The following is a 280,254-nucleotide window of genomic DNA, read 5'->3' on the forward strand; positions in this document are numbered from 1 at the left end:
CGGTTTCGGCTGAGATGATAGAGTTAATTTTCTTCTTAGTAGCTGGTACAGTGTATTTTGGATTTAGTGTGAGAATACTGTTGATAACACACTGATGTTTTAGTTGTTGCTAAGTAGCGCTTATCTTAAGCCAAGGATTTCTCAGTTTCCCATGCTCTGCCAGCAAGCAGGTGTGCAAGAAGCTTGGAGGGAGCATAGCCAGGACAGCTGACCCGAACTAGCCAAAGGGGTATTCCATACCATGGAATGTCATGCTCAGTATATAAACAGGGGCGAGTTGGCTGGGAGGGGTGGATTGCTGCTTGGGCATCGGTCAGCGGGTGGTGAGCAATTGCATTGTGCATCACTTGTCTTTTCTTGGGTTTTATTTCTCTTTTTTTTGGTTACATTCCTTTTCATTACTATTATTATTATTATTATATTTTTTATTAGTAGTAGTATTATATTTTATTTTACTTCAGTTATTAAACTGTTCTTATCTCAACCCACGAATTTTCTTTTTTTTTCCCCAGTCCTCTTCCCCATCCCACTGGGAGAGAGGAGGGGTGAGCGGCTGCGTGGTGCTTAGTTGCTGGCTGGGGTTAAACCATGACATGCATATAGTTCTAGCACATGACAAACTGGAGACAGACATTTTACAAACATACTTCAGTTCTCTCTCACTGCCTGGGAGTGTTTGTACAACCAGCACTTCTCAGAAACCTTAACCTTGGCTGTACCCATGTGGATGCAGTGTGAATCCCAAACGTTTTTTTTAAACCTGCTTTTTCCAGAGCTGGCATGGAGAGAAGGAGGTACAGAGGCAGACCCGAGTTTTTCCCTGTTCTCTTTACTTAAGAACTGAGGGTCATGCATACTTCTCCTTGCCATCATAGCCCCCCTATCCTCAGCAGTCCTACAGAGGAACAGTCATGGCCTGAGGGTGCTGTCCAGGCATGAATGTACCTGCTGTGCAACGCTGGGGACATGTGGGTCCAGAGTGCTGAGCCCCGGCTCGACAGCTACCTATTCATAGAACTTTTTTCTTCTGCAGGGACTGGAGCTGTTTGTCGTGGGCTCACAGACACACCCGGAGCTCACAGGCTGCTCAGGGACTGGCAAGTCAGTCCTGCCCCACTTCGGTTTCATTGTCATCTCCCTGCAAGCTCTCCCCAGGTAGGCACAACGTGTAGCAAAAGGGCAGCTCAGTGGCAAGAATGAACCTGCTAGGACTGAGCATCTCACAGAAGTCCCTAACACAGCCGTGTCTGCAGGGTTTCTCAGCTCCTGCTAGTTTAGGGCAGGAATTCTGGTGCCCACAGACACAGAGAGGACAGCGGGTCCTTACCTCAATGTTCCTAAGCAAAAGGCTCTGCAGAGGTGCAGGATGCTGCCCTGGGCTCGCTGGCAGCTGCGTTGTCCTCCCTGTGCTAGATGCTCTGTGAGGAAAGGAGGCAGAAGTTGGGCTGCAAGCTCCTGTGAGAATCGGTGTCATGTGTCAGGAGGGGCCAGCAGACAGAGGCAAGGAGAAAGGGGAAGAACAGCAATCCTGGCTCCCCCTTCTTGGCACCCAGCCACTCCTCTCCTCCTACCCAGGCTATGCACATGCATCCTAGGTTTAGTCCCCCACAGCCATTTCCACACATAAATCCTCATCCATACTTGCACATGTATGAAAGAGAACTGTTCTTACCCCAACACACTTCCCTACACACCAGCTCAGGTGTGTTCACTCTGTTGTCCCATCACTACCACACACCTTTCAGCCCCATACTTCTGCACATCTGTCATGCTTTGGCAAGGCAGCTTTTGGTACTGGGCATCATGTTTTCAACATCCTCATAGCAGTCCATGTCTGTAGGATCCCTTTCAGACCTAAATGAATCACCTCTTAATGAAGGATTCCTGTTACTGCTGTAGTAGAAAGATATTTACTGTCCCATGGACTGGGCCAACTGAAATTTCAGTTGCTGGTGACATTGCCCAACATGAGGAGGTCAAAAAAGACAGACCAGTCTGAAAGCTGTATGGTTTCTCTAGGCTTGTCTGTCACACCTATCCTTTCAAAGACTATAATAGAGAACAAGGACTGACACATAGTATGATGCCTTCAAAACCTAAGCTAGGTGGCTGTGGATCCTGAAGGCTATCTCTTTTACCAGTGATTGCAGCTTGTCACGTAATTCTTCAAATATCCTCAGAAAGCTTTTGCGTTACAAACGAACATATTAAACAAGTAGCTCTTTTCCACAGAAATACATACCTTTTTTTTTTCTGTGGACCCATCATTTTCCGCCTGCATGCACACAAAGAGGACCCACGCTAACCGCTGTCCTCCTTTCCATCTTAAGTGTCCACCAGCTCAGTCCACTTACGACAGTCACAGCCAAGGAGGCTGAGGGGATTGTGGGGAAAGGATGCAGCTTTGGCTCCAAATAAAATAGGCGGGAGGGGCTGGTAGGACAACACAGCTGGATGCTGAAGCCATTTGCTATGGTTCTAACCCTGTTTTCTATTTTCCATCTTTGCCAGTAATTAGTGCTAAATTGGTGAACTAGGATGGCTGAAGTGCAACTCTGCGTATTGTATGGCTGCTCATCCTTACCTAAGCTGAAACTAGCTCAGATACAGCTATTTGTGCTACAGTTACAGCTAAGAAAGAATCTTTCAAGTTTGGAAAGAACTGATGTTTATTTCTCTTCAGCCACTTTTATTTTTCCATGCTTACACTGACATATTTAGATTTTGATTAAGGCAAGGAATGAAAAGGGAATTTTTTGCCCTTTAGGGAATACAAATAATATGGTGTTTAACTGAAATAGATATAATAAATCTCACATAGCCCCTAAATCTTACCGAGAAAAAAATCTAATTCTAGCAAGAAAAAGCATGTTAACTATGGTTGGGATTGTGTGCCTCCCATAAGCAAAACATTGTCATTCTTTCATTTTCACTGCTAATTCCTACCTTAAAACATAGCTGGCAAATAATTTCTTAATTAACTATTCTGCTTGTGTGTTTAGTAGCAAGTTCTTGGCTTCAGGATATTTCCTTTTATTAATGAATGATGTTTACCCTCAGGACAATTTTTCTTTTTTTTTTTTTTTTTTTTTTTTTGCCAGGTGCAACTTTAAAAGCTTAGTGGGGCCTCCACATTTTTATACCTGTTTGCGTGGGATGCATGATATTATTCTGTCCAGAATTCCAGGTATGTGACATATGATACAGTACACTTCTAGACTTGCAGTCTTCTGAAGTTGTGATGTTCTCAATACCTGCACTATTCTGATGGTGACAGTTTATCAAAACCTAAATGATACCAATGTAAAATATGTATGCATTGATGCATCTGAGATAACTCTTAAAAATAAAAATTAACAGCAAGCTTTCTTGCTTCATTTACTACAAACTTTACCAAGTGCTTATTTAACATTTTAATGGCATTACACTGTATGTATTTTTTAAATAGAATAAGTGTCTTAAAAGCTATGATTAGGAACATTCATGCTGTCATTTAAATGTTATAAATTTACTGCTAGAATTCAATTCAGGTTTTTTTGTAAAGGAATAAAAAAGTTTCATATTTTATCTTAAGGAATCTAGACATTGGAAGCTTCAGCACACAATTAATTACATTTCTATTCACCTACTATTTAAACATATGTAAGTATCTTTGACATCTCTAGGAGATGATGCTACAGACTTGCGTACTTAGTTGACTAAGTTGGGCGCAGTTACCCCAGCTCATATATGCTTCCAACATGACAGCAGTTGGCATTAAGATTGGTAATCTTTGCAGGAGTCAAAGACTGAAATGAATATAAAGGTTATGTTATAATTGCACCAACTGAAGCTGAGGTTGCAAATATTGCTGCATATCCAGATCTTTGGATTTTTTCCACCACTGTTTGAAATCCAAGAGTTCTCAGCTGTCTGATCTCAGTATTTCAATGTGACAAATGAGGCCTAACATTTTTTTTGAAGAATAGAGGGGTAAATGAGAGGTATTTAAAACCACAGCTAAATAGGCTATACTCAAAAGAAATTCCTTATCACTTTAGAACCATGAGGAGAGATATCATGAAGAAAGATACACTCTTTCTGCAAGTGAGTGTGTTTAAGCACTATTAAGAAGGGAAACCAAAGTGATATTACACCCCTTTGTCACTGCTGTTACCATTGCATAGGTGGTGACAGCTTCAGAGCTACATGAGCTTGCGAGGCCACTTTGAAGGGACACTGAATGAAGAACTGGGGCTTAGAGACGCCAGTTGCTGCGGTGTAGCATGACCTCTCCTGTCAGCAACAGCCCTCACTATCACTTCCCAATGGGCAGAAGTAGCAGGAAGCCTGACTGTTCCAAACTTCTTTCCTGGTGCTCCCTTCTTTGTGTGTCCCTCCCCTCTGTCTGTGGGTACCTCTCTTACAGCCTGGTCTGGCTCAACTGTGACCACTTCATCCATTGTTTAGCAAAATTCAGTACATTATTGAGAAGCCTTGAGTAATTTCTGTTAAGCTAGATGAACTAATGTCTTCTTGCATGATATCGTCACTAGAATGTGACAGAGCGCTGACTAGTCCTTCTTCAGCTGTCCAACAAGCCTGCGACAGGACTGGAGATGGACTAATCACAAGCCAGCATAGCTGGCAAAATACTATCTGAATATTTCTATATGTTAAAGGAATACTCAACCACCAGGGAGGCCAGTTTTTGGGAGCAGCATGAAGCAGACAGAACATGCTTCCGATTTTCCTCTGCTCTGATGGTAATTTTTTTGTCCCAAAGAGCTTGACATGATGCTTCTGAAATGTGTTTCCATTTTTTTGCCACCTCAATGTGAATAATGCACATATCTTGTCTGCTGTGAACTGTTAAAAATACGTACATTTCACACAATCTTCTTCTAGTGTTTCATGGCCTTAAGATAGTCTTGACCATTTAACCTGACTGCATCATGCTGTAACGGTATTTCAAGAGTATTTATTTCATTATACTATACGTGTCAGTACATGACCAAAATGCCCAGAAGAAACAAAAACCTACCTGACTTGAACTTGTAAAATAATGAAAGCACACCATTTACAATATTTTGAACCCTGATATTAAAGAGCAATGTTATAAAGAATGTGATTCACAGTCCCATAAGTTGTATCACATGTGTGAATTTTAGGAAAAACCGTTCAAAAGTTCAAATACTCAAAGTAATTGAACAAGAAAATTTAAAAAATCAAAACCTAACTTCACTGACGATTGTATCTGAAGAAGGATAAAATAGAAACCTGTATTTTATCTTTTGACTGCAAAATGTGTTTTAGTGGATTTGACAGCTCAGGATTCAGGCTGAATAGTCAGCTGCGTATAGTAAGTCTTTACAAATTGACTTCTATTTGCCAGCTATTGTGGCTGCAGTTTTAAAAATTTTTTAATGTGGACCTATGTTCTGTGACAAAACCTGCTTGTTCTATATGAAAAATGATCTCTTAATGGCACAGCCTTATAAAAACCTATAATGAAATCTTGGTGTACGCAAAGGTAGTGGCAGAACTATTGATTCCAGTGAGGCCAGGATTTTGTCTTTGCTTTTTGGTACAAATCTTGAGCATGTAGTCTGAAACAGCTGATCAAAGCAAATCAGCTTTATTGTGTTTTCATCTAAACTCACTGCCACAGAAAATGCTGTAAGCAAGCAAGGTCTTTGATGGCAGAGAGTTACTCTTTGTGTAGCTCCCAACAGATTTTAATGATTCTTTGGGACTGGAGTGGTAAACATGGCCTTCTCTTTTGCAGCTGGTATGAACCTGGCTCTCCATTTCCCCCTTTTTTAATATTGTTCTTTTGCAACATTTTTCAGGAGGTGCAGCGAGAAAACTTAAACTCTAATGAGGCATAGAAGGGAGGAGGCTGTCTTCAGTACTTTCCCATTTTATCTCTATACAATACAGCCAAAAGCTCACTCTGAGCATTTTGGTGGTAAGTAAATACTCATAATCTGTCTGTGTGTAATATCAATATATTAGCTTTTGTTTTGTTTTGAGGATACTTGCTTATTTCTATTTTTATTCTAATAGTTCTCCTTTCATTTTTAGTTTCCCTCACTAAGAGATATTTTCCACCTTACAGCCTAAGTATGTAAACACATCTATACATGAGTAACAGTTATTTTCAAAAGTCTTTGTAGCATTCCACCTAACAAGTGAATGAAAGCATATAAATAAGAGTACAGATACATTTTTAACATACTGAATATTTGACTGAACATTTGACGATATTGAGCATTTAACTAGATCAAGAATACTCTTAAAATGAAAACTAAACCAAATCTTAAAGATTTTAGTTGCTACATTGGTGCCAATGAAAACGTACTTAGACAAGTAATTATTTTGAATTTGCCGTTGCATCTCAGTTAATTCTTATTGTAAGGTATACTTTGTACAACTATTTTCTTCCACCTGCCTGATTTTCAACAGTATGATAACTGTAATTAGCAATAGAAAACTCTTTTACACTATTCCTTTTTAAATACAGTAATTACATTTTGCAGGAGTGGAAGCTCAAATATTTTGATGGAGTTGCAGTAAAAAGCAGATGTTTTAATCTCACCTAGCACATTTAGAGAAGATATTGTCTGATAACTGGAAAAGGAATTACTCTGCTGGAAATATATTTAGCAAGTTAAAGCATGTTGCTGTGTGTAGTACACAGTATTTTGCAAATGAAAATGACAGAGATTTGGTAGCAAAAGTCAAGTTCCATACAGTTCTAAAGTTGTAATCTTTTTAATATTGGGAATAGATTTTGTCTTTCGGAGAAGTGATTATTTATAGTGTTATAAAAAGACAAACATTTATCTTACAACCGTTGTTGTCAGTATAACTCTGAACTTGCATAAATCTCAGAATTTGCATCTGTTGACCTACGGATTTTTTGAAGTGTTTATAAAAGTATGCATTAGACTCTGAGCTCATAGCAGTAATTGTGCTAGTAAACTAGCTCTCAGAGCCCTTAATGCACTAATAAGCCTTAATGGTCCTGACCAGCCTCACCTGATACCCCCACCCACACCCCTGCCCATGGGTCTGGGGGCTCTGGTTCAGCTCAGCCTGAGGCCATCAGTCCTGGCCCTAGTTGTGCGGTGGGATGTTGGTCATTGGCCCTATCGCAGCCCTGCCTGGACATGCTGACCAGTGGCTGATGTCCCACCCGTCCTGTCCCTGTAGACGTGCCTGACACCCTGGGCTGGGACTGCCCCCAGGCTGCCCAGCTCCCTTGCTGGAGGCAGTGGGATGGGCCCTGGCTGAGAGGCCCTGCTCTGCTGTCGTGTTGGGGAGCCCCCATGCCCCCTGCCCTGGGGATGCAGCTGGGCATCGCTGCTCCTGGCAGAGCTGGTGCCGTTATTTACAGCTCAGCACGAACGCCGGTGGGCATCTGAACGCCAGTGGGTGTCCACAGCTCTTCACAAACCCCTTGGTGAGCCCTATGTGAAATATCATCAGCCCTGTTACACAGCATTTGCTTGTGGCTAAACACTATGCTACTGGAGCAGGGGGTAGGTCTTCACTCTCATAAACTAGCAAAACTCTACCTCATTCAGGTGTTTTAAAAAAGGTATGTTTAAACATATGTTTGTAAATGAAAACTTGTAGAATGTAAACAGCATGGAGTTGCTTCTGTGGAGCGATGTTAGGAGGAACTCTGATCTATTCATCCTTTTTATATGGTGTTCGGACAGGTCTTTCCTTTAGGTGTGCCTGTAGCATGCTCCGTAGATATGTTTTCACCCGTAGGTACACGTTAGCTGCAGAAGGAGCCTGTATTATGGCTTGGTGAGTTAAGAGCTTAATGAAATGCAATTATTATTAAATGGTATTGCACAGATACAACTGAAAGCAGGAGGCAGTGTTTAATCCTGCCTATTCTTAAATATTTGGAGTTAGACCTCGCAAGAAAAGTGAGTACATCGGACCGAGTTCAGGACTTACCCTGTAGGACTTTACTGACGGGACGGGCCGGGGGCGGCCCCGGGGGCCGCCCGAGGCGTCGGCTCGGCGGCGGCCGAAGCAGTGCATGCCGGGAAGCGTAGTTTCCAGCCCTGCGGGGCGGGAGCGTGTCGGCGTTTCCCCGCCGGCTCCGTGCTGACGGCAGGGGTTACGCCGCGGCGGTGGCTGCTGGCTCGGCCTCTGCAGCTCTGCCCAAGAGGAAACAAAAAACCAAAAAAAAAAATTAAGAGCAAAGTCTGATTGCCTGTTGCCGCTAAGGTGGGGGGGAGAGAGAGAGCGCGCTGGAACTGCTGCAGCACCTCTGCATACGCACAACTCTTCTGAGGGCAAGGAGCTTGGCTCTTCTCAGCAGCTGCTGTAAAGGCCTCCTGAGTTTGGGAGGCACAAGTCCATTTAACCTGAGAGGAGTGTTTTCCCAGGCGTGGAGACAATAAATAGTGTGAGGGACAAAATGGCTAGTACCTTTCTGCAGTAGAGACTTGGTTCCTACTGCAGAGTTAATTTACTAAATTGCTTAAGCATCTGATATAGCCGTAAAATGCTCTGCAGGAGTGAAGGAATACAGTCTGCAGTGTGAAGCTGAGGGAAGGAGGCTGTGTTTTTAAATGCTTAAATATTAACAAAAGTGGTGTAACACATTCGGTGCTAGTATAACAAGGATTTTTGTAGTGAAGAAAAGTATTGGTTCCTTTAGGTAAGAATAGGCTTATTAAAGGACATTAATAATTCTCTATAAACATCTATGAGTCAAAATATATTCTGCTGTAATCCTTTGTATCTAACCTAGCAAAAATCCAAGTAGACCTTTTTTTCTGGCTCTGAGGATTGCTATAGAAACTAAGCTATTAATGATGATGGGGTTTGTTTCAACAATATTTTTGTTTCATTAAGAAATTTTTTCATTTATATTGGTTAGGTTTGTAGCTATCCATGCTGAAGCTCCTGAATTCAAAGGAAGGTGTTAAGCTAGTTGTGGACTTGTTAGCTGCACATGCCAGAGAAGAAAAAAATTGGTAAAGCTCTTCCTTACAATAAACTGATGTATCCTCTTTCTTTAACAATACATAAAAACATATAAATGTTTGTTTAAGTGAAATTTAAAATGGGATGGCATGGCTTTACAAGTACTTAAGTCAGATGTTAAATAACCTATGCAAGTACAACTTGAAGAAGTTTCACCTACATCTTTTTCATTATTAAAAATACAAGATACCAAGAAGTCTGAAGGTTAGCATGACTTTAGATGCTCTAATTGCCACATGAACCACATTATTGTCATCTGTAGTCAGAATAATATTTACTCAACTCCAAGGCCTTACGTCATAGTGAAACTCAGCTGCATTACCTTTGAAATGTAGAGGTAGGAAAAAAAACTTGGAAGTAATTTTTCCAAGTACTTCAGGTACTTTCTTAGATGTTCTTTGTGCAAATGATTGAAGCATCACTCTTAAAGGAGTGTTTCCTCCCTCAGTTCAGGCTATGGAGGCCTTGTTGGATACCAAAAGGGGACAGTAGGATGTTCCTTGTCTCCTGAGCTGTCCAGAGACTAGTACCAGAGCAGTTACAAGGTGCCTTGAAAATATCCATGGCTTGTGTGCTTATGGAAGATGAAGATATTTGGCTACTGAATAAAAATGGTCTAGGGGTTCAAAATTATTTGGGTTATCTTTACATGTAATCACTGAATGAATGTGGGACAGTGGTAAGATGTTTTCAGCTGTGTACATTACTCCAAGAATAGGGAGGACAAAAGCAATACCTTTGAGAAAACCTTCTGTTTTACTGAGCTCATAGCTATGTGTCCTTGCACTTTTCCAGGTATATGCGCTTCTGGCTCATATCATCTCTCCTGTAGGTTATCAGCCACTGCTGGCTACAGACATGGACTCAATGCAGGAAAGAATAGCTGCTACACAAAAAGGATCTTTACATCTTTACTGGTATTAGTAGCAAGCTTTTAACTCAGTTTACATAGAGTAAAAGTGAATGTAACATTTTGCACCAGATGTAGATGGTATGGACGCTAAATTGTAGACTCCAGTCTTCTGTGACTGCTAGTTGTCCTGGTTTCGGCTGGGACAGAATTAATTTTCTTCCTAGTAGCTGGTACAGTGCTGTGTTTTGGATTTAGTGTGAGAATGATGTTGATAACACTCTGATGTTTTAGTTGTTGCTAAGTAGTGCTTATCTTAAGCCAAGGACTTTTCAGTTTCCCATGCTCTGCCAGCAAGCAGGTGTGCAGGAAGCTTGGAGGGAGCATAGCCAGGGCAGCTGACCTGAACTAGCCAAAGGGGTATTCCATACCATGGAACGTCATGCCCGGTATATAAACGGGGGGGAGTTGGCCAGGAGGCGTGGATCGCGGCTTGGGAACTAACTGGGCATTGGTCAGCGGGTGGTGAGCAATTGCATTGTGCATCACTGGTTTTTTCTCCCCCCCCCCCTTCCTTTTTTTGTTATATTCCTTTTCATTGCTATTATTATTATATTTCATTATTACTATGGTTAGTATTATTTTTTATTTTAGTTATTAAACTGTTCTTATCTCAACCCACGAGTTTTACTTTTTTTTTTTTTTTCCTTTCCTCCTCCTCACCCCACTGGGAGGGGGAAGGGGGAAACGGCTGCGTGGTGCTTAGTTGCTGACTGGGGTTAAACCACCATATAAACAGTATGACTTGTTTCAAAGTGGTTTGTGTTTCAGCAGGTGATCTGATTGACCTGCCTGCAGATATTATTTGAATGCATAGATGCTACCACAATACTATCCTGTGCTATTGCTGAACTGGGTATCTTTTCAGCAATAGCTCTTCTGGATTCTGCACTGCAAATCATGTACCCTAGTCCTCTAGACTCAGAATACTATGATGTGGTTGTGCTATAAAGAAAATTCTCCTGGTAGCCTGTTTGTGCCCTTGCTACTTTCTCCTGTTACTATTCAAACGGGAAGCTGAAATACTTCAGATCAAGCAACTGACACTTCAGAATTGGCATCATGTGCAGCATTTATATTCCATCTAAAATGATTTTGAGAGAGGACTTAATTTGCATCATCTCCTCCAAATAGGATTACAAATAATTTCAAGATATTATTACTATTCTTGAAATGGATATACTGTCTGAGGAAGGCTAACTGTAGCTCAGACTCAAAATTCAGAGACTTTTGTCTCAGACTTTTCAGGGTATTGAAATTTTCACTGGTTGTGATGGAAAACCTAGTGCCTCTGAAAAAAAATGATTCTTGAGTGTTTTAGCTGGTAAAACAGTAACACCAATCCAGCAAAGCTGTGTTTTACCAGATAAAACATGACTTTGCTGAATTGATGCTACTCTCCCACCTTTTAGTGGAAAACCTCATTCTGTTAGTCTGGTATGTGCTGCCTTAGGGCTTGAATGCATTTGCTAAATTGCTGATAGTGTTAGTGAAATAATAACCACTTATCATGATAGCCTAGTGATATTTGCATCATTCTGCCGTATTTGGTTGACCATATTGAAGGGTCGTGCTGCTAAGCATTTACCAAAGATGGGGCATACGATAAAGAAGGCACTTGTTGCTCGTATCACAAAACTCCACTATACCATCTTTGGATAAGCTGAAACCTTAACTCTATGTAGTTACGCCTGTCAAGGCATCATGCATGGACAAAATCATAACAGCTAGTGTCTTTGAGGGAGAATAAAATAAGCCTTTTTATTTTGAAGTATCTCACAAACAAGTACATGACTTACCTATCTCTCAGTTAGATTTAGTGATAGTCCCCCAACCAAAATAGACTTGTCTATTATGGTAGTGATGCTTTTGAAATAAAAGCAAGAGATACAGAAAGTAAACTCATTTTTTCCATGTATGATGGTCATTTTACATGTGTTCTATATTCTACTTCCACAAAAAATTATTTCTTTTGGTGTTAGATTGAAGTTCAATGGCTAGAACGTGTATATTAATACTGCATCAAGTGAAATCAGTCACTAATTAATCACTAATACTTGAATCTAATACCATGCTTACAGTTTGTAATCCTTGTAAAAAGGATTATGTGGAAATACAGAAAATAGATGTCCATTTCTGAAGTAGTTAACCTACCACAGTGCTTTAATATCAAAACATCTTTCTCCTCTCCTTCTGGTATTACCATCTATTAAAATGATCAGAGAGGTGGAACTAGATTCCCTACATTTTTTAAAGCCTGTGGTATTCTGAACTTGTTAAATGCATGTGCATAGTGCTACAAAACATCTGACTTGACAGAGGCTCTTAAGGAAACAAGTTTATATATAGTGTGAGTTTTCAGCTGATTTATTTTTATATTATATATGCTATAGAACAACTGAAGCTTTTCAAGTGGTTTTTGGAAGAGAAGGCTGAAGGTCTGGAGTAGAATCTCACTGTGGAATCTCAGTTCTTAAAAATCAGGTTGGCATAAAAAAAAATCAGTTAAAAGATATGGCCACTGGGTGTCAGTCTTGACTCAAGTATGAATGTTTTGTGGGCATTGCTGACTGCAGAGATTTGCTTTGAGATGACTGATAGCGCAAGGCTTTTAATATCAGTACTACGACTAACATTTTTTTTTTTAAACTCAGGAAATTGATCTGTCATGTAGGAGCAACAGTGCTATGACTATAGCCTTCAAAAAGAGACCAAAACATGTAATGTGGTGGTTTTATAGTTTTGTTTTTCTGTTGAATGGTCTTTTGGGGCATTGCGCTTTACCTATGGATCAGAAATATGTAGATGGGAATAGCTGATTTTTTCTCCTCCCTGACCTGTGGAATGCTATCATAAATAACTGCTGAGCAAGCAGTGGCCTGTAATGGAGTGTGGGCTACCGGAGGTGTCCTTGAAGTAGAGAAAAGGGCAGGGAGGGGTGGTGTAAGATCTTTTGTATGAATAGTATTGCCTGCTGGAATGACTGAGATACAGGCTTTGTGAGTTAACCTAGCCTGCTTAGTATTTTACTGCCCTTTGCATGTACTTTTCCTTTATATAAGAACTTGGTCCTTTTTAGAGTTAATCTCATGTGACAGACTGTGGCGGGTTGACCCTAGCCGGATGCCAGGTGCCCACCAAAGCCGCTCTATCACTCCCCCTCCTCAGCTGGACAGGGGGAGAAAATAAAACGAAAGGCTCGTGGGTCGAGATAAGGACAGGGAGATCACTCAGCAATTACCATCACGGGCAAAACAGACTCAACTTAGGGAAGAATTAGTTTAATTTATTGCTAGTCAAATCAGAGCAGGATAATGAGAAATAAAACCAAATCTTAAAACACCTTCCCCCCACCCCTCCCTTCTTCCCAGGCTTAACTTTACTCCTTATTTTCTCTACCTCCTCCCCCCCCGAGCGGCGCAGGGGGACGGGGAATGGGGGTTTGGGTCAGTTCATCACACGTTGTTTCTGCCGCTCCTTCCTCCTCAGGGGGAGGACTCCTCACACTCTTCCCCTGCTCCAGCGTGGGGTCCCTTCCACGGGAGACAGTCCTTCACGAACTTCTCCAACGTGAGTCCTTCCCACGGGCTACAGTTCTTCACGAACTGCTCCAGCATGGGTCCCTTCCACAGGGTGCAGTCCTTCAGGAACAGACTGCTCCAGCATGGGTCCCCCACGGGGTCACAAGTCCTGCCAGCAAACCTGCTTCAGCGTGGGCTCCTCTCTCCATGGGGCCACAGGTCCTGCCAGGAGCCTGCTCCAGCGCGGGCTTCCCACGGGGTCACAGCGTCCTTCGGGCATCCACCTGCTCCGGCGTGGGGTCCTCCATGGGCTGCAGGTGGATATCTGCTCCACCGTGGACCTCCATGGGCTGCAGGGGGACAGCCTGCCTCACCATGGTCTTCACCACAGGCTGCAGGGGAATCTCTCTCTCTGCTCCAGCATCTGGAGCACCTCCTCCTCCTCCTTCTTCACTGACCTTGGTGTCTGCGGAGTTGTTTCTCTCACATCTTCTCACTCTGCTCTCTCTCGCTGCAACTCCAACTCCCCTGTAACTTTTTTTGCTTTTCTTAAATATGTTATCACAGAGGCGCTACCACTGTTACTGATTGGCTCGGCCTTGGCAAGCGGCGGGTCCGTCTTGAAACCCGCTAGCATTAACTTTATCAGACATAGGGGAAGCTTCTAGCAGCTTCTCACAGAAGCCACCCCTATAGGCCCCCCCCGCTACCAAAACCTTGCCACGCAAACCCAATACACAGAACTTCAGCCTTCTCCTCTGAAAAGCACTTGAAAAGCTTCAGTTGTTCTGCACTGCAGAAAATAAAGTGTGTTTTTTAAAGATAGCATTTCTACACTGTCTTCCCAAAGGTATTCTTAATTGAGCTTTGGATATTGCATATACAGTGAATGCCTAAGGCTATATTACATTTCCTTATGTTGTCCATATCTCTACCTGACAGACAGGGAGATAAAAAAATTACTTAGGGAACATCAAATAGTAGTAAATGAGTTTTGCCAGGCTCTGTTTGTGAATGGGGCTCAGACTATTAGTGATTCAGCTGAAATGAAAGTACTGATTCAAAATATTCTGTAATGTTTTCATGGTTAAAATTAATTCTGTTTTGAATCATCTCAGAGTATGAAGACTTTCAGAAAAGTATAATCAAATTCAAGGGAATGTGTAAAGATATAATACTAGTTAAGCAAAATTAATTTCAGAAGCTTTCCAAAATGAGCAAATTACAAGCTCATCTTTCCTGTCTTTTTGGAGATCCAAAGGTAGCCTTAACAGTCTGCTCTTTCCCCCACTTCTTTTAATTACCTGCATTTATTGCTTATGTTTTCAGGAATTTTTTTTTCTGATGAAACTGCTTTTCAAGAGTGAGGTGGTAGTACTGACAAAGCTGACGTAACTGGGAAGGAATGTTCCTCGCAGTTAAGAAACTTTTTAGTGCTGGATTTCTTATATTCTTGAGACTGTATGTTGAACTGAGATAACTTCATATACATGCCAGCTGAATATTAGAATGTTGAAGTACCTTCTGTGAGCAGGATCCTGAAGCATCTTCATTGCGTCTTTTATGTTCTAACTAGGCAGTTTTTTATGTGGACAAGTCAGCTGCAGATACATATCTTACAGTTTAGTGGCTTTTTTTGTGGAGCGTCTTTAATTGCTTCACATTGGTTTGTAGAGATTAGAGAAGCTGGGGGCACTGTGGGACAGAACTGCCCAAAATATGGTTCAAAACTCACTTCCATGAATTATACAATGACAACTACTACCTGCCTGTAGAGGTTGCTGAGTTCTGGTTGATGCTTCTAAGCTGTAACTGGGAATTGGGAGAAGGTGGATGATGCAGTAAGGTTAGGTTGAAGGAAACAGTGGTACATTTTTTTTCTGTGTGCTCACAAAGCCTGACCTAGACAAAGCAGCAACCACTTATACTTGTGGTGCCTGTTGCTTATAGTGCTTGTAGTGTGGTGCAAAGCAGTGGCCCTTAGACTTTCTTGCCTCCTTGGCTTGCGAACCTCTTGAGAACTCTGGTCTGGAGTAGAACTTCTTACCCCACTCTAAATATATAAAGTTCTAGTGGAAGGATTTTAAAACTATTAAAAAAAAAAAAAGTGAAGTTGCCTGAACTAGAAGTGGTTGCTCCTGGTTCTGATCATTGTATATTATAAAGCATGCTGTGGCATAGTTAAGACAGTTACTCCGCCAAATGCAAGCAGGAAGAATTTGCAGAGTTTACAAGGATTTTGATGTAAGATTCTTTGAGTATTGTGTGTTTCTTTCCTACAGTCTTCACTGTGTCAGGTATTTGGTCCATCTCAGCCCTGTTGGTAATGGTTACTATCAACAGGAAGATAAAGTCAAGAAGTCTTTTGTCAAAGAACAAGACATTAAGTGTACTGAATGCATTACTATTTTATTTGCTTTTAGAAGTCATTCATGCCATAGGCCTTCCTGAGTAGACCCTCACAGTCCATGTCTGTTTCCCATGTCTGTTAAATGTCACCTCAGAGATCAGGAAAAATTTCTCCTCCTCCCCTTAAACCCTTTTAGCCAGGGGCAGCTGAAGGAAAGATCACTTCAAAGGCCAAGCATGGCTTTTTTTTTTTTTTTTTTTTTTTACTTGGCAATGCAGTGGCAGTAGATGGTAGCCCTAATTTTACTGTCACAGTTAAATATTATGACTATGACTAGTTCTCTTCATATTTTTGCATATCAGGAACATCTCTTGTAAAGATGCTGGAATTGCAGTAGCTTAAAATTGGTGTTGTAGAAATGGGATCATTCCCCATACATGATAAGAACTCTAAGGCAGAAAAGGCATGTGACTCAACATCCCTTATCTTCAGCTGTAACTCTTTTCAGGAGTGCTTAGATAAGATTAAAAGAACCAGGCTTCCTTCCAACCATCTCCCACTTTTTCACCTGAAGAAATTTGCTGAGAAAAGGAGCAGACTCGAGCTGCAGAATTTGAGTCAGCTTCTGGCATGTCACAACACAGATTCAAATTCAAGGAAAATAGGGCTCATTTCTGCAAATGTGCATGTGGAACTGAGCTCTTTTTTGATGTTGCAATTGAGTTGATAGAAAAGATTCTGTTGACTCCTTTTTGTCATTCATTCTCTGTGGAAAATTGTGTAAACCAAATACTAAAAGAACTGCAAACCAAAATCTGAGAGGATTCTGCCAGATAGTTTAAATAAACCAAAACTAAATTCAACAAACTATTAGAGTTGCAAACTTAAGTAGTCTGAAAGTGTAAATGCTACTGGTGCCCACAAAACTTTACCTCTGATCCTCCTCACCAATGTATTTTTTTTATCTTAAGGAAACAAGTGACAGTAGCAAAGATCTCTGTTTTGTTTGGCAGATAGAAGAATGCAGACATAAAGATCAAAATGACATTAAGACTAAAAGGGAATATTTTATTATCTTGTAGGGTAAAACCACCAAACCAATATTTAGTGTATTCAAATTGTTTATAGTGATTTGCATTTATTTTTGGCCTCTCCCTTCTGTGACTGGATTCTAAACTGAGCAATGAGTTACATAGGTGCTACAAGAGCAATAGTGTGTGAAGTCCACCAATAAAAATATTGAACTGTTTTGTACAGAAGGCTCAGCACAGCCTACTGTCCACTGATTTTGTGCTTCAGCAAGCAAGCGTGCCAGCAATGTATCAAAAATGTAACAAATGCAGTATTCCTGTAGGTGTTTAAATCAAGGGCAAAGCTTCTGTTTGGGAATCTGACTTGAGAGTCTCTGTGCTATACAGCGTGTTCAGACTGCGCACATCTGGGAGAATGGGCTGTGGTGGAGACACTGGAAGATGCACCCACATTTTTTTCTTCTTCCTTGCTCCTCTCCCCAAATAATCTAAAATAACACTGGATTAGTTCCATGCTCTTTTCTGTAAAATTTACTGGTATAATTGAACTTGTACACTGAGTCAACATCACATTTGTCTACTCTTGTTCTTCACAAATACAAAATGGATCGAACCCAATGAAGATATTTTCAATTAAACTGCATGAAATATAGCTGTGTTCCTGGGTTGTCTGTAGCCATAATGCACATCGTAAGGGCTGCTTATGATTGTGCCCTGCCCAACAGCTGAGTTGGGGAATGCCATGGAAGAGAGGTAGCAAAAGGAAGGAAGGGAAAAAGGGTCTCTGACTCCCATAGCCCCTGTAAATCATCCCAATATCTTGTATCTTAGAGGCTAGTTTTCGGGTAGTGATTTGATACCAGAATTAAATCTTAGTGTGCGGACTGGATTTTCCTATCCTACAAATGCTTATCTGGTTTTTAGACACTTCTAATAATTCTTTAAAATGTAGTACTGGCTTTTGAAATTTTGAAAGCAATAGATGGAACTTAGCTAGCTAGCAATTGCTATGATAGCAAAATGGTTTTATCATAAATCTGTGTAAGTAGGTTGCAAACATCAGTTAATATATTGCTGTGTTTTCCAGAGCAGGAGATAGCATTTAAATTTTGTATTTAGAATCTATGCATGTCTATATGTAAAAATCAAAGTATATATTAATATCTTGACTACTTAAGAATACTGGAAATACTGGTGTCTAGTGCAGTTGTTATCCAGGCTTTAGTAATAAAATAATTATGAGAATAATTTTACATGCTTATTTGATAGTGGCACACAAAGGTTCAATTAGGATGAAGAGTTAATTGGATGGAAGAGTGTAAAAATATGATTAGGCTCCTAGATACTAAGTTTTAATGAAAAGCATTACGTGAAATATCCTTATGTCCTCTATATTTAGAAACAGTGAAACATGAGCAGGGATGATAGATTCTTTAGCCTGGTTTTGGGAATGTGACCCATGGAAAACTACCTTTTGCTATGGGGAAAAAAAGGCATCTCCTGCAGCGTATGATTGAGGGCATGGAGTGCAATCGTGTCCCTGTGGAAACTGGTCAGTTGTGACAGGTTTTTTAATCTCAAAAATAATAATGGTTCTCTTTGGTATTCTAGAATATGGGAAATCCTTTATTCTTATATTTTAACCCTTAACTGAATCCCAGAGAGAATGATACTTTGAGTAGCTTTCTTTTAATTTAACCTGATTATTATACTGTTAAAACCTAAAGGTCAAACTAAAATGGAAAACTGCCCACAAATCCCCAGTCTTTCACTGTGTCTAACTCAGGATGAGTGAGGGATGATGACAGGTGGCTTTAAAGTACCTTTTGTCCTTTCCTAATCCTGGTTTATGGGGATTTAAACATCACAGGCATGGTAAGTAGTCAACAAACTGCTCTATCTCATACATAGTTGTCCAGGGATCACTGGGAACTAGGAAAATATGGAGGCTATAGTGTTGTACCTTCATCTCTTCCTGGTATGCACTCTAGTTGTGGTCTGGAGTAGGGTCTGCTCTGGTGACCCTAAGCCATATTCAGTTTGTATGATGTTTTTATACTGGTAAGTTAGTTCAAACCAGCAGCTTCATAGTTGTGAATCTGACCTTACATCTTGTACTGCAACTTGATCAATATGTCAGTTTACATAAGAAGTAATTGTGTGGTGCTGTAAGAAGAGTAGTAAGAACTACTGCACATATTGATTACATTCTTTTTGCAGTCCTGTTTACTGTCTCTTGTAACTTAATCTTTAAAGAAGGAGATTAATGCCTGCAAGGAGATATTAGGAAGACAAGAATATATTGGGAAGAAAGGAAAAGGAAATGGCAATTTAGAAGACTATGTGATCCATACTGGAATAAGTGAGGGTATAGCAACAGAAATAAACAAAGGGACGAGCATGATGTCCATTAAGAGAACAGTAAATCGTTCTTGGTGCTGTAGCTCTAAGAGCAAGATTTGGCTTTAATGTTCTCTTTATCAAAAAGACCTTGGTGCAGAAATGGAAGAGTGCTGGCAATAACATTATATATAATTTTAATCTCTGCTGATTGTAGTCAGTGCTTCAGTATTTGAAACAGTTGTAGTCTGATGACATTTGGAAAAGTTGGATGATAGTAAAACACAAGAAGAGTTTCATGTATTTTGACTGTGTTCTCTAAGTTTTATTGAAGCTCACTTATCTGAATTGATTTGAAATATGAAAAAGCTTGTCTAAAGCTAATGTATTACTACATTCATGAGACTTGTCAAAGCCTAAGCAAGATGGAATCAACAGTGATTATTGGCATTGAGGTGCATAAAGGAACAGATATGACTAAATCATATTACAAGGGTGGTGTGGGATGCCTGTGATTACTGAGGATGTAGATGTTTGTGTTGAATTTTCACTAGGTTTCTTTGATTGCTGGATATAAAGAGGGAGATATCTACTTCTGCTGGAAAAGGTAAACATGAATCAGTAGAGTTTCTATTTATTAGCCTTTACTTCAGCATTTCTTAGTATCATCATCTGCCTGTTGGATGATGACAGCTTTTTAAATGAGAACTTCACCATTCGTATATGTGTGCCTTTGCTCTTCAGGTTGAATCACTTTATTATGCTCGAAAGGTGACAAGCCTTGAAGACCACTCAGAAACAACAGCTAATAAAAATTCAGGGGAGTGATTGCCTGAAAGGTTGACTGGAAAAACTGACTGTTGACTACAATGAGTTCCTGCTTGTATCTAGGACAACTACATATCTAGTTTCTAAAGTTAGGCATGGGTTTTTGTCATCTTTCTTGAAAAATACCTTCTTTTCTTCCTGCAGTAGATCCAGGCATCTTGTGTTTCATTTGAATAATGGCTATGGGGAGCTGGTCACTGACTGCTGATGAATCTTAGCTGAAACTACTGAAATTTGGGGTTTTCCATTGTTAGTCTAATGGAGCCAGAATTTAACCTAATGTCTAAAAGTTTTTTAATCCAGAAGAAAGCTTTTTGACTGTGACCTGTGGAAATCATCTGAATGTTTTGGGAATTGAAGACATACTTGTTGGTATGTACTTGGTCACCCATCAGCTTTTCACAGGTAAATGACAATAGTAATATATGAGGACTGCTGAGTTCCCACTCCCCTTTTTCCATTGTGCAATAATTAACTGGGTATCCAGCTTCATAATTCAAAGGTCTAAGGTTTGAGGCTTGTGCTTTTAATTATTTCTGGAGTTTTGACTACAAGACTGCAATATGAATAAAACATTACTTTCAGGTCAATATGAGGGTTCAAGCTCATGGCCTTCAATTTAATGAAACAACTTCTTCTAGTGTACCTAATCAGCCACAAAGGATTATGGGGACCTACGGCATTTTCATTAGTATCTGTTAAAGAGCCTGACACAGTGGCATAGCTCCAGTTTTTCTAGAAAGACTAAACATTAAACAGTCATTCTTAAGGAACAAAAGGAGTTTTAATATCTAGGGGAATGTGGTATGTAACCTCCTATTTACTTTTAATAGCTTGTGACTCTGACTTACAATGACACTTAAGCACAATTGTTTATCTTAAAGAGGAAAAAAAGCAACGAACAACCCCCCCAAAGCCTTCTAAGACATCAGTAATTACAGTGGGTATGTTGCATAGCTCTGTTCTCATACATTTTTTCAAACTCACAAACTACTGTTCCAGTGGAAATTTAGGCAAAATGACTAAAGAATGTGTTCCACTTTCTTGAATATGCCCTTCAGCTTATGGTGCAGTGCAGCTGCACTAGAAACTCAAGTGTTACGTATCTGAAATTTCTTAAGATAAGCACCACAAAAGTAACTTTCCTGTTGGTTTTAATTTAAGATCTCATCCTGAATAATGTTGATCACTCTGTATTCAAAACAGTAAAACAGCAGGAGGTACCCTTTACTGTGCTGAGGTCTTTAGAAGTATCCTAATCAGGAAAAATCGTAAATTTTGGAACTGGATTATACAATAATAACTTCTGTATGCAAGAATGAGTGCTGAGAGGAAGGAGGAATTCAGTTAGATATCTTGCAAAATACAAAACACACCATTAAGCTGTTTTTTGATGGCAAACTTCCACCTCACAATTCTTTATTCTGTGAAGTGGCTATAAAAATAACATTGTATGCTCTCCTGATGGTACCTCAGGTGGATCTAGCTTCTCCAGGCATGCCATCCTGTTCCTCCTGGGTTGTAAAGTACAATCTGATGCGACGTTGGCAGGAGCAGTAAAGTTGGTTTAAGGGTGTTGTGCCCCCTACTGCCATTTGCAGCTCTATCCCACATTTTGGGATTGTGCTGTAAGGCAGGCACAGCGGTCAGCGCTCTCTTGAGGACCTTCGCAACTGAGGGGACAAAAGGGAGTGTGAATTGCAATGCTGCAGCTCCGAGGGAAGATGGATAAAGGGGGAAGGGTGGACTTCTCACGCCAGTTACCCTGCTTACCAAAGTCTATGCTCACTGAACTGTCCTATATCTCATTCCTGTGAAAAAGTCCCCCAAGCAGGAGAGAGGTTGTTTTTTTTTAATTATTGTAATCCTTTTGACCTCATGCATTCATGAGTTTGGTCTCTTCTTGTCAAAGTAGTTTTGCAGGTTGGCTGAATCAGGTGCTATTTTCAAGGCAAATATTTTGGGTATTATTCCTTAGCAATCAGTTAAGAATTGCTAAAATGTGGTTTATCTTGAGCTATCATTTTCTTCATATTTTTCCTTTTAATTTGATATAACAAAATATATTTATACTATAAATGTCTCAGTATGCAAATCAATGGTTGGCATGCACAGGGTGTTGCAAGGTAGCTATATTTTGGTCGTACACTGAGTAACTTGTTCTCAGAAAGACTGTTTTGTAGGCCTATTGCTGTCTAGTTCTCTTTTTCAATAAGCATGAAGGCTTGTTCACAAAATTCATGGAGTAAGACTGTATTTTCAGCTTTTCTGTTAAGTAGGCAGTGGTTAATCTCTGACACTCTGAAATACATATCAAAACTTTGAGAGTGTCACCTGCAACCCCTATACTGCTAAACTGTGTTCTCATTTGGTTACTGTTATTACCCTGGGTTTGGCCTGAAATTCTAATTAATACTACTGAAGGCTTATTATTTATCTTTTCTCAGGTGCTTTTGATGGACTACTTTTGTGATCTCTCAAGCATTTCATCCTGGCTGTTGGAGGAACGAGAGTTCCTAGTATGTGAGAGTACCACTTATGAAGGTGTTTATCCTGAACAGACCTCAAATCTGTTATTAATAGGGATGTATACCAATGAAAATAGATAATTTAACATGTGACACATGGTAGATACTGTTACCTATTTGGTAATTAAGTTTTAAAACTAACTCTGTGGGAAGTGAGAGGAAAAGAAATTTGTAGGACATTCTAGCTTGAAAGATATATAAAAGAATAGTAATCTTGCCTCATACTAGGTTCTCTCAGTGTTATCTCTTATAACATCACATCTGTATTTACTTGTAACAATAGCTGAGATGATAGATGGTATACTGTTTTCTCCCGCTGTCTTTTATACTACTTATTTTTCACTGAGAAGAATGTTACTAACTTCCTCTCAGATTTTTTTCTAGTTCTCATCTGTAAAGTGCCTGAGAGATTCATCTAGTTTTATGCATAGGGAATTGATGCATAGAATCAATGGTTAAAATATCCTTTGGTTTTGGCGTTTTTTTGGATACCTCAATTAAGATATCAAGGGCTCAGAGCTTCAGAGTACTTGGTATTACACCTTTAAAGCACAACTCTCATGAACTTTGGTTACAACAATGAGCACTTCAGATTTTGCTAAACAGGCCCAGGTGTCTTAAATCAGAAAATAATGAATGCTTCAGAAGTTTTAAGTGACTTCCTATCATACAAAAGAAGGCTGTGGCCTAGGTAGAGCTAGAGTAGTGTTCTCTAATGTGGTAAACTTTCTTTCCTGTTTCATTTGCTATTACATTTCTGCAATACATGAGGCAGGGGCTTTCCTTCACTATTTTATCCTCATCAATTACCCAAGAGCAGTCTGCCGGTGTAGTGAATGAGTTAGCATCCTATGAAAAACTGCAGGTCCTTGTGTAATTAAACTGTTACTGGCTTCAGAAGTGAAGATACATTGGCTCTTATTTTGAAAGACATGCTATGTGTTTCTCTCCTTCATGGAATACTGTGTTGAGATGCATAACCTTGAAAGTGAATATTACCATACAGAACACCTAAATAAATGTGGGAAATGCTAATGTTTCTATTGTTTTTGTTTTATACATGACTGCAGTGAAACTCAGGATAGATATTCACAGAGTAATTATTTCCTACCCTATGAGCACTCTTGGGATGTGCACTTGTGGTTTTGCAATGCTGCCCAGGCTTGGTTGGTAGAGTGAAGTGTGGTTGGAAAAACACCAAGAGAACAAGGACTCCAGTCTTGCTTTTTCTCAGCATAGCTCAATCTGCTCTTGTAAAGCGCGTTCAGAGTTATTCCAGCCTATCCGATTTCCCTTGTTAGTACCCTAAGAAGTTTTTAGAACATAAGTCATTTGGAAATGCCTCTTTACCTCCCATTCCTTTTCAAGTACAAATTCCATCTGTTGCTTCCTTACAGGGCAGAGCAGGTACTGAAGGGCCAGTGAACTGGAGCAAAAATGAGGACCTCTGTTCCTCAGAGACAGAGAAAGTGCCAAAGAAGTCTGCTTGCAGTAAGGCAAGTACCAAGAACTTTAGTAACTAGAGATATAGCTGGGGTAAAGCATACTTGCCCTTACTTTGTGACTGTGTCTCCAGGATAGGGCACAGGGACTTGCAGGCTGGACCAGATAGTGCTGACCAAAGGGTGGAGGGGGCAACTGCAAGCTGTTTAATCTTCCTCCACTTCCTTCTGCCTTCCAGGTAAACAAACTCTCTCATCTCTATACTGTTATTGTTAAACTCCATCACAGGCCCAGTTCTGCAGGTCAAATACACAGGGGGTGTTTGGAAGCTCATTCTCTCTGCTAGTCTCACTTGTTCAGTGGCAGTTACCAAAAAAGCGCACGGTCTCCATGCACTGCTTCTTGTTCCAGGGCACAGTGATATAATTCCAGGTTGAAAGAGAGAAGCTGTAATGTGTCACTAACCAGGAGACCTTGAGGAAACTTCTCGCCACAGTGTCAGCTGCATTGTGCAATCCTGACTGTGATTTCTGTTCTGGCCCGATTCACATCTCCTCAGTTTAATGTTTCTCACATTCATGTGGGCTGGGGATCCACTTTTGATCCAGTCTTCTGGAAATCTGTGCTCTAGTTATGAATATGCATTAGATGTTTGGGAACCATATCAACTAAGGCCCTCTTTTTCTTAGTTTGAGATTAGGTGGGGTTTTTTGTTCTTTAAATCCTTGGAAAAAATACCTCCCTGGCAAGTAACTGCCATTGTTTTAGATACTGTGAAATGTGATGTGGCTTATATCAGAAACTTGGTGAACTCAGGGCTGTTTTCTGCATTTCTCTTCCATATGTTGTAGACTTGAAATCAATACTGGTTCTCTGTACAAGATGCAGCTCAATTCCCTAAAACGTGACCTTCCTATTTATGGAAACTTCTGCTCACACTACATGTATTTGGAAAGATTAAGTGGTGAAGTCCAAATACACATTGCTGCTGTAGACCCCCAGGAAAACAACTAAGTCTGCTCTCCCTGAAGTCTGATGGCTTTGATGCAAACTGAATTGGGCCTTAGGTGAAGGAAGTGCCTCAAGAGTAGCTTGTCTAAGGAGACCCTCCTGCTATTAATAGCCTGTTAAGAAAGCCTCTAACACACACAACTATTGTTACTTGCTGTAAAACAGAGGTTCAGTTCAAGAAATGGGACACTTTAAATTGTGGAACAGCAAAGATATAGATGAAATCTGAAGAATTAACTGCTGCTGTTGGGTACATATATTATTACCCAGGCAGAGAGACAGAGTCTTTAGATTTGTATGACTTGTCATTACCAGCGTTCTCTCAAAAAATGAGCATGGCTACAGGTAGCCTTGCTTTAGTATAATTAAACAAAAATAACAAAAAAGCTTGTCATGGTAAAGGCATAGGATTTAATGATGAAACTTAAATGTGAATTTGGAAACACAGCTTGTAATGTAAAATGTTTTCTATGTGGAAAAACTTGGGTTTATCCAAGGACAGACTGACCACAAGATTACCACATGCCAGTGGCAATTAGAGCTTTATTGGATAATGCACTGGGGAGATCCTCAGCCCCTGTAAACTGTCCTACCCCCGAGAAGTTCAGAAGAGACAAATTTACAGGTGCAGATCTGACCTACTGTTTCTTTTAGTGAATGTATCTTTATTTTTTTTTTTAATTAGCCATCAGCTTTGTATCTTTATCTAGTCATACATCAGCCCTGGTGTTTATATCTGTCTGTTAAGAATTGGATGAGTTTGGACACTAAATTAGAACTGAACTCTGGTCAAAAATCAAGCCTTTTAATTTTTAACTTCTGTGCTTAGCATGCATCTTTAACGTGTAAGCAACGTGGTTGTTCGTTCTAAATTACACCTTTAACAGCTTTTCTGATAGCTTGCTTACAGTAAAAACTAGGCAAGCAAGCAAGCACATCCCAAACTGTATTTTGAATTAAAAGCAGAGTTCAGTGAACAACTGCATTGCCTATGTTTTCTCCCTCTAACCTTTTAACAGATGTAGTCTGCATCTTCTTAAACCTGAAATAATCAACTAAAAATCCCTAGATCTAGTTCAGTCAGAAAACAATCAGCTGACATTTTAGTCAACAGGAAGCTGAGAGGGAGAGGTGTGTTACACTGGCATGGGTGATTTTGGATGTAGTTATGGGAAAGCCTTGAGGTGTTTTGAATCTGATCTTGCAGCTCTAGTCTCACTGAAGTCCCGTTTGACGGTGTCCAGCAGGACAGGGTCCCTTCGGTTGGATGATGAGGTGCCACGGGAAAGTGAAAGGAGAAAATTTTAGATGAAGTAAATGGGGAACAGCATTGTCCTATGCTGGCTCCTTAGTGACTATCATTCTTCAGCAGTGAAGCATCTGGGCTGATCAGTTCATTTGTCTTTGAATGCAGATTTTGCCTTCTGAGTGCAAAGAATAATGGGTGGGGAGGGCTTGACCCACTGTCTCAGCTCCGGGCTTCCCCTCACTATCAACAGCGTCTGCACCATTCCTGTTTGAGAATCCCTCTTACCCACCACCCTGTGGGAAGTATAGATGTGTACAAATGGTAATGGTGAATGGGGCAGGAGCACACCTTCTGGCTGCCAGCTGTGTGGGAGTGAAACATAGGTAGGTGCCTCCCAAAGCTTGTATCCAGGTCACCTCAAACATACAGTGACAGAAGAGTGCACATAGCTCCCAGTCTGGGGTAGCAGCTCCCAAGCACTGTTTGCCCTGTCTGCATGTTGCTGGGGTGTAAACTGCTTTAAACAATTCCCTTTCTAATTAAGTACGGTCGATCTGTGTGTTGGCTTTTCAGGCACCCATCTGTACAGAGCGGATCTGCTTGCTCCGCTCTAAAGATCCCTTCCTTCCCTCCCCATCGGCGTTGTTGGGGGATTAAAGCAGCGGCGGCCCCATACACAAACGCAGCTGGTTCCGTTTGGTCAGCCTGAGCCTTGCTGTGAAACCACGACAAGAATTCCAGTAAGTTGGCAACACTGAAACACAAAGAAAACAACAATAGGAAAAGTCCTTCCGTGCAGAAAGGAATGTTTCAAGCACTGTTCTCCTACAGTGAAAGGAGAGAGGGTGGGAGGGAGGAGAGAGATTTGAAGAGGGCAGGTCCCCCCCCTCCCCCGGCAGCTCTGGATCTTGTGATGGAGAGATCTTATCCTCTCTTTGTGATTCAGAGGTGCTAGGAAGCTAATTGAATATTCTGATCTGCCCCCAGTGTTTCTTGTGGCTTGACCCCGGTGCTGTGTCGTACCACTACACCAAACAGCCCTGAACCTGCATAAATCACAACCTTGCAAAAGCCAACGCTCCACATCTTATCCCCCTTCCCCCCGCCTCCCCCCCTTCTATCTTGATAGATAGAAAACCTTTACGGAAAGGTTTAGGGGGATTAGCGTCCTCCAGGACCTGGAGAAAAATCACAATCTGCTAATAAGCAACAATATGTTCCTCCGCAACTTTTGCAAGAATAATGCAGGCACCTCTACCCCTTAATTGAAATTGCACTCCACGGCAAAAAGAAGACGACTTAACGCTTTGAAATATCACTTAAGTTCTGTTGCAGCACCAGCAAACACCCATTGCAGTATAATGAACATAACATGAAGCTAGCGTAAATGATACATGGAATTTATAAAGGTGGTGTCATTAAAATTGATCTGACAAAGCCTCTTGCAAGACAAATAGACCCATCTTTCTCCCATGGTATGTATGCACAGTAGTCATTGTTCATATGCCATGTGTATGTGTGCACACATACAGAGAAAGGAACAGCTTGGCATAACTAAATTTTCTACATGGAAGACTATTTCTGACTAATATAAAACAAAATAATGATTTAACTTCACACGGTTTATGTTTGATGCTTCTGATCCTGCAAGCAAAGCCTCCAAAATGTTTGCCCTTTTCCCAAGACTGCATGCTAGGCTGAAGTATTAGGGTATCTTTATCTTTCCCCTGTGATACTATGCACTGTTCTACCCTTGTTAGTAGGTATATGATTCCTGAAATGGCAGCAGTAAAACACAGGCAGACATTTCACGTGTGCTGCACACACTGTTGGAGAGTTAGAACCAGAGTAAGGTGTCTCCAGCTGGTATCTTAAGCATTCCCAGCCAAAGCACTTTACCAAACCGATTCTATCTGCTAAGAAAGTGCAGAAGTTTCATCCCTATGGTTTTCCTTTTGCAATGTTTATGTGAGGAATAATAATAATAAAAAGTTCCAAGCTTTATCCCCTGCATTGGTAAGTAGGTGTTGTGACGTTTTTCCAAGTTGTCAAAAATACTTCTCTTGTTTGGAGCATGCCTTTGAGACACTAAAACCTGGGACTGATTTCACTTGCAATCTGAAATTCCTCTGCTCTACTCAAAATATGCAGTGTAGCACCAATGGACTCTGATATAAAGTCTGCAAAGTGCAGGGACTTGGAAGCATCTTGCCTATCCTGCAAAGTGTGGAAGGAGGGGCAGAGGCAGCCTGTGGCTGCAGGGCCTGGAGCAGTGCCTGATTCCCTCATGCTAGTTCCGGGGCCGCCGGGTATAAAGAGCTTTATGCAATGTCTGGAGGGTGGGAGTTTATAGAAAACGCGATGTCTCAACAGGCGAACACGCCTTTCTTCTGCAACTAGCGGGATAAGAAAAAGACACCAGGCTCCTTGTGCTGCTGCTGTGCAGATCAGCACCCCGGAGTCGAGGAGCCAGCTTCTGAGGGAGCTGGAGCATCCCAGCCCAGATGGGACCTCACCATCGGATGGATGGAAGAGCAGCAACTGCTTGCAAACTGCTGATATTATTCACTGCATGCATAATGCAGGGCAGTTGCCAAGGTAAGCGCTATGCTCCAGCCTCTCCGGAATGGGACTTGCACCGCAAGGAGCACATCCCTGTCCTGGGGACTTCTGTGAGAAAAAGACCAAAGTGCCTGAAAGTAGAGGGTTAACCGGAGCCGATTCAAGGAGTTCTTTCTAATAGCTAGGGGAGACAGTTGGCTCTTTCCAGGAGTCATTTGATGGAGTCGTTTTCTGTTGTGGAAAAGGAAGTAGCGCCTTAAAAAACACTACAAACACCACCGGCTCTTTAGCTGCACTTCATCTTGGTTTTAAATTATCCCAGGATGTTTTTTCTGATTGTGTTTCTGGTTTGTAGAAACTTTTTTTCTAGTTGTACAAGACAGCAACACACAAATGTTGCTAAATTTGGAGGGACAGCTCAGACTTTGCAACTCCACAGTCTAAACTCACAGTTTTAGAGAGATGCAGGTGGGCAGCTTTTCCTGTAGCGAGTACTGCTTACTGCCTGTGGATAAGGTTATTTAAAAAAAAAAAAAATCACCCCAGAGTTTTTGCATTTTTTCCTTGCGATCTTTGTGCCCTTCTTGCTGCTGAAGTGTGGGTGGTTTCGCAGAGCAGAGTTCACCTGCATTCCAAGAGCAGGTTTGGTGACCACAAAAATTGTACCTAGAGTTGTTTTTGATGAGAAGTGCACAGGCTGTGGCACTTGCATGTAGATAGGTTGTGCCTGTGAGGGGGGTTATGCGTGGACAGACTTGCGTACGTGTGGTATATGCAGTCATTTACAGACGGCTATAAGAAAGAAACAGATGCTTAGTCTGGAGCACAATAAGCTCCCCTCAGTCGGTCTCAGACGCAGATTTGAAGTTGAGAGAGAGAGAACTTTTTCTCTGGGCTTTGCTGTTGCTAGGCGACATCTGGGAGCATGTGACGGGCAGAGCGGGCTGCGTGCCGCTCCTCTGGTACTAATCTGACTGCTACGGATGGAGCAGCCGTGTCCCCAGTCCTCTCCCCAGCCTGTGACTGCAACCCATCTCTTCCTGTGTCCCCCTCTTCGGGCAGTTTAATTGCCCTGCAGTGAAAATGAAGCCTGTCTTGTTGGAGCAAGAGTGGCTGAAGTGCATTTCCTCGGCCCCATGTATTGACCCGGCAGTCCTGCTGGTTGTGTATGTGTCTGTGTATTACGTGTGCGTTCAAATTGTTAATCTGCTTTCTTTGCTCAACTCTTAGTTTAAGCTCCTTAGACAGAATCAAGTAATTATACAGCAACTGCTGCTAGCAGCTCCCACTTAGGAGCAGGGAAATAAGAGATAGCTAATGTGCAGCAGGAGACCTGCAAAAGCTCTAGCCAAGGAGGTCACACTGGGCAGAGTTAATCCTATGCGCTATTATTTTACATTGGATGGAATGGAAGCTGCAGTGCTGATCTAAAAGTTTATTTCTTTGCTCTACAGCCACTTTTGACTGTTCAGGATGTCATTTAGACATGACAGAATAAGCAGAGGCAAGCATTGAACTGACATCCGTAGGCAGTGGAAGTACAGAAGTTTTTTACTTTGATGGTGTCGTGTCGTCCGTCCCGTCCCGTCCCGTCCTCCCCCCCCCCCCCCCCCGAGTAGAATAACTGTGCAAATTAAACAGTATAGTTTTAGTAACGGGTAACCAATACTAGTAAAATCTCTGGATAGCAATCTTGGCCACACTGTGATTATTATTGTGAAATATTATTATCCTTAAGTTCCAGCTCCTAGAATGTTGAGATCACGTCAGACTCTCATCAAAAAAAAACTTGAATAGAATCATGAAAGCAGTTCCAAGGCTCAGAAGGAAAATGGTGAAAATCATATTATCTTGCCTAATCCTCAGTATTTTCAAAGGTACTTCCATGATGTTTTTGAAGGTTTTTGTTGGCAATACCTGAGTGTTCCCGGTATAAGCTGGATGTTTCTAGAAGTAGTTTCACCTGAGCACTTGCTCAAATGATAGTATCATGATTCTTCCTTGATTTATCTAATTCTGGATTTACTGGAATTAAACATACCACTTATAAACTGAATAAAAATACTGCCTCTTGTAATTGCCAGTAGTACAGGGCCTGGTTCTGCAACCTTTACTCTATAAGCCTTGTTGCCTGTGGGGAAACTGTTACCAGAAAAAAATTGCAGCTGGAATCTAGAAAACTACTTAAGTGAGGGTAGTGTCAAGGAGGAGCATCACGGGACTAATGTTAATGTTTGTTTTGAGGAATCTCAAAGTACTTCACGCTCATAGTTGTAAACTAGAGACCCTGGATGGATGTTGTACTCTCAGCAGTTTTGCAGAGGGCAAATGAGATCACTAGGGCAACTTTGCATTTGAACAATGAGTTATTTAATGTTACTGCAGAGCATACCAGATCTACATACTCATGCAATATTCCATGTAGTATCTGTTATCAGGCTCACCTTATCTAACATGGAAGGCCTGCTGTACTTTTTTTGATGAGGATTTAGTACGTGCGAATGTTTGATTTTTTTTTTCTGTTCTTAATGGTTCAGCACCAGAGGAACTGTTAGTTTAGTTTCTTTATAAAATCATTCATATATATAAAATCGTATATAAATCATTCATAGAAACCTGCTTTTCTTTATAAAAAAGAACCCTTCTTTCTAGACACAAAGTATTAAGAACATTCTGCGCAAATCTACTATATTTAATATTTCTGTAACCTGTATGTTTCAGATTACTTAGATTTCCTTCATTGCTTTTTGGTGTCCCTTAGGTCCTGATGACCTACTTTCAACAGAGATGATGTAAATCTTCCAGAAAATAAATGTATTAGTATTAAAATAATATGAATTATTTAATAAATGACATTGGTATTGATTTTTGTCCCCAATTCTGTTAAATTAATGCAAGTTACAAAACAATGCCAGTATCATCTTTTTTCAGACTTGCATGTACTTACACTGAAATTCTGGCTTTGCTGCAATTTATTGCAAAGTACCAAATTGCTATGTAAAGGCCAGGATTTCACTGTATGGTGTAGTTTACAATGTTTAAATTGCTGTTTGCCTCCCCCATCTTTCTGGTGGATACTTCTGAGGATCTTTTTATTTCTTTAGCACGCTTCATGTATGGAATCAAAGATAACAGATTCACATTGCTGTGAATTATATGAGATCAATGATTGCTTAGCCAGGCGGTATATTTTCCTTGCTGATAATCATAATACTCATGTAAACTTTCAAATTCTGGGAAATGCAGCTGGAAATGCAAGCATCTCCATTAATGGTCTTTCTCTCTACATATATGCTAATTTTTTGAGGTTTTGGATTCTATATTGAGTTAAGAGGCCAGAAGATCACAGCTAGGTTGACTTCTAGTATTTATTTTTTGCTTCTTTTTTCAATAACTCATAGTTTACTGACATTTTTTAAAGGTTTCTGTTGTTGATCTCAAGATCAGAAAACTTTATTTTTTTTTTTTTTTTTTTTTAGGAAAGCTGATTCTCTGTTCTGTATGCATCTTGGCAAAACGTGATTTGTGCAGAAACATTGCTGTAACACAAAAGTTAGGGCGTCAAATTTGATTTACATCCTAAATGTCTGCAATGATATATCATCAGCTTAAATGTATCCCAGGCCAATATGACTAAAATTTGTTACCATTATAAGGTCTCTATTAGTCTAAGAATGAAGGCCATTCTGAGAATGAGTCTATATGGTGTGATATCATATCTCAGAAATCACAATGAACATTTGCGTGAAGTGAGGCCGGTAATGAATAGGTACAATAAGACCAAGTAGAGAATAGCTACAGCAGCTCTTTCCAGAATGGCCTCGAGAAACATGCTTTTCCATCAAGCATTGTAATAGTTCAATCTCCAAATTAATAATTCAGTGTTTTTTAGACATTGCCTTCACTCAAATCTATTTAATCTGTCTGTAGGATGATGTATAGTGACGTTGCTGTAGGCGACAGGGCAGAGTCAGTATTCATACTCCCTTGTACAGCGCTGTGCATGTTTAAATGACAGAGAAGCCTGTCTGTAAGATTATGCCCCTGCCAAGACCTAGTGTTTGAAGGCCTTGAGTGAGACTTTCCTTGGGGACTAAGGATTTGAGAGTAATGAGAAGGGAGAAAGGATGGCAAAGAAAATGAATACACCAATGCAGTCCTGACGTACAATTTAATAGGTATTGTGCATGACCTGTGGGCTGCAGTGTTCATAATCCTGCACTAGTATAATTTTCTTGGTTTCTCTTGGAGATGTACTTGCACAAAATCAAGAGCAAAAATTCCACTGAGTGTCCATCTGCTTGGCTCTGAACTAGTTTATTTCCTGACAGCTGACAATTTAAAAGTACATATCAGTGAAACGCATTATAATCTTCTCACATTTTAATTAATGAGTGGTATTTCTGTGCACTGACAGTCATTTTTTTTTAATGGTTCTTTTTAATGAGTAGCCCTCTTTTAGTACATCTCCTGAGTTTTCTTAATAATTTACTCTTTTTCTGTACGCTGTTCAGCAAAGCATATCAGGAATTTGCAAAGTAATCAGCTAAAGCAAAGAATGGGACAAACCCCAGAATTTTCGTTAAAAATTGAAAGCAGTAATTGGATGACACCTGGTTAGATTTAGGTTCTATGCCAAATGCTAGAATTACAGTAAATAATTAAGCTACAGGAATCAAGACAAATAGAGACAGAGCATCTAAGGAGATTTCAACTAAGATAACTGTGATGTATGCAATGCTTCTATTTCCCTGTAAGACAAACCAAAACCTTCTTTCATATATTGAGCTGATTGGAAATTCGAGCAATGAAATCCTACTTTAATCCAGATTTACTTTCCATGTGTTTTGCAGGAAATGAGCAAAGATTCATTTGGGGGAAAGGTAGAATGCAATTTCATTAAAGCCTTTTAATTCTTTTCCTTTTGGGCTTCCTGGATTGACATGAAATCAATGACACTGTTTGGAGCCTTTCCCCCTCCATATGCCTTCTTGCATTGTTAGATTATTGCCAGATCAAAGCCCAATGGTGTTTTTTTTAACTTCTCATTATTTAGCACTGAACCTGGAGGTTCTTCTGTCAAGGTTTTTTTTTATCTGAATACTCTTATTTTTAATTGAGCAGTAAACAGGCACATTGTAGAGGTAGTTCATTTTATCTTTATGAATATTGGATCAAATGCCATTCAGTCTTCCTACAATACTTATTTTTACATCTGAGAGCTTGTGAAAACTCTTCAGATAGACAAATATGTAACTTTGAATCACATTGTACCATCACTTTTTTAAGCAGGAGTTTATAATTGTTTATCCTCTTAGAGCTCTGCTTAAAAAGTGCTGGAACCATATGGCACTTTGGATGTTTCAAAGGAAATTACACTTTCTAGAAGTTGTCATTGTTGAAAAACATTAAAGGTCCCTTCTAATGAATGATCTACAGGTTGACATCTGTTTAAAGAGAAGTTGATTTTTTTATTCTACTGTGGCTAATTAGTGATGATAATCAGATAATTTGTCAGCTTCTTTTTAATAGCTTACACTGAATGTGGCAAATAAAGGACGGAGCTGTTTTTTAAATTATTTGAAACTAAAGTGCTTCTTTATATAATTTGATAATTATATTTTATTCTTAAAGATACCTTGAGCTGTTTCTAGATGAAGGAATAACAAGGTTTCTTCTGAGTCAACCCAGTGCAACTCCATTGAATTTCAAAGAAATTATCCCTGAGTTGTACTGATCTAAGAGATAGAAAACAGGATTCAGTGGAGAGTAAACATCTCTTTTAATAGCTTATTATTGTTTGAGATCCATTTTGAAGTCCACTTTCTTATGATAATGTTCATTTTATTAACTGCTTTTTGCTTCCTTAACTCAGCACACTTTTAGAACAGTTTAAGAAAATGAAGTTTAATGAGTAAGCATAGAAATGTTTAATGGAATGGATAGCCTTTAGCGGATTCCATAAGCTTTTACTGTTGGTTTCAAGGCTTTTAATGTTTTCTTTGTTTTGCAATGCTTAAAGTGGATTAGAGATCTAAGGATCACTGTTACAAGTTTTGTTTTGGATTAATGAAATGACATATAAGAGTTGACTGAAATTGTTCTACTTTTATGACCTGTTCTATTTTGTGCTTTTAACATGAATAAGTTGCCTTTGTTTTACAATCAAGAAGCCAGATCTTCAGCAAAAGGGCACTGTTTACAGCAGCAGTGTGTCTGCCCAATTATTTTCTTGCACAAGCAGGTCACGATACTACACCCTGCTGAGTCGAGTCGAAGAATGGGGGTCCATTCCAATAGGGACTCCCTTTGATGGGGATTGCAGGCTCATGCTTTTGTGGAGCAAGAAGGATGGGGGTTTTAGTTGTGTTCTGTGGCATCTCTAAAAAAAAAAAAAAAAGCAAAAAAAAAAAAGCACAGTCCACAAGATATCCCAGGAACTGATACATTCACTGATATATTTAGAATCTAGATAATGGTTTTTATCTTCAGAAACCATTGTGCACATTATCAACTCAGATAAATATACCACAGAGAGTTTAGTTTGAGGAAGTATAGGGCCTGCAGAACTGGAGTACATACATATATCAATAATCCTCCCCAGATTTGCCCAGAAGAAGGAAGTTTACTATGTAAAGTTCACATCACTCAACACCAGTGGGAGATCCCATTGAGATCTGATCAAGCCCTTGTCATACCTTGTCATCTAAGGGTACAGCTTCATGAGAAGTGATGAGCCAACTGAACAGTTAACTCCTGCTGGAAGCAGGAGGCCCCACTCTCCTTCCCTCTCTCCTCCAATGTCCCATTCCCATGTTGCTGCCAGCCTTGAGTTCTTGCTGCTTGCTTTGTGCTAGCACCACTGCTCATCGGACCTCTCTATGAGCTGCTTTCACTTACAAACCTGGAGGAAAACTAAACCAGGCCTAGGGAATTAGGTGGTTTCCTGGTGGCTTAGTGATTTAGAGCAGCATGCAGAAGCATGGTAGTTACTGGAGTTTGGAAAAGAAAGTGAACCTTGGCATCAAGTGGGAGAGGGAGAGGAGCTGGAAAGAGGGAGAGAAGGAGAGATCCCTTTTTCCGATGGTAAGTCAGTGGGTTGACTCAGCTGGCCCTGCAACCACTGCTTAATGCTACTGCTAAGAACATATAGGAAATGCTTGGCTAACATGCTAGTTACAAGAGTGGTCCCATCAGGGCTATAGTGAACCAGTGTTAGCACTGCGGGAAACCCTTTTGTAAAGTTGTCTAGTGTAAACAGATGGCCTGACTTGAATGGGACTGCTCACGTGTTCACTTTTGAGCAGGATTTTAGGGCTGTTCTCAACCTGCAATGCAATAAATGAGTTGGACGATAACCAAGCACATGGAATGCTGCTGCAGTTTTTGTTGGCCTTCTAGCTGTGTTAATAAAAATAACTTTTACTACTGCGAGGTCTAACAGGTTTTTAAACCATTTAATGTGAAACAAATGAGCTCCAGTTTGTGTCTGAGATGATGGTTGACAAAGTTTGTGGTGTCTTCCATATGAATATACGAGCTGTTTTTATTAGCTTTGCAGTTTTTACTTTTCTGTATGAAGTCAGCCACAGAATGCACTTTAAAGCCTCACTGAAAATGAATTTTTGTTCCTAGTATTCTGTAAATGTAGCAAAGTACTATAATTCCTTTTGTTACCTCTGCAGTACATGAAAGGTATATAGCGGAGTAATTAAACTGCATCTACTTCAATTGTTAATCTGAGCCTTGACAAATTTCTGTTGGCTGAACCAATAGGAAATCTGAATAGAGCCTCAGACATAGCTCAGTTGTGGCCTGTCTTTTTGCTTAGGCAGGCCAGCCATCTGTTTCACCAGGAGCTCTGCCTGAGTAAAGAGGGCAACGACGACAATCGGGCTCCTTTGGCACTTGCAGAAGTGATATCCTGTCATGGAATTTGTGTTCTAACTGTAGGCAATTGAAAAAAAAAGACGATTTAACAGTGGAAATGCAAAAATGCTGTTATTACTAGCTTTTATTAGTTTTGCAGTTTTAAACTTTATTAAGCCTACCACAGAATGCGTTATAAAAAGCTTATCTTACAGTGCAAATACAAAAAATAATAAAGCTTTAAAGCTGAACTTTAAATCCGTTAGAAACTTGGGTATCCCTTGCATTTGTTTGAGGAAAAAAGAAGCTAAAAGACAAATCGTTAAATTCAATAAAATAATGAGTAGCAAAATTTAAATTAATTAAGAGCGAGGTAAAAGATTCAACCTTGACGAAATACTTTATCCATACTAAAGCTTTATCACCTATTAGGTAACAGAAACCATTCCTCCCTGGTTTTTGTTTGGTTTCTTAAAGAAAAAATGCTTTAGCAATCGAGTGCCCCCCTTTTTTTTTTTTTTTTAAGATGTGCAATACTTTTTAACTTGTTGGCCTATTTAACTTTTCCTAACAGGGGTCAAGAATTCTCAGAGACTTAAATCCCAAGAAATTTCATAAGGTAGTAGAGAGAGAGAGAGACCCAAATTATCACCCCGTTAAGGGAAAATCTTGGTCATTAAACATTGTGTATGGAGATAATGACTCTGTGGCCAGCGATATATCAGGTGTGGTTGCAATCTTCTTCCTAGCAGGCATTTTGAAAGACTGATGGAAACTATTGCTATGAGGAAGGGATTATGAGCTAAAGGTTGCAAGTCTGTAGGCAAATGCCTGCAGTTCTGTGCGCAATGTTATTTATATGTTGTGTGCTACCACTGTAAAACTTGGGAGACAATGTGTGCCTTTCCTGTGGTTTTGTGCACTTGCTTCTGGATGTAGGTACGTAGTATGCAGTACTTGTATGCTCTTGTGTTTCCAAGGATGCAGCAAGTGTAGGGCTTATCCAGCTACACAAGCTAGAGCAGGAGACCCTTCTTCCCTGCTCTTTTCACCTCTGTGCCTGGAATGCTGCTTAGACTAGCTAGCTGATGTAATTTAAAGAATTACTTAAAATATTATGCCTAGCAGCCACCAACGAAGGGAAGTAGCAGCAGAATCAAGCATCCTTAAAAAATCCAAATGGGTGAGTAAATCTGACAGTTGTAGAGTTTGGCTGGTTAGGGGAGATCTAAGTAAAATGCTTCCATTGGGGCTGACAGGAAGGATGATGTTTCAGTGGGAGATGATATTTCTTGTATTTATCCTGTTCTGATGAATTCAAGGACTTTGTCTTTTTAATTTGACAAACTCATTAGTACTACTATTTGGGTGAAAGGATTTTTTAAAATTATTTTTTAAACTGGAAAATATACCACATTTAAAAATGAAATAGCCAAAGGATGATTTAATTCTTATTGTTCATTTTCAGGTCTATTAAGATAAAGTTGCATTTTGTATGAGCACATTGGACAACATTATTGTTTCAGTTCAGCTGATCCTTCCTTTACTCAGGCCTGCCTTAGCACATGGAATTTCCTTTTCAAGAAGGTTGATAAGGAGTGAGCAGCCGTAGCTATTAGCTGCTAGCTGAAATTGAGTCACTACTGAATAAGGAAGAAATGTGATGAGTGTCAATGCATCCGAAGAAACGTATGTAGTTCCTAATGTCATGGGCAGTAGTAAGTAGCATTAGCATGTCTGTCTAGGCACACTAGGTGCTTGTAGCGTATGATCTATTCTGTACTGACACTTCGTTTTTTCTGCTTTTCTGAAAATGTTCTCACATGTTTAGTTTGCAACAAGTAACAGTTACTATTTCTGAAGCGCAAAATGATGACTAGTACCCTGTGAAGCTTTGGGACACAGCTTAAATTGTCTTTTTTATCTAGAGTCCCACTAGTTATGATGGCACTACTCAAGCAGTGAAGAATTTTGTTATAGATATGGGTTCTGTGGTGGGAAGAGAGAAGTAGTTTTCACTTTTTGTGCTTACCGAGTTTATTATCTGTAAGGGAAAGTGATTTATTTTTTGCATGACAAGTTTCATTTTTCATTTAATAACTTGTGATGTAATATTCCAGTAAGGTTTATGATTTGGCAAAATGTTATATGTTGCATAGCAATTTTCAATCTAGCAATAATACATACAAGAAATATAAAAAATTACACAATTTCACTGTCACAAACTGGATTGGAAGGCTCTTACTGAGGCTGATTCCTAGTGCTACAATGACTCATCAGCTTTCAGGAGAGCATGACTGAATTGAATGCAGCTCACTATCTCAGCATGGGGTCTAATTTTGAGAACAAACAACACATTGGTTGGAAAATTTATTTAAAAAACAGTACAGCTCTCAAAATGAGAATAGCTTCCTGAGAAGGTTGTTTTATCATCTGCTGCTGCATCTATTGGACTTTCTCAGTGGTATGTACTGTACATGTTCTATCTAAGTTGTTTAAGCACTTTTTTTTTTTCATTTTCCACACACTGTATAGTTGTAAATACTTCCTAGTCTTGAAGATTTTCCTCCTTTGGTCATGTTCCCCCCCTTACCCTGTTACCCAATTGTTATTCTACAGCAGCCTTGGGGCCATTAGCAAGGTTCATTCTTATGAAAATGCTTGGGATGCTTCCTTCTGTGAGTAACTGAGGGCATCTTTATTTCTACTGTGTTTGCTTGATCTTCTTCCTTTTTATGTCATTTGATCAATTACAACAGATTTTTGCATATTTAATGTGCCATTCATGAAAAAGAAGCTTCTGGGATTTAGGAGAGCTCAGACGTGTATGCTTCCCTAGAGATCCACAGTGCTTGCTTTGCTTACCCAGCTAACACAATCACAATTGATTTATGTGGATTAAGACACCTAATGTCAAGACAACTGGTTGAGGTTTTAGTGCAGAATATGTTCTTTACATGTAATGTGTCTGAAATACATTTTTATATTGTGAAGGCTAATCTTTCAGTACAGCAGATACTGGTTCTCTTGAATTTGGCCATACAGATAATAACTTTACTAAATTCTCTAAGAAAGGAGTACAAATAGTTTTTATTAGTCTCACCTTGGAAAATACTTTATATACAGTTGGGGTTAAAGAAAGTGTCCAACAAAAATTAATGGCTGATTCTCAGTTATCACTGAAGTACGAGAAATTTGAGAGTGACTTAAATGGAAGAAGGAACCTGGTCTGTTCAATATAAGGAATATTTACTTTATCAGTAGAAAGGAGTATCACCTCCTGTCTATTAGAATTAGCCCTTGCTTAAAAGGATTATTTCTTATTCCTGCCTTGTTATAGGACTAAGAGAATAGTAAGAGTTTATTTGTTGCTTTTTAAATACTGTGTAAGTTGAAGCAAGATTATAAAGGAACTTAATTTTGATTAATTTGCTTATAGTACTGTATGATAGTAAAGATACATAGTATGGATATGTGCTGTTTGTGAGCGTGTATGATAAACTGTCATGATTTTAAATTTAAGGAGTTTATTTTTTTTTACATTTAGGATCAGTGTGAATAATTTTAAAATATTGGTTGTTTCTTTTTTTTTTTACTTTTTCCAGAATGTCTGGTTTTACAGTTATAATGTAGAAACCACAGTTATTTTGTTCTGAATACCAGAGCTTTAAGAAAAAATAAAAATTAAAACTGAGAGTTTTTTCTAAGAGGTCCATATGTGGTTTATCAGAAAATTAGGAGCTTGTTCTCTTTATTATTAGTTCAGGCTTAGACTTGGGGAAAAAAAAAGAATAGATTTGTTAAAAATGAATTTATAAACAGTTTCTATTTTTATCAGGCTGTTTGCATTCGTTGCTTTTTCAATTAATAAAGCTAAAGTAAGGTAGAGAGGATGAGGATTATGAATATCTTTAACGTTGCTAGGAGGAATTTACAGTGTCATTCCTTTGAACTTGATGTCTGCAGGAGGCTTGAACCCTTTTTTCTTTGCAGGAAAGCTTTCCTGCTTAGTTTCAGTAGATTAAAATCCTGAATTTCTTTAATTCTAGGATTTATGTTGAGGCATTAGCAGAAATGAATCTATAGTCCTTTTGTAACTGTATTAACTGAAAACAAATAGTTTAACATAGAATACACTAAATTTTAAGTATTTTTTTAAAAGATTTTGCATGTGAGCATTATTAAAATGAGATTTGATGCTTTAGTTTTAATTTTAACAATGGTTTTAGTTGACAGGTGTCTGTACGTGCAAGAGCATGCAGACACAAAGCACAGAATATAATGTAGATTTTGCTTTCTCCAGACTTCCTCTTTTTTTTTTTTTTTTAACTACTTGGCAAGTGGTTTTGAAAGGGAAACCATAAAAATCTGCTGTTGCTGCAGTGAAACATGGTATTTCTAAGTCCATACTGAAAGACAAAATTTTCACTTTTGTTCTTGAATTTTAAGGTGCTTTTTATTAAAAATCAGTGAGTAAAAATTTAAAATGTAGGTATTTGGTTCTACTCTGACAGGCAAGATCCATTTATTACAGCTTCTGATACCAATCATTCTGCCAAACTCAGGAGGTGGTTTACTCAAAATTTCCTCTCCTGTGAGTATGGACTATCTAGCTCATTCATCTGAGATGGAAATAGACTCTGCATATTCAGGTAGGCTTACAAAAAGAAACAAATGAGCAAAGATTAAACTTAAGTTTCTCTTCTGTTTTCATTCCTCTCACCTTCCTGATACCAGTTCTATTTATAATCCAATAATATAAAGTTCTGCATGTGAGTGGATTTTCAGATTGAGAAGGGATAGAAGGGATTTTCTGCTGTTTGGTGGAGCAAAAGCTATTTTATTATTGTCATCAGTGGGCTTCTGCTAATTCTTGAGGAAGCTGTGCAACTGGGACTTGAGAGGCAAATCTTGTAGTCCAGTTAGTGTCAGTGGAGAACCAGATCTGTTGCTTCAGGTTTGGTCCTTTATCGTCCCCGTCCCCCCCCCCAGCCTCCCCCCAATAATCTGAAATAATCTGTATGATTTGTGTACCAGAAAGTTTTCTAAAGTGTCTGCATCTTTGCTTGGGGGCTAGGGAGTGCATAATAAAACAATCAAGTTAAATAAATGAAGTACTTCTGCACATGCGTCACGTGATGTTGTTGGCATTCAGAAGAATAAATGGACTCAAAAACAGAGTAGACAACTTTTGTGAAGAGTAGTGCACTGATCACTGTTAAACACACCAGAGTCAGAGATGGAGCCTCTGGCTAGGAATCCTTCCAACACCAATTGGTAGAAGGTTGGAGGCCCCTCCATAGGAATGATCAAGGTGTATGTGCCTTGTTTCTTGTGCTGTCTAATAAATGTACCAGCAAAACTGAGTGTGCCTCTCATGTACTGTGACTTCCTGGAGTGCTACTGGAGAAACAGTAGAATATGAATATATGTCGGTGAAGGCACCATTTGGCCTTTGCTTGTTGACATTGGGGCACCCAGGTGAGTTCAAGTGCCTATCATGTTTATGCTGCGAACTATCTAGGGTATGACCCTTCTTTTTGTTAAGTGTTTGTACAGTGCAAGGCACAAAGAGTCCTTGATCAACTACTGAGTCTATAGATGCTATTTTACTAATAATAATCTCATTATAATATGTAATTGGATGATAATTCAGTGATAGAAATCCTATACTTCCTTATTAACGTTGTAACTCTGTCTCTCTGGCACTGCAGCTCTTCTGCTTCAGATTGTCCCTTGACTAGTCCCCTGTCCACCTATCAATCTGTATACAGATATCTTGCAGTCATGTGAAGTGGGTGCAGACTCACATTTGTACTGTCTTTTTGCTGATATTGTCAGTTAAAATTATTTCTCTAATATAATCCAGTTTAGAGACATGTAGGTACAAAAGAGTTCTGTGTTGCAAGGTCTTGAAGACTGAAGATAATTCTTGTACTGCTTTCTATGTAATACCTATAAATGCTGGTGTGGACTGTGTTTTTTGAATCTGAATAGTTTGTATTAAATATAATGGAGTTTGCAGAGTGTAGAAAGACTGAAAGTTAAATATTGTCTCAAGGTATATGAAATTTGGCATAATTTTATCAGACTATTTTTCTTTATATTTTAAATAATCTTTGTTCATTCGCCTATTATAATTGCTAGCAGAATACTGCTTTTCAGTATCACAGGCCATTTTACAATAATAAGCAAAGGTTTTTCCTGAACTATGGATTTTATTTCTTTCTTCATTAGTGTGGGGGAACAGAGATGGAATTTCCAGAGGTTCAGCTTCCCCTCCCTGAGCATTCCAAAACCTCAGGCTGTTTGACATGTAATTAAGCTAGGCAAAAATCTGACATCAAAGTGTATGGAAGGTGATTCTCCAGGGTTCTTTCACCTGCAAGGCCACTGGAGTGGGCTGTTCTGTTTGGGGGCCGAATGGGAACAAAGAGTACCCTTTGTCGGAAGGCAGAAAGGGAGAAAAGAGAGCTTGTCACTTGTTTTTCTTTTTGTAAAATTTATTTGGAAGAGGCTTGTAATGTACAGTTCATTTGCACTTATTTTTGAAAAACTGCAGATGTATTAAAGGTGGAACTGTTCAGTTGAAAAAATACTGCCTTGAAGAACGTTACTCTTTTAAATGCAAAAAATTAGTTGAGAGAGATGATTCCTGAAGTCTAAAATAATTGTAGCAGTGTAAGTTTCATTTTTGAGTGGACAGTTTGAGAGTGGTACCCTCTCAAATTTACCCTGGGCTTAATACATTCTTCATTACTTTAAATCTTTCATTCAAGCTTAACTGTTAAAGAGGTGTTAGCAGTTCTCAAAGGTATTGTGAGCACAAGGAAGAAAGAACGAATGAGGGTTTTTGGCCTATTCTGTATAGTCAGAATAGACAGTCATGGTGCCCTTAATCTGTGGATGACAAATGTAATTCAAAAGATTTGTAGTCAAAGTTAAAAGTAGGAGGGACTTCAAGGTTGAATGGGCAGGTAGAAAATGTATGAAAAGAATTAGAAAAGACTAGAACTGTTCAGAGAGGAACTGAAAGGAGTCTAAAGTAATGCAAAGAGTGGCAGAGAGTACGGCAGTATTGGTTTCCATTATAAGCCGAACATAACATTGAATTTAAGCTTTAATTCTCAATCTAAATATTTCTACACAAACATACCCGGGCAAATGAAGCACAGAGGAGGTTGAGAGGGTGTAATGGACTGCCTTCCTATTGAAGACTGTAGCCCTATGGGTTAAACCATTGTGCTGTGAAATGCCTGAAGCTATTAACCTCTCTCTCTTCTGCTGGAGTTCCATATGACTTAATCTGACATTGAGTAACATTCATTAGTGGTGTGAAGGTTGACTACTATCATCTAGTGGCAGTGGGGTTTGTCTTTGGCAGTGATTTAGCTTAGGATACTTCATTCCTATGCAGGCAACGCTTGTTGGGCAAAACTTGTCTTGCAGAACATAAGGTAATCGTATTGAATAGTGCTTGTATTGCATTATTTCCATTGGTAAGAGATACATTTATTTTTGATAAATTAAAAGCAAAAAAAGGTATTTCGTTCGGTTAGTGTTTTGTTCAATCTTTCCTCTGACAAAACACTATTATGTTACTTTATTCCAGTGGAAAATGACTACCTGGCATAATCTTTGTGCAAGTAGCTTACCCAGAGCCAGTAATATTAGCCTTCTTGGTTTTACCTGAGCAAATTGTGAATCTTAAACATCCACTCAGGAGTCTCTTATAAGAGAATCACAGACACAGAGAACGACAGAAAGTCTAGTGACAAAGTTAGCATAAAGTCTAAAGATAGTAAGTATAGCCAGAATTTAAAAAATAGTGCTTTGGGCTATATTTTTCCAATGATGCTTCTGCTCTTTGGTTTGCATTTTTCAGTACTAGACTCGTTTATATAAAAGATGATATCATATATTTGTTTTTTCCTTGGTGTTTTCCTGAATATTGAGCAGTTGAAACAGATCTTATCTTTTAAAATTATTTTTGTTAATGCCCAGAGGTTCTTCTTTATATATGTTCTGGTGTGATTCATAAGGTCTGCCATGCATTTTTTAGTCTGTACTTTAGTAGTGCTTTAATCGCAGTCAGAAGACTAAAACTGAATTACAGTAAAAGTAGAGCAACACCAAAAATTCAATCATTTTTGAATTTTAAACTTTCAAAAGTCACCTAGATTCTTTTCTATTGGCAAATTTTAAGCATCACAGTGAAGACTAATTGTTTTACTGCTTGTTTTTAAAGTCAGTGGTTATTTCCTCCAGGAATCCTGCTAACAGGATTCTGTTTGCCTGAAAGACGTGTCTGGTTTTATCAGCATCTGTCAGAGCAAATCAGAATTTCTATGGAAATTAGCTCATTAGTATTAATTTTTGGCAATGTCTGACTGATTCCTGAGCTGCCTTGCCATTTTAAAAAAAATCTCTTATTGAAAGCAAAACCTTCCATAAAATTACTAATGACTAATCCTTCAGTGAATTGAGGCTTCAAATAATGGCAATAAACAAGCGGATACCCCTCGTCTTCTGACAGTCCCCGCTTTTGCTGAAACCCAGGTGCTGCAGGCTCACATTGCATAGCATATACCAATGGAAGTAGTCCTTTTGGACTCCATATGCTTCTTCTGTGGATCATTACTAGTCAGTGTGAGTAATGTCTGCAACACTTTTACTTAAATTAATACTGTTTAAAATTTATAACTAAATTAATAATAACTAAATTACAGTTCTTCAAATCTCATAAATTTCCAGTACTTGTTTTTAGCAGAATATGCGTGGTTAAGTTTTGAGAAAATGGCCTCTGTAGTTGTCTATAGTAACAAACCTGGTTATTGCTGACATGGTTTTTTTTCTTTCATTCTGAATATTTCTCCTGGGTATTCATAGCAGTAATTTTGTAATCACGCATTTTTCCCCTGATTACTTTCTCCTTTATCAAAGTTAAGTTGTTTCTGTTCACAGTTGAAACGCAAGCTTTTTAGAACCTTGGTGAGAAGTGCCCTTGATACTGCAGATCACTTTTAATTCTTCCATATTACATAGTTTCAAGGATTGTCTTTTTAATGAATAACATCATTATCTGCTATGTAATTTTCTTTGTTCTAAAGATAATATAAAACAGTGATAAGTGAACTATCAATCTTTCATATTTTTTATAGGTGTTTCAGAGCTCTTTGCCTTCAGTTATAAGTAAGCATGGAAGATAACATTTGAAAAGCCTAATGCCATAATTAAATGAGTTATAACAGGTCTGCTAAAGAATTGTGTAAATGGACATTGATACAGCGCTTACTATATGTAGGTGTGAGCAACTTAAACTATAATTCTGCAGAGTATTACAGAGTGTAGAACTGTGTCATTTGCAGGTTTTCTGTTAATGTTCAGTTACCATTTCTCATACTGTACAAAGGCTGCTATGTTTATAATGCTTTCTAAAAAGTTTATCAGTGTTATCTCCTCATTTTTATCACTATAAGGGTATGTTTAAATATAGTAACTTAATGCAAGATAGGCAAAATAAATTAGCAGTGTTGTACATAGTGCTTGAAATTTTTTTGGCTAGTTATTATTTAGAAATAATATACAAATTGCTCATATTGCTTGTTTATAAGCATCTGTTTCGTTAGAAATTCTAATCATGTGGATGCAGATTTAATTCTGTATTGTAACTTCTTTTTAAGTAAGTGACTATGAATATTCCAGTGGTTTTGAATAGCAATAATATACTAAATATACAAGCAGATTTAGTATTTGCTTTGCATAGTAATTCCAATTGATAAATGGTGGTTTATGTGTTGTGTTTATTAGAGCTTTAACTGCTAATCTCGTATGGAAATGTTGCTTTGTAGGGCAAAATTAAGTGAGAGGGCCTGGGATTCCAGAGTGAACTTGTACATTCCTTCAGGGCATTTTTGCAAGGGAGGTTGTTGTGTTTTAAAGGTAGTTGATAAGAGACCTGCACCACCAACCCCAGACCTGCACCACCAACCACCATCATGCATTAGTCTATAGAAGGTATTTGGGTGAACATACTCCTGTACCACTCCGTACCACCATTTATCCAAGTGAAATTTTTGACCATTTGCAGGATACATTATAAATCAGGATGTCACTACCAGACAATCAGATTTGAACATTCCTTGCATAAAGTAGCTTGCCTATATCCCTTAGGAATACATCACTTAACTGTGTTTATGTGACAGTGTTGATACGCCTGGTTTTACATGAAAGTTAGGGTAGCGTGTTATTTATGTCATCATGAATTCAAAAAGTAGGTGGTTGTGCTTTATGTATACTGAGGTTATCATCTCTGGACAAATCACTCAGAATAATTGAAAGATGTAGTTTTATCATATGGCTATTAATTAAATCAGGAAACAGGATTTTTTTTCTTCAGAGTTGGGCTTTGCTACTACCTCAGGTTTTTTCAGTGTTCCCTTCTCTGAGGTGCTGACAACAGATTAACATGAAACAGAGCTCTGTTGAACCTGATTATGTTATAGCTCATTGTTTTGGGGACCTATAAAACTGTTCACTCCCTTTTTATGAGGCTGTAGTCACAACGAAAGGCCATAAACAGTGCATTTTCTCTTTCCTATGGGACTGGAGATTTCATTAGATGACTCTAATAAAGGCCTGATCCAGCTGCATTTACACCTGGGAATGAATGCTTCTTTATCAGGTCTTAATCCTTAGTAGGTCAAGCAGGAGGGAATGACAGCAGGATAGCTTTTCATCAGCCATAAATGTCTGAAAGCTTAATTTCTTTTAAAATTATTTGCTATTCAAATGTTGACTGAAGACATGCTTTCCTGTACTTCAGAGGAAAGATTTTAAATATTAGGACATTATTAAAAAACCAAACAAAACTGAGGTCTTTCTGTACTTTCAAGTAGTCACTGCTGAAACAAGATTTCCACATCAGCTAAGGGGATTATTATTATAATTTTTTTAAATCCTCAGAGACTCTGGGGAGGACTAATGTTTAGCATGCTTCGCCCTTAGAAATAATGTGGAAAATGATGCTCTACCTTTATTTAAGTCTATGCTGCTTGTGAATTTAAAATTGATACATTCCTGCTAAATAGGTTTCTGTAGTGTAGGTGCTCCTCTGAGACTTGTTTGGATTATTTTTCCCTTTTTTTTTTTAATTTGTTTGTATAATATACAAATATTAAAATTATGGGAATTTTCTAGGAATTTAGTTGGGAAATGTCCTGTAAGATTTAGAGCTGGTTCTTTTCTTTTTTTGGTTGACCGGGTGTGTAGAGATCTTTTATATATATATACTTATTTATATTTTTGTATTATCGTAATATTATTTTCTCTCCTTTCCATGCCGTAAGGTGATGGATAGATTACAGTTGTTTGACAGGAATGCACTCCACTGTCTGTTTTTATGTGCTGATACTGCTAACCTGCTTGTTACTCTGCTTTACCACAGGATGTGAGCGGGGGCAGTTTCGCTGTGGAAATGGTCGCTGTATTCCTGCAGATTGGAGGTGTGATGGGGCTAGAGACTGCTCAGATGATACAGATGAAGCTGGTTGTCGTGAGTGAAACAACTATAGAGCAACTTTTTTGTAATATAAGAAATACGGAGATCTCAATGTGCTCAACTGTACCTGTGGTACAAGAATGAATATTGGAGGGGGAGAAAACTCCTAGTTGTCTTGAGATGACTGCAGAATCTGCTTAAGAGTCATATTTCTTGAGTCCATTGACTTTGATAGTCATAAAATCAAGTAGTGCTCAACTTCTAACATGACTTAGCCTTCTCTTAAAAATCTGAGTGTCCAATAATGCCATTTCATTTGATGACTAATGTTAGAAGTAGACGTAGAAATGTATTGTATTCTATTATTGCAGTAATCCTGAATATTGGATGTACATACAGCTACCACCAGCATCACCTGAGCTCCAAATCTTTGGATCTTTCAGGCCCTAGACAACAAGCTGTTCCTCCTGCACCTTAAGTAGTGTCTTGGTTCGTTGTCTAGTGCTGGTCATGTTATCCTCAGTGCCAGCAACTCAGGCACAATTGCATTCAGATGGGCTGTAATATCCATGCACAAAGATTCTATCAAGCTGAATGTTAAAAAGTTGTGAAAATAAAGAAATTCCCTCCACAGTCTGTTTTCAGGAACTCACCCGCATTTTACCTTCTCGGTTCTGATGTTCTTTGAGGTCTTGTGGGCTGGTGCAGTTATCAGCCCACTTATAGGTTAGGCCGTTTTTTGCCCCTCAGCTGATGGGGAGTGAGAAAGACTAAATTATGTTGGTTCTTTTCACATTGGATTGTTTCTTTGCTGGTTGACCCATATAATAATAGGAGGTCATTCACACAGCTTGGCAGTCTGATTTTTTGCTTAGCACTTTAGTGAGCTCCAAAAACCAGTGCAGTTCTGGATGAAGAATGCCTTAAACTGGCAAAACAAAATGGTGTTGTCCTATAGCTTGCTATTTCAGCTTAGTTCTGAACTGCAACTGGAAAGAAGTGGTTGAGCTTTGAACAAGGAGTGGGTAAAATTCACACTGACTTTGTGGAAGATAAAAAAAAAACCCCGACACTTACTACATTTGTCATAGTTATAAGCATAAAGTTGAGTTATTCTCATTTTCATGCATGTGATGAATTAGGAAGATGAAAATTAAACTTTTCAGGTTTTTTCAGTTAGTTGTGCTTTTAAAAACAATATGTTAATGTGCTATAGGTAGTGGGGCATGTAAGTGTCTAGGAAGATAGTTTTAAACTGTTTAAAACTGGCCTAAGGTTAAAATTATATTACAAGATTATTCTTTACTTCTTAAAACAGGAATCGAAAAAAAGTATGCATGAAGTGCATTGTCTGTAGTATGTGATCAATTTTATTCCTCTGATTACTTTACCTCTAATGTAATTTTGTACTTCTCAACTCTAAATCTACAAAGTGATTTAATTTTCTCCCTTGATGCTTTGTTTACATTGGTAGTTGTGCTTGCATATCATCCCATGAGCACAAAGTGTTTCTAGTTGACTTTGCAGTACTGCAAAAACATGATCCTGAGAAAAAAGATGGTTAAGACCAGAGTCCTGTCCACTGGACTGTGTTGTGCTAGTGATTCTTCCCAGGAGTATTAACCAGGGATGGAGTAAGCTCTAACACAGTTTCAAACATTTATTTTGATCTTTCTCTTTAATGGCTCCCTGTTGTTTGGCTATTTGAAAAGTAGAGTGGAGCTGGGACAACAACATTCAGATTGTTCTGACCCGACCCTCACTTTTGCCTCGTGAATTCACAGAGAAGAGTCATGAGCTTGTTTTGAAAGACCTTCTTTGTGCCAGGGGTAGAGCACCTGAGGTGGAGTGAGAGCAATTCAACAGACCCCTGTGAGACTAGGGAAGCTAGCATGACTCCATATATGAGTAAAAAAAAAGAGGCTCTGCCAGAGGGCGGATCAGAGCCTTAAGCTTTTTCTGTGACCTACCTTCTAGAGGAGCCTGTGTCTCCAGGGGAGGATACAAAACTGAAGATTCATATGCAGGAGTTCACTAAACTAAATTTTACCTCTGAGCATCCTCTGCTGGCCCACTTTCCCCTCCCTGCTCTGTCCATTTTCTTTCATTTGTCAAATGCTTCATGTGTTTAGTGGAAGTTACAGTCAATCGATACTTGAACCTTAAGTCTTCTTTTCCCTTATTTAATTGTTTTCTTTGAAAGTGCTTTCCCAGATGTCTGTGAAATGACAATTTTTTTCATTGCTTACACTAGCACAACCTACCTGTGAGGGAAATCAGTTTCAGTGTCAGACTGATGGCGAATGTATCCCACAGTCATGGGTTTGTGATGATGAGGAAGACTGTGAAGATGGCTCAGACGAGCATCAACAATGTCGTAAGTATTTAAGTTCTAATGTTATACCAGCTTTGTGAAATAAGGTAATTCACATAGCAGCATATTGAGAATGTACAGAAACAAGTCTGCTGTAAGTACAGCTTTTACCAGAAGTCTCTCTAGTAGACTACAAGTCTAGTTTCTTCTAGACTACAAGTAGTTTCTACAAATGAAACAATCTGAAATCTGAAATAGATAAAATACAGAAAATATGTCCAAAAAGACATCTCCAGGTCTTGAAATCTGAAAATTACTGGTTTCAGTTAATTAAAAAGAGAAAAAAAGGAGACAAATATACAGTGCATATTAGTTTTATAGTTGATACAAAATGTAGTAGTTCCAAAAATGGTGAAATATACATAATACTCTGATGTCCAAACACTGTCTCAGTCACAGAAGAAGCTTCTTTATTCATTGCATAACAAAATTCACACTGGTATCTCAGAATTAAAAAAAAAAAAAAGTTCATTTCTTTCTAGAAAATTTTGAAACTTATTTGTATATAAAAAAGGAGGAATTATCAGTCAATTGAAGTATACATTGCTAAAGATTCTTGTACCCTCTTCAGTGATACTATTTAATGGCATTATGATTTAAAATGACCGGAGCCATTCTTTCTCATATTCAGATAGGAGGAATACCAAAAGTCCTGGTATGGGGTGAAAGTCTAGTCTTTCATTATCATTAGGACAGCTTAAACTTATGACATAACTCCGATTAGTATTTCACTTTAATATGCTAAACAGTGTATTAATCATGTTCAAATTGCTGTTTTAAACTAAAGTGTTTCATGTTCTCTGTATATTTGAGAGCAAAGAAATCATTTAGCAGCCTAACTGCCATAGCCATAGGCTTTTTCTTTTTTCAGTATTGATAGCAAGATAAATACTGATAATAATAAAATATGTTACTCTGATTTTCGAATTTTGTGACTAAGCAGTTTAAGGGCTATGTACAGTTAAGTACATGCCGAAGTGATGAACAGTGAACTGAGATGATTATTGCACCAAATTACATTCTCTGCATTATTGCATAAGACAGGAAGAACAAATATTGTAGTGTTCTAAAGAACCAATTTCCTGCTACTTCCAGTATTAGAAGTTACTTTAAGTGATGAGTATAAGATTCATTTATTTTCCTTTTGATTCTATGTATAATTTTTGGATAACTTCTTTAAACTGAACAGCTCTGGAGCTACTCACTAACCCCCTTGATTCTGGGGACATTCACAGGTTTAAGTTTTGGAAGGATTTTGCTCACAGACTTGGTTTGTGCTTTTATATCTTGATACTTGTTCCCACTGAGGATCGAAAAATTGGAACTAAGGTTAAGTGACTTTTGCTCCCCTCTTCCTCTGAGAAGGTGTCAGCACAACTGCTGGTTATGTTTTAACTAAGGAATCTGTAGATACAGAATGCAAAATGAGCAACAGCTCTGAGTTGACTTTTGAACTGGGTCACTGTAGCATCATTCTCCATGTACTGGTTAATCATGAGTGTTAGTAACTATACAGTGGCACTGTGCTGCTGCTGCTGCTGTTTTTGAGCCATCTCCTGGTATATGTCCTTATTCTTCTAAAAGGCCTTTTTATCTCTGTCCTTGGGAATCCTGAAGGAGCTTTTCCTTCTTGAAATGTTAAAATTTTTTCCTGAGAAAAATGGCCAACAGCTCTAGAAGTCACACATGCAGAATTAAAACAAATTTGCTTTACTTTACTGTCTTGCTCTTGTTTTTCCTCATGACACTACTATCCCAGTAGCTGATCTTAGTTTGGGAACACTGCTGACAGAAGGAATAGAGAGCCCCTGTAAAGCAGCAGACCAGATGCCAGTATGTAGACTGGGATGGTGTTGAGATATAGCATGAGTTTGAAAGAAACAAATGTACAGGTGGCAGAAGGGAGGAAAAGTTAGCAGTAATTTTGCCCTTCAGCTATATCTTCACAGATTCAATTAATTTGCCTAAGAAGAACAGAGAGTTTAATTTATCTGTAGTGGAATCAAAGTGGAATTGCAGAGTTTTATGTGGTTGCTTTTCACTGACACAGCTGTCACGAGATGAGACATAATCATTCTTGATCCTCTGTTACTTATGAATGTAAAATATTCCTGACTGTTGAGGCCCTGGCTGTATTAGAAAGCAGTGCCTTACCTCCAGCCCTGCTGTCTTTACATTGTGGCATTCTAGTTGACCAGATAACTTACAGTTACTGACAGATTTTGACCCAGTAAACAAAATAATAGAGAAAACTTTAAAACAGTGAGAACTGGTAATTTAATCTTTTAGGCAGAACAATTATAGGGTGGTAATTTTTAACCTAGAGGTCAACCCCTTTAGTGGAGAAAAGCAGTGACCTTGCAGGCTACAGAAGGCCTCATAGAGCTATGTTATCTGCTATGTGCTTGTCAAGTGTTCTTTTATCTCCTTGAGTACACAAAGGTACAGGGGGAGAAAGTCTTATGCTAATATTCGTGAGAAGGATGGAGTAGTTAAAGAGGAAGAGGGAAAATATTCTTCTGCATAAAAAATCTTCATTGATGGAAAAGACTGATGGAGTGCCTGTTTCTTGCAGCGGGAAGGACATGCTCAAGTCAACAGTTCACGTGTTCAAATGGACAGTGTATCCCGAGAGCATACTGGTGCGATAAAGTAAAGGACTGCACTGATGGAACAGATGAAAGAGTCTGCCGTGAGTCTTAACTCTTAGCACTAGATCTGGTTTCATCTCATCTCTCTGTGGCATTTTAATAAATTTGTAAGATTAAAGGGCTCGTTGATGGACAGGATGACCACAATATGCTTCTTGTTACGAGAGTTTCATTTCAGATTCTTTTGTGTAATAGAGCTGATGTTCTGATACAGATCCATTATTGCAGAACTCAAATGCAAACTGCTACCATAGAATCAGGGCTTCTTGTTTGTCATTGTCTGAAAGATAATTAATATTGCATTGGAAAAATGCAACCATGTTTAAATGGCTTAAAGCCTTGGGAGACTCAGAGCTAGCTTTGCCAAATTTTTTCATATTCTTTTTGCATACTCCTTGTGAAATCAGTGGTAACTATAACCTGTACAGAAAAGCAGAATTTGACCCCAAATCACTTCTTTGAGGGACTTTGACCATTTCAAAAGCATTTGTATTCTAGGCTGCAGTTCCCTGTGGAGATGAAGCGGCATTGGGTCATATTGTATTCAGATAAGCTGTTTATATTGTGCCAACAAAATGCAGATGGACAAGTAGTTTTTTTCAGTCTAACTTGCCCAGAGTTGAGGCTACCTGACTGTCTGGCGACAGCCTCCCTAGATCCTGGCCTAGGTTGAATACTGATGGAAAGGACAGCTGGCCACAGAACAGAGGCCACAGTTTTCAGAGATGTTTTTGCCTAATACCTACACAACAGTGTGTAACAGCATGTCTGTTCATTGTTAGTGTTAAGGAAAATCTTTACACGTCATGAGTGACATGTAACATATGAGCTGCTATTCCAGCTGTTAGAACTTAGTATGCCTTTGGGAAAAAGACATAACTGTAAACTTCGCTCAGAACCAGACCTGGGGCGGGAGGTGGGGGAAGAGGCTAGGATGCTAAGGAATGGATAAAGAAGCAAGAAATAAAATGTTGTTAATGGCTGTGCTTAGAGAAAAAAGGGCATATGCACATGCTGTGTAAAGGAAAACCAGCATATTACATTGTCAGCGAACTGCTAGTGCCTTTTATCCCTGACTCACAAGTGGCTAAAATGTACACTCCGTAGAATGAAAGGTGATTTAGAACTATATGGTACTCTGGAATAAAAGGTTGCTGAGACAGCCAGCTTGGAACTTTTCCATGTGATAGACCCACAGCCAATTCTGGTCACCAACACAAATGGCTAAAAGCCAAGATCCAAAGTACCCCATATCATTGCTGGAAGAATATCTTCTGTAGCTTGGCATTTTTTCTCTTAAAATTTAGAGGAAGAAAAGAGTTTGGTAACTTCATTTAGCAAATCTATGACATATTAAAAAAAAATCCTGGAAAAAGACATTTGTTTAAAAAATGCATTATCTGTGAATTAAAAAAGAGGAACTGCTCGGCACCTCTGATAAATCTGTGAGTAGTCATTGAATACAGTGTGGAACAGCCAGATGAAATGGTGTATCGTTATAATGCAGTAAATCTGTGGCAGACTGGGAGTGGAGTCCTAAAGACAATACTCACAATTCTTTCTTCAGACTGGAAGCCGCTGTGATGTTTGAAAATTGAAGTGCACATTTTATTTCATGTTTAACATTCTCAACTAAATAAATTAAAAAGGCAGTTTGGAAAGGGGCCTCTAGATACCTTAACAGTAGCACTCTACTGCTGTGCGGGAAACCCAGTCATTGCTGCATCAGCCAGTAGGCCCCATGACTGTTGTGAAGCCAGCATATTGAGCCCCAGGGAAAGGGACTGCCTCATATCATTCAACAGCCGCTACTCTGGTTTATTAGAATATGTGTTGACAGTCCCTCTAAGACAGAAGAATGACTGTCTTAGAGGACAAGTTGAGGTAGGAGTGTTGGACTAGTTGTTTAAAGAAATGTGATGGTGCTGAAGACAAGAGAATCAAGAAGAACGTAATGACAAGACCCTTCCAGAAAGGCGGGTTAGTTTTATTGTCTCTGTGTCTTTGCAAGGCCTGGAACTTTAAACAGAAGCCATAAGATAAAATTAATAATTTGGTGATTTTATGATTAACTGTACAGTAGGGATTAGTTTAAGGGTTAGATTTTACTGTTTTGAAGCAGATTCTAATACTTGCTTTGAATATTAATTTTTCCCACTGTTTCATCCATTTCCTTTTCCGCACTATCTGATATAAACAAATATAAGGAATATCACTATTTTGGCCTTTTCTTTTGTCATTATTTTTCCCTTATTTAATTTACACTAAAAGGTTTCATAAATAAAAATGAAACATCCATGAACAATGAAAGAAAAAAGCTATTTAGAATTGATTCTGTTATTTCATGGAGCATAGCAAAATGCAAACTTATCATGTCCATTTACTTATGCCTTGCACTGACTGATCTGTCTGGAAGCAGATTTAGATTGTAAAGAAGATAAAGTTTTGTTGCTGAATAAATTACATTATTTAAGAAACTAGTCAAACGCAAAATGTCACCAATATGAAGTAACTCAGCAATTACACGTGTAAAAAATAGAACAAAAGAATTCAAAGCCTTAGTCCATTTTACTGCTAATGGGATTAACAACAAGGGAAAACTACCCATGCAGAGGCTAAGATAAATATCAGAACAATGTTTCAGCTACAGGTCATGTAATTAGTGCATTGAAGCTATTTTAATTTCATAAAATTGTGGGGGTTTATTTTCTTCAAATATATATATATCAGTTTGTTTTTCCAGCTTTTTTAGTAGTCAGCAGCTAGCAAATACTTTCATTTTAAAACTTTAGAAATGTAGAATGAAATAGCAGACTATTTGGGGTAGCAAATACTTTTTGGGAGTAAGCCGCCAGTACTGGTGTCATTTTTCTGTTACATACTTCTTTCAATTAAAGGTAGAATTCTCTCTCCTGCCTCAGCTTCGTAGTTGAAAACTGAAAATTCCAGCAAAGACGTGTTGTTTGAGGCTGATGGGCTGAGTGCAGGCCCAGAAACTCTGGATTTTTTATTCTAATTTTGATGTTGAGTTGCTGCCATGGGTCAACTGCCTAACCTGTTAATTCCTGCCTCTTGTTTGCTATGCTAAATAGCTGTTGTGGTCAGGAAAGGGGCAGCCAGGTCTGGGATGAATTTGTGGAGATCAGGGTGAAAGTGAACAAAGATCAAGAACCGAAGAGATCATAAGGAATGTAGTCCAAGAAGGAAGAAAAGGGCCACGGTCAGAGGCTAATGTTCTTGATGTTGGACAAATTACATGTAACAGCTACAGGACAAGGCAGAAGTTCAGGCTGAAGGAAATATCTCCACCAGGGAGAGTTTGGGACAGGGAAGAAGCAAAACTGGAGCAAGGTAGGGAACGCAGCCAAAGACTAGAGTGGCAGGGATCAAAATCAGGAATTAAGGCCAGGAATGAGGGTCTGGTTGGTCTGCCAGCTCTTAAAGCATCTCTGCTATGAACACTGCCTGATACCATGTAGCTCATAGGCCTCGGGTTGGGGTAAGTCCTCCTCCTGGTGTCTCTGATAGGCTATGAGCTGTCTGGGCAATGATTTGCCCACTGTGAGGTGGTGACTCATGGCAGTGAGTCAAAGGGTTTTAATTAATTTTATTTTGTAAAATGTTTTGAAATGTTGCTGCAATAAAAGAATGACACTTGGAAGTAGGAAATTGCCCCTTTTTTTTCTTTCTCCTTCTTGTAACATGGGTTAGGGTTACAGAAGGTTACACTTCCTGACTGTGTGACAGAAATCAGTGTCTCCTTAATCAAATACCAGTTGCAACTGTTTCCTGTTACTGTTTTTGTATGGATTTATTTCCAGCTTGCAGAGCGAAAGTGTTAGACAAAGAGCAAAATAATGTAGGTTTAGCAATTTGTCCTGGTTTCGGCTGGGATAGAGTTAATTTTCTTCTTAGTAGCTGGTACAGTACTGTGTTTTGGATTTAGTGTGAGAATGATGTTCATAACACACTGATGTTTTAGCTGTTGCTAAGTAGCGCTTATCTTAAGTCAAGGATTTTTCAGTTTCCCATGCTCTGCCAGCAAGCAGGTGTGCAAGAAGCTGGGAGGGAGCAGAGCCGGGGCAGCTGACCTGAACTAGCCAAAGGGCTATTCCATACCATGGAATGTCATGCTCAGTATATAAACTGGGGGAAGTTGGCCGGGGGGGGCAGATCGCTGCTTGGGCATCGGTCAGCGGGTGGTGAGCAATTGCATTGTGCATCACTTGTCTTTTCTTGGGTTTTATTTCTCTTTTTTGTTTGTTATATTCCTTTTCATTACAATTATTATATTATTATTAGTTATTAGTATATTTTATTTTACTTTAGTTATTAAACTGTTCTTACCTCAACCCATGAGTTTTACCTTTTTTTTTTTTTTTTTTTCTTCCTCCCCACCCCACTGGGAGGGGGAGGGGGAAGTGGCTGCGTGGTGCTTAGTTGCTGGCTGGGGTTAAACCATGACACAATTCCTGTGACATAGCTTTCAAGCATCTTCCACGTGTGTACATTGAAACATGCCTTTTAAATGTGTTTGCAACTGTTGCCCCATAACAGTTTGTGGGTTACAAGGAGCAAGGTGCCTCATCTGTCATTTGTGCTGGCATTTGCCAGTTGTTTATATTTTGCAACTAAAGTGCTGGCACACCATGGGGAGACAGATTGTGGAGAAATATTTTGGATAAGAAAAAGAGATGCCTGAGAGGAAGGGGAGAGAAAGAAGAGCTCCCTTTCTTCCTGAGCACTGGAATGAACGTAGCTGGATTTTCCCCTGTTTTCACAAAGCTCATATTATCTTCTAGGAACTGTGATCTCTAGGAAAAGATCTCTTCTTTTCAGTTTTCTGTAATTAGCAAAGGTTCTTGGGAGGAAAAGATAAAGGAAACAATGTTCATTTTGGAGGCTCTTCACAATTAAAAGCAAGGTGAAAGAAAACAGTGTTTATATTTTTCTGCCCCTTCACTTTTCTCTCCTAATCCTGTGTTCAGTCTTATACTATCTCCTTTCACTCTCTCCTCTTGTACAGCTGTATTCTCAGACCTCCTTAGATGCAAGCTACCTACCTTGTCGTCCTTTTAACTCAGAACCTTATCCTTCCTTTTTAGCTCTTTCTAATCCATCTGTCACTGACCTAGAAAAAAACATGTCCAAGTCCCTGGAAGAGAACCCTTCCTTTGGTTTTTACATAGTTCCAGGTCACTCACAGAGTGCTGATGCTTTTTCCATGTGCCCCACAGAACAGAGACTGTATGATCAGCTTCTCTGATCAGTATTGGTTCTTGCATAGCTATGGGTTTTTATATCCAAATGCATTGCTCTGGGATCAGGTGCGTACAGAGAAATCTTAGTTTAAAAAAAAAAAGTCAAATAAAAGCTAGGAAATGCTTATTGTGCAAGCCCCAAATGCAGTGACTAATGTAAGACCTTCCCACTTAAATTCAAAATATCACGATACTCACTTTCCAGACTTTCTTTGCTGGAAACATTTTCATTAAGCTAGATTGTATAGGTTTTCCAGTGTAGGGGTTCATCCCATTCCTTCCCTCCCCACTGCCAAGGTCCAGATTCTTCTTTTTCCATTCAGAACTTTCCATTTGGTGATAGAGAGTAGAACTCAGCTCACGCATTGCTAATGTTTTCTAAATTTTGGAGAGAAAGAAACAGAGTTCAAGTCTTGTTTTTTCACAACTGCAAGGCACTCCTTCATTTTCAGATATCCTAGTATTGTTATGAGGTTCTGTTTTGGCTTCCTTCGTTCTCCCAACATTGACAGAGTCCACCACAAACACAATGCCATAGGTGCGTTTTGTGTGTGATTTCCACAGGGGCCTTAGCTAGAAGCTGTTGGAAAGTGTAGCACAGTGGTTGGCCCTCACAGAAGCCAGCATTTCTTGCTTGATTCTTGTATCTTTGCTACTTCTCGTCCCATAAAAGTGTGAATGGCTATCCCAGCTACTGTGGAACTGTCCTGATGGCACAGATGCTCCTGAACCCTGCAGTGCATTGGCCTTTGGTGTAACGCATAGCTTTGCCATTATTCATGAGGATTAGTTCTTAATGCCCCAAATAATTAAACCCATTTTATTAAAATAATATGCTATAAGGTACAAAGAGTACAATAAGGTACAAAGAGTACAATGCACCATGCGGTGAAAAATATCTTTCAGATCAGTGAGCAAGCTGTGATCAGAACTATAATTTACTAAGCTTTGTCTTTAGACAGGGGATTGGGAATGGGATTACCTGTACAGAGTTTAAAAGTTAAATTCATCTCCATCAGGCTTTTCAAAGAATGTTCTTCTTGTGCAACTACAATTAAAATAAAGAATCTGTACACCAAGCAGATTTGAAAAGAAAATAAGGAAAAAGAAATATTGTTCACATTCTAGTAAACCACCAATGTAGTCAGAATGTGTATTTTGAAGTGTCTTCAAAACATCTTTACTTATTGCCCTGCTTGATATTTTTATAATGGTTTGCATTTATACACTAGATTATATAATATAAAAAAGATTTTTCCAGGCTGAGGAGTTCTCCAGGCTTGCTGCAGGAGAGAAAACTTGGACAAAGTCTCCCTTCTTTGAAGGGAGTTTAATATGAGCTTGAGGAAAATCTTATTATTGACTAGATCCTTAGTTTGCCTGGGCATTCTTGAAGAAACAGGCAGTGCAAGGCAATGTGTTCAACTTGGTATTTGTTTGACATTCAGTCCATCAGAAACAGTTTGGAACATCACTGGAGGTATTTCTGTGGGATATGAAGAAAGATGAGGAAAATTACAAAACTGTCCATTATAAATCCCCTTAAAATCTTTCCTGCTTCAGTGCAGTTACAAAACAAATACCTTTTATTGTTATTTTTCTTATATGTGCCCCATAATACTTACAGTACTGTTGTACTGCCATAGCTGTTTCCTGCTATGCCGTAGAACTCCTGATGGTTCCTCCCTGTGATGGCTTCTCTGCTTCCAGACAGGGAAGAAGCATGGATTGCACAGTGAGCATAAAACGTGGCCCCAGGTCAGGCCTTTCTTTCTTTCTGTAGGCAGAGTTGAGCCTTCAGAATCCATGTTGCTTCCAAAGCTTTATGAGTTGTTCATAAGCCTAACCGTAGCAAGAAATGGATGAGATGTCTGTGTTAGAAGGGAGTTTGATTGAGAAGTGGGGCTAAAGGATGCTAGTCATGTTCAGGGCATGTGTTGGCATTGTCAGTGCAGGCTTTTGGAGTGGAAACTCTGGGAGCTAGCACCAGAAGGCCACAGGTAGGAATGCTGTAGCTGGAACCCTGGTAATCTGCAACTACCATTCTCTGATTAGGCACATGCTGTTCGTACCTGCCAGTTGCGGACTTACAGTAATTGCAGTGAAAATTAACAAAATGTAAATGAATCAATCAGGGTGATAGTATGGCTAGACTTGTAGTGGACGTCAGCACAGCTGTTTATCCTCTCATATTAAGAACTTAACAGTTGAAATCATGTAAGCCTATTCCATAGGTGATTGAAGTTTAGTGGGAATGTGATGATATATAGAACAGCAGAAGCAAGCAAAACAGTTTGCCACTGCCTGAAAAAATTGCAGCTCTTCTGAGTTCTGTCTGAGTAATTTTATAATCCATGTTTTGAATTCCAAGAGTATGAATGAAAATGTGCCTAAGTGAGAGCCTGCTCTATATCTGCTTTATTAACTCATATGGAAGTAAAATGGGATAAGAATTCAAACTGAAAATCTAAAAGGTGCAAAACAGAATTTGGTTATTCTGTTTCTTGACTTCATTTATCTACCTGTATTTCTGTATAGAGGCAAAGGTTCAATTAGCAATTATTTGCTTTCATACTTGCCATTTGCCTGAAATAAGTAACTTTTGTCTACATGGCAATGAGCTAAACTCACTGACTGCTTGTATGTGTAAATATTTTCAGAATTGGTTTTAAGTTGTTTGAAATAATCCCTTGTGTTGGCTTGTAGGTCATCTACATAAGTAGAACAGCCAGAAACTGAAAAATCATTTATTTTGCAGAATCTTTTTTGTTTTTGGAAGGGGAAAACAAGTAATAAAAAACAAAGGTCCTAAAGTTGATCATGAACTTGGAAGTTTAACATCCTTGGCTTAATTAGAACAAAACTATGAAAACCTGAAGCCTCTGAGTTTGAGAACTCATGACATTCTAAGAGGACCTAGGAACTGTAAATTTCAGGAACTCCTTTTCTATGTGAGCACTTTTATTAAGATCAATAAAGTATAAAACTGAGGTACAAGTAAATAAAATAAATGTTCACTGCTAGCTCTCCTTTCATGTTGCATTGTTTTCTATCATATTGTGAACTGTTTGGGTTGCAAATCTTTTTGGGGTGTGGGAGGGCATCTGATTTTTCACTTGTTTCTTGTGAAGTTTTGTAGCATCAATCTAGAGGATATTCTTAAATGGGTTTGAGGAGGCAGTATACTGGATAAATGGATTGTTTGTCAGTAGTAGTATGGGTAGTTTTGTATTCCTTTTTTTGTTTTCCTATAAATCAAGATATTCTGTTGACACTGGATATATATGACTCATTATACTCTATAGTCTAACATTCATGCTAATACTGAAGGATTTCTTATTGTAGACTACCCAACATGTGAACAGTTATCATGTGCAAATGGAGCATGTTTTAATGCAAGCCAGCGATGTGATGGCAAAGTTGATTGCAGAGATTCTTCTGATGAAGCTAATTGCAGTAAGTATCACATGCAGGGTGAACCCAAACAAATATGCTTTATAGACCCCCTTTTAAAGTGAAAGATTGTAGTTTTCTGACGGATTTTCTGTACGTCTTTCTGTGCTAAAATCTCTTTCAGCCCATGGATGTACCAGTACGCAGTTTCAGTGTGCTAATGGAGAATGCATCCCACGAGCCTTTCTATGTGACCATGATGATGACTGTGGAGATAGGAGTGATGAAAACTCTTGCAGTATGATGTTTTTTGTTTTTTTTTTCCCCACTTTCTTTCACTGTTTTATTAAGAACTGGTTCAAGCAGATAGCAGGAAGTAGATCGCTTGGCTATACAGCCATCAAAAGATAGCCTTGTAGCTGGTTCTACAAGGACTTTTTTTGTATGGAAAGATGAACGTTGCAGTGCTACTTCGATAGACTTTATTCAGGTTCCTGCTAAGTGCCTGGGTGTGGGGTTACTATTTGAATTTGCTGGATTCAGTGACAGTTTGCTTTTTAACACATATAGTTTCATTTCTTCGTGTTGTTGTAATTTTCTTCATTTCAGCATGACCCAAAGGTAATTCCTTCACTCTGAAATCTCAGTTAGATACAGCTTGCTATTGGTTTTTGTCCAAATTTGTTTGGCTCTTTTTCGGATTTTTATTTTCCAATAGGTGGAATGGATCTTCTAGAATTATTCCCAGTGACTATAATGTAAAACTTTACAGACAGATAACTGTACAGATAGTTGTCCTTTAGAAGTTCATGTAAGGTCTTTAATTGACTGTTCCATTTCTGGAAATTTCCTGCTCATTCTTTTCTTCACGATCAGGGTATCCCAAAGTATTGCATCTCCAGCCAGAATCATGGCTGTAGAGTTATCACTTGTGTGAGCTATATATTTAAAAAGGTCCCCCACTGACTATAGGATCTAAGTTAGTTTTATATTCTGCATTGCAGGAAGGCCACATGTTGCCATTTAGTTGCTCTATCCTACGAAGGACCTCACACCAGTATGATCCCATCCCCCCCGAATATTTCTCTTTTATGTCTTTGGCAATGCCTGTCCTTTGAAGGACTCACAAATGTTTCTGAACTCCTAGCAGGGAATGCTTCCCAACCATGGAGGGCTGTGACATAAAAGTTCATTGTTTTTTTACTCTGTTTCTCTGAGTACAAGGCATACAAATATTTCACCTCCTGATGTCTTGAGTATCATCTCCTTGTCATGTCCACCTTCAGGAACCTTGTTAATAAGGTGCTCTGCATCTAGTTGCACAATTAATTGAGAAATTTAGCCTTCCCTTTCATTTCTGTAAAGAACCAGAGTATTCTAAATAAAGCTCAAACCTAAAACCAGAGCAAACCAGCAGTGTTTACAATATATACAAGATATGGAACTGGCTCAGTTTTTCAGGAGAGATTATAAATGATTATTCGTCTACGAGACAATATTACTATTTCTAACCTTTTAGTCACTTAGAGTAGTTTGGTTTTCTCATGTTTCTTTCCTTAGCTTATGCAACTTGCAGAGGCAACTTCTTCACTTGCCCAAGTGGCCGTTGCATTCATCAGAGCTGGATATGTGATGGAGATGATGATTGTGAAGATAATGAAGACGAAAGAGGATGCGGTATATACTCATGCTAACTTCTAATGATGACATTTTCAGAGGAAGACCTCACTAAGCTACTTCTGTGAAATTTTGACCAATTAAGATGTTCTGAATCCATTTTAATTCTGTGAAAACCTTAGAATTCCATCTTCACTTTTTTTTTTTACTTATGCAATATTTTTTATTGTTGTGTGTGTGAGAGTTATTGCTGTGATACTTAGTATGATGCAAACTAAGTTTAGCATATAGGAACATCTTTTTTTCTTTTACATCTTCTCTTACATCTTTCGGTTTTTTTTCCTGTGGAGATTTTGCAGGTCATCTATTAAGACACATGAGGCTCCTAATAACCAAAATCAATTGGTTGAAAATGAAAATAACTCAGCTCCTCCCAAGCTTTGTCATGCGAGAAACAGAAATTTTAATGAATGAAAGTGTGGGCTTTTTTCTCTTTCATTAGCCTTTTCTATGATGAGCGTTATTCTCTTTATCTAGACAGCCTTTGCGTGTTTGAAACCACAAAACTATAGTTCCATTTCTGGTACAACAGTTAGTCTAAAGCTAAATGGTTTTACTGTTTCTAACAACACAGAAAACTGAAAGGATTCATGTGTCTGCACAAGTATTGTTTGCATTGTACTTTGAAGGTAAAAGAAAGCATGACAAGGAAGTATAGATAATGTTTCTTTTATAGTCTTTCCTAGCTGTGTGCAAGAACCAGAAACTGAATAATGAAGGATAGAGAAGCTTTGGGAAGCTGTTAGGCAAGAAAGTCTAAGTATTATTTGAAACATACTCCTCAATTATTCTTGTTTTTCTTTTCCATAGAAAGTGGTCGCCATGAATGCTACCCAGGAGAGTGGGCTTGCCCTGGGTCTGGGCATTGCATTCCAATTGGGAAAGTGTGTGATGGGGCTGCAGACTGCCCTGCAGGAGAAGATGAAACTAACATCACTGCGGGCAGACATTGCAGTATGTATTAGAATCAAAAGCCTGCACAGAGTAGCAGAAACATCAGCATTGATATCTTTTTACATTCACCTTTTTATCTCATAAACAACGCTGAAATTTTGGACGCTCACTATTTTTCTTGGCACTGTTTTGACTGGATGGTCTGAAAGAGGCATATATGCTGCGAACAGACCGTTCCTTTTGTAAACCTGTACATGAAGTTTCACAAATAAGGATTTTAACTCACTCTCCGTATCCTAAAATGTGTTCAAGAAGGCAGGGAAAGGTGTGCTACATGCCTTTTTTGTTTAAATATCTGTTTTTCCCTTTTTATAAGTAAGAAGGAATGTTGTGTACTGATCAGAACACAGGACTGAATTAGCGTATCCTGAGCCTTGACTAAGTCACTTAGATTAGAGTTTTCAAAAACATCTTTTCACCTGGGATGTCTGGTTCTCCAGTTAGTGGTATACTGGGTTTTCTCTGTTGGAGGCAACAAGCATGCATAGTTCCTGTTAATTTCACTCTTATGAACATTGATTCCCTCTGAGAATCAGGACCAGGGTATTTTAGATTTTTAATTTCTAGGAAGAGGAAAATTCCTGTTAATAAAATCATGCCTTTTGGAATAGGAGGGCAGAAAAAATAATAGGAAATTAAACCTTATTGTAAAAAAGTGTCTCTTGCTTTGCTGCGTGGGTTAGTAGTAACATCAGATGTGGGCTGCAAAGCAAGGCACTTAGCAGAAAAAATTGGGGAAAAGGAATATGAAAAGGAAGGAGGTGGAAGTCAGCAAGTGCTTTACAATCATAATTTGATCACCTATCACTGAATTGTTTATCAGGTAGTAGTACAAAGAAAGGGAGAAGTGGTGAAGGAAAAAAGGAGAAAGAGAGAGAAGAAAAGGATAAAGAAGAGTTTCTCCATGGACACAACCCAACCAATATATTCTAATATATTGGAGTAATATACATATTCTTCTTAATATGATGTAGTAGGGTTTTTTCTGCATAAAAGAGTAAATGATGAGGTTACGTGCCAATAGATAGAGCCCGAGGATGTGTTGTTCACAAGTAGGTCTTGTGGAACCAGAGAAAGGTATGGTGCATTGCAGATGGCTTCCTCTGTGCAGCTTTTTACATGGCACTTACCAGTGGTTGTTCATATAAGATTGATGCTTATCCTTTAACTCCGTTCTGAAAACCTATTATAAACCGTAGCTTACCTTCTGTCTTCCATTTCCTTGCCTGCATATATGTAAGCATATGGGATTTTGTGGAACTTTAGACGTAATTTCTTGTGCAGATTTGTTTTAAGAAGCTGTTCCTGAAATTGTAGACTCATCACAAAAAAGACTATAGATTTGTAACTGTTAGTAAGGCAAAAAGCTATTCTACTGGTAATATGTGTAATTGTATTTCTAAACTATTTTATTTCCTTTTTAGACATATCACACTGCGCTGCTCTGAGTTGCCAGTATCGCTGTCATTCTTCTCCATCAGGAGGGATGTGTTATTGCCCTGCAGGATATACAATAAGTAGCAATGACAGTCGTACTTGTATTGGTAAGTGAAGTACAGTGATTGCAGATATCTAATACCTTCTCACAGCTCATTAGGAAAATTTGGATTCCAGGAAGGCGAGTAAGTTCCAAATGGGTGGATGTACTGGCAAATAGAAAATCTCAAGAGTCAGCAAAAGAATAAAAATCTAAGTAGGGCAACGGCAGCATGGTGACACAGAAACAAACCAGAGAGATATCATAAAGATCTCTTTCAATAAGACCGTTAAAGACATAGTGAGAGCATGATTATGTTTAAAAAGATGTACTCTTGGATGGCTGTTTTATTATCAAATTTTTTTACAGGTCTTTTAGTGGTTAGATGGGGAGAGTTTGTTTCTGCTCCAGGGATGTGTGGTGGTGTATGCCTGGAAGAACAGTTAGTGATACTGAAGTGTTTGATACTTTTTGAAAGTGGCTGTATATGAAGACAGTAGAACATTGTACTTTAAAATGAAAAGGGTGCTTTGTATTTGCACTATGGAATAGCAGTATCTCCTATGACATTTCAGTGTATATACATTATTTACATGAAAATGAAGAATATTTGCAAGAATGTAAAGGTAAGTGAGGTATTTTGGTGTTGCATTTCTATTCTGTAGCTGCTGTAACTTGGTAGCACAAACCCTTGGTAGTACAAATGATTTATCTCAGTAACTGGAAATAGAGTAACTTCAGAATCATGAAGTTTAGCACTGCCTAATAAAAGAAACTGGGTAAATATCTGTTATGGGTTTTCAACCCAAGCTATGGTGTTTGTGCTATTACAAGTATTCCAGATGCTCAGTCTCTAATGAGATTTCTGTATTTTCGAGAATACTGGGTGGCCTAGGGCTGTATGAGCTGCAATGACAGCATGGTTGCTCTTAATAGAGAGGAGGAATCTGCACTGACTCCAGGCACAAAACTTACTCCATTCTTTCACTCTTATGTGGGAAATACATGAAGGACACATTTGCAAACCTGGCACAGTCTCAGTGAGTCTTCTGTTGTTCTTTGACTGCCCTGTAAAGCTAGCTATCTGATTCTGGCTTGTAAATCTGAGTCAACGTATTTTGGTTTGCCGTGATCTAGGCATGTATTTGTAGTGGGAGCAAGACTTGTCATGGGGGAATGGCTAACAGTCAGTAGTGTATAATTCCAGACCTTAGTTTAAATCAATGTTATTGGTTTAAGGCCAGAAGAATGAAACTATAGTGTTAGCGAAGTGTATTACTTTTTGAAACCATAATCTACTCAATTTGTTTTCTCTTTGTTTGCTTCTGGCTCACTATATACTGAAGGTTTTTAACACATGGAAGCTGGAAAGCTACTGAGAACAGCATTTTTTCAGTACCAAAATGCACTATCTAGGATATAGTTCATTTTCACTTATATGTTAACAAATGTTTAAAACCAGAAGTTCCGGTAGGAAGAATACTTGAGATCTCATTTTCTCCTTTTTTGGCTTAACAGTAGAATTACCAGTTTCCAGCAATGTAATGTACTGATTCTACTCAGGTTTTCAAGGTGTGGGTTTTTTTTTTTTTTGGCAGGGGGCGGGAGGGTGCGGGTAGGTCCCCGGGCAGCAAACATCAGTTGTTTTGTTACCCAGAAACAGAAAATTGAAATATTTGCAGAAAAACTTACAAAACCTCTTTTCCCATGCCACAGTTTTGCAAACAGATATAAAGCAAGCAGAGAGGACAATCTTGCAGCTTCCCAAATATAATGACATCCCTTTTATACAAAACATTGTTTATAAATATGCCTTATTCACTTGACAGATTTTGATGACTGCAAAATGTGGGGTGTCTGTGACCAGCTGTGTGAAGATCGTGTGGGACATCACCAGTGCCACTGTGTGGAAGGTTATTTCCTAGAGCATCATCGGCACTGTCGGGCCAATACTTCAGGTTAGTGTGCAGCAGTGCAAGTCTCTTGCTGTTGTTGGACTAATAGATAGAGCTAGCTAAAGTGGCGCAGTTTGCATGGCTATGCCATACAACCGTGTTTGATTTTAACTTAACTCTGGCCTTAAGGACTTAAGGTCAGGACAGCATTCAGAACATCACCAAATATCAAGAGACTCTGCATCTGCTGGCACCAGTAGGCTGGTGGAGCTGACTGCCTCATCAGGGCTGCTTTTCCTCAAAACAATGTCTTCTGGGCTCCAGCGCTTTCTCAGCATTCCTGACTTCCACAGAGTTGGGAGGTCATTGCCAGAGCCCTCCTTAATAGACACAATCTTGCTCCTGTGGGAGGCAGTTTCATGACCTGCTCTCTGTGGAACTCAGTGAGATCAAGAAATCAGGAAACCTCACTTTTTCTAGAAGGACTGTGCCATGCAAGAAGATGGTTTTGCTGAATGGTGAGCTCAAACACTTGCCTGTGAGAGAAACCATGCTCTTGGCTTCTAGCGTCCCAGAGTCTGAGCTCTGCAAGAATGCTTGCCTCACACAGAGTGTGGTTCCCCATCAACAGCAGGCAGCTGCTCCTGGTTGTTCACCTCCTGCTCCGTTCTGAAAGCAGGCCCTGGGAAGCCCTTCTTTGTGCAGATGTAATAGCCTAACAGGCTTTTGTGTGAGGCAGGTGTTCCTGCCTGCAGGAACTCAGTGGGAATGGGAGTCCCTGCTTGGCATAGCTGATTAGCAGTCTTGCTTCTTAGAAAAGCATGAACTGCCCAGTTCCCTCCCCCTTCCTTCTTTCTTCAGCCACGTCTGCAGAGCAGTCATCATCTTGCAATTTTCTAAGTATGTCCTCAAAAAATGAGGAATTTTTTGAGCTAATGAAATATGCTTGACTGTAGTAAGACATGCATATGCCAGCACTGAGAAAGATTGTTCTGTTTCCAGAAAAATTCTGTATCTTTCACAAGAAGCTTTCCATTCAAATTAGTGCGACTTTTGGGCCAGTGAGTTGTTTGTAAAGTGTTGATTTTCTATCATCTTATTAATGGGAGAAGTACATACCTGCTCTAAATCAGTTTCCCTGGATTCATTTTTGCTTTAATTGGGAAGGGGTTTATGTGTAGGGTGAATAGGATTTGGACTTAAATATATTCTTGTCAGACTTACACCAAGCCTTTCAACAGGCATCTACTTTGAAAGTGAACTTTCCTTCAAAGACTTGCTGGAATCTCTCTTCTATTGTAAGATACAACAAAGATTTTCTGATGAGATGAGAGAATGAAGAAGGTGGGATAGAGCAGTACATAAAAAGATAAGAAACATGGCCTGCCTACTAGAATCAAGGAATATCTGAATCTCATGGGGCAGAAAAATCTTAAGAAAGTTTATACTTTGATTAAGGGAGCTAAAGCAAGGAAATAGAAGAGTAGAAATGGTCTTTTTGAGTTTAGATGCACAGGGGTTTTGTGAAAGTTTTACCTGGTAGGGCTTTAAATACATATTCCTGCCTGGTTTGCTCCAGTCTAGAAACCAAAGGCAAATCAAAGCAAGTTAGTACTCACATAGAAACATTTATACAGATTGTAGTCTGAGCATCTATTTAAACCGTTGTGTCCAGTGTGTATGAACCAGTATGTATATATTTCAATACTCCTTTGCAAAATAGCTTGCCTGCAGAGTAGTCATATATTTGTCACCCCTGCTTTCAGCTGGTGTTGCATCAATTATTTTTTCCAATGGCCGTGATTTACTGATTGGAGATCTTCATGGAAGAAGTTTTCGTACTTTGGTGCAGTCGCAGAATCGTGGAGTTGCAGTTGGAGTGGATTTTCACTTTTACTTGCGCAGAATCTTTTGGACCGATACAGTGCAAGATAAGGTGGGTAGAAATTTCAAGAAGAATATATTTTTGTGTATGTGGAAGTAGAGAACTGCAAGAGGCAGAATGTGTTGATAGGCCTTCATTTTTGAGAGCCGAAGCTGGCTGTAATTTTGTTTTCTAACAAAAAGCTCCTTGAAATGTTTTATGTTAATGACTGCGTTTTTCAAGCTATACTATTACATGTGACATATTAAACAAAGAATCCTATTATATGGGAATGTCTTGAGCAACTTTTAATTTTACTTGAGATGGAGTCCAAAAAACTAATTAAGAGAAATAGTAGACATTCTTTCAAAACTGAAAAAATTTTTCTTGGTAATTTTTTGAAACATGATCATTAAAAATGTAAGAGCTGTGTGCCGTCCAAGATGATAAAAATCAGATTTCTTCATATACTTCAAATGGCACTGTAATTGAGCTTGGATAACAAATATTGAATGTATTTTGTGTAATGAGCCAATATTTTGTTACTTTTTTTTTTTTGAAGAGGAAGTGTTTTAGCTTCAAGATACAGTAAAACAGTAATTTAAAAAAACAATCTGGAGACCCTTGTGAAAGTTGGACTTCACCCTTGTTCTTTTTCTCTGTGCATAACTTACTGAAACAAAAAAAGTCCTAGGTCAAATGCTGAAACTCCACAATCTTCATCCCCATGCTGACACCACATATGGATCAATTTGGTGTCACTGTTGTTATTCTGAACCTACACATAAGCTGTAAACTATAGTTTCTACTACAGCGCCACGTTGGTTCTGTTGGAAAGCACACTGCATGACTGTCAAGCAGGGCAGGATTTGTATGCACAATTTTTGACTTGTTCACAATTCTGGCGGTTTTATTTTCACTGCCGTGGGTTCCCATTACTGCAATTGTATTGACAATGGCCGATTAAGTCAGGGTCAAATCTGAACTTTCATGAGACAAGAGATTTATGCTGTCTCTGTAAAAGGTATAAACAAAAGATAATACGGATTTTTTCACTGCACACCCCAGATGGCCAGGACTGCCTTTTTATCTGCCCCAATATTGTTAAATCCTAATTAATTAATTAGGATTAATTAATCTAATTAAGTCCTAGCTAGGATACCCAGATGACAACAATGACATTAAGAATTTTCTTATGATGCATATTTCCACCTGATGTCTTAAAATAAAAGTATTATTAGGGGATTTGTTTTGGTTGTCTCACCCCCCCCAAGATTAAGATGTAAACTAAACCAGAAAATTGTGCGTTGTGTTCTGCGTCATCTTTATCTCATTTAGTGTACTACCTGATAACCTAATGCCCATAAGCTCTTCCGTCAACAAGGTTTCCAAAGAACAGAATAGACAGTTAAATGGTTTGCTTGATTATTGTTACCTGGACCTGAAGAATATTTAAAATGATACAACTATTTCAGCTCTTATTTTTCTTGCATATATTTACTTGTGGTAATCTGTATTCTCATTTAAATACATTCCAAACCTCATGCTGCTGTTCCAAAAAAGGGATAATGATTCCTAGCTTTTCAAATTACCCAGTATTGTAATCAAATGATTACTGTATGTATAAATTTATCGTGTTTATACCGTTTGCTTCATGTAGCTCTGAGCTTGCTTGTAAGATAACAACACTACTTCTTCTTGAGCATGATGCTGTTAAAGTTAGCCTTAAATAAAGGAGACCAGAAGCAATACTGAGCCTTAAGTTAGCCTTAAATAAAGGAGACCAGAAGCAATACTGAGCCTTCTCCTTTCTGCCAGGACAGAGAGCTTTCCCTTTCTTTATTCACTTTGCAATTTCCCCTTAGTGGTTGGTGCAGTAAGAGCTCCCCCTCTTGTTTCTGGTCATTGATAAGAGCTTTGCTAAAGCATGTTCATTTGTTTTCAATTAATGAAAATATTGGGGTTTGCTAGATTCCAGGAAAGCAAGATGTACTTTCCTCATCTGTTTTTTTTTTAATCCAGCCATTTGTCATGCTTGCTAAAGCACAAGGCTTTTTTAGTCTGTTACCTTGTCCATTTTGGAGAAATGCTAGTTGAAGGCAAGCTTCCTGTAGTTTTTGCATTGTTTTCCAAATTTTTGCAAAAAGCCCTAAGCTAAGGAATAGCTTAGTGGGTAACTTGGTTGTATCTAGTGGTCAGTTGTGGATCTGTGCTCAATGTGATGATAAAGGACAAGTGCCATGTGTCTTGTAATTAGCAGAACATCATGTGGGCACTGACAATATTTGTATTGTTTTCAGGTTTTTTCTATTAATATTGATGGCTCTGATTTCCAAGAAGTTTTAAATGTTTCAGTTGACACACCTGAAAATCTAGCAGTGGATTGGGTTAACAATAAACTATACGTGGTTGAGACCAGTGTGAACAGAATAGATATGGTTAATTTGGATGGAACAAACCGTGTGACTCTTATTGCTGAAAATCTTGGAAATCCTAGAGGAATAGCACTTGATCCAACTGTCGGGTAAGTGATATGTGTCAAGTAATACTAAAAGATGTCAGAAATTCCTTTACTCCTATGCAAAAGGAGGAGAACTAAGAAATAGCTAGGGTGGTCATTTTAGAATCCGATATAAAATGTTTTAAACATTTACATTCTATCCTAATCTATTCTACACCTCAAATTTTTATGGGAGGGCTGTGCACTGCTTTTATTCCCAATGTGCGGAATCTGTTTTATGGCTAGAGTTGCATGTGCATGAGCAGCTCTGAAAACAGGGGAACTGTGGAATTGCCCTGAAGAAGAGTAGAAGTTATCCTGAAAGATTTCTGTTGTGATACCATGACAGACCTCGTACTGTCTGAAATAAAGTGGTGGAGTGAAGCCAGGGAAGCTAGTGTTTCCCAGCCCAACAGGCTTCAAAAATGTATGTGAGCCATGAAAACTTGGATCCTCAGAGAATGGGAAGAGGAATTTCATGCAACTTGTAGTGATGGATGCTGCTTTCATGATGCATCTATTTGTCACTGGTTTATTTCTGGCAGTACACTTAAGTCTGTATTTTACTGAGGAAACTCAGTATTTCTGAGGTCTTATGGGTGAAAGCATGTTTCTTTCTAGATAATTCTATAAAAGAAAATGCAAATTACTTCTTGGGCAGGAGGTATAAAGTGTGTTTTCATAGTATGCCAGCTGAGAATCAAGCTCTGTCCTGAAAGGGTGCTCGTTGTAAATTCCATGTAAAATGTCGTTTCTTTGTAAAATCTCAAGGAAACATGAGACTTTTTTGTTTGTTTGTTTTTTTTTTCCTTTGTAGTTATTTGTTTTTCTCAGACTGGGATAGTCTGTCTGGTGATCCTAAAGTGGAAAGGGCCTTCATGGATGGCACAAACCGTCAGGATTTGATAAAAACAAAATTAGGCTGGCCTGCTGGAATAACTCTGGATATTGTATCAAAGAGACTTTACTGGGTTGACAGCCGGTTTGATTACATTGAGACTGTAACTTACGATGGGCTTCAAAGGTAGGAGAAATATTATTCCTTGGAGGTTACAGAAACATTGATTATTTTGTATCTAGTTCAAAGAAAGATTTGTCTAACAAAATGAGATACACAAAGGATGAAAATTACAACCTAATGAATGTGAGGCACCTTGATATCTATGGTGTCATGCTACTTCTAGACAATCCTTAATTCCTCCATCATGCTTTGTCATTCTGCCTTGAATACCTATTGCATTTCTTTTATAATGTACTTTTTTTATACTCCACTACTACAGTACACATTTTTATAGCATTTGCTTTTTATTATTTTTGATTTATATACATTGTCTTCCATCATTGTTTCTTTGCATCTTTTTCATGAATGAATTTATTTGAAATGTTCCACTCCAAAGCACCACTTTGTGTAATGGGTATTAAGTGCTCTTCTTACATTTTATAAATCTTTGCTGTCAGAAATTAAGTCATCACTCACCCTATTGTGATGCTGGGGAAACTGTATCACAGCATGCAAGAAAGGAGTCCTTGAGTTTTTATGGGACTGTGTCTTATAGTATAGTGTTTAGAAGCCTGCTTGTCTCTGCATCTGTGATTAGTCTCTGTTACTCAAGCACAAGAAAAAAATTGTCCCCTTTCGCATACCTCCTACATATTGACTTGAAAAACAGTCCTCTGCTCATTTGACAGGTTTATTGCACAATGTATTTTTTCACTTACAAAATTATAAAAATAATGCTGGTATCTTTGCGCTTTTATCAGGGTTTAGTAAGACAAGAACATGTTTAGTAAAATCTCTGGGTTTTCGAGGTAAAAACTTACCACTCACAGCAACACTAAAAATCTTGTAGATGTTGTGCAGGTGGGCAAGAGGCAATGGCATAGTCTGCAAAGAATGTTAAAATACAGCTTACTGTCCACTTGTGTCACACCTTGCATGCCTACAGCGCGAACCTAAATCACCTGGGAAACCGTTAGAGTAGAGCTGTAGAATTCATCTGATTTTGTAGACCTTCCTTCCTGACTCCATGAAAATAATATTGTAGTGTTGTTACGTATTGTGTGAGGACTAAAATGTCTGTCTCCTAATATTTATCCAGAAAAATATTGTCACACTATCTTGCATAGAATAGATACAATTTATTAGCGTTTGCTTTTCTTTGGTTTTGCATGCGTGATTAGTTCAAGCCAAAGAAAGTTTTTTGTTTTATTTTGTTTTTTTACTGCATACATAGGATTTTATTTTTGGCCAGTGGCTGTTACAGCCATACATTTTTTACATTCAAGGTTTTCTGAATATTTCAAATTGCTACAGAATCTTTGATTTCCTCTGGCCTCTTTTTCTAATTTCCTCTCAGTAATTATGAATCTTTTCGTACATTTTTTGAGTCGTTGTCTTTAGTCACTGTATTTTCTTGGAAATTGCTAACACTTTTGATTTCTCTGTTTTCACTGCTCTATCTGTTATGTTTATGTACCCTGTATGTTTAGCTTCATCTCTTCAGTTCATTTGGTCTTTCTCATTTGTACTTTGGCAGTTTCTATGTAGAAGCAAAAGCCAGTGAATGAATTAATAATCCTGTATCCTTTCCACTATTAATAAAGTTATTTTCTAGATAATATTTCGTAAATAATTTTAAAACCATCTTTATAACAGGAGAACAATAGCTCATGGAGGCTCACTGATTCCTCATCCATATGGAATCACTTTATTTGAACACAATGTTTATTTCACTGATTGGACCAAAATGGCAGTGGTGAAAGCTAACAAGTTTTCAGAATCTAACCCTCAAGTGATCTACCAGTCTTCACTGAGACCTTACGGAGTGACAGTTTACCACGCTGCCAGGCAGCCATATGGTAAGACAGTAAGTAGATTATTAAGGGAGGCTTAGGAACTATCTTACCAGAAGTTGGTAAAAATTATGAGACTGTTATTTTGCTGTAAAGAACTAATAATTACGATACATAAACTTGTATTGTAAAGCTAGACTGGTTTTTATCACACAGTGGTTTCATCCAGCTCCTGTAGCTAATGAACTGTCAAATGCAACATTTAAGAGGGGAGGGGGCTTATTAAATGTATTGATGTTTGGAAGAGTCAAACTTGTGCTTATGAGCAGTATTGGTGTTTGGGACTTTTTTCCCTGAACACTGCAATGAGGGTGCAGCTGGAAAAGGCTACCAGTGTGAATGAATTCTGAGAGAGATAATTCTGAAGTAGACCTATATGCAGAAAACTATAGCCCAGATTATGGCCTCAATGCTGTGTGCTGAGTATCTCTGTTCAGAGCTAGAATACCTTTAATGCCGGTTATCTCTGATGTGATTTCGGTGCATTCCAGGGTAGAACTGGTGGCGTGTGATTTCCATGTCATGTAATTTCCACGTCATGTAATTTCCACAGAGTCCATGATTTATTGTGGATGTTGAAAAAAATCCTGAAAAATCAAGATAATGATGCCATTAGGTTAATAGATGAAGTTATAATCCTATCTGTATTATTTTCCAGTAAGAAATCCTTGTGGAAGTAATAATGGGGGATGTGAACAGATCTGTGTTCTCAGCCACAAAACAGATAATGATGGACTAGGTTATCGCTGTAGATGTATACTGGGCTTTGATCTACACGTAGATGGACGACATTGTGTTGGTAAGAAAATACCTTATGATTGTTGGAAATAGCACTATTCCATTAGCTCGAGAGTTATTTCTAGAACATCTTTCCTTTCTTCAGTAGCTTTGTGGGTTCAATATGCCAAGGACTTCATGTTTTTCCATCACAACTCTTGTTCACAGCTTTAAATGTAATCATTTCTGCTGATGTTCATTTCAAGCCACAACAACTTAAACTCACCACCTTTTATGAACATTTTAAGAGAGTTAGATATGGAATATGTGTAGACAGCTGTATGATTAAGCTCTTAATCCTGAAATCATGCATGCATGCTTGCTAATATGCAGATTTTGCATTATTATTTTGAACACGTAAGCCTGCTTTCCTGTGCAGTAATGTGCAGGTTAGGTTGGTCTTCTCCCTTTGAACACATATGGCAAGAATAAGGGATTCAGTGTTGGAGCTGTGGGCTTCCATCAGCCATCTGCTGCTTCCTATCTGAGTGCAGAATTGTCACTAATGGCAGGTTTACCATGTGTATCTATTGGCAAATTAAGCCAGCTATGTTGTCTATAGTTATACTATTTGACTATGCATTTATCTGGCTAGCTCAGATATAGTCTGGTTATATGGTGGCTCCACAAAGCCTGTGAGTTATTTTTTTATAGATGATTGTAAAGAGGTGAGCACAGAAGATGATTTGTGCTTCCATAGGGATGATGTTTTCTGCAAAGGTGTGTTAGGACCACAGTAACAATGCAAGAGGAATACCTGACTGTCACAGAAACACTAGACAGATAGCGATGTATTTCAAAAGTCAATTTAATGATATCAGAATGTCACGGTCAAATTGAACAGGAATGTTATGTTGTATTGAGATATAATAGCCAGATTAAACAGGAATATTTAGTTGTAAACACTGCGAAAAACGCAACTTATTTACAGGTTCAGGATGTCAGTTGGGAACTCTCACTACACGAACTATAACCAAATCTAAGCTTAGAATGATGACTCAAAATGCGCAATCACTCACCGATAAGGCGAGGCACTCAACCTGCAGGAGTTTCCGTGGGTGGCGTCCCGACCCAAGGGGAGAGTCACCCGCTGCTCCGAGGAGGACTGGCTCAATGTGCCCTCCGGCGGGGCTCCGTTTATACCCTAGGTCGGATCGGGGCTCATGGTCATATATGGTCAGCGGTCTGGAAACTTCTCTTAGCCGAGGGCTTTCACTGGTTGAGGTGTTTCTGGCGGGCTCGGGTAGCTGGGGTGGGTGACTTGGGGCACTCTGCATATGTGACTCCAGTCACCAAGCGGCCGGTCTGCTCGACCCCCAAACCGCATCTTCTAGTTTTAATTCTTTCCTTTGAGCAGTCAAGAAGTTTCGGTCTTTATCGGAGTGGGTGCACCTGCCACACTGACCACATCACCTAATATTCTGGGTTGGGTTTTGTTTTTCTTCTTCAGTTCTTAGGTGTGTATATATTTAAATTCCTGTTTTCTTGTTCTTTTTTCTATTTCCAGGCTATTAGTATTGCCAAAAGAAAATAAAGCTTTACAGTTAATTAATGCTCAATTATCTCACCTTGTGAATAAGTAAAGACTGTATCTGATCTTTTCTTTTGCAGCTGTGCAGCAGTTCCTGCTGTTTTCATCCCAGCTGGCAGTGCGGGGGATCCCATTCAATCTCTCCACCCAGGAAGATGTGATCATACCTGTAACAGGGAGCCCTTCATACTTTGTTGGAATTGACTTCTGTGCTCAGGATGACACCATTTTTTTTTCAGACACAAGTAAAGACATGATCTATAAACAGAAAACCGATGGTTCAGGTGCGAATCGTTCTTAGGAATTGTAGAGTAATTGTGGTAAGGGGAGTAGAATATATATTTCTAAAAAGAAGCACAAAAAGTCACATTGTGAGATATACAGATAAATCTCAGTGTCACCCCAGTAATCTGGAAAATGTTTGTCAAAAATGTTTGTTCAGCTCATATTAAGCTCGTTGAAGTCTCCTGTTCTTTGACAAACTTGCTGAATGTGTTTGGGAATGAACTATTTGTAGCACTTCTCACAACTAGTATTTGTCATCACCAGTCTGTTTATCCAGACTAGTATGCCTTTCAGTAGTATGAAACTGAGTTTCTCTCTTTAATTTCCCAATCTGGAGAGCAGAATGTTTGTTATGATACTGTAATACAGAAAAAGAACATTATGGTTGTGAGATTTTTGGAAGTCCTACTTGTACTGTGAAGAATGTTTCTTTCCAACTTATAATAATGATCAAATATATATTAAGTCAGCATATAGTCTTCTGAGCTTGCTTGCTGCCTTGGGTCAGAGTAATGGTAGACTGCAGCTGACCATTACTATGCAAAGAGTAGGTAAGGTCTGGCTGTTGAGCAAGATGTCCTTACTGCACTGACCTTACTGACCTTCATTCATAAAACTCCTCTCAGTGTAAACTTAGTGACAGATTTTTCTCTCATCTTTGGCTAGTCTTTATTTCTCCTCTTTTGCATTTGTGCTCCTGAGCATATAACTCCTTCACCTGGAGCAAAGGGCACCCCCCCCGTCCCCTTGGTTATTGGTCTTTATATTAAGTAGCACAGAAGCAGCATTTTTACCAAGGGAAACCACTAGTTTTGTGAACAGAATACTGCATTCATGTTATTTTTTCTGTTCCTAAACATTTACAATGTGCGTTATAAATTCTAGGAAGAGAAATCCTGACGGCTAATAGAGTGGAAAGTGTTGAAGATTTGGCCTTTGACTGGATCTCAAAGAATCTGTACTGGACAGACCCTCGATACAGGAGCATTAGTGTGATGAGGCTGGCAGATAAATCTAGGAGAGCTATTGTTCAGAATTTAAATAATCCTCGATCAATAGTGGTTCATCCTGTTATTGGGTAAGTTTAGCTTTGATTCTCACTTGAAACTGTATGAACAAATCTATGGTTTAAGCAGAATTGGTGAGATTAGATTTACATCTCATTCTGAATTTCTGTTTGGATTTGTGTTTGTTTCCAAAATACCATCACTTTTCAGGTCTCTTGTCTTTATTTTGTTTGTTTTATTCTGGCCTAGGATTCAGCACCCAGAGGAAAGGGCAAGGTGATAGATTCCACAAGAAAGAAGCACTCAAAAGAATTCTCCTTAAAAGCACCAGTTTTTTTTCTTTTACTTCTGTGTGTTGATAAACAGGCAAAAGAACTTTTGTTTCTTTGTATCACTCAGATTGGAAAGCTATTTCTCATAGTAGAAAGATAAAGTTTTCTAAATTATTTTTAATATACTTTCAGTTCCCAGAATGCTAACCTTGGTTCCTTTATTTTTTCTATCTGAATTTCTTTATTTGAAACGTATTAGATGCTACTGGCTGTATTTGATACAGACCTTACAATATGTGATTCTGTGTACATAAAATGAAGCCCTACTTTTCTTTGATGGAAATGCTTAACTTCAAATTCAATACTCTGTGTTATTTGGCCATGCCAAAACAGCGTTTCTTTCACAGCATAGTTCAGCTTCCTACTGCTGTATCACTGAATTTCTTAATTCTTGGATATTGAATTTTCATGTTTAGTAGCCAAATACACTGTTTTGGAAGTAATCTCATAAGAATAGTGTTGAACTTGGATCCTTGGATATCTCAACCTTTTTTGTTTGCTGCTTTGTAAAGTTATTTAACACTAGCTTCAACTCTTTGACTGTAGGTGTAAGTCAAAAGGATCAGGAGAAAATTCTTTGTAATGTTCATGCTTACTTGTAAGTATTACCTGGAAGATGGCATTTTTGCTTGATTCTTCCTCCCTGTCAGTACTTAAATGAAATCCTTAACAATTTTAACAAAGTTATGGATATTTTACGTCTAAAGGAACAAACCTCTTCCAAAGATTTTGGAAGTTGTTGTACACAGGATAAATATTAACTGTTGGTACCATTACAAATTGAAGAGAGGGAGAGGGTCAACATAAAATTGTATTTTTTTAAGGTATGTGAAGGTGTGGTACAAAGAAGAATGTTAATGCCGTTCAAATGTTTGCTCTGTTTAATTACGTTATATCATTGGGTTTATATGTCTTCTGACATATGTTCTTTCAGGTATATATTCTGGACAGATTGGTTCCGTCCTGCAAAAATCATGAGGGCCTGGAGTGATGGATCCCATGCCTTGCCAATTGTGAATACAACGCTAGGCTGGCCTAATGGCCTAGCCATTGACTGGAGGTAAGGACAACACAGAAGACAGAGAAGCTTTTTGAGCAAATGTGTTTCTTCCTTTAAACTGTTAGGGATTAAAAATAAAGGAATTGTGTCAGATTGCATGCACTGGCACTTTTGTATTAAAGACCTTGTTTTTCAATTTGTTGAAAAGCCTGTAAAATGTAAGATTTTCTCAGAATCCCTCCCCACACACCCCAATAGCCTCTTGTCAGGTTTAAGATGATTATTTGAGAAAATGTTAGTGCTTCCTAATGGACATAATGTCATTTGAAGAGATATGACATTTTCATTATTTCTAGTTCTCTAAGGCTGTACTGGGTGGATGCCTTTTTTGATAAAATTGAGCACACTACCTTTGATGGGCTGGACAGACGGACTCTTGAACGTATTACTCAGATGACTCACCCATTTGGCCTTACTATTTTTGGAGGTAAGTCTGGCATTGAAAAATATTATCTATTATTATCACAGATTTTTTTTTTTCATATGGTGATCTGTGAGTATGTGAGATAAAATAACGCAGCCTTTGTAATACTGCTTTTCCTATAAAAAGCACTGTTGAAAGTTTCTATTAAAAATATATATTTAGTACTTCTTGCTCATTTTTAGGACTGCTTTTATGTATATTTGTGTTTAAATAATTTGAGGCAGATCAGGTAACTCTTTTAGTGCAACAAGGCAGATACGCTGTACTAATTATAGCTTCCAAGGTGGGATTCTCATGCTGGACAGACAAGGTAAATCACCTCCCTAGAGATGATCAGCAATTTCAGGATTTTATTAGTTATATGTAGAGTTTATCACTGGATTTATGTTGTGTGTGAAGAAAGATGTCAGTATCTGATCCCTTTGGATTTTGTGTAAAAATATCTTCAAAAACATTCTAAAATTTTCTGGAAAGTTGTCTTAATGAATGGCTTTTAAAATTGCCTTGGAATTTGAAATGTTAGTTGAGTCTGTTATATCTCAATTTAAGTGAAATCTGAGAGCGCTTGTTTTTCGAAGTTATGTCTGCCTATGACTGAAGGACTCACTTTGACTGCCTTAGTGATAAAAGTCTTTTTGTCTTTTTCATGAAACAGTTGTGAAAAATTATTAAACTTACATGAAAAGCCTTGCAGTTTTTTCTCATGATGCTTGATCTTTTATGTCGTATTGCTCTGTAATTGTTATATGTTAAGTGTCTTTCAAAACAGGTTATGCCTATTTCACTGATTGGAGACTTGGTGGAATAGTTCGAGTGAGGAAGTCTGATGGAGGAGAAATGACTATTATTAGGAGGGGCATTAGTAACATTATGCATGTTAAAGCATACGATGCTCATTCCCAAATAGGTGAGCTCTTTTGTTGTACAGATGCAAGACATGAAATAGGGAATAAGAGACAAAATAGCAGGACAGCAGGTTTCCACTCTCAATTTTAGAGATGGCTTTACTGAATTGTAACTGACATGCAGGGGAGGCAGCACAGGCACTTGCAATCACATGTTGTATGTTTCGCTGCTTTGTGACTGTATGCAGTTTTCCTCCACCACTTCTGTTACTTTATTTAATAACCTTGTAAAATGAAATTATGTTTCCATTGTATTTTGTGTAATCATATCACCAATTACAACCTTGTATTTCTCTTCTTCCGATAGAAGTTTTAGTTAAACTAAACTATTTATTTTGAGGAATTGGGTAAATGTTTATTAATCAAACTACTATTCTTAAAGTAATCACTGTGCATAAGTCTCTAATTTTTTCTTCTTTTCACTGCTGAATTCTATGCAATTCTGTGATCTAAAACAAGGATTTGGTATTGTAGTTAATTTAGTAAAACACCCAATGCACTTATCAAACATAAGATCAGACCGTATGCTAAGGCTCACCACCTATTTGGTGTCCAAAGATTGGATCAGGTCTCTCAGCCTTGCTGAGACAAGGGTCCTCATTTGTGGTAGTATACTTGTTTCCAGACAGTTGCTGAAAATCGGCAGAAAATTGGATGAAATTTAATAGTATGTTCTGGGCTTCCATAAACATTTGTGTCAATGAAGAGTGGGACTTACTATTATGACTTACTACTACTATTACTGACAGTGAACTTCACCCTGTTTTGCAGTGTATGCAAAACCAGGATTGCTACAGCATCTTTTTTTGTAAAATATTCTTTTACAGTTACTATGCACTTTAATAGTTCCAAGCTGTTATCAGTAGTGTATACATTGACCTTCCCTATCCCTTTTTAAGGCTCTAACTACTGTAATAGAGGAACAAATCCCAATGGAGACTGCAGCCATTTCTGCTTCCCCGTACCAAATTTTCAGAGAGTTTGTGGTTGTCCTTATGGCATGAAGCTGGCTTCCAATCAGCTGACATGTGTTGAAGATCCATCCAATGAGCCACCCACTTTGCAGTGTGGCTCCTACTCATTTTCCTGTGGTAATGGAAGATGTGTGCCTCGATACTATCAGTGTGACGGTGTTGATGATTGCCATGATAACAGTGATGAACAAAACTGTGGTTCTTTAAGTAAGTAATCCCTGTAATTTACAGTTAGTATCTGTTGTTTGCAGTTCAGAAAATTTGACAGCTCAGTCGGATTTCGTTGGAATAAACCCCAATTTTTTAGGGTTGCGTCTGTGGATAAATCCTGAAATCTACCTGAGAGATTAGTTACTTTGGAAATTATTCGGATAACTCATGGGAATATGGGATTCAACACTGGCCACCTAAAGAATGCATGAAAATATTCGTATCTCACTAGTTCTCAAAATTCAATTTACAGAGTAACAAAAATTTATCTTCTAAAGAAAAAAGTTGTCTTTATTCTTAGCTTTTTGTAAATTTTGAAAGATATCTGAATAGCACTTGCTTGTCTTATTTTGATGCATGGGGAGGGACAAACCATCTTAATAAAGATGAAGACATTTAAAAAATAGCACCATAAGAAAAATAACAAAACCATATGCATTGTTTAACCTTGCTGTAAGTTTAGAGCAGCGCCTTTTATTTCATTTAACATCTGAATAGAAATTTTATGGTTTTCATTATATTTGGGCACTTCTGAACTATTTGTTACATCTGGATTTTTACAATGAAGTGGATTATAAGCACGTTGGTAGGTTTCCTGGTTTTACTGTAAAGTGTCTCACACAAAATATTTTGTTGATCGAGTAAATTGAGAGAACAGTTGGATAATTATAGTTGATAAGATATTGAAGAGTTCTTGGCTTTTATGACATATTTGGTGCTTCTTTCTTCAGAGTTAATTCTTTCTTTTAAATCACAAACAAGAAAATAGGACATATTAATAAAATGTGCTCCTTAATGCATAGGACTAACTAGTATGACTAAGGTATAAACTCTACTTCTTATTAGTGGGCTATTTTAGAATAACTAGAATGTCTTTTGGGGAAAAGGAAAGTATAAAGCAAATGGCTACTTGAAGAAGTTATTTTTCTTGTTCTTTAGATTGTTTTGAAGTGCTTAACAATTTAGTTTTTTACTGATTCTTGCAGTTTAAAAAAGCTTGTAAGTATTCTGTTCAGTTCTGCAGCATGTTGGCATGACAGACATTTTCATTTTAAGTAATGTGCTTTTTAGAATTTGATGCATATTTTAGACATTCTGTAAGTATACTAAATGTACTGAATACTCTGGCAGGGAAGGCAAGTTTTGGAGATCTTTACAAAAGTGTCCTCCTGTTTTGTTTTTTATTTAGACAATACTTGTGCTTCATCAGCTTTTACCTGCACCAGTGGACAGTGTATTCCAGGTCGCTGGCGTTGTGATAAACACAATGACTGTTTTGATGGCAGTGATGAATTGCATTGTCCTACACAAGGACCCACTTCATGCCCTGTAACCCTGTTCACCTGTGATAATAGAAGATGTATTCCTAGGATCTGGCTATGTGATACTGATAATGACTGTGGTGATGGGTCAGATGAAAAAAACTGCAGTAAGTATCACAACTGTCTGTTGTTTTTTAAACAACTGTGTATGTCCACATAGATATGTCTGTTGGTGTAAGGATGCTAAATGAAATTAGAAGAAAGAACTAATATCTAAGTTAGACTAATATTTTGCAGTCCGTAAGATGTGGAAAACTCATCTAATTTGAACTACCAGAGCCAAGTAGAATGCAGAAAAATAATTAAAAAAAATAAAAAGGGGCAACTGTGATAGTTATAATCATGGTGCTGCATAATGTCATCCACTGCCATTTACAGCAAAAAGCAGCTAAAGCTTAGATGTTCTAAGCACTGATTTCATGACTGATCTCAGTAATGACTAATGGTGTAGTCAGCTAATCTAGTCTGGAAGTTTTTACCAGAAGTAAGACAGTAGTTTTTCCATATGCTTTCTTTAGCATTAGTTAGCACTGAGTGGAATCTTCTGTTTGTTTTGCACGAGTCCAAGCCTACATATGAATAAACAATTACCTGATACTAACGTGTTAGTGCTTGTAATTTATATGATTACTAGTTGCTGCATTACATGCTGCAAGTTAGTGATAGTGTCTTTCTACTGTCTCAGTATTATGCTGATTTCAGAAGAGAGAAAAGAAACACATCTGCATTTATTGTCATTCTTAATAGCTTTCACAGGTACTTGTGAACCCAGGCAATTTCAGTGTCCGGACCATCGCTGTATTGACCCATTCTATGTCTGTGATGGAGACAAAGACTGTATAGATGGTGCTGATGAGCATGACTGCAGTAAGTGTAACTTTTGTTTGCTGAATGCCTCTTTATTGTTTCCTCACTCTTGCCCCCTGAGGGGTCTTTGGTGACCTCATATTACCAGCTCCAAGATAGCAGAATGCATAATAAACCTGTCCATAAATTAACCCTGTTTGTGATGCTTGTTTTAGCATTTTAGTAATCCCTTTGATCTCTAGGCTAGTTGCAGAGGGCTGAAATATGTTTCCTCTGTTTTCTGCAGATTCCAAGGTCACTGCATTTTCTGTGTCCCAGGGAAATCATGGTCTTCAGTGGAACTTGGACTCCTGGTGTCATATCTGACTTGGGCACCTGTAGAAAAATGGGGTGCAGTCTAGCTCTGTAAAATAAATAAATAATGTCACTATGTTTTTATTTTGTAGTATATAACTGCAGTGCCACAGAGTTTAAATGTCTAAGTGGAGACCAGTGTATCAGCACTTACTACCAGTGTGATGGTGTTTTTGACTGTAACGATCACTCAGATGAGACTGATTGCCGTAAGTATATTGATGCTGAAAGAAAGGCTTCAGTTATTAGGTGATGCTTCTGAAAATTTCCTTTATCTGCTATATCAAATAATTGGCACTACTGTCCTTAAAACCTCAAAATTCTTTTTAGGGAAACTTGTCTATAAATCGTTTTTCTGAGCAGAAATTTCAAACACAGTAGGTTCCAGCTCAAGGGTAGATTTTTCTGGCAAAGAGTAGCGTTTGCGTTCCTTTTGGCTCTAATGTTTTGTTTTACTTGGCACCTCAGTCTCAGGGTTTAAAATTAGAATTAAGAAGTCTATTCATCTAGAAAACTGAAAACCTTGTATCCATGAGAGACTGAAACTTTTCCTTGAGTATTTTTTTACATTTAAGTTAATTAAAATGTTGCAATGCAGGGCGGTGAAAACTAGTTTCAGCAAGTAATTTCATATTGCTTTGGGCATGTACATAGATATCAATATACATAGATATCAATATGTGCTTGCTCAAAATATAACAATAGTTGAATTGCCTTGTTCACCGTATTATAAAGTAGGAGTTAAATTGGTCAGATTCTGAAATGTCATGTAGATTGACTGACTGTGATTCTATGGCCTGATCTGAGCGCAACACAGTTCTTAATCGTATTGTAACTACTTATGCAAGAGATGAACTGAACAGAGTGATTTTGCTTCTCTGTCTAAAATTGAAACAGCTTCTGAACTGTTTAATGTCACTGTTTTAGCTACAAGACCACCAGGGATGTGCCACCAGAATGAATTCCAGTGTCAATCAGATGGCAATTGTGTTCCTGCTAACTGGGAATGTGATGGCCATCTTGACTGTGCAGATGGTTCAGATGAACATCATAGATGTCCTGCCAGGACCTGTCCTCCGTCTCTTTTCCGCTGTGATAATGGCAACTGTGTCTATCGAGCATGGATCTGTGATGGTGATAATGACTGCAGAGATATGAGCGATGAGAGAGATTGTCCTACTCAACCCTTCCGGTGCCCCAGCTGGCAGTGGCAATGTCCAGGTCACAGTATCTGTGTGAATCTGAGCAAAGTATGTGATAATTCTGCCGATTGTCCTAATGGAGCTGATGAATCCCCACTGTGCAGTAAGTTACTGTTTAAGCATCTTCTGTAGCCTACTACGTGCTACAGCTTCAGAAAGAAATGGAATATTCAGTATGCTGTATTTAGTGCAGCAACATTTCTAGCAGAAATTGTAAGCACGCTGAAATTAGAGCTCAAATTACTAAGTGGAACTTGCTTGCAGTGAAAGGGGACTACAATGGTGACTGATGAATTCATTAGCTATGTCCAATCTTGTGCTCTGAATTCAAATGTGACTTCCACTGACTTCAATATAGGTTTTTATATAGCAATATGGGAATGAGCTTTGTGTTCCTGAACACATTCACTAAAGCATGGTATGCTTTAAGTTCAGATGAAATGTGATTCAGTCCTTAATATTTTCTTTTAAATTTCTAACTTCAAAAATCATGAAAAAAATCTAAAAGCTCATGTGTAGCCAGAATTTGTATTTATGTTGATTAAGAATTGATTTAAGCATAACCTTTTTCTTTCTTTCCTTCTTTTCTCCTTCTTCTCTTTAATCAATGTACATTCTCAGATGAACCCCAGCCAGGTATGATTATAAATGATTTTAAATTATTGCTTATTAATACAATTTTAGGTTTGGAGTGGTACAGTAGATTTTTGTATATTTCTAGCTAATTTTGAAAAATTTGTTATAAATGCTTAGACAGCCTTCTGTTTAACATTAATTTAAAGGGATTCAGTAGTACATACTATGTTACCACCTGCCTTTATGTGCATTGTGTGTGTTATATTTTGCATGAGGGCCTCAGTCCAGTCTCACATTGTGTAACTGATGATTGTGCAGTCATGTTTTAGCAGCAGTCTTAGGCTAGTAATGCAATTGCAAAGTATTAAATTTAGCATAAGAAGCTTTTGTTAACTATTTTCTTATTTCCTTCTCCAAACCCATTTCAGATCAGGAGAGCTGCTCTGACAATAATGCTGGCTGCACTCATGAATGTATTCAAGGACCCTTTGGAGCTCAGTGTACCTGTCCTATTGGATACCAGCTTGCAAATGACTCCAAGACCTGTGAAGATATTAATGAATGTGACCCTCCAGGCTTTTGTAGTCAGCATTGTTACAATGAGAGAGGGTCTTTCAGGTGTTACTGTGATGAAGGATACATTCTAGAAACCAATGGGAAGACTTGTAAAGCAGCAGGTGAGGAACATTGATGTCAACCTAAAGAATGACAATAGTGTCTGGAAGATGTCCAGCTTTGCCATTTTCATATTGTTCTCTTTTAAAAGAGCTGATGTAAACAGCCACTTAAAGTTGTTCATGACAGATGACCTTCAGTATTGAAACTGTCAGCTGAGGGGTTAATTGGAAACTGTTATTTCCTTGAAATAATATATTTAAATTAAAACTGTAATTTTTAACCCTGGAATGGTCAAAAATAATATTCTGGAGAAAAGCAATGCCTGGCATTTGCTTTTTGCCAGGCATAAAATTTGCTCTTTATAAAGTTCAATGATCACAGAGTGTTTAAATCCCAGCCTTTCACAAGACTTACCTACTGCCTATGCCATACTTTGTTCATTTCTAAAGAGCAAAGAACACTGACACAGCCTAGCCATCCATTGTTCTGTATCTCTTGTGTAGTACACTGACAGTACGGAGGAGCCATGTACCCAGTGGAATTTGTCACCACAAGTTTCCTGGTTTAGGGATATACTGAGGTTTTGGAAGGCTCTTGCAATTTACCTGCAAATAAGTTCGGCCCTTATTAATAGGGAGTTTCTCGTAGTTTGCTGTCTTTCTGGTTGCTACTCCTCAGTTGTTTTTCAGTAGCTTATCAGTGTAAGCTGCTGCACAGCAATCTAACCACAGCAGCCTATGGCTTTCCTGTAATCTGTTTATTCTCCTCCCTGGTCCCCATACAGTCTAAAAGGGGGAAAAAAGAGCAGGCTGGCTAAAAAGGAGGAAGAGCCAGGCTGAGTAGAGTAACTGGTGGTACAAAGAACTTTGGGGTTTGAATCAGGACTGGGAGCTGAGAGTGGCTTATGGAGGAAGGAGGGTTGGATGTCAGCAGCAAACTGGTTGGACAATGGGGAAGAGGACCCGAGGTCCAGATATGAGACTGGAAGGGGAGTCTAGTAGAAAGAGTAAATGATGGAGAAAGGGTGGAGAAAAGCCAAGGTAGATCCAAAAGTCAGGATGGACAGACTGGATATGATAAAATATCTTGGCCTGAGAATTGATTTGAATTTGTCCTTTCAACATGTATATCTAGATACAATAGCTTTGATGCTATAAAGCCATGTCAAATTACTCAGTGTTTCTTTTTCGTACAGAATTACTGTTGAATAGCTTATTGGTTTATTTTAATTTCTTTTCCTTTGACAGAATCTGGGAATCTTCTTTTGCTGGTGGCAAGTCGTAACCAAATCGTTGTGGACAACATCACGTCTCAGTCACACAGTATTTATTCTCTGGTTCGAGATGGGCGGAATATTGTGGCTATTGATTTTGATTCAATCACAGATCGTATCTTTTGGTCTGATACAACACAGGATAAAATTTGGAGTGCTTATCAAAATGGGACTGACCGAAAAATAGTAAGTTTCGCTGAGTTATTCTTGTCTCTCTGCTGCAGAGAGAAAATGAATCTGTATCTCCAGTTAACAAAGGGGAAGAGGGAAATCCCAGCATAGCAAGAAGAGAGATAACATAGACAAAGTGAAACAACTTTGTAGATACTAAGCCAACATTTCATATAGTTTTTTGAAAAAGAAAACTGAATACTTTCAAGAAGCCCTTTTTTAACATCAGGCTATAAGTTGATTTTCCTTTTAGTAGATGCTAACTTTTTCAATAGACCCACTGAAGTTAGTAGGAGTGTTTGGGTATATGCTTTGTCAGTGCTTTGAATATGTACATTGTGACTCATTCTGCATAAGAGACCTAGAAAATGTTGGAGATTTGGTTCCTCATTTTCCATATCCATAGAAATGGAAAGGCTAAAAATTTAATGTCAACTAGTTTGTTCTCTCTCTCTCTCTCTTTTAAATTTTTGTTATTAAACAGGTGTTTGACAGTGGTGTCACCGTGACTGAAAGTATAGCGGTAGATTGGGTAGGTCGCAATCTTTACTGGACAGACTTTGTTCTGGAAACAATTGAAGTCTCTAAAATGGATGGGAGCCACAGGACTGTGCTGATTAGTGAAAATATAACAAACCCAAGGGGACTAGTGTTAGATCCCAGAATTGAGTAAGATTTTTTTTTTATGTTTTGTTTTGAAAAGATGCATATTTTATGATGTAACGATATTCAAATTTGAGATATGCCCAAATTGTATTGTAATTGTAAATGACGAGTGGAAGAGAAAACTTAAGACAATTTTTTAAAATAATGTGTTTGCAGAGTTGATTTAATATTTAAAGTCATATGATAATTATTTGTAATCTGCTGCTCTGTTTCACTGTAACAAGATGGTTTTTTTCCTGTAAAACAGATTTTCCTACATTTGCTTCCTAGTTAAGAACTATTAATTCAGAATTCTGATGTATCATTATCAGTTGGTGGTATACCACAAACTTACATGTAATATAATGTGGTATGCCTACCTGGCAAGGAGCAGGTTCCTTCATAGCCCCAAGTCTAAAATAATTATCTATATCGTATTAATGTTATCACAAAAACACCTTCCCATTGCAGACAGCAAGTGGCATACAGTAGAGGGAATGTTATGATTTGAACTGTTTATGTACAAACTTTTACTGTTTTTTGAGCTCTTCAATGCCTTGTACTCTGTTTACTGCCAGCCACGTGGGGCTCTTCAGTTATAGCACTGTTAACTTTATCAATGCATGCCTGTAAAGGTACAAACCCATATCAAATTATTATTTAGCAACTGGAGAATCAGATTATAATCAACATTGAAGAACAGTGATAACAGTAGCTTCTATATGCTGCTATTATTGACAAATGAAAACAGCAGCAGAAGTATTAAAAGGATTTTTACAACAGAAATGGTAATATCTTAAGTAAGCATATTGCTGAAATGAATAATTTCAGTATCATTGTGTAGGACTTTTCTTAAAAAGGTTGTGTCTATTTTTTGGCTAAAGAGTCTTTGTGTAACGTTTCTCAATAGGCAGCTAGGTTTTTTTCAGATTGGTAACCACAAGTTACTTTTTTCAGTGCTCATGTAATGTTCTGGACTGACTGGGGCCAAAACCCTCGAATTGAAAAAGCCAGCATGGATGGCAAAATGCGAACAGTGATTATTAACGATAAAATCTACTGGCCCAATGGACTCTCCATTGATTACCCAAATAAACTTCTCTATTTTGCTGATGCTTATCTTGATTATATCGATTTTTGTGATTACAATGGAAACAACAGACGACAGGTGGTTGCAAGCGATCTGGTAAGACGTTAATAAGAAACCATTGTTTTCCCATGTCCTTGCTGATAGTACTTAAAAACGTATTTGCACTGTCATAGACTTGGATGTATTTTTCTTCAAAATACTTGGGTGAAGCAGATATGAAGTATTTTAGCTGCTTGCTACAGCTGGAAAAAGAAGAATTGCATATCCTATTCACAGTTTCTCAGGAGACCTTCAATGGAACCTGGAGCTGAGTGTAGACTTAGTGCTTTAGATCATTCTCATTTGTTCTGTCTGCATGCATGAAGTCTAAAGGTGACATCTGACACTGCTGCTACTAGCTGGTGCATTTGCTGTAGGCAAATACAGTACAAAAAACCTGGAAGAACTTTTCCCGGTCACCTTCTGTGAGTGATGATTGCTACTATTCTTGACAGCAGTGAATGGTTTTGTGCTGCCAGGACTTGCTGCGTGCAGGGCATTTCATGAAGACCATCCCTCTTACAGGCTATCTCCCAGTGAAGTGCTGCTGGCAGCTTGTAGCACTGTCCCTGTACCAGCACAATATTTCAGACGTTCGGTTGGTACACATAAGCTGGTATAAATAACCACATGTATATTTTCAAGAATTGAACCTTGGGGCTTTTATTTTTGGCTAGAGAGACGATTCTTGTGAAATAGGAGCCGGTGCAATCTTTCTTGCCCCACTCCTAGTTTTCTGCAATTTAGATAAGCCACCTTCTTTGACCCTCTGCTAAATTATAGGGGAGTTTATCAGAGATGCAAGGTCTTGACAGGTCCATAACTCTCACTAGACGTTTTCTCGAGTGCCCTTGAAAATCTACAGTTGGTTCTTTATCTCTTGGTTCCCTGTGTTCTGCCCTACAGTTAGACTGCTTTGTTAATCCTCATGCTGTACATCTCACAGGGTCTATTTAGCATTTTCATTTTTTAAAAATGTTTATTTCCCCCATAAAAGATGTCTTGTTTTCAGGCAATAGATGATATTTCATATTCTTTTGCTGAAAAATATCTTTTGAAACACAGCTGCTTTTTTTTCCTATTTTTTAAAATTATGCTCAGCTTTGTTGTTACTTCATTGCAAGCTTTACATATACAAATCTCCACAACTAAATTGGTAAACATCCTTGCCTTTTAGATATTGCAGCATCCACATGCTCTAACTGTCTTTGAAGATTTTGTGTACTGGAGTGACCGCTATACTAATCGAGTAATTCGGGCCAATAAATGGCATGGAGGAAACCAGACAGTTATGATTTATAACATTCACCAGCCTTTGGGGCTTGTGGCCGTCCATCCTGTAAGGCAACCTAATGGTAAGTCCAGCAAAACAATTTTGGTAATTACAAAAATAAGCCATGCAGTCATGTCATGCATAGGCACTCCTGGAATCAGTCTTGTCAGCAAATGGGCTGGGTTAAAACAAGCAAATAATTCATACTATTGGCTTGCAACTGAAGGTCATTTCAGCCTGTCCAACCTGCTGAACCAGCCTGTCCGACCTGGTGTTAGGGAAAGTAACCTAGGCAGCATGTAAGCATAATGACTAGCCAAAAAGAATAATAGGGAAGTACTACGTCCCATTTTCTTGCACTTTGTTTTGAATGTTTTTATAACAAAAATGGAGCATTTTTGGAAAGCATTTTAATTTTTAAAGTTTGTCTCTGTGCCATACCAGACTCGAGTTCCTTGTATGTTAATAATATCATTCTTTTATACAAGATTACTGTCATCAGCCTTCTCTGAAAGCACTTTTGCATTATTTTACGTAATGAAATAATAATAATAATAATAATAAATAAACCCCTTCATTGCATTCAGGATTCCCTCTGAGATCGTATGCAGATGATCTTTTGCAGCTGAAAGACTAAAAAAAAAATAATTTTTTTTTTTCCTTTCTGTTAGGTAGAGTTATCTTCCAAATCAGACTTTGTCATTTCATGGCATGAAGAGTGGGAAATATATTGACACGAATATTGTCTTTCATTTTCTGCTATATTTCTTGTGTACGGAGTGTTTCTGATTAATAAATATTACAATGACTTACATTTTATTTTTTCTTGAAAACCTTCATACCGGGGAGGGCAGAGACTTGCATCTGAGTAAGGCACTAGTAATTTCAGTGCTATATTTGTTTTGCAACAAAACCTTCCTCAGTCATGTTCAGAGCTAAAGCCATTTAGCACTCTCACTGCAAATTGTTCAGTCACCAGAGGGTACCATTAATTTATATATCATAGTTCTGGTTTAGGAGGTTTTATTTTACAACCCAAGGTTTAAAAAACTTTCTACCACTGGTGGAGAAAATTGTTTAGTACATTTTATGATTTTTCATTTAGAATTGTTCTGTTGTACTTTATGTGGTCAGACAGAGAAGGAGGGAATAAAGCACTTGCAAAATAGCAAGTTTACAAATGAAAAAATGATTATTTGCTGATTGAAATTCCAGATGCAGTATTAAAACTGTCATCCACTCTCCTTTTTTGTAAATCATTAGATCTTACACCAACTAGAGTTTGGATTTGTTATACTGATGAGCTGAATAATTTTCTTACAGTTGGAGTTCTGAGTTTATGCCATTGTTTTATTGTCATCTTATTAATTTGTTTTCAGTTCTTGTTAGTTTTTATATTAGGAGCAATTGTGTCATTTCCTGGAACTTCCAAGTTTCTTAGAATAAGGCCTGCGGCAATTGCTAAGGATATACTCAAAATCTGATTTTTATTTTCTTACGAAGATGGCTCATCCTGAAAATCCTCTGTAGCAGCAAGTTTGTGGAAGTGATCTAAATGGTTGAATTTTCATGTATAGTAGTAGTAGCAGTCAATAGAGACCTTTTTCACTGTCTTTTTTACATTTTACAAGCTTAGACTGACAGTTTCAAAGTAATCCAAGAAATTATGCATTGAACTCCCACTACCTTTGAACAAGATGTAGGCAACTGTTTTATCTCTTTAGTTTTCTCCAAGAAGCTTCAGTAAATAATTTAAATACCCCATCTAGAAGGGTTATAATGCTCAAAGACTGAAAATCCCGTAGGCCTCCTGGTGCAGTTAAGAAAAATTTGAAAAGGAGTTTGAAAGATTTTCTATGATGCAAAAAAGTTGAAAAGACCGCTATGATAATAGTACTGGTTTTACATGAAAAATTATATCCTGTTACGAGTGTATTGTATTGCTTGTGGTTCTTAGAAATAATTTTTTAATTTTAAGGAAATAGCAAAACTGATTTAGTGCTGGGTTGATCTTATCAGTAGCAATGAGATTGAATATTCTTTCCAGTCGCTCATATTGTTACAGTTGCTAATACTTTCTTTTTTCTTTTCAGGTATCAATTCTTGTGCATCATCCCCCTGTAGCCACCTCTGCTTGCTTTCTTCATCTGGACCACTTTTTTTTTCCTGTGCTTGTCCTTCAGGATGGATGCTTTCTCCTGATAACAGGAACTGCATGAGAGGTAGGGCAGTAATAATGAGAAAAAAGACCTGACACTGTCAAGTCTATCCTTCTGTGAGGCAAAAAGCATACTTCAGATCTGTGGGCTACTGCTCATGAAATCAAAGTTTGGGGGCATTCCAGGCAGACTTCATTTAGGACACATGGAATGTACTTGGCCTAAAGGTTTGGAGCCAGGTTCTGTAAAGAACTCAGTCAGAGATTCAGATGCTTCGTTTGGGGAAAATAGATGAACTCAATTTTCTTATAAGCACTTTAAAGAAGCCACATTTTAAAATTTCTTGACACATTGAATGTTTTGCTGTCGGAATACATCTGGAAGGAGTTTAATATCAGTTAAAAATGAAAACATACTCTGGCAGAATGTTGTCCTTCTCATTATAAGTATGCAGCCTGGAATCCTGTTTTTAAGAGTTGCAATTGTAAGAATGTCAGGATGCAGGACTAGAAGGGACTTTCTTGGTCACTCAAGTCTGTTTCCTTCTTGTCCTTGACTACCATATCATATGTCCCCTTTCACCAGTCAAGCTCCAGTTTAAGATTACTTTGGTTTCTTGCCCCTGAAACTCACTGAACATCACAATTTTGATATTTGGAAACCTTCTGAGCATTTTCTTTTAAAACTTTCTAAATTTTAAAAGCCATATCATGCTGTTTTCCTGCTTGATACTCAGCAGTGTGTTCTTTAAAGAGCTGTATTGCATTCACGTTTTTCTTAGCAGCAGTAAGAGAATTACCAATTTATATAATCTGAAATGAAGTGCAGGTTTGTGTATTAAAAAAAAAAAAGGGTTTCTTTTAGAAATCTGTACTGGTTTTAGTGTGTGCGGGCTTATAGAGGAATCATGATGAAAGAAAAGGAACATGGCAGTGATGAAGCACATGCACGTGTAGAGGTTGACCCAGTTCTGCCACTGAATCGAGCTATTGACAGTTCTTATCTTTATTTCCCACATGTTGCAAAGTTCCCTGTGTCTACTTAGGTGCAGTTGTGGCCCTTTTATAAATTACATAATTGCTCAACATAAATTGTGTAAGAGAGAAATAGAAATATGCTTCTGTGAAGCACAATTCTTTTAAACTATATGGGCTTATTTTTTCTTTTTAGATGGAATTTATACTTTTAAAACAGTATGTAAAAAACATCTACAGATTTTGGGAATTTTTTTAGATAATGTATTTGCTGAAGGTCAGCACATCAGAAAAAGTTATTAAAAAATATGCTGATTCCTTTCATGGTAAAAGATTTTAATTATTGCTAATGATTACAAAGGAATAGGCATTTGCCATTTCTTTTCTAATATTTACTATTGTGCTTATCCTTGCTGTCATTGTTTACTTTAACAGACCAGCACAAACTTTCAGAAGAAAGATTAAACTGAGCTGCATGCATTTGGTTGCCCAGTGTCTCTACAAAACAATGATATTGCTGGTCTCTGCCTACTTAGTTCGCATATTAAATACTGCTAACTTCATGTTGATGGAAACTCATTGATTCTAGGATTGCACCATTTCTAGCTTTACATAAGATGAAGAATGCTAATATTATAAGATTGCCTTTCCACTTATTTTACTTAAACTGCATTTCAGGTTGATATTAAAGATGATAATGTAGCAAGCTGGCTTGGAAACAAAGCAAGGAATTTGTGTATATTAAAATTGTGTATTAGTACAGTAAATTTGCATATTTAATATAACAATACATGAATTTTATACGGATTATCATTTGTCATGTAAACCTGTATAGGTTTGCATAGGTGTTAAACTTAAAGGAAGCAATCAGCAAAAAATTTGCTGTAGAATTTAATGGGTTTAAATTAGACTATCAAACTTCTGAAGTACAAACAATCTAACCTAGAGAATTCACATACCTGCATTTCAGCAGGATTCAGCAGTGTTGTACTGTGTACAATTAGAAAGAGAATAATGACTCCAGGGTCTTGTATGCATTGGAACAATTTCACATGAGTTTAGCTGTTCTTTGCAAATGTTTTATAGAAGAGCACTAACATGCCACATTCTTAGGGAAAAAAAAATGGAAGAAGTCCAAGAACTTCACAGGCAGAGCTAGCTATATGTCTTCAGGCAATTACTTGCCAAAATGTGATTTTTGTGCTGAGACAAACGATATCTAAGCTTGTGTCAAATTTGACAAATAGTTCCAGCTGCCAGAGAGAAGTATGGAGAATAATTTTTGAGATGTGCAATGATGCTGTGGCTTGTGGTTTTTCATGTCAAAATTTTCACTGCAAAATTTATATAAAAGTGTTAAGCAGCCAGTGAAGAAAATTAAAAAAAAAAAGTCTTTGATCTATTATAAAAGAGGAAATGGGTTACTGCTACCCTCTATGCAGCAGCAGCCCAGTTCCCTGTCAAGTGGTAGCTTGTGCCTATGGAGAGAAGAAGCTAGAATTTGTTCTCCAAAGGCAAAAGCACAAGGAAGAGGGGAATTGGTGTTCAGGAGATTCTCTTCCCCTTCTCCCTAGCAGATGAGAAATGAAGTTGCTGACTCACACTCTACAGCTCTCCAATGCATTTTCTCAGATCACCTGACTAGATGTCTTTTGTTAATAAGATTTAAGCATAAGGGTACAAGTTTACCTAAAAGTAAATACACTATAAGGGAGTATGTCTACTCCCTTAGAGATAAAACAAGAAAACACAGTACTGCAGTTACATTTAATAATAAAGATCAGCAATTGCTGCTGTGACATTGTACCTTGCTTGTGAGTTCTGCTCAATAGGCACTAGAACCCATCTCAGGCGTGTCCTGGAGAGCCCTCAGAGCTTTGTCCTGCTGATTCCCATTCTCAGAGATTTGAAAAAGCTGCTCAGAGCAGTTGCATGAATGTACTTCCCTTGGCCAGCGATGAGTGATCCTGCCTTATTCACTTCCTCCTTCTCAGAAGTTGCTTGCACATGCATTGTGATTGTGCCGTGCTGACAGTTTAAATGTTACAACAATTACAGTAACGGATAACCTCACTCTGAGTGAGGGAACAAACTTATAGGCAAGTGGTTGCAAAACATCACTGCTAACAGTCAACCATTCTCAGCATCAGGGAGCTTTTGAGTGGGAGGGGGGAAGCATATCATAATGCTATTTTCTTGATCAGAAACAACTCTGAATTACGTTACATGTTTTCACAGTTGAACACCCTTTCCTTATTGCTGTAAGAGATAATATAATTTATGGAATTTCTCTGAACCCTGAGGAGAAGACGAATGATGCTATGGTTCCGATAGCAGGAGTTCAAAATGGTGTTGATGTTGACTTTGATGACTCCGAACAGATGATTTATTGGGTTGAAAATCCGGTTAGTATTTGTGTTCAAAATGTGCACTAAAATAAGACTTTTTATTTTAAAATAATGTTTTTGACTGAAATATATTAGCATTGCAGGTAAGAATTTTGATAATTATAATTGAAAGGAATGAAAGGGGTTTGGGGGGGGGTTGGGGGGCAGGGTTGTTTTTTTGTTTTGTTTACACCCACCCCACCCCCCCCCCCAGGATGAGATAAAGAAGCTTCATCTCTTTTGTAAATTAGTTTTCATGTTTGTCAGCTGAAATATTTGATTAATGCTATTTCTGGCTCAGCCAGAGACATGAACAGGAAATATCGGAAAGCATTGGCAGAACCGTACTCTCAGCCCCCCTTTGCTATAGTCTTCTCTTTCTCCTCTTTCTTGACTTAGGACTTAATTCTGCAAACACAGCCAGAACACTTCTCCATGGGAGCAGTACATTGGACACAGTGGCACTAAACATTAGAATGAAAATACATGCATCTAGTCTGAGCACTTAATGAAGTAACACAGTAGAGAGGCATCTTTAAATAGAAGAAAATGGTTGCAAAGTCACAACAATTTCCAGGTAGCATATATGAGGCTTATAGACCTAGAAAATAGTTTGAACTAATTTTTAATAGTTGATTATAATTGTTTGACTAAGCATTTTTAATGCTGCTTCTGAACTAAGAAATGGTATGTGTTCCCTAAGGCTAACTTGCCACAAAAATTCCCAATTTTTGCAGGATGGACACTTCAAAAAAAAAATCCGTGGCAGTCTGGGAGATGGATGTGGTAGGAAACTGCTGATTCAGCAATATGTGTTCACTCTTGGAAACTTAAAAGCAGTTCTTTTTTCAAGAAAAGCAGTGCTTAGGTCCTGCAGAAGTATAATGGTAGATAAGGAGATTTCTGTAGTTATGTTTTACAGAAACAATTCACACTAACTTGTTACCTTTCATCCACACAAGATTTACGTTTTTTTTCCCAACCCGTTTCCCTTACATTTTGCAGGTTTGAAGTAAAAATAACTTTAAAAATCACTCATTTTAAAGCCTTTTCTGTGTCACTCATAAAGGAATTATAATTTATTTATTTATTTATTTAAAATTTGAATGTTTAGTTCCCATTAAGTATTTAAATAGACCTATTTAAGCAAACCTTTGCCCAAGGAACTAGATAAATACTCAGGAATCTATTTCATCCTCCGTGCAGTCTGAAGAAATGTTCTTGACAGATCTCAGCCAGCAGATACAGCTGACATTTACAAGAGGTTGAACAGTTCTGTAGGAGCTCATGGGCTGATATATCCATTAACAGAGCTGGCAAGGGAAATGCCAGGTGCCTCTGCAGGCTGAGTGTGGGTAAGTGCTGTATTTTAGTTAGGTCTCGAGCTCCAGCCTGACAAATACGTGACTATGGGCTGTGTCCCCTATCTGTACCCCTGACCTGCAGGCCTCAGGCTGCTGTTGCTCCCAGACAGAGCTGAAACACCTGTGTCAGTCATGGCTCGCTCTCTGAAAAAAGAGATTTCTCTGGTTTCTAGTGACAGAAGCATATTTGCCTACTTTCTTAATTGTAGTGCTTGTCCATTAGGACAAGGCCTCTTCCTGTTTTGTCTCTATCCATTGCATGTTTGGGTTTTCCTGGGGTTTGTCTACACTTGCGTAGTTTGTACCTGTAATTTTACTGCCAGTGTTGGCAACAGTTGAAACTGTAGTTAGAGCTCAAGTGAACATCCATCAACTTGCTCACCCTGTCTGAAGCAAACTCAGGAAACAGAGATAAATATCAGAGTCCTCCCTACTCTACTTGAAAAACACTTCCGAAGTATTTTTATCTTCAGCTGTCATGTTCCATAGGTTATTAATTGTAAATGTCAATAATAGACAGGAGAATTCCTGTCTTTAAGGTGCCTATCATACTAGACACTGTTGCAAATACTCAACATCCATCAGGGTCTCAAAGTAGGGTTTATACAGTACCAAAAGTTACCCTATTTTCCTACTTTTTTCTGTAGGCCTAGGGATTCAAGGGCAGGTTAATTTGCAAGTAGGACTACATTGTTACAATTCAGCAAGCAGCACTGTGGTGGGTTGACCCTGGCTGGATGCCAGGTGCCCACCAAAGCCGCTGTTATCACTCCCCCTCCTCAACTGGACAGGGGGAGAGAAAATATAATGAAAGGCTCATGGGTCGAGATAAGGACAGGGAGATCATTCAGCCATTACCGTCATGGGCACAACGGACTCGACTTGGAGAAAAATTAATTTAATTTATTACTAGTCAAATCAGAGTAGGATAATGAGAAATAAGACCAAATCTTAAAAACACCTTCCCCCCACCCCTCCCTTCTTCACGGGCTTAACTTTACTCCCAAACTTTCTACCTCCTCCCCCCGCCCCGAGCGGCGCAGGGGGATGGGGAATGAGGGTTGCGGTCAGTTCATCACACGTTGTTTCTGCCGCTCCTTCCTCCTCAGGGGGAGGACTCCTCACACTCTTCCCCTGCTCCAGCATGGGATCCCTCCCATAGGAGACAGTCCTTCATGAACTTCTCCAATGCGAGTCCTTCCCACGGGCTACAGTTCTTCACGAACTGCTCCAGCGTGGGTTCCTTCCATGGAGTGCAGTCCTTCAGGAACAGACTGCTCCAGCGTGGGTCCCCCACGGGGTCACAAGTCCTGCCAGCAAACCTGCTCCAGCGTGGGCTCCTCTCTCCATGGGGCCACAGGTCCTGCCAGGAGCCTGCTCCAGCATGGGCTTCCCACGGGGTCACAGTGTCCTTCAGGCATCCACCGGCTCTGGCGTGGGGTCCTCCACGGGCTGCAGGTGGATATCTGCTCCAACGTTAGCCTCCACGGGCTGCAGGGGGACAGCCTGCCTCACCATGGTCTTCACCATGGACTGCAAGGGAATCTCTGCTCCGGTGCCTGGAGCACCTCCTCCCCCTCCTTCTTCCCTGACCTTGGTGTCTGCAGAGTTGTTTCTCTCACATATTCTCACTCCTCTCTCTGGCTGCAATTGCTACTCCCCTAACTTCTTTTTCCTTTCTTAAATATGCTATCCCACAGGCGCTACCAGTGTTGCTGATGGGCTCGGCCTTGGCCAGCAGCAGGTCCGACTTGGAGCCGGCTGGCATTGACTTTATTGGACATAGGGGAAGCTTCTAGCTGCTTCTCACAGAAGCCACCCCTGTAGCCCCCCCGCTACCAAAACCTTGCCGTGCAAAACCAATACAAGCACTCTACCGGTGTCTAAGAAACTCTACCTATTTAAGCCAGCAGTGAATTTGGCCTGGAGTTCTTGTTCAGATTTTTGCTATCTGATATGTTGATTCCTTTCTGAAGCACCGTTTCCAATTCTGCACTGAGATATTTAGACAGTGTACTGATATCATGGTGGTGTGGTTTAACCCCAGCCGGCAACTGTACCATGCAGCTGCTTGCTCACTCCCCCCACCCAGTGGGATGGGGGAGAGAATTGAAAAAAAACCCCAACCTCGTGGGCTGAGATTAAGACAGTTTAATAGGACAGAAAGGAAGAAAATAATTATAACAATAATAATAATAATACGACAATAATAATACTAAAAGAATTAGAATATACAAAACAAGTGATGTACAATGCAATTGCTCACCACTCGCTGACCGATGCCCAGCTAGTTCCCGAGCAGTAATCCGCCCCTCCCGGCCAGCTCCCCCCAGTTTATATACTGGGCATGAGGTCATATGGTATGGAATATTCCTTTGGCCAGTTTGGGTCAGCTGTGCTGGCTGTGTCCCCTCCCAACTTCTCGTGCCCCTCCAGCCTTCTTGCTGGCTGGGCATGAGAAGCTGAGAAATCCTTGACTTAGTAGAAACACTACTTAGCAACAACTAAAAACATCAGTGTGTTATCAACATTATTTTCCTACTAAATCCAAAACATAACACTATACCAGCTACTGGGAAGAAAATTAACTCTATCCCAGCTGAAACCAGGGCACATGGTAACAAAGCAATTAAGAATATGCATGGACCAAATGATCACTGGGTACTTTTCCTAAAGCTGATTCTACCTTGTTTCTGCTCTGAGATGGCAACTGCAACCTGTTCTCCATTTTTTTACTGCCTGGGCCTGCTCTGTCTCTGCCTCTACCTCCTCCCTTCCTGAACTAGGCTAGTGTTAGCTGCACAGCTTCTGTCTTCAAGTGATGCAAAGTTCAGGCCCTAACAGTGTGCTACATGTTCTGTCCCTTCGAGTTGGCAGTGCCCCTCTGTCTTTCCAGCAAAGTGCCAGAGGAGAACAGACCGACTGCACATGTTGCCTCAGTGAAGAACTGGGGTGGTGGGTCCCAGTGCTACCTTGTCTGGGAGCCTGCACCACTGAGTGAGATCTTCCCAGGACAGGTGCAGCATGTCTGCATCAGTGGAGAAGGAAGTAATTAGTGAGGAGAGAGAAACAGATTTCAATACTCGCTCACAGCTCCCCTAACCCTACTGACCTCTTCTCCAAAAGACTTAATAATGTGTGATAGCTGCTGGTATTTCAATTCTGCATTAACACTAATTGTGAAAGATTCACGTGATAATATGCAGGACTTCTGCAGGACTGTAAAACTGACATAACCTGAAGAAAGCTCGGGAAGGCAGCTATAGTAACCACTTCAGACCTTTATCTGGCTTGTCTCTCGGTTTAATGCTTGTTTATACCATGCTTTAGCATCACACACTGTAACTAATACCATAGAATCTGCAAGTCGTAAGTTACCATTTCAAGGGTTACCCTTACAAAGAAACCTGCAAGGATAATCTTAGTCTTGATTCTTGCTATTACAGCATATTAAAAATTTGGTTCTTACATATTTATGCATGGAAAGAACACTATTTTCCTTTACTAGATTTCAGGTATATTCAAGATGGTTAACTGAGGTATCCTGGTAAAAATCTTTTGATAATGAAATACAACTTACAGAAGTGTGACTGTATATAGCTTAAATATATACAGTTCATCCTTATAAAATATTTTATTTCTGTCGATCAGGTTTTGGTTGGTGAACGGTAATGCTTCTTCACAATGGATAATTATGATTTACAATAATATTTTTACTATATTTATGCATTGAGCATATACAAATGCATTTCTCTCTACTGGATTTTCATTTTGCTAAGAAAAGATTGTAATATAAAGTAAGTGCTCATGTAGTTGGAATAGAACAGTGTTTTCTGCTGTTGATATTTTTTCACTTTTGTTATCTTTTTTTTCCAAGGGTGAGATTCACAGAGTGAGGTCAGATGGAGCCAACAGGACAGTTTTTGCTCCAGCAGCTGTTATTGGTGCTCCTATTGGTCTGGCATTGGACTGGATATCTGCAAACCTGTATTACAGTAACCCAGGGACACAGTCAATTGAGGTAATTATTTAAGAGGGACAACTGCAAAGTTAGAGCCTAGATTTTTCACTGCTATGTATACAGGTTGAAATAAATAATATTTTTTTAGTGAAAAACTGAAATTAGATTTATTTTAAAATGCAAACAGTCTATAGAAAAATACAAACTTGAAGAGATAAACTTAAATTTGAGCATAGTCAAAAAGATTGAAAGCGGTATATTCTGGGAACTTTATTTGTGCATAGATCTCCCCCCCCGCCCCGATCACTAGAGTTACTGTTATTATTACTATTCTCACTTCAAGTCAATGATACCAATGCAGCGCCTCTGATAGTAAAGGAATGTTGCCATCAAATGCAGTAAGATCTACTCCCAAATGCTTTGGTATCATATTATGTAGCTTTCCAGAGACTAGCAGTCTGATGATATGTGAAGGATAAAATTGTCATTTAGTGTAGGGAAATAGAGGATAAGCAATATATAATACAGTAATGACTGTGAATAAGCCCAGTCATTAATGTCCTTGTCCTAAAATATAAATACATACTATTAAATTAAAAGGCAGCTAATTTAAACAAATAAAATTGAATACTTTCTGAATCAGCATTTCATCAACCCGTTCAGCCTGTGATACTTTCAAGACATTATGGAAGCTGAAAGATTAACTATTTATATACCTAGGATGCTTACTTGTTAACATAGGCAGGTTCTAGGCTGCAAGCAGCTCATTCAAGTGGTGCATGTTAGAGAAGGGAGATGGTTAGAGTGCAGAACAATGTGCTTTTTCTTCATAGTATTTGACAGTCTCCTGCAACTTCAACTCCCTGTGGATTTAGGCTTCCTTCCTTTAATTTGAAAATCTATCATAAGTTCTATATTACATGCTCTGATGAGTTCAATGTTTGCATAGGTTCTGAAGCTGCATGGTGACGTAATGTACAGGAAAACACTGATTACCAATGATGGCACCTCTCTGGGAGCTGGCACGCCAATTGGTTTGACAGTTGATCCAGCAAGAGGGTAAATTTCCAAAATTGCTGTTGTCTTTGCACATGAGTATATTCTCCACATTTTTCTTAATTTTTAGGGTCTTCAGCTTCCATCCTGGATTTGACATGGTTTTGGCTTTTTCATATTTGTGCAGAATTTATTTACTCTTTTTAAGGCCTAGAAAATAATTGCATGGCTTTATAAATCGTTGCATAGATGTTCATTCTCCTTAATTTACCATATACTTATATGGTAAAATTTTTTAATTAAAAAGGATCTCAGAATATTATGATTGTGAAAAAAATCTCTGAAAAATGGGAACCCAGAGTAAAGAGAACTCTAAAGTATTTTTTTATAATATCTTGTGATGTCTGTCTTGAGGCCTATCTGTAGTAGAAAGACACACTACATGGGAAGAATGTCACATGTTAAATAGCATAGTACTAAATACAATTTTACTGCTTTCACCCAAAAAGAGCTGTAATTTGCTTTTTTCCCAACAGAGTACTCAAAATTGCAGTATGATGCTTTTTTCTTTTTTTTTTCTTTTTTCCTCCAAAATCACAGTGTTCCATAGGACCATGTTAGTAATGAGACAGTTCTGCTGGTGACTTGGCAGACTTTCAGTTGAATTGGTGCCTGACTTCTTGTCCCAACAACTCCCTAGGTGGGAGTCTGGCTGCCATGTGCCCTAGGTGTTCTTCAGCAGCTGAAGCCAGGGTGGTGCACATATTCCCCAGAGCCAGATAATGGAATTCTGTTTCAGATGATAGATTTTTTTAACTTGTAGTTTTAATTCCAAATTGGAACCAAACTCACTGCTGAAACCTTGCAGCCATCTGTGAAACAGACTTATTATTCTCCTGCTTTCTTGTTATAGTCCTAATACTCTACTGCTGACGGTATTGTGGGATGATAGAGGGGAGGTTATGGATTTCTAAAAATGATTTAACAGGCATTGTTCTCTTTTTCAAGGGAAACAGGCATTTCTCTTTTTCAAGGCATTTCTCTTCTTCAGGAGAACAAGCATTTTTCTCTGTTTTTTCCAAACAAGATCTCTTTTTCACTGTGGCCTGGTTCAAAGTGATCTCTGTTCAGCGTGTGCTGAACAATTTGGCTGACAAAGGAGATGGATTTAAGCATATGCTCAAGTGACTCTGGTGCATTGATCTCTGTTATCGGCTTTGCTAACAGACGTGATAATGTGTGTTACAGGAAGCTGTACTGGACAGACCAGGGAACTGACAGTGGAGTCCCAGCAAAGATTGCCAGTGCAAACATGGATGGATCAGGCATACAAACCCTCTTCGCTGGCAACCTTGACCATGTAGAGTTCATTACCATTGACATTAAGGAACAAAAGTTGTACTGGGCTGTCACAAGCACAGGAGTGGTAGGAGATATTTTTTAAATAATTGCTTTTTTACCTGTTCATCTATCTCTGCGTCTGTGGTTCACATGAGTAATTCAGTAACTTTAGTTTACTCATGTAACTGGAAGTTGCAGGACCGAGCAAAATCTGAATAACTGTTGTTACTAATTACCATTAAAAATATATGATGAATTTGAATGAAAAACCAGAAATCATTATTGGCATCCTGCTGACCCTTTCCTTCCTACCTTGTACATAAAGATCTCATGCATGAAGAGATTTTAGTAGCATATGTTGCATTTTAATTTCTTATTGTAACATTGAACTTCTATTATAAGAAATGTAATATTAAGCTTTAAACTATTTCTTAGATTGAGAAAGGCAATGTGGATGGTACAAATCGTGTGACTCTGGTGGTTCATCTTTCTCATCCATGGGGAATTGCTGTGTATGATACCTTTCTGTACTATACTGATCGAGATTATGAAGTTATTGAACGAGTTGACAAGTCCACTGGAGCAAACAAAGTAGTGCTGAGAGATAATGTCCCAAGACTAAAGTGCCTACGTGTGTATTACAGAGACAGTGAGTATTTGCTAAAGAGGTATTTCAGGATATCCAACTTGTGAAAACTTGAATTTCCCTCAGAGACAGAATGCACGCTCGTTCAAAGGAAATGGTTTGATTAGGCTTTCAGGAAAAGTGTCAGAAGCATTTTACCTCATTTTGGTAAATAGATGTTCCACCATGCAGTTAAGGCATCTATTGGCACATGTAGTTTTACTAAAATATTATCAATGTAATATTGACTAAATAACAAATTTTGTTACTTTGGCTTCAAACTTGTATATCAGTTTTGTCTGATTCTTGCCCCCATTGATCTTAGATGACAAGAAACGAGCAAATTCATTGCTAACGCTTACATGCTAAAATGTACAGTGATTAAGATCTTTATTTTTGTCAGCTGGTTGTTAATACTTGTCCTGGTTTCAGCTGGGATAGAGTTAATTTTCTTCTTAGTAGCTGGTACAGTGCTGTGTTTTGGATTTAGTGTGAGAATAATGTTGATAACACACTGATGTTTTAGTTGTTGCTAAGTAGCGCTTATCTTAAGTCAAGGATTTCTCAGTTTCCCATGCTCTGCCAGCAAGCAGGTGTGCAAGAAGCTGGGAGGGAGCATAGCCAGGACAGCTGACCTGAACTGGCCAAAGGGGTATTCCATACCATAGAACGTCATGCCCAGTATATAAACAGGAGGGAGTTGGCCGGGAGGGGGGGATCGCTGCTGGGGCATTGGTCAGTGGGTGGTGAGCAATTGCATTGTGCATCATTTGTCTTTTCTTGGGTTTTATTTCTCTTTTTTTGGTTGTTATATTCCTTTTTGTTACAATTATTATTATTATTATTCTTAATTAGTAGCATATTTTGTTTTATTTTAATTATTAACTGTTCTTATCTCAACCCACAAGTTTTACCTTTTTTTTTTTTTTTCCTCCTCCCCACCCCACTGGGAGAGGGGAGGGGGAAGGGGGAAGCGGCTGCATGGTGCTTAGTTGCTGGCTGGGGTTAAACCACAACAATACTATGCAAGTATATGAATTTGGTTACATATCTGCGGGAGTTTGTGATGATACAGTTCAGATTTTTATGTCTTGCCATGTGTGTCTTTCGCAGATTCTGCTGGTTCCTCAAATGGCTGCAGTAATAATATTGGAGTTTGCCAGCAGCTCTGCCTGCCTGTACCTGGTGGATTATTCTCCTGTGCCTGTGCTACTGGCTTTCAGCTAAATCCTGATAACAGAACCTGTTCCCCATACAGTTCATTTGTAATTGTTTCTATGCTTTCTGCAATTAAAGGATTTAGTTTAGAGACATCTGATCACTCTGAAGCCATGGTACCACTGGCAGGAAGAGGTATGTGAATATTATAGTAGGAAAAAGATCTTATAATGCCTAATATTTTGGCATTTCTTGCTGGCATAGCACATGTTTTAAATAAGTTAGTTTATATTAAAGATAATTAATTATTACTTTTCAAAATATTTCAGGACGAAATGCGCTTCACGTGGATGTTCACATGCCTTCTGGTTTCATTTACTGGTGTGACTTCAGTAGCACAATTTCTTCTCAGAATGCAATACGTAAAATTAAACCTGATGGTTCTTATTTTAGAAATGTTGTTACAAATGGAATAGGACGAAATGGGATCCGTGGCATTGCAATTGACTGGGTAGCAGGTAAGCGTAGCTGAATTCAGGAGAATGTTATTCTTTACAGATTGTAAAATTTTTAGACTTAACATAGATGGATCCTAATGGAACTATTTTGAATGGAAGTCCTATGATTTTAACTTGTGTGTCTATGGGTTGATTTTAAAACAAGAGGAGCTAATGAATGGGTCTTATGTTTATATATATGTGTAAAAATGAAAGTTTATCAGAGCAGATGTGTAGAACCTTTTCTCTCATGATGCTTTCATATTTGTCTTAGGTCTCTCTTCTTGTCTGTGCATTCATAAGTAACTGTTATCCAGTATACTACTATACTTTACTACAATAGTGAAAAACAGGTACCAGAGAAGAGTGCACAAAAGTTGTCTGATGACATTGTTAATATGAAAGAAGGACCCTTCATCTACCCTCAGATTGCTGTGTACAAATCCTATAAATTATAATAAAAAATAAAGAAGGCAGAAGAAATACTTTGTCTTTGAACTTTAATGTTCCCACTTGCACTTCCTGTTCCTATTTAAACATATTAGAGATTAATTCAAATATTAACTCTTCAGAAAGCGTTCATCAACTCTTAGTAGCTGACCATTGCCATTAATACCTTTATTTTCTATGTATACGTACTATATATATGTTTTGCAAAAGTTCTTCTGTTGATTGATAGGCTTGTTGGGATGAATGTTAGAATAATCATCTGCTGTATACACTTAATTTAGTTACTGTATACAGTGCTTGCCATAACATGGATTTCATAGTTGTGTGTTCTACAAGGTTAAAGGGATAAGAGTATGGAAGGGCAAGCCAAAGGCTTAGATTAAAAAAAAAAGTACACCTAAAGAACAACTGTAGTTAATGCACTTTTGGTCTTATACCACTGATCTTCCCCATGGCAAACAATGAGGATTTAGCAATTAAATGACTATTGTCAGTTTGGGTGTCTTCTTTCTAATTCTTCAAAGTGTAGGCAAGTACCTTATGCTTCTAACTACTGAGATGTTTATGGATATTCATTTTACGGTTTAGTATTTTATTAGCTCATGTTTCTCAGGTGTTGATACAATATATTAACTTTGTTTTGTTTTTCTGCTTTTTTTTTTTTTTCTCCTTTAAATACAGGAAATCTTTATTTTACAAATGCATTCCTGACGGAGACTTTTATAGAAGTTTTGCGTTTAAACACAACTTATCGCCGTGTTCTGCTTAAAACTACCATAGATATGCCAAGGCACATAGTAGTCGACCCAAAAAACAGATATCTGTTCTGGGCAGATTATGGGCAAAATCCGAAGATCGAACGTGCATTTCTTGACTGCACCAACAGAACAGTTCTTGTGTCTGAGGGCATTGTCACACCTCGTGGGTTGGCCATAGATCACAGCAATGGCTACATTTACTGGGTGGATGATTCCTTAGATATGATTGCAAGAATTCAGCCTGATGGTGGTGATGTTGAAATAGTGCGTTATGGCAGTCGCTATCCAACTCCATATGGTATCACTGTCTTTGGAAATTCTATGATCTGGGTGGATCGGAACCTGAAAAAAGTCTTCCAAGCCAGCAAGGAGCCAGGCAATACTGATCAGCCAACAGTAATACGAGACAACATTAATTGGCTAAGGGATGTTACCATTTACAACAGTCATTTCCAGTCACGTTCACCCCTTGATGTCAACAACAATCCTTGTTTGGACAACAACGGAGGCTGTTCTCATCTGTGTTTTGCCCTGCTTGACATGCAGACACCCAAATGTGGTTGTGCCTTTGGAACACTAGGCAGCGATGGCAAGAAATGTTCCATTTCAACTGATGATTACCTGATTTTTGCTCTTGAGAATGCCCTCAGAAGTATCCACCTAGATCCTGAAAATCACAGTCCTCCATTCCGCACAGTCAATGTGTTAAGAACTGCAGTGGCCCTGGATTTTGACAGCATAAACAACAGAATATATTTTACACAAAGTTATCCTTCAGGCACAGGAAGAATCAGTTATGTTAGTATTTACTCAGGAATTGGCTCTCCAACAGTAGTTGCATCTGGTAAGTGCACTGAAATGTGATACAAAGTAATTGGGTATTTAAAAAAAATGGACTGCAGCACCTAGCGCTAGCTCAGCAGGTATTTTTATGCTAATGGTCAAAGTAGACTATTCAGTTAAGATATCTCATGAAATGCTCCTTTTGACTCTTCTCCGCAGTTTTTTCCTCTTCTGAGATTCTTAATTCATCTTGATCACAACAAAATGGAAATGTAAAACTGATTAAATATTATTATTATATATATAAAATTCTATATAATAAATTAAAATTATATATAGTGAATTAATATTTTGGAGTGAGGCATGATTCCTGCTACTTGGAGAATAGCAACTAGAACTTAGGTCTATGTGAGGAATAGGTCTTTGTAACCCTACTGCATACACAGGACTGCCTGAGTCCTAAGTATTAGTTCTTCAGATTTCTAAATGGACAAATTTACATTGATACCAATGGCGTTTCAAAGAGATCTTTGGTGTTGCCACATTATAATAGGTGAAGAGTATTGCAGTATGTCAGGAAACCGTACTGAACTTGTGTGTGTTTGCTTGCATGTGTCTAAGACCTGGGGACTCCAGATGGCATAGCCTTTGACTGGATCAACAACAGAGTTTACTACAGTGACTACCTCAACCAGACTATCAGCTCAATGGCTGTGGATGGATCTAACCGCACAGTGATTGCCCGGGTTCCACGACCGAGAGCCATTGTATTAGATCCCTGCAGAGGGTATGTGTGGCACTTAGTATACTTTATTTTGACTGTAGGTGAAACTACAATTTAGACTTTGATGAAGACTGCCAGATACTTACTGTTCTGAGCCCTAAATTCAAGCTGTGCATAACCATCCTAGATCTAACCCTTTAGGTTTAAGTTTTCTAAGCTTATCTCAGCCTCAGAGATTTGAATTTTCTTCTGAGATTTTTAGAACATTTATGAATGTGTAGTGCATGAGGCTTCACTTCGTGAGGGTGGGAGCCAGGTACTGGGGGTAAATGAGAACGATGTTCAAAGCAGGTGTTTGTCAAGCAACTAACCATCCTCCATGTGCTCCGTAAGGCAGAAAAACAAAGGGTATTTGTTGAAACCAAGATTTCTTCAAGAATATCGTATCATGATAATCAGATGGCGCTGCCAAGAGATCTCTCTGTTTAGACTCTTATATGATCTTTCCCTTTTTCTGTTGTATTTCATGAGTGCCTCAGAAGAATTCTTGTTTCAGTATCAAAACATTCCCTGAGAGGCTGGGGACATTACTCTACAATACTGTATTTTTAATTTCATTACTAGTTATACTGTATTTCAAATGAAAAAGATAAGAAAGAGATTAATTGACTTTACTGGATTCTCATACGAGCTGGAAAAATTTTTCTGAAGTTCACTCCAGTGGACCCCAGTAATCTCTGCTAGAAGATTCCCTTGTCAATGTGGGCCAAAATAGAGGAAGAAGTTCTTTTCCACTAGTTTTGCACTGCACACTTCAGTGAGGGACACCAGGGTGGAAATACCCTGAGGCAGATAAGAGCTTTGTGAGATTTATTTGCTGAAAATATAACCTTGTAATCATGTTATTGACAGGTATATGTACTGGACTGACTGGAGTTCAAATGCAAAGATAGAGCGAGCTACACTTGGTGGAAACTTCAGAACACCTATTGTGAGCACCAATTTGGTATGGCCAAATGGGCTGACCCTGGACTATGAAGAACAGCAGCTATACTGGGCTGATGCAAATCTGTATGTATTGATAACACACTTGTTGGTTTACATTTGGTTAATTTTTTAATAGATATTTATTTTTACTCATTTTTTTAAACTGTTTTTCAGCATTTCAATTGCATTTGGTACTTTGTATTACAGAATGTTAAGAGTTACTTAATAGCAATGCGATGTCAAGTCTTGTTATTGATGAGGAACTACTGTGCAGTAAGAAGTTTTGTTATGCCACAGTGTAGATTTAGTCCACTGCTTTATGGCATTTGTACCCACTAGCAGTTTGTTCATCTTATGTGCAACTCAAGACTTCTATAAGCATCTTCTCTAACAAATACAATCCCAGTGCACATTTTACATCATTCATTGCTCATGGTTAATGCCTGTGTCCTGGTTTCGGCAGGGATAGAGTTAATTTTCTTCCCAGTAGCTGGTATAGTGTTATGTTTTGGATTTAGTAGGAAAATAATGTTGATAACACACTGATGTTTTTAGTTGTTGCTAAGTAGTGTTTCTACTAAGTCAAGGATTTCTCAGCTTCTCATGCCCAGCCAGCAAGAAGGCTGGAGGGGCACGAGAAGTTGGGAGGGGACACAGCCAGCACAGCTGACCCAAACTGGCCAAAGGAATATTCCATACCATATGACCTCATGCCCAGTATATAAACTGGGGGGAGCTGGCCGGGAGGGGCGGATTACTGCTCGGGAACTAGCTGGGCATCGGTCAGCGAGTGGTGAGCAATTGCATTGTACATCACTTGTTTTGTATATTCTAATTCTTTTAGTATTATTATTGTCGTATTATTATTATTATTGTTATAATTATTTTTGTTCCTTTCTGTCCTATTAAACTGTCTTTATCTCAACCCATGAGGTTTTTTTTTCCCAATCTTCCTCCCCATCTCACTAGGTGGGGGGGAGTGAGCGAGCGGCTGTGTGGTGCTTAGTTGCCAGCTGGTGTTAAACCGTGACAGCCTGTCACCTGTGGAACTTGGCATGATGTTCTTGCTGTTGCCTACCAGACAGAACTCTACCCTTCAATTTATGCCACCAGAATTTCTGCCATCAGCAGGAAAGTTTTTAAAAATAATTTAGTTTGTATCAATTCAAATTCACCCATGGTCTCGGAGAAATCACTGCAGCAATCAGACCTTTTCCCCTCTGGTTCCTTCAGCATAGCAGTTCTTTTGCAGGCTTCTCCTTTGCTGTGTCAGAAAAGTGATGTCTGTAATGTAATAACTCATGGTCTGTGCCTCTATTGGATCTTCTGGGAGGAAGACATTCTTATTTGGATTCATCTGTGTGCTGGAGGGCAGGGCACCTGTAATGCGACCGTCTATTTTAAGGGGAATGCAGGATGTCAAATGAGACATCCTCTTTTCTCTTTCAAACTCTAGTTAATGGAGGTAGGGGAGCATATGCTTAAACAGTATGAAGTCTTCTTTATTCTGACGTTCACGGGGAGGGCCTTTACCCCTTCAGAGGGACAGATACCTGCATGGGGTAAGATATGAAGACCAGACACTCAAAAATGACAGTGCTCCTTAGCTGTGAATGCACCAAGGGAACACAAGGGTGAGCCGTATATTCTCCTCCATTTTTACTCTTGCTTATTCTCCTCTTGTTTGTCCTAGTCTCCCAAACACGCTATCCCTCCTTCTTTAAAATCAGGTTTCTATTCTTTGGTCTAGACCCTCCTGTTGCCTTGTAAGTACTGTGATACCATTGGGCACACACGCAAGTCTTGAGATACATCTCAAGTAGACAGAACATATGTGCTAGTTGTGTGCTGTTCCTTTCCCATATCTTCACAGTTGCTGCACGCAACATAGTAAGAATCCCTCACCAGATAGCAGGCTGACACTTGGGAACTATGTACAGGGCTCCCCCTAAAAAGTTCCCTGTGGCATGAAAGGGGGAAATTACCTGAACCTGTGTCATGGTTTAACCCCAGCCAGCAACTAAGCACCACGCAGCCGCTTCCTCCTCCCCTCTCCCAGTAGGATGGGGAGGAGGGGAAAAAAAAGGTAAACTCGTGGGTTGAGATAAGAACAGTTTAATAACTAAAGTAAAATAAAATATACTACTAACTAATAATAATAATATTATTATAATAGTAATAATTGTAATGAAAAGGAATAAATTGTATGATGTTGATTGCTATATAATCCTGCCATTGTATGTCATCACCAACGTGGGGCACGAACCGATGAGCCTTGCAGGAGAGTTGCATTTGAGCTCTTTTCTTTTGTAGAAGTGCAATTTCCTAGAAAAGTGCCTTTCTGCACTTTTCCCACAACTGTTCTTTCACATCAAAGCTTTTTGACTTATAAAGTGGCTGCCTATTATTATTTTCCTGCAATAATTACTAAAATTCTGAGTTTTTTTCTCCTGCTTATATGAAATGCAGCTTTTTCATTCCTACTAGTGATGACAAAGGAGACAAGCTGTTCAGCTTGTTGAGAAATTTCTTATCTGCTCGTTTTCTCTCATTGGCCGTTTCTATTCTTATTCAACTCACACTGGTAGTCTAGTAAATGCGTTAAATACAATTGGTAATGATTAAATTTTGTCTCTAGTGGAGACTTAAACATACAGTTGCTTTGAGGTTAGATAAAATAAGTTCAAGTGATTTTCGTACTGCTAATGCTAAGTTGTTGGAGCATTTCTGTGTTTTTGTGAGAACTCTTTTGGTGGCTTTAACCAAAGGGTGGAACTCCCGCTTGGAGTCTCCAACAACAACATTTGGCTCTTCTGACTTCACAGGCAAGAGGTATTGGCCATGCAGTGATGAACGGGGAGAGAAGCTGCTAGCAGGAAGAAAATCACTGGGCATGTCATATTTAGTCTCACAGCTTCCTTATCCTTACCCTCCATAGAGCCATTCTGGGATTCTTATTAGCTCCTTTTCAGAAGCTTTCTCTCATGCTTTATTCTTGTGTGGTCTGCCTATCTCAGACAGGAATCTGTGTGGTAAAAGAAACCTCTAATATTTATCATTGGTTTATAAATAATGCTTAGAAATAATGTCCTTGCATGAATAGTGCATATTGAGTCTCCTGGCATCAGCATGTCTTCTCATGCTTCCTCACTGACCTTTGCTGAAGTGGTCATTAAGGGTGGGAATGGCTGAAGGGGAGAAGCAGTGACAAGGTGGTTGTGGGTCAGTAATGCTGTCTGTGCGAGTAAAGAATGGTTCACATACAGCAGAACATGTCTATCACAGAACTTGGAGTTGAACCCTGATTTTCTGGGGCTCCTTGAAGTGTTGTTTGTTGGAATTTTGTTTATCATTGCAAACACTGTTCCTAAGGTAGAATGAAAACTGGAAGATCAACTAGGAAGAAATGTTTATCATACACTATATATTTGTGGCTATTAGATGTTATATATGTGGTGGTTATTATATATTAGAACTGTTTTTCCCTCCTGTATTCTTATGTGAGAAATAGCAGAAAATGCGTGTGTATAGTCCTGTGAATTTGCTTGTATTTCCTGATTGTGTAAATTTGGATCTGCAGAAGATAAAACTGAAATGAAAACATGTCCCATTTCATGGGACTGTTGGTTTTCTCCTGGTACAAGAAGTCATTAACATCATACCCATTCGAAAAGTGTATTCTCTCATGAAGTTTTGCATTCATTTTAGCGTTCAGTAGTGTAGTTGTTTAAACATTTCAATCTTCAGCCCCATTACTTCCAGTACATTATTGTGTCAGTATTACGGAGCTACTACTCTGCATCACTATTGAAGCCATGGATTGGAAAATTTGACATTTTTAACTCGTAACAGCACCCTACACATTGGTGCACGTTACTGAAATGGTGGATACTAGCTGCCGGACTAATTAGGGCATGGCTTTATACATAAGTTAAAAGACTTATTTCTTTTAAGATATAATCATTTATTTGTTATTTTAGGCAGAAGATTGAGCGGTGCACTCTCACTGGTACAAATCGTGAAGTAATTGTTAGCACTGCTCTGCATCCATTTGCAATGACATTGTTTGATCAGCACATATATTGGACAGACTGGAACACACGAAGCGTTTACCGAGCTAATAAGTATGATGGTTCAGATCAGATTGTAATGATCATGAATCTTCCACAAAGACCGATGGATATTCATGTCTGGGCAAAAAGTAAGCAGCAGCAGTGTACCAACCCTTGCAACCAGTTCAATGGTGGCTGCAGTCACATCTGTGCACCAGGTAAGCTGTTATGCTTGATGACTGTAAGCTGTTAGTGTTGCCTGTATTAGAATTCATAATATAACGATTTTAGTCACATGGGGACAGCTGAAATATTTCTTAGTGTTCCTAAACGTTTAATATTTATTTTATTTATAAATGCAATCAAAATGATTGCCATTCAAGGTCATGGTATTTTGCCAACACACCTGAGGGTTGTGTCTGAGAATCCTCGCAAATAAAAATTATGGGTTTCTCTAATTTAAACTAAAACATTGTTTTCTGGGGTTTTAACTTTTTTTTAACTCTGGGATGAGACATGAAGTGAGCTCTACAGCATATGGTTACCTTAGGAATACATATGCTGTATACTGAACAGGTGTTTCCTACCACGTATTTAAAAATCTTTATGGTCACTATTTCTTTATCACATGATATTATGAAGTCTTTCCCTAATGATTAATTTCCAAAATAAACGTTTCTACTGCCTCATTTTAAACGTTGGACAATTACTAAGAAGAATAGCACAAATTGATTTCTATCTACACTGTGGGGCAGATGTCCTTTTGAGTCATGGGCTCCAGAAACATCCTCTGTATCATCAGCTGCATATCGGGGTGAGACCTGAGTGACATATGTATCCCATCTTGTATCTCTCCTTGTGCATGTGTAAGGAGAGAGTCAAAATGCTCCAACAGGTCACCAGGCCAGATGGCCAGGAAACCAGAATGGCAGCATACTCCAAAGAGCATACCTGTTACAGAGCTGTTTCATGTGTTGTGGATTTTTGGAAGTTATGATCCTTGACTTTGAAAAACTCATTCAGTGCCTGCTTTCATTGGTAGCATCTTAAATGCCTTTAAAAATCTGTCTTGCTTGAAAACAACTCAAACTGCTCATTGATTTTGAGAAGAGCAGTTAGTCTAGTGCAAGGAATTTTGAAAACCCTGTTTTGATTTCAAGGGATAGAGCCTCAGCTAGTATAGCTCTGATATTTGAAAGCATCAGATACCATCTTGCTGCCACCCAAAAACTATTTGGACAACAAGCAAATATTAAGATACTCCAAGTTCTGATCTCAGTTCCTCTAGGGAACTGTGAAATAATTCTTCTGGGTTTTAATGGGTTTGCATACGCTTAACTGAGATAAAAATCTGGCTAAGTCACCACACTTCCATCTAAGCAGATAGATCTTACAGGAGTTGTGAGAATTTCATTGCCTTTTCCAGTGTTACAGCTGTGAATGGTTTCATAGAACCCTATCTAAAGCATCAATGTTAAATCTGTTTCTTTTTTTATCTCCTTTCTTTATTTTTTTTTAACTGCCAAACATAAATTTAGGTCCAGCCGGTGCAGAATGTCAGTGCCCCTCTGAAGGTCGCTGGTATTTAGCCAATAATAACAAGCACTGTATTGTGGATAACGGTACCAGGTGTGATACTGGTTTCTTCACATGCCTTAATGGGCAATGTATCTCCGAGCGATGGAAATGCGACAATGACAATGATTGTGGCGATGGCAGTGATGAGTTGGAAAGTGTGTGTGGTAAGCATTTAAAATAACTGCATGAGAAAGTGATGCATACTCTATCTTGCCTGTACTGTATTCTCTATCACTTTTATGGCTTTATGGTCATGGATCTTATGGCTGTAGTTTGGGAACGATCCCTTGCTTGCTCACAGACTTGAGGTCTGAATGGCTACTGTTTTGCTCTAGAATCCAAAAGCACTACAGTATTGAATTTTTGTCATGTATAGCCAATTTCTACTTTGTTTAATTCAAATATGTATTTTACTTTCCATGCAGTCCGTTTTGCAGCTGTGTTTGCCCTGGCAGGTAAAAATATTGTGATTTTACTTGTTACTTTGTCAGAGAACTTAGATTACATTTTATCCATGTATATTCTTCTATTTATTTATTTATTTATTTATTTATTTATTTTTTATTTCCTGAAGCTTTCCATACTTGTCAGCCAACAGCTTTTACCTGTGGTAATGGACGATGCGTACCTTATCATTACCGTTGTGATCACTACAATGACTGTGGAGATAACAGTGATGAGGTTGGCTGCTTGTTCCGAACTTGTGACTCCCACACAGAATTTACTTGCAATAATGGAAGGTGTATATCTCTTCAGTATGTCTGCAATGGAGTGAACAACTGTTACGATAATGGCACATCAGATGAGAGAAATTGCCGTAAGTTTATCCTAATTAGCTAGTACCTATTTGAGTCTGACTCTTTAGACCAAAGAAGAGGCAAATGTGTTTGTGTGTGAGGAATTATGACAAAATCAGCAAAGAGGATAAAAGATTTCTTTATTTACATTACAGATTCTGCTTTATTTGAAGCAAATAGAATTGTTAAAAGATATTCCAGAGTACCCTAAGATATTACATAATAACTATTGCTTTAAATGGTCTGCCTTGATGCAACAAATGCTCATGCAGTGCTTAATGTTAGGTCTTGTGAGTAATCCCATGGACTTCAAAAAGTTTATTTCAGATTAATTGGATGCAGGGCTTATATTTTTGCAGGATTAGCCTGGAGTTTGACAGTGGGTTTTTACTTTGTGTCATGCTATAGTAATTATACTAGATTTAATAATAAGGAACATATATTGTGACTCTTATACAGACACAGTTTATATTTATTCTGTTTGAAATTATAGCTCTCAAAAAGTTATCGGTTAGGTTTGTTTTCCTTAAGATGTAAACTGTGATTAGTTCAATATTGCTACTATTGCAGTTAATGAAACTAATCATGTCTTTGCACTAAGATTACATTCTTCAGTGGAAAATTTATATCTCGAGTTAGAGAAATTGATGAAAATGTATTTAGAGATTTTTATTTTTCATTTTTATGTGCACACGGATTTTTTTTTTTAAACATATTATTTGTGACAATTTTTTAATTCTCAGTGAAATCTGAATATTTGAAATTCCTGGTCTATTAGTCATTTGTAGTTGGTCTGATGATTCATACAGTACCAGCTGTTTGCAAATGCAGGCATTACAGTGTGAATATGTGTCAGTTTACATTCCCTCACCCCCAAGTATTGGCATGTGTTTCTTTTGATCATGTTTTTGTCAGGATTTTTGTCAATAAAAGCAATTGTCTAATTGTTTCCATATAGCACGAGCAGTATGAGCACACTTTAGCAAGTGAGTGACATGGGACTCTTTTTAACAATGTTATGTATCTTTCAATGAGATACAGTGCAAGAAAATACAGTATTTAAAAAAGCTCTAAAGAACTTTTGCGCTTTTTTTTCTCCCTCCTTAAAGCGGAGCGCACTTGCCAGTCTGGTTTTACAAAATGTCAAAGCACAAATATTTGCATTCCTCGAACGTATTTGTGTGATGGTGATAACGACTGTGGAGATATGAGTGATGAGAGCCCTACTCACTGTGGTAAGTTAATAGGGCCTTGGTTACTTTTCTCATACTTCAGTAATTTATTCCAGTGCTCTTTACCTTTGACATAACTCCAGCTGTTCTCAAAACATCTACTCTTGTAATACCGAAGAGTTATAAGGTATATGCATTGTATTATTAGCTCTCAATTATCTAAATCATGCTTTTATTGAATAAAAAAGATTGTAATTTTTTGCAGCATTTTTATACAGCATTTGAGGGATGATTCCTTTTGCTTATTCTGCTCTGTATCGTTTATGGTTTTACAAGGTAGTTGGCACTTAAGTATTATAGCAAGTTGGCTCTTTCTGGAACTTTAACGTTAGAATATTTTTCCTTCTGATCAAATGAAATTGTATACAATCTTAAATGTAATTTCTTTTAGCTCTTTCATGTAGTTATGTATGTCTTAGCATATGATTCGTTGTTCATTGTAGCTTCCATAGCATATGATTCGTTGTTCATTGTAGCTTCCAGTTAGTGTATAGAAGTATCTGGTTTTCAATCAGCCTTAATTACAAACCAGCTTATTTTTGCTAGTACAGACATTTGTATTAGGTAGTAGTTACGTAGTACTTTTCCCATATAAAATGTTTTGGATTAGTTTATAAAACATAATGGATATTTTCAGATAATGATTTATTTTTAGTATTGCCTGAGTGGATTATTTTTTGCTTTTGCTAGTTTTCCTAAATGTATGTGCCTTGAATTAACTATGCCAGAATTTTTCCAAAATATGAGTTCAATTTTTCTAGCCAGAACATAGCCACTTTTATCTATGGACCCCTATGTGTCAAAAATATGTGGCTATATATACAGACATAGTGAGTCTTGTGCTGCTCATGAAAGGTGTGCTTTGTCCCTTCTACTGTTTATATCCCAGCAGCACTGCTGAATTACCTAAATTGAGAAGTGGTGAAGGGCAAGGAAGAGGGAGAGAAAGGGAGAATGGGAGATGAAAGAAGCCCCAAGACATTAATGAGCAATGTGTTAATTGCCTTTGATTTCCATCGTTAAAGGCACATAGAAGAGCAAGTTAAGAGGCCAGACTGGGTCCTTTCTGGTATCTTGAAACCATCAGAGGGTACAGGAAAGTATCAGTAACTACTGAAGGAATTATCAAACCCACTATACCTGCCAGGATCAAGGGGCTCAGCCAAAGTGCAGAAGGAGTATTTGCAGCGTACTTAGCTGGAACTATTCAGTGTTACAGTTTGTTCTTCACTGCCATTAAGAAAAGATTCCTACCTTAAAGTGAAGAAAACAAGGAAAGCATTATCTACCATGAGGTATTACTTCCTTACTGCACATTTTGATTCCTTGTAAAGCATGGAGTCTGCTACCACCTGGCTTGGGCACTGGAGAAATGAGTATATTGGACTGTGGTCATTTTCTTGTGCACAAATCTCAAGTATAAACGTCGAACATATTTACAGTTGCTGCATGCAATCTGGTTTCCAGGGCAAATTCTGTCTACTTATTAGCTGATACATATACCGAAGGAAAGAATTAAGCCCATTTTTTGCATGCAAAGATCAAGCTAGTTTGTACAATGAAATCTTTGCAGATAGGCTGTGAAAAGGCATCCTTCCTAGCATAATTTTTTCTCTTTCTTTTTTGGGATCTGTAATATTTTTGCATAACATGGACTCAAAAGCAACTTAAAACAAGTTGGAAAGGTAACAGAAAGAAAGAAGTCATACATAGGTTTTTTCTTCCAGTCTCACTGACTTGCACAAATAATGAGTTTCGTTGTACATCGGGACGCTGTATTCCTGCTCATTGGTACTGTGATCGAGGAATAGACTGTGCTGATGGCTCTGATGAACCTGCCTCTTGTGGTAAGTTTACACTCAGAAGATACAACATGATGGGTTATGGGAAATCAGTAGTTTCTCTTGTAAGCAGCAGCTTGAATCCAGACTAGGTGGAAAATAAGTATCTTTGAGGTTTATTCACTGACTCTAAATAATCTGAGTCACTGAGTAACTCAAGTCTAAAATACTTAAAGCTGTGTATGGAATATGAAGGCTTTTAATTGCCACAATTGACTGCTCTTAGTGTGATTACTCTTAACGTATAACCTCCTGTCTCTTTATAAGACTGTGATGGTGGTGAATCAAGTGACGAAAAGTAGCAAGTATTTTGATACTGTTTTGGATGTAAAAGCAGATGTCATGCTGTACAGGAAGTGTGTGTGCAATATTGCATTTGGGGAAAAAAGGAATGTGGGATGCAGAGGAACATTGTTGACACAGTATGAGGTAGAGTATCATAGTATTACAATAAGGAAATCCTGTATGTACAATAGAAACTGATGGTAATAAGCAGCGGAAGGGGGAAGAAGGTGAAAAGAAGTAATCTTCAGGGAGGAAGAGGAGGGGCTAACTGAAGTCACTGAGAATTGATATTACAACATAGTCATTATTCTCACTGTAAAAGCTGGCATAACACAAGGCAGAACAGATTCTTCTATGATTTAAGCAGGGCTGATAGCTCACTTCGCACGTTGCTGGAGTTGCACCTTAGCTTAAGAAAATGTCTTGCAGCTTATACCTTAACTGTCTTACACTTAAGCTTCTATTTTACATTTTACTGTCATAAGATTCTCCCTAAAATACCCTCCTCAGTAGATTTTCATGGCAGTGCAGGTTCTTTTAACAAGCAGAGTGATTGTGTTCATTTTTAAGTGCCCCAAGTGCGGACTTGTTCAAGCGACCAGTTCACATGTGATGATGGCAGATGTATCCCAGCAACATGGATCTGTGATGGTGATAATGACTGTGGGGATATGAGTGATGAGGATCAAAGACATAATTGTGGTAGGTGTTTAATGCAAATAGGTACTGCACTTTTTGTTTGTCCTGCAGGCGTTTTTTAGAAAGCAAACAATCAACCCCCAAACTCCCACCCTCTGCCAATTTTTCTGTCCATAAAGGTGCACATTAAGCATGAGGTACACTCTTCCTTGTCCTGGTTTCGGCTGGGATAGAGTTAATTTTCTTCCTAGTAGCTGGTATAGTGCTGTGTTTTGGATTTAGGTTGAGAATAATTTTGATAACACACTGATGTTTTAGTTGTTGCTGAACAGCGCTTACACTAAGGCAAGGACTTTTCAGCTTCTCATGCTGCCCTGCCGGTGAGGAGGCTGGGGGTGCACAAGAAGCTGGGAGGGGACACAGCCAGGACAGCTGACCCAAACTGACCAAAGGGATATTCCATACCTTTTTGACATCATGCTCAGCATATAAACTAGGGGGAAAGCTGGCTGGGGGGCTGCTGCTCGGCGACTGGCTGGGCATCGGTCGATTGATGGTGAGCAATTGTTTTTCATTTGCATCACTTGTTTTTCTTGGCTTTTATTTCTCTCTTTTTTTGTTATTTTCCTTTTCATTACAATTTATTATAATATTTTCTTTTTTTAAATTTATTTCAATTGTTAAACTGTTCTCATCTCAACCCACAAGTTTTCTTACTTTTACCCTTCTGATTCTCTCCGCCATCCCACTGGGGGGGAGTGAGCGAGCAGCTGTATGGTGCTTAGTGGCCAACTGGGGTTAAACCATGACATTCCTGTACCTTCATTTTCATTATGTTGAATTAAAATTGAATATTTTACTGGTAAAAAAAAATAAAATTGTTCTAATTTTGTGATTACTCTTCTTTGAATTGTTGAGTTCAAATGGAGATATAATTAACCTGGGTTGTTTGTATGATCTGGGCAGCAATAGGAGCTTCAGTGGAGATACTCCCTGATTGTCACGCACTACATCTTGTGCATATTAATAACTACATGGTTTTGGCATAATTTCTTCATAAATTAGTGAGCAAAATAAGCCTGGCTGTTTAGAGGGTGAATAAAGGGAAGAAGGTTCACCAAGCCTGGTCCTGCTCCTTGATTCTTTTAACAGCAGCTGGATACACTTGCAGTCCTTGCCCTTTTTAACTGCAATGGTGCTCCCTCTGTTTGCTCCCTGGAGCACAGAATACCTTGAAGAAAGCAGGGAATAGAGAGCCTAGGCCTGATACCTGTTCAGCTCCCAGAAAATCTGGCCAGATGCATGAAAAGCTTACACTGAGAATCCAACATGAGCCAGAATTCTGCACATGCCAGCATTGCCTAAGGAATCCTAAAGTGCTTTGGCTCCCAGTCAGCCTCCACGAAGACCAATGCTCGGTGAAAATGAGTGAGAATGCATATGAGTTTTGTATATGAGAGGGTGCAGGGGCATCTATCTCTGCACGTGCAGCAAAGCATGGCTCTATTGTGGATTATGGGTAGATATCCAGGCTGTGTGTGTGTGTGGCAGGGGAGGGCGTTACATAGACAGAGTATAACTTGGTGTGTCAGTGAACATGCTTTTCTTTCAGCAAACCGCAACTGCACAGCAGCAGAGTTCACGTGCGCCAACAATCGACCCCCACTCAGGAGGTGCATTCCTCGGGCATGGATCTGTGATGGTGATGCTGACTGCAGTGATGCATTTGATGAACACCAGAACTGCACACGAAGATCTTGCACAGAAAATGAGTTTACTTGTAGTAACGGCTTGTGCATCCGAAACACATACAGGTTTGTAACTACCTGAACCGCTGCAGAAATTCTCAAAATTTGCTTACGGTGAAGGAGCTAATTCAGTCTTTTTTTCACACTATTTAGTTGTTAAGTAGATCTGCATATTGTAATGAAACTATTTATCTGCTCCACATTCATGCATTAGTTTTAACATAGAAAATTCCAGAGCATTTTCAAGTTAATATCCCCAGTGCTCACCATTAGCATTTAATCCTTTTTATTGTGCCTAGTAACCTCTCCTGGGGTGTTTCTATTCAGCTTGTAATGCGTATGGGGAATACAAGCAGGGCTCGCAGGATCAGACCCTATATAATATGACGCTGATTTCTGAAAGTCTCTTCCGTTGGAGCCAATAATATCTGACCTTCTTTGGATATCAGGAGAGTGTATCTATCCATCTGCCCTAGAGATAGTGATTGCCTTCTTATATTTGAAAAAAGTGTTCATTCTTCTTCAGATGTGACAGGCGGAATGACTGTGGTGACAGCAGTGATGAAAGGGGATGCATCTATGAACCATGTCAACAGCACCAGTTTACTTGTCAGAATGGGCGCTGCATTTCCAAGGCCTACATCTGTGATGGGGATAATGACTGTGGTGATGAATCTGATGAGCTGGAACATCTCTGTAGTACACCAGAAGCGACCTGCTCTCCCCATCATTTTAAATGTGACAATGGAAACTGCATTGAAATGGTTAAAGTCTGCAATCGATTGGATGATTGCTTAGATAATAGTGATGAAAAAGGATGTGGTATGTGTAGATCAATTTGTACTGTCTTATTTAATTTAAAATGCTTAGGCAGCTTTAAAAAAATGAACTCTTAAGACAATTGCTTAATTGCAATCATATCTATTCCATGGTTGTCTCTCAGAAGGATAAGAAATGTATATATCTAATTTCTTGTTTTAATTAAATCATACTTACTATATATTGTTTTAACAAACCATGAAAATTAGCTAATGATATAAACTAAATATAGTTTATACATTGTTATGTATTGCCCTTACATTTCCAAAATACACCGTTCATAAGTGTATATTTTGCACTCAGTATGTTTGGTGACAGACCTCAAAGGTGCTAGAATAATTTTATATTAGATTCTTTTCCTTGCTCCTTTATTACAGCAGCACAGATTCATATTCAGCATTTTCAGGGGGTAGCAGGGAGAGAGAGACAGAGAGAGTACGTTGGAAAGTGACTGCACTATTTTCTCTGCTAGCTGATTCCTTGAATAGAACTCCTTTCCTTCCCCAGGTATAAATGAATGCAGTGACCCTTCAATCAGTGGATGTGATCATGACTGTACAGACACACAGACAAGTTTCTACTGTTCTTGTCATCCTGGATACAAACTTATGTCTGATAAACGGACTTGTGATGATATTGATGAGTGCAGTGAAACTCCATCAGTATGTAGCCAGATTTGTGAGAACACAGCTGGCTCCTACATCTGTAAGTGTGCCCCAGGCTATATCCGGGAGCCTGACGGAAAAAGTTGCCGGCAAAATAGTAATATCTCCCCATACCTTATTTTTAGCAACCGTTACTATCTGAGAAATCTCACAGCAGATGGCCAGTCTTACTCTCTCATTTTGCAAGGACTGAGAAATGTGGTGGCACTGGACTTTGACAGGGTGGAAAAGAGGTTGTACTGGATTGATGTGGGGAGGAAGGTCATTGAACGAATGTTCCTAAATGGAACAAATAAGGAGGCAGTGATAAGTGATGATGTGCCCAACGGGGAAGGTATCGCTGTTGACTGGGTTGGCAGGTAAGAAAATACATTTTCTGTCTTTCTGGGCTACTAAGGAAACGATGTGTTGAGGGAGTTTATCTTAGGTTTTTTTTCCCACTTCATATGAAATTGCCGATGAGTGCTGAAATAGTTTTGGATTGTGGATGCAGTCTTATACAACTGCTCTGGGATTGTTTATCAGCATCTAATACATTACATAACACTTTTCTTTAATTGCTCTCATATCTAGTATACTGAGGTTATATCAGAGTTGCTCTCTCATCAGTAATAAAGTAGTGCGTATGACCCTTGTGAAAGACTTATTAGGAAACCATTAATGAACAGACTAGGCAAGCAGGCAGGTGGGATGTTACATGTGGCTATGGGGTAGGGATTCTGAGCTTAGGCTCTTTATGCCTTTGCTAGCATAGTTGTTGGGGTTGGGATGCAGGCTTCACTCTATGCATAAACAATATGTTACAACAGGTAACTAGGTTCCAGTGAAGTGAATAATAATAAACATGAATGAAATTTAGCTCCTGTACCAATGCAAAGAGTATGTTTCTTTTGCTCTTAAAAAATGCATCTTTAACTGACACTCAAACGACATGATCCACGTCGTTTACTGTAAGGAGGGCAGTATAAGGGTGAGGTAATTGGAAGTACTTTGCATTATGGTCATTTTTTTAATTGCCTGCTGTATGTGAAAAAGTAGTCTGATTTACTCCCACAGAAACTCTGTCCTTATGTAGTGCCCTCTCTGACAGTGTTCTTGGCTTTATTTCATCAGGTTTTGCTTTCTGAGTGCAGTACTATCAATATGAAAAGTTTAAATATCATGGATCAGACCCTGCAAAATAATAAGAATGGTTCAAAAAGTCACATTTGGAACTTATATGAGAGTGTTTATATGAATATGTCAATATAATAGTTTTTATTTTTAAACCACTGTGTCTCTAAACCTAATGATAATCAATGTTGCCAGCAGTCCCAAATGCTTTATGATTCACGGAGAGGTGAGGAAGGAAAAGCCTAATTTTAGCCAAAGTGGTCCTACTGCTCCATTACCAATACAGTTGCTGAATTATTTCAGCTACCATTAGTTATGCCTTCAGTCAGTTTTTGTTTAGGTGTTTCAGAAAGGCTGAAGGACGGTACAATGGTTGATGAGTTTTTCTGCTCATTTTCAGTACAGGGGGAGGACTGGAGGATGCCATGAGGTGCAGGTTGGGGAAGACTACCTTCTGCTCCTCCCTGGTGGGACTGGTACTGCTCGGGGTGGTGTAGACAGAGATTGTATCTGTCAGGCTATTTCTGGAATGGCCCTGTGGATGCTGGAGCTGACCAGCTGTGCAGACAATTTCAAAGTAGTCTGCTGTAGTGCTAATTAAATTAAATGTTTTGTTTTGTTGCAGGCTTTTTAAAATCATTGCTTCAGCTTGCATGATTTCTTTGATTACAGCTGTGTGTAATTCCTAGGCAAAGTAATAGAAGTGGTAGAAAATTCTAGGTGAAGTTTAAATTAGGCCATCAAACTGCTTAGGAATTTTCAAAGGAGAACCTGGCAACTGTTCTACCTGTTTGATGAGAGCAGAGGTGGCAACATGGAACAGATGATGATTCTCTCCAATACTTTACAGCCCTGGTCACAATCCATTGCACTGCATGTCTTTTTTCCTGCTCCTCTTCGCTGGCCATTGTTGGTAGGAGAGGAAGGGAAGAGAAGCGGGGTTTAGGAATTTATAGGCAAATGGCATATGATTCCTCAACTGGGCAATGACAAGTCTGAATTTGGCACCAATGACTGTGGATGCAGGAACAGCAGGAGTGAAAAGGGCAGTCTGGAGCATGGTGTAGAAGAGATGTCAGTACAGTATGTGTATTCTTCCTTTACAGTGGATATATTGCTTCTAGGAGAAAAAAACTGAAATTTAAGATGCTGTGAAGCAAAATAAACCAAAAAAAGTAAATAAGACTAAATAAATTAACTCTAAAACATTTCAGAAAATTGTACTGGGTGGATGCCTACAAAGATTGTCTCTATGTCTCTGAACTTGATGGAAGATTCCGGAAAAAACTGGTGGATCAGTGTGTGGATGCCAACAACACTTTCTGCTTTCAGTACCCCAGAGCAATTGTTGTTCATCCAAAATATGGGTATGACATTTCAAGCGTGCTTTTCCTTTCTTTTGCAAATAGTGTTGCACTGTCTCTGAAAATCTGAAATAAATTTTGACTGCCTGCACTTAGATTTGCATGGCATTAGATCTTAGTTGCAGCTTAGGAAAAATAGTAGCTTGCCTTTCGTAGGTATATTTGCAGGGCTGTCAGATATCATTGAAAGTGGAATTTGGTTCCATGTGGACAAGGAAGTTTTGATTGCAAGGCTAAAAAGCTTGATAGAAGTGTGTGTGGTTTGATAGACGGTAGGGCTGCCAGTTGCGTTCTTTGAAGACAATTGTGATCACACAACTGTCTGCTGTAGCAGTTAAAGTAACAAATATATTAACATTTTTCTTATCTTCCTCAATCTCTGCTTTAGTTCTGTTGCAGGAAATACTATATTTGAGGTGTGCCTTCTAATATTTACTTCAGCATATTTTTACTACAATCCTAACTATAAGTATTTATTTGAACAGACAGATTTACTGGACAGACTGGGCAGATCGAGCCTATATTGGACGAGCAGGCATGGATGGCAAGGAGAAGATGGTGATTATCTCTACAAAGTTAGAGTGGCCCAATGGACTCACCATAGATTACACCAACGACAAGCTCTACTGGGCAGATGCCCATCTAAATTACATTGAGTACGTACACAGAAAAGAATAAAACAACTTATTAATTGCTCATGTCAGATTGCAGTGGTAGCATTTATAGATGCTGTAAGCATCGTACGTATTTCTACCCACCGACTCTATAGGAAACCAGAGTCAGAAAGTCTGGAGTAGTAGGCGATACGAATCACTAGATGACACAGTAGCCTAATTCCTGTATTTGCATCCTAGGTCCCACTGGAAGCGGTCCAAAAATTACAGTGAAAAGATTCACAGTCTGTACTCGAATATGCAGCTTCTCTTTATCTAGGTGTACAACCTGAACCAAAGCAAAACTGAGTATAAAATCACTATTTTTTCTGATTCTCTTGTTTCTGCCTATAGATAAGGGTTAAGCTGTAACTAAACTAGTTATGTGCTAGTAGAATAGTATACAAATCATTAGAAGATCTCTGAACGTTTGTCCAGAAGTATGACATGGAATTTCCTGTTAGCATATGGGGTTTTTTTGTTAATCAAGAAAAATCTATTAATTGCTTCTAGTGTTAGAAAATTTCCACTTAAATATCAGTAAAAATGAGTAACTTGCATTCTGGTTCTTCTCAAGGCATTGAAATACTTTAAAAACAATCCTTTTTATTTATATTAGTTATATTTGTATTCATGTTTACATGTACATTTAGATTTATATTTACTTCTTTACATTAATTCTTCTGGCAGCCTTTTCTATGCTGAAGTGTTAAAAATGTCTTTTTTAAAATGTATCTTAATTATATGTATGTTTCTCTGTCTTTCTCTTTTTCTCTCTTATATTTCATAATTTCCCCCTATAGCAGGGTGATAGTAAAAATACAAAATCTTATTAAAGGTATCTCATCAGAGGAGGCTCTAAATCAGAAAGACATGTAAAATTTAGGAATATAGGAGGCCTATTATTGTCTTAAGTGTTCCATTGTTAGCAGTCTGAATGATCCAGGCAAGTTAGTCTCCCATGTGACAAAAATAACTTGCTGTAAGGCAGTAAATGTGCAAAATTTCATTGCACTAGCTGATATGCTTCTGTGGGAAGACTTTACATTTCAGTGGATGTTCCTCTATTCCATTTATTTGCCTAAAATAACCTGTTTTACTTTCCTACTTATCTTAAAATGAATTCACTGAGGGCAGTGCTCTGTCATTAGGGACTAAAGAAGCTGCAGTTCCACATTGCATCATCCTGGTCACCAATAATGAAGTACCATAAGCATACATAATAAAGATGTGAAGGTGTTTTAGCATTTATCTGAAAGTTTTGCACATATTTTTCTTTGTGTAGGTACTCTGACCTGGATGGGTATCATCGTCACACAGTATATGATGGGACTTTACCTCATCCGTTTGCAATAACAATTTTTGAAGACACGATATATTGGACTGACTGGAACACAAGAACAGTTGAAAAGGGAAATAAATATGACGGATCAGACAGGACTGTTCTTGTGAACACCACACACAGGCCATTTGATATCCATGTTTACCATCCATACAGACAGCCATTTGGTGAGAAAACAGAATTAGATCTGCATTTAGAGGGTCAGCTGTTATCCAGAGGCTAATTGTAAAGGGTCCTGAGTGCACTCAGCTTTTGCCTTTGCTGAGGGAATAAAATGCACAAAGTAAATGTAGGCCTCTACTTTACATTTATAAATTGCCTTTTCTTTGAATAGCAATGACTGGAAATGCATAATTTTAAATTAGTTTCTAAAATGTCATGGTTTAATAGCATACATTTCCTGTATATGAAATCATACATATTTCTCTCATTAAGTGCCTACTTATCTAGGTTTTGTTTTTCAACTTACTACATTTAAGCTTTCAATACAGTATTAGAGGAGTCTGTTGTAGATTGAGACCTTTGTGTCCTGGGATTTGCAAAGTATGGTAATATTTATTCTTCTGTTTTACCAGTTAATAATCCTTGTGGCAGCAATAATGGTGGTTGTTCCCATCTTTGTCTAATAAAAGCTGGTGGTCAGGGTTATTCCTGTGAATGTCCCGATAACTTCGTGATAGTACAGTTCGGCAATACAGCCCACTGCCTTCCAATGTGCTCTAGCACCCAGTTTCTCTGTGCAGACACTGAGAGGTAAGTCCACTGCTCACCATCTTTTTTTCAATGTCTTTTTAAGGATATATTTTACAGTTGAGTCTCTTCAAAAGGGCATGAAATTTGGGATTCCTTCTGCTCTCACTATGAGTTTGTGGTGTGCTTGCAAAGACAAAGCCAGGACCAGACAGGCTTCCATTTTGGAAAAATACTTCTAAAGTCATTGTTTAAATAGTATTTTTTTACTTTCTTTCCTGTTATATGACATTGCTAATGTAGCAAAGTTTGGGTTGTTAGAAACATGTACCTACAGAAACCACTTCCAGTTGAATTCACAAACCTGGAACCTTCTCTTATTTTTTGTACATCTTTTACAATGTATCTGTTTCTGCCAAATATATGCTGTCTGCCAGTGGCCCAAGAAAGCCATTTAGCTCAGGTGGGGGCACATTTCTGACCCTTTTTCTGAGACAACAGCACTGGAGGGAGAGGAATGGTGATATAAGAGCCACTGTGCTGATATTTTATCACTCTGGAGCCTGTGAAGCAGGTGTGCTTATTGGGTGGCCTTTTGAAGCAGTGTTACAATGATAATCCCTAGTGAAATTCTTGTGCTAAAGTTCAGGTGAATTATTAAAATGTTACCTCATTAAAAATCCAATTGAAGATTGATTTAAAAAGCATGAGAGATGGTTACCACAAATATACATAAAAATTAAATCCTTATTAATTTGCTGTGAACTTCCTTCTAGAGGCCCACCACCAATATCATCTGTTTCTGGTTACAGTATTCTGGCATATTTTGTTAGCATTTGGCATATGAAACAGAAGACAGGAAATTCAAGATGTCTTGGAAGTTTCAAGAAATAACACTGAGACAAGACTGTCTTTTGTGCTGTTAAAGGGTGGTTGTATATCTGTAGAGACATATCCCTAACAAAGAAAACACTGTTTTCTCTTTGTAGGTGTATTCCTATCTGGTGGAAATGTGATGGACAGAGGGACTGTCGAGATGGCTCTGATGAGCCCCCTACCTGTCCGCACCGATACTGTCCTGTTGGTCAGTTCCAGTGTAATGATGGAAACTGCACAAGTCCACATTTCTTGTGCAATACCCAGCCAGATTGCCATGACAGATCAGATGAAGATCCTGTACTTTGTGGTATGTTACCACTAATAAATTTTAAGTGTTTTGCCAGTACAAAACGTGTAAACTGTATATAAATTTCAGAATCATTATCCCTTTTTTACAGATGAAAAGGTGAGGTAGACAAATGCAGTCTTTTCTAGTCTTGCACCTGCTAGAGCAATTCACCTCAGTGCAAAAGCAGGGTAAAGGAGAGCAAAAATGTACTATATCAAAACATAAAACATTTTCTGTACCTTTGAGACAGATTTGCACTGGTGTAAGTTACAATCTGAGGTATAAAATACTGGAAGCAGGACCCACTTTGTTTTGTTCCGAGTAAAGCCATGGTGAGTATGAGGAATCTAAAGCTTCCTAATGCCCGGGTCAGTCTACCAGGTATGCTAATTTTCCCCGTATTCTAGAGCTTTACATGGCGGGACAAAATTGTTTCACCCTCTGTGTTGCACAGAATCCAGTGCATGTGGGAAGATTTGTTTTGGAGAGCTGTTTGTGATGGCAGTATTTTAGAAATTTAGCCTAATTATGCTTGTGCAATAATGTTATTTCCTTAAAAACCTGTCTTATTCCACATACTTATGTCTAATTTTAAAAAGCACATCCTTAGTTCTCTTTTTGTAAATCATGTAGTTCTGGCAGTTGCAAGCTTAGTAATGTAAAGGGGAGGTGGTGGTGGGGAAAGCAGTGTGGTTGTATAATTGATAGTTTCATTGCCTTCCATTAGCAAAGTGTTTCTAACAATGACAGAATTAAATAAAATGTCAATTTTACTTGGTTTCAAATAGCTAAACTCTTAAGTGTGGCACAGGAGAATATTAAATAAGTAGAAATGTGAGACAGCTGCATAATGTGTCACTGGTTTTAACGTACTGGGTACAATAAAAGTCAGTTTAGGTCTATAAACCTCTGCTCATCATCTCGTGCATGGGAATAGAATCCTTTAGTCTAGAAAATGTATGGAAATTATAATATACTGTTTCCTCTTGAACAGTTTGGCAGTGTATGTAAAAAAGTAGTAGGGTGGTGTCCAGTGAGACATACAAAGTCTGGAAGCAGAGATCAGTGTTGACTCCTATTTTCATAGCCCTTCAGAGCTCCCCCAGTTTGCCAGCAGTGCTGATCAACTTCCAGTGCTTTGCCCTTTGGGAATAGAGGCTGTACATTTATAGGTTGTGGAGCTGATGTTAGCATGGTCTTCTGCTAAGTTTTCTGTCATGTTCATTCATAGTCAGAGGAACAGGCTCATCAGGCAGTGTACATCTAAGTTGGTAGCATGGCCAGAGCCACAATGTCACTTAGCTCTTCTGCGAAGTGACTGGGAGCCCCTGCCTCAATCATGTTTGAATGCTGGGTTTACTCCCCTCTGCTTTAGGAGAAGATCTGTGTTGCTCCTAGAAAAATGTAGAGCCTTGGTGAGCTTGTCTGAAGATGCCTGTGGGAAATGTGCCATGTGACATTAGAAATCTGTACCTTAACTGGGCAAGCAAATGTGATGTTTTAAATTTTTACTGGGTTTCTTTTTAACTTTTGGTGGAAACATAATAACTGCTCAATTGACTTAGCAGCAGCAGACCATTCCTGTAAGTTTCAGTATCCTAACAGCCAATTTGTATTCTTTCAGCTAATCACCAGTGTGAAGCTCATCAGTGGCAGTGTGCCAATAAACGATGTATCCCAGAAGCCTGGCAGTGCGATAGAGAGGATGACTGTGGTGACAACTCAGATGAAGACAGTACTCACTGTGCCAGTAGAACCTGTCCCCCAGGCCAATTTAAATGTGACAATGGCCGCTGCATCCCACAGTCCTGGAAGTGTGATGTGGATGATGATTGTGGTGATAACTCTGATGAGCCATTCCACGAATGCAGTAAGCACACAGCTGTAGTAAGCTACCTACATTATAGTGCACCAAAAGCAGAGCAAACTGCATTACTTAGTTTTCCTGTGGTTGAAAATTTATTGGAAAGGAATATTTTCTGCAAGCTAATTGCAATCATGTAGTAAAGAGTGTTAGAAAACATAGAGGCTACGTGATAATTTTCTACTTATTCTTGAAGGGGAGAAAGCTTATTTATGCTGGCCAGATTATCAAGAACTGGCAGTGTCTCACTCTGACTTGCTTGATGCCAGCAGCATCCTTTGCTTGGCCCCTAACAGCACTTTGTAAAAAGGATATATGCTGATCCATTGGCTATGTGGAAGCAGTGAATGCCAGTTCACCGATTTTTACCTTGTTCCACTTTGAAGTATGACATATGTCATACTTTTTACAAAAACAAAGTAAAGTTTCATTTCTTGAAGCTAAAGTTTCTCGTGATGATAGGCACATGATTTGGAAACAAAAGCTTACAAGGAGAACAAACGCAGAGCACAGTCTAGCCTATGTTTCAGAGCAGGATTTTCCTATGTGCTCCAGCATGTCTCTTTGAGCCACTGGCCATCTGGAATAACTTGTGACCAAGTTTTGCCATCTGAGAACAAGCTGACTTCTCTGGCTTCCAGGTTTGGGGCTTCTATTACCACCATTACCAGCTCTAAATACTTCTGGGAAAAACACACTGAATGTCGTTTGAACCTGTCATGGGTTTGTAGCATATGCAGAATACAAGCAGCATAGGTTGGAAAAGATAGTAAAGTCAGATACATTTAACGCTTTCTCTTTTACAACACTGAAGTTAGCAGATAGCTCTTTTTAGTAGAAATAATTGACTATAAATCATAACAGATTTTGAAAGGCAGAATAGCAAGGAGGACAGTTTAATGGCTAAGTAACACAACTAACTTTGACAACTGCCTCTTTCAGTGGGCCCTGCCTATCGGTGTGACAATCATACACAATTCAGCTGTAGAACCAACTACCGTTGCATACCGTTGTGGGCAGTGTGCAACGGGAATGACGACTGCAGAGACAACAGTGATGAACAAGGCTGTGGTATGTTTGGAGAAGAAGGTCATTTCAACATAACTTTGTACCTAAAATATTTCTCCAATTTACAAAAACCTTGATTTTCTGAAAGTCTTCAGTAATAATGTACCTGGACATATTTTGTTTGATATCAATTAATTACCCTGGTAGTTGTTTGTATTCAGGAAAAATTCTATGTGCAGCAATTCATTGTGCAGCTGACATGTTTATGAGCTCTGAAGGTCAGGATTTTATTATTTGGCCTGATATGTCATCAAATGAAACAGGAAATACTTTTACTTGAACTGAACTATTTTAGACAATTAAAACTGTCAGTGTTTTCTACATTTATTTAACTTACCTGCTGTGCTGGTGAAACCATCAGTATGGGAATTATGATGATGCTTTCCCAGACCCTCGCATTTGTGTTGAAACCTCTCTTATACACAAAGCTTAGAGGACATCAGATCACTATATCAGAACCGCAGAAGACTTGAAAGTGTAACACACCATGAGGTCAAGATGCCCTCCTTTGACAGTACTAAGTTTATCTCTTTGTGTTTCCATCTCAGTTCTATATGGTTATTTCAGCTGTTTCTTAATCACTTCTCTATTACTTGGCCCAGTTTGTGGCACTAACATCTCTGTCTACTTCCATTATCTTCTGTGCATTCCGTCTTATCCAAAGACTATGCTAATGTGTGCTGTTTTGTTGGCAAACTGTCTACGCTGCAGAGGAGATGACTTGCAGTCCTTTTGGAGATTTCCGTTGTGACAATCATCGATGTATCCCACTGCGCTGGAAGTGTGATGGAGATAATGACTGTGGAGATAACTCTGATGAGCACAACTGCAGTGAGTTCTTTTTTGACTGTCATGATATAGTCCAGCTTTTGACTTAACTATCCTTTTATTTCTTATTAGAATGGGGCAGACAGCTCTCAACTGCAACCATTCTGTTGTTTTACTCTATAGCCTGTCTTTTCTTTGCTGAAATACCACAGTGATGTCACAAGGAAGCATTTTGGATACATAAAAACACTGATAAATCCAGTCATCACAATAACACAAATTCCCTTTTTCCATTAAGAAGTGACATTTGAATTCTGCTGGCTGTACAAATGTAGTACTATATAGTTCCTTAAACAATGAGAGTGGATCTTTTTTTTTTTCTGGTTTGGAATAAAAATTCCTGTATAACTCTGTAATGAAACAAAATGCACAATGAATTTCCTTTTTTCTATGTCAAGAGGGACATAGAATGTTTAACATAATTAAAGAGTATTGGGGTGAATGCTGTTTTAACATCATTTAGTTTTAAGGATTATACCACATTATCTGCGCATATTACTGTTTGGTTTAATGAGACAGGTATGGATGGTTAAATCTACATCTGGGGAATTTTTCGTATTTGTACATTCATTTTAAATGAAGGTCCTCGTGAATGCACAGAAAGTGAATACCGTTGTGACAATTTGCGCTGTATTCCTTCCCGGTGGATCTGTGATCATGATGATGACTGTGAAGACAATTCAGATGAACGTGACTGTGGTGCGTATTGTCTGGATGCTACCTTTTACATGTTCACACTTTTGTTTCTAATGTGATAAATTATTCTGCAAAATGATCTTTTATGGGAAGCATCTTTAATGGAGTAATGTTGACCAGATCACTTTAGTCATTCCACCAAAAGCAGAAGATACCACAGTTTTAATGGTCTGGGATTTTGCAGTCTTTTTTAGGATGTTGTTCTCAAAAAGTAAACACTTTGTCTGGATTTGAACAAGAAGACATTTCACCAGTTGTTTCTGAATCTTTTCAGAGCTGAGGACCTGCCACCCAGGTTATTTCCAGTGTGATAGTGGACACTGTGTTGCAGAGCGCTTCAGATGTGATGGAAATGCAGACTGCCTTGATTTCTCTGATGAAGCAACTTGTCGTGAGTTTCAAGCTTTGCAATTGGTGCTCATTGAGCTCACTTCCAGAAAGATTTGCACTTTTCTTTCTCTTGAAGTGAGATGACTCCTTAGAGGTACAGAATTCTGCAACACTCAGTGATGTCAGTAAAAATTCAGGATAAGTATAATATTTTGAATCAGCTTTTTAATATAATAATAGGTTGCCATCTCTCACACTGACTGTAAACACATTCCTAATGCTAGGAGATTAATGTGTTTACAAGGTCCAGCAGAAGATACACATGTGATCGAATTAAAATTTTTTGCTATCTCACGGACACTGCAAGATCCACTGTTTCAGTTCTACCATATTCTAACAAGGTTCTGTAATGGGATTGGTTTTAGTACTGCTCAAAGGTGTGTATAGTTTCCTAAAGTGTCAGTGAAGCCAAGGAAATAAAATACTTTTCTGTTTCTGTCTTCCTTCTGTATATTGATCTACTGTGAAAAAATGTCTGTACACTGTAGCTTATATGGAGCTACAGCTCCAGCTGTTTACCCAGAAAATATTGTTCCCAGTCAGAATGAAAATATCACCTCTGTGCTCTATCTGTGCTGACTGACATTGGCTTTTTAGGTGATATTGAAGTTTTGGTTCTGACTTACATGTTCAAATGATTTTAGACCTCAGTACTAGGGAGAATTCCTTTCTCTTCATGTTGCTATCAATCAGGGCAGTTCTGTACATCTTCCAATGTACTTAATTTTAAAACCTGTGCTTTAAGTAAGAAGGGGCATCTGCACAGTAGGACCTTTATTTTTCTGATGGTAACCACATCCTGGAATGTACATCGCAACAGTTAATCTTTCAGAATCTGAGTTACACAACATTTGGCTGTTATTAAAGGGAGAAAAAAGCGTATGAGAAGCCATTGAAAGGGCAAGGGTATGGTTTATGTAGGTTGGAAGAGTCATAGTTTTGGTTTCTCTTTGCTCTAGTTCACTTTTTTTCACAGCTTTTACAGAATCTGAGTGGTTTTTTTACTATACCAACATGAGTCCTTTTGGAATTAGATATCTTCAGTCATTCATGTTTGGTGCCAGTGACATTATTTACCTTTATTACTGAACTAGATTGTCAGTAACAAATTCAAGTAGCATTTGTTAAATTAACGAGAGTTTATTTTCAAAAGCTTCTGGGAGTAACTTATGTTGTTTCATTATTAATTCAAACTTGAATTAATTATGTTATAGCTACCAAGAAGTCCTTAGTCCTTGTAGTCTGTCGTTGCTGTAGATCTTTGCAGTGCCTTATATTATATCTCCTACTTTGGAGAGAAGGGTATTGAAAAAATAATATAGGGTTGGGCTGCATATTTTTCAGGAAAACGTAAAATTTTCATTGTAAATGAAAATGTCATAACAATTTTCTTTTCTTCAGCAACACGGTATCCTAATGGTACATACTGTCCGCCCATGCTGTTTGAATGTAAAAACCATGTCTGTATCCAGCCATACTGGAAATGTGATGGTGATAATGACTGTGGAGATGACTCTGATGAAGAACTTCACCTTTGCTGTAAGAGAGAAAAATTATATTAAAATGAGCAATAAAATCTCTAATTACAATAGAGAGAACAATTAGAAAAAAAAATTATTTTCTTTTCACTGGAGATTCTCACAGACTTAATTCAGGATAAGTGCTGAGAATTTTGCTTCATATGCAAGTTTACTTCCTCCTGCAGTATGTTTCTCACTGCTTTGCACATGTTTGTATATGTGGTTATAAAAGTACGGAGAAACATTTCAAAGAGATAAGGATGCTATTTCACATTTTCAAGTTGGTTATCTAAAATAAGAGCATCAATTTGAAATTAAAGATTAGTTCAGATAACGTATATTCTCAAAGGTGCTGAGCTTTTGAAGCTATCAGTATAGTCGGGACATCTTTGTAAATATGGTTGAGGAGTCCTGACTTTAGCTCTAAAAATAAGGTGTTGGAGGTGCTACTTAAAAAATCTTTGTCAGTTATGCACTATGTAGCCACTTAAATAGCATGTTGGATTTTCAATCAGTTTACTTCATAAACAAATCTAGAAACCTCAGTGTTATATGTAGTCATAGGATATGCCTTTGGCCAAAGATGATGTACTGTCTTCTGACAAAAGATGTGTGATGTCCTAACATACAATCACCACAATGTGGAGAAAATATTCTTTTGGGTCTGAATGCCTCCACACCTTTTAAAATATAGGAAATATATAAATGTTACCAGATAAAAGTGATTGGGATAATTTGTGACTTAATGGCATGAAGTGTCAAACTGTGACTGACTTCTCTGTGGTTTCAGTGGATATTGCTTGTGAATCTCCGTTCCGTTTCCGATGTGAAAACAATCGCTGCATATATAGTCATGAGCTGTGCAACCAGGAGGATGACTGTGGAGATGGAAGTGATGAGAAAGAGGAACACTGTATGTTTACACAAAATTGAGCAGCAAATTCAGTAATTGTGATATGCTTAATGTTTAATAATACCAGAGGACTATAGAAATGTCAAAATCAAACATAAATCCAGAAAACTAGAGCTCAGGATGAAATAATTTGAACTATGATTATTGGTACTGTGTATTTGCAACTCTCTAAACAAGTAGCAAAAATCAGCAAACGTATGTCTGAAAAGTACAGAGCATGATTTTCAAAATCGTATTTTATTATGAGCAGCAGCTAAATTGTGTCAACTTATTATGAACTCCACTTAAAATAAGGAAGAAGAAAGAGTTTGGCTGTATCATAAAATAAGGATGGGATGGATAGCTGGGACTTTTAAAAGAGAGAAATGGGTACTTCTGAATTTGTGGCACTGTTATGCACGTAGTAACAGTGTTGATATTTAGGCCCAAGTCCTGCATAAGCTCTGTTAATATTCAATAGGTTTTTGCCCTCAGATATCTTATGTAGTTCTCATTGACTATGTTGATTTTTATATTATCATGTTTAATCATATTTTTGGTTGCTTAATGATATTATTTGCTGGCTTTATTGTACAATGTTCTTGAAGTTAATAGTTTACGAGTATCTCAATAATCTCTTGAAGTCTGCAGTAGATGTATGAAATATATCGTTAAAGGATATTAATAGATTTGCGCTATTAAAAAGAAAGTTCAATCAACTATTAACAAGAAGAATTTACCTTCTGTCTTTATAAAATGGAGGGGCTTCTTTCAGTTCATGGGGATGTGACTAGAAGTCAGGAGGCCCCGATTATAGTTTTAGCTTAACCACAGAATTCCAAAGTCACTCTAGTCGTTCTTTTACCAGATTGCATCAGCTTCCTCATTAGCAATGTGAAATAGTGCTATCTGTTGGTACTGCATAGCTGAAACTGTGACAGAGGAATGTTTCTCTTCTTGACTGTAGGTAGAGAACCAACCCCAAGACCTTGTACAACTGAAGAATTCAAATGCAGTAATGGAAATTGCATTCCTCTACATTATGTCTGTGACAATTATGATGACTGTGGAGACCATTTTGATGAAATGGGCTGCAGTAAGTAATAATATCAATAGAATACAAAATTACAATGCTATTGAAATAAAAATTTCTGAAACTGATAACAATACATGTTTCTTCTTGAATAGCATACTAAGAAGTATTGATTTTTAATTAGCCCGTGCTAGGATTATCCAATTAGCCATGACAGTATCTTCTGTTTTCCTTCTTTTGGGGTACTTAAAAGACGTGTAGATGTGGCACTTAGGGACATGGTTTAGTGGGACTTGGCAGTGTTAGGTTTATGGTAGGACTCAATGATCTTGAAGGTCTTTTCCAACCTAAATGATTCTATGAAATTCAGCGCTCTGAACAGTCCTTTTTAGGCTTAGAGTATTTATGCATCACAAAAAAGGGTTTGATCATGGTTTTGATTTTGTTTTGAAATGGGTTGCATTATGGAGGCAAGAACATCCAGATTTTTCAATCATAATTGCAATTGGCCAACCTACAGAATTATTCATGGGCGGACTCTGAACTGGTATAGGTTGCTCTAGCCTTATTAAAAACAAAAGTATATTGAAATGCTTCTATTTTCCTGTTTACAGACATGACCACAGAATTCTATAAGGACAGCCAGTCCTTGGGCTGAGGGCCCTCTCAGATCCTCTGCACAACTTCTATTAACTATGCATTATAAATTTGCTAGCATCCATTTAGATGCAAAAGCTTTGACTTGAACTTTGAGACAAGAGGGAGTATTCTCATGGGATCTGGAAAAAAAAATACAATTCCTAACTTTTTGTATCAATATATAGACAGCTGCAGAGTGATAATATGAGCCTGTACTTGCAATTTCAATTTGTCAGGCTTTCATGGCTTCAAGTGAAAGTGTGCCAAATGATGCACTGGTGATTTACAATCCAGCATGCTTGCGAAACGCAAATAACTCAGAAGCCTATAGTGCAGTCCATTTTGAAGCAGCTGGTTTCTCTGTTTCACATACCATCCCGATGGTCTTTAGGTAATATAACCTAATGCAATGACTTGATGAAAATATAAAAGTATAAAAAGGATATGAAACAGTGCAAAACAGACACCTTCTGGCAGTCAGCGTTCTACTGTTTGGGGATAGATGTAAATGCAGATCAGATGGTAACATTTGTAGCTTTCCCAACATCAAATACCTGTGTTATAGAGAAAATAGAATATTTGTGTGTGTGTGTACAATGAATTTATGCTTCTACGTGTATATGAAATTGAGCTGTTTAAACTCAATTTAATCAGCACTGGGATGTGTATGTATAAAGGAGATAAACAGCTTAATGTAATATCTTTGCCATACATCTGTATCTTTTTCTCATGCTCTGTCAATAAACATATATTATTTTTCTTTTCTACTTATATAACAGATTTGAGTTTGAAAGTACTTTGTGTATATGTAGAGTCTGTCAGAATCAATAGAATTCTGTATGTACTTTGAGAAGAGTATAATTTCCATTATCTGTTACAGAGTATCTATTATTCCTGACTTGCCTTTTCCATTATAGGCATGTTTTAAAGGGCAGTGCATTCTGTGCAATGACCTGTATTGACTTCAGTGGGCTTTAGATTAGGTACGGCATGAACAAGCTGTCATCTTCTCTCTAATTCCCGGATACAAATAATGTAGGGCCTGTGTTAACCATGATGGCAATTGAGAACATTTTTTGTTTAGCTGATAAGAAAGGACTGGGTAAGAAAGAGGTAGGTTGGCAAAGGTAGGAGTTAGAGTCAAGTTTTTTAAATAGTTTCTGCAGTTGCTGCAGATTGGTGGTAGTGTAGGATGCCATTTCTCTTAAGGAAGGTAAGCGTTGATGGTTATGGCTCTTATCCTGACCCTGTTTGCTTACTTCTAGGGGTTAAACTTCTTAGTTGACAGCTGTCTTGACGAGCATTTACCATCCTCTTCTAGTTAGTTATGCCTTAGAGAATAGATGTTCACGTTAATTGAGTTTCAGTTAGAAAAAAAGGAAAGAAAACTAACGTTGTCACTTGAAAGCCATTTTCAATTATAATAATGATCAAAATTATGACACCCCCCTCCCCCTTATCACTTTATTTTTTGGTTATAATTGTATAATTTACTTTTTTTTTCCCCTCCCCCAGATCCTGGAACGGAGCGAACTTGTGCAGAAAATATCTGTGAACATAACTGTACCAACCTGAATGAAGGAGGCTTTATCTGTTCCTGTAGGCCAGGGTACAAGGCCAGTGAAACTAACCGAAACTCCTGTGATGGTATTTTCAATCTTCTAAACATCTTCTCACTGATAAGTGTTCAGTGACCTGTCACTTCATCATTCTAATGTGACTACCCATTTTTGCATTCTAACAGGATTTTTATACATTTAGCAGATGCTACCTAAAAAGTTTTGGTGCTGAATCATGTTTTCTAACATGCAGGCGTCATTCAACAAAGAACTGGCTCCACAGTTCAGACTTGTTTTAAGCTTTTGGTGGCTCTAGGTATATGTTTTTGCTTTACTGTATACAGGTTTTGTCATGTCTTTGCAATCTGAGGGACAGAAATTTACTGGGTTTGTTTTTTCCTTATTGAAAGAAAACTTACTGAAGGTTATACTCTCCTTCTGTTCTGCTCCAGAACAGACGTACAGTAAAGGTCTGTTGTGCCATATTTTTGCCCTGGTTATATGCAGATAAAATATGGTGAGGAGTCTACCCAAAGGCCATTGTTTGTGGTCATGCAATATAGTACCTTCACAGTTACCATTTCAGTGTGTTTTGACGAGAACACTTCTGTTTGTTACTCCCAGCTCCTGTGGACAATTTGTGTAGTTTTATTAAACGTGATCCAAGGCCACCCCTCCCTTTCCTTCCTGCTGATATTGTTTCTGAGGACTAGGTATCTTTGCTTCAGCATTTCAAGAAGGCTTTGCTCTTGTGTCTCATTGTAGTCATGCCCCATCTTTTGTCTTTCCTTGGTGATTTAACACAAAAATACATGATCAAAAATGTCTCTCTGAAAAGCGATCTGATAAGCAGGAGCAATGCAGTTATTAGCAATCTGTAGTTAAGACATGTTAAACAGTAGATGAGTGATGAGTTCTGTTAGATAGCAGATGCTGATGTTAAAGATCACTTACTAGGTCACTGATCTTTTACAGTATGTGGGGAAGGGACAAACCTACCACTTCATGGAGTAAAGATAATGAGCATATGGAAGAAAGAGATTAAGCTCTAGGAATCTTTTCTCTACTTATGTCTAGATATCAATGAGTGTGAGATCTTTGGAACATGCACCCAGGACTGCAAGAATTCCAAAGGAAGCTATGAATGTTTCTGTGCAGATGGCTTCAGGTCTGTGGGTGATCAACAAGGGAAACAGTGCGCAGCTAATGGTATGTTAACTGATAGCAAGATTGATTGCTACCTGTAAAGAGGAAGTGGAGTATAGCAACTTAATGACTATAATCCTCTCTTTTTTGGGAAGGGGATAATGAAAACCAAACTTTATTCTGTAATATAATGTTATCTGTGTATTCCACCCATTCCATAATCAGGAATAGAAGTGCTCATCTCTGCTTCCAGTTGTAAACATTAAAAATAATATCTTGATTTGGATGCCTGCCTTCCTTTCTCCTGAAATTTTCCACAAACAAAAACCTGCTTATTCCGTGGCTGTCATCAGAAGCAAAGTAATGTTGCTATTCCTGAAGTTTAGGTTTTCTCAACAAAATAACGCATCAGAAGAAAGTTGCATTAAACTGGTACAAATCAAAGGCAGTTTGATGACAGATTGCCATTCATTGTTCATGGACTGATGCACACAAACAGAAGGACTTTGGCCAATGTTTAACATCAATCATTAGCTTTTTATCATACCTCAGTGCAGTGACTACAGTGTGTGACAGTCATTGAATAGGTAGAGAGTTGATTCAGAAAATAATAGTAATAGAATAGTAATAATAAAGAGCTGAAGAAAATAGAAAAAAGTGACAATGCAGCAATATTATATAAAAGACAGAAACGATATTGTATTTAGAAAAGTACTTACACTTTAACAGCTTTAAGAGATACATGATAGAAATGTGGTGTGCCTAGTCAAATAGTAAAATCTTCAGAACACAATGCCTGTGACCGAAACTGCGTGCTGCTGGAGGTTTTGAAACCTAAAAATTATTTGTAATATGAGAAATGATACAAGAAAACGAGGTCTCCAGGTTTCCAGTCCAGGGGCCTAATTCAGCGAATATTTACTGTTGAGCATGAGACTAGAAATACAAAAGGGCATTTGCACCTGAGTTTCTGCATGGCTGCCTCTTTATGTGCCTGTGTCAGAAATCTAGTTCTTTGAAACCCTTCTTCATAGGCTTTATTCAGGAAGCATCTAGACACCCAAAGTTTTCAAGGCTAAGTAACAGAAGATAACATGATTGTAGCTGATAACATAATTGAATTTGTTGTGCCTAAAGTTCTACTTCTATGTATGCCCAGAATTCTACCACTCTTTGTAGTATAAGCTCACAGCACTCATAAATGAGGGCTTCCTTTGCCTGTGTCTGCTGCAGGCCTGATCAGTAGGCATTTTCAGAACACACATAGAATATTAGGTCCCATTTTTTCTGTAATAGCATATATATTGGAAATGCTGTCGATTTCTACACTGAATTGTATGTTCATTGGAGGATAGTCACTTGCCTTGTTCTCCCATAGTTGGGCGTGACTTAGAGGGAAAGGGATTGTGTTCAAATGAACACTTCATAGGAAATTGAACATTATTAGTTGGAAAAGGCACTGGTAAATGAGACTTTCCTTTCCCAGCTGAATGCCTTGTCATTTCTCATTGGCTCTGTGAAGATGTATTAATGTACGAGAACTTCTTCTCTGGAAGAAGGCCTAGGATTTAAGTCCATGACTCCCACCTGGACTTTGTCCTTAGCAAAAGGGCTGAACAATTAAATTTTCTCACCAGCAAAATCAGCCAGGTGGGACTGATACTCACTATAGTCAAGTTATTAGAGTATTGAGGCTAACCCCAAATTAACCTGTGGGTAGGAGAACATTCATCTGAATATGAAGACATTAGGATTTAAAGACTTCCAGGTAGAATAACTCAGACAGGTTGTGGCTCAAGGTACTGGCAATTTATTTGTATTTTTAAAGTTGTTTCCTGTACTTTGAGAGGAGGAGCTGAACCACATAGTTTATAGCGGCATTGTATTTTTGAGATGTGAGGTGGTGATATGCCAACACTGTAATGTTTAAGAATTTTTAAGGAATTACCCCTTAATGATTACTACTGCACAAAATTTATGGTGAAAAGGATAATACTATCCTCAGTGGTAAGCATTTCCAGAGTTCTTAATGAATTTTACAAAGCCAAGACATTTGAATAGCTCTGAAGCTTTAGAAGTGGCCCTGTGTTCCTTCTGCTTCTTATGCAGACAGAACTTGTGAAAACCCCAGTTTATATTTGACTAGAAGTGACTTTCATCTGTTTCTTCTAAAATGAGAAATACATGAAAGTAAAATTCACTATCATTTCCCAGGTAATCCTCCATTGTTACTGCTACCAGATAATGTGCGGATTCGAAGATACAATATCTCGTCAGAACAGTACTCTGACTATATTGATAACCAGGAGCGCATCCAAGCTCTGGATTATGATTGGGACCCCGAAGGGATAGGCCTGAGTGAGTATGTGTAGAACATTAATACTCAACCATGCAATGGTTGGTTTAAAAAGATGCATTTCTGCAGCATAGATATTTAATTTACACTGGAAATCAAAATCAAATTAGATTAACTGGCCAGGTCTTGGTTGAATGTGTCCCTCCCCTCTACTCATTCTTCAGCATCAGTGTGGTTCCTTTTAATGCTTTAATTTAGTTTAGCTAGGTTTTGTTCTGTTTTTCCTTTTGTTTTGGTGTGAGTTCAGCTGTGGAATTGTGGCTCTTTAGGATTATGCAGTAGTAGAGGATTGCTATAAATGAACCCCTTCTTTTTCTTCTGCCTCTGCCAGTCCCCAAACCTGGCTCAAGTCTTGCAAGAACTGGTCCTTATACTAAGCAGGAATGGCCAGTAGATCCCTATATTAGCTTATATCTTTGCCTCTTTATCGGCTTCCCTGCTTTTGCCTTTTTCGCAGGGCCCCTGTCCTGGGCCATACTTGCTCCTTAGGGTTGTGAGAGTCTAAATTACTCTCAAAATCATGTGCAAAGGCTTCAGAGCTAAGATCCTCTACTCTTGAAAAATGTGATGCATATTTCTTGATAATCTAGATCAAGATGATTTTAGATGTGCATCTTATGTATGATGAATGGCTTAAAAATTTACACACTAACACAATGTAATTTAATTGAACAGACAACTTGGTGTTATTCATAAATTAACGGGTCTGGTATCTTCACATAAGGGCCTCAGAAAGATTAGAATTTTCCAAAAATATGGAATAACCAGACATTAAAAATGATCTTTGTCATCTTTTTTGAAGGTATTGTGTACTTCAGCATTCTGGGACAGGGTTCTGAGTTTGGAGCCATCAAACGTGCTTATCTGCCCACATTTGACAGCAGTAGGAACAATCCTACAAAGGAAGTTGACTTGAATCTCAAATACATAGTTAATCCTGATGGGTTAGCTGTTGACTGGGTTGGAAGGTAAGTGCACTGAAAAGCTAGAAGAATGATGTACGTTGAATGTGTCAAGGGTCTGATCAGGCAGTGCAAAATCCACTTTTTTCTTCCTTATTAACTGTCTCTGAAGGTATCTAGTCTCAAGGTAGTTCAGAAGAATACAGTAAGCTCTGTTTGCCCAGACAGCAGGTTAATAGGTCAAATGCATGTTGCTGACTGCATCACGTATTCTCTGCGGAAACTTGCATTACTCCACAACTGGTAGGTCAGTTGTGCATCAGTAAAGTGATAATACACTGGCCTTCATGTCAGATGGATTCTTCTTCAAGGACTCAGGTAAGCTCCAGGGAACAAGCTTTCTCTGCTGTTGGAAGGAGACCTCCCCAATCCATAACAGAATTTATCTTTTATCTTTGCTCCTTTCTTACCAGCCTTGTGCTATATGAGCTAATGCCAAAGTAGAAGCATCTCTGAAGTCTGATGAATATATGTGTTTTCTCAGAAAATGGTTACATTTTTGTAATTGTGTCTCAGAGTTTTTTCTCCCTCTTGTTGGCTGTGGATTTTTTTAGGCTAAAACATGGCAGTTTTTTAACTTAATCCCAGAAATCATGAGATCACTGCTTATTTCCCTCCCTTGGAGAAGAGCTGGGAGAAAGTTGGGCATGACTTTTGGGAGTTTGAATCTGATGTTGATGGTGTCATTTCTTATGTGCAATGTAACTGCTAAAGGACATGTGGTGGACAGGCATAGCTGTAGTTCCTTTGGTATAATGTTGAGAGGATCCTGATGTTTGTAGATAGACACACTGAAATGTAGTCAGGATTCTGTGTGAAGCTGAATGGACAGAGGTTATAGAGATGAGTCAATCTTCTGAACGCTGTTGACAAATTTTGGGTTTTCCTGGTAATGCAGTCAATAGGGTGAAGACGAAGGATGTTAAAATCATAGTAAAACATGACATTTCTGGAAAGCTGAAAAATAAAAGAAGGAACTTAGCTATCTGCTTTCCCTCTGTCATGTGGTTATCAACTAAGTGGATGAATACTTTGCCTTTTATGTCCCCAATCAAAATATGATTGGAATATGCTTAAGATCTGGATTGTGGCTAGGTAGCACTTAGCTCTGAATTGTGTTTGTGGCAACAGAGATTTTTTTTTTTTCCTAATGATTCAAAAAGCTATTGTATGAGTAGGCAAAGATTGGGAAAAGACTTATTCCAGTTTGGGGCCTGATATGTAGCTTTCATTATCTAGACTCTTTGTGTTAGGTGATGTATGCTATGTTAGGTGTTGTGTCCTATGAAATAGTTATGGAGTTGCTCATGCAGTATATCACTCTGATTTCTAGAGCAGGATGAAGTGATTCACTAGCCTGAAAAATTGTACCAGTCATGATGGAAAAAAAAAGTAGTGGAAAATTGTATCTTTCCTTCCAGCAGTTTTTAAATATGAGATAGATGTATTAAGGTCTGGGCTGGCCTTCAGGTTATTTTGCTGTTTGCTTTGTGAACTGCAGGCCACCCGGAAAACCAAATGTCTCTGAGGGCATGTCGTGGTTTGACCCTAGCCAGCAGCTAAGCACCACGCAGCTGCTCCCTGCTCCCCCTCCCAGTGGGGTGGGGAGGAGGATCGGGGGGAAAAAAAAAAGTAAAACTCATGGGTTGAGATAAGAACAGTTTAATAACTAACTAAAGTAAAATAAAATATAGTACTAACTAATAATAATAAAAATACAATAATAATAATTGTAATGAAAAGGAATATAACAAAAAAAAGGGAAGTAAAACCCAAGAAAAGACAAGTGAGGCACAATGCAATTGCTCACCACCCGCTGACTGATGCCCGAGCAGCGATCTGCCCCTCCCAGCCAACTCCCCCCAGTTTACATACTGAGCATGATGTTCTATGGTATGGAATATCCCTTTGGCTAATTCGGGTCTCCTGGCTCTGCTCCCTCCCAGCTTCTTGCACACCTGCTTCCTGGCAGAGCATGGGAAACTGAAAAATCCTTAACTTAAGATAAGCACTACTTAGCAACAACTAAAACATCAGTGTGTTATCAACATCATTCTCACACTAAATCCAAAACACAGCACTGTACCAGCTACTAAGAAGAAAATTAACTCTATCCCAGCCGAAGCCAGGACAGGGCAGAAGGGAGTGTCTGAATTTTTATTCACAAATCTATATGGTCGTGAGAGCAAGGATAAAGGATATGTATCACCAGCATCAGGTGAGGGTAGCATCTTTAGCACTTCAAACATAGTGCTACACTAATTCCAGAACAATGTTGAAACGTATTTTAAAAAAACATATTAAAGTGTCTGCACATTATATAAAAACTGATACACATGGTTTGAGACACTCGGTCCTTCTGCCCATCTGCAAAATAGGAATTGCAGTATTTTCTCACGTTCCCAAGCCAATTATGAGATAATTTATTCCATCAGAAGGCACTGTGTGATTAGTGAGTGCATAATAATGGGTATGTTTATTATCTAAAGTAAAAAAAGTAATAAAGCTGTGATGATAAAGATAAGCAAAATTCAAGGAAGAGTAGACTGCGTGCACTGTTTGTAAGGACTAAAAGCATTTGCATCTGATGTGGTAACAATTTATTCATTAACATCTCTGTCAGAAGACAAAAGTCTAGAGAGGAGCTGTGGACTAGTAAGCTGGATACCTTCAGAGTTGCCGTATAAATTACATGGTAAATAAATTTTCATTTGTAATGAACCTCATTGTCTCCTGGAAAACTGAATCTTTAAAGATGCTTATTAGCCCCCTCTGGTGCTTAAAGGTAACAACGAAAGTTCTCAGTAGCCCTTTAATGAAGATTATTTGACAGGGAACAGAGGCAGCTGCAGAAACTTTGTCAGAGGAGAAAACTAGTGAGCCAATAGATCACATTTGCTAAACTCACCTATATTTATGGTCTGTATGTTCCAGACTGAAAAAGTTCAGATGTAGTCAGTGCAGCTTCATTATATTAATTTTGTTGGGGTTTGATATAGCTTTTCTTCTTAAAAATATTTTTTTTTAATTCTCCCAAATATAAACTATTTACTTTTGGAATGTTTTGTGTTTTATGTAATTCAGACATCTTTACTGGACTGATGCAGGGACTAATCGCATAGAGGTGGCAAAATTAGATGGACGGTACAGAAAATGGCTTATCTTTTCTCTACTGGATCAACCAGCAGCTATTGCTGTCAATCCAAAACGTGGGTAAGTACTACAGGACTTCCTAGAATTATTTTCAATGCTATTCAATACCAAAAAACCCCGCAATGGTAAACTTTACAGGAAAGACTAAGGGAATGCTTTCTGGAGCCTCACTTTACTAATGTTAGGAAATTTGTGTACATGGGAAAGTATTTTAGGATTAGATTTCATATAGGTGCTTGTGTTGGTGACAACACCAGGTAGGTCAAATAAAAATCTCCTTTCTACAGTATTGTATGCCCACCGAATTTCTCTGTTATTACTGAAACAGGGAAATTGATGGGAATGTCTCTTTTCCAGCTCCAAGCAATACAGACATAGCCTCCTTCACAGTGGAAAGCAACATAAATGCACTGGTACATTCAACAGCTGTGCTTGCTACATCTTGTATTATATGGTGGATCACCAGATACCGCGATACGTGCTTCTCTCAGCTGGAGTAAAGCAGCACGGCTCCCTGAAGTCACCTGGGCTCTGCAGCTTTATCGTGACTGATGGATGTTCAGTGTTCACTGTCATTTTTCTTCCACTGAGAATGAGCAACTGTCATTAAAACCACTCTCTCTCCAAATCAGGACACAAGATGCAAACATTCTTCTTTTGGTATTTATCCTCTGTACTTGAAACAAGCTTATTCAGTGAACTCTCTGTGACTTTCCCGATCATATCTGCAAAACATAGGTTGCTGAACAGCTTTATGTTCCACAACTGACCTTTTCCATGAAACTCCAAAGGATAATCATGGTCACCAAATTCTAAACCATATTAAATTCTGGTTCTGTCCTTTCAGGCTCATGTATTGGACTGACTGGGGAAGGCAGCCAAAGATTGAATGTGCCTGGATGGATGGACAACAAAGACAAACTCTGGTCTCTGAAGACCTTGGCTGGCCAACAGGTCTTTCTATTGATTATTTGAACAATGATAGGATCTATTGGAGTGATTCTAAAGAAAATATTATTGAATCCATGAGACCTGATGGGACAGACAGAACCATAGTATTACATGGAGGTAAGAACTTATTATGCAATTAATATAATAGTAACCAAGACGTATGCTGACAAGCACTTGGGTTCACAAGTGGGGCTAGATTCAGGAGCTTTTCAAAGAGTAAGTCTTGGTAGTGTTTTCTCCTCCTTTATACAGGGATAAATGGCACACCAGGTTCAGAGCTCATGATGCCTGGTAACTAGATTCCCTGAGGGTAATTTACATGACCCAAATAGGGGACAACGTGGAAAATTGGATTCTTGCTTTTTTATGTATATTATTAAGCAGTCCGCAGGTACAGTGACATGAAGTGGTCAGGCACATGAGGATGTATATCTATAGCTACAAATGTCTTAAAATGAAAGGATTAGATGATACATTTAAGGTGAAGAAGAACAGTTTTATCGCTCCTGCTAGAGATTTGCTTGCTGACAGTCTATTGTTTGGTTCCTTTGAGAAGTAGGCAGTCCATACAGCCTTGATGTCTTTGAAGGCCATTTATATTGGATAGCTAAAGAACGAGGAGAAGTCTGGAAGAAAGATAAATTTGGAAGTGGAGAAAAAGTGAAAGTGCTGACTGTAAATCCGTGGCTTACTCAAGTGCGCATCTATCACCAGCACAGATACAATCAGTCAGGTAGGTAATCAGCATCCTGGTGAGCCATTCCTTGCTATGAGATCGAAGTTGGTATTGATGTCTTCAAAGAGCTTAGTAATCTTCTGATAATGTGTCTATCAGTATGTGACAATATTAATTTCTGAAAACTGAAAATGGAATAGAGACTGGCAAGTATTTTCTGCGCACCCAAAGTGAAATCAACAGTGGAATACAACACACGGCTCTTTAGAGTCTCTTAGTTCTGAGTTATGACCCTGTCCTTTCTCTTCTTCCCCTCCATCATGGAGTTGTCATAGAGGTGGCAGTCACAATATGAATTTATCCTGGTAACATACAAAGTGCTGGCCATTTAATACTGCCTCCAAGGGGGATATTTCAGCTATGACATATCCACAGTAATCACAGGGTGGAATGTCCAGAGGAACATCCAGCATACTCCTCTTTAAAGGTGTTTTAGCTTTCAGAATCAGAAAGATCCATGTTGCTTGGAGATGTTCAGTTTCTTCTTGGTGCTATGCTGGCTTCCAACAGCCATGGTCTCTTCCTTAAGGATGTAAGAAAAGGCAGAAAGAAGGTTTTGATATAAATGTGGTATTTGGACATCAGTTGTTTTAAAAAATGGATCTAGACTTGTTTAGATTTTTGGTGTGTGATATTGATGAGATAGATACACTACTGACTATGGAGTTGCCCTGCCTTACCTCAGGAATATGCTGCATTACTTCTTCAACTGCCTTTACCACTTTTTTTTCAGTGCCTAATCCTTGTAAAGATGTCTGCAGCCACCTCTGCTTGCTGAGACCAGGAGGGTACACCTGCACTTGTCCTCAAGGGACTCGATTCATAGAAGGCAGCAGCACAGAGTGTGATGCAGGTAGAATAATTTGTCGAACTGGAAATGAAAGCAAAGGAAGCTTTTCTTTAGGAATGCAAATGCATTACTGAATTAGAAATATGTTGGGATGAGCTAACTGATATAATAGATGTCGGTAAGTCAGGATGTCTGGCTTTTACTCTCAGCCATCACTGATTTGTGGTCACCTTGTGCATTTCATTTAATCTCTTTGCATGTCATTTGTAAAATGGATATAATATATCACTCCAACGAGTCCAGACCCAGCTGCAAAATTGGTCACAGTTTCTGATTTTTGTTTTGAAATTCCAAAATATTTTATTTTCATTTTTTTCAAATGCATTGATTTCAGAACTAGAGAATTTCTGTCAAATTATGGTTTACAATTATGTTTACAATTCTGTACAAGGTATTGTTTGATCAGTATAATAGAATACAATAGAAACTTGAAACAAAGCTTACAGAACTCACAGTGTGAACAGAGATAACTTCTAGATAATTATCATATGCTGGAAAGCCTTTTAAGCATCAGAATTTAGTGCTTGGTTGTTGCATTGCAGCAGAGCCCCCACAGTGCTTCCAGGAGTGCCAGTAAAATAGAATTGCTCAGCCTTTCCTGAGAAGAAAGGGCATACCACTGCAGTATTTCTATTTCTCTAGCTGGTAGTCTGCATTCTTAGCTTACAGTGATGTGGGTGGTAGCCAGATGTCCTTGTACTTGTCCTTGCAACGTATCTCTAATAAATTATGCTTTATAACATTATGTCTGGCATCTTTTCTATGGTTTCTCTTCTCTGAATTCTCTTCTTTTTGCATTAAAAGAGAAAATGTCATAATTTTTTACACTGCCTTACCTCTAAATTACATTTTCTTAATAATTGTTAATGCTCTTTTCTATTGCCACATGGTGTGAGCTGCAGAAAGAGGAGCTAGTAATATGATGTAATAGCGAATGGAAGTGTGCTATACATGTTTAAATTAGGGATCAATAACACTGTTGATTGCATTTGCTATTTGCTGTTTATGGCTTTGAGGACACTGCATTTGTTATTCTTTGCTGAAACTAATTTACATAAAATGTCCAGGAATTAAGAAAACTGTGCTTGACCTTATTTTGAGGAAAAGGAGACAGCAAATAGGATATACAGTACTGTCTCCATTTTTGAACTTCAGTTTTTATCTTGACTTAAAGCAAATTTTTTTAGCCAGTGAACTATAACTGCCATAATTGACGTACTGACCAAACATAGTTTTTGTATATGCATTTGGTTTATTTGGTCCTTTCCCCATATTGCAGCTACTGAGAAACACAGCCTGTAAGACCTCTGCCTTTCCCCTTTTTGTATTCCCTTTACTTGAGGGGAGTTTTACCTGTAAGGAACGTTGTAGCAACAGACTTCCTCTACCTCCGGCTGATAAAAATTTTATGACAAAAGTAGTATGATCTAACTTATCAGTGTAAGACAGACTGTCAAAGTCCATCATTAATTTATAGCTGATAATGATGTCTGAGATCCAGAGCTTTTCCTATGTGAACTACACTTTTCTGACAGCATATCCTGAGCTCCTACTGAAGGCTAGCACAACTTTTCACTTTTTTTTTTTCACTTTTTTTTCACTTGACTCAGCATTAGAATAACCTCATAACCTTTATAGCTCTGTGTTTGGGCCAGCTCAGGCAGCACTGCCACTTGGACACAGGGCTCCTGGAGAGCAGCTGAGACACTGGCATGATGAAGAACAGGCTTCTGCACTGCCTGGTGCCAAGCTGTCAGCCTGTGCTCTGTACTGACAGAAAACTCTGAGGACTTTGGGTTTCTCTCTTGTTCTCACTGTCAGTATGTATGAGAGTTAGAGTTTAGAGGGCCCTCCTGTATGCACATTTCCATCCACTCCTTTTCTTTATAAGTAAATGCATCACAGTTTGGCCCTCTCTGTGCAACTTCCAGCTGGTTGGATGGAAGAGTCTGGGCAAAGGAGATAAATTATTGCTGCTTTCTGAATGTAGAGATTTTGAAGGGCGGTGGTGGATTGCGTTGCACGGGCAAAAGAAAGTGATGGGACATAGCGCTTTTGAGTTGTCTATGCGTACTTTTACTGAATAAGTCGTTATTTTCTGAGAACAGGTTTTACTTCAATTAAAATAAGCTAATTTGGAAGAAAATTAAATGTAAGAAAGAGCAACAAACACATGTGCTATTGAAAGCAAAGCTTCTGAAAAGTAGCCTGTGAGTTTGCATACACAAGTTCTGTAGAGATAAATGAAATGCTCTGTGGTAGTATTTCTTTTGTTGAAGATGTCTTGATAACACATATGTGGCTTTCAAATTTTGCAGCTATTGAATCCCCTCCCACAATGCCACCAGCATGCAGGTGCATGTATGGAGGAACGTGCTATATAGATGAAAGCGATCTTCCAAAATGCAAGTAAGTCAGTATGTTGTTAGGGTAGTCCTGGGTCAGACTGTGCTGATTTAGTCTCACAAAACAAACTCTTTGAAATGTGTTGGAAATGCTTCAGAAGATGTCATACATCTGCAGTAGCATGTTTGTAACAATCACAGAAAAACACGTATACGCATAAAAATATCAGGAAATAAGCAATGTAAATGCATCAGTTTGGAAGAAAAACCAAAAAAAAACAGAAAAGCAAACCACTGAAGATTGTAGTAAAAGGCTATACCAAAAAATCGTAACAATGGAGAAGTAATGCTCAGTAAATGTAGCTTGGAACAGCCAGTAGGTGCCACCGATGCTCTGCTGAAACCAAATCTTTTGACTTCAGTGACTAGTTTTCTGACTCAGCACTTTTTATTTCTACTTTTAATTCTATGAAGATAGCAGACATACTATATTTACAGTCAGTGAAATATATAATTACTGAGCATGGAGTTAAAATTTATGGTATGTAGATAAACATTACAGAATATAATAATAAAGCTGAGATCCTAGTCTTAATAAAAGCCATTCAGTCAGCTGTCCTTCTTACATTTACAGGTGTTCTTATGGCTACACTGGGAATTTTTGTGAAATAGGATTGTCAAAGGGAGTGCCTCCTGGAACAAGTAAGCTTCAAGTATATATTACACTTGATATTTTGAGCTAAAGAATGTATAATACCTCACTATGATACCTGTTCAGGGTCAAGCTTATAATTTTCTGGGCTCTTTTTTACACTGAACTATGCTTGCTTGAATGTTTGCTTATTCTTCTGTCTTTGATAGCAGCAGTAGCAGTATTGCTGACAGTCATACTAATCATAATAATTGGAGTGTTAGTGGTTGGAGGCTTTTTTAACTACAGACGAACAGGCTCCCTGTTACCAGCGCTTCCCAAACTACCAAGGTATGTTTTGAAGGCTTTCATAGCTGGAATGTCTGTGCACTGAAAATGTATGTTTGTTCCTAAATATTTCTGAAAAATCCAGTTTGTTTGCCATGTGCCCATTCTGTTGGAATATGGGAAGTGCAGTGTTGCAGCAATTCCAGTGGATTTTTGATTCCAAGCAATATCATAGCTGATCATTATTTTGTAACAAAGGACTATTGTAAAACTCTTCTACATTCTAAATTAGCTTTTAAATAATGAGCAATACAGAAGACTGTTTACCAGATCTGGAACTGGATATTCAGTTCAAAAAGATACAAAAGACCATGGTTACATATGTTTTAATTTTTTATAAAACTTTGTCAGAAGATGATTCTGGCAAAGAGATGTTTTTAACACTGAAAGGCTGAGCTCGTCTGCAACCCTGTATTCATCTGTTTAAAAATAATATGGGGCATGTATAGTGAACTTCTATCTGTTTCCAGTGCCTGAGAAATCTGGGCTTTTTGTAGATTCCTGCTCTCCTGACAGTCATACTGTCCAGTGAAAACCAGCTTTGTGAAATATCATTCAAAAATATTTGAGGTTTTAAATCAAAGGAAGATGAAGAAAAAAAATTTGTAATGGTTTAAAATTAATTTTTTTAAAAAAGATGTCAGAACATGATGCTTCAAAGCAAATTATGTGTTTTTAAAGGCATAAAGCTGCATCTTCCTAGTCTTTGCACCAATTTCATAGTAGTAGCTCTTAAATCAGTGTAATTAAATCATTGTAATCAGTAATGTGGATGTAGCAATAACTGCTTTCTCACTGGAGGATTACACTGAACTAATCAAATTTATTTATGATTTGATGTAGTTAAATTGGGGCAAAATTTTTGTGCAGATCAATCCTGCAGGACAAAGAGTTCAAGAGATCTCCAAGCTGCTCACTGAAATTCCCTGTTTCTTGCTTTCTTGAATGGAAATTTTCTGCATCGTCAGATAGTGAACAAGTAGAAATTTTAATGTACTGACTTGAACTTTACTGTTCAACAATACTTCTCATATAAGTTATGAGGCCATGTGAAATGGAGATGTCAGGTTTTTGTCTGGGGGCTTGATTCACAGTTTTCATTTCTGCCGTGAATATGCCTTAGTGCTGCCATTGCTCAATCCCTCTTTAAACTGTTAACTCATACCTTTACTGCAGAGTTAACTCAAGCTATAGCTTAACTGTTGCCCTTAACATGGGACTTGTCCATGTACAGGAATCATAGCTAAGATTTACATTTTTTTAAATTGAATCAGCTGATGCCTACGGGGCCAACTGGTAAAGTGTGTGCACAACGCACCAGCTATAGGCAAGAGTTTTAGCAGAAGGCACCTCCCATGAGGACACACAAATGGAAAGATTATTTCAGTGCTTCTGTCTTCCTTCAAGTTAGGCAAATTTGACAAAATTAACTCAAAGGTTAACTCTGCAGTGGACTTGTAGTTGCATGTTTTTGGGGAGTTGCATGCTCAGATTTCTGTGCAGAAGGTCCTGTATTTGGCTACTCACTACTATCTTTCACTGCTTCTATTATTTTGAGCCTGACAGTGTTCTTTCAGCCCATTGCCCCTATTTCTCATGGAAATCTAATGTACACTTGTGGTTACCATAAATCTATGCTCAGACTGAACACTTGCTTATATGAAAACAGTGTCCTGTAGGTATCTTCATGATTTGCATGCATAAACATCTTTAGTATAGGTGTTGTTGGAATTATATCCGCAAATTTGTATGCCATTTCAGCTGCATTTTTTTAAAATCAGTTTCAAAGAATTTGAATAACTGAGTGGATTAATGCATTTGTCTGTAAATCAACACTGAAGTAAGAGTAGTCAAAATGTAGGTAAATTTGAGGGAATTGTAATTCATTGAGTTCATTTGATGTCTACATGAGCATACATAAAGATGGTTGAGATCATTCTGAATGGACTAACTTAGGTTAAAAAAACTGTTGAACTAATGCAGGAATACTACTTCTGGTGTCCTCGCTAGCTTGCTTATAGCTAGCAAAAATTCCAAGTGATAATTATGCTTAGAAGAACAACTAGAAAAATCTGTATTATAAGCTCCCTTTCTGTATAATCTGTTCTTTCTTTTTTTTTTCTTTTTTTTTGTAGTTTAAGCAGTCTTGTAAAATCTACTGAAAATGGCAATGGGGTAACTTTCCGATCTGGAGCAGATGTGAGTATGGACATAGGAGTCTCTGGCTTTGGAGGAGACTCTGCTATAGACAGAGCAATGCAAATGGTAAGGTTTAGTTCTGAAATAATTTTTTAAAATTGTATTCTTTTAATGTCATTTTTAGCTGATAGAGGGAAGTCTTTTATGTAAAAAAATAGTGAGATGGATAAATGTGTTCTAGAAAAAGAAGTGAGCGTGAATTGATAATTTCCTGAAATAGATTTTTTTGTAAATTGAAGGCAAGGACATATGTAGGCTGTTCTTCAAAATAATGTGACTTTTCTCAAGATTTATATGGTAGCAATTAAGTCGATTACCCCCTTTCCTATTTCAGCATATTCATGGAATATACAGGGAATGAATAGGCAAATGAAAATATTGTAACAAGGAATTTTTTGAGGGCTTTTGTATTCCAGAGAACAGGTTAAAATGTGTGGTTTTCAAATCCAGACCGTACGTTAGAAACTTCAGAGGTAAAACTCAGGCCTAACCACAAGATACACTACTTTGCACAACAAATTATAAATTGGACAGTTTCTTATTTTAGCAAGTTTAAACAAATCATGTTTAATAGTTTTGGAGACATCATAAAGTGTAACTCTACTTCATCCATGTTTTGTTATGCACATCTGAGAAATACGACATCCTTGTGTTTCCTATACTGTATAGTTTTTCCATGGAAAAAATATTCCCCTCGTTACCACAAGAAGTACGATGTACAAAAGATTTTTACTTATAGGAAACAGATCACAGTTATGTTTGAATAATAAGCGCTTGCTGCAAAGTCTATGCTGGAAACTCCCTAAACTTTCAAAGTTAAAGATAAATTACAGACTTAACTGACAGTAAAATAATATGAAATGAAACAGCTAGTGAAGATAATCTCATAATATATGTATATGACCTTTCTCTAGATGAAGAAACGCACTCTTTGTTAAAACTAGGCAGCTTGTGTAATGAAACAACCATATGAACGTTTCAGTAAATACTGGGAAAATAGCTTTAGGCTTGAATATTACCTCAAATCTTTTTCATACATGAAAAACTTTATGGTACTTTCCATTTTCTGGCCTAATATTGACATACTGAAGTCCAACTGATGCACTTTTTACATCGCTAATAACAGGTCTGGATACAGGCTATTTCTACTTAAGTGGCATTTATTCTCTCTATGTATTCAGAGTATAAACAAAAAATTGTATAGTTCACTGCGAAAGAATTCAAAAGGTTTGGTTTACGGCAGCGAAGAACTGTGGGATGTGCCTCCTAAAATTTTAACATCACATATGCATGAGTAGATGCTAGAGGGATATTTTTCAGTGTGGCTGTTCTTAGCCAAGCTAGGCTAATTTGAGGGAGCTGATGAGTTCACTGTGTGGTAAAGAGCTATACTCTGATAGCACAAAGCGTGAATCCTTATGGCATGAAGCAGTGGTTTGTAGAAATGAGGCAGGCTTAATGAACTAGCTGACGTACTATTCTCATATTATTCCTCACTATTCCTGTGATGGGGCTGTGACAAGGAGCAGGACAAGTGAGCCTGGGTGGGGTTTGGCTTTCATTACCCTTCTAGTTGGTGCTTAGCTGGCTAGCCCTGGGTGGCTATCCTTCTATGGCACTAAATATTTTCTTAAGAAATACTTAACCCAGCACCTTTGCCCACCTGCTGCGAGCACCATAGCTGCAGCTCAGGGTTTGGCACAATATGTGTGAAGCAGCTGCTATCCACACAGTGGTCTTCATGCATGGGCAAAGTATTGATTTGTAATAAGAGATACGCTAAAAACTGTGAAACATTTTATTTCTGACACAACTCGTGTTATAATTAAGGGGATGCACTTACTGCTTTGTCTCAAAAAATACAGCAATCTCCCTGCTGGGACAAAATGAATGAATCCCATTCTTCTGTATGTCAGATAGTGCTTATTAATTTGTATGTCATTTTGAAGTCTTTAAAATGAAATATTTATTTTGAGATTATGCTTCCTTTGATATCTCTTCCCTGTTGAAGGTGTGATTTGTGAGAGTCATCTTTCCTCATCATAAAATACTTTGAGTCAATTATTGAAATGGGAGGAGGGGGCGTTGTGCAGCTAGCAAATGGGGTAATATTGGAATAATCAATGGTCCAGGCTGCTAAGTCAGAGAGTAAAATAATGGATGGTAAACTAACATTATGATTTTGACAGATGGTAGGTTTTGTCTAAGCCTATGTGAAAGTAAACATGCATTGTTCCCTGAGATGAAGAATTGGACTATAAATTAATTCCTAAGAGTATGGAGGTGTTTATTGCACTGCAGTTGTTGTTTTGGGGTTTGTTTCCTTCATAGAATGAAAACTTTGCAGTGGAGTCAGGGAAACAGCCGATCACATTTGAAAATCCAATGTATGCAACCAGAGATGGTGGAGCCAGCAGAGCCAGTGCAGTTACAGTCATTCGGCCAATACATGTAAGTGAAACTTAGGCTTGACTTTCACCTTTCATTTTCCTTTATGACCTTCTTTTCTTCTTTGAAGAACGTTGATTTTCCTTCTTCTCCTACAGGTAGCAGCAGCTGGTAGTGAGGAAAATGAAAATTTTGAAAATCCTGTGTATGCCTCTGTGATATCTGCTAGTCCGAAGGAAACCCCTCAGAGTACAGATGCACCTCAGGTAGGACATAGAAATGCTCTAAGGCTGCGTTGTTTGTTTTGTGCTCCAAATCAGGGAAATTGAATTGTTAGGGAAGCTGCAATATAGTTTCAATTCTCTTTAAATAATGCCATGGAGTTGGCACATAATCTGCATCAAGTCCAACTAACTGGACCACATTTACAAGATTTGTAAGAGCTGGTCAGGAACAGTTTGATAAGAGAAAAGCAGCGCAAGCACAGAATTGCCCAGGGCACACAGTAAGGATCTATTTGGATTAAACCCCCTCTTCTTCCTGGCCTACCCAGTTATTTCAAAATGAATAGATTGGAACAGAGAGTTTCCTTTCGCTGTTTGTTGTGCTTTGTTTTGAGGGCAGATACTAGTCTGAAAATTGTAATGTCACTGCTGTAAATTGTCATTGCTCCCCAGCGGAAATGATTATAACTACGGCTTTACTTTGGACTTTTAACAATTATTTGTAAGCCCCTAATGAATTATACCTTGATAGAAGCAGCAGAGTGTGTGGTTTTTTTCTTTTTTCTTCCCCTATAACATATGAAAAGAAAACCCAGGAAAAATTACATTTTTGTTAGAACAGTGAAACCCCAGTTTTTTTTGGTTCAGAAAATTGAAATAAGACAATTAGTCAGTGTACTGTTGTCATTTTTTTCACATTTATTTGTAATTTTACCCATGTTTAAAAGAGCTAGCAAGGACATTTAAGACACTTGTTCTATGTGTTCTTGCAGGACATTTTAACAATCAATCAAGATCGAAGTATTGCCTCATCTAGATTATTCATGATTCATGGAAGATACATTTTTACGTCTTAAAATCCATCTGAATGAGCTGATGGTGGCTTGTTTACAGGACTACGTTCATACATTGTGCACTAAAAAGCACCTCTGATGAGCTTTGAAATGACAGCTCTGTCAACCTGTTGTTGTAGTTTCATGTCCCTCAGTAATTTCTCTTGTGTTGTTTTCAAGACAGTTTTTTCCTCTTTGACCAATTTGTCTGGAATGATAGACTTCCATGAATTAATTTAGTCATTTTTATTGCCTTCTGGCCTAGCCTCGTGAATACTACTTTAGGTAAAATAGCCATAACGGGTTATCTAGCAGAAAAGGAAGCTGGGTCCCATGCTTACAATTACAACATGGTAATGTAAGAACATCCAGCTGAAATCACTGAGTTAGCAGTCAGTGCAAGTGAAATCCAACAACAGAGATGTCAGTTTCCAGAGAAGTTGTGAGAAAAATGTGTAAAGTTCTAATAATTTTTATGTTTCAGGAATCAAAGTGGAGTTTCTTCAAGAGAAAAATGAAACAAAACACTAATTTTGAAAACCCAATATATGCGGAGGTATTGCTTAATATTGTATAATTCTGTTTTTCAGCTAATGTACTGCTGGACTTTGTTCTTGCTTTCATAGGATAAAGATTGTGGGTAGATTCTGCTGCTAAGTGAAGCAGCATAGAAATTCCAGCCCAGGTCAAAGTAGGACTGAAGTGGTTTTGAGAAAAGTTACGAAGTCTTGTGCAGAATGAGGTGTTCAGCAGGCATTCAGCTCAGGCAGCACAGCTGCATGGCCCACGTCTCTGCTTGCCCAGCCCAAGCACTGCGGCCCGCTCCTGCTCCAGGATCTCAGGTGCCGGTTTCAGCTTGCTGGTGCATTCTGACACAGCTCGGGGACCCAGTGCAAGTGGGAGGCTATTGTACTGCACTAGGAGTGAAGTGTCTATTTCTGTCCTCTCAGTCCTGGCTTCAGCACTGCACAAAAATCCAATAGCTCTGCGTACTGCAGCCCCATTTCTATACCAGCCCTATTTTTTTCATCCATACAGCTGGATGAGACAGTTCTTTTAAGACGGTGTGCCACCAGGTGGTATAGAACCTCCAGACACCAGACACCGGTGTGCTGGAGGAATTTTCTCCTGGCTTCGGTATGAAGGTTTGGAGTTCTACCGACGTGAGCCAGTAATTCCAGCCCTTTTCATCTTACAGTTTAAAATTTCCAGATGGCCTAAGTGACTTAAGAACCTCAGTCCCACAGTCACGTGACTAAAACTAGCTGCCTTTTGTGAAGAATTTAGGTTTCTAATGCTTGAACAAGGTGAGAGAGTTCAGAAAGTCAGGGATTCATTTCCCCAACACTAATGAATGTAACTATTTACAAACAGTTGTAGTGCCAATGTTATCTATATTCATGTATATGCATATAGACATAGCAAGCTGCTCCTGACATTAAGCATTAAAATAGAAGTCCCAGTGTGTGGAGTAAGCTTGTAGTAGTGTATTTACTCAGCTGTACCATCTGAGGTGAAATTAGCATTTAATTTTGTTACGGGCGGTGATTTGCAGAAATAACTTATACCATGGTACTTGACTTCAGCAAAATATTTGGATATTTATTTAACGTTTCTGAAAGTTAAGGTTGGATGTTTTGTACATTAGAATGTAAACTTGGATTTTATGATTATTGTTTCAGATGGAAAAGGAACAGCAAAAGGACACAGAAAATGTCCCTAGCCCTTCTCCTTCACTGCCTCCCAAGATTACTCTGAAGAGAGACCAACCATTAGCTTATACAGCAACAGAGGATACATTTAAAGACACCGCCAATCTTGTTAAAGAGGACTCTGTGGTATAACTAGGTAACTGATTTAGGGAAAATTAGACACATCCATTTGCACATATATTTTTTATAAACAGAAGAGTAAGGTTCACATTCAAATGCTTTATAAAAATATATACATCTCTTAGCCAATGACTGGAGATGTATGTTGAAACTATGCCTTGTTTTTTGACAAATGCCAATTTCTATTTTTATGAACAATTATCGTGATGTACTATATGTATATCTTTGCACTGAAGCTGTCTGAAAGTAATGTTATAAATATATTGTACATTTGTAAATTTTTGAAAGATTATCTTGTTCGGTGATGTTGCTAGTAGAAATCTGTATGGAATTGGTCATATCTTTAGGGATAAATTCATTATATAAACGCTTAAACTAAAAAAGAACCAAACAAGGCAAATATAGGAACATTACTGATTTACATGATCTTTAGAGTACGTATTTATAATAGCACCTTTTAAAACTTCTACTGGTGCTCTGGGCATCTTTACCACCTATTTTATATACTACTGTATGTAAAAATGGGTGTGTCTGTTTATCTTGTGTTAAACAAAATATGGAAGAGTCAATGCAGCATGATTATGCTGAATAGTTACCTGTGCAAAATGTTGTTCTTACAATATTTTAACTGCCTGAGATAAAATAATTTCCTCTCAGTCCATAAGACACATACTTTTCCTCTAGTTTCCCATTAACACCATTCCATTAATAGTGTTCTTAAAAAGATCTGATATATTTAGATTTTAGTGCCACAAGTACTTAATTTAATGAGATTTTCTTTTGCTCATCAATGGAATAGCTCTGTTCTTGGCTGGAGTCTCTGGAAGTAATTTGTACTATTAAATGCAGTAGCTAGATTTCTATAACAGCTTATTTCCAAACAGCAAAATACGAAAGATATTGGTTCATTTAAGAAATTATTCAGTTTTTTTAATGTGAAAATTTAATTTTATTGACTATTTATTTCCTGAGGTGGACATTAATAGAAAGGGAAACAATTTCTACTAATGCAGTCTTTGTAGTTATCTGGTTATTTCTATAACCTTCCATCAGAATATACTGTACATCTTATTAGCTTTTCTATTAATTAGCCAAGGTAGTTTCCACAACATGAACCATTTGGGGAAACTCCAAATACCACTGCAGGAATATTTTATTCAGCATTCCTGGCTAGCTACTCATATACTTAAAGATTCCTGAAGTTATAATCATTGAGACTTCTGCTATTTGATTGTTTTATATCTGAGTTCTCAAAATACATACTATTTCTAATTAGAATGCTTATAATTACTTTGTAGCATACTTTGATTAGAAAAGACAACTGGAAAATGATGCTGCTGAATAAATCTAATAAATGTATTATTTTATCACAACCTTATTCGGTAATTTGTGTCAAGGCTTTATGTACTTTTTTCAGTTGTGGAGATTTCAGTGCACTTTGAGATGAAAACAACAATGCTTTAGATGATAAAGTCTAATAAGAATAGTGCTTACTGCTTCACACAACTGTCTAAAGTTTTTGATATAACATCACTGACAACGTATCACTGTAAGTGTGAAAACTGCCCCATTACACACATTAAGTAAACTGGCCCTTGAAACAGGAAACTCTTATTATTGATGGTAAGAGACTGACTATCAAGGTAGTATGAACATAAGTGATTAAAACCTTAGTTCAATTAACTTTCATATCTGAGTGCTTTAATGTAGAAAATTCCTTAGAATCTGGGACACAGCATACACATCTGTAAGGCTATGAGAAAGGATTTCTTTGAAAGGCAGGTTGCTGTTCCTAAGGAAAGAGTTCACAATGTTTTTTAAAGAGAGAAGGCAGGGCTAACATTTCGACAAGACTTGCCTCAAGTTGCATACCACAAGGAAAAGTAGCATCAATTTTGTGAATAGTCTTTGTCAACAGAAAGATTTGGAACCAGTTTTGGAGAAAACTGCTAATATGTCAGCCATGTATCAGAGATACTTTTTCCCCCCCCTATAATAATTTTAACTTTTCAGATGTGGAAGAAAACCATCCCTGGGATAGTGTATAGATAGGTAGTATGTAGATTTGATTGTTTAACATACCTGATGGTGAAGGATTCCTAAGCTTCAACTGGGCCTCTTCCTCTCAGTAGCATACCGCAATGTACCCTTCTGATTATGTAAAATTTAATTTTTGGTACTTTGTTCCACAGAAGCTTTAGATTCTATTCCTGACTTCGTTTTTCACTTGTATGCTTCTTCCCTTATGAGGACAGTCCCTGCTTGGATTCTTGAATTCTGGACTCATTCTGTTTCAAAGGCTGATTTTTAGAGATTTCAGCACCTCTCTGTAATCTGCCACTACAGGGCTCATAAATTATACCATCAAGTTTTTTCATGTACATTCTCGTTACAGCTGTCAGGCCAGATAGAGAGAACTATCTCTTTGCAGGTATTTATCATGAAATGAAGTAAAATAAACTTATTCATGAAGCCATTTGCCAGAGAATAGAACCTCAATGAAATACTTAAAGGTTACTAAACACTTTTTACGTTCTGTCCCTTTCTTGCGCATGTACAAACACACACGCACACACACGCACACCCTCTCTCACACACACAGAGTGGTGAAACTCCTTTTCTTACATTTGGAGTTCTGACCTGCACATGGTATTTTTGTAAGCTTGATTGAATTGCACATTAATGATTAATCACCAGTGTAGCTCTTTAGCAAATAAAACCTTTACCCCTTCAATTGTAGTATCTCTAGGAACAGCAGTTTGTGAGCCTCTGGCCAACAGCTTAACAGATAGAAATAGTGTACAAGAGGCACAGTAACCTCAGCTAACATTTTGCCATTCTGAACACACTCTTTGTACAGTCAAACTAATTTGCCATAGCATACGCTAATGACCTGTTACATCTAATGAGTGAAATAATCATCCTTTTAACTTGCAAAGCACACTGAGGATGAAAGAAATGTGAATGCATATTATTTTTAATGTTTTCCTCATAAACTATACTAATATTAGGAAGAAAGTTAAAATATAAGTTTGGATACTCTGCATAGTAAGAGAGTACAATGTAGTTTTGATTTTCCCTGTAATTGCATATCTGTAAAATAGCTTGTGTTTTATCTCTACACAGTTGAATAGTCAGGTGATTAGATGTGGTCGTATACTGCAAACGTAATTTTTGGAATATGTTGCAATAGCTGGGCTTTGTTATTGTTTGATTTCATGTCTTGTGTTCAGAAGCCTGTGAAGTTTACTGAATATGACCATGAGCAAACTGCCCATGAAATGAATGACTAAATCTGACTAAATACATTCTGTAAGGTACATGTATAAGATATATGTTCTGAAAGGCCATCATTTTATTTCAAGTTCACTAGCAGCCTATATGTTGATGAAGTCTACTTGAAAAACTGATTCTTTTACTGATTTTACTTTTCTTATTTAAAAAATTTTTATTGGGTGAGTAGTATTAACTAGCTTTGTAGCTGAATATTTTATGAATGCAGATCCTATAAAGGTATCATTTCTGAGCATAAAAAATGACCTTCAAAAACACGCTGGATTTACAAGCCTATCTGCAAACTCAGAAATTCCAGGTAAGGAGGGGTGGGGGGTGGAGAAAGTGTCTTCTGAAAGGAATTTAAGCAGTCTAGTAACTGGTAAAGAGGAGGATGTCTGGGTTTGACAGGATTAATATTTATTTCCGTAGAGCTGATACTGGTTTAATACTAAATGTTAATGAGAACTCCAGGAACTGATCTCCCAGTAGCTGCTGGAGCTGGAAACATCATACACAGCAGCATGTCAGATGATAAACAGCTTGGGGCATAGGAGAGAAACAGCCAAAAGAACTTTGCATCGCATCCAGCTCCGTATCGTGTCCTGGGGTACTTTGCTATCAGGGCATGTTCCATGCATTTTATGATCTTAGAGATATCAGAGTCACACAGTCTTTTCACTGATGATCTTTGAGCTTTTATATCTGCAAATAAGAAAATAAACTGGAAAGCATTTATATGCAACATTCTCTGCGAGAGGATTCTTTATATTCAAAGGTTTGGCTACCGCTTCAGGCTTGCTTTAAACTACTGGCTCAAGTATGGAGAGCAGTATAGCTACAGCAGAGCAGAGACCAGAAAGGCTGCAGAAAACCCAAGAGCCCGGTAAACAGAAACCTCCCTGGCCCATATTGTGAGCCAGATGTTCCCTACAGTAAGTACAGCATGATACAGCACAACTTTTCAGATGTCAGTAAGCCATAAACTTAGCATATGGTCATAGTAATTCATTCCCCGTGGGCATTCTACCACGAAGTATGGAGGGACTAAGGATGGTAGGACGACATCACATCTCACCAATCTCATATGAGAACTAATAGCACAGGCCTCATCTAACGTACACATAGTCCAGAACAGTCAGCAATGGGTTCTTAACGAATGTTAATGAAGTCCAGCAATTGTTCACAGAATCACAGATTGGTTGAGGTTGGAAAGGACCTCTGGTCCAAACCCTCCTGCTCAAGCTGGGTCACCTAGACCGGGTTGCCCAGGACCATGTCCAGACAGCTTTTGAGCATCTCCAAGGATGGAGCCTCCACAACCTCCCTGGGCAACCTGTGACAGTGCTTGGTCACCCTCACAGTAAAAATGTGTTTCCTGATGTTCAGTGGGAACATCCTGTGTTTCAGTGTGTACCCATTGCCTCGGGTCCTGTCCTGGGCACCACTGAAAAGAGCCTGGCTCTGTTGTCTTTACAGCCTTGCTTCAGGTATTTATATATGTTGATAATATCCCCCCCTGAGCTTTCATACAGTCCTTTTTCTACTTACATTCAACAAAGTATTTTTCTCCGTACGAGTCCCTGATCTCAGGAGTCAGTCTGTTCAAAGTCTTAAGAGGTATTTCTCAATGACATTTGAATTAACTACTCCTGCCTTAAAGAAACCATGCTCAACAATGCTTACTTTCACTCCAAAATGCTGCACCTCTATCCTAGAAAAAAAACCCAAACACCATCCCTGACCACCCAGTAATGGCATAACTGTTAAACATAAGTAAGTTAAAAGTCTGTCACATAATGAATATTTGAGACTTTGATTCTTATCTTCAAATGTCAGAATAATTTTGAGATGTTGAAATTAGCTTCATAGCAGTGTACCTGTCCTGTAAAAGCGCAGCAGGCAATTAACTCTGAGGAAAAAAAGTGTGTCGGGTATATTCACAGCTTTCTGTGTGGTTTATGTTGGACTGATGCAAAGGATGCAGCAGCAAGCTGCATCTTAGCCATGTATTATCAAACTAAAACTTTTGACTATTTCAAATACTGTTGCATCATCTCAGCTTCCAGCAGGAACAGATTATTAAAGTGCCTGGGAAAAAGTAAAAGTGAGCAAAATTAATTGGATTAGACCTTTATTCTCCATCGTATGGTTAAATGGCTATGGTTAAGTGATTAAATGATAGCGTGTTTTCTGGTAGCATGGTTCCCTCTATGTAATTTTGAGTTGCAATGCAACTCCTTTGGGATGAAAATGGCCTCTTTGTCTTGCTGGGCAGCTCAAGAGACCCAGGCAGCTACGTTCCAAAGTGTGCAAAGGAATGGATCACGTATACGTTAGCCATTAGTTTATATTATAATTCCTTGGGGCATATACTTTCTTTATATAAGCATTCATAATGGTTTGCAACCAACTTTCCTAGTCCTTGTGAAGACTTGACTCGCTGGGCTAGGCCTTAGGCTTCTCAAGGCAGTACAACACAACTGGCTTCGGTGAAGCGTGCTCAGCTTAATTTTCTGAAGTTACGAGTACCTTTGGTAGTGTGGTTGCTGCCTGGAATTGCCCAGCTCAGATTGTTGTGGAGCATTAGAGCAAAATAAAATCGGTTGTAAATGGGCAAGTACAACTTGCCCAGGAAACTCTGGGTGTCTGATCAGGCTATACTGTTGATTTACTTTTGTGTACACAGTGGATTCACATGCCCGAAAGCTGCATGCTAGCCATTTGTCCAGGATATGAAAATTTTTCCCAGTGCAGTTTCCTGATGGGTCTGTTCATAGTACTGGAGATTGAAATCCCAAACAAGTGACCAACATCCTCTTATTTTCCTTTCCCCCTTTAGGCAAGATTTCTAGAGGGAAAACAAGAGGGGCAAACATACAGTCACCCTTCCTCAGCATATCTGGAGTCTGTTCTTGGGTTCATGCATGTATGTCTAGCTACTCACCGTTAAGGTGTCAGAGAAAACTTCCATGCCCCATTTGGACAGTCTGTAGCCACCCCCTACAAAAGCCATGAGGCCTTGGGCATTAATTAGATTGACTACTCTTCCCTCAGCTTTTTTCAGAAGTGGCAGAAGCTTGAGCGTGATCTCAATCAATCCCAGCAGACTAACATCCAGCACTGAGTGGAAGTCTTCAGTCCTCAGCCAGTCATTAGGTGCTACAGGTGCTGTTTCTTCAGCATTGCTCACCAAGCGAAAAAGCCCTAAGAGGATTACAAAACCATTTATCACAGTATGTGGCAATATCTTACCCTAGAGTTTGATATGTAGCATTGGGAATCAAGCACACAGTCTGCAAAAACTTCAGTGAGATGAATACAGTTGTCTGGGGTTTGCTTGTATGATCTCTGTACACCTGGCAAAATTTGCTGAAGGCCTTAGGCAATGACTCTAAAAGAGCATGGGTAAAGTATTAAAGGAAAATTTTCGGTTGGAGATATGGGCCACCATCCTGGGCTTTATTATCCAGATCTGCTCAAGTATGTGGGCTCCTAATATGTACTTACATTCTTGTGAAAATCAATTCATCTACATAAAAGTGGAGAGACTGATTTTTCTGGGTTGGGGTCTAAAGGTCTGAACCAGACGTGTGGAATTAGTCAATGCTTCTAAAAATATTAGCTTAACCCTGTGTATTGATAATGCTGCTTTACTACCTTATAAATTACTTGAGGAACTTCAGATAAATAGTGACGCTTCCAAGAGTTTGCTGAGGACAGCCTGCACCTGAAGGGAGAGGCCGAAAGTCCAGCACTCGGCATCCATAAAGAGTTTCTCAGACTGAGGTGACAGAGTTAGCAGTGGTTACCCCAACCGAGAACGTGCGGCTTTCCACAAGCTGGAAGCAGGGGCCTGCCAGAGGAGGTAAGCGCTAATAATTATGTTGTCCTTGCCCTCAATCACTGCATTCAAGAACAATCTAGAACCCTCATGATGAGGCCAACAGTATTTTACAAGCTTTAAGGAGAAAGTCCTACTGGTAGAAGATACGTGTTTTGCTGTTTTAGCTAGTTCATTAATTAATAAGCCTATTGAATATGTGGTATAACTGTGTGTTACAGCTGGTAGTTGCAGTGCTGTGATCCCCTTTGGTGGCCCTTAACAATGTCTAGTCTGAGCTATCAGTGCTGAGAAAGAAACATATATTGCCACAGTTGAATATATTTACCACGCAGATCTTTTTATCACTCTTTGCCAAAACCAACAGTTAAGTCTTGTTTTTTAACTCCACTCATAGGTATCCAAGTGTCCTGGTTTCAGCTGGGGTAGAGTTAATTTTCTTCCTAGTAGCTGGTATAGTGTTGTGTTTTGGATTTAGGATGAGAATAATTTTGATAACACACTGATGTTTTAGTTGTTGCTGAACAGTGCTTTACACTAAGTCAAAGACTTTTCAGCTTCTCATGCTGCCCTGCCAGTGAGGAGGCTGGGGGTGCACAGGAAGCTGGGAGGGGACACAGCCAGGACAGCTGACCCAAACTGGCTAAAGGGATATTCCATACCATATGATGCCATGCTGAACAATAAAACTGGGGGAAGTTGGCCGGGAGGCGGCAGCCTGCTGCTCAGGGACTAGCTGGGCATCGGTCAGCAGGTGCTGAGCAATTGCATTGTGCATCACTTGTTTAGTATATTCTTTTATCATTATTATTATTATTTTCTCTTCCTTTTCTGTCCTATTAAACTGTCTTTATCTCAACCCACGAGTTTTACCTTTTTTCCCGATTCTCTCCGCCATCCAACTGAGGGGGAGTGAGCGAGTGGCTGTGCGGTGCTTAGTTGCCAGCTGGGGTTAAACCATGACAGTCTTTTTTGGCACCCAATGTGGGGCATGAAGGGTTGAGATAATGACAGATCTGACCAGAGCATGTTAAAACAAATTTGTTCTAAGCATTCATTATATTAGTTTAATAGTCGCTGGTCACAATGTTGATTTATTTGCTCTCAGAGTTATTCTGCTTGTTCTCAGAGTTGTGTTATGTAACACCTTACTTGCTGTGTATGTTCCCTGTTGTGCTGTTTATCATCTCTGGGGGCTGTATTAAGGTTATCATTTTGATGTACTGTGTAACACTGGCTTATGATCGGATAAAATTACTGGTTGTGAGACTAATCTGGTATTTGTACTCAGCATTGCCATCATCTCCATACTTCGGGAACCATATTTCAGAAACTATTAATAATTATACTCTTTACCTTTTCTCCTCAGAGAGCCAATCTATGGGGGAGACAAGGGGAGACACTTTCTCCTGCTCCTTCACCTTCCCCTTCTCCTCCAGGCTAGTTACAATAGCTCTTGAGAATTTTGAATATCCTTGGGATGTTCAAACCGTCATGTTCCTATTGCTATGTCTCCTGAATGTGTTTCAGGACTTGTTTAAGGTTAAACAACTATTTAAGAATACCACCCAGAAATCTGCCCCAAGGCTGGATAGTTATGAGTGGCAGGGTGTGTGGGATAGTATGGGCAAGTACCTATGACAGTGGACACCTCCAATGTTTTGGAACTTCACCCCTGAACAAGTGCAGAATCCTGAAAAACTAGTAAAATATTTGGAAAAAGTATGCTGTCACCCTGGCAATTCCAGAGACACAAATCACTGCAATGTGCTGGGGCCTGGCCCATACCTACCGAGCCCTGTTCAACACTATTCAGTACCCTCAAGGGCAAGAGAAGGTCTCTGCATCTGACGACAAAATGACAGGCACTGCGGCCACTCTGACCCCGGCGACAGCCACTGTGGCTACTCCAACCCCCACGACAGGCACTGCAGCTGAACCAGAGAACCAACCTGTGCCGGTATCAGTCGCCCCTATACACAACAAGAAATATTGGTTGGGAAAGTCAGCTTGTTCAGTAAGGGTAGAAACTCCTATTAAGAAGGGGAAGGAGGAAGAAGTGGGCGAGGCAGGCTACTCCGAAGCAGGGCCATCACAAGAAGAGGAGGAGGAAGAGGCAGAACTCATAAACGAGGCAGTAACCACCTGATCCCTATCCCTGAGTGAGCTGTGAGATATGTGAAAAGATTTCAGCCGTCATCCAGGTGAGCACATTGTCACCTGCCTACTTCGATGCTGGTATAACGGGGCCAGTAGCCTGGAACTAGAGGGTAGGGAAGCAAAGCAGCTGGGATCCCTTTCTAGGGAAGGGGGCATTGACAAAGCAATTGGAAAAGAGGCACAAGCCCTCAGCCTCTGGAGGAGACTCCTGTCAGGCATGAAGGAAAGGTATCCCTTCAAGGAAGATGTTATATGTCACCCAGGCAAGTAGACCACCATGGAGAGAGGTATCCAGTACCTGAGGGAATTAGCTGTGCTGAAGGTGATTTATGATGACCCGGACAACGAGCAGTTATCCAAAGATCCAGATGAAGTCAAGTGTACACAACCCATGTGGCGGAAGTTTGTACAGAGCGCACCATCGTCGTATGCCAACTCATTGGCAGTAATGACCTGGAAAGACGGAGAGGGACAAACAGTGGATGAATTGGCTGGCCAGCTCCTGCAATACAAAGAAAGTCTCTCTTCCTCCCTACGAGCCTGCATCTCGGCTGTGGACAAACTGTACTGGGAGTTCCAGCAATTCAAAGAGGATTATGTCCTACTCTCCACCTGTACAGACCAGTATCTCAGCTATTAGGAGTAAGCATTCCTCTGCTCAAGAGAGAGGATGGAGTGGGTACACACCACGGGGTACCCTGTGGTCCTACCTGCGTGACCGCAGAGAGGACATGAGGAAGTGGGATGGAAAATCTACCTCAGCCCTAGGGGCACGGATATGTGAGTTGCAAGGAAAAACAATCACAAAGGGGGGTTCTTATGGGAACATTGCTGCTCCAGTTTCCAGTGGGCAGTTCCCCAGACAGAGCAGAAGGGCTGATCTTACTTTTGATCTTAGTAAAGGGACTTCTGATTTGTATTTACAAGAAGTGAGTAACAAATACTATGACCAGGACTAGAGGGGCCCTGCCTCCAGCCAGGTGGCGGAAGGCAACAACCAGGTTTGTTGGACTGTGGGGATTCAATGGCCTGGCACACCAGACCCACAGGAATGTAAGGCTCTAGTGGACACAGGTGCACAGTGTACCCTAATGCCATCAAGCTATAAAGGGGCAGAACCCATCTGTATTTCTGGAGTGACAGGGGGATACTAACAGCTAACTGTATTGGAGGCTGAAGTGAGCCTAACTGGGAATGAGTGGCAAAAACACCCCATTGAGACTGGCCTTTACCTTTTTTTCCGATTCTCTCTGCCATCCCACTGCGGGGGAGTGAGCGAGCGACTATGTGGTGCTTAGTTGCCGGCTGGGGTTAAACCACGACACAAAGGACAAACTCTTCCTCTTTTAGACAAGTGCTCAGAGGTGTATGATAGCAGTAGTAAGAGCTACCTGTGTAACAACTCTAAGAAAACTGGCTGAAACAGCAAGTGTTTACCTGTTACAGTCACTGCAGTTGTTGTGTGCATTGCAAAAGTTGGACTTACTCAGCCATGCAAAAACACTCTTCCGCTTACTAGAGGAGGGCTGAAGAAGCCCTGCACCAGCCATTTTTAATTGGGTGGGCTGGTTTTATTGTCAAGAAAGTTCTTTCTGGTACCAGTTAGCACCTTCCCCTCACTGAGATGCTTCAACTGCACCAAAGAGTCTGAAAAACACACCTGGAAATGATTTGGTTTTAATAGACTGAGCAACTAGATTTTTAGGCACCCTGTTGGTTAAAGTGAGGGGAAGCTCAAAAGCATTGCTGGAGAGAATCTCTTTGAACTGAGAAACGACAGAACTGAAGAGTGAATGCCTTTCATCAGTAAGATGAAAAATGCCTCTGTGGAGAGTGGAGAGGCACCAGAACTTTTCGCTAGATCAGATTTGGTTATATTGAATAATTTTTCTGGGAAATTACCTTGCCGCTTACCCTTGCCAGCTGTCTCTTCAGTCACAAACACCACAGCCCTGGCAATGCTGTTGGAGTCAGCTAAGTTCAGGTTCACCGTCTTCAGTGAGAGTGAGGAGCAGGACCGTAGCTCTTGGCCTCCTTTTTCTGTGGCACATGCAGCAATGACACAAAATCCCCTTCTGTCAAGCCATTTAGCCAGTGAGTTTCCAAGTCCGGTGTCACAGCCTGTTATGAAGACATTGCTTTCCACTCAGGTTTCTCACTCTGTGACTGTCTCTGATGAGCCAGTAAAGGATAAGAGAAAGTATGGAAGCCAAAATTCCTTTGTGCAGTGAGTCTGAAAGTGAGAGCTACAAGCAAATATGTTAATGATCTAGAAATGTAATGAAGCAAATGTGCTCAGCCAACCCCCTAACTTCCTCAGACACAATTCCTGTCAGGGGCTTTGTTTCTGGCTGCAGCCCTTCCAGCTTGTTGTAAGTTAGGGGAGTGCAGGGGTGGAAGCTTAGGCACAATGTGATCGGGATCCATGAATAATACGTGCCTTGGCAAAACCTTCCCTATCTTCCTTTTCAATAGATTTCCACTGTTTTCAAGCTTTGCTGACCAATCTTTCTAGTCAGCCCTGTCCTTTCAGGACATTTCAGACTGAAAGGAATGACTCCATCAGTTCTCACAGTAGCGTCTGGGTTTTTTTGTGGACATTGGTGATTATTTGTGCTAATACTGGAGAGAGGAATTCCTCTGGGAAGAAGGACGATTCTCTTTGACCCGCCTGTATGATGCCACCCAGGCTGCTCTTCTAATCTGTAGCACGGAAGCAGAGTGACGCCAAGAACAAGCAAAAAAGCCTAAGCTGTAGTGGTGGGTCTGATGACTAATTTGTTGTGCGACTCATGTTGTGTGATGGTGAGTGATCTGCTCTCTGCCCCTTAGACAAGGTAGACTTTGGGGCAGTGCCCGAGTCTTCTTGTCTCCTTCCTCATTGGCTGTTTAGCACTGAAACACAGCACAGTAGAATACATTATATAGGAAGTGTGTTTGCATAAAGAAATAGGGAAATGCATGGAGATGTTGCCCTCAAAAAAAAAAAAAAAAGCACTGAGGGAACACAAGGTTTCCTAACTCTAGTGGGGAGGATACTGTTTGCGTATTACAAACATTTTTGATAAATGTAGAATACAGTTCTTGCCATCTAAAGTCTTCATGATTGATTACTGTTTTTCTATTTGTATTTTTGGTTTGTGTAAGAATTAAACCAAAATAATTCATTAAAGCCAATATTTATGGGAAGGCTGGTAAGCATTTTTCCAGACATCCTGTTAAAGAGAAACTTTTTTACAGGTGCTAAGCAGTCACCTAGGCTCTAGTTACCTACATATGTGTAGAGGTGCAGACATCTGGCCTTTAAAATGTGATTGTATTCAAAGAGTGAAGTGATACTTTAAAAAAAAGGAATTTGTGATTATTTTTACATCCCCAAAGTACTCAAAGAGGAAGGGGTCTTTCTTCTCTAACTCATAGCTGTCTGAAGTTAAGCATTCATTTGGCTGATTTTTGTGTAATATCCTTGCTACCTTAAGACATGAATATTAAAGGAAGCCCAGTGTATTAGGCCTGGTTGCTGGAGCCTATCTGGTGTTCTTGTTCCTGCTGAGTTCATAGAGTGATTTGGATTTATTCTGATTCTAAATTTTGCTGTCACCTCACCAAGTAGGAATGGAAAGACTCTCAGAATCTGATAGTGAATGAATGTTGGACTCTCATTAAATAGTTAAATCAGTCACATAGCTGATAAATGGTAACAAGTGACAACAATCACTGCCACTTAATGATCTTATTCTACATAGTTGGGTGCCTCAGTAGCCATCAATATGGACTTCTGAGCTACTGATTAACGCTCTCTGATTTTAAAATGTTAAGCAAATATATACAGATAAGAGTTTGCTTCTCCTTCCACTGCAATCTACAGGGAGGCTCCCACTGAATTTTTGGGGGTTGGATTGGTCCCTGGGCTGCACTGGTTATTTTAGCAGCCCATCTCACTGTTTTGAGGCTGATGTAATCGGCTCTCTAGTTCAGGTACTTCACTTAGATACTTGGCTTTTTTGCTATGAATGTCCCTGTTAAGTCTGTCCCTGTTCCTGAATGTGTGCACTTTGGAATCATCTTTGTAATGTTTCACTGAGTTGGTGACATTTATTTTCTGAGAGGACTCACAGAGTGTGCTCTGACAAAGTGCCATTAAAACTGTGTGAAAATGCTCAGGCTAGCTACTTCAGGGTTCTGTGCTGTAAAATAAAGTCTGAGAACAGGATGTTGCAGCAGTCAATCATAGATACTCTCAGTCCATTTGCAATGACATGCCGGGCAATGACATTTCATTTGACTGCTGATTTAGAATTTGGAGCTGAGCTAGGCACAAAGAGAGAGAGGAGTTGCTACCAGCAGGCTTTTGTAACCCCACGCCAATAAATCTCAGCAAGCTACTCAGCAAGCTAGTGCTGTGATATATCATTTTAGGACTCAATTCACCTCTTTCCCAATACAAAATTAAATGAAGTAATTAGAGATTTGGGGAAAAGATTAACCTAATTGGAAACAGGAGCTGTACATCACACCTTCCTTCCTTGGCAGTGCTGTAGGGAGGAAGCAGCAGGCAGTGAGCTTGCACTACTGGAAAGCAGGTTGAATTTGAAACTGGGCTCTGTGGAGAAGTCCTGGAGTGTCTACTTGGCTCCTGTAAGAGAAACACCTGGGACTGCTCTGGTTAGTGTTAGTCCCTGTGTTTAGGTAGCAATAATTGGCACAGAAGTGCTGTAAGACAAGGGGCTCTAGGGGCGACAGCTGAGAGGGCAGCACTGTGTGTGGAGCCTCCGCTGCTCCTCTCTCCCCTATCAGCCCTGGGCCAGTGTTCCTAAGCCTGTAATCCCTAACGGCCTAGTTCTCCTGGAGTACCAGTGCTCCTTCTCCAATAACAGATGGACATTCAGTGCTGAGCACCTTGGCGGGTTTTGCTCTGCTGGAGCCTTCTGCCAGTATTTATTCTGCTAGATTATGTCATTGCTGCTGGAAAGAATCTGGGGTCAGAATCAAAGGAAATAGTCTCAGTTAAAGTTTTCTTCCAAGAAAATTGTCTAGTTCTGTGAATGTACAATGTTATGCAAAATATTTCTTGTTTGATAATTGTGGAGCACTAAAAAAGCCACTTGTCTTCCAGGGGCATATCGATTTTGAAATAGCTGCCTGGAGTGGCAAAGAGTGTGTTTCCAGAGAAAATGTCAGCATGATATTTCAAGAGTATTGATATATCTTCATAAATATTGAATTCTGATTACTAATGTAGCCAGTAAATAGCTAAAGGCAAATTCTACTTTCCATTAAAACTTTGATATTTGCCTGGCAAATTGAGAACTCTTGGGATAGAGCTTGGCTTCTTACGCCTAGACAAGTGTCATTATAAAAGCAATTGATTTTAGAGAAAAGCAGCATGACTACACTGAGAGCCCTTTAAGATCCTTAGATGACTGCAAAATACAGCATCCCTCTGCTTCTCTGCACTAAAGGAAACTGAAGCACATCATAGACTGTATTGAAGGGGGGTGTTGCTGTTTTACTCCCACAGCAAGTTTGCTTTGGTAGTTGTGCCAAAGAACCTCAGGTTGGGATGAAATTTGGGGTCTGGGTGTGCTTTGGATTCCTTCATCCACCCCTGTGCTGGCAGTGCAAACCTCCAGAAGTCAGTGCTCTGCAATGGGGTAGAGTGACCTGCCAGGCATGCTGAGGAAGAACTGCCAAGGAGAAATTTAGGGACTGGGGTTCTTCAGAAACAGCACTCATGCAGCACTCAGTGGAAAGTTTAGACGTATCAGACAACACTCTGACACATCACCCAGTAGCTCTCCAGAGTCTAGGAAGTAAAAAATTTAATAAGAGGTCATCCTGCCAGAGCTACAAAACCCCTGGTCTTCAGTTAACAAATTGAACAAATATGCAGGCACAAACACATCACATCTCCCACTCTTAGGTGAGCTATTCCTGCACATGCAGGGCTTTGCACTTTTGTTTCATGGAAAAGGAGTGCTTTTTCGTATGCTGTGTAAAAATATCAGTGTGATAATTCAGTTTGGTGGTCAACAGATAGATAACTTAAGATCTTCATCAATATGTCACCTTAAAAGACATACATCTCCAAACTCTCCTACTCAGCATTTTGCAGGGAGATGAATGTAGTCTGGCACGATGGGGGCTGATTTCTCAGCATGATTGTATCTTTCCTTGTATGGCTTGCACTTCAGATTTTTACCACAGCATCGGTAAAAGAACCAGGAAAATAAAACCCTGTAAACTCTTAGGTGGCTGACCCAGTAACTGAAAATAAAGGAGTAGAGAAAGATTCCAGATGTTGGGAAGAACATTTCTGAGTTAGCATTTTATTCAGACCCTGTAGGTGCTTAGGTAAGCAACAATTAAAATCACTCTGGAAAGGAAGGGACTGCATGTTCTCTTGTCTGTGCACTCAAAAACAAGTGCTTAATTTGTTCTCTTAGCTATTCTGCAAATGCATATAATGGGTACTGCTCACTATAACGATAGACACAAGTTCTGTTTTTGTGCCATTACTCACATTCTGGGGAGACATCTGCAAGCTCAGTCTATACCTCCAGGTGCTCACGAGTTGCCTTTACCAGTTATTTCCAGTATCAGAACATAGAAACAGCCCAAGTCAAACTTATAAGCTTGTGCACCAAGACCTGCATGGTGATAGTTTCAAAAAAAATCTCGCTGTAAATTTTGTGTCTGATGGTGCTTTCTGATTGCTGTACATTGGCTGATGTACATCGGCTGATTTCAGAAAGCTGAACAGATCCTGCTTAGCATCTCGGAAAACATTGAAATGGGGAATTTTTCCAATAAGTTCCCTTTCTCACAGAGGATCCTCCAACTTGCTCAGAGCACAGCATGCAAGGGAGAGAGACCACACAAGCAAAATGTGAGCTCCATATGTAGCTTTCCGTTAGAGAGCTTGGCATGAGACAGTCTTTCATCTGCCGAAAACAGCACTTGACTGATTTCCCATTGACTCCTTAAATGTATTTCATAATGAGATCCCTGACTCCTAGAAAGGATGTGGAAAATTTACCCTGCTTGAAGGATAACATTGGGGAAGGAAATTTGATTCTCAAGTGAACAGCAAGAAGCTGTCGTTATTCCTGCTGGACAAATGAAGGTTTTGAAGTGCACCTTTGTGTGCTGGCTCTAACAAGCTAACTGAAGCCAGGTCCTGTGGGTGCAGTCCCCCAGGACATTCTGACCTTGTGGAAGTCATGGGTATTCTCCTGAACAAGTCCCTTCTAGTCCCTAAAAACATACATCTAAATATTCCCCTGCCTCATATAGTCTTGTGAGCAGGATAGGTTTTGATAGCCATAGCAGAGCACATTGTGGTTTGGTCATTTCCAGAGGTCACTGGCTTTTGCTGCTGGCATTTGAGTAAACAAGGCATCTGGTTCCAGGAGAGGAAATGCCAGCAGAAATCTGGCCCTCCATACAGTGAGGAGTAATACATTGAGCAGCTGATATTTTTCCTGTGTTTCTGATTTAAATAATATATTTACAGCTAGGGTGCCCTGTCCCAAATTCTGTTTGTATTTTCCTTTAAGTGTTAACCTTCACAGTGCTAGGGTCTCGCAGTAGCTGACAGTATACTTGTGGTCTGACAGGGACTGAATTAAACTAGCCAAACTGTAATTTCTAAAGATAAAGATCAGAGTAGGTGGTGTCATTCATACTTCCTTTGTTTCCCTAATCCCTTTTGGCTGAGTAATCTTGGTGGGGAAAAAAACAAGCTTTAGCTTCTAGAAAGGCTCTGTGTGAAATGACACCAGGGCTGTCTGCTAACTTCAGAGGACAAGAATCACATCCCTAGGGCCCGATGCTGCTTGCTGTGCAGGAGCCAAGAGTTTCACTGACTGGGATGGACTGACCTCTTGCCTGGAAAGCTAACAGCTCATGCACATTGGGACAGGGAAGCTACTAGCTCGCCAGACAGCCACACAGCAGCCTTTGGATTAAATGTTAAATAAATAAAAATTGGTTTTCTGTCACTTTTATTGACAGAAATTTGGTTTTAAAGTAAAATCTAATACAGCAATACCACCAATACCTCAGTAAGAGTAGCCAGTTGAGAGGTATTCACCTCAAACCTGCTCTAGAAGGAATAACTTTTTCAGATAACTGAGATGATATAAATTAAATGACCCCACTAAAGCCTAAGCATAAGCTGCACTGAGAAAAGTAGAATTGATGTTTTGCAAGCTTTATAGAATCTAAATTGAAACCCAGCACTATTTGGATAGTCACCGGCTAACCTGCTCTTTAGCCCGATCATGTCACAGCAAATTCACCAGCATGAGGAAAGCATTTGTTTCATCGCCGAGTAGTTTCCATGGCAGTGGGAAATGGCTTCCTGAGCAACACGCAGTTACAGACTTGACGTGCGGTCTCTGCAGTTCTGAAGCACTTTGCCGTGATTAATTCCAGTGGAGCCGGGTCTTAACAGGCACTTGTGTCAGGAATTCAACAAGAGCAGCACCTCTCCACAGGAATTACTCAGCATCTCACAAAACACAGGGCTATTATTTTTATGCCAAGAAATAGCTCCCAGACTTGAAGTCTTGCAAGCTCCGATTTTTTTTTTTTCTTTTTTTTTTTAAATTTAAAAAAACCCTTAGCTCTTCACTACCTTAATTGCAGGTATTGGGCCCCTGTAATTGGTTCCACAGTCTACCTTTGTAGCTATGGATCCTTTACAACAGCTGGACTTTAGAGATCCTCAAGACTGAGCATGCTGACCAGGAAAATGCCTCACCTAAGCCTTGCAAAGTCCTGTGAGTAGGAAGGGGTGTGAATCCCAACCAGCCCAATGACTTGGGCACTTTATTTTGCTCTCTCTCCAGTTAGGACTGTATCAAGGAAAGGCAACCACAGTTTCCTTGGCCTCAAAACTGAGTAGGGGTGACTGCTAAAGAAAGCAGTATCAGGAAGAGGATTTTCTGCCCTCCTTCCTACTTTATATTGCAAGAGTTCAGTTCTCCCAGAGGAAGGCCCTGTTTCCGTTCCCTCCTCTGCCTGAGATGACTGAACTCTTCCTGCTATAGGGACTTCCCTATTTTCCTGGGATATTTTTGTCTTATGGATCTTTGTGAAAACTGGAGCCTTCAAGGGTTCTCAAACTGAGCACCTTAAAGGTGAAGGAACTGAAAAACCCCAGTCATTTCTGAAAGTTTAATAGTTCCTTTGTTCTTTCTGGCTTACATGTTAAAAATGAAATAATGTAATGGTTTTTTTAATAGTAGCAGATATTGGAGGAATAGATACAGTTCTTACATTTGTAGGGAATGTGTGTGTATTTCATGTATAGTTTGTATCAAGCTGATATAAAGGACAGATCTTATAGAATCAGCCTTGTCTGTGATGGGGGATATATTGGCAAATATTTACTTTGCATGGGAAACTGCAAGCTCTACTCTGTTCCGCAGCAGTAGGAAGTCTTGTATAACTGCTGGCATTCTTGAGAGGGGATTCCAAAACAACTTAGCATCCTGCCCAACAACATAATGGGCACATGGATGGAGGCTTGTTAGGGCATGCTCCATGCACTGAACAACCGGTGAAATGTCCTTGTTAAGACAGATCTTGGACAGCTTTTGTTTCTTTGCTGCATCTGTAAAGCTCAAAAAAAGAAGATCATTTAGTGACAGCCAGGCAAGGTGACTTTTAACTCTTCCCCCCACATTGATCTGTGCAATTTCACTAAGGAATTAGTATTTCTTGTTTCTCCCTACACAAGAATTTGTAGCAGTTTCTGAGGACCAAGTGCCCACCCATAATGACTTTGTGATATAGTTGACTCCAAGAACAGTCTAGTTATGCTTAATTGTGGAACAGTCATGGCAAAACCAGGCCTGTATAGTCAGAGGACAGGCAACCAGCATTGACAGTAGCTCAGAATAAACATAACTATGTAAGAGGCAAAGGGAAACAGAAATGCTGTAGTTGTAAATGAGTCTCTTGCAGCAAGGCAATTGCTTTGTGGAAAGTTGTGAAACACAATTGTAAAGAAGAAATTTGAGGGACAAGAAAGTCCAAGGGTCAAAAGACAAGCAGCCCCTGTTCAAGCAGGCTTAGCAAGTGTCTGTCAGACAGGTCCTGAATGGCTTCATCACCACTGGGGCTAGCAGAAGCAAAGGGAATTGATCCCTATTTGATTACTAAATAAATAAACAATAATGACAGAAAAACACATCAAGCACATTGATTACATCACCAGATAAAAGTTTTTCTGTTTGGGAGTTTGCTCAAAAGCTTCATGCCAACACAAATAATTAATCTTTAACTGAGATTTGAACAAAGCTTCCCAGAGCAAGTCTTTTGTGTGGATAGTCATATTGTGATGCAGATGCATTTGAAGAGTAACTTTTCACATCACAGTCTTCCCAAAAAGTCAGAATGATTAGAAGATATAATGCTGCTTTGCATTTGAGCAAGAAATGCATTGCTTCTTTTGACACAAATGTCTGGACATTGCCTCACCTTTCTGAAAATACTCCTCTCCATATTGCATTTTAATATCAGGGGGAAGCTTATTCCAAATAACTTCCTTCTCTTTCATAATCTTTGCTGGATTGGATAATGCAGTTTTGAACAGTCCGGGTTGAATGCAACAAACCTGAACTCCAAAAGCTTTCATGTCTCTCCTGCAAAGACAGCCCAATGATTTAATCACATTAGACATTATTATTAATACTGTGGGATTTTTTGCTGTACTAACACTTTTATTTCTGTCTTTACATGGCACACCAGCACACAAATACTGTGAGGTTTGTTCATGGTTGTGAACTTTCAGCTTGTTATCCCTAAATGAAAGAGGGATGAACTATCTTACCTACTTGAGTGAGAATGAGAACATGCATGGGCAGTGACTGTGCAGTAGCTGACATAGTGTATTTCACATCCTAGTTCACCTTGCAGAAGCTTGTTAGTTATCTATCTGACTTGTCTGTAAGACTGGCTCGCTGCCTAAATGCAAGTATGTAGAGCCATTTTACATGTCTTAGGGAATCCCTCTTGACCTCTGGCTCTAGGTGATTGGTACAGGTCCTTCTGGCCCCATCTCATATCTGTCAGCCCTGTGTGCGTGTTCTGGTATCTAAAATGGCACTATGTATTTAGGCACACAAATTGCTCCCTGCCTGTCGTACTAGAAGAAGCCATGGTGGTCCCCAGGATTAGTTTGCTAATGTTCTCTAGACCTCTCTAATGATCAGTATAATTAAGACACTTTGGAGAACTAAGCTTAGACAAAAGTAACTATCATGCAATAACTCCTGGTATGTATTTTGACTGGATGGGCAGCTGCTGGAAGTTTCTAGGTGCACTTTTCAATTAGGAGAATTAGGTTCATATTGCAAAGACATCTCAGTTCCCTTGAGTGGAGCTTCCTCTGCAATAAGGCCTCTGTGCACACTAAGATAGGTTAGTTGTGAATCTATAAGAGTACCAACTATGCTGCAATAATACTTGAGGACAGCTCGTGTGCCCAACAGGCTTTGTACTATTTCAAAAGTGGCATAATCTATGTTGAGCAAAAGAACTTCTAAGAATTAGTCCAAAGTGTCTAATGTTTTTAAATTTTATACCAAGTGCCAGGATTGTAAATCAACTCCTATTCTGTACGTGCCAGTTTTTAGTTAGTATATGAGCCTTAGTAAAAAAGAGTGGTCTTTCCTCATAGTGAGTGCTATACCTTAAGCTGTCATTAAATCCTTCTACCCCAAACTTTGAAGGAAAATAGCCTCCACCACTGAATGCTAGGCGACCTCCAACACTGGATACATTTACTATCCTTCCCTTTGCTTTTTTTATCAAGGGAAGCATATTTATTGTAACATTTATGAGTCCAATTAAATTAACTTCAATTGGTTCTCTAAAGTGCTCAATATCCAACCAGTCTGTAGGAGCTGATGGCCCCATAATTCCAGCATTATTGACAAGTCCCCAGAGACCTGCAGGGAAAAAAAGAAGAAAGTCAGGAAGCAAATTTTCACCTAAAGTGTCAGATTAATTGAACTGGGTGAGACTTCACAGAAAATCAGTGAGGGACCAAGAAGACAATGAAGATTTCGAGGAATTGCTTGAGAATGCCCTGCAGTATTCATTCAGCTTTATTCTCAGTGTCCAAGTTTTATCACCATGCTTTCCATCACCCTTTGCGTAGTCTTCCCCCTGCCACAGCATTTTGGGCAGGGGATGGTGTTGGCTTTTTGTGCGAGAAAGGGCAGTAGAAGACGACCAGGTATGGCAAAGAGCAACTATATTGGGTGACAGGAAATGTATAAGAAATAGACCTGGTCCTTGGTACAGGTAGAGTGTCCTGAGACACAGGTAGGTGTGCCCTGGTTATGAGATGGGTGAGGTGCCAGGACAATAAAGAACAGCTCTTGATAACAAAAAAATTTAAAAAATCCTTCTGAAAGGTTTGAAAACAAGATGGGAACTGTGTGACAGAGAAGGCTTTCGCTATTCTTTTTCCCCCCACTGACATTTTCGTTGTAGCAGAGAACTTATGCCTCACATTGACTGACATGCCCCAACTGGAAATGGGAAGCATTTTTTTATAAATGAACAGCCAGCTCCAAAAAATGAGGTGGAGGCAGGGAAAAACACTAGATTGATTTGAAAAACATTTCTGAGCCCTCAGAAGTGGGAGGGGAAAATACAAAAATGTAAAACCAGTTCTTCTCTTGTATCAGCTGTTAGAGTTGTGTGAAGGAATACTTTTACTGGTCTGACCTTACTCATAGTTTTTCTTGGGGAAAAAAATCACTTTTGACCTGAAACCAAGCACAGTTTCAAATAAAAGCAATTTGGCAAGTTATAAGCAATTTTATGAAGAGATGAAAGGTCAAATGGAGATTGGAATTAAGCATTAAGTATAATTGGTACTATGGCACATCATAATAGATCAGATTTAAGACTCAAAGTTAGCAGAATCCAGCCCATAGGATCTTGGACCTTTGTAAACTCTACTGCAATACCACTCCTACTGAAATCAATTAGCATCAGTAACGACAGCAGCATCTGGTTTTGCACAACTTGTTGGGTCAGAGGTATGGGATTTTTCTATTTTTCAGATGTCTGCAAGCAATATTCCAAAATAGTTACATTCAGATTTATTCAATAGAGTTCATATGTAATTGTTGCTTTTGATAGAATGAGTGATTACATACAAGTCATTTATTACATGTACTCAATTCTTAAAATAAAAATTCTTTAAGCTTGTTAAGCGGAATTTATTTAATTTGCTCCCTAGCCAGGTAACACAGCATGGGAGGTACTGAGCACTCGTGCCATGACCCAGATAAGCATGTGAGTGCAAACAGTCCCAAGGAAGGTTCCAGGAACTGGATTCCTGTTCTGACAATGATGTATCAATAAGCCTGACTTTTTGAGCACATTCCCAAATATTTACCTACCACTAACTAGATGTATAAAACATCCCTCTAGTGAGATCTTCTTCCATGTTTCTGGAAGGTGACAAGACATCCACACACACTTGTCAAATGTCAGTTAAAATAAGCTGAGAACATAGCATGGTATTTTTAGGAAAACTCTATTGCTTTTTTTTTTTTAAGACCTGTATCCTGGCACTCACCTTCTGACTGAACTTCAGCTTTGACCCATGCAGCCACTTTCTTAACACTGTCTGAATCTCTCACATCTAGCAGCACTGTCTGTAGCTGCTTCGAGGTCACAGCTTTTAACTCTTTGGCTCCTGTTTCAGTCAGACAGCTGGCAAAAACACGGAATCCCTTTTTATCAAAAATCTTTGCTGCCATATTTCCAAATCCTGTGTCACATCCAGTGATGAATATATATTTTCCGGTGAGATTTGTAACCTTCATCCTGCTTCTTGCCCTCCAATGCCACCACAGAGAGACGATGCCAAGAAAGAGTAATACGTAGAAAAGCATTTTTACTGAAGTCTTCTGGACACGTTCTCCTGAAAAAAAAAAAAAAAAAAAAAAAGCTGCTAGTTTTTGAGGGATTGTTAGTTGGTTGTTTTTTTTCTTTTTTTCTTGAGTTTGCTAACTGCAAGTTGTCGTGGTTTAACCCCAGCCGGCAACTAAGCACCACGCAGCCGCTCGCTCACTCCCCCCCCCTCCTTGGATGGGGGAGAGAATCAGGAAAAAAACCTCGTGAGTTGAGATAAAGACAGTTTAATAGGACAGAAAGGAATGAAAAATAATGATAATAATAATATGACAATAGTAATACTAAAAGAATTAAACTATACAAAGCAAGTGGTGCACAATGCAATTGCTCACCACTCGCTGACCGATGCCCAGTTAGTTACCGAGCCACGATCCGCCCCTCCCAGCCAGCTCCCCCAGTTTATATAGTGGGCATGACATCATATGGTATGGAATAGCTCTTTGGCCAGTTTGGGTCAGCTGTCCTGGCAGCGTCCCCTCCCAGCTTCTTGTGCCCCTCCAGCCTTCTTGCTGGCTAGGCATGAGAAGCTGAAAAATCCTTGACTTAGTAGAAACACTACTTAGCAACAACTAAAAACGTCAGTGTGTTATCAACGTTATTTTCCTACTAAATCCAAAACACAGCACTATACCAGCTACTGGGAAGAAAATTAACTCTGTCCTAGCTGAAACCAGGACACAAGTATTCAGAGAAGCAGGCACAATTCAGAGCAGTGGCCTCCTTGTGCTAAAACAAACAAACAAACAAAAATCCTTCCTTGAGCAGAAATGAGAACTGGACATATATTGTAATAAGGTTACAAAGAATAATGCATATTAGGTTACTGCTGCTAGGTCAGTAAATTCCCATTGAACATATCTGGGAGAAATGCTGACTAGAAAAGAGTAGCAAAAATGAAATATTTGCATGGAAACCAACAAAAATGTCTGAACTTAGTGTCAGTTCATAGAAAATTAAAGAGTAAGACTGGGGCCAGCTGGCAACAAAAGGTCAAGCAAAATCAGCAGGACCCAGAACCTTTCTCGTTACTGTGGATACTTAAGCAATGCTAGCCAGGCAAAATGATTTACTTTATTTTACTAAAACCTTTGGTTGTCAGTGCCGGACTCTCAAGAAAGAAGGTAGCAAGTACTGCCACTTTGCCTCTCAAGAAATAAGTTCCCACCAGCTAGGCTTCACCTGCCGGAGTGAAGCTCAGGCAGTGTGACAACATCAATACTGCAAAATATGTTTGGGAAGAGCCTGCATATCTGCGATTATACTCCAATTGACTTAATAGTGAACTTCTTATAAGTAACTATTGATGATGGATGAAATTCCGCTTAGAGAAAACAATTCAGTTATACTTCTTCATGAGCACTCATGGCCCGGAAAACAGGAGATGCCTAATGCAATCGACTGAAAAAAAAATTCTAAATAGACGTAAAGGAGTACAGATCTTTTCAGAGATTGCTTACAGACAATCCATCTCTGCAGGGCAAGATGCAATGAAGTTGCATTTACTATGACCAAATTCTCCTCTGGCAAAACTTAATTTAAAAGGAAATTGCAAACACCTGACAAGTTTTTAAGCATCATAATAGGAACAGGAACACTGCTTTTATTTTCTGCACGTAGAACTGCTTTCTGCTCTGACAAGGGACGTTCAATATATCCATTTTTACTGCAAGCCCCATGGCTGCTCATGGTACTTAGTTACATACATATGTATGCTAGTGAAATGCAGCTTCTTGTGCTGGCTGGAAGTTACCCAGGGTGTTGCAAAAGTTGCAATGCAGAGATGATAGTTTTTGTTGCTTAACTTCCTTTGCAGCATCAGTAGTGAAGAAAGTATGAAGAAGTGATTAGGTAACTGCCTTCCCTGTGTAGTATTTCAAAGTTCCTTTAAGACAAGGAAATTTTTCTCTTGGCATACGTACACACGCATAGCAGACGCAGCACAGCAGCTGGCTTTCCTTCTCTTGCAACCCTTATTAAAATTACCATTCTCTTTGTAATACTCTTTGCTTGGAGTTGCCATATTCCTTCGCAGCCTTCCTTTGCCTGCAGCTGACTAGCCGTCTGGGCATCCCTGGCTGTCACACATCAGAGCCAGGGCCAGGCTTGCTCCCGGAGGCTGCGTGGAGACCTGCCCTCCTTGGCACAGAGGCACTGTTTGCCTGCCGCTCCTGCCCTCCCGCACCTGCCTGCCCCGGGACCTCAGCCATGCCGGATAGCTGCACCTCCTGTGTGCTAAAGCCTGTGCAGGGTCCAGCCACGGCGGCAAACCGGGGGACCCAGGAACAGAGAAGGTTTGAGAAGAGCCCCTCTAGAGAAGAAGGAGACAGAACTGTGTTTCATCACGCCCTGTGTCAACTATAAAGTAGACATAAAGTATAACTAGTAAATGAACATAAACAAAACAGAGTTTTGGCCTGATCTGTAATCTGGTCAATAAATAAAAATAAAAGCCAATTTAGCTAGACTGAGGGAAAAGGCCTGTTTTTGCCATGGCAACAGGCATGTCTACAGACATGGGACTTAGATGATCAGGGTTAACTTCTGGTCCCTGTGATCCTTAATCAGTGGGTCAGTGGGACTTTACATCAAATTAATAAAGTGCTGAAATTACAAGGTTTTCAGTTAGAGTGCTTTGTACAGGCTGTGTTTCCAACTCCAGCCTGCCAGGGAGACTGACAGGTCCAGCGTCTGTCCACAGTGGCCCAGCTTTGCAATGTAAAGATGTACCTCCAATTTTTTATAGGGGCCACAGACCAAAAAAGAAAAAACCCAAAGGGTTCATCAAGAAAAAAATCTGTTTTTCTCTAGTTTCCAGGAGGGAGTGTGATAAGAGGCACTTAGTCAGAAGCCCCAAAGGTGTTTGAGTGGCAGCATTCCAGAGTGGTTGGGAAAGCGGAGGCACAGGGGACAGGCAGGCTCACGTGGACATGCCACCTTCTGACAGGAACAGGCGAGGTGACCGAGGGGCCAGTTGCCCAGAGGGTGGGGCAGGCACTCTGAGAGATGTTTTTTTGAAAATATTTTTTTATTTTAACATGTTTAGTCACTTGATTTTGATATAAAAGTTATAGTTTGCATTGAAAATTTACAGAGGTTGTTTTGTTTTGTTTTGTTTTTTAGAAGTGTTGTTGCTATCTCTGCTATTTTTATTTGCATCAGTGTTTGGAATGGAGAAAAAATCCTTACCGGCTGCCAGACTTGGGGAGGATCAACAGGATAAGTGAGTGCACGTCCTGCTTCTGGTACTTCCCAAGAGCAGATGGTGAGAGGCTAACTGTAGAAACAAGATGAGTTACTAGAGGTAAGTCCCTTGCTGCCTACCTCCCAGCCTCCCTGCAGGACCCAATCCAGATGGTATTTTGCAGTTTCAGTATAGCATATTTTTGTAACCAAGAAATAAATATACCATGACTTAGTGTCTCTGATAGTGATTTAGACCATGGGAGAAGTAGTAAGTTTGTTTCTTTTTTTTGTGCTAGCCTCCCACCTGGAGGTATCTGCTCCCAACAGTCACTGACTTGGACTTTTTACTTTCCATAACAAGAGAAAGTCACATTCACAGAAACATCCCCATTGTGCCCAGAGGTACTTTTCTTATTTCACCGTAAGGAAAGTATCTGCTATCCCCCATTTCAGTATGAAGAAATGTAGTTTGATTGCAAAAAAAAGAAATTGACTTCTTATCAACGAACAGCTTTTTGCTTGCAGCAAAAATGATAAAACCCAGCCATCAAAAGAGGAAGTCTTGCTCTTAGGTGCAAAAAGGAGATTTTCATGTAGAACACTTGCTAAAGATCTTTGGAAAGGACAATAACTTTTTCAAAAGGCATGCTGCGTTGAAGGAAATGATGTACATATGCACCTCACGGGATTGACATATAATTCTTTTTTTAATAGCATAAATCACAAATCAGTAAGCTCAGTGCAAAATTCACTTTGCATTGTACAAAGTGAATACTAAGTCATGTTTGTATAACTGCTGTGGTGCCAAGAAAAGAATGAAGACACAGCATGTGGGTACTTGCCAACCTGACCAACTGTGTGCATGTACTGACCTTTGCTGCAGCTTCTCACTCCTCCAGTCTCTGCCCTGATCAGAGTCCCTCAGAGGAGCTTGTTCCCTTCCAGCCTAGTTTTGTTGGTTTTGTCCTCTAGATACCTTTATAACTGTGATAATTTTTTTAGATGAATTTCATAAACAGTATTTAACAAGTGACACTCCAAGAACAGATGTGGAAGTCATCTGCCTAATAATAATTCAAGCTGCAAACTGTATCTATCTACTTTATTTCAAAAGTCCCTTACCTTAAATCAGGGTACCAAAAGAGAGCTGTAACTTGCTTTTATTTAGAGTTCACTTTACTTTCACCTTCATACTCTTTAGGTGAAAAAATTGTGATAGCATGTAGAGCAAAATAACAAAAAATATTTTCAAAACCCAGGAAAAATAAGGACGTGAATAAAGTGTTTTCCTTTGTTTTTCAAAGGATCAGAGGACAGGAAGATAAAGCATCACACAGAAGCACAAGTGTACTACAATATTGAGATCTGCCTTTTACACTTCTGACACTGAGGTGCTATCACTGTAAGTGGCACAATTAAGATGGGGATTATACTCAAGTGAAAAATCCAGTGTCTGGCTTCTTGGCCCTGGAACCACTGTATGCTAGCTACAGAAATAAATTTGGCTATGAATGGCTAAAAAATAAATTAATGAAGCATAAGAGCTGTCTGCTCAATGTCTTCTGTCAGGCAAGAGAGTCCAGACTGCTGTACCTGCATACAGACTTTAGTGCAAAACACAGAAACAAGCTGCTCATCTCGAGTCTCAGCCTGCAGTGGCAGACTGAGTCTATTCACCTGGTGGAACGCTGTGGCCACCTACTCCTCCATAGCTGTGAGCACTCAGTGCTAAATTTCTGGCTATCTTTAGGAAGCTTTGGAAGCATTTTGTTTGATTGCTGCTACTAGCTGTTGTCAATACTGGAATAAATATCAATAAGTTATAGACTACAGCTTACAGCTGAGGAGTCCTGTGCCAGAAGACCGCATGGGCTTTCATTTCTTGCTGAGAAATTATCTGTACGGGAATAACTAAGATGATTAATTTTTATTCACTTCCTCTTATGAACTGTTGGAAAAAGTCCAGAGAAGAGAGGATAACTTCATTTGGAGTGGTAATATTCTAGAATAAACGGCTACTCAAATTGAGGGAAGAAGCAGTTATTTTACTGCATTTAGCTCAATGAATTGTGATCTTTTTCTTCCTGTGCAATGAGGTATTAAAATGACGTGAACTGTAAGCAAAATGTTTCCCTTCAACTCAGACCACGACTGAGGGGAATTATCCTGACAGCATTGCTCATCTTTCATGAACTAAATAGTATCTATAACCTACCAAAATTCAGAGATTTTGCATGTGTCCCCTACGAGAATTCAGGGGCATCTGCCCCTGACTGAGCATCTGTCCTCAGTCTCCTCGATTTACTGAAGTCCTGCTCTCTATTGTTTTAGTTCAGTGGCTAATTCTTCATTCACTGAAGGGCTGACTCTAGCAACAGAACCTGAGTTTTCCCTTCCCAGGACATCAGAAGGAAACAAAGTACAAGAGGGCTTGAGGAGATGAAGTGGATTTGGCTAGTTTTTCCACTAGCAGCTGTAAGAGGGGAAGGTGACTCTGTGGGAGTGGGACCAAAACTGAGTGCTTTATGTTCTCCACTTCGCTCTACACAGACGGATGATTTTTCAGCATAGATTCATTTTTATGGCCCATGTCATAAAGTCAGGTCAGAATTTATTAATCTTCAGGATTTTTTGTAAGGATGAGTTGAGAGAAGCAGGGTTTAGAAGGGACCCTTCAAAAAGGTTGGGGTAGTCTGTGGTCTCAGCTCCAATTCATCACTGCCTTCATCTATTTCATTAGCAATGTGAAACAGGCTCTGCGCACACCTTCCGAATGCTTAGATGAGCAAAGTCTTTAAGTGAAAAGACTGAAGTAATTTGTGTAAAGCTGAAATTATATTCTGTCTCTGGCAAGCCAAGCCTTGTCTGAAGATGCTGGACTTCCTTGCATGCTAAGTGTGAGCTCTGCTCAAGCACCTTGAAAAGCAAAGGCATTGCATGACCTTTGGCCATGTTGCTCCTGAAGAAGCTCTCAGGGGAGAATGAAGCAAAGCAGAGTTCTGCTCCACCATAAAATTTTGCTTCCAGCCTTTCCACTCCTGTGCCCTGCACTGCAAGTAACTATTTTTTTTTCTCTGGCTCTATGATGTGGTGGACAAGATGATTAGCACTGTGACATTATCTCAGATAGACTATTCTCAAAGCTGTGCTGTGTACAGTAGTATAGTTGTAGACTTCTTTTTGTTAAGAAAATGGGAGAAGACACCAGGTTTGTGTTTGGTTATGCTGTCACTGTGAAAACAGCAATGACGGTAAACAAGGAAAATGGAGTTCTGGTTAGCTACATTTAATCATGATGCACTTTTGTGCATGAGGCTTTATCATGGAAAATTTGAGAGCACAGAAGACTTGAGGAGAGCTGACAGTCACTAAGATTAAGGCATAGCCTTTCTATCTTGTCCTATCAGTCAGGGTTTTCTGTAGTGAGAACTAATTTCAGAGGGGAACTAAACCATGTTTGCCATTTCTCTCTAAACTCTGTAGTGACAATGGCTGAGGTCATAGCATTGTCCTCACCAATGTCCCTTATTGAAAAATCCATTGAGGGTTCATCTCCAGTGAGAATTCACTACTAGTCAGGAGCTTCCAGGCTGTAAAATCTTTATTTTGAAGGAAGAATGATAAAATATTAGAAGCCATGGGGAGAGGGACAAGCTATAGGTTAGAAAACAAAGCTTTTGAGCAAGTTTTTAATCTGAATTTAGCTTAATCTCTGAACCAATTTTCATATTATTCAGCTGATGTTGCCATTTACTGCAGGGACAGTAGTGTAACTGAATTGTTGCATGGCTAATAAAGTAATTCTGTACTAATGCTGATAAAATAATGCTATAATAATCTCTTTCCACACGTTCATTGTGAGCTTTTTTTTTCCCAGAGAACCATCTGGTCTCCTCGTGTATAATTGCTTTCCAAGTGCCCTGACTTTATGTTGTGAGATTACATTAGTCAAATTTAAACCCTCCATTAGATGTCAATGAACTGTAACCATTGTGACCGCATGGTTATTGACCCAGGTGCAAATAGCCAATGCCCAATTTAAAGATTCAGTTCTGACAAATGGGTTAGAATAATGAAAACACGATGGGAAATGGTTGGGTGCTTCACTGACTAATTGAACAGGATCCTTGCAATTTGTTATATGATACATGATTTTTCACAGCCCCAGGTGAGTAACAAATCTATCATGTTCAACGTTTCAGAGTTAACTGATGAAACTTCCTGAACGGAAAGGTACCTGTATTTTTCCTTCAGAACAATTTAAGCTAAATGCTAAATTCCCTTTGCACGGTTAGTGTTTTTTTGTTGTGTTTTTTTTTTTTTAAGTGGGATTGTTCAAAGAACAAGACATTAAAGTTCTATTTTGAAGCAAAATGTCTTTCTGCATGTATGCTATCATTAATATCTAAGGAACCTAGTTTTAAAGAAAAATGAAGGGTAGTGCGTTCAGGGCCAATTTTCATTGGTTTCTCCCCCCCCGCCTTTTTGTTAAATAAAGATCTGATCTGAATAACGATGTGATTTGAAAAAGATTTCAAAAAGTGCTTTGGATCCGGTCCTAATGTTACTTCATTCTATAGGATATGTTCCTTTGTTTGCATTTTCCAAGCATTACTTGTTTAAATCTGGATTTTGAGTTCCTTAAAGATTTTCATTTATCAAAAATCCAGCAGCCATACCTTAATTGGCTAGAGTAAAATGCTATTTCACTTTAGTGCAGTTTCTGAGGTGTTCTCTGCTCCTAGTTTGTATTTTGCACACACAGGAGTAGATGGGATGATCTAATGCCTTCTGTTATCTCTGATTTCTATTATCTAAATAGTTTTTAATGCAGACATCAGCAACAGTATTTTTCAAGATGCTGTAAGTGATCCCCAGTTAAACATGCAGGCCCTGAGGAACGTTATTTTAATATTCTAATACAGCATGCTAATCTGCTATACTAATCTGTTTAAGTCAGCTAATGAATGATGCCTGCTGGACAGGATAGTATGTGGATAGTATTTGATGATACTTTAGATGATAGCTTTAGAAAATATAGGAAAAATGTGTTTCCTTTCAAAAATGTGGGATAGTCACAATTTTATTGGAAAAGTGACATCATTCCAGAAAGTTTAGCTCTAGTAAGTGTTTGCAACTAGAATCCTTATTCAAGTCTATCAATCATTGGAGTTTTTTTCCACTTTTCCCATTATTTAAAACTGCATCAGCATTCAGGCTTAAGAAAATCAGTTGCAAAATAAATTTCATAGTGTTCAAATACAGTGTCAGAGCAAGCACTGAAATGAGACTTCCCTGCATGATGTTCTGTACCGGCATTTAAAGGACAGATTGATTTTTACAGTGTTCCATTACAAAATTTTGTATAGACGTTATGACTGCAAAGTCAAATAATAAATAGCTGAAAGAGGACAGGCAGAGAGTGACTTTGCTTCGCTTTACTTTTGCCTTCTTCATCAATTTACAGTATGACAGTACTCATTATCGTTCTGAAGCAGAAATGCAGTGGGGGTGTTTTTTTAACCACTTCATAGCTTTTCACTGGAAGCCACATTCAGTAGTATGGTTCAAATGGTTTATATCACTTAATTTAAATAGGTTTATACTTCTGTGAAGTCATATTTTAAAGCTGCTGGAATGTGTGTGTAAATACCACCCTTGAAGTTTAGATTTATTTTGATAGCAGAACAGGTAGGAACATTGCTTCTTTACTCCAGCAGAACACTTTTTCATAATCCAGGTGACATTTCCAGTTATACTAATTTCAGTGTAAAATCAGCAGTTTGTTAGCTCAGCTTTCTTTATACAGTTCCATTACTTGTGTGCTAAACAGTGCAAAGCAGTCAGTACTAGATCTAGAAGCAAATGATGGCTTCATGTTGAAGGACAAATTTTTAGTAAAATTACCATTGTGGTGAACTATTTTTTGCAGAAGAAAATATGAGTGTATGGTTGCAGTTGGTATCTTCTGGGTATTATTAATTCAGCCAATGATGCTTTAACCATTTGAACCAAAAATCTGAAAGCTTTAACAAAGATACAAACATTGTGATTTGATTCTTTCTCTCACACTGATGGCTTTTTTGAAATTTATTCATTCATGGTTTTTTTTAACGATGTCCTTCCTAAAAACATATACTTAAGGTAAAAAAACTGGCCAGCCTTAGGCCAATTGCATATTTAAGTTGTATTTTCCTTAGAATCATGTCACTGTGAAAGGCTCCCCAGTCTGTGCTACCACTGTCAAACTTCTCTGTAAATGGAGCAAAAAGTCTGGGTTTTCAGATCTCAACTCCAGCCTCAGAACTGAATTGACATATAAAATATAATTGTCCTGAGAATGTGATATCTGACAAAACTGCCAAAAATGACCTGGCAGAGAAACTTTTTTTTTCTTAAGAAACTTCTGGAACTTTAGGATGATTTGAACAAACAGGTTTTGGAGATCTTCTGTTCGAGGCTATTTCAATCAATCAGACACAGCAAAAGGCAGGAGGCAGGGAGCAGAATAAGCTCTGTGTTTTCACTGAAGAAGTGAGTGAAAATTTTTTTCCCACTTGGGGAAAATGGTCACTCTCGTCTTCAGTGAAAACATAATCTCAAGGGACTTAAAGCTGCCAGGAATATATGCTTGCTCTTTTGGGGAAGCTACATTTATTTCAATATAAACTGAATAATGTCATCTGGAAATTAAGCCCTTGTTAAATCCTCTTACATATGCTTGATGCAAATCCAGCTGAAGTGAAATTTAATGATTTGTAGGTAGGTGCCATGTGAAACAGCGATACGTATATGATGCTTTCCTTTCTTTCTGGTCAGAAGCAGGTGTTACATGCTTTCTCTGTTATATAAAAGAGCAGAAAGTGAACCTGGAAATGTGCACATGGTAGAGACTTTAACTAAGGAAGTACCATAACTTGTTCAGCCCATTTGCCATCTGTCTCAGAGAATGGAAACATTATGATTAAAATTGTGAATTTTTTCACTGTATGTGGGGATGAATTAAAAGCTCCTGTGATTTTATGTTGTGACTATTCTAGTCCTGGCCAGACATTTTGCTATTGCGGTGGTGATTTGGCTTTACACATTTACTTAAGGAGAGAATCTGGGTCACAATTTAGGGGGTCACAGAATATGAGGGGGTCAGAATTTACCAACCAGTGGATGAATAAATAGTCTCTGGTCCTCAGAAACTTTTAGGCAAGAAAAACTACATCCATAGAGTAGCAATCAATGAACCAATGTCCAAATGAATGGATGTACTGCATGTTCTGCAGAGGTCTGTCTTGCTTCTGATATAATCCAGTAATATTGATAATGATGTGGATTACACAATGGAGAATATCCTTATTAAATTTGATCATGACCAAAAGGTAAGACAGACTGCAGATATGCTGAAGAACAGGACTAGAAGTCAAAATCCCCTTAACAAACAGGTAAAATGGGCTGAAGAATGTAAGGTGCTATTAAATATGGACAATAGCAGGCAGGATTAATCAACTGTGAAAATACAGTTTGGAAAGCAACTGGCTCCGTAGCAAATTGTTTGCAAAAAATGAGTGGCTTTGGTGTATTACAAACTGAATGTGAATCAACAATGTGATACTTCTGTTAAAAACCCAAATGTCATACTGGGTTGCATAAACAGGAATATAATCCGTGAAACATGAAATAATCCTTCTCTTTTGCTCAGTGTTGGTAAGACTGGTGCTGTAGTGCTGTTATGCACTCATCACTTCAAGAAAGATGTGCTAGAATCCGGAGGAGACCAGTGGAAATTATCAGAGTTTTAGGTAATACACCCTACCAAGGAAAATTGAATGAGTTGCTTGCTTCATCTGAAGAGGGAGACTTTCTAGTGTTATTCAAATAAATACAGCCTACTTACAAAGTGGAAAGGAATATTATGATCCATATCCTTGGTGGATTGCACAAGAAGTAAGGGGTTTAAATTATGACAGGTAAGATTCAGACTAGACATTAGGAAAAAAATATTTTAGCAATAAGGATAGTGAAGCACTAATTGCCTGGGGAGTTCTTCAGGTATCTTTGATAAACATCAGTTAAAATGAAACAAGAATAATTGAACTTTGCCTTGGATGCTTAGAATTAATCAAGAGACTTTGGTCTTTCCAGCCTGACTTACTGATGATTCAGTGATGTGCCAAGAGATGTACATATAAAATTCAGGAGAAGAGGATAAAAAAGAGAAGGATTTGGTTGGGAGTCAGCAGTTCTTGAAAGCCAGTTTGGAGGGAAAAGTAACAAAAATGAAAGCTTGAGACTTTATGGGAAGTGAAATTATTAGAAGTCACATATGCATCCTGAACCACTGGACTGGCTCCTACTACGTTGCTCCATTTTGATCTAGGAACGGGTGTATTTCCTTCATCCTCTGGTAATTGCAGAGCCAAGCTTCTTCTCAGCCCTTCCCACTTGTAAGGAACTGCCTGGCTGTAGCTAATCACACAACTGTTGTCAATATGAAGGATTTTGGTAGTTTTAATACTATTAGCAGAAAAGAAGTGGTTCCTTTAGAGGGCTAAATAGGTAAAAACTCAGGTGGCTGGGAAGTCAGGTGGTGTAACACAAGTAATCTATGGAAATGTGTCTTTTATGCAGAAGACTTCTTGTGTTATTTGGGTAAAAGTTGTTAAAGCTTTGATATCTGAATGTGTTGTAATATGCTTAAAATGAGAGGTTGTGAGAGGTTTATACGGAAGTATAAACATACAAATGTTAATGTTTAATGACTGGAATAAGGTATTGTAACTATGCTTTGGGATACATTACATTAAACAAAAGTGTGGATGAGATTACTTTGGTTATGAAAGGGCATGTTTTGGGGAGGGCTTCTGCAGCACTTTTCCCCAGGTGCCATCTTGGATGCCAGGCCTGCCCGGCCAAAAGTAGTGCTACCGGCAGATTTTGCCTCACAAAAGTGCTTCTTTAACAAAAAACTGTTAACTTTGTCACCTTATTTCTTCTCATGTACGACATCTGCTTGGCATGTGAGTGTGACTAGTTAGGAATAAACCTGTTCAGAGGGGCAGGTCTGCCGGGTAACTCATCTCAGCCAAGAGCTGTGGGGGTACAGCTGGTGGTGGTGATGCCGCAGATGTCAGTGTGGCCCTGGGGTCCCCCCCCAGCCACCCCTCTTGTCCCCCGATTGTCCCCCTGTCATGGTCCTCCGGGCCACTGCCAGCTGGGACGGACAAGGCAGGGGCAGGTCTCCTGCCTGTCACTCCCGTATAACTGAGGCAGGATCTGTCATATTAACATCTCAGTCTATAACCTACGGATGTCACCTGCACAAAAGTGGTAGTTTTAATAGAGCCATTAATGGGGACAGGGCTGTTTGCAGCGGGCTGCAAAGCCCTGCGGAGCAGCCCTCACTTGAGGCAGGAGGCATTGAAGCCTTTCAGAGGCCTTGCACTTAGGAGAGATTTGGGCGTGCTTCTCTGAGGTGTTTTTCTACTCTGTAGTTTCACTGTGTCTGGGACATCTATCCTGTTACAACCTGTGCTGTAATCAGTGGCATTGCCCTGGGATAATGAGGGCAAAACTGAGGTAAGCAGGAGTTTAATGTAATATTGTCGTATGTTCACAGACAAACGTATGCTGGTACTCTTTCCCCCCGGGGCCTTTCTTCAGGACTTCTGATTTAAGTAACTAATCATCATGTCTGACCCTGTTGTTCTGCGTAGCATCAAGAGACTGGGAGAAGATAACTATGCTTTTGACTTGGATGGCAAATGTAAGAAGTTTATTGTTCAGTCAGCTCCTTATTTTATAAAGCATGTAAAATAGGTGGTGGGTGGCCTAAGTGGAGCAAATAGTCTACAGAATACAAAGCAAATAGTCTGTGGAATAAACATAGAGTTATGGGGTACCTGCTGTTATGGGTATGCTGCCTGCAAAACAACTTTTCTGTAAAACCTACGTATAACAATCCCTACTCATGGACAATCTTTACTTATCAGCCTACAAGTTCACAGTATCTACCTAGGTTTTTATACTCAGCACCTTGGTGTACAAGTAAAAGGCCCTTACTGGGGGGGAAAAAAGTTCTGTCTTCCATAGTTTCTAAAGCTGCTTTCAACAAACACATATATTTGTAGTCATATTAGGCAGAATTCTTATGAGCTATTGCTGTGTGAAGATCTGCATTCCTTCTCCTCATCAGAGCTTTTCCTCTTTTCTTCGATTTTTCCTTTGCAATGTGCACTTTTCCATTTTGCCGATCCAAATGCAGCAAGAGTCAAGGAGAAACATGAAGAGAGACTGCTAAGTATTTTGAGTTCTGTTTATAAGACTTGAGAAAAGCCGACAGAGAGGGGCGTTAAATATTTTATACTGAATGTAAGGTACAAAGAAAAGCAAAACAGTAGCACATAATGGAAGATAAATTGCAATACAAGTGCAATGTACATGCTCCTCACATAGAGTAAAAAGGGTTCACAAAAGGATTCCAGCACTCAGATATCACCAGATTCCCTAAGCATGCATACATTTTGTATTTTCAAATTCCCTGACAGCTGTGGCCTAATCCTGGAAGTGTTTAAGCTTTTGTTAAAAACATTCTCCTAGGACCCAATGAAATGCTTCAGACCATGCATGAAATAGCCTGTGTTCTAAACACGGGCCTTATTGGGATTTACAAATGTGGCATTCACTCCCAATTTCACCTGCTTCATCACAAAAATATGTGCTCTCGGGTCACCTCTGAACAAAACACAGCTTGAGGAGGAGAGATGCTTTTTTATCTTGGGTTCTCTTTTTCTTTTAGTTCATCAGATGTATCGTTAGAAGAATCAAGCTGGATAATGGTAAAGACTATGAAGTTTTATTTAACTTGAAATACTTTATGACAGATTACCTCCAGAAAACTGGAGACTCATGTTGAAAGACAGTCCCTCTCTCTTGGAACTATTTTTCACCAACAAAAAGAAATCAAAGCAAACCGTACTAGACTGACTTACAATGAATTTTTTTCCCCTGAATAGACAACAGCTCAGGTTTAAGGCAGCCCAGCCTCAGCCTCTTTCGTTCCATGGGAACCATACATCTACCTTTTGTTAAAACTTGCGGCATGCAGCAAAATTCTTCACATAACCATGTATATAATGAAATTTCAGACAATAATCAAACTTTTTCAAGACCTTATGACTGATTTTTAGTAAAAGAGCCCTCTTCAAGCCTCTCTCCCTGCAATATAGCAGCAAGTGTCCCAGCTACAACTTGATCTGTGGTGTCTGTTGTTATTTTAAAAACTTAGTAGTTGCTGATTGATTCTAAGTCCGTATTTCAAATCTAGTATCACTCATTGTTTGGGTTTGGGATTTCCTTCCAATCTTTATCTGTAATAGGATGTCTCATAGGACTGACGGCATAACAGTAGAGTCTGAACACATTTGGAGTATTCACTCTGAGCTTTGAATAAGCCTTGATTGTGGTTATCTTTGTAGAGATTGACTGATATCTGCAAACATAAAAGCAGCTGTTCCATTAGGAGACAGTACATGTGCTTTTTTTGCTCTGACATTAGAAACTGAGCAAGAGCTTCATGTGCAGAAGGTGTTATGTTCCCACCTTCTGTCTCTCTGTGTTAGGCAGATAATTCCTTGGGTTTTAACCATTCTCATAAAATCTCTTTCACTTTGCTGGGGTTATTCTCCTAGACTAGATAATCTCCTATTCAATAGATTCAAAGGTCTGTTTTTGTTAGGAACTTCAAATCTATTGTTACAGCTGGTAAGAAGATAGTGTGGGAAATTATTCTCCAAATAGCTTGAATATATTCTTAAAATCAAAGCTGGCATGCTAGATTCTGCAGCTGATTTTAAAGTTTGCAACACAGCAGCAGCAACTTCAGCTCCATGACTGTGAAAGAAACCAGTGTGAATGTTTTCTGAAAGTCTGCTCTCTCCCCAGCATATTGCTACCCCAGCACACTGCTCTGCATCCTGCTGGAATGAGCAGCCATCTGCATGCTGAAGCAGTACAGATCTCCCCACTCCCCTCCCCTGCTGTGTTTTGTTTTGTTTTAAAAACTTCTCACTTAGGCTGCTAACTAAAGGCAGTTTAAATGCATGGGGCATTGTGGGCTCTAATATTGGGGGGGGGGAGGAATGATGAGAAAAAGGAGTGAATAGGTTAAGGGGATATGTCCTTCTACTTCTGGGACAGAAAACTGTTCGTCTCTTCTTAGAGAAGAGTTCGTCCACTTACTTAGAACTCCCAGATTGCCCAGATTTGTCTAGCTGGTTTGGGGGGTTGTTTTTTGTCTGCTAGTTTGTTTTACGTACTTGTCGCTTTTACTTGTTATGGGGTTTTGGCAAAAGACTTTCTATTGGGACCAAAGCTACTCCTCTTCTCACAGTTGGGGTTTTTTTGGCCTATCAAGTGAGTTTGCCTCTGGTTTCTCAGTTTCCTTGGAAATGCACTGTGTTTTCTGCTTAATGTAGTGAGCAATTTGTTGAACTGCTAGAGCACCTTTCCCAAAGCAAACATCATTGCTTTAAAACCTTACTGGCATTCTGCTGATTGAGCTCATCTCCAGTGAGGTCTGTTTCAATAACCATCTTTTGTACATATTAGTAAGAATTAGCCCTCTCTGGATCAACCCTTGAACACCACACCTCTAGGTGTAGTTAAGAGCCAGCTTTAGTTGGAAGCCTTTTGAGTACAACTTTTCATCACTTGAATCAAGTATCAGATTTCCTCAGGCTTAACTTTTACTGTGTTCTCACAATACCAGTGAAAACTCAAATTCTTGGCAATGTTCTTCAGCTTTTCCTTGATTCTGTGCTTTTTTCAAATTGTAAAATTTCTTTCTTAAATGCCTTAATTCCTCTTTCAAAATCTTTTGAGCATCCAAAGATTACTACAGCTTTTTTCTTTAAGGTTAATAAATTCTTTCATCTTACCTGCATTTTTTTCTTTTCTATAAAAATCATGTTCTGTCCTCTTTTTCTACTTTTTCAATTGTAGCATTGTGAACTGTTACTCATCTGTTTCTTTCTTTCAAATTAATCATACCTAACATCATTCCAAATTCTCCTCCTGCTTAAATACTTCTGGCCCGCAACAGCTGGCCTGCAGTTCCTCGCACTCTTGAATAGCATTGATATACTTGTTTCCCTCTTCAAGTTCATAGATTAAGATTTCTTCACCTTTGAAGAATGCTTATTTTGCTTTCTAAATTTATATGACTCAGAAAGCTATTTCACCAGACCCTTCTGTTCCTCCCATTTTCCTCTCAGTAGCCAATTCCTTCATTTCTTCCAAAATACTTTGCATTACCAGCCTGCAGAGGAAGCTTTCTCTAACCTTAACTTATCCGATAAACCCTGGAGAATCTTCTAGGGATGGTTTCAAACCACTACAGCTGTTACCAGCTGCCAAACTTCAAAAAACTGCAAACAGATGTTTCTTTTTCCTTCACAACCTGCAATTCTTTGTAATAATAGTTTTACAAATTAAAATCTTCCTGGAAGATGTCTGGGATTCTTGGGATACACATATGTCGTTATTGAAAGAATCTTTTCTTTTTACCATCCCCAAGTAACAAACAGAGCAGAATAAAACCAATAGAGTCATTGTTAGCTAAAGCCAAATAAAGTTGTCTTATTAACCCCAGAAAGGAGATGTAATCAGCTGTTCCTGCAGTCCCAAACTCAGACTGCTTCCATCTAACATTGTTGCCTTGGGAAATGCAAAACCCTGGAGATAGTGGAAAAGCCTTCTTCCCTTGGGTAGGAAAATGATGGAGGCAAAATTTATGGTTGCAGTGACTTCTTTGCACCCTCTGTGAATTGTGATGCAAAGTTCCTCCTCTGTGTTTGCTCTGGGAGACAGGCGTGTGCATGCTCAGTGTTGTGTCACTAGACGTGAAGAAAGGAAGGCACTCCTTGAAAAGCATACCATGATTCTGAAACTGATGCTGAGCTGCCAAGTGCATTGTAAATGAGCAAGGTGCATATGCCCAGTGCCCTTAGATTATCCAAACTGTGCTGTATACATAAAACTAGCTCTTTATTCATTGTCATCTCAAGTGATGTACAGCAAATATTTTCTACATCAGCCCTTATGATGACACTTCTTTGGGGCCCCTGCCAACACAAGCTGTGCTTTAGGTATGATGTCTTTAACAACATCTCTTGAAAGGGAGCTAAATCCAGATCTGTTCTGGGGATTAAGAAGTTGCCCTACAGCATAATTATATCTTGTAGTATAATTCCATTTCTCGAAGCTATGGTTCCTTAGAGAGTATCCCAAGAATAGACATCAGTTGACAAGTTCATCTTAGCCTCCAGGGGCATAGCTGCCCCTCTTCCACAGGATTTGCAGTCTTTAAGTTGTTGGAAGGCAAGAGTAAGAGCTACTGGTCCTCCTTTCAAGGAGCATGCATGGACTGCGACTAGTATTCCTCAATGAGACAGTGTCCAAGAGAACTAGTTGAATACTAGCAAACAGTTTGCAATGAAAATGAGTTGACTTTTGGCAAATGTCCTGAATAATGTATTTAGTGAAAACCATTTTGTCATCTGGGGGATTGAAAACTTGAGACTACTTCTTCAAGAGAAAGCAGGCATAAATTGATATAACCTTACCAAGGAATTTTTGGACACATGTCAGTTCGTGTCTCTGGCTAGATGTATCAGTGGGAATAAGATGCTTATACCTCAGGAATGATCAGGTCCTATGGGGTTCTAGGGTTTATGTTTCACATGTCTACAGAAGATTATGTACTTTAACAATAATTATTAACCAGACCGTGCATTTATTTTCCCTAACAGGTAACAGCTTCAAGAAATCAGAGTAAGTCATGTACACAAACGGAACAATCAATATTTCTAGGAACATTCAAAGAAGTTAATGTTATTGGATCAAACTGATGCATTTATAGAATATATGGTATTTAATGAAAAGCTGCTCTCTAGGAGTTGAACTGCCTTATTTGATACAACTGACACAGGTAGACCAAAACAGTCCTAGAAACCTTTGAAAACATAGAGTGATGGCAGAAAATATGGTCTTTCTTCTGAAAATGTTTTTGATATTCAAATTTATCTTTCTTCAGTGCTTTTAGTTTGAGAAATAAGTTTTTCAAGAATCTTAATCAATCTTGATTAATTTCTCTTAAAGCTTAACTGAGACTTTAAAATAAAAGGAATTAGCTCACTTCATTTGAGCTCAGATACTAAGATTTAAACATAGAATTCTAGATAGTTAAAAGCTGAAATGATTTAGAGACCTTGACCTTCAGCTATAATCTGAGATTTGAATGGAGTTAAGAGCCTCCCTCTTCCTAGATCTTCGGACAACTCTGTAGCAGACTGGACACCCATTGGTGCTGTAATTTGTGCCAGCTCTTTCTGACACAGTGTACACGGTCTGAGAACTACTCCTAGAATGAAGAAGCAAGAGCATCTCTTAATTTTTGTCTTTGTCAGGTTGTCCATCTCACAGAACACCAGCCCAGTATTCAAGGTCTACCATGGTCCTCGCACATACCTTGAAACCCAGGTTCTGTTGGGCTTTCACATCTAACACACATATGGTCCTACCTACTACACATATGAAGCTTCCTTCAGGCTTTCTAGGCTCTGGTTTCTGAAAACTGTTCATGACAAATACAGCTTGAATTCATTTGTTTCATTAAAAAAAAAAAAATCCAAATTGAAAATCCCTACTCATTAATCACTTAATGTACACAGCTGATGATTACTTGCTATAGTATGGATCTCATCCATAATGGTGCAACTAGTCCTTTAGATTTTAACTGATCATACAGAATAGTAACACATAATGTGCACACTGAAAAAAACCTTTATGGTAGGGTGAGAGATTCTACTGCCACTATGGACATATGAACATACAGGCAATATAAGAGGGAATGGGAACAGGACCTTTCTCCATCTTAAAGAAAGGACTAGCCAGCAATTTGGATGGTAGGTTTTTCTCTAACTAACTGACCTCAAAGAACCCACAATCCACATTATAGCAACAGTGTTTTGAGGAGCTGCTTACGAAACAAAGCATAAACCTTCAGATCATTTTAACCTAACCTCCGTTCTAGTCCCTGTCTAAAATTTAAAAGAACCATCAAATCACTGATTCCAAAGAAATCTGAAAGAAACATCTTGTCTCTTAAAATTCTGGGCAAAATGTCTCAAATAAAATGTAATTTCAGAGAAGTAACCAAGAGAATAAAAGAATTAATGTAAAATCTTATCCTTTTTGCTAGGAATTTCTATACATATGAAGAACCTTTTATAGAGAAGAAAAGTGAAAAGTGAGTTAAGTTCAATTCTATGTACTATCTTTGCATATAGAACAAAATATGTACTAAAATACAAGTTTCTAATTTTATGTTTTCTGTTCTTGAAGGTCATCAGAAAAGAAAGAAAACAGTATTCGTGTTGGCTTCTTTCAGCTGGTAATGAAAGCAATGGCTATAAATATTTTATGTGTATTGTGCTGCAGAATAAGTGACAATAATCTACATGGTTGTTTTGGGGAATAGCTGTGACTAAGCCAAACTTTTAAGGATTAAACCATTTGGCATGAAATCCTGCCATTAAAGTCAATGGGTATTTAATAGAACCCTTTGTCATTTTGTCAGCTTGGTATCGATTATCGATATTTGTGTCATAATTGTCTATTAAACACATTATATTGAACCTACAGGTAGATATGGGGAAAAGAGTTAAGATGCACAGCAGGGATCTAGGTGACCTTGGTTCATTCTTATTTCTGCCAAAAATTTGCTGTATGATATTTGGCAGATAATTTAGCTCCCCTGTAATTTCTCCATGGATATTAGAAGATTTGGTAACTATAGAAACTTGGGAATGCACAATACTGTATGGTATGTCTAGCCTTTGATGGGTCTTGGAATCCCATCAAAGGTGTGCATCTACATTTTAAAATTAATGTAACAGAGAGATGTCCAAACCAGCAGCATGCAGCTAAGAGGTTTTATTACTTCTGTTTTGCATGTAGTCTAGGCAAGTAGCCTGTAACATGTCCAAACTAATATGGTCCTGACTGTAGTACTGGGCATGTGGCTTGTGCTCTACCTGTCTAAGTATCTCAGCTCTTAGTTGGGTGGAGAGAACAGTCTGTCCACACAGAGGGCTATGTCTGTCAAGCAGAGGGGTTTGAATTCTGTAGCCTGTTTTGCACAGATGTTTAACTCCTAAAGTGCAGTTGGTAAACACAGTATGTTTGCATCAGATGTGCTGAGAGATTAGATATCACATATCTGTGCATTTTCTGTGGTTTTTTTTTTTTTTAAATCAAGAGAATTCCTAGACTTCTTATGAGGAAGGTTTGCAAAACAGTGGTAGTGCTACAGTTTTCTTCTGACTTTTTTTGTAGAAAGACCTTTTATTTATTTCTCTTTTATGTTAACTGACTTGTTTTTCCCTTTATCTTGTCTCTGCCCTAATATCCCTTTTCCATATGTGCTCCAAAATCCCACCCTTTCTTCTCTTAGACACATTATAGCACCTACAGAACCTGGATAGGTTCTTCAGCAGGCTATTATTCCTCTTTACACTCCTATTTCAAAATATATAGCATTTGATACTGATATTCTATATGGACAGTTTGATCTATATATTTATGCATGACTTCAACCTGAGAATCAGACGTCACACAACCATGACAAAGGTAACTTAAGTCACTGTGTCTTAGCTGAGTCACCATCTGCATGTGTGCATGCTCTTGGCCCATGGCAAATGTAAGGTAATAGGACTTAGCTCAATCCTTTTTTTACTACATACTATGACTTATTTCTATGCATTTCTCCTAGGTTAAGAGCCAATGCACAATTGCCTGGCTCAGCCAACACGTTTTAGAATATTAACTATGAGAACTTGCTCTGAGATGTTTAGTTGGCTTTCTACCACAGCACCCCAGACTTTTGAGAAATTGGCTAACTCTATTCAGAGGCTCTGCATAATGCCCTAAGGCTTTTTCCTCCCCTCCCTCTCCCTCCATCCCCACAGGAAATCTGCAAAGCAGACTATATATATGAATTATAATTACTATTCTTAATCTTTTAGATAGTTTCTGGAATGATGATAATGTGGAATGATATTGAGCTATTAATGTTATATGATAATACATTCATTCACATGGTCAGATTCTGCTGTCAACTAAAAGGGAGCTCATAATAATTTATGAGGCTGTAATCACAGGTGCAATTAGATTAGATTGGAGAGAGAGATTTGTCTTCTTTCAGTATTGAAGACAATTCTGAAATTTAAAGAGAATGATTTTGTATCTGATCCACCTGACTAATGATTTATCAGTATACAACCAGCATGAAGACTGCCTCTCAGCAGAGACCATATTTTTTTCCTGTCTCTTTAGTTTCGATTTTCTTCATCTATGGAAATTTTAATGATGGCTGTTGGTAGTTTCTGTGCTATTGTTCATGGAGCAGCCCAGCCAGCTGTGTTGCTTGTGTTTGGTGCAATGGCAGACACATTTATTGAATATGACATTGAAATGCAAGAGCTTAAAGACCCAGGCAAGACATGTGTAAATAACACCATAATGTGGATTAATGGTACTATTCATCAGAATGAAAAGAATGCCACAATAAGATGTGGGTAAGTAGTAGATGTTTTTTTTTCCTTTGTTATTATGGCTTGTCAGAGAATGTATTTCTAGTGAAGGTCCAGTTCAGCCTTTAAACCTTACATTTTCTATCCATAAGGCAGAAAGGGGGCACGGTTCTTGTTACAGAGTCCTGTTTCTGAGCTGGAGATATTACCTGGAAGGAGAGAAGGTCAGCTTGGGTCTTGGTCTTTCAGCTATAGATGTCAGCAAGGATATTCATTGATGATGATTGTTCTGATAACAGATGTATCTGCTACACATCTGAGTTCATTAATCTGATTTCTCTGATGACACTGTAGGTAACAGTGACTTCTGGTCATTCTAGTTAGAACTAAGGTACCCATAGGTGCCTGCTGACTTCTGAGCAAGTTAGCTAAACTTTAGTCATTGAAGAGAAATGAGCGCTTCTAGGATGCAATTCATCTTAGCTTATGGGAGATGTCTAAGGCAGGTCAGATGAACTGCCCTATAGGAGTGCCTGTTTCTTTCCATTAACTATAATAAATGGAGTCTAGATTATTCATTCAGATACAGGTATCTGTCAAAGCCAAATTTGAACCTGTAACCTTTCCTAAGGCTTGTTTTGCAGTGCATAATTCCAAGAGTTTTCTAATCTCTGAGTGACATTTAATTAGATATTTAATTAGAATTAAAAGTTACTTGTCTAAAGGTCTCTGAAATTCAGAGCACATGTGAAGTGATTCACATTCCTAGATGTAGGTGACTGGGGCCAAATTATTTGCTCCAGGCTGTCCTAGCCAGCCCTCTGAGATGGGGCTGGCATATAGAATACAGGATTTGCTACAGACCTCTGTTCCTCTGAAGCAGCAACTACGCACCAGGCAGAATACATTCACAGATTCACAGAATCATAGAATCATAGAATCATAGAATGGTTTGGGTTGGAAGGGACCTTAAAGATCTTCTAGTTCCAACCCCCCTGCCATGGGCAGGGACACCTTCCACTAGACCAGGTTGCTCAAAGCCCCATCCAACCTGGCCTTGAACGCTTCCCAGGAGGGGGCATCCACAGCCTCTCTGGGCAACCTGTTCCAGTGCCTCACCACCCTCACAGTGAAGAACTTCTTCCTTACACCTAATGTAAATCTACCCTCTTTCAGTTTAAAGCCATTACTCCTTATCCTATCACTACATGCCTTTGTAAAAAGTCCCTCTCTGGCTTTCTTGTAGACCCCCTTTAGGTACGAGAAGGCTGCTATAAGCTCTCCCCAGAGCCTTCTCTTCTCCAGGCTGAACAACCCCAACTCTCTCAGCCTGTCTTCACAGGAGAGGTGCTCCAGCCCTCTGGTCATCTTCATGGCCCTCCTCTGGACTCGCTCCAACAGGTCCATGTGCTTCTTATGTTGGGGGCCCCAGAGCTGAACGCAATACTCCGGGTGGGGTCTCACGAGAGCAGAGCAGAGGGGGAGAATCACCTCCCTCGACCTGCTGGTCACGCTTCTTTTGATGCAGCCCAGGATACAGTTGGCTTTCTGGGCTGCAAGCGCACATTGCTGGGTCATGTTGAGCTTCTCATCAACCAACACCCCCAAGTCCTTCTCCTCAGGGCTGCTCTCAATCCGTTCTCCGCCCAGCCTGTATTTGTGCTTGGGATTGCTCCAACCCATGTGTAGGACCTTGCACTTGGCCTTGTTGAACTTCATGAGGTTCGCATGGGCCCACCTCTCAAGCCTGTCAAAGTCCCTCTGGATGGCATCCCTTCCCTCCAGCGTGTCAACTGCACCGCACAGCTTGGTGTCGTCGGCAAACTTGCTGAGGGCGCACTCAATCCCACTGTTCATGTTGCCGACAAAGACATTAAACAGTGCCGGTCCCAATACCGACCCCTGAGGAATGCCACTTGTCACTGGTCTCCACTTGAACATCAAGCTGTTGACTGCAACTCTTTGAGTGCAACCATCCAGCCAATTCCTTCCACCAAGTGGTCTGTCCATCAAATCCATGTCTCTCCAATTTAGAGACAAGGATGTTGTGCGGGGCAGTGTCAAATGCTTTGCACAAGTTCAGGTAGATGACATCACTTGCCTTCCCTTACCCACCAACGCTGTAACCCTGTCGTAGAAGGCGACCAAATTTGTCAGGCACAATTTGCCCTTACTGAAGCCATGTTGGCTGTCACCAATCACCTCCTTATTTTCCATGTGCCTTAGCATAGTTTCCAGGAGGATCTGCTCCATGATCTTAATTAAAGCATTAAAAATGGTACTGGTTATCTGTGTCAGGCACCTGAGTTGTTTCCATGATTGTTTTTTGCAAGAGATCAGGTCAGGTGCATAGTGTTCCCTTTCGGCTTAAAATTTCAGTGTACAAAATTCTGGGTAAATGGAATAAAATTTGCTGTCTGCAGGATGTTTTAAAAAAGTTGTCTAAAAGCATAACCAATAACAACCTGAAATGCCTATTTCAAAGTAATCTAAATGCAACAGCAGCAACTCAATGCCCTTCACTGATATTAGAAGTAATTTAATACTCCTACTTGAGCTAAAAGAAATGATCATTTCAGATTAGCAAGCTTATGGCACAAAGAAATACTTGAACTGACTTTAGCAGCCCTCATTTCTCCCCGTAAAACAGTATAAATCTGCGTGTTGTGAGTTGTTATAATGGCACAAAGCAAGCGCATTCAACGTCTAATGCAAACTTGTTGGGCAGCTCTTTCCTGAAACACCCTCTCACCTGTGCTGTTTCAGAACAAGCAGTTTGGTGGGGTTTCTCAGAGGCTGCAGGGCTGCTCCAGGACGACAGAGCATTTCCTGGTACCTGCCAGCGCCCTACCACTGTACAACAGGCAGAGCAAGCAAACCAGCCACTGCTAGCCATAGCCTCGGTATTGGGAAACAATGCCTCTGTTAGCAAAACAAGCTGACTTGCCAGCTGATGTGACTCTAACTTGAAGAAACACCAGATTAGAAATCTGTGAGAAACTTAAAACAGTACTACTAACTCTTTTTTGTTCTTCTTTTTTTCAGGCTGCTGGACATTGAACAAGAAATGACCAAGTTTGCAGGTTACTATGCAGGAATTGGTTGTGCCATACTTGTGTTAGGATACCTCCAAGTCAGTATTTTGTTCCCTATTTTGATTTCAAAGTTTAAATCACTAAATAATTAAGTTTATAATAATTGTGTTCCCTTTAACTGCTTAGTCAGCTGCCCATTTGAGCAGAGCAGATACTTTCAGTTCTCATTCTATTGGCTGAAACAGGTTAGCTCTGACAATCTGAGACCTCCTTGGATTTGTGCATGCATAACTTTGTACAAGGATAAGTTTTATCCAGTGAGATGAATGCATGCTGCTCCTTTCACACCACAAGAAATACTTGCTCAAGTGTGGTTACTATGGAATCCACATGCCCTTCCAAAATAACAGCTGAAGGGCATGCAGATTCCCAGTAGGCATCTCAACTGCGTTGAGCCCTGTGTTTCTATTATAGTGATATTACAGAGTAATACTATTGTAAAACCAGTGTTGGAGAAGAATCAAACCCTACATATTCTGTAGTAATGGTTCAATCCTTATGACTGACATGAGCCGCAAGGTTGTACGATTCCTGCATAATCTGCTAAAGGGTCCACTGCTTCTGAAGCTTTTTATAATCGCAAAAATCACTTGTCATTCTCCTTCCTGAAAACTATCCCAGACTTTTGCTGCGGTAGGATGGCTGCCATCCCTGTATTACTTACAGCTGTAGATGGAAAAATTTTTGTCCGTATGACATTCGTGTAACAGCACAAGTAATTTAACTTGCATGTCCTCTCAGCCTACCAGAACTGAGACAAATGCTTGATCCAGAGGCTTTATAAAATTGTTGGACTATTTAAAGATCAAAGGCATAAAACAACTATCATGTCTGTGTAGCTAGAATGTATTTTACCTGAATAGTAATTTTATCAGGAGCCAAATTGCCTTTCCCATTTTAGCCAAATGGCTTTTTCCCATTTGTTGGGAGTAGAAAGACTTTTTACTGCAATTTATCAGCTACATTATGCTCTTCCCAGATCTGCTTTTGGGTTATGGCTGCAGCTCGTCAGATACAGAAAATCAGGAAAGCTTATTTCAGGAAAGTAATGCGAATGGATATAGGCTGGTTTGACTGTACATCCGTAGGAGAACTGAACACCCGAATTTCTGAGTAAGTAATCTAGAAAAAACATATGCTACAGAGAACATTTTGCACTTCCTTCCAAACACAACTGAGTGCCAATAACTAGGCATTTGACAAACACCTTCTAATATAAAATCCAGCTATGTTCCTGGGAGCAGGGACCAGGCTGATTATCTCCCTCATCTTCGAACTAAGTGCCATAACTGTTAAGCCACAATTATTTCCCTTTTGTGCCTTGTCTGTCAGTACATGTGGGGTTTTTTTGTCGGGTTTTGGGGTGGGGTTTTTTTGCCAGCTTGTCCTATCCTTCCCTTCTCCTCCTGTGCCCAGTCCTTTCAGAGTGATCTATAATTTGGCTGCCAGTGCAAACTCCCCTGAGGCTGGAGATGTGGGTTTGAACCCTCTCTCACTTCCCAGAAAGGAAAATTACATTAGGGGCACACTTTGCTTTTGTTGGCTTTTAAAAGAAAAGAGTGAGCCTTGCTTAATCTTCTGCTAAAGAAGGTACAAGCACCTACCTTTAGAAAGGGACCCAAGGTAGACAGAGAAACCTTCTTATCCTGGGTAAACATTTAGCCCTGAGAAAAGCGGAGTATAAGGCTTGCTCCTTTTCTTTGTGGTTCCTGTTTACAGGCTGAAGGCAGCTGCAAGGTGAATATGCTGACTCTAGATGGCTCCCTGTTCTCAGTCGTGCCTGCATAATTGTAGTCACATTTGCAGAAGATTTTTCTGTAGTTGAAGGGGATTTTATCTGCCTTTACTCACTGCCCAGTGGTATCTATGACTTTCTGTGGTGTTCTTTTTATGAAGAATAAATGCCAAGTGTAAAAGTTGCTGTGAAGAATTTCTCTGGCAAAAAGTAGGAACGGAGCATGTATTTGTCTAATAAATAACACTTAGTTCCCTGGTTTTTCAAACAACATTGTCCTGTGCCTACAAAAAGCTTCCTGACTGCAAAAAACATTCTCCAGAAGAAATATAAACATGTTCTTCAACTTAACACTCTTAAATTTTTCAATAAAGGATTGTAATTTCACTTGATATATCAATGAGCTAACAACCTTGCACTTTAAATGTCAACGTCACTTGCTCCTCTTTATTCCAGGACTTCCCAGTTCTTCTGATCTCAGGGGTGAGGTAGTAGCCAGGAGTGGCAGACGTATAATGACTGCTTTGCTTTGACATTTTTTCTGTTTTGGCAATGCATACGAGAGAACAAATGAACTGTGCAGCTGCCTAGGGGTCAAATGATGTTAACTGCTGCACCACTGTCCCCCATGTGATAGAGCTGTCATGTTGTCCCACTGCCTCCAGTGATAAAGTGGCCCTCCTCGGTTTTCCCACTCTCCCTCTCATTTAGAGAACAAACTACCTGATAGGGTGGAGAGAGGAACTGGGAGGTGGTGGAAGGCGGAACTAGAAGAGAGTTACAGCCCTCCTCCCTTTTCCTGCCCCCTCAGCAAGCCAGTATGGTACGTTCTCGCTGCCCCACGATGGGAGGAATGCCATATCAGCTATACTGCTTTTCTATTATCAGATAGCTGCATCCACCTGGGATGCCTCTGCCCCCGCCTTCGAATCAGGTGGCGCACAGTAGTAAGAACCAGCTAGTGAATGAGTCTGCCGGAAGGATGACTTTTCCTTGGAAAAGACAGTATCTTCTCTGTAGTATTCATGCATAAAAGCCTTCTGCCATTGCAAAGGCACCAGGTTTTCTCACTGTAGCCCAGGGTCTTTGGAAGAGGTGATGGTGGAAAGAATAGGGGTGAGGAAGGGCCCTCTCCAAGGGAAAGCAACTAACCCAAATGTGGCCAAGACCTGCAAAAAACCCGAAAGATATGCTCACCAATCTTCTGTTGGTTTTTGTTGTTTTTTTTTTTTCCAGTGATGTTAACAAAATTAATGAGGCTATTGCTGACCAAGTAGCAATCTTTATCCAGCGCTTAACCACCTTTGTGTGTGGATTCCTACTGGGATTTGTCAGTGGCTGGAAATTGACCTTGGTTATCATTGCAGTCAGCCCTCTGCTTGGGGTTGGAGCGGCTGTCTATGGCTTGGTAAGTGAATTGTGAGAGGTTTGTGTTGAGGTATGATGAGCAGGAAAGGTCATGCCATAGAGCTGGGAGGATTGGTGGAAGAGAAGGCTATTACACCCCTTTAAAGTCACGAGAGGGAGATTATGGTCACAGCAGCACTGGGGGTGGGGGAGGGGGGAGGCGGGCTTTGTTCCCGCTTTGCTTATTCTGATTCCCAGAATAATATATCCTGCTTCTAAGACGGGAGTGTAAGCATACCTTCTATAGGGTCCTGTGGATGGATATTATGGTTGCTGAGATCAGAACCTGGCCTACACCTTCTCTCTATTACTACACATCTGGTTTAGATGGTTACTAGACACGGGGCTTGATTTCTGTAGGTAGGGGCTTTTAGAGACGATCAAGTTTCAGAGCTGTAAAATAGAAAACAACTGCTCAAACTTACCTCAGCCTGTCCCTGCTCCTGGCAGCTGCTGTGTCCTCTCCCAGTTGTTCTTGTTCTGCTCCTCCACCCACTCTCTATAAACTCCCTGTCACTGTGCAGAAGGACAGTGAAGAGGGAAACTGCAGGATCCTCTGCCCTCTCACCTCCTCTCCCACACCCAGCAGGGCTGGGCAGTTCCTGCTCCTCCTCTGCACTCTCTCACACTGCTCTTTGGTTGGGTTCATGCCTTTGGCTATCATCTCATTTCTTCCACGTCAGGAACAGTTTGCTATCATTTTGCTATCAAGCCTCTAATGTAACTCTGACTAATTTCTCGTCTTCCTGCTCTGCTTTAGCACCTTGTGCTGGCTGCAAGTAGATGACATGAATAATGACTCAGTGTGAAGTGGGAGAGTCCTGGCAGGCAATGAAATAAACCCCCAAATGCCTCTTTCCTTCATTTGCAATTTCTTTCTGAGCTCATTCCCCTTTATGTTTGTAATTTTCCCCCTTTCTATTCCTATTTCTCTGTCCCCATCTCTTTCCTTTCATATACCCACTGTTAAGTGTTTCCTCCTTACAAGCCTTTCCAGCCCAAGTATTTGTTTTTTACCATAAAGAAAACAGACTCAGGGTCAATCTAGCCTAATTTCCTGTCTCCAAAAGTGGCTAACAGATGCCTGGGGTAGGGTATTTGAAGAGACAAATAATGACACTTCACAATTTCTAGTGATATGCCATTCCCAAGCCAATGTGGTATCTTTGTGTAGAATTGTACATTTCACTACATTTGACTACATTTTCTTCCATCAATTTGAGCATTTTTTTGAGCCTAAGTCAGCTTTTGGCTTCCAGTGTGCTCTGGGCTGCTGTGTAGGGACCTGTTTGCTCTCAGCCCAAGAAACAAAGCACAGTGGTGGGCAACATCTGTTTCCATCCTCCCCCATCAGTACCACTACCTCTTCTTCCTGAAGCTGGGCTCTGCCACAGTGGCTAAAGGGCTGCTCTTGCAGCTTAAGCTCCCCCTTCCTCCCACCATGCACAAACCCTCAGTCTGCCGTCTGCTTAAGCCCCGTTAGCAGCAGAGAGAGAGGGAGGGAGGGAAAGCAGGTGGTGTCAGCTGGTCTTCCTAGCTATCTGGAGCAGAGCTGTTGGCCAAGGGGATAACTGTTCTACACAACGTATGCTACAGAGGTATATGCCCTAATACTAGAAGACAGCAGTCTTCCAGTGTGTAGCGTGCCTAATAAAAGCCTGCTCGGAGCGGAGGAGGTGACCTCATGTAGAGCAGACAGCGCAGTGTGACAGCCAGCACTGCTTACTGCTGTCCTTGTCTGCACCTACTGTTCAGGTGTAACCTGCACTTCTTATGCTTTTGTAGGCTGTGGCAAAACTAACAGGCCGAGAATTAAAGGCTTATGCAAAAGCTGGAGCTGTGGCTGATGAAGTGCTCTCATCCATCAGAACAGTGGCTGCTTTTGGTGGGGAGAAGAAAGAAGTTGAAAGGTTTGTTTGGACATATTGTAAGGTCTCTGATTTCTTTTTCCTGTAGCAACATAACGCTGTAATGCACTTCAAAGTCATGGCAATTAGTCTCTAAATTCTACAACAATGACCATCTGTTAGCTTTGAGAATTATATGCATGTATGTTACAGAAATTTAGGTTTCAAATAACATTACATATGCAAAACCAGTTTCAAAATTCAATCAGTGAAATAAAACATCAGCAATACTATCTTCACGTCATTCCCACTTGTAGGAACATACTGTCAAATTTTCCCCTAAACATTGTCTGATATATCACTTTTGCAGCACATCTGAAAACTCTGAGTACTTTCAAACTAAGTAAGAGAACTAGTTCCAGCAAGACATAATGATTTGATGAAGTTAAACTGCAAATTTCTCTTAAATTCGTTTAAAACATAACATGGCTGTAGGATGTGCTCTGAAGCGTTGGCCAAATTCTCAAATCCTGTGTCACTCTGCTAAAACCCCAAACCCCATGGCGAGGTATCTGCAGTGAGTGTGGCTTTTCTTGTGCTTATTACACTAGAACATACAAGGATTTCATGATCTGGGAGCATTGCTGGTTTCAGCAGTGGCCTCTCACTTCAGAGTGAGAGGTATCATCAACCTTATGTGGACCCTCTGTTAACTGTAGCACAGCCAGTCACTGAAGATGCCTCAATTTGTTGGTCTTTGCTCATTTTCAATTTTCTATCAAATTAATTTCATCCCCTTTTATTTTTCTGTCTTTCTACAGATATGATAAGAATCTGGTGTTTGCTCAGCACTGGGGAATTCGAAAAGGAATAATAATGGGATTATTCACTGGTTACATGTGGCTTATAATTTTCCTATGTTATGCATTAGCCTTTTGGTATGGCTCTAAACTTGTCCTTGAAGAAGAAGAGTATTCACCTGGCACTCTTCTGCAGGTACCCATTTTAGCTTGATGGAACTTTTCTGGACTGTTTCTTAAAACATTAATTCTGGAACACATATTTGTAGTGTTCTGGTATCTGGTGGCTCAGTGGTAACAAACACTATCTATGTCTTTTAAAGATCATTACTCGGTATATGTATGAAAGTATGACACAATTGGATAAGATATTAAAAAAAAAAATCCGTGTTTGTTTTAAAGATTTGAAATGCTGCCTACTGTGACCAGAATAATGCTTTCATTTGAGAGCCTGCTACACAATTGACAGAGGTCTGAAACTAGCTTTCCCATTTTGTGGGTCAGCATGTGGCTTCTGGGATACTGGCTTCTCTGAAGAACTTACTTTGTGATGAAAAACCCTATTGTGGGGTTTTCTAACCAAAGAAAGTTTTATCAAATCTAACCTCTCTCTCATGAACAGTTTCTGTTCCTTTGAATCACCATTTTCTGTTGCTAATTGCCCATCCAGCTCTATAGGTGACAAAGCACATGTAAACATATATGCTGATAAAAACACACATGGCTGTGGCTCCTGCAGTGTATACGAAAAACCATACTAACCTGCACGGCACTCATGCATCCACTTCAGCACAGTAGACGCTTTAGACACTGATGACCTAAATGCAATAAAACCAACATCTACCGACATTTTGGTTATTTGCTTTAAGCCAGGACTGCCCAAATGGCAGGCTTCAGTCCAGACCCAGAGTAAATTTTTCCTGGACCTTGGTATGTCTTGGGTGTTCTGATGAGACATCTATTTCTCCTCCTGCTCTGCCTGTTGCACACCGTGAGAGCTCCCAACCACCAGCAAGCATGCAGTGCAAAACTTCCTGGTAAATGGAGCTTGGTAAATTACTCTGAGAACATTGTAAAATCGAGTCATTCCATTCAAGGAGGATGTCCCTCACAGGAAATCATTTGCAACTGCTCTTGATACCAGTAGTTGATACAAGGTAGTGCTGTGAAACACAAAGTGAGTAATTTCCTTGCTTTGCACATGATAACTATAGTTCAGTGCTTCCAAATGACAAATGGCAAACAGTGGGGAGCTACCCTGTAGCTGAAAAATTGTAGCTGTCAATGGAGAGACTCTCCCTTATGCTCCCCTTCCTCTCTCAGTTTCCAGTCATCTTTCTTGTACTTCATGTTTTCTACCATACACTCCTAGTCTGGCAGGGGGAGGAGGGGAGGATTTGTAGATAAAAAACATTTACATATGCTTTTCCTGGTCTTTGAAAAACTGTCATGCACCAGCCGTACTGCATTGAGATACACTAAGCATTGCCTTCCCTTCTTCTTCCATCAGACGTACAGAACCTGCTCCCTCATGTTCATGATGGATTCTGACATGCATATAACCTACTTGCTTTGGGACTCGTTCACACAAGAAAATTAGTTTGTAGTAAAGCTGAGTATGAACTTATGGCATGATCTATACATCACAGTGTAGATGTTTGCAGTGCACAGTATGTGTACAGTAGATTCTTCCACTTTAGCCATGGGGGGGTTATTCTCAGTAAACAGCACTATGGTCCAAGGTAGAACTGAGTCCTGTGTACTTTCATTTCTTTCTCAACAGTAGTGTTTCCTTATGCACTTTGCCCTTTTATCCTGACTACTGTTTGTGTTGTATTCAAAAGGCTAGCTGAGTGCTTGATTGCTTCTTAGCAGAATTCTCAGGTATTGCCAAACTACAACAAAGGATGACATACCAGTTCTCCTAATGCTCGGGGTGAATGTTCAAACTATCAGCCACAACAAAGCGAAAAATGGACCAAAAGCCTACACCAAAGACATTATCCAAACATTTATAATCTGTTCTGCCAAACCACCTCTGTGACTGAAAAACTAAGGAGGAATAAAGCAGAGTAAATTCTAGGAAAAAAATGTTCATTCTGACAAGCACACCCTGGTATATTAGCACTGAGAAGAATAAGCTATACTTACAATACAATGCAGCTCACTCCTTGTTGCAAGAACTGACAATTAATGCATTTGCATGTGTGGTATATAAGTGGTAAATAAGCCTTTATCTTTTGATGTTCACCATCTTCCAGTGTCCTGTTCTTTGAAGCCCCTGTCTCTTATCAGAATTACCAACATTTTCAGCCTTAGATGGTTCCTGTCTACACTTAAGATCCTTGATAAAAACTCCTTCATAGGAAATGAAGCACTAGCAGTGCTTAGGAAATTTTGAGCAAATGCTTTTGGCATTTTGGTTGATGTGCTCCAGCTTCACTTGCTTCTGATCTGCAAGGCCAGGCTCCAAGGCTGAATTCTTGGAGTGAAGTGTCCTCTGATATTCGATACTCTGTCCAACTGCCTTTATCGTCTGTCAGTCCTTCCAGGAAGAGTGGATGCTGTGGCTCATTTTTCTCTCGTGTTGCCCTAGGCTTAGACCAAAAGGGGATCCTAGGGTTTTCAGAAGAGGGTCACTAGTGAGTAACTCTTCCCTTTGGTTCTTGGAGAAGGACTTGAAACAGTGAGCACGTTAGGTATGTGCTACCTGCAGAAACTGTCCACCTGCACTGGCAGAATAATCTCACCTCAAACAGTGGCTTGTCCAGTGTTGGTAGCAACTCCTACAGTTTGTTTCTGTGTGAGATGGAGAAAAAATATTCTCTGTAGCTGGTACCTGCTCCAGAAGGAAGTTTTGCGAGTATTGGACAAGACAGGAACTGCAATATACAAAGGTTGTAATACAGTGTTTTAAGCTTCTTTCCCTTTTTGAACTGTTGTATTCTCTCATCTGCTTACTGGTAAAAGACATCTCCAAAATAATCTACTTGCCACCTATGTTCAGTTCCAGCCCTTGTTTCAAGGCACAGGCACCCAGTCAAATTGAGGTGGCTTAAAAATACATCAGTGGCACCTCAGTAAATATCTGGGTGCACACGTTTTTAGGTCAGGGCAAATATGAGATAAGTTGATTTACTTCAGCCTGGAAGCAAAGTTGTGAAAGACAGTGAAAATCCTTTCTAAGATGCATTTGTTTGCTTTCTTGTGGGCTAATTATGCTCATATAGTGAATCATTGCAGCTCAGCTGATGCACAGGAAGTCATGAAGCCACTGTAGTTTGATTTGCCTGTCTAAGCTCTAAACTGTAATAAAAATCTGACGTCATATTTTGTTAATTCCTTTTTCCACTTCTTCAGGTTTTCTTTGGTGTTTTAGTAGGAGCTTTAAATCTTGGCCAGGCATCTCCCTGTCTGGAAGCCTTTGCCACTGGCCGTGGGGCTGCAGCAAACATTTTTGAGACAATAGATAAAGTAAGTACTGCATTTCTAAGCTGTGTCACTTTGTAGTGGAAAAATAATTAAACAAGCCTCAAGTGGTAGTAGTTTTATCTACTGTGTAAATGAGGAAAAATGAGTGCAATTAAAGAAAAATTGACTGTGCAATAGAAAGGTCTAGTGGCATGCACACGGGCTCAGAGAGAGTGTTGAACAGATTTCTTAAGTGGCCTGTTGCTGAATAATGAAGTTTTACCTCAGCTACTGCTGTTTCTTACTCCCATTTCTCCTTACGTACAATTACTGATCAGTGCTGGCCCATGGAAAGTGTACAGGCAGGCAGTAATAGTCACCCTGCAGCCAAACTTGCAGCAAGCATCTAGCTCCCAGCCTCCAGATGGCATCAAAAGATGTGGCTCTGTTGGCATTAATGGCAAAAGTGGCCTCTGTCACCTGTCCCAGAGCTACCCCGAGTTAAAATGGGACCAAATGTGCACAGGCACTGGTCACACAGCAGTCATAAATGTTAATCACAATATTATCTAGACAGATAAATATTTGAAATAAGGTTGTATGAGAAAGTCTGAGAGCCACTGGCATTTATTGATGAGGATTCCTTTCTACATCTCTATAAATTTAGGGGTTGGCAAAATACTGCTGATTTCTTAGCAGTACGTAGTGTCTCTGGTCATTGACAAGCTTTATTGTGCTAAAAGTTGTGTAAACACATTAAAATGCTGCTTGTCTTTTACCGAGCACATAAGGGTATATAAAGAAGGCTAGGGGGGCTGTGGTAATGCTAATGGACTTTTTAGTAACCCTTCAATGTTCTGTAATAATGATAACACATATGCCTTATAAATGCACTTCATAAGCTAAAGCTCTGAGATAAACTGAAAAAGAGATGAATAAGGGAAGTGGTTTTTAAAGAAAAATTTAAAAAACACAAAGAGTTGCAACAGTAAGAATTAATAAAAAAATTCAAGATAAGGCTGAGTCAGATAACCTTAGGGTAAAAAAAGCAAACTAAAGTGAGATATCATCTGTCTAGAGAAAGGGTGACAAAATTAGATCCATCTGCTTGCCGCATTTGTAGATTTGTGACTACACAGTAAAAGCACAGCTCTGCCCTGATACAGATTTTTTTCTGGCACTAAACTTATAGCCATGCTGAGGTTCCCATTTGCAGGATCAGTGAAAATTTTCTTCATAGCTTAGTATCTGAATTTAAGTAAGATATATTCGTAAAGAGGAACCAATGTTTTAGCTGTTCTTAACATCTTAGAACACACACATTTCTCATATTAAAATTTCCTTCATTCTGTTAGGCTACATAAAAAATCATGCATGTTTCAATTATCAAATATTGGTGTTGCTATAGTTTTAATTCGTTCTCTGTATTCCATGCTTCAAAAATCTATCCTTAGAAAGTTTTATTTCATTGGGATTCCTCAAATTTCTCTTAGTTCTCTGCTTATGTCTAGCAGTCCAGAATACCCAAGGACTTGCCAAAAGTATGTGAGACCGAAAGCACTTCATGGGAAAACTTCAAATCAGGAATCCAGCTCTTAGGACTGGGTGTGCAAGGATGGATGTTTTAAATGCAAAGTGGTGAAGCGTGCAGATTTTCAGCAATGAATTGGTTGTTCAGTGCTGTAGGAGAATGTTTATATGAGCGAAGTAGTGCCATTTTATTCCTGAGGAGCTGGCTAAATTAACTTAGTCAAAATGCCTCACTCACTCAGCTATTCTGTTCCAGCAGAAACTAGCTGAGTGGTTGACTGTGGTAATTGCAGTAAGCCTAAAATGAGAAGAGGGTGCATTCATCTTGCCTGTACTACCCACCAGTGACAACTCCCCCATCACTTTGGCCTTCAATTTCATGTCCCTTGGCTGCTAGCCCTGGGGCAGAGCCTGCTGCTGGCTCAGTGCAGCCAAGTGCTGTTCAAACAGAAGTGCCATGGCTTTGTATGGTATTGGGAATATTTATCTACTGCAGCAGTGTTGGCTGTTTAACAGCAAATAAATAACACAATAAATTCTATCCTAGAAGCCCACCATTGACTGCATGTCAGAAGATGGCTACAAGCTGGATAAAGTACGAGGTGAAATTGAATTTCATAATGTAACATTCCATTATCCCTCCAGACCAGATGTAAAGGTAATTATTCATCATCCATCCTGTGAACACAATTACTGCAAACAATCAAAATATCCTGGTTCTGTCAGCAATTTCTAGATTTTCAGTAGAGCTGATTTTCCAGAAGCCCAGACCCTCTGTTTAAAAGTAGACTAAATAATTCTTCTATTAAAGGGTTCTTCTACTTACCATTCTGCTTATTTTACCATTCTGACATATCCGTTGCCATATATATTCCTTGCTGCTGAACATAAACTCGTGATAATTTCAGACAAATTCACCTGCATACAGCTTCTCTTACAATCAATTATGCACTTGTATCAACATGTGCTAGAATAGGACACAAGTAATAAGCTGAATGGTGCAAGGGGATTTTATAAAACTTCCATTACCTTGGGGATGCGCCATGTGACCCGTTAAAATGCTAGGAAAAGGTACAGGAGCATTGGCTATATACCCCATTATTTCTCTACTACTGTGTTTGAATTGCCAAATTCTCCTTGGAAAAGCATATTATTGGACAAGTAAATGAGTGCTATTGCTTCTAAAGACAGAAGCATATGAAGTATTAGATTTTTCTACATAATTTCACTGTTACATTCTTAGTATTTATGCTTTAACAGGCATTCATAATACATGTACAGTGTTCTTTAAAGGAGATTTATTGCCAAGTTCTCCGATGGTATTAACTTGACTAGTTCTTAATGATGAACAACAGAAACAAACAAAGATCAAAATCTGCCTGCCTGTCATGGAAAACAGTGCTCTGCATTTATAAACTCTTCAAACAATGTAAAAATATTTGGTTTTCTTTTCCCTCTTTCTTCATAATATTTTTCTGAATTTTGTAAAATTGCTTTGAATCTCCATTTTAAGATGCAGAATATACCCACTTGGTTGTATGACCGTGAGAGAATTAGAATGGATAGATTCTGTTTCTTTTTTTTTTTTCTTTCCAGATTTTGGATAACCTTAATATGATTATTAAAGCAGGAGAGACAACAGCTTTTGTTGGAGCTAGTGGAGCTGGAAAAAGTACAACAATACAGCTCATCCAGCGTTTCTATGACCCCACTGATGGCATGGTGAGTGTACCAGCCTAGAATGTGTTTCTCTAACCTTAGGGACTTGAAAGAACGACATGGTTTCTTCTCCAAGGTGGGAAGGAAGATTCCTACCTTTCTTTTCTTTTTTTTTTTTTTTTTAAATGAGCAAAATATCCTCTTGTGCATTTCAGGGGAATGCTGAACAGTCTTATCAAAAATAATTATGCGAAGAGAAAAACTGTTAGGAGAAAATAAAAATTCAATGCTAAATCTGAGTGAGAACTATACCTATAGATATGATAATTCAGGAGTGACAAATCATTTTCCATTCTGGAAAACACAGTATTGAACATTTAATCATTATCCCATAATATGGCTTTAGTATATGCAATTACCATTTAGTAATGGATTGGCTAAGAATATGAATTACATCTATTAACAGTCTCATTCCATTTATGTGTTCCTAGTTGACACAAATCACATACATGGTGACCTGTATTTGAATGTATAAAAGACAAAGAATCAATTTATTGTAAACATATAATCATAATTTTGATTATTACTTTCGATCTGGTTTTATTTCTGAGACCAAGCAAAAAGAGGTATTGGGAAATGCAATCAAAGGGCACAACTCCTAGGCCCAAGAACTAGCATACTGCCACTGCATTGTATTCTTTTATGTATGAAAGGGTTTTTTTTACACTGGTCATAGAAACACAGCATCGCAGGCCCGTCATTTCCACTGTGTCTTTCTTTGTCTCTGAACTGGAGGGGATAATGTCCCTGACTTTTTTTCTTTTTTTTTGGCCATGTTTTAATTGGCTTCTGTAGATTACCCTGGATGGCCATGACATTCGTTCCTTTAATATCCAATGGCTACGCTCACAGATTGGTATTGTTGAACAAGAGCCAGTGCTGTTTGCCACCACAATTGCAGAGAACATTCGCTATGGTCGGGATGAGGCTACCATGGAAGACATAATCAAAGCAGCCAAACAGGCCAATGCTTACAATTTCATCATGGACTTGCCACAGGTATGCTGTGCCTTGCAAAATGTTTGGCAGAATTTGACGGAAAAATAGAGAATCCTTTTGTCCCTCCCCCCATGCAGCCATTTGTGCTCAGGTGGAAGGGCAGAAGATTAATATAGATAGTAGGCAGCAACCTTTCCTTTGATTAGAGTTAATTAGGTCTTACTATATATATGTCACCAAGTTAAAAAATACACCACAAAACAAGAAGAATTTGTTCCTCAGGAATCATATGCACAACATTCAATATCATGGTAATAATCATAGCATGATTTTAAAATATGTATTTTTCATGCTATGGAGACCTGTTTCTGCTCAGGCCAAAAGCAATTTAGAGCCCAGACTCTCACTAGCCAGCATATGCTTTTTGAGCAGTCTGTACTGATCCTCACAACCTCATCTCCTCGTACGAGCTCTGTAAGTTAGCTGGAGGTTCCCTCTTCCCTAGTTCCTTCCCCTATGATGACAGGGCTTTGATCAGTCCTATGGTATCCTCCTTACAAAGCCCATATTTGATAGTACTGGGCTGTTTACTTTTCTAGAATGTTATTTTGCCAAGTAGCTTCTCAAAGGGACATGTTACAACAGCGAACCTGATTGACAGGATTCAAGTACCATTAACTAATGTTAGTATGTACTTTTTATCCTCCATTTATGCATTTCCAGGCTTCCAGGAAACTATTCATAGAAAGACTGTGTAAAGGCCCCTGTTTATTTCCTGGAAATGGAGGAATAAACAAGATTTGGCTCTAGGTGAATATAATTATCCTGGCTCTCAAGAAGCTAGGCTTTATGTGTTTATTTAATTCTCTACCTGAACCCGATTCCACCAGAGTATGATGTCCCTGAATCACAGACACAGTGTTCATGAGTCACAGGCCATCCGCAGACAGCTCCAGCTCTGTGGAAAGTTTGCTGGTGAGTCATCTGATGGAGAGTGGGCCCGTGTTTCCTCTCCATTTCAGCTTTTGCTGATACAGTCATTTTGAGCCAAACCAGAACATTTCAGCTTTTTATCAGTACCTACTTTTGGCTTGGGGTTGGAATCCCAGTGCAGGCAAAATGATGTTGTTCATTATGAAGGAAGTTATTTCATCAGCTCTCCTTTGAATCTGGTGCACTAACAATGTTTTTGTCTTTCAAAGACAATAATTTTTTAAATCTACTCCCAGGACAAATCTGAGAGACATTTTACCAATGTCTTCACCAGGAGCTTAACAGACCTTTTTGTTACCTGTTTCATTTTTATTTTTTTCCTTCACACAGCAATTTGACACTCATGTTGGAGAGGGTGGAAGCCAGATGAGTGGAGGTCAAAAACAGAGGATAGCTATTGCTCGAGCTCTTGTGCGGAACCCGAAAATCCTGCTACTGGATATGGCTACATCAGCACTTGATAATGAAAGTGAAGCTACTGTCCAAAAAGCACTTCATAAGGTTTGCTATAGCATAGCATAAATCAGACTTAACAGGGCAGAAATTATTTTAAATGCACTCTGCAGAGGGTGCTGCTGAGTTGCCACAAAGCAGTGAGAAGCTCTTCTTAATAGCTGTTTCACATGCACAAGTAGAACCTTAGTATTATTGACAGAAAATAATTTTTTCTTACATTGGGACATTAACAGAAATCTATAGCTCCCTTTGCTCAGAAACAGATGCTCATCTATGGGCTATGGATGGAGTTCAAGTCAAAGTCAGCTGAAACCACTAGAAAGAATCCTGTTGATTTGACCAAACTTTAGATTACCTAGCCCTGGTTCCAAGCATTTCTCTTTGCTGTCCTTGGAATGGGGCTGTTGTTGTTCCCTGTCAGGCTCGCCTTGGCCGCACAGCAATCTCAATAGCTCACCGCCTGTCAGCCATCAAAGCTGCTGATGTCATTGTTGGGTTTGAGCACGGAAGGGCTGTGGAGAGAGGAACTCACGAGGAACTCTTGAAGAGGAAAGGGGTTTATTTCATGTTGGTGACCTTGCAAAGCAAAGGAGACACAGCACTTAATAGAGAAGCAACAGAAAGTAAGCATTTTGTTTTCTTTTATAAAATGATGTAAAATTCCACAGAATGCAGATTTTTTTTTTTAATGAGGGCTAATTCCTTCTTTTTTTTTCTTCCGCCTTCATGGCTGAATTTTAGCATTCATAGAAGTAATACATTGATAGCCCTGGCCAAAGTGTTTTTACTGCACATGCACTGAATGACCTTCCTAATGTAGATCTGCCCTGAAACATTAATCCTGACCTGCAATACCCATCATTTTATAGCTCCATTTAGTGCTGACAGTCCAGTTCTGCTGCATTTGAAATGCAAGCAAATTAGAGAGTATGCTGAAACCAACCTATTTGTTTTACTAGAGGCAGATTTGAATCAAAGCTTCTGGAAATGGAGGTCTAATAGAATGATTTGTTGTATTTTTGTGAAGCATCATACCTTGGATATGATTATCTTAAGAGAGCAATTACAGTGCTAAAACAGGGAAACAGCCTTTAGCAGTCACATCCCAAGTGAGATGGTCCTTGGGTTGATATTCAGTTAACTTCATCATGTCAAATATAAATATAAAACTTGTGGTACGTGTAGGTTGAGTAGCAAGGTTGTATTACATTCCTTGCCTTCTACAAAGTATTCCAATTATGACTTGGAGACACTGCACTTTTTTGCAGAGCCACAGTGGACTTAGGTTGAATTCAATTTTAGCACAAACTGAAGAGCTCTATATGCTATATTTTACAGCAGCAGAAAATAACGTGATTGAGCCAAATCTTGAGAAAGTCCAGTCATTCAGCAGAGGAAGCTATCGGGCCAGTTTGCGGTGAGTCTTAAAAATGATTGTAAATCTCAATATGTTTCCAGATCTCTATACTTTGTCCCACTATTCCAAAATCCCAATAGTGCTAATGAATCACTTCTCTGTATGTTGCGTAAAAGAGGGTGGAAGGGCTGCACGCATTTTACTAAGAAAGAGTTCGCTTAGAAAGAAATACCTTGGGTAATACTTTACTGATTGAAAGCCCATGGATAAATAGCAAGACTCTTAATTTTACTCCCCTTTCTATCCATACTACCTTCCCTCCAATTCTGGTCTACTGTGTTAATGTTCCATTTTTAATATTACTACCATACAGCCATATATTTGTATTACCTAATGCACTTTCAGTCCAGTCACTTGAAAAATTACTTGCTGTGCAATTACTTGAGAAATCAATGCAAGGTACAAGGACATTTTTATTATGGCTTCTACCTGATGAAAGTTAAAGCATTTTACAAGCCAGACTGTCTTGTAGCTAGACACTTACTATTTCTTCCAGGCAAGCCCATGTCAGACATATGCAAATGAATACATCTCCTACATTACAGGGTTATGTTTTGTCAGGGACAGAGGTGGATTGTTTCAGCATCCTGTTTTGCTGGACTGAATTACTTGATAGTGATAACGGTGAATTGACTTGGTGTCTTAACGGCTTGTGCAAATATAGTAGGATACACCACAATTTTACTTAAGAAATACACAGTGCAGGGTACATATAAGACAATGCCTGAGTGGTGGAGGTGGAAGATGATTTTGAAAAGTATTTGTCCCCGTTGTGGGATATTTTCTTCTCAAGAAGTTGAGAGAATATAGAAAAAGAAAGAAAAAGTCCATGGGATTCCTATGATTTGCTTCAGTGAATCCTGATGTGGTTGATAGGAAAACTGCACCTGCTTTGCAAGCAAGTATTGGGTTACTGAGCTGTGAAGAGCAGACCATTTCTGTCCTCTTTACAGAGCTTCACTTCGGCAGCGCTCCAGATCTCAGCTCTCTAATGTGGTCCCTGACCCTCCATTATCCATTGCAAGAGATCACGCAGAGTCTATGTATCTTATGCCTTCTTATGGAGAAGATGATGGACAAGCAAAAAAGGTCAGGTCCAATAGTTTGTTATTGAATTTTCAACTGAACAGGTTATATTACTTGGTAATGATAACCTGTAGATATGTGCCTCTGTTATAGGAGTTGTTGGCAGATACATCTTCTTGGATTGATCCTTTCCTCTACTGAAACAAACCCACAGCTTCAGTTCTTATCCTCTCTGTAAAGCCTGGGCTGCATTCTGATGGCTGTTATGCTTATTGGTCCATATAAAATTTCTAGCAGAGCATGACCTGTTGGTAAATGGATATATGTTGTAGGTTAAGTTGAAAAAGAGATATTCATAAAAGCTGAATGAACTGACAAAAAGCAAAATGCTCAGTCTGTGAAATGTGATAGCCACTCAGTGATACAAATGACACTGCTTCTTGTTCAGGAAAGAGTAAATTCACTTTCATGAATCACGTGAATTTCAAAATCATTTGGAGACTTGAGTAAAGAGAGACCCTCACTGCAACCTAACCCAGAGTCCTTTCACTGACAGTGTCCTTGTGCAATCAACTGACATACATAGAAAATAAAGACAGCATGCCTTAAAATTATGCAGAATATGTAGGAATATACACAGTGGGTTTCCAAGTGCTTATGAAGCTCCCTGCACCAATTTGCCTGGCTACGGTTGTTCAGTGCAGAAAGCAGCAGTTCGAAGTCACTGTTCTTGCTATTGCTAAGCCTATTCTGTAGATAAATAGAGGGCTTTAGTGCCGTCACTCTGGCACTAGCTCAGAAGGAAGAGAAAATACAAGATGCTTCCACCCGTTCATCCTTGCACATTTCCAGCAGATAGGTCTTCACAGTGTCTGTTTTGTCTGGGCATTTCCAGCCATATGAACTGAGGGAGATGAGCAGGGCTCAGCACACTGAGTGTTATAAAAATTCTGCACAAATCAAACTGCAGGGTAAGTTATAATTTGATGATGAATATTCTGCTCTTACTGGGAGTAATTATGGGAATTCAGCATATAGTCTGAGGATGTTTCACAGAAGGGAGGCATAATTAGCATGTATAAAGCCTGAATCCAGCTATCACTCTGAGATCTCCCTTGTTTTGATTATATAGCATACCTGTTAATTTGATGCAGAGTCTGATCAGTGTGTTCACCCACAATACTTTAAAATAATATTTAAGAAGATTCCATGAGTGACACAAAAAACCACTTGTAAGGAAGAAGTTTAAGTTTTGGCACTGGGTATTGCATCACACCTCATCTGGAGGCAGCAAAAAGGGAACAGCCCAAGTTTCAGTGGCAGAAAATCTTAAGCTGGTTGTAATTAACCTCTTAAGTTGGAATCAGTAGAGCTGCACAAGGCATGAATAGCTCTCTTTCTCTCCAGCAACAGTAAAGGTAGTCATTTGTGTAACCCTCCCATGACTCCCTAGCCCTACAAAAGGGCTCCAGGCAGCAGCCAAGACCCATCATTGCCCCTTCCTGTACAAAGCTAGAGCAGCTGTTTGGGCACTAGATGGCCATTTAACAGACTAGGCTAACTATTTTATCTCGCTGTCAAAGGCAGAACATCACTGGGGGAATGCATCTGCTTCATAAATCCAACCTGTTTTTTTAGGAATCTGTTGTTGTGGAGGAAGATGTCAAGCCTGTACCATTTACCAGGATTTTGAAATACAATGCCTCTGAATGGCCATACATGGTGCTTGGATCTCTGGCAGCAGCTGTGAATGGAGCAGTCAGTCCACTCTATGCTTTGTTATTCAGTCAGATTCTTGGGGTATGTTATGCTAACATTTTAAAGTGTATTTTAGCTCTGAAGCAGAGGGGAGTGAACGTATGATGCAGAACCTGACATGTTTTGGGCTAATCTTTAGATCTTGTCAAGTAAATGGGGTTAGCTTTCTTGCCTATAAACAATTATTCAGTAGAGATATTTATATCACTGTCATCACGCTATCATTTGAGCTCTTTGAAGGGGTAGGCTCATTAGCATTTGTCATGTGTTCTTCATTATCTCTCTTGTTCACTTTCCAGGAACTGTTGGGAGTGGGTTTCTATACTTGCATACAGTTTATTTTAGATGAGACAAGATGTACCTCATGTGCAGGTACAGTGGAGAGAGAGACATGCAGAGGTCCTTCCCTGCAGAATTTTATTCTACAGACTTGGCCAAGCCTTTGAGAAAGCTTTGGATGAGATCCAAGAAATACTTCACTTTTTTGTTCCTATATTTCAGGCAGCTCTTTGCTGCCTGCTCCCTGCAGAATGCCCAGGGAGAGGTAGATAATTGTAAGAGGGTTCATAGCTGCTAGCACGAAGTAGACTTGCATCAACAGGTTTGGAAGACAAGCAGGAAATAGGAATATGCTTTAAATCTTGGCATTCACTAAAGGATGCATTACCATCAAAATCCACAGCCTCGCTTGAAATTTTTCAAGAGTTCAACCATTACTGTTTTTTCCTTCAAAAACTTGCTGTAATAGAAAAAGGATGCTTCCCTTTTCATAAAACAGCTTTTGGGGGAAACATTTGCCAAATTAGTGGGAAACTGGAGGGCTGCCTGAAGAAATTCAGCACTGCTCTAACTAATGCCTAGGAAAGCATCCTAAATTTTCAAGAATTAGGAGAATAGAGAAAACCCCTCTGTTGATGCTGTTTCATATTGGGTAAAGTAGTGACACATTCACTGGGAATGCCACTATCGTTTTGTGGTTTGGGTACCCACCTGAGATAGGATAAAACTTGTGCTGTGATTCCTACTTACTTGTTTAGGTCATGGTAGGTACATATGTGTGCAAAGAATATATGACATAAAGGGCAGACTCTCCTCTAGAAACTGGAGATCCGAAACCTTTCAGGCAGGAAAGAGTGAATGAATGAATGCCCCAGCATCTGAGCTACTGATTAGAAAAGGGTTGAGAAAATGCTCCTAATAGCAGCGCCAGCAATCTATCAAAAGAAAGATTGACCTTTTGCTGTTTGTTTTTTTGGAGGGTTGTTTTGGCTTAGACATTTCTCTCTGGGAAGTTACTCAGAACTTTGAATCACATTTACTTGCAGCTTGATGTTTGCTAGCTAAGATCCAGGGAGGGGCAGAGCAAAAGACGTTCCAGTCCCTGTTGATTGACTTAGTTGCTCCTGGCCAATGTGCTTGGCCTTTTAGCCGTAGGTGTGCCACCTCCAAACACTTTTTGAGTCTCTAGACCTCATGCAAAGGACTGTGGCTTTCACTAGACAGCAGGTGAGACACTGCTATGTGTATTCTGCAATGAATCTAACCTTTGATTCCTTTTGAGCGAGGTTTTCTAGACACTAGGAGGTCTGGGGCTGACATCATCCTGCAAGATGCTAAATGCCTTCATTGCCAAGGATGAATTCCTTCCCTTGAAGGTCTCAGTCCATCAAAGGAGAGAGGCTGCAAGAAAAAAACAAGCCATAATGAATATGAGCGAAGTCCAACATCTGTGTTTCATTATTCATAAATTCAAAACATTTCTGCCTGGTGCCAAGGCAGTCAGGCAGATGGAATATGCATCTGCTTTCTAAGCTGTCTGAATATCTGCAATGATGTTGTGACAGACACGTGGGCTTGTACTCTGGGACCAATATGCTGCGGAAGTGAGGGGAAAAATCCCTACAGCTATGAAATGAAAGGATAAATTTAGCAAAGTCTGCCTTGAAGGTTCTCAGAAATTAATCCCAAAAAGTGAATGAAGAACTGGATAATACTGGATATGTCTTCTGATCAGTTCAGATCAGAAGTGTACCTTTGGAACAAATTTCTCAGTAGTTTCTTCTTACTATGCTTTGGTTCCCACTGTGGAACTGTCTCAGAGTATGGGAAACAGATCCTTTCCTGTGAAACTCAACTGGAAGATGTGCTCCGACTGCTATTGGGCATGTAGCCCATGGCCCCAGATAAAAGATAGTCCATGCTAAAACTACCGAAACTTATACAATCTGAACATGGACACCTCAGCAACAACTCTGTCCTTTTACAGACCTGATGCTATTGTCCATGCTACATGTTACTGTAATCAGTGTTATTTTTTAAAATCAAGAACATAGGTCAAAAACATAGCTGAGCATGTTAGGATAGCTGCAGAATGGGATAGTTCAATTTTACAGGACAGATTTGCAAGGGGAAAAAAAATTCTCTGTTTGCAATACAGAGTTCTCTTCCCAACGAATGTTATCCACATTTCCTTTTGTAGGACTATAAAGTGCTATTGCTCTCAGTTTAGGGAGAATGCAATGGGTGACATGGATAGAATATTAAAGCAAAGGCTCACAGCACTCTCCCTTTTCATGAGCACCTTTCATAAGCATGCATATGGATCCAGCCTCCCTGAAATCAGGAACTGTGTTGCCTCTGACTTTCTTGAAATGAAGACTCCTACTTAATCTTGCCTACCATCTAGCCATACAGAAGCAATGAACAAAAATTTATTTATAACAAGCATAAATACTTACTGGGAGTCACTGTAGGGTCCCAAGGCAAGTGTTTATCTCTCTTTTCAATGCTCAGTCTTGTATTTGATATTTATTTATTCAACTAGAGAGAAAAATTTCTAAGCGTGGAAAGAAAAAATGTTAAGTTCAACCCCTGTATGGGGCCATCCCAGTGTTTCTGGATGACTGTGCAGAGACAGCATGCAAATCACTTGTGAAAAAGCCATCAGCATCTCTGGAGAGTAGTGTTTTTCATCCCACTTCACAACTATATATTTATTACGATCCATCACATACTGTGTTTATCATACTGTTTATTCGTTTTACTCATTAGAATTCCTATTCATTTCAACAGAGATTTTGCTGATGTTTTTTCATGTGAAAAAGTACCACAGCGCTGTGATTAACATGACATACATGTTAACAAATGTTCACAATGATGAGTAGTTAGTTATTCCCCTGGTTACGTTTTAGGCTAGCTATGCATGTAGCGTGACCAGTACTATGAAGTGCATTTTCCCATTCATGTCTAGATATTGCATACCATGATGATACAGAAAATACCATCACAGCAATTCTAAAATCCAGAATCCTCGTAGGACACAGTTTATGCATGCACTGAGTTCACCTCGTATCTCATTCTGTCCAAGTGTTTAACTAGAATATTTCCTACAGAAAAAAAAAAACCAAACAAAAACAGCTGTATCTTTTCTAGATACATAAGTTACAAAGATAGATGAAATCTGCTCACAGCCTGTTCAATTCAGGATCAAACATGAATTACTGAATGTACAGTGGATTTCATTAAGGGAATAGGAACAGCAGCAGACCATTATATGTATTGTTCTTCTTATGACAGATTAAAACATACCTGGTGATTTTTTTTTTTTAAAACAAAGATTAATCTGAGAAAGTAATATTGCTGAGAAAGTAAACCTTGCTACTGATCAGACAGCATGGCATTGGAACAGCTCTTAGCTTGAAACACCAAGTGCCATTTTGATATTATCATTTTGGATTTTGCAGGATTTATTTTGTTGCCAAGGTACTGATATACAAAGTCAAATATTTACTGATATTTATCCAGATTTTCTGCTCAAATAAAATATAAACTGCTTCAAAGTTAAAATACTTGAAGTGGAATTCCTGGTAGAGAACAGCTATTTCTTTTTCTCAAATTCATGCTCTAATTCCTCTCTGTTACTTTGATGCATATCTCACCTTGAACTGTAAATAACTTGGGTTGACCTTTTAAGACTAGTACTTAAGTTTATTTTTGTGGAATTTTTGTATTTTGCAGCTGTAATGAAAATGCCTTCTTCTCTTTCTACTGTTAAATACATACCTAGGAGAATTTAAGCTGGTTTTGATATAAATAAAAGTCAAATGCACAAGTTATTTTTAATTGCACCTTACAGATAACAGATTGGGAGATTAGTCAATTTATAGTAATTTTTACCTGTGAAATCCAGAATTAATTTAAGATTAGTGGAGAAGTACAAACATGAGCTGTGACTTATACCTGCAAGTAGCTGAAGTAGTTTAACAACTTCAGGTAGGTTAACTGACCTACATATCAACTGCTCTGACTGAAAGGAATTGCAAAAGGATGGCTACTTAGATTTGGACCACTACTTCAGCAGCAGCCAGTAACGCTGACAGGTGTTGAAAAAGACCAGATATTAAGAACAAGAGATAAAAGGAAAATACCATGGAGACTGGAGCAGAATGGGATGGAGAGGCTCTACTTTAAGCACTAATGCTTTTTCTCAAGTACCCGGCAGTAAGCGAATAGCTCGTATCCACACTCCTTCAGTAAAAGACAATAGGTTCCTCTTGAAGCCTTCCTATAGCAATTATAGCACCCGTTAGTGTTGTGCAAGGAGAGTCATGCTAGGGTATAATTATTTACACAGACTTCATTTTGTATGGCTCAATAAAGTTGCAATTGGCGTAGATTAGAGAGGAGGTAAGGGAGCTGCCACACTGTTGCTTTGTCGCTATGCTATTTATTTCATTGCTATTCTGTGGTTATCACACTGGATCTTGTTTAGAGTGGGGGGATGACTGATTAATTATAGCTAGGGATGGGCAACAAGTAATAGCAGTATGTGCAGACACCGAGTATAACAAACTTGTTGTCTAACAGGAGTAAAAAGCATTATGTTGTACCCAGGCTCACCTTAGGAAAAATAAGGAATCGGGCCTTAGCAGGGGGTGAGGGAGAGCTCTGTGTTCTGGCTTTGGTTCTAGGGTGGGCTTCTGCACTTGGCAATAGGGAATCATGAAGAAACTTCACACACAGCAAAACTGACACTTCTAATACGATGCCACCCATGTTTTTTCAAAGACCTTCTCCATTCTTGATGAAGAAGAACGAAGAATCCAGATCGATGGTGTCTGCCTGCTCTTTGTCTTTGTTGGAATTCTTTCATTTTTCACACAGTTTCTACAGGTAATAGCAGTCCAGTATGGGTAAATTCTGTTTCTGATCCCTTACTCTGTGGGTATCTCTTTCTGTTCCATATTTGTATTTATTCTTATGCACCCCAGGGATACACCTTTGCCAAGTCTGGTGAGCTGCTTACAAGACGGTTAAGGAAAATTGGTTTCCAGGCTATGCTAGGGCAAGACATTGGTTGGTTTGATGACCGGAAGAACAGCCCTGGTGCTTTGACCACAAGACTTGCAACAGATGCCTCACAGGTCCAAGGGGTAAGACCTGGTAGCTGAGCAGTCATTTTACCATAAGCACTGACTGAAGGCCTATTTTGGCACGTTGTCACAGAAATTAGCTAGCATGCAACCAGCGAGGTCAGTGTCGATCAGTCCTTGGTCAGTCTGTTACGCTGTTTCTATTTATAATAGACGGTCAATCTGGAACTATTATCACTGTATTTGCCGAAAAGCACCAATAGGGTCACAATTTACTGCCTGTTATTCCTGCCTGTATTACCAGAACAAGAACACAAAAATCAATAAAATACCAACCATCAATGGAACGGGAAGGAGCATCCAGTGCAAAAGTTTTAATTTCTTTTTTCTGGAGATGAATTAGCTTTTTGCCACAATGCTTAGGTGTTTATTTCAAAAACATGTCAGACTAGTATTTTAATGAGATTCATCACTAATCATGTTTTCAAGTTTTCAGCATGGTATTGTGCTTGTTGTGACACTTTTGATTTAAACTGACAGTCCACTTGAAAAAACAGTTTACAGTACTGGCTGGTGCTCCAGCTGGGGAATCATGCAGCCAGTTTCAGTGTGACTTATTGTTTGGGAAAGTGAACCACTAACTCCTTGCATTGTGTTCCTTAGTGGGTGAGGGTTAAATCATGCTGAGCTATAAATGTTGCCTAACTGAACTGATGCTTTGGTAGAAGTGAGTCAGATGCCATTTTACTTGGCTCCAATGCAAGCAATTTTCTAGAAATGAAGAAGGAAACATACAGATTTCTGTTAGAAAAATTGTTCTGTTTCAGCTTGACTGAAGACGGTAGGTTAGTTTTTAAAAACTATTAATGGAGGTTTTAAGAATTTAAAAGGCAAATGAGAGAAGAGGTTCCCAAAACCCCTGTCAGCAGCAATTTCTACAGAATCAGAGAAACCAGCTGCAAACCTCTTCAGCCCTTACAGGCACTTACAGGGCATATTTTAATTGAAATAAACAAACTTGTAAAACACTGACTGAACCATTTAATAGCCTCCTAAGGGACATCTTTGTTATAAGCACACGTAGAGCAGTGGGGCACAGCCATTCAACCCACAGCTCCAGGGGAAAAAAACAGAGCTGCTTAGGCAGCGGTGTCCTCCATCTTCCACTGCCTGATGCAGAGCTTAGCCAACTGCTGCTATTGCAGAGCGAGCTGAAGGTGAGAAGATGCACGCAAGTGTCTGGGGTCTGAAAATGTCTACATCTGCACCAGGAGTAAGAAGTGGACTCCTGGAGTGTGTGTGGGGTGTTAGAGCTGCAGGATCCAGGTAAGAGCAGCCCTGTGGCTGCTCCTTTTGGTAGCCTCTGCAGAGCTGGGAGGTGTACCTTCCACCGTGGCCAGGCCCGAGGCACCTCGCCCTATTGCTGCAGGTCAGAGGAGGAGTAGGTGATGAGCATTTTGTGCTGCAAGTTCACATCGTGCAAATGAATTCGACTGAAAATGATCAAGGATATCAAATGTATTTTTTTTTTCTAATACGTAGCAATCTAGTTCCTATCTAGGGCTGCTGTTTACTGCTATGAAAGGAAATAACTTTTGAGTAAATAAATCAAGTTTATTACAAAGAATAGTATTCTTGAAGTACATAAGGAGAAGATGAATGCATTCAATAAAGGTGATGTCAAAGGTGTATTTAAAATTTTTCCTTAATAAAGAGACAGGCAGAAGTGCAACTTTAATTCATCCTTTCTCAGTGATGTTTCTTACTGATTTTAGCACAGCTGAGACTTTGTCGTTAAGTTGCAAAAGGGTTCTGTTTATTATTTAAATCTAGATGGATAAATGTAGGGGCTAAACAGATAACTCAGATGATTCCCCAGGGAACCAAGGGAACTAATTTCAATAGTTAGATTACCTTTCGCACAATCATTGGGAACAATTTTCTGAGTTCTCAATGGAAAGTTTGGTGGTGAAAGGAATATTGGACATTTGCAGTCCTTCTCTTGATACAATTAAGTGGAAACAGTATATCCAAACTGGCTAAATTCCAGTGCCGTCAGCAGCCGTTGGTGCCTTATGATATTTTAATATCTTTTAGAGTTTTCTAAAGTTTTAGAGGCAAATTTATTCAAAGATTATTGAAGTTACTATTGGAGTACAAGTCAGTCACCTCTGTTTCTTTTCTTTGAAGGCAACTGGATCGCAGATAGGAATGATTGTCAATTCCTTTACCAACATTGTAGTGGCCATGATCATTGCTTTCTACTTCAGCTGGAAACTGAGTTTAGTTATACTGTGTTTCCTGCCATTTTTGGCCTTATCTGGAGCTGTGCAGGCTAAAATGCTGACAGGATTTGCCTCTCAGGACAAGAAAGCGCTGGAAGCTACTGGACGGGTAACATTATTTAAAAACTAATTTGTATTTGCAGTCACGGGTAGTTGAAAAATCAGGCGTTTGGGACCATCAGTAACTCAAATGTAATCAAACTGGCAATGTTTTGCAAATAAGTTGTAATATTTCAGCTTGTCAAACCACTGAAACACCATTGGGAACTCCCTAACTGCAAAAGCACTTGCTGCATGGCATGTGACTGGCTTTTCAAAAGTTATTGGACCTAATTGGCAGACACAGATCTCTCAGCAGCCTGTTCCACCTTTGTCGGGTTTTATTTAAATACCCATTTGTTGATGCCCTGTGATTATGCTGTCCTCAGTAAGCAGTGATACTTGTTGACCTAGAAATCCTCACATCTGAGAATTCGGCACTGAACCTCAGATGAGTACATGGATTTTAGAGAGAGTAGAATTGTTCCTTCAGTGGGCCCTACTAGCTTACCAGCTTCTCCATCAATGTGTGCTGCTAGATCACAGGCATAACTTTATTTTTGTGTATGGATTTTAAGGGTCAAAATTCTATCAATTCTCATTTCTCAGCTACTATATAAATCTTTATTTTTTTAAATTCAGATAAGCATTAACCCTTTTTCTGTTAATTTGTAACAGGAGACATAGCACTTTCTTATAATACTTTAATTTTGCTCCATGGTGAAAACACACTTGTGTGGGTATTAAACCAACAAGCATGGGACATGAGGAAGGAAATCCCTTTCCCTGGAAAGAATGCATCTGGTGTTCAGTGACCCCTGGCTAAAGCCCTCCTCCTTGTTACTCTAGCTCCAGTATCACGGTTAGCAGCATCCCATGCTCTGTTGGCTGCAAGACCCTGCGAACTGCCTCACCTCGAAGACTGAGAATAGGTTTATGTAGTTTGCACTGGCTGAGCAGACTTCCTGTCCATGTACCAAACAAGGAAAAGGTAGGGACACAGAGAAAGGAATGCCGTTTTCTCACAAGTTCACTCCTATGCAGGTCTGCTGCCTTTGAAACACTCAAACTCCTTTGACTTTAGTTCTGCGTCACTAAGCTCTGGCACATGACCCAGAATCTGCTACTTTTTAAATATACCTAGTTCAACTGTGCAGAAGCTCAACTGCATCAGAAACACAGGGGATTTAGAAGACAGGCAATATGGGGAAGACTACCTCAGGTTACCCTGCTCAGAGTAATGCCTGGGCCTTCTCCCCTGCTTTAGGCTGCCATATTTCCAGCATCAGAAAAAGTAAGCTTTGCAGGCCCTCTCAAAGCCTCAGATTTTCCTTCTGCAGAGCTACTTTTGCCCATCCTAAAATGACTCCTGCAGAGTTCCCACTCCTCCCTATCCTCCTCCTTCCTACATTAAAGTCCTGCCCACCAAATGTCTTACCCAGCCCACCTTCCACCCTGCGCCATCTGAACCTTCCCTCTACCCATCTGAGCTCTCAACCGTCTTCAGCCTCCTCTTGACCTTCATCTGTGCAGCAAACACATGGACTGGAGCCCTTTGCCCTGTTCAGCTCTGCAGCTAATGGCTGTTTCTTTCCCATTGCCTGCTGCAGCTAGCGCAGCCTGCCACCCCCCTTTTTGACTTCTCCTGAAGAAGCAAATCTTCAGCTCCCAATTCCCATTGCTGGGTGTGATTTAAAGAAGTATGTCATGACTGGGGGCATAGAACTTAAAAAAATCATGTTGGCTACCTACACATGCAGACTTCTGGAGATTTTTTTTTTTAAAACCGCACAAAAGCTATTATGTGAATTAGTATCACTTGACTTTGGCATCACTAATCAAGTGAATACATTTATGGGCCACTGTTGAGTGCTGTTAGGAACAATCTTCAATTCCAGAAAGCCAAGGAAGAATTAAGACCTGACCAATTGCCCACATTCAGAAAGATTTAATTATTTGCAAAAAGTGATAAATCAAAATACTGTCTTGACAAGGAGAGAAACTTCACTAATGAGTCAAGGCATCAGCTTTTATTCAACAGAATGACCCAGAGGCTGGGATGAAAAGGGCACTCAATGCTTCAGCAGTTTTGGAGATGACTGATTATGTCTGGTGTTATTTTCTAATTTGTCAGCACTGCATCCAAATGCTAAACATTCTGAGTTCTTCCACAGAGATTGCTCATCAGCCATGCTAAACATGGAAAAGCACAGTCTGAACAATCCAATTCACAGTGCCTACTTATCCGCTCCTTCACATTGTATGATAATGCAAGAGATTTGACTCTCAGTTTTGGCCAGGAAAAAAACCTGAAATTGGATGGAATATTTTTAATGATTTGTATTCAGATCTCTTCCTACATGCTGAAACCCAAATTCTGACTGGCAACAAAGCACAATATAAAGCCTACAATTAATTAAAGCTCCAGAGAAGTTTCCACAGGAATTATCTCATAATTTCCTGTGTTGGATTTTTCTACGTACATAGGCAAGCATTTGCTTACTCTTTGCCTATGTACAAGGTAAAAATCCTGGAAATTGTGTCACTGATGTTAGAGGAATCAAGGTGTCACCCTCCATTTATATGTTCCATCTCATCAGGCTTTTTGGACATAAACAAGAGAAAGAGGGAGGGTGAGCACGTGAGGAAACATAGTAAATTCAAGTGGTTTTAATTTATGAAACAGAAGTTGGGGATAGCATCCCTTCTAACTCTCTGACTATTGCTATAAGTAAAACAAATAATTGAAATAAACATCTTTAATTAATAAATGCATGCAATCAAGGAAATAACAGTGTTCCTAAAACCTGTTATTTTTGCTTTTGTGGATGTCCCATTTATTCACATTACGTGAAATAAGTGACAAGTGAGAGCATGTGCCCAATTTCCTAAGTGTGCTTACAGTAACTTAGCTCTAGTGGAGCAGACAGAGCATTACTATCGAGGATGTTAGTAGAGAATTGCTTGCAGGAGAGTTTCTCTTTAGGTTGGCTGATATTTGGACCAGTGTGTATCATATCTGAATCAATTTATACATGGCATTAGTGCCCTGTGTTCATGAAAGAATCATGCATTTGTGAAAGGGCATACTCTACTTTTCCAACTGAAAATTAGGAGCTTTTACCTTTTTTTTTTTTCTCCTCCAGATTTCCAGTGAAGCCCTCTCTAACATCAGGACTGTAGCTGGGATAGGGAAAGAGAAAATGTTTATCAACAATTTTGAGAAGCACCTGGATATGCCCTATAGAGCTGCCATCAAAAAAGCACATGTTTACGGACTCTGCTTTGGCTTTGCCCAGAGCATAGTGTTCATTGCCAACGCTGTCTCTTACAGATACGGAGGGTTTCTAGTTGACACTGAAGGACTCCATTACAGCTTTGTGTTCAGGTGAGAGCCTGCCTGGAGCCAGGAGCAGGCTCCTCTCCAGAAAGCGCTGGTCTCGGTGTAGTGTTCAGTTTCCCGATGGCTTCCCCAGAATGACCGTGTCCCCCTTCCCCGCAGGGTGATCTCTGCTATTGTGACCAGCGGAACTGCTTTGGGAAGAGCTTCTTCCTATACGCCAAACTATGCCAAAGCCAAAACATCTGCTGCACGCTTTTTTCAACTGGTCGATCAGCTTCCTAAAATCAGTGTTTACAGTGAAAAAGGGGAAAAATGGGTAAGAGCGGAGATGAGTAATTGATGTCGTTCAGCTCAATATAAGCACTGAAGTTGCACTAACGACTTATAAGTCAATGAGGATCACTGCTTTACAAGAAGGTTACGCTGATTGTGTAATTGTTACTTGTCTTTGCTCTTTTGGAAGCAGGGAGCTCTGTACTAGACAGCAAGAGTAATATAAAGTGTGGCTATTAGGAATTTGTCAGTGTAAAACTCCTGTAAATTGCAATAGGACCAATTTAGATAACTCACGGAACAGCATGTTTTATCTTTCTGCTCTACAGTTCGCACATAAACCTGACTCTCACTAGCTTATAATAGAGGCTTTTTCCCATTCACATCAAAATGTTGGGGGTGTTCAGGAGGAGGCGAATCATCTTTGAGTCAGACAACATGAAAATGCTCAATTTTCGGTGAATTGAAAAGTCAGACCCAGAAAATTCAAATAGCTTATTTTTCATTTAACTTATTTTTTTCAGAATTAAATGAAAACTTGAAATAATTGTTATGAACTAAATACATTAAGTATTTTGCTTCGAACCATGAAAATAAAGTCTCTTGATTCCCTTCAGAGTTTTGTAAAAGAGATTTTAGAGTTCTGGGAAAACTGACCTGAATTCATGTATTGTTTTAATGTTGCAAAGTTCAATTGATTTTACTTTTTTTACCAAATCCAGCTTTTTGCACAAATGTATTTGGGCTGTTGCCAAATTTACACTTACACAGTGTCTGTATTAAACTGAAAAACTTACCCATTTGCAAGGCAATCCTATTTCCAATTGATGTCTCTGACCAGTGCAGTACGGGGAAGCATAAGCAGAGCAATAGTGTTATGACTAATGGCTTCATCTCTAGGACAGCTACTGCAGTACGGTTTTTATCCCGCTTTCTGGGCTAATTTCACAAGCACAAATGTCATATTTTAAATAAGAGATGCAAGAATGGAATCTGAGTTACTTTGTACTTTGCAACTCAGTTTTGAGCTCGAGCTCATTGTATCCTCTGTCTCACTTTTTTCCACCAGGATGATTTCAAGGGAAGCATTGAATTTCTTAACTGTAAATTCACATACCCTTCTCGGCCTGATATTCAGGTCCTGAAAGGACTCTCTGTAGCTGTTAAGCCTGGACAGACTTTGGCATTTGTTGGAAGTAGCGGCTGTGGTAAGAGCACCAGTGTCCAGCTTCTGGAGCGTTTCTATGACCCTGAGAAAGGAAGTGTGGTAAGCAAAGGAACCGTGGTTTGCGTGCTATTGTTTTCAGGAATGCTACAAGGACTCTTCTGAATGCGTCCTACTGTGCAGCCTAGCAGTGGTGGCACGTACATGTGCAGCCTGGGGCTTCAGCTCCTTCTCAAACAAATGTGGACTGCTCGGACAATTCCCGAGTATCATCTCAGATGTATTTGGGCAAGATCAGAATACTACAAGCCTCAGGTGTACCCTTGTGCATTATGTAGGCCATAGGCACTCACCTTCGTAGCTCCTGTATGAAACGTATAAAGTGTGGTGTACATTGTGGGAGCACAAGGAAAAATCAAGTCTGAATGGAGCAACAAAGAGTCTGGAACGTCCCTAAATATACAGCGTCAACATGCAGCTTCTTTGCAGGTTGAATTTGTCTAGATTTAACTTCCAGTTGTTCAATCTAGCTTGATTTCTCTTTCTCTGGAAGAAGTAAGTGTGGTGATCACTATGCCAGGAAGGCAACAAAGCATGTGCCTAACCTTAAGCCATTAAATAGTTCACTTGGACTTAAGATTAAGCAAATGGTCTCGTGTTTGGCTGGATCACAGACATACCCAGAAAATACACATCATGCAAAAGGAGTCAAATATAAGCAGATTCTTCAAATCACTTTAAAAGTCAGTTGTGTCTGCGTTTTAGTAATATGGCTAAATCATCTAGTTTTGCTATCAGCTATTTGGGTTTTTCGGGCTGTTGTTTTCGAATGATGTTTCAAGTTTTCTCCTATTTCCTGGTAGTTAATAGATGGACACGACACCAAGAAAATAAATGTACAGTTTCTTAGATCAAAAATTGGAATAGTGTCCCAGGAGCCTGTGCTATTTGACTCCAGCATTGCTGATAATATCAAATATGGCAGTAACACCAAAGAGGCGACGATGGAAAAAGTCATAGAAGCGGCCCAGAAGGCTCAGCTGCATGATTTTGTCATGTCACTGCCTGATGTAAGTACCCACGAGGCCTTGGCTGTGGAACTGCAAACAGGCTGCTCGGTGTTCATTGCAGCAGGAGTTGCTCCAAACCCAGTTAACGTCGCTACACATGTATACTTTTTATTTACTTTTACAGCTATAGCAGTAGGAACAAAGAGGGTGTCATGACCATTCATTACGTTCCGGAGAGTTTGGGCGTGAGTTGCTACTGGATTTTTACACAGTAGGCAAATATTTATAAAACTGAAACCAGCAGTTACAACTCTGAACTAGGAGAAAAGGGAAGATTTTTCAAAGCCATGGACAGGAAAGAAGCAGCAGCACAGTTCAGCAGTCAAAGCGTTACACTGAGTCAGGAAATACAAATCCTGCTCCCAGCTGTGGGAGATTTGCCTTGTGACTAGGGCATGATACTTAGACAAAAATATTTGAAGCTGGCTGCTTACGTGCACTTAAGAAGTATTTAAATGCACTGAAATCATAGAAATATAAATCGGAAGAACACAAAAGGTATGGATACAATTTAGGCACCCAAAGAAAACACTTGTCCAGAAGGCCCTTAAATCACTTTTAGCCTCTTCTTCCAAACCTAGGGTGGGAGGATTTCTTTTGCCTCAGACAAATCAGCCAACATCTTGCTGTCGAATTTTTCTTCCAGGCCCGTCACCATACTGCCTGGGCCCCTGGGCCATGCGTACTGCAAAGCATGGCTCAGAAACGCCTCCCCAGACGTGTATCACTCGCACAGTATTTCTGCATTGCCGGGTTTTTTAAGGAGGAGGCAGCAATGGTCAGCGCTCTTGCCTCTCTCCTCCTGCTCTTCCTTCAGGTTGTGTACTGGTGTGTTTGCTTACACCTGTATAAATTCTTCCTTTTTTATATTTTTCAGAAATATGAAACTAATGTTGGGGCTCAAGGATCCCAGCTGTCTCGTGGGCAAAAACAACGCATTGCTATAGCGAGGGCCGTCATACGAGATCCTAAAATTTTATTACTGGATGAAGCTACATCTGCCTTAGACACAGAAAGTGAAAAGGTAAACAGATGCACAGTGATAAGCAATAAGGGAAAGTTAATACAATGGCTTACAACGTACAAGGCCTTTTTCTGTTCTAGAGAGAACACCCTGATGTACTCCACTACACGACCACAGCATTATTCCACATTGTTAATTCAGCACTTACACCTTTAATGATCTTTTCGAAAGATCCAGGAAGCACAGCGATACAAAAAGCAGCCAGCTACAAGGGCTCTTAGACTGCCAGTGAGAGGCAGCACTTTTGCAGAAATGTGCATACTCATTCCCTGGGTTTCAAAGCATTCAGTGGGAATGTTTCATAAATATAGCTTCCACACATTAAAAAACAAACAAACAAACAAACAAAAATGTATTCAAGCATATGAACGATGAGCCTGCATATTCAATAAAAACAGCGGTGAGGGGCCCAAGAACTTGGGCAATAATTTGCGTAGCTTGGTTACACTCAGAGATTAGAGAAATGGTGGAAATTTACAAACATATCCACACTGAGCTGATATTCAGCATGTCAGCTGAATAAAGGCCTGCCTTAATTTCTACTGCTGACTATGTTTACCCGTCCCTTCTTCGTACTGCGAATAAACTGAGTTCATGACCCAGCTAAGCACACCGGTAACATAACCTTTGATTTAGCCTCGTAGTCACTTTTGCAAGCGTTGCACAATATGGGTAATTAACCTGCAGCCATCAGATTTCTCCAGCTCTGAGCCCCGATTTGGTTTGCATATTTTCACTCGGACACTTTGTCTGTTGCCTTTAGACTGTGCAGGCAGCACTGGATAAGGCCAGAGAAGGGCGTACCTGCATCGTCATTGCCCACCGCTTGTCCACGATCCAGAACGCCGACATCATCGCTGTGATGTCGCAAGGACTCATCATTGAAAGGGGCACTCATGATGAACTGATGGCCATGGAAGGAGCTTATTACAAGCTTGTTACCACTGGAGCCCCAATTAGCTGAATGACTGTGATTCTAAATTTGAAAGGTTTCTCTTCTGTAAGCAAATACTCTGCGGTAGGTACGTGTATGTTGGTACCCCATTGTGCTACAAAGTGCTCTACAATATTGTGAGTTCTGTGGTACCCTAAACGTATGAAGCTTTCTGCATCAAGCACACTTGTCAGGCACATGCAGGGCACTAAGCATCGGCTGATGCGTTCAGGAAGTAGCTTAGCCCACTGCTAAGGGAAAGAAAGCCTGAAAATGGGAAAGATCTTTGGTGGTGAGCTGGGGAATTGCCACCACCTGCAGTCAGACTGCACAGTCCTGTCATTCCTCAACCAGCAATCAAGGAAGACTCCGCTCTGCTGTTCTGGAAACTGCCACTTCTCTAGGCAAGCTGTATGAATAAAAAACAATCCCAAGAATGACGCTGTATATCTGAAGGGATCAAATCTCTCCGGACGTTTGGTCTGCAGAGGATTACAGCAGATACCCTTAGCGTGGGTACAGAACCCCCGCCCTTCCACCCCTTCGTACCATACACGTCAGCTGTGCTCTCGGGCGAGGCGGGGCTTCCACTGTGTGCAGCTACAGCGCTAACACATCGGCGCCCTGAGCCTGGCATAGCCGTGCCCCTTCAACAAAACCCTTAAGTACTTATAAAGAAGGCAGCTCCACAAAAGTAAGGAAAGCAATCAAGAAGAGGAACAGAAGCTGGTGAGGATCATTTCCCCTACGCTCACCACTCTGATCAAAGCTGTCAAATAGATTTTGAATAGGAATAAGTGCTTTAGTTAACGTAAAGTCCTACAGATAATCATCACAGTTATTTAAATCACTTCTATTGAGATGGTAATGGATAATATGTTCTCTTTTTTTCAGAAGCCAAGACGATGAGTATTTTTACAGAAATCACAAATATATTCAGTAAAGGTGGAAAAAAAAATAGCCATAATTAGCTCTTTGTTTGTATTAAGCAGAGTTGATAAATAGAGCAACGATTCATTCAGAAATGACAAAGGTCAGGAAGTATCTTCTGGCAGAAGCTTGTATCTGCAACAGTTTATTATAAGGTCTACTGCATGTTTCTCTGAAATATGTTATTGATTATTGTCTGCAGGACAACAGGACTCTTTCCTTTAGTGACTGGGATCTTGGAGACAAAGCAGATGATAGATAGAAAGTCTAAATTACAGTTTCAAAATTTAAATCTTGATTTTGAATAATAGAGTATTAACTGGAAAAGTCATTCTCCATGTCCTAAAATCTGCAGCTGGGGGTGGGGGGGGGTTCACCCACTTTATAACAAATCACACCACAATGGGGTTTCTTATAAAACTACGCAACAGTACCAACTGCTGAAACTTGAATAGAGCTGTAAGGGTGAAAACTTTATTAGGATACTGCCTTAATTCCAGGCAGCAAAAAACAATTTCAACTTTTGTACAACTCTAACTTCAACAGACCCTACTGAAATCACATAGCTGACACTGAAATGCTATTTTCCTAAGGAAGTCTGTGTTTTAATCCTTAACTGAAAATGAAAAAGGAAGCTGCATTATTGGCCTTCTCTTTTAATCTTTTTAGCCTTTTTATGTTTCAGAGCAATAATTAGTTTGGATGGCTCAGAACTGAAACTACTGACAGAGTGACTATCAATAACCTATTGACATACCTATATAGTATTTAATTTATATTAGTATTTAAGGCCATGGAAAAATAACAACTCTTTATTAAAAACTACAAAGACTATGTGTACTTATTCCATAATTCTTTTGTCTAAAGGACACAACTTGTGGCCAAATAATTGTACCAATAAATTGTAGTTTCTACTGGCTCTTGTGCTTTAGCACTTTCTCTCTTATCCTCCAGACAAGTGCATGAGTATCTTGCAGCAGATAACAAGTATTTCTATGTATTTAGATCACGTCTGTAACAAGGGTCTGCTGTGCAGGATGGAGCTGTTGAGAAGGCCAACGCAACTACACTAGCCCCTGCCTGCAAAGGAGCCTGTCATCTCCTTGCAGGAGCACCGCGACGTGGGCCCAGCTGGGTGGTACTACTACTGCTCTTCATCATAACATCATCCGATTTTTAGGCAGCTAGTAAATATTGGGAGCTTTGTATTGGCAAGTATGCCTGTATAACAGAAGGCACTCACGGTGTACACAAACAGTTGCGTTGGTCTTACACGTTCTTGGGTGCCACCTCCTGCCACTTTATACCTGTGTGCTATTGACAACCAGCTGATTATGAAGCCCTTCGGTACCTGTCCGAAGGGACTGAAGTGCAAGTGGAGCTCCACAGTGTGTCTGGGCAGGAGCAACAAGCCTTGATGGACTGCTCAGTGCGGAGCTGGACTGGCCTTTCCTCTGCAGCTGCCCACAAGTAAGATCTCCCAGCCCTGGAGCTTGGTGGCAAGACCCCTGAGCAGACCCAAAGGCGTTTGCTTACATCTTTCAGAGCCAGCCCTGAGTTACTAGTCTTGACAGAAGTAGCTGACGGTGTCATTTGGTGTGTCCTGCTGTATGTTTCTCTGCATGGTCCATGGCAGCTGCATTATCTGGTTTTCCAACCACCCTATTCCTCTGGATAAATACAACCACGATACTGTTTTGGGATGGCACCTGAGTAACTGCTCTGCAAATACAGCCCTGCTCCAACTAGACTACTCTGAGCAGGAACAGCCTGTCTGTGGCCAGAGTCCTTCCATCAGGAAGGCATAACAGGGAATGGGGAGGACGAAAAGAAAAGCTGCATATTAGCAAAAGTGAGTGTTGTGAACTGAACGTAATGCCAACTTGTCAGCTAGTTTGTATGAGGAGTGAGGGACACTTTCACTTCATGTAACTCCTGGCTCGTTAGAATCTTTCTGCAGACAAACAGAAGGACTTTTGGAATTGCATTATCCCAATTTGGGCATCTCTAAGTCAAGAATAAAAGATTAACTTTCTCCTGGCATCCCAGTAGTGGGAGCAAGGGGATCAGTCAAGCACTTTCCACCCTCCTTATTACATAGAAAAAGCTTAATTCAAAAGGGGGCCTTGTGGCCCAAACTAGGTTGAGTAGTTCAGCCCATCATCATATAGGTGTATATGCCCTGTATCTCTTCCAAATATTAACAATATAAACAGCTGCAAAAGCCTGATGAAGTTACAGTTTAAATGTTCAACAATTTGCTAGCTCTTAGTTAAGGTGCCACGCACTCTTATTAAATAAGGCTCGAAGTATAATTTTCAACTGTGATAAATACACTAAAGCCTGACTAAGGGACATGGAGGCCTATTTCACTGTATCAACTAAGTGGCTGGCTCCGGGTTTACAATTCTAATTCTATCAAAATATCAAGATTATATCTTGACACGTGTTTATCCCACCACTCTGGAAAAGGCTAACTCTGTTTGAAGTTTTGGGAGCCCTCTTTGGAGATTCTTCAGGCAGCTGCACATAACTCTATAGCCCAACACACTCAGCTGCTCAGAAAGTGTCTTATTCTACTGTCATTACTTTATCAATAGGTTAATTTCTGAAGTTACTGGTAAAATTAAACTAACTTAATTTATTCAGTTTTCTCACCATTCTTGGTTTTAGTAATGCTTTAATAGTTGCAGAAGGAATAGGAGGTGGTTCAGGCAGGAAGCTGGTCTTTGCCCCTTTCCCTGAAGCACTGAAGTTGCAGGCTGAATTAACAGGACACTCCAAGAAAGTCAGTGAGAGCCCATGTCTTCTTACATGTCTGTACAGTACTTAGAAGAATACTGCAGAAATGCTACTTGTCATTCTACACCAATGGTTGTGTCTATCCCAACAGAGGCACCAAGATTCTGTGTCAGTACCGGGAAGCACAGACCCTCATGTGGTAGGAGCTTAGAAATGTGACGTCTACCCGTAACTCCCAGCTTGAAGCAGCCAACATTGCCAGTAGGCCCAAACACTGCTGCAAGAGCCACAGACGGCTGCGCACAAAGAATCCCCTACTGTTGGCCAGAAGGAGTGAGGAACATTAGGACACCTAGACCAACCTTCTTGCGTTTTGTGATGCCTCTGTAGGTCACCTCACTGGTAGGGAATAATAAAGCACAGAGCAACTTGAACACAGGAAAAATCTTTGTCATAGCTGTCTTTGTTCTTCATTATTTGTTTCTAGTCCCATTAGCTTAGTAATTTTGCTTAAGGAGTCACAATTACAGAAAAGACTGGTTTCAGGCCAGCTGCTGTGGGAAAAAAAGTTCAGAGAACCATTAAAGACGACATCAGGAGATGCATAAAGCAGAATACTCCTCAGACTGTTAAAACCAGATGATTCATTTTCTTAAGTCAAGGTAGTCTTAGCAGGCTCTTAAATAAAGATGCCTGTTTCAGATTTGCTTCTGTAATTAGTATCATGTTCATTCCCAAGGGCCAACTCAAACTATTCACCTTGTTTTCCCAATTAAATAAGATTCTTTCCATTTCAATTATCCCACAACTAATTGGAAGTCTAGAAGCAATATCATGTTTACATCTTCTAAGCCTTATTGCTATCAGATCATATGTACACAGCCCTCATTACCCATATTACAGCCTTATGCTGCTTGTATACTAAGTATTATGAGATAGTATCAGCAAAATATTGCTTAAAGATTGTGCACCGAAAGGGAATATGCAACAGTAGGTGCTAAATAATAAATAAAAAGGGAAAGTACCTGCCTTTGCCTATTTAGAGCATCCATTTTATATAGCAAACATATATTTAACATATTAGTTATCTGTGTGCTTAGGTAAACGAAGCTGACAAGAATATAAACTTGCAATGACTTAGTCTGCAATCACATTTTCATGATTTACACAACTACTAACAGTGATTCGGGCTTGTGACTCTTGACCTAAGATAATTGGACTAATTTACTTTTGCAATACTGGAGCATGAGCAACATCCTTGAGGTGGTATGCTGAGATAATTTCATTATTGACAACTTTCTTCATTTGTTGCTCTGTGTAGATGTACAGAACCCACAGATTTGTTACACCATATTTATGCATTTTCAATATCAAAGGTGTAATCTGTATCATTCATGATTTATGTGACCACTTTCAAAAAGTAAAAATGACAAAAACCACAGAGTAATGCAAAAATATATTCTACAGAGTCTAATTGAAATAAACTTTTATTTTTTTCTCATCTGGCTTAATCAGAAGCTGTTTTGCTCAGGAAGCTCAATAAGTTAAATCTAAAGCCTTGTTTATAACTATGCTGGCCTTTTTCACAGTGCCTGGGTACAGCTGTACAGTTGTAGGGGGTGTGATACTGTCACACCATGATCTAGCAGTTTAACACACAATATCTACATATAAAAAAATTAAATATTGAGTATCACTATGTACAACTGAGGCTTGAAGCACCATCTAGCTGGAGATGGACAGAACTAAAAGACCACCAAGTAGCTAAATAAAACTAGTTGCTTATACTTTAAAACTTCATTATGACCCAGAGTATTGGGTCATTTCTAACCATACTGCAGTGTGGTTGCAATATTTCTAGGAATAAAATCAGCAATTAATATCTCTGAGCTGCCAAAGTCATTCTTGAATGTACTGATTTTGGATGTACTGGTTACTTACCAGGAGCACATCAAAGATGCAGTGGCATCCCCCTTGTTAAAATGAGTTAGCAAAACTGCTTTTGCGGAGGGTTCTTGAACAGTTCATGTCCATCCCCATATTGCTAACCATTTGGAAACTTTATCTAATTAAGTTTCTTTTCAGTTGTCCTCATTAACGAGTGGACACAGTACGGAACCAAGGCAACTACAGTCAGAGGCATAGCTGCACTCTTACAAAAAGAGAGAATGTAGAACAAATGCTCAGTATGAGTAGGTATCTTAATGAAATTATACAGCTGCAGTGTAGTTAAAGAAGCAGCTATACACAATATGCGGAAACTTATCTTACAGCTATTTTTACCTTTGCAGCTTGTGATGAACATTTCAGAATTAATTCCGAGACCTAAACCAAAGAGTGCACCTAAATTCCTCACCAGTCCAGCAAATGGAGTTGTGTCAATGTTTATCCAGTCTGGGTTGGCACACCACTTCTTGGCCTTCGGAACAGACCACAGCAAGTCAATATCAAGAAGCTTGAGGACTAGATAGAAGCCAAGGGCAAAGATGAAAAGAAACAAGTTTGTCTTGATGTACATTCTCAAGCTTGCTGTCTGAATAGCAGGGGTATGCTCAAATGCTTCTGCCACAAGAATGCCTGCAGATTAGAAACTCAGTGTTACAGGGAACAATACGCTCGTTCTTTGAAGAAGCACTTTTTACAGTGCCCTTGTAGAATTTGACTTTTTGAAGACAGAAGAATATATCTGTGTATTTTTTTTATATATATATATATACACACACACACACACACACAATTTACCACTTCTGTAGTACATTACAAAACCTTTTCTCCCACTCAAAACTGCTAATTTGGAAAAAAAGAAATTAAATACCAAACACTACATGTTTTTGATATGAGGCATATCTTAGGCCTGACTGCATCTCCCAGATGACAACCTATCAAATAATAGATGTAAACTAAAACATTCCTTTTCCAAAAGAGTCCCTCACTCAAAGACTGGCCCCAGCAATGCAGAATTCAGTACCAGTTCCCGCACAGGCTTTGAGTGTTGAAGGAAAAGACATGAACACACTTTTCTTTCTTACTCATTTTATCCTGGTTGTGAAAAGGGAGAGCTGGACTGCAAGCTGTTAGCCAGTGCTGCCCAGGCTGCTCTGCATCCATGAAAGAGAATGGGAGCAGGCAGCCCCCGCTCAATGCTCTGGTCACCCTCCTTGAAATCAGACAGATACTACAGCGATTGTTCATAGTTTGAATTCCCTAAATACCAATCTGAAACATGTTCAAGTAACTCTGAAAAATGTACTTTAGCTTCTTAAATCACCCCGGGGAGTTTGCACTGCTCATTTGCCTTTTTCTCTTTTTTGCCCCAGGTCTCTGGCCCCGTGCCTGTCCACACTACACACATGCTATTTTGTGCCTGGACACCATTTGAAGTGAACCAAATAGCTTCCTCCTGAGAGGAAAGATCAGGGCCACATAGGAGCAGCTTCTTCTCTGATCCCTTTCACACAGGCAGCACAGATAAAGATCACATGCAGCCAGTACAAACCAGACAGTGCTAGTCTGTGGCAGTGTGGACATAATGCAGTCAGCATCAACTGGCATACGGACAAGGGCTCACTCCCTGTGTGAATTGCAAAGACAGCAGATACATACTACCTCCAAATTTTACCTTTAGACTATCATCAAATCCTTGATCTTCCAGAGAGCAGAAAGCACCGTTAGAGCTGCAAGCTGAGTAGCACTACTAAAAATCTCTTGCCTTTTCTCATACTTCATTTTTTTCAGATTTTGCATATATGTTGAAAAGAAAAGAAAAAATAGCAGCATTACCAGCAAATACTCCAAGAATAACTTGATGAGGGAAATGTGTTGCTATGAATACTCTCGAGATGCACACACTGATCTGGATTATCCAAAAAATACTCCAGAGGAATGACCATGTCAGTCTAAGAGGGAAAAGGAAGATGCTTAAAAATTAAGACAAGATATTTCACCTAGTAATTTACATCGGGCCCCTTCATGTCAGGCTCATATTTTTACCAAGCAGAGGTTTACAAGCAGAGAAGTTTAGAATCAGATGATTAAAAACTGGAAGTCAGTACTAAAACATTAGCAAGAGCAGTTGCTCTTGCAGCCACATCTAGGGCTGCAGGAACAGACCCCAGTAGTTTCAGGTCCAAGACACCACCGTGACTTTAGTGATGAAAGTCATCAATGGCAAGTTAAATTAGCACTAGTATCTTGAACATATTTCTCATCATGAAGTCATACTTAAATGCAAAAGTTCAATTATTTGGTGATAAAATTCACATAGTATGGGAACAACCTTGTCAGGCTTGGAAAGAACACTCACCAAAGCAATTATAAGACTTCCCCACAGAGCTGAGTAACATGTTAGACTGAACTTTGCCAACATTATGTGTATTTGCTTTAAAGTAGGGTAAGAAGGACTACTATCAAACCAGTAAATTTATGTACTAACCAAAAGATCCAACACGTAAAGACAATTAATAGAATTCCAAATTGCCAACACTGAAGACGTGACATGACCTTTAATAGGAGCTGATTCAGAGATACGGTATGCAATGACCATAAGTTAATAAATACCAACCTACACAAATGGATAAATCCTCTTAATATTCTTTTTCTTCAGCTGAAGTAGATCATAATAAAGGGTTTGGTTTTTTTTTTTTTTACAAACTGGACAGAACAGACTATGAATATTTGGTTAAAATAAGACCACTAAAAACATAGCATGTATATAAAGAAATATCTGTATGAGTTAGAATAATGGAAAGACACTGACCTGTGAAGAGTAATTGCTGATTTATCTTTCCATCTAACTGTGTAGCTAAGTGCTGCTGTGACCATTACATACCAGACACAAGAAGATCCCATGGCATGTCCAGATGGGCTTCCTAGTAAAAACAAAAAGGAAATATTCAAGCTTAAAAATGATGACTGTAACATTTGTCATATAGAAAATGCCTACTGGCAATTACTCAGGCACCTAATAATTTAGAAAGAAAATGGTTAACAAAGGCTGAAAGAATGTCAACTGCTTCTCAAAAGTTAATTTTCTCAATATGAATTTTTCAGAAGACTCATCTATACAGAATCCAGAATATTTGTCTGAAATCAAGTCGGTAACAGCTTAACCATCTCATATTGGTGTGAGCTGGTATCTTGATTGGAAAGCATAGTATTTTTCCATTACTTAGATGTGGATTGTGATTTAAGAAATAGAGCATCTAGGGCTCTCTGAGGGCTGTAGCCCGTAAGTAGAAGTTATACATGAGGATCAGATGAGATAGGTTTTGAATGGGCTACCTCATAACTCAGGGGAGCAACAGAGATTTAACTCTTTGTAACACTGTAAACTAAAGTACCAGTATAACTTTAGGTCGCCCTTCCAAATTGCCTTTTATCTGCTCCTCTGATTACCATGGCGTTAGCAATTGTGATTGTGATCTGTGTCTCATTAGTAATATTGCGGTCCAGGTAATTCACATTTTAGGTAGTTTTGTAATAAATTTAGAAATGTATCTGAAGTGTGATGGAAGAACTGTGTCTTTAGGCTTTACTTTGATTTATTTTATAAATTTCAAGGTGTTGTACAATGTCAACTAGCTTGGAAACACATTATCAGTGGAACTGGCACATGAAATAATGCTGTAACATATTGGACTAATTGCTGTACCCACAGTAGTCTATAACAGGGAACACACTCTCATATAGAGATTAATAGTGATTTCTTTTTAGTCCAGGTATAATAATACATGTGTAATTTGTTTTAATTTAATGAATCAAATTTTAATTTTACTGGAAACAGAGAAGTTCCTACAACCGTGAAAATCACCAAAAAACAAAGTATGCTGGCACGATGCATGGGATATGATTCCTAAAATTACTCTGTCAGTTCTTTTCCTCTGTTCACCAGGTTTATATTCAAAAAATTTAAATAGGGAAGGAGAGAAAATTGGATCATTGGAATCTGTCTATACCAGACTTTTACAGCTTGGCTTTCTGTGGCGACAAAAGAGAAGTAAAAGGGACAGGGTTATTTCACTGGCAGAAGAAATCATTTTGGCTGAAGAATGTGTTATGACCAGCACTATATAGTAGTTTGCAAAGCAAAAGAATATTTCAGTGAAGCAGCAAAGCAGGAATGCCTAGGGAGGACAAGCACAATGATTTCTGGCTCCTTTCACTCATTTTTGGTATTCTGCTTGGCAGTAGCTTTAGTAGTCACGCTACCAACTCTTGTTAATTTTGTAACAGATGTAAACTTCTAAACCTCACAACACAACAAATGTCACTGATAAGGAAACCACAATGTTGTATATCAGCATTGGGAAAGCTTCTCTTTGTTGTCATCTAGGAAAATGTCATCTAGGAAAAATGTTTCATAGTTTATCTGCAAATTACCTACTAGAAACAGCATAAACTCCATAAACCTTAAGGTTTATGTTCTTAAAACCTTACAAATACCAGAGAAAAGATGGCTGCAGGGTTTTAGTTCAGTTCATTCCAGAAGTACAAACAAAATTCAGGTCCTAGATTGCTTGCCATGTAGTCATATAAACAGTTCCCTCAGCTTTCCGTTTTGTTGAGCCGCAGAGTTTGGGGTTCAGGCTATCCTAGCAATATTTGGATATGCCTTTCTCATGCCTGTGGGTGCTTCTCTAATCTTTTCATATAAAATGCATATTTAAAAAGTGAGTGAAGTACCATGTAAGCTCACACAATGACTGTGTGCACCTAACAGCTGCACTGACTGCACCTCCTCTTGTTAATGAGGAACATGTGAAGGACAGATATTGTCAATGGTCAAGGGCAAATCTGGAGGTGGAGAAAATGTGGTCGTTATAAGTGCAAATAAGGAATTGATATGATGGTACCCACTGGACAGAAACAGGAATGACTTGTTACTTCAGGAAGAAACAGGAAGAAAGGCCTTCTGGTTCAATGAATCAAAATGAAACACACTGACTGGTTCCTTAGCCAGGGCTTGGAAATTACATGGTGCTGAATGGGCTCAGTTCTGAAGGCTTTTGAAAAGACCTGAAGGACTTTAATACTTTGGGTTAGGTCCCAAATGAATTCACTTGAAACAGAGTGCAGATCACATATAGACCAGGCATTATTAAACCCTGCCTGATACAAGGGCTTAAGCTTCTTGTTCAAAATTACAATGGGATAGAATGCAGGATATTGTTAACAAAATACAGCTCTGCAAACCACTTAAAAGCTTGCAGTGGCATTGACGAGGTGCAAAGCACATTCATTTCCACAGTCAATATTTTCTTGTACAATGAATTAAACTAAATTCAGTCAGTTAGCTCCAAGCAAGTTTACCTTATTTCACATACTAGGGTTGCAAAAACTCATTTAACTTCAGCAGTACTGCATTTGAGTTCCACAGAGAAGACAATGAGATATAAACCAGTGAAAATACATTGAAAAGGTACTTTTTTTTAAAGAAATTTTTTTTCCATATAGTTGTACACATACCCCCCCACACACATTCAGTGCCAGTGTCTAGTTCTGGGAAGAGGGGTTCCATTTTCCACTTGTGATACATTACATGATCAATTGTTGATACTATTGTTACTTACACTGAACCACCTACCAGTTTTTGTGGTTTGAATAATGCAAATATTCTTGCAGCAGTGCACAAGCCCTCCAGCTCAACAGCCCCCTGCTCTGTTTTGGAAAATGCTTAAACAATGTGGAATTTCTCTCCCCACGTTGATGTCATTGGCACTGCAACTGTTCCTAAAAGTGACCTCACAAAGCAGGTGAATCACTCCTTCTGAACCTATGACGTAAGTTTTGTGAAAATTCCTTTCTAATACGCTGGTTCATTCTAGTAGGAGTTATTTTTAAAGCACATCCCCCTCCCCTGTAGTGTTTAAAGGCAGTGAAGTAAACATTCTTGTCATACAGCAATCAAATACCTATCACATTTTATTTCTTCCCTTTTATCTTCCTGTGTTTTTTGGTGCTATTTTAAACATGAGCTCTGAGATTTGCATATCATATAAGATCTTCATAAGTCACATCCGCTCCCCCCAAAGGCCACTCTCTCTATTATATGTACCAATGTAATCTCCAACATTTCTTACCTGGTCCAGTTTCACATGTTATAGGAAACTGTTCAAGGCATGGGCTTGACTGATTGGGATAAATCATTGTTTCTTGCACCCACCAGTATGGGCGATGGCCAAATAAAATCCTGACAAAAAAATAAAATAAAATGAAGCAGAAACGCAATAAAAAGATTTTTATGTAAGAAGGCCTCAGCAAAGCATGATAAATAATCTTACAATGAATATGAAGAGCTATATTGCCAAAACTAGTCTATAATAGTTCTATAGGTTCTTCTTGTCTTATCAAAATGTCATTTCAAACATATCTTAAATATCTCCATTGTGAATTCCTGTTTTATAATTACAGGGGAAAGTCTACTAGCACATTATTCACAGAAAGTTTTCTAAACTTGAGGCACAGATAGTAACCATCATTAAAAATACCAAATTTTAAAATAAATCCAAGTTCTTACCATTTAAATATGAGGTTGAACCAATCACCAATGACTGCCACCCATATCATTTTAGTACCAACCACTTGGTTGAGCTGAAACCAAAGAGGAAAATAAATTGAGAATATATTCCGAGGATCGCCAACATGTGACATAAAATTAAGGAAATCCTGGTAAGCCCTGTAGTCCCTCTGTAAATGCTGAATGATAAGCACGCCATTGCTATGAAGGAGATCCATCTTAATGGATTAAACTGTACTTGAAATATAGTAAAGTTCCTTTAATCTCAAGTTTCTAGTGATGGAGAATGAGAACCATGGAGGGGAGCTATTAAAAAGTGAGAGAAGGTGATTGACGTTGCCTTTATATTGTATCGGCGTGGTGTACCCAGCCATTCCTGGAACACGTGGCTCCAAATCTCTGGGAAAGCGTGAGTCTGTTAGCACTGGAAAGCTTTTCTGTTTGCAAATTTTAATTGGAGGAAACTAAGTGAAGTACATGCTGAGCAGCAGCAAATTGTGGGGAAAGTTTTGTGGAAACACAATGTGTGACTTATGCAATCCTTTGTATGAACAGTTGGAACATGTTTGCTTGAATTTTTTCACAGTTCATTTCTCTGCAGGATGGACATTAGTAATGTGCATACTTCATTAAGTTTTGCCTGTATAAAGGACAGAAAGAATACACAAATAATTGGTCTTTGCAGAACTGTCATTAAAGCTGTACATTTCACTTTGAAATAGAATTTGGCTACCATGCTGCGTCTAATACTTTGCACATCACATTTTCAGTCACGGAAAATACAAGCAGCATCCATACATCAACAATGGTGTTGAGCTCTAGATTAATTTTAAAAGCAGCAATATTCTCAAAGCACTGAAAAACAATTGTTTCCTTCATACACGAGGCCATGTTAATCCAGGGCACAATGCAGATGAAGCTTAGTCTCCGAGTCATCTCATTCAGTATCGCCATTCTTGCGTATTGCTTACATGATGCAAGTCCTACACACCTCTGCCAGAAGGAGCTGAAGCCTGACCTACTGCAGGCCCCCTTCTTGCTGCCCAGCCTAGCAGAAATGAGACCTGCTTTGCAAACCAGAGCAACGTTGGGAACAGATGATTATGAGTATTTCCCTGAAGTATTCCCAAGTGAAGCACTTGGGTTCTCCAGGGCAAACAGCCAAGAGGAAACTGAGATTCTGCCAGATAGCAGGATTTTAACAGTATACAGCAAATAATGTATTAGCACATCAGATTTATCAATATTAGTCCTAATAATTGTAGCACAGGAAAAGGTTATATTCATTTGTGAGGCGGCTACATGAAAAACTTTTTTCCACAAGAGACTGTGGATACCAAAAGTCTGATGATACCATCATCTGATATCATCAGAGCAGCAAGAAGGAACCTTCAGTTCTTTATCAGGCTCTAATATTCAGACATATTCATATCTTCTATTAAAGCTCATCTATGTATCTAAAACAATTAAAATCAGAAGACAAAAGCAGCTGTATACATGCACTGCGCACTTCCCTACTGCTTTCTCCATGGCACTTAAAGCTAAACTATACAAGCTGTGGAGACAAAGACATGAACTACTTAACTGTTTTTGCTGAAGAGGGACTTAACGGCTTAACAGGGCTTTATGATGTGTGGTCAGGGAAGTCACATGGAAACATTAAGTAGATTCAACAAATAAGGCATGACAATTAAATGGACTTAGAAGACCTCTCTTCCTGACACAATCTCACATTTACTTTAGCTACTCACATTTACTTTAGCTATTAATAGTCTGTTTTTACAAACTTTTTAGCACACTTACATCCTATATGTTTATTGCTACCAGTTGCATTGAGCCATGTAGAAAACCTTAAAGTTAAAAAGGGATTTAAAATTCTATGCATTGTTTCTGAAGAACTACTACAATATTTTTCTGTACATTGACTGAATTATTCACTTCAACTGGTATCACCCGATTTCAAGGAAAACCCTTCCAAAACCAAAATTTCAGGATATTTCAACAACAAATATTTCCTAGCTTTTTAGCTGCAAATATTTGGGGAGTTTTGTTTCTTGCTAAGCCATATAGCTTATAGCTTTTCAGGGTGTGCAGCAAGGGAACTGTCATATAAATGAACTGATGGAATTAAATTTCCCTCTCCCAGTTCCTTCCCAAGAACTTACTTGTTTAGAAACATCTCTCTCAAATAACTTTTTATACCTTATTACTAGAGAAAACATCCTTTTGCTACTTTTTTTTTTTTGCTGCAAAAGCATCTCTCCTTTAAAGATAAGCAGGACTTACAATAACAACAAAAATCACTTTTACACGTCTGGGTTTAGTATGCAAAAATGTGGATAATTTGAGGTTTTCTTCCGTTTTTCAGTCTAGTTTCTAAAGAATAATTAGCTTTAAACATGAGTGTAAATGTCAAGTCAATTGGTGGCTGAGTAACAGCCATCTTACTTCTAGTACTTAGTTAAAACAGCAACTGTAATGAGGTTAAGTCTAAATAACTATTGTTCTATTAGGAAAAATATTTGGCAGTAAGTAAGTTTCCACCAAGATACAATTTAATGTCCTCAGGAGCGTCTACCAAGTAATAAAATAGATCACTTTCCAGTCCCTCTTTAATGCCACCATTGTTACTCAATAGTATCAGAAAAATTGCCTTTCTGACGCAGGATATGCAGAACCATTGCAATAACTTTTTGCATGTTTGTTTTATTTATAAATATGAAACCACCCACCCATGTTATCCATTGGGACAGTGCTGCATCTGCTCAGGTTGAATTCTTCTTCAGACAGAACCACTCAGGCACACTTCGGTTCTCCAGAAACTTTGTTAACATAATGTTTGAAGGTATGTCTTGGCAATGTTTCAGTGAAGTAATCTCTTTTAGTATAAATGCTAAAGACCTGATATTAATTTTCATTTTAAAGATTTTGCTGCTGATTCATATGCTGCCAATTATCTTTCTGCTTAGATAGAAAGATAAGCACCTTAGACATAATGAGAACTAACAGCAAACATAAATAAGCTTTAATTTTCTTCTACATTCTTTCTGACTGTTTCAGAATCTCCTACATCCACATCTTAGACGCACCAAAGGAGTTATGTTTATAAAAGATGTTTAAAAAAAACCCCAACAAATCCACAATCTACAAAACAGAAAGCTGGAAGTTTTTGGAACAGGTAAGCAGGTTTCTGTGAGACAGGCAGTTCAGGTGATGTTCTCATTGTGCCTGGAAGCACTCATGATCCTGCTTCATCCAAGAGGCAATCAACAACTGACATGTGAGTCATCTCTTGTCCTCCCTGTGCTATTTGGCAACCTATAAAAGCCTGAGACACTAAAGACTTTCCTAGCTCTAATAACTAGCAGAGAAAAGATGGCGAAACATGTCTTGAAATATTGTATTTAATAACTCATTTAAACTAACAAAGGCGAAATACCTCCTCAATAGGTTTTTTTCCTCTCCTTTTCTATGCAAAGCACTGCAAAATGCTCCTGTAATGCACTTAGTATTTCAAAGTAACTTGAAATAATATATGAAATGAAACTATTTGCTGTATTTTAGTACATGGAATTGCGAGGAAAACTAGTGATCTGTACAAAATGGTGAGAATGTGTACGCAATTAAGTTTTTAAATCAAAGCTTTGTCTTGATATTACAGAACCAAGGTTTGGCGTTCACATGATCAATTGAGTTCTTAGTGCAAAGCAAAAACCTTTAAAATGCTATCTGTTCATATAAAGAGTTTTTAATTTATCAATATTTTCTTGATTTATTTTCCAAGACATACAAAACCAGAGACTATCCAAAACTTTATATATTCTTGGTAATAATGTAGAAACAAGAATCATGTTGATGATCCACTGAAGGGAGGATAAAATGTTTACAGCTGCTTTACACCTACATATTAGAGCAAATATTACATAACGGATATCAGATGTTGTTAAGCAAATGTTTGCAAGGGAACGAAAAGCCATCAAAGCAAACATTTTCTAAAACACGGTTAATGGAGGCCTATGTACTGGGCCTAACTTTCTGGTACATTATGCTTAATTAATTGAACAATAACATTAATTTCTGCATCAGTGTTTTCATTGGCACTGGACCAGCTACAAGGATTATCTAGCAATTTCGTAAGTTCACAAGCAGACACTGTATACAACAGCTGACAGCTATTTTCTTAGGTATGAATATTTTCCAAATGGAACTGTCATTATTCCTTGCTATAAAGCTAACTATGCAAATACAGGAAACTAACAAAACTCGTGTTTGCAATATAACAATAACTGCCAGACCTTAATACTTGTTTATATTTGTGTTTGTATGTGTAACAGTGTAAATGATACAAACAATGCATGGAATACAATTCTGGCATGTTCATGAAAAAGTCACATCTAAAGAATTCTAGTTATTATAATTTTAAGTATGAAGAGCTACTTTTCAGAAATCACAAGCAACCTAGAGTTTATCAGTGAATAAAAATCCTTCAAGTTCCATAAACTGCAAGCAGAAATGGAGTCTGGACCCATAAGGGCAACAATCTCCACTGCATTTTGTTCCCTTTCCAATAAGATCACTGCCTTATTTATTGCCATTCTCTAATCCCTGAAACTAGCCCTATGCCAACCATAGCCCAGTGAGGTCAGAAACCTGCCAAGAGAAGTAGCTGAGTCTCTTTATTAGCACCAGCTCTTCAATTTTGTGTTCCCTTAGCAGTTTCCACCTAAGCTGCAGTAGCTCTCCAACCCTGAGCTCCCAACTACCCCTTAACCCAGCACTGGAATAGCCCAGTATGGACTTGGAGCTAGCAATAAAATAAAGCAACAGATCTTTGTTGGCAATAGCCTGCCCTTCGGTTTGATTGCAGATTAACTGTCACCCTGGTGCTGTCTGTGTACATCTCAGAACCTTAAGTTTAACCAACTATACCCTAAGGTTACAAAGACACGAAAAGCTGGCAAATGCAGAAAAGGGGCAGGTGGTACAATTACATTGTCTCCAGCAAAGCTCATAGTGCTAGAAATAGGGTAAATCGCTGTAGAAACTTTCTTCCATCCATGACTGCCCTGTGGCTTGATATGACAGACATTTAGAAAAAAACATTTCAGAACAAGTGTCTGGGCTAGAGTCACAGTAAGGTTAGGTGCCAGCGTTTCTGACTATGGAGCCTCTTGAATTAGACCTAATGGAGGATTTAAGCAGCATATGACCTGTGCTAGTTTGGGTCATGAGGCCACATTGCTGTTTGTGGTTGGTAAAAGCTGTCAGTTTGAACAGAAAACCAGTATCTGCTAAAATCACCATGATTCATTTAAACATGCAGTTGGTAAGCTAATTGTAGAGTTCGTTCATAGTGGGAACGTAAGCTTGAGGATAGGTTATACTGTAAGTTCATGTCTCTAGAAGGTGAGGTGTGGATTGTGCTAGTAAATGTCACAGGCTGTATTTAGTATTTGGCTGGTGAAAGTCTAAAACAAAGGAATAGGGCTAATGAAATCTAGAGAAACTTAACTGATGAAAAAAGATACCTAACATTTCGGAGCTAGTGCCAGCTACTGTGGGGTGAACATATTATCTATGTTAACAAAAGGATTCAGAAGAGACCAGACTGAAGAACCCACCAAAAGATTCAGGATTAGAATTCAGGATTTGTTTAGATTAGTTGAACTTGTATTTGCTAAACTCCAGTGGCTGGGAAAATTTTGTATTCAGAAAGTTATAAGCTTATATAACAAAGGTTAGCGATGTTAGGGGCAACATTTAAACTTTATACTGGCAGCATTCACTCAGCTAGGTTTAAGGTCTGATTGGGAAAAAGAGAGAAATGGTCCTAGTTAAAAAAAGCCGTAAGATGTAGGCTCCATAATGCCCAAATTTATATGTGGCTAGGTAGTCACCCTCGAACCAGCCCAACTTCAGTACATTTATCTGAAGCAGATAAGAAACAGTGGTCTAATAATTAGTTTTAGGACCAATGCTGAGGAAACTGCAATCTGGAGAACAGGTGTCCGAGTCAAATCAGACAGAAATACAGCTGGGTAGAAGTGCTATCCACCAGTAGTAACAGTTTATACAAGAATAATGCAACTAATAGTTGATGGTCTCAGCTCAGACTTTGCTTTGGGTCTGATGGGGTGGGGAAGAGTAATTAATGGTTTCAGACAGCAATCCTCAAAGCTTTACTAAGTTTACATTATTCTGAGATCATCTGAATAGCACTGAAGTAAATTAAAGCTAGGAGAAATTCATTAGCTATGGGAACAAAATTATTAGCAAGTAGCTTCCATGATAAACTGAAGGCTGGTACCTGGGATCACAAACCAGTGCTTATCCAGAGCCAAAAAGGAATATACCCAACTGGAGGCGCGGTGCCATAAGGAGGACATTCACGATGATAGAGGCTTATGACACGTGTTTGACTGGGCACAGGCAGGGCTGCTGTGTTTTTGTTCATACCAAAAAGGACTGCAATTACCTCTGCACATCAGTCTCCTATCATAAAGATCTACCTTAAAGATTAAATTTTTATGATTTACCTATCATAAAGATATGTAAATACCTATCATAAAGATAGGTAAACAGCACCACACTCGTGAGGTAATTCAGGCTTGGGGAATTAAAAGACAATTCAGGAGTGTCACAAAACTTATGACTAGATTACCCCAAGTATGTTCCGTGAATAAACTAAACATTGGAAACAAGCTCTAGCTTCAGAGGAGTGTAAAGGAGCTAGCCTGCTCCCCAGTTCGAGCCTGGTTTCATTCACCACGGAACAGTAAATCGCACAAACCGCACCAGGCTTTTCACCTCCACCGGCCCCGCTCCCCGGCGCTGCAGACAGCCCAGCCGCCGCCCTCTCAGCGGGCCCTGAGAAAACGTCTTAATCCTAACAGGCATTGCCCAAGGGAAGGAGAGGGACTCACAGCTAGCCTCTCCCTCCCACCACCAGCACTGACCGCCTCCGCAAGTCCCGAGGGGCTCTACGACAGCACCGCCCAGCCCTGCCCATCATGGCGCCTCCGCCTTGCCCCGGGGGGACCGTCACCGCAGGAACAGCGCCGACAGCTCCCGGCACGCCCTGCGGCTCCAGTCGCGGCAGGAAGGACGGCTGAGCCAATCAGCGGCGCGCTTGTTGCGAGGCGGGCGAGAGGCGGTACCCAGTTAGAAAGCAGCCGTTGGGGAGGCGGGAAGGCGCCGGCGGTTTGAAAGCTGGTGAGTGCGGGCGACCTCGGTGCGTTGCCTCTCTCCCTGTCCCGTCCCGTCCCGCCGGGTCGGGCCGGGCCGCTGTGTGCGGGGCTCGGCAGGCACCACCGCTCTGGGGTACGGGAGCGGCTGCGGCGGAGCGCCACTGGCTCGCGGGGCCGCAGCAGCCCGGCCGCCGCCGTTAACGTCTCGTCGGGCGGAGAAGGGGGGAAGCTCCCTGTCCGCCCCTCGGCCCGGGCTGCGAGCGTGAGGAGAGGGCCCCGGCTCGGTGCGAGCCCCGCGGGAGGACGGCGAAGGGGTGGGAGCGCCCCGGCGGCAGGAGGGCGCGGTGCTGCTGGGGGCTGCCGGGACCCTGGAAACGGGTGGCGGCCCCGAGCGCAGTGCAGTGCAGGGCCTCCTCCTGACGCAGATAACCCATCGCTGGTAGAGTAGCAAAAGAAACGTAACTCCTGCTGCTACTGCTTGTTGTAGTAATAATAACAACAAGAACAACTTAGGGGAAGAGGTTTTAATAACAAGTCAAGGGGATAAAAACTGCCCTAAAGGTTTATCCTGTGAGTTATAACTGCTGTGATTGTCTTGTGTGTCTTGACACTGTATTTATTCATGTTTGAATAAACATGTATTACATGTTTACATGTAATTACATGTATTACATGTTTGTTGCAGCACTATGGCTAATATAAAGACAGAAGATGAAATAATCCTTTTTGAAAGAGAAATGAAAGAGTTTTGGACCAAATTAAAAAGCATTTATGGCACTGAACAGATCAGTCAGACTTTAGCACTGAGAGATTCGTGCAAGGAGTCCATAAAAGCGCTTTCAGGTAAAAAGGCTTTATGTTCCTGTTACCGCTCTTATTTCCAAGTTATCATCAGACTTCTTCAGATACTGAAATAACTTTCCATTACAGAGAAATGGTCCAAGAAGCTGAAAGAAGGGGACCTGATGATTGATAAAATTCAGGAGTATAGCAATGGTACAGTACGGTGTTTTATTTGTGTCTAACATTTCTAAAATTAACTTAATACAGCTGAATAATATGTTTAACTTCCCATTTTGAAAGGTAAATAACATCAGATTGAAGACAGAATTAAAACCAAATATATTTGGTTGGTTACAGGATGTAAATTGCAAGTCAAAAGCAATTTGTTGGAAAACTTCATCGATGATGCAAAAAGATAAAGGTCTGGTTAAAGTTTTCTGTATAGTGGTTTTGGTGCTTAAGGATTTAAAACAACAAAGTACCAGAACTTGCTGACTGCAATAGGAAAAGTAAATTAAATTGCTTAGTAAAGTTAAATATTGTGAGGTTATGTATACCTCTTCCATATTAGTCATATGGATACATATGAATACAGTCAGCCTATCAGTCTAGGCTTAACTTCTCTGAATTTTGTAGTTAAACTTCGGAATATCAGGTAAAAATGATTGCAACTCCAATATCAGTCAGTGTTTCCATTCCTTGCTTTCTGTCAAATTATTTGTCTGTGGACAGGATCCACCATCCTCATGCTTTGAAGATGTATATAGTGCTGGCACCAGAAACAAAGAATTTGATTGAAGTATCAGAGGAGCTCCCTACTTAGTAGCTTCTCTTTTGAATAATGTTCACTTTAAGCTTTTATTTGACACTTTTAGTATAGTTATGCTGACTTCTCTCTCCAGCTGAGATAGCATCCATTTCACTAGGTTTTATTCAAATAAGTCATCTCAAACTATATAAATACTAAATAGCAGGGACCTAATTAATCAACTGTATATGTTCCTATTTTCTTGCCTTCTTTCAGAGATTCTCCAGCAGAGCCAACGCATATCAGAAAATCAAGAGCATTTGACAGAAATAAAATCTAACCTAAATCAAGAAGAAGAGCAAAAGAAGGGCTTGACTGACAGCATCCAAGAGCTTAAAGAAGAGTTGATGAAGAAAAAGGAAAGTAAGTAAGCAAAGGATAGTAAGTACATTTTCTTAATTAGAGGAGGAATTGTTTTCAACACTTGCTCTTGATGGACTTTTCTACTGTTCTAAATATTTTTGATGTGCTTGTTTTACCATTACTTTGATATTTATGATGACTTTTAAAATTCTAGTAATATCTTCTAAAAACAAAGCCGCTAAGGAGAGAGCGGAACGACTGTGCAAGTCTAAAGTATTGTTTGAAGAGCGCCTTGGATTGGAGATACGCAGAATTCACAGTAAGTTTCTGTAGTTTCCATGGTTTCCATGTGCAGTGATACAATGTGGTTAATGTTGGATTGTGCAGTGAAGAACATACTAGCTTACACAACTGAAGAATTGTCTTGGCCCAGGTATTATTATTGTCTCTCAAATGGCAAAATATGATAAGCTAAAATGCATTTGTCTTTCAAAGAGACCAGGGTTGCTTAATTTGTAAGTGTTCTAAGCATATTAATTGAAACTGTAGCTTCATATTGTGATTTTTAGTCATCATTGTGACTCCCCAGCAGAGGTTAATGGTGTTAATTCTGTTTGCTTGCTTTAGATGAACAATTACAGTTTATATTCAGACACATTGACCACAAAGATCCTGACAAACCATATGTGTTTACCCTTTCCATAAACGAACATGGAGATTATGAAGGTATGTGAATTTTGAATACTTAAGCAAGAGGACAGAATCTGATGTCCCTATTTGAAAAAACAGAGAGTAAAGTGCAGTTTAGTTGTAACCTTTATCTTCCAATTTCTGAATGAAAAAATCTCGTAATATGTTTTTTAATGAAGTTTCTCTTGTTAATTTATATGAAAATACAACTGCTTATCTTCACTCACCTCCATTTGTGGAGTTGCTGTTTACTTTGTATCAAGCAAAGCAGGAAAGAGAAGAGATACACAGAGATAAATGCTTCAGTTTGTAGTTTGTTGCTTCTTCCCTTTTATGCTAGAGTGAGCATTTATGCTGACAGGCATATTTCAATCTGTTTGAGAAGCCTAGAGGGCAGAAAAAAACTAGGTTCCCCACTATTGTGCGGAACCCTTACAGCTGTGTGACATAGGAGAAAGATTAAAACTTGAAATCCAGCATTCGTCTTCTGTAAGGGTACAGCCTTTCACATCTTAAAGCTGGTTTTGCAATATGGATCTTACTTCAGTTACAAAGAACAGCAGTGGTAATTTGAGTACTGTGCTGAGTAGCTTCTAGGTGGATGCTAGTGTTGCTCTGCTATTACTCTAGGTATGGACCAAATAGACTTCTGTTTTTACTAATTCAAATCTGAAGTGTGCTGAAGTTAAGTGTTTATCACATGCTGGCCTACATTGGTTTTCAGTCTGCTTGCCTGCAGAGCAACAAAAATGTTTAGGAATGTGTTTCAATTTTTGATCAGGCTATGGGTTACTGGGAATTGCTGTAACAATTCAAGCAGGAGCACAGCACTGAGTGGGAGATCTGGAAATTAAAAAAAAAAAGTGTGTTCTTTGAGGCTTTTTCTTTGCTGAAAGAAAATTATTTCATAGGCTACTCAAAAATAATACTGGAGGAAGCCAAAACATACAAAGATAAACTACATTCGTATTTCATAAGCATGGAAAAACACTAATATTAAATTTTTTTTATAATAGTCTAATCTTTTGGAAATTTGTGTCATTTTAGTGACTTCCTGTACTCCTCCTCTGGACTGTATAGCAGAGTTCCAGCTCAAAGTGAGAGAAACTAACAATTTTTCTGCATTTGTTGCCAACATCAGAAAAGCTTTCACTGCTTTATCTTATAAATAGTCTGAATAAAACTAGCTTATACCTCTCTAGCTGTAGAGCACTCTTTTCTTTCCTTCCTGTATTGTAAATGTATGTGTTTATCCATGTCTTACTCTAATTTCTAAATAAAGAAAAATAATGAAAACAGTATTTTAGTCCACTGTCACTAGAGACATTTTGGATCATTCTTTGAACAATATAATCAACTAATTCCTTAACTGAATGTCTCCAGACATGTAAATTTTGATCCAGTAGCAAGTAGCTTAATGATGTCATGATCTCTATTTAGCTACCCCAGGAAGATATTCAAAATAAAGTACTTCCTGTAATTTATGTCTCTCTTCCAAAAACATAAAGTGTCTTTCAGGTTTGTATGTGGTTGGAATAGGCCTGAAACCTACCAAAATAATGCACTGGAGCTTAGCAATTACTTCAGTTCCCTGTGTCACAGGTCACTATCTTAATTTTTACCCTGTCTTGTACTCTCCAGTGTCATCGCTCATTTTCATGCATGTAAATTGTTTTTCTTTTGGTCTGTTAAACTATATATTTTACTGCCTATTTCAGATTCTTGTCTGGATGCCTATTTCTGTTGTTAGTAACAAAACCATTTGACCTGCATGCTATTCTTGAATAAAGCTCTTAATAGGAGCAAGTAGGAACTTTGTATTGATGTGATGAGAAATCCTAGAGACCTGAAATAGAACCCTGCTGTAGCCTAGAGGTTCCTGGCTCCCAAAACACCCAGCTGGGCAGAAAAGCTGGCCTGAAACTTGAACTGCAGTGGTGAATGAGTAACACTCATACGATTACCAGCCTTAGTGTTTTATTGGGTATGTTTTAGAACAGACTAGTCATTCTGCTTTATTACATAAAGCATGTTGCAATGAAGGACTATTTATCATTGTCATTGGAAGTCTTAAGAAATGGCAAAGCCTGAAGTACAATGTATTAAAGTATGAAATATAGTAGTTACAGATAAATCATCTGTGTATCTTGCAGCTTATCAAGAAGACTATTATTGCCACAGCTTTGATTAAAAGTATTCTTTTTCTATCTTATTTGTCATGCCTTTTACTTTTCACAAAATATTTAAATGGACAGCTGCAACAATAAAGAAAACTCTTCATTTGATAATACAACATAGTTCAAATAAAATCTTGCTAAATTCTGTCCTGAAAATTCTAGTGAAGTAAGAGACCACTTGAATCAAAAACTAATGATGATCGCTCTCAAAACACAAATATCTAAGTCCATAAAAATGAAATATAGTGTAAAGAGTAAAAAATATCTAACACTGAAAACCCTATGAAAAAGTATTTAGAATTCTAGTATTTCCTAAATAATGAAAATAACCCTTTAAAATATCTTTTTGAAGAATGTTCCAAATTGTTCTTCAATAAAAACTTCAGAATATTTTCTGTGAAGTGAAAATTCATTTAAAATAGCACTCTGTCTCAAAGCACCTGTAAACAGAGCCTCCTGTCTTTCCTGTGAGATGCTAGTTCAGTTAACTTTAAATTTATACAGCATGTACCTACATTAGCATTTCATTTTTTATCAGGAGTGGACTTTTGGAGTGAATCTCCTGATCCTCGCCACTTTGGTTCGCATCTCCAATGCAAACTGCATTCCTTTTGGAAGGAAACTCAACTGGGAAATGCACACATAATGAGTTCCTGCTGTTAATGTCATGTAGTCCATAGGACAGACCAGAGCTGGCCCAAACCAGCACTTGGTGCAGATGTTGGTCTTCCCGTTTACTAATTAACTGTAGCAACATTCATTGTTCTTGCCCCAACCTATAATCTTATGCTTGGGCAAAAAACCAAAACAAACACGACACCCCCCTTAATTCGTATGCCTTCATCAGCTTCTTAATATGTAAGACCTGGCCATTTAGGCATGTTTATATCTGGTGATGCTGACAAGATAGATACTCTTACTACAATTGAGAATATTGCCCAGTCAGATGTGAACTGTATTTTAAATCACTTGGTTTGTCTAAACTTAACCGTACAACTTGCTGGACACAGCATAGACTATGCACTCAATCTTCTGTGAGATAGATAGCTAAAGTGCATCTTAACAAAAAACAGTAACATGTTTGCACATGTTGGCTCCAAAAAAGAAATAACCTTCTATTTCTTCTTCCCTATAGGGCATAATTTGCTATTTTCTAAATAATGCATCATTTTCCTTGGTATGCCCTATTGATTTTTTTCTTGTGCTACAGCCAGCTATACACAAAACGAGCAGTAAGAATGGTAAGGGTGCCAACTGATTACATTACAATTTTAGAACAGAATGGCAGCAGAGATTACTAGGCATTTCCATAATGACATCTCAAATGAAATACATCTTCAATTTCTGCCTTGTCCATAAACCCCATGTACTCTGAAAATTTTGTAACTGACAATGGGACAAACAGGCATAGGCTGGGAGACTGCCTTCAAGTACTGGGTCTAGTTGTTCATTACCAGATTTTGCCTCCTTTTCAACCATACTAACGGGAATATTTAAATAGCAGGTATTTCTTTCAATTAATTGCTTCTACCACCAAAAAAATGCTGTAGGCACTTTTATGTAGGTCAATAGACTAGCCAGTAGTTAAAAAAAATGCATTCAGCCAGCTCTGCACTTCTGTCTTCTCTCCCAGGAGCTACAACTGCTGTATTACCCCGCTTTGTTGGTATCTTTTCTTCTCCTTCCTTGTACAGAAGCCCTCACCTTCCATGTTAGAAAGCCTGTCCCTTCTGGCTTCTCACTAATGGCGTTGCCCCTGTATCCAGAATGACTATTCATTTTGAAGCATACTCCTGCCCTTCTCCACCTGTCTATGCCAAGCAACTCTTAGTTGCTCTGGAAAGTAAGAACTTCAGGATGCTCAACCAAATATTTTACAGCTGTTGTATGGAAGCAAAAAGACAGGCAGTACACAGCCACATCATTTCCATGTTTTCAAATGGAGCTGTTTATTCATTAAGGGTGTACATATTGCTCAGATGCACTCTGTAGCATATCTGATTTGATCATCCTCACAGGAGAAAAAAATTGAAACGTGCCCTGAGTAGCAAAGACAAATGCTCAGACTTACTGCCATTTTCTTTTCACGTTCATCCCAGGCATGAGTAGTTGGTTTATTGCTTCTAACAAAATTACTTTGCCAAGATTGCTATGCACAGAACATAAAATATATGACAACCACTGCATTGGAATTTACATTCCTAGGAATTATTTGCTAGAAAAGATGATGTGCCTGGTTGTAAATGTTCTGTGCATACGCCTAAAGCAAGAAGTAAAGTTTGAAATGTTTATTGTGTGTAATTTAAACCTTTACAACTCCTTTTGGAGCTTGAATAATAAACCTGCTTATATTTGCCAAGGCAAATCAGATGCAGATCTTACTTCTCTGAAACAGAGCCAGGCATTCCAAAAGCACGTAAAAGCTAGGAAAGTGTATACAATAGATTTGTTTCTTTGCTTATTATAACATATGAAGTAAAAATGGTTTGTGACATCCCTAAAACAGCCTTTATGCTAGCTGAAGGGCTGTCTTAAAATCTTAAAACATTTGTGCCTTTATCAAATGCACTTAAGTGCTTATAGAATTTCACACACCTTGATCTGTGGCAATTTGGAATTTTCTATTTGTTATGAAGCTGCACAATACAGCAATATCCAATAATAGTAAGGACAACTAGGATGCTACTATATACTGACCCAACAGATACAATTATTGGGACCCCAGTGTACTGGATAGCATACAAATACAGACTGAAATGCCCCAAAGAGCATATGGGAAAGCTCTTGAGCTCAAAAGCAATATGCAGCTTAGGGACTATGACACACAATCAACCAGCCCCCTCCAGTTGGTGCCAGTGCTCTATCTATCAGCAGGATCAGGTTTATCTTAAGGCAGACATAGATTTTAGTGAAGGTCAGTAAAGGCTTTTCTTTTTTCATAAATCAGTTTTTGCCCAAACCTGAACGTTGCTTTCCCTTTCAAACTGCTGACCTGTACTTAGCTACGAAGGGTCAAGCCTGAAATGCATGGGCCATCAACTAATGCTGACCATACAGAAAACTGCTGATGAACTGGTGCTCAGCACCTCATCAAAGTTATCTCATAATATAATGTAAAAAGCTGGAAAAAAAGGTATTGAATGTATTAGATATTGGAAATATACTGTGAATTTAAGGACTGCTGGGAAGGCAAAATAATATTAAACATTAATAACATATGTATGAAGTGGATTTAATCACAATTGTTTGTATGCTAGGTGGAGGTCAGACTTGAAAAGAAATTGAATTCCTGTGAGAGTCCTTCTGGCTAACAGAACAGTTTTATTACACGCCTACTCAACCAAGAGTGGAGGTGGTTAAGCTGAGTTTGTTGACATTTTTCATAAACCCTCTTGGATGTTGCTAGACATATTTTGAAAAGCAAACAAACAAGTATTGGCTACACTTGTGAAAATTAAGAAAGACATGGAAGTTACACTGTGCTTCTATCATATTCCAACTGTGTTATATTACTTACTGTCTTCTCTAATGCTTTGATAAACTGTGAATTTATTCAGTACCTGGAAATTGTCTAAATTAGTCCTGTCATTATAATACTCTAAAATCACTGTGAACTCACTTGTGAGTGATTTATAACTTTTTAAAAGCCCTGCCAAACCCGATATAACAAACACATGGACACATAAATCACTTAGTCCCACAGGCAGATTACAGTACATTTTTTAACAGTATGAATAAACTATACTAAATAATTATGGTAATACTCTTACCTTTTTGAAAGCAATAGTTGCAATCCAATTACATCAGGCTGTACTGCTGAAATAGGACTTATAAGCCTGAAGGCTTCGGGGGAATGGCTCTGCTTGCCAGTGAGACTCCATTCTTTTTGTCCTTATTATCCCTAATCACTCTAACAATTATACACAAAGAACCCTTTAGAATCCTGAGCTTATGAACAAGTTGTTCCAGCAGAAGCAGAGGTAATGAAGCTTGATTTCCTACAGATCTGTGGTTTTGTGCTTAAACGGTGCCATTCTCTTCACTGCGATATCCCAGCTCTTCTTTACAGGCTCCCTCATGGAGGAGAGCCAGCGCCACTCCCAAGTTATGCTAGTTTAGCCTCTGCTTGGCTGCTGCTAAAGCCACAGGACAATGGTTGCACTCTGCCTACCCTACCCAGTGCAGAGCATTGACTTGCAGTTCTCCCCTTTACCTGGTTGCCGATTTTTAGTGCAGTGTGTGTGTAAGAACACAATCTCCTTTTCAAATTTGGGCTAATCGAGCAACCGGTTGAAAAGTTGTTAGGGAGACTGACAGACTATGCTAAAAATAGTGTGTAATCATGCAAGTGTGTAGTGGTTTTTTATATGACCTTATATATGCATTGAAATGATGAATTGAAAGAAGATACAATTAGTGTTAATTTGATTTCCTTCCTCTTCAGTCACAGCATGTTGAACAATGCTAATTGCTATTGACTCACCTGTTTTGTGACTATTTGATGGATAACTCTCTACATGGAAACATGCTCTTTGACTGGCTTGCCTCAATGGATTCTTTTGCACTGGCTACTGGATCATGGGCTCAGCTCTTCACTACTGTCGTGGTTTAACCCCAGCCAGCAACTAAGCACCACACGGCTGCTCGCTCACTCCTCCTCCTGATGGGATGGGGGAGAGAATCAGAAGAGTGAAAGTGAGAAAACTCGTAGGTTGAGATAAAGACAGTTTAATAGGTAAAGCAAAAGCTGCGCACACAAGCAAAGCAAAACAAGGAATTAATTCACTACTTCCCATGGGCAGGCAGGTGTTCAGCCATCCCCCAGGAAAGCAGGGCTCCATCACATGTAACAGTTACTTGGGAAGACAAACGCCGTAACTCTGAATGTCCCCCCCTTCCTTCTTCTTCCCCCAGCTTTATATACTGAGCATGACATCATATGGTATGGAATATCCCTTTGGTCAGTTGGGGTCAGCTGTCCCGGCTGTGTCCCCTCCCAGCTTCTTGTGCACCCCCAGCCTACTCGCTGGTGGGGTGGGGTGAGAAGCAGAAAAGGCCTTGACTCTGTGTAAGTGCTGCTCAGCAGTAACTGAAACATCCCTGTGTTATCAACACTGTTTTCAGCACAAATCCAAAATGTAGCCCCATACCAGCTACTGTGAAGAAAATTAACTCTATCCCAGCCCAAACCAGCACAACTATCCAGTATCTTCCGCACCAGAGCTTCAGCTGTAATAACTGGCATGGCAGGGAAACAGGTCTGTTGAATGAACACCAGCTATACATGATCACTGTTTTGATTTAGAAGCATGCTACACTTACTTTACACTGATGGCAATTATCATACAGGATTCCAGGCATTTAAGAGCAGACTGCATACATTAACGTTTTGGCTAAGCAAGCAGTAGGTAGAAGTGATAGAGGGGTGACGTCATGGGTGATGTACTAGCTGTCTAAGTTAAAGCACAATACATCGATGTAAACGCTTACCTCATCGGTTAAAAATAAAACCAGGCAAATAACTAATACTTAACTTTCCAAATGAAGCTAACGAGATAAACTTGCTTGTCTAACTCCATGTCTGACACAGCCCCATTAATGGAAAGACAATGCAGCAAATTGGTAACTGTATTCTTTTAACATTAGTCATCAATATAAGGATGACTTACTGGCCTGTATTTTCCTACACTTAGTGCGAAGGCAGACAAGCCATCTGATAAAATCATGTTTCTAAAGGAAAGAGGAAAAACCTCTTCTGACATGCAATCTTCAAAGCTGTCAACTGCAACTCTGCAGCAATTACCCACCATTTTAGGCTCCAGCCTTCTCTAAGGTTAGTCCACAATTCTGACAGTCTGCTTGGGACTGTATTACAGCAGGGACCACTTTTACTAAGTGCTCTGCTAATGGCATCGCAATGAATCAAAATACCAAATTTACAGTCACTGTTCATGAAATTTACATGAGAAAGCCCGTTTACTTTCCTCAGCTGCTCCTGCTGAAGTTTCCCTCAACTCTCATTTCTCAACTACATTGTTTGGTGCAGAACAAGCATTAAAAATTTGCATACAATCTTGCTTTTGATTGTGCATTAATCCTATCCAGATGGCAGCTGATGTCACTGTTAGCAATCCATTTTTCCTCTTCCAAATAATATAGTTAGCATTTTATAGTAGTTACCTGTCAATCTTACAGATGAGTTCTTATATAAGAATTGTCCCATCCGAAACAGCTCAGTTTGTGCTGGATGCTTAGACTAGTTGCAAGAGTAGCACAGACCATCATAGCTTAACTATGAGCAATCTCAATGGTTCACATGTTCTTTATTTGACAAAATTAATTTCTTTGAAAAAATGGGTTCAATTAGTAGGGAATTGCTATGAAAGGGGAACAGCTATTTAAAGAACTTCATGTCAAAAGGAAGCTGCTTCTAGTCTGGACAGCAGTCCTGGCTGCTTTTTACATCCACCCAGTCCAGGGGGTACCACAACTCAGGTCATCACTTCCTCAACACTGCTGAAGGACCAAATGTTGGACCTTTAAGCGATCTAGACTACTAACGTGTGAATCCTTTTCTGGAGCTGGCATATGGATTACATTGTCCCATAAAATAGCAGCTATGGGCACTGATCTCACTTGGAGATTGTTCAGTGAGAAACCACATACAAAAGATACAGTAACACCTAAATGCTTTGGCTGAATTAAGTTTAAATTAAAATTAGATGAGAGACTACACAAATATAACTGTAAAATAGCAGGCCTTTCTGCTAGGAAGCAGCTCTTTCAAAGATACCTTAGCAGAGCAACAGTAATTAAACTTACTGTTACTGGGAATTAAAAGGGGAAGTTATCTTTAAAACAAGCTCAGAAACAGGACGTTGCTAGTTTGGTAAATGCAGAAGGGAGCTGATGCAATTTTAATTAAGGAAGGATCACATTCAACCTCTGAATTTCAGGATTATTTTTTCATGTGGGGAGATTGCAAAAAGTTGCCTAAATATGGCAAGAAATGCTACTGCCATGCAATTGTACGGGAGCCTTGCTCAATCCTATTTTGGAAAGAGGGAAAGATAAGCTGCGTAGTATTTTCTAGGGAGAGCACCTTACACTTGGAAGTGTTTAAAAAATATCAGAGGTACAATGGTGTTTTTCAGATGTTTAGGAAAGGGTATTAATTGGGGAATGTGAACATATGTTGCCAGCAAGTAGCTTTAAAAAGTAGGTTATCTTTTCATCTAATTAGTGAACTATAGCACTAACATTACAAGTTTGTCATGCTGCTCTTACAGATAAAAACTACAATACTCAACTATCTTGTAATACTTGATTTTATATTGCTCTTTCCAGTGACTAAAAGCTAAAGGTTCTGTGTCACATCTAAACAATTACATTTGAAAGTCAGAACCTTACAAACACCTCAGTGTTGCACACAACTCTGCATTTAAGCAATCCCTCTACAGGAATCATCAACGGCTTGGCATACTCAGGGCTGAAGAAGATAGGTATAAAACACTTTCCTCAAGCGTGTTTTATCCTATAGCGATAAAGCCGCCTTCTAAGGTACAAGCCAGAAGGCATGCGAGCCTTACCCTTGCTCCCTGCTCCACTACATGGTGGAGAAGCCTCCTGTGGGCACTGTTGTCTTCTCCTGGCAGAGGTCTGCAGAGATAGGCCTGGCATGGCACATGCCTTAGGTACACCATTATTCTGCCTGGTTAATACATAGTTATTGTTTTATTCATTTGCTTTGCACAAATAGGTTTTGGATTAGTGGAATTAACTTTTCACAGAGCTGCGATCTCTGGATTTTACACTCCAGGAGGGAGGGCTGTCACCGGTGAGAAGCCAGGATATGCAAGTTTGCCCAGTGTGCGTTCCAGCTCCATACCTATTACACAGAGTAGGCAGTGTAAAATCGGTCAAGGGGCAGGACTAGCATCCTGCAGAACAGGGCACAAAGACAACCAAAAAACCAGCATAAATTAGGGAAACAGCAACCCTCCACCTGCACTAGCAGAGCTGGGACTAACGGCATGGAGCGGGAATCCCTCCACACAAGCTCCCAGCCTCTGTCCATCACAGCATGACGAGCTACCGAGTCATGTGGCAATTTGCCCATCCAGCACAGTTATACATTTGGATTCCTTCCACTCACCTTCCGTACCACAGGAGACTGTGTCACCGCCTTTTAGCTCTTCTAAAGCAGCACAGACATCCTGTCTTCTTCGGAGAACCACTGTGTTTCTTGTACAGAGGGACCTTTACAGACTTAAAGGAGACTTAAAGGCAGTACATCAAAAAATTCTTGCTCTTTTTCACATTATCCTGAGCCATTTTCTGTACACAGTGGCTCTCCCTTGTGCTATGTAAGTTGAGGGGTATATGTGGAATAGGAAGCAAAAGACATTAGACATACATACAACTGGACAAATTTCCACATAATTAAATCTCTTCATAAATCTCTTCAGTAAACAAGAATTTAAATGCCATATTAAACGCACTACAAGATTCTCTCCATATATTATCATGGAGACATATTAACTACAGTAATTGGTTCTTTAAACACAATGCAAATCCCCAGGTTTACTTCTCTTCCGGAAGCAAAACTTCAACTGATGTGTTGAGATTCCTACATAATCGGTATTTGTGCTATGAGAAACTGTTGCCCCAATTTTCTGCTGAAGTTGTAAGAATGTTTTCATGCATCCCATTTTAAGTACTTCCTCATCATCTGTTAATGCTGCACCAGAGCCTGTCTGACAATGGTATTTTGTGGGCTTTACTTCGGTGAGTGTATGAAAGCAATTCCAGCTCAGTGCATTGCTACACATAGATAGCTCCTTGTTTAAAAAAAAAAAGCAAAACCCTTTACCCCTCTCCCTTTTAACAGTAATGAAAAAAACAGAGAATCGTATCATAAATAAGCAAGCAGGTTTGGTCTACTCTAATGGTAGAGGTCTGAAAGATGCAGCTTGCTTGGCAAAATTAAGAGCTACAGCTTTTTCTCAGGAGAACCACGATACCAGAGTGGCCCTCTTCTCTCACTTCCAGAAGTGGTTAGTAGGTGGTGCTTTGCTGACTTTTTAGCCTGAAGCATCTGAATGAACATCTACTTTTAAGGAACTCTGAGTACCTAGACTGAAAAAAGACAGCTTTTCCAAAGTGGGTCCAGCTGGACATTCAGAAATTATTAACATGCAAAATTTTACTTTTGAAATCCTAGCAAAATGTCCTTTTTTTAATAAAAATATTTTAATTTGTATAGAGAGAACTTGTCCTTCTAACACTCAGTGAGTGTTATAAACAGTTTCATACAAGAAATAACATAAAATACCACAGTGACGAACTCGGCAAAGACATACTTGGATCTGCTCTAAAAGTGCTGGAGTCTGCAGTGTGGATAACAATCTTTGAGCTAAAACAAAGGAAAACATTGTTTGCATTTCACAGAAAAGAGAAGAAAACTGACACTACATTCCTAATGCTTATGTTTATTATGAAAGTGTCTCCAAATTAAAACAGTCCACAATACTGATTGGTTCCAGAGATTTTATGAGGAATAATTATTTTCCATATAAAAAAAAAAAACAAAAGCAATTGAGTTAAACCCAAAAAAACTCCCAAAGTTCTACACAACAGCTATACATGAAAGGACTTCTAGCTAGCACATCACTGTGTCTAGGACAGTGGAGTTCCTACACATCACTGCATTTCTGAAAGAGTTGCTCACGCACAGGATTGTCATGAAAACACAGGTGAAATAGTGTCACCTGCCTCACCCTGACTTGCAACAGGCAGCCAACATGCACAGTACGGTATGAGAACTTGTGTATAAAAACTAAACCCTGGGACTGCAAGAAGCTGAAGCTCAACAGAAGCCAGAAAATGTGTTTTGTTGCACAGTTCATTTTAAGTCATGTAAGACAATCATTTTTGTCTTTTGTCTGACATGTGTGATCATTGACATGGCTCCAAAACACCATTTCATAGTATTTCCTCCAGTTTTTTAATTGAAAGCAATTTCAAAGACTGAGAATTCTGTACAGACACACTCAAACACTGTGTTTTCATTGCAACTACAATCAGAAATCTTTACAAAAGGCTATACATGTACGTCACTTTTCCAAACTTCCACTAGTGCTTTTTAAAAGAAAAAAAGAATAAGGTTGTCTTACTGAAGTTCCCATTAAGTCCCTGTTCCAAATCAAAACCAGTCAAAACAAGTAATACAAACTGGTTCTGCTTTATGGTTTAAAGGCAACTGTAGTTTGCAGAACACTGAAGTTAGGCCTAATAGGGTCTACATTACAGGAAGGGTAAAGAGTATTCGATAGCTCCTCTCGCACAAATGTCACAAGAAGTAGACAATAGGAGACATACAAAAATGAGCTGTAGCAAAGAGATTAAAAAAATACCAAAGCATCAACTGTAGAAAACCAATGGTAGCCCATATTTCTCTGAGAATATGGAAGGCTGCAGTAACGAGAAGATGAATGAAACAGGCATCAGGCTTCCTACTAGAATACTCTGCGTAAAACACACGTGGTGTCTAATCAACCAGTGTTGATCATCACTGACATTTGCTGCAGCCTAACGGCTTTCGCCATCATGTCCCATTCCGAACCAGAAAGTGATTTTCACCTGAAACAGATACAGATTTAAGACAAGAATGACTTCACTGTAAGCCAAGCTTTAGTGCATGTACTTGGGTGTCAGAAAAAGGATTTGGCATTGGCAATCACACAGAATGGTCACAGGCTGAGACAGGAGCATATGAAGCTGTGACACCTCTTCCAATTCTGCTGGAATGATTAAATAAATAACACATAGAAAAAACTACAAAATGGCAACAAGGAAACAGCATGGGACACTTTGGTATTTTAGAACTAGCACTATTTAACATTGATCAAGATCCAAAAGACTCCAACATCCACCGCTGTTGTTTGGTCAGACATTTCTACCATTTTCTGCAATG

The 280,254-nt window shown here is 39.1% G+C and overlaps 5 protein-coding genes across 10 annotated transcripts; 3 read left to right on the forward strand and 2 right to left on the reverse strand.

The window, feature by feature from the left end:
* The first annotated feature begins 28,715 nt into the window (after positions 1–28,715).
* Positions 28,716–162,985, forward strand: LRP2 (LDL receptor related protein 2). The gene is made up of 79 exons (XM_050900014.1): positions 28,716–28,809; positions 48,089–48,196; positions 50,397–50,519; positions 53,092–53,208; positions 61,774–61,884; positions 62,006–62,119; positions 63,382–63,498; positions 64,309–64,452; positions 65,877–65,996; positions 67,759–67,887; positions 69,591–69,760; positions 71,989–72,212; positions 73,006–73,212; positions 74,845–75,047; positions 75,700–75,840; positions 77,430–77,633; positions 78,520–78,712; positions 79,908–80,033; positions 80,330–80,460; positions 81,227–81,364; positions 82,262–82,543; positions 83,736–83,975; positions 84,616–84,735; positions 85,122–85,238; positions 85,957–86,334; positions 87,236–87,484; positions 88,673–88,884; positions 89,354–89,538; positions 90,472–90,700; positions 91,821–91,998; positions 94,010–94,138; positions 97,288–97,454; positions 102,678–102,821; positions 103,711–103,820; positions 105,006–105,183; positions 105,534–105,747; positions 106,837–107,076; positions 107,211–107,399; positions 108,510–109,430; positions 109,991–110,156; positions 111,006–111,164; positions 115,061–115,350; positions 116,671–116,874; positions 117,285–117,527; positions 118,617–118,742; positions 120,467–120,586; positions 121,436–121,567; positions 123,117–123,318; positions 123,779–124,074; positions 124,579–125,095; positions 127,064–127,216; positions 127,699–127,869; positions 129,152–129,375; positions 129,784–129,961; positions 130,888–131,084; positions 132,691–132,936; positions 133,873–134,001; positions 134,710–134,829; positions 135,409–135,525; positions 135,797–135,913; positions 137,314–137,451; positions 138,223–138,345; positions 139,292–139,420; positions 141,512–141,643; positions 142,633–142,764; positions 144,916–145,059; positions 145,860–146,025; positions 149,104–149,232; positions 150,020–150,240; positions 150,680–150,856; positions 151,593–151,712; positions 154,028–154,118; positions 154,689–154,756; positions 154,916–155,036; positions 157,169–157,298; positions 159,564–159,683; positions 159,779–159,886; positions 161,162–161,233; positions 162,360–162,985. The coding sequence occupies exons 1-79, from the start codon at positions 28,716–28,718 to the stop codon at positions 162,519–162,521; spliced, it is 13,986 nt and encodes a 4,661-aa protein (XP_050755971.1). The 3' UTR covers positions 162,522–162,985.
* A 10,895-nt stretch (positions 162,986–173,880) lies between these two features.
* On the reverse strand, positions 173,881–188,968 carry DHRS9 (dehydrogenase/reductase 9). The gene is made up of 6 exons (XM_050899621.1): positions 188,926–188,968; positions 185,399–185,746; positions 183,491–183,749; positions 182,278–182,441; positions 181,186–181,408; positions 173,881–173,907 (listed from the first exon to the last, which is right to left on the reverse strand). The coding sequence occupies exons 2-6, from the start codon at positions 185,715–185,717 to the stop codon at positions 173,901–173,903; spliced, it is 972 nt and encodes a 323-aa protein (XP_050755578.1). The 5' UTR covers positions 185,718–185,746; positions 188,926–188,968; the 3' UTR covers positions 173,881–173,900.
* Positions 188,969–198,603: 9,635 nt separating this feature from the next.
* Positions 198,604–245,174, forward strand: ABCB11 (ATP binding cassette subfamily B member 11). 3 transcript variants are annotated; one of them, XM_050899618.1, is made up of 28 exons: positions 198,604–198,679; positions 203,724–203,745; positions 205,175–205,222; positions 205,318–205,366; positions 207,310–207,551; positions 210,552–210,639; positions 211,581–211,714; positions 213,573–213,744; positions 215,529–215,653; positions 216,412–216,586; positions 219,751–219,864; positions 221,879–221,989; positions 222,928–223,053; positions 223,846–224,049; positions 225,313–225,483; positions 225,860–226,061; positions 226,777–226,855; positions 227,809–227,944; positions 229,520–229,681; positions 234,707–234,811; positions 234,910–235,071; positions 237,202–237,405; positions 240,482–240,723; positions 240,838–240,994; positions 242,021–242,218; positions 242,980–243,186; positions 244,064–244,210; positions 244,974–245,174. In XM_050899618.1, exons 1-28 carry the CDS (start codon positions 198,604–198,606, stop codon positions 245,172–245,174), a joined length of 4,059 nt encoding a protein of 1,352 aa, XP_050755575.1. The 3 variants fall into 3 exon arrangements, with proteins under 3 accessions (XP_050755575.1, XP_050755577.1, XP_050755576.1); XM_050899620.1 differs by lacking the exons at positions 203,724–203,745; positions 205,175–205,222 and adding an exon at positions 202,490–202,519 and having other exon boundaries at positions 198,604–198,686; positions 225,860–226,072; positions 226,812–226,855; positions 227,809–227,935; XM_050899619.1 differs by lacking the exons at positions 203,724–203,745; positions 205,175–205,222 and adding an exon at positions 202,490–202,519 and having other exon boundaries at positions 198,604–198,686; positions 226,780–226,855; positions 227,809–227,935.
* A 5,127-nt stretch (positions 245,175–250,301) lies between these two features.
* Positions 250,302–257,549, reverse strand: G6PC2 (glucose-6-phosphatase catalytic subunit 2). Of its 2 annotated transcripts, none has more exons than XM_050899865.1 (5): positions 257,332–257,549; positions 256,895–257,004; positions 253,573–253,684; positions 252,597–252,712; positions 250,302–251,393 (listed from the first exon to the last, which is right to left on the reverse strand). In XM_050899865.1, exons 1-5 carry the CDS (start codon positions 257,547–257,549, stop codon positions 250,882–250,884), a joined length of 1,068 nt encoding a protein of 355 aa, XP_050755822.1. In that variant the 3' UTR covers positions 250,302–250,881. The 2 variants fall into 2 exon arrangements, with proteins under 2 accessions (XP_050755822.1, XP_050755821.1); XM_050899864.1 differs by having other exon boundaries at positions 253,567–253,684.
* Positions 257,550–264,520: 6,971 nt separating this feature from the next.
* Positions 264,521–269,315, forward strand: SPC25 (SPC25 component of NDC80 kinetochore complex). Of its 3 annotated transcripts, none has more exons than XM_050899867.1 (7): positions 264,521–264,543; positions 265,204–265,361; positions 265,449–265,514; positions 266,326–266,472; positions 266,627–266,731; positions 267,040–267,138; positions 268,150–269,314. In XM_050899867.1, the coding sequence occupies exons 2-7, from the start codon at positions 265,208–265,210 to the stop codon at positions 268,272–268,274; spliced, it is 696 nt and encodes a 231-aa protein (XP_050755824.1). In that variant the 5' UTR covers positions 264,521–264,543; positions 265,204–265,207; the 3' UTR covers positions 268,275–269,314. The 3 variants fall into 3 exon arrangements, with proteins under 3 accessions (XP_050755824.1, XP_050755823.1, XP_050755826.1); XM_050899866.1 differs by lacking the exon at positions 264,521–264,543 and adding an exon at positions 264,602–264,651; XM_050899869.1 differs by lacking the exon at positions 264,521–264,543 and adding an exon at positions 264,780–264,802 and having other exon boundaries at positions 268,150–269,315.
* Positions 269,316–280,254: the final 10,939 nt, after the last annotated feature.

The sequence above is a fragment of the Gymnogyps californianus genome, chromosome 7 (assembly GCF_018139145.2).
Source record: "Gymnogyps californianus isolate 813 chromosome 7, ASM1813914v2, whole genome shotgun sequence".
NCBI classification, from domain to species: Eukaryota; Metazoa; Chordata; class Aves; order Accipitriformes; family Cathartidae; genus Gymnogyps; species Gymnogyps californianus.

Excerpts from the sequence above, each read along its gene's own strand:
- LRP2 (XM_050900014.1), top strand. The coding sequence starts at position 28,716 with ATGGGACCTCACCATCGGATGGATGGAAGAGCAGCAACTGCTTGCAAA. Across the intron at positions 53,209-61,773 it reads AACAGATGAAAGAGTCTGCC|ACTACCCAACATGTGAACAG; the intron begins GTGAGTCTTAAC and ends TTCTTATTGTAG. Across the intron at positions 149,233-150,019 it reads GCTGTCAATCCAAAACGTGG|GCTCATGTATTGGACTGACT; the intron begins GTAAGTACTACA and ends CTGTCCTTTCAG.
- DHRS9 (XM_050899621.1), bottom strand. The coding sequence starts at position 185,717 with ATGCTTTTCTACGTATTACTCTTTCTTGGCATCGTCTCTCTGTGGTGG. Across the intron at positions 183,750-185,398 it reads AGCTGAAGTTCAGTCAGAAG|GTCTCTGGGGACTTGTCAAT; the intron begins GTGAGTGCCAGG and ends TTTTCCCTGCAG. Across the intron at positions 182,442-183,490 it reads GGATTTAATGACAGCTTAAG|GAGAGACATGAAAGCTTTTG; the intron begins GTATAGCACTCA and ends CTGTCTTTGCAG.
- G6PC2 (XM_050899864.1), bottom strand. The coding sequence starts at position 257,549 with ATGGATCTCCTTCATAGCAATGGCGTGCTTATCATTCAGCATTTACAG. Across the intron at positions 257,005-257,331 it reads TTCAACCTCATATTTAAATG|GATTTTATTTGGCCATCGCC; the intron begins GTAAGAACTTGG and ends TTTTTTTGTCAG. Across the intron at positions 253,685-256,894 it reads AACATGTGAAACTGGACCAG|GAAGCCCATCTGGACATGCC; the intron begins GTAAGAAATGTT and ends TGTTTTTACTAG.
- SPC25 (XM_050899867.1), top strand. The coding sequence starts at position 265,208 with ATGGCTAATATAAAGACAGAAGATGAAATAATCCTTTTTGAAAGAGAA. Across the intron at positions 265,362-265,448 it reads GTCCATAAAAGCGCTTTCAG|AGAAATGGTCCAAGAAGCTG; the intron begins GTAAAAAGGCTT and ends TTTCCATTACAG. Across the intron at positions 266,473-266,626 it reads GTTGATGAAGAAAAAGGAAA|TAATATCTTCTAAAAACAAA; the intron begins GTAAGTAAGCAA and ends TTAAAATTCTAG.
- ABCB11 (XM_050899618.1), top strand. The coding sequence starts at position 198,604 with ATGTCTGACCCTGTTGTTCTGCGTAGCATCAAGAGACTGGGAGAAGAT. Across the intron at positions 229,682-234,706 it reads TATTCAGTCAGATTCTTGGG|ACCTTCTCCATTCTTGATGA; the intron begins GTATGTTATGCT and ends GTTTTTTCAAAG. Across the intron at positions 244,211-244,973 it reads TAGACACAGAAAGTGAAAAG|ACTGTGCAGGCAGCACTGGA; the intron begins GTAAACAGATGC and ends TGTTGCCTTTAG.